The following is a 288,358-nucleotide window of genomic DNA, read 5'->3' as shown; positions in this document are numbered from 1 at the left end:
CTGGTAGACATGTGTGTTTAACACACCTACTACAGAGCAGGCAAGTTGTTGTTTTTTTGTTTTGTTTTGTTTGTTTTTTGTTTTTTTAAGAATAGCACAACTGTAAGGCAAGTAGAAAATCTCAAACATTCCTTGGTCAGTTTATAAAACTAACAAGCAAACTGGAAAATAACTTACCAGATGGCAAAGATGATCTACCAGCCTGAGCAACTCAGTCTATGTTTTGACAGCTGATCAGACAGGTACATTAGCAGGCTAATATAAATTAGGCCACAAATTGTTCACTGAAATGTGTGAAATGTAGATGGCACTAATAACAGATAGAGGGATGTTATTTATGACCAAATCCTATATCAACCTGGCCTCACACTCATCACAAAGCATTTCCATGGAAAATGTTCCACTATAAACTTTCTATTCTCGTAGCTATGTAGGTAATTAAACATGATAATCATGAAAAACAATAAATGTGTGTGGTGTGACACAGACCAAGATTGACTGTTATTGTTAACACCCTGAAATGGATTATTTTCCTATAGCAGCACATCCTGAAGTGTTTTATTCCTTTTAGACCACAGCAATTTGCTAACAATGACACCTAATCTTTATTTATCCCACAGTGCTGTGCTGTGAATTCTCAGTTCTGATTGGTCAGATAGTGTTCATTGAATTTCTAGGGTCATTTACAAGGATTTTTCTTTGTTAATTTTGTAAAGAGGCATTTATTTTTGCATTTAATGGACGATTCTCCAGTGTCAGTGCTTTGTAACAGTACGTTTTCAGCCACAGGACGGTTTACAGAACAGCAGACTTTGTGGTTTATGGTTTTACAGTAACATAAAAGATACAAAGACATACAAAGAGAGGCTCGTGAGGGAACAACTGTTTATAACTGCTATAACATAGATTATAACAGGAATTGACTCGTCTCATGGATTTTCCGCAACAATAAATGTACCTTATAAACAGTTCAAATGCACTGCATGGTGTTCTTGGTTCTTGCATTTTTTTTTTTACTTCATGAGAATGAAACTGAACAATTACCCTGCTGAAAAAAGACAACAAAAACCCTCATAGAATTTGTAATGGTTTCAATGGTTATAATGGGAATTGTATTGGTTTTAATGGAAACTGTAATGGTCCCTGTGGGTTTCTACTGGTAATTTGTTGCCTTCTATTGGTGGCATGTTATGTCTAGGAAATACCATTAAGGACCAGTAATGGTAATGATAATGGTTTAAATGGTTAGCTGATGGTTTGTAATTGTATTTGTAATGGAAACCATTAACATTTTTTGATGGTGTCTGGTTTTTTTCACAGGGTGTTTATAGTTGCTAAGACGTAACTGATAGTAGGAGCTCGTTTTGTGGTGGATTCTCTAGAACATTAACTATAAATGAATAAAAATGTTAGGTGTGTCTTTTTTTAATACAAAAACTTTAATTGCTGACAAATTTCTGTAGTATAAGAGGAATAAAACACTTAGCGGTGTGCTTTTACTGTGCGTTTTATTCCTCATTTATCGCACTATATCTATAGTTACAATCAAAATGATTCAACCCCCATTGCAAATCAGGTTTATTGTCAAAATTTACAGACGTTCAGCTGTTTGCAATGAACAAATCAAACAAAAGCAATTCAAATAGTTCAACACAATGAATGCTTCAATTGGTTTCCCCAAATTCAATTGTGAATGCAACTTATAATGACTTCTCCAGTTTCAAAATTATTCAACCCCCTGAAGAGAGTCCCTCACAACAGCACAAATATGCAAAACAGGTGTTGTCTCAAGCACACCTGATGCTACTAATCAAGGGCTTCATTAGTTGCACCAGGTGTGCTTGAGCTGGAACACATGAAATAACCTGAACTGGCTAGGGGTAGAAAATGTATGAAATACCTGGACGGGGCAGAAAAAGGAAGCTATCAATGGCTGCAAGCAGATTTCTGAGAAGGCAGGTTGTGAAAAACCCTCGAGTGACTGCAAATGACCTGCAGCAAGACTTGGTGGCAACAGGCACTGAGGTTTCAGTGAGCACAGTAAGGCGCGTACTAAACGCAGAAGGTTTCCATGCAAGAACTCCAAAACGTACACCACTACTGCCCCAAAAGCACAAGAAAAGTCCCTCAAAATCATATAAATAATCCACAGAAGTTTTGGGATTCTGTTCTGTGGAGCGATTAAACAAAACTGGAACATTTCGGCATTATGTCTGGAGGAAGAAGAATGAAAAAAGAACACTCTGTCCACAGTCAAGCATGGTGGTGGCTCAGTGATGCTCTGGGGCTGCTTTGCATCCTCTGGCACTGGAAACCTTCAACGTGTGGAAGGCAAGATGGATTCATTGAAGTATCAGGAAATCCTAGGAAAAAACATCATGCCATCTGTGAGGAAGCTGAAGCTTGGGTGTCATTGGACCTTCCAACAGGACAATGATCCCAAGCATACCTCAAATTCCACCAAGGCTTGGATTCAGAAGAAGTGCTGGAAGATTCTACAGGGTCATCACAGTCACCTGAATTAAACCCCATAGAAAATCTCTGGTGGGAGTTGAAGAAGGCGGTTGCAGCACTCATTGTTCATGAGGAATGGGCTAAGATTCCTCAGGAACACTGCCAGAAGCTGGTGTCTTTCTATGAATCTTGTTTGCAGCAGGTCATAAGAGCAAAAGAGTGCTCTACTAACTACTAAAGATGATTGCCATGAAGGGGTTGAATAATTTTGAAACTGGAGAAATCATTATAAGTTGCATTTTCAGTTGAATTTGGGGAAACCACTTGAAGCATTCATTGTGTTGAACTATTTCAATTGCTTTTGTTTGATTTGTTCATTGCAAACAGCTGAAAGTCTGTAATTTTTTACAATAAACCTGAATTGCAATGGGGGTTGAAGAATTTTGATTGTAACTGTAAAGATATAAGACCATTTTAGGATGTTTGTGAAAAAACTATTTATGGAAACCGTTGTTGTTGTTGTTGATGATGATGATGATGATGATGATGATAAAATGTGCTGTACGCTGATATTTGATACATTTTGTTATCATAGTCATGATGTTGGACTTTGTCACTTATCCTGGCAACCAGCTTCCACCGGAAGTGGCCGCGCAACTCCATGGTGACGGCGCACGCCTTTCTCAAATATTTAGCTACCTAGCCATTTAGCTAATGCTAGCTGCCTCGAAAACACTAACTGTATCTGCGCCAAATAGAAAGGCAGTAGAAACAAAGTATTTTAATTTAACCGATTAGCGAGTCGTTGGTTTTGCATGATCATGAATCGTACGCCGGATGCAAGATCAAGGTAAACACTGTTTTGCTAGGTGGCTAATGACTGTTAGCGAGTTAGCCAGGTAAACTAAGTCTACAGTTGTGAATACGAGAAATATAAGCTTTAGGGTTGGTTTTAAACGGCAGAATTTAGAGACATTACTTAAAGTTGGCAGCATGTCGTTTTGTATGATATAATATGTATGAAATTGTATGAAATAATGGCATGTTTTGTGTATGGGCCCATTCTGTAGTGAAATACATGGCAATATTTATATATTTATGATTTAATAGCTTATTTTGATAAATATCAAAAATCTAAGAGGTGTGCATTATACCTGACACCTAGATGAACACTTTACAGTTGGTTATATGACTGTAAGTCATTCCCTTCAAATGCTATTGAAGTTAGAAACGTGATTAACAATGTCGTATGTAACTTTAGAGACGGCCCCTTAATTTCCGCATATCTGCGAATATCGAACGTCCAACGTCAAACCAACTTTACTCCAGTTTGTATAGAGCGTATACAATAAGGATTTGCATTAGCGCTTCAGCTAGCTAGCTTTCCAGATAATAAGACAAGAAAGCAGAAATGTTTCTTTAATTAGTTTTACACCAGCTGCTTTCGTAATGTTTATGCTTTTTACGCTTTGAAATATTATTGCAGTCCGTTTAGTTGATAACTAATTAACAAGCAACTATCAAACTGAGAATTATTTATTTATTTCAGTCCTATTAGATGTCAAAGTTACTGCAAAATGGCATCATCTAACTGTGCATCCATGTTAGTGGTATTCACAGTGAATCATAATAGCTTAAGATTTATAATGCATGACTTAAAGCTTTGTGCAACAATTGATACAGTGCTGCCTTTCTTCCTCATGTTGTTTATTAAAGAGACACCCAGACCAAGCAGATCCAGGAGAGCATCACCCATGTGGAGAAACATTTTGGGGAGCTGTGCCAGATTTTTGCGGCATACGTGCGTAAAACAGCACGGCTGAGGGACAAGGCTGACCTGCTGGTCCGAGAGATTGGCCACTACGCAGACATGGAGACACCCAACCTGAAAAATGGACTGAAGCATTTTGCGGATCAGCTTGCCACACTTCAGGACTACAGACATGCCCAAGTGTGTTCATAACAATTATATTACATTAAATATCTTATCTTGTATCTAATAGTCAAGTCCAGAATTGTTGCCATCCTTCAAGAGCATGGACAAAAAAAACATTCACATGATGATTGGCGAAATTGCTTACACAACCAAACCTCAGCAGTATTAGACAAACGTGGTCACACATAACGAAACGCAAACAAATTATCGTTAAAAAAAAAAAAAGTATTGATGCAAAACAGCCAGTTGACCTGCACAAGTCAAGTAATGAATTAAATAAATAAATAAAAGTACAGTGAGGGAGGCAAAAACAAGACCTCAAAGATGACAGTTTCAGAGGCCCATGCCTTTAGAAAGCGTTACATAAAATACTGTAAATCCTTCCTGAGAATTTAACAGGACCAGGCAGATGATCTAAACTAAGAATATTAACTAAGCATCTTGAAATGTGTTGTGTTGGAGTTTCCAAGATACCTCTACAAGTACGTTCAACTATGTAGGAGGTTCAGTGTTGTTATTTCTTACTAAATGCTAGTTGCGGTGGTGTAGACCTTTTGTTCGTTTGTTTATAAAGGTTCACATTAAAGAATTGCAGTACTTAAGGGGAATAAATGCATTAAATAAATGGACTTGTTTGATCCTAAATTATCACTCATTGCATGTTACTCATTATATAATGAAATATTTGGTCATTTTTATGAAGGGTGCCAATAATTATGTATTTAGTTGTATTGTGCCAAAGCTCCTTAGAAAATATGTCTTCCATTTCCACTGTAGAATTATTATTTTTATGTATAATCATTGCTCACAGGTGGAAAGACTTGATGCCAAAGTGGTTGAGCCTCTGAAAGCTTATGGTACTATTGTGAAACTGAAAAGGGTAAGTTTGGATCCATCTAAACATCTGTAAGTGTAAATCATAAACACATTAGACACCTCACCTCTTACTCAAAATGATCACATGAGGGCAGTATTACATTATTTTGATAATGATGAAACACATGGGACAGGACTATTCAATCGGCTGAGGTAACCCTAGAACACTTCATCAAAGAAAGTCTGCTTTAGAATATTTCTAATAGATAATCACATTATCGATCTATTATTATGCAATGTATGTTTAAAAACCTTTTTTTTTATTACGTTTTTGTCTTGAAAAACATATTGACAGAGTATGTGTCAAGCCATGCTTTTATTACACAGTAAAAACACTTAGTAAACACAGGTTTCAAGCTAGCAGGAGCAAAATCAACGGTCACGAAAAGATACACACAATAAAGTTGATGGTTATGATTGAATTATTAACAACCAAATATATTATTTCTACTTGTTTCTCCACCTTGGAGTGAAAAGTACTAGATGATTAAATAGAAAGTAATTACTCACATATGATCTGTATTTTATGGCTATGATATTAGTAATTAGCTTTTACATTCAGTATGCTTAAAATTTGCCCAGAGGCAAGCTTAAGTATTAGCTGTATGTATGATATATGGGCTATATAATATTGTCTTGTATCAGCTGACTAATTATACATAAGGGACTGGACTTGATAGTCTTGCAGATTTCTAATACATAAGATTATACATACTGTACATACATACATGCATGCATACATATATGTAAAGCATAAAAGTCACTTACAACTTCAAGACATTTTTATCCTGGATAACTAAAACCTTCACAACTATAGATGATTGTTCTTCATTCCTCAGGGGCCCACAGCCATGCTCTGGATATCTTCTCAAATGAGGGTTTTGATCCTCATATAGAGATAGCATAGGTGTGAATTTAGAAATTTTACTTCAGAAAAGTCTTCAGATTTTAAACTTGTAGTTTTCCCTCTCCACTCTGTATGTGGCATTTACCTCTCTTTTTCCTCACTGGTCAGCTTCTCCCTCAGTCTTGCATCTCCAAGTATTCCACGTCTCCCATCTAGCAGACTACTGGGCTTCTATCGCTAACATGATTGAGTGGTTGTTCCTCACCATGCCACGCACTGTTCACTGCTGAGAACAGTAGCACAATAACTAGTCATCCTTCTCTACATACTTCTCCTAGTCGTACTTCTCCTAGTCTCCTAGTCCTACTGCTATGTCCAGGAGATTCTTTCAGGCTGACAATGACCTAGCAGTCAAACTATAGAACTCTGACCTCAGCAATGTCTGAAAAAGGGTCTGGGTCTGTCTCTGCTAGCTCAATGATGCTGAGGCAGGCTTTAAATTAGCCATGGCAGCTACTAAGAATGGTGGCAGCCTGAGTTGGATTGAGTAGTCCTAGACATAGCATAGTACCCATAGTTCTCTTTCATAGAACTTTATGGTACCAGTACCATACAGTGCATCCGGAAAGTATTCACAGCGCTTCACTTTTTCCACATTTTGTTATGTTACAGCCTTATTCCAAAATGGATTAAATTCATTATTTTCCTTAAAATTCTACAATCAATACCCCATAATGACAACGTGATATAAGTTTTTTTGAAATCTTTGCAAATTTATTAAAAATAAAAAACAAAAAAAGCGCATGTACATAAGTATTCACAGCCTTTGCCATGACACTCAAAATTGAGCTCAGGTGCATCCTGTTTCCACTGATCATCCTTGAGATGTTTCTACAACTTGATTGGAGTCCACCTGTGGTAAATTCAGTTGATTGGACATGATTTGGAAAGGCACACACCTGTCTATATAAGGTCCCACAGTTAACAATGCATGTCAGAGCACAAACCAAGCCATGAAGCCCAAGGAACTGTCTGTAGACCTCTGAAACAGGATTGTATTGAGGCACAGATCTGGGGAAGGGTACAGAAACATTTCTGCAGCATTGAAGGTCCCAGTGAGCACAGTGGCCTCCATCGTCCGTAAATGGAAGAAGTTTGGAACCACCAGGACTCTTCCTAGAGCTGGCCGCCCGGCCAAACTGAGCGATCGGGAGAGAAGGGCCTTAGTCAGGGAGGTGACCAAAAACCCGATGGTCACTCTGACAGAGCTCCAGCGTGTCTCTGTGGAGAGAGGAGAACCTTCCAGAAGAACAACCATCTCTGCAGCACTCCACCAATCAGGCCTGTATGGTAGAGTGGCCAGACGGAAGCCACTCCTCAGTAAAAGGCACATGACAGCCCGCCTGTAGTTTGCCAAAAGGCACCTGAAGGACTCTCAGACCAAAGATTGTACAAAGATTGAACTCTTTGGCCTGAATGGCAAGCGTCATGTCTGGAGGAAACCAGGCACCAGTCATCACCTGGCCAATACCATCCCTACAGTGAAGCATGGTGGTGGCAGCATCATGCTGTGGGGATGTTTTTCAGCAGCAGGAACTGGGAGACTAGTCAGGATTGAGGGAAAGATGAATGCAACAATGTACAGAGACATCCTTGATGAAAACCTGCTCCAGAGCGCTCTGGACCTCAGACTGGGGCGAAGGTTCATCTTCCAACAGGACAACGACCCTGAGCACACAGCCAAGATAACAAAAAAGTGGCTACAGGACAACTCTGTGAATGTCTTTGAGTGGCCCAGCCATAGCCCAGACTTGAAACCGATTGAACATCTCTGGAGAGATCTGAAAATGGCTGTGCACCGATGCTCCCCATCCAACCTGATGGAGCTTGAGCGGTCCTGCGAAGAAGAATGGGAGAAACTGCCCAAAAATAGGTGTGCCAAGCTTGTAGCATCATTCTCAAAAAGACTTGAGGCTGTAATTGGTGCCAAAGGTGCTTCAACAAAGTTTGGAACAAAGGCTGTGAATACTTATGTACAAGTGCTTTTTTTGTTTTTTATTTTTAATAAATTTGCAAAGATTTCAAACAAACTTCCTTCACGTTGTCATTATGGGGTATTGTTTGTAGAATTTTGAGGAAAATAATGAATTTAATCCATTTTGGAATAAGGCTGTAACATAACAAAATGTGGGAAAAGTGAAGCGCTGTGAATACTTTCCGGATGCACTGTAGTACCCAGTGTGCTGCTTGTTCTAAGTAATCACATTTGCAGGTGGTCTCAGTGGAGAACTTAATGCACTGTTGCACCATGTATCTTACTGTTCGCTTTGGAGCAGTGACTCCAATTTACAGAATCGGATCCCTCTGAGAGGGGGTTGATCAACACCTCACTCCTCACAGTGGGCCAGGACCTAGGCCAGGATATGTGTCAACTCTCCACCAGCCTGGTTTATGCATAGCACCAGGTGCCGTTAACACAGTCTTCTATGCTGTACATGTGAACGCTGTGTATTCTCTTTAGGCCAGCAGCCAAACATTTCCTAAATTAAAGCGTTCAGGTTTCAGTATCATGACAACCAGCATGTCTGTCATTGCATAACTTTTAGGCCACAGCAACTCCGTTCCATGTTCCAAGGGTCCCGCCGCCTCGCAGATGTGTGAGTCTCCCCAGTATTTCATGGGGCAAGCCATAAACCTTTTACTAAAGAGCTACATGGAACACGTTCCCCCGAGAGCAGGACGGCTTATGGCCAAAAACGTCGCCCATCTGGCGTTGGCTATATCAGATCAGGGGGCCCTGATATTGCATGGAAGCCAACTTCAGTTCTCTTGGTGACTCCCAACCTTTTGAGATTCAGCTTGTAGATATCAGACCCCAACAAAGCAATTGCTCTACAAAAGGGAAATAGGTGACTCCCTTCTGCTAGTATCACTTTGGCAACAAGTGATTGTGCTGGTGATAAGCTTGCATTGCATGCGTTGTTGGCCATATAACTCTGGGGTGACCTTGTGGTTGAATCTTGAATTCCTAACCCAAGGTCATATCATTAAATTTTGTGAATCAATTGATTGACCTTCCATTCCAATGCAAATCTGTAGAGTGTTTCTTGCAGTGCCTGGTAAGTAAGTAAGTAAATTTTATTTATAAAGTACATTTAACACAGCAAAGCTGACCAAAGTGCTGAACAGTGTAAAGAAAAGTAAACTAGAAAACAGAATAAAACCAAATAAAGACAGACAATAGTAAAAATTTGATTAAAACTCCTGGGAGAAGAGATATGTTTTAAGCCTCTTTTTAAAAGTGGTAATTGAAGGTGCAAGGCGGATATCCAGTGCCAATTGATTCCATAAACGAGGGGTGGCAACTGAAAAAACTGTGTCCCCCTTTGTTTTTAACCGGGATCGAGGGACATGCTGGTACCCAGCAATCTAAACCTCAGACCTCATATCTGTTGCCATATGTTATTTATGTTCTTATCTTCCATTGTACACAACTGGGTTATGAATCCTGAATAACTACCAGGGTTCCTTGTCATTTGTTTGTGATGTCAAACCTGCAAGAATTTGGTGAGAAATTTCCTGGGAAAGGAATTTGACTATACAATATCAGTATTTATTGCAAATGCTGCATCGCCCAGGTGGTTCTCACTACTGACCACAGTTACATACATAACTCGTGGTTTGTTTCTCATTTCTGCAGTTCTACGTTAACTGTATCTTTATAGCATTGTAACACTGCACTGCCTGGAATAACTAACATTTCTGAGTGACCATACGTATTTAGACAATTAATGCTAAAGTAGAAAAAATTTACTGACAGTGTCTTTGCTGCACCATTTTTGGTTTCATTTGAAAGGGTGTCTGCACTCTTCAAGTGTCATGAATGCCTAAAAGTGAACATTCCTTTGGATACTGACAAATATGCGGACAGATTTTAGCCTTTTAAAATCCTACCCTATCTTAATAGTGTGTTTTGTGTGTTTACCCTGTAGATCGACAAGCAATCTAGATGCTTTTCTACACATATCACATTTAAGGCAGTTAGCCTATATCATCTTAAGTGTCATCCAGAGTGTGCATTAGCTTTTCTTTCCTTTCTTCACACTTTAAGCTTTCCTGTCATTTTTTTTGTCCTGTCATTTATCTGAAATGGAATTTTTTTTTGTGGTATTGGTGTCTGCACTCTAGTGGATATTCTTGTTTCCTCATTTCTAGTCATTTTCTGCTATTATTTGCTAGTAAATAGCCTCATCTAAGTGCACCAGTAGTGTCTCTCTCTTTACTGTGTCTGTGATGGAGTTCACCCTGCTGTAAATATCTATATGGTTTAGTGTGCTTTCACAGATTGCTTCAGACACCAAGTATGAGTGAAAATGCAAAAACGAGAACCACCTTCACAACTCTTTTATAGAATACTTGGAGTGCTTTCTATAGCATAGGATACTTTCCGTAAAAATAATACGGTTTCTTAAGAGGTTTATTGCTCATATCTACTGATACCTTGTAGATTGCTTACTGTTCTTGATTGCCTTTGCATAGTGTTCGTGTTAGCTTTTTGTGACCATGCCATTGTTCACTTGTAAAAGTATTGTGACTTATTTTAATTAGTTAAATAGCTACTTAAGTGTAAGGTGGGTAAATAGTTCAACCTGATTTAGCTAAATTATTTATAGATTTTTTTTTGGGGGGGGCAGAATGTAAAGCAACACCATCTTTCTTCACAGTTTGTTCCTCACATTTTCCTTGAACCCACAGGAGGACCTGAAACTTACCCAGAGTGCCAGGAACCGAGAAGCAAAGCAGATACAGCAGCTGGAGAGAACGAGACAGAGGAACCCCTCTGACAGACAGATCATTGTATCCTTCCTTCCTGCTCCTTTTTTCTTTAATCTGGCCTACTACACATGAACAAATGCTGCAGGTTCAGGCTTGAATTGCACCAGGCCATGAATCTAATAAGCCATAAAAAAAAACCCCTCAAAGGTGGATGGGTTTATTAGAAGAAAACAGGCAGTCTGAGTCTACAGTTGAGAACATTCATCTCATGAAACCCATTAGATCCTACATTGCATAAATAACAAATAAGGAATTAGACAAATTTACATAATGATACAGCAAATTTGAAGATTCAAATGAATCTCTTCTCTAGACTAAATCATGCACATAGGAATTGCATTACCATTCATCTGAACAAGCCAACAGTCAACAGGTTATACTGTTTTGACTTTACGCACACTTCCATAAAACAATTTGTAATACGAGACTAAAGTCAACTTGTTAAGATAATTTCACTTTTCATGCAGGAGCTGAAGACACGGTGTAGCCTGAATGCTTTCATTTATAAATGTTCATGCATATCATCGATCGAAACTCCCAGTTTCAACATTTTACTTCTCTCTTGTTGCTGCCGTTATTGAAACTCTTAGCCTGTGTAGGACCGAGACCAGTGCGAAGGGAAAAAAAGCGCATATTCAGTGTGACTGCTATGTAGTAATTGCATTCGGTCATTTTATATAAGTATTCCACATAGAAGAGAGCAAGGCTGCTTTTCCACACTTTCTCTCCTGACCTGGTTAAAAGTGTTTAATGACATAATGAGGGTTTAAATTTTTTATTTGTTAATGTTTGTGATATGCATGGTGCAAACAAACAACCAAAGCAGGGCTGCCGCTGCCTAGAGGGACTTCTTTGGTTCTTTAGTAGCCAATTTTGTCTAATAATTATTGCAAAAGCATTGGCTTTTTAGGCATGTTAGGTCAGAGTAGCATTGTAACATAATGTTAGGTTTTACTAACATATTGGAGGAAAAAAGGCTTATTATGTTTATTTCTATGAATAATAACAGTAGCCTGTTTATAACTTTATTCCTGTAAAGAGATTTCCTTAACAGCTTTTCACAGTCACAGGTGGGCCTTCACATTTGAAATGAATATATGCCGGTTGTGCAGAATTACGGCAAATTACAGAGCACTTGGTAGTGAGCTCAGAACTGGTCTAATTTCCTGACATGAACTCCACAGTACATGAACAGACTGCATGTGTGAACAGTTAGTTCTGCATCGTGACTGTCAGTTGTGTCGTGACAGGCTGAGAGCGAGCTGCAGCGAGCCACGATGGACGCCACACGCACGACTCGCCAGCTCGAGGAGACAATAGACCTGTTTGAAAGGCAGAAGATCCGAGATATCAAGGTTACTGAGATTGCACAATTTTCTGTCTGTCGGGTAAAAGCGTTGCGTCATTGAGTTGTCAGCGGGATCCAGAAGTCTGGGTCTGCCAGCAAGAACTGGGTTTATTTTATCTTTGATCAATAACTAATATAAAACTGAGACATACTATGCAGAAATACATTGTTTAAGACTGAGACAAAAAAAATATTTTAGCTGTTGGCGAAATCCACAGGTGAATTAGGGATTTATCTGAATAAGTGACACCATGCTCCATCAGTGAAAAATTTTGGCACACTAGATACTAAATATATATTTTTCAACATAGTTAAAATTAGTTTCTAAGACAAAGTAGTAGCCAGAGGGAAGGTACTTAAAGTAACTAGTTACTTAAATATAGTTACTTGTAGTCACAAGAACAAGTGTTTGTTACTCTTTTTTTAGTTCAGTTCACTAAATTGAGTTTCCTGAACAAGTATTTTACCTTTAGTTCTTCGGAGCAGAAGACAAGTCCTCAACAAGTACAAGAAGCTGATTGGTTAGGAATAGTGATAACAATTTAATATATAAAATAGTTGTAATATAAAAAATATAAAATGGCAGAAATGAACGCAAAATCAAGCAAACTCCGCAATATTCGAAGGAGCTTGCAATTTTTCAAAACTCCCTCTGATTTTATGCAGATTTGGGCCAAGACACGTCATGTGATGTCATGACAACGTGCATTCAGCCAAAGCCCTCTTCGATTCACGTGCATCGAACATGAGTACAGCTAAAAGGTCTTATTTACCAACAAAAATCATTGCAAAACAATTTTGTACAATTGCAATTTCACCAGTTTTAAAAAGCCGCAGCAAAATCACAAAAAAAAACTCGTACTGTATGGATTGATTATTCTAAAAGTAGAGAAAAAACATTATAAAATGAAGAAACCCTTTCCTTGAGCTGGTAGTGTAGTATACTATATCTAATTCTAATTATAATGCATGGATGCTTATAATATATGCATTATCATTGCTGTACCTTTATTGGATATTGTTATTTTTATTGGATATATATTTATTGAAGATTGATACAGTGTTGTTAGAGGTATACTGTTGTGATCAAACAGTTGTGCATCTCTGGCCAAATCACATATTTTGTTGATTTTTGAAGTGAAAATTTTTTATTAATTAATTAAGAATTATAATAATTAATAATAATTATAGCATAATTGGGTCAAGAATTGTCATTAGGAATTGTCTGCTGAAGACAATTCCAGAGTATAATAAACTCTCTGACTTTTCGAACTTTGTGATAACACCCAGCAACTATCGGCTTTTCTTAGCAGCTGCTGAGTCTCTGCAAATGAATGTAATTGATGTCTACAAAGCAAGGCAAGCCTATAAAAAGATATCAAGGAAATTTTTGCTTGCAATTTCCACTGTCCAAAATGTCAATTAGAAATGGCAGATAAGGGGAATTGTGGAAGTCAAAGCAAGACCTGAGGCCGGGAAAGCTCTCAGATAGAACTGCCCATGTGCTAAACCTGCAGAAATGTTTAGCTGACATAGGAGTGGTGGAGCACTGTTCTGCAGCATCGCTAGCACAAACATGATCTGCATGGAAGAGTCATCAAAAGGAAGCCTTACCTGCAACCTCATCACAAAAGTCAACGTCTAAAGTATACAAAAAATAGTCTTTGTAACCCAGAGGCATTTTGGAAGCAAGTACTATGTACTGATGAAGTAAAAATCAACAATCATCAACGGTATGTTTAGGGGGGAGTACCATGTGATGAAAAGAAAATTTGGCAACTGTTAAGAATGAGGGTGGATCTGTTATGCTTTTGGTTTGTTTGTCAGCCAATTGCACAGGAAACACTGCACAGATAGATGGTAGAATGGATTCCAATTAATATCAGCAAATGTGACTCAGTCAATCAAGAAACTGAAGGTGTAAATTAATTAGCTTTTACACCAGGACTATGATCTAAAATGTACCTCAAAATCCACCATGAGCTACTTCAAGAAACGCAAGCTGAATCTGAAAAGGGGGTGTTACTGACTTAGTAGAGACTGCAAACTTTTGCAAATGTCACAATCATTTTTTCTATTATTTTTAAGTTCATCAAATATAAAGTAACTGCGTTAACATTTGCATATTTTTTAAAAATAGATTTGCTGCAAAGGTTGTGTTTACTTCTTTTCACTTCAGAAATCAACAAAATATGCCATTTGGTGAGGAATGCCAAAGTGTTGCATAGTACTGTAGCTATCATGTGATAGCATTAAATATCAAATTATATATATATATATATATATATATATATATATATATATATATATATTATATATATTAGTTCATAAAACAGTTCTGGACATTGAGCTCAGACCTTTTGAATACTGTACTGTGTAATACTGTACATTATTGTAGCCTTGCAGTGCAACTGAATCCCATACACTTTTCCTCAGGTGTGCTGCATTGTTGTTTCTGCTATGTTTCTGAATAGAATTGTTTTGCCAATATAAAGACAACAAAACTGCCTTTTTCTGTTTTGCAGAAAATCTTCGGGGAGTTTGTGACTGTGGAGATGGTGTTTCATGCCAAAGCGTTGGAGGTCTACACTACTGCCTATCAGCACATCCAGAATGTGGATGAAGAAGCAGATTTAGAGGTATTACTCTTAATTCAGTGATTGTATTTTGTTTTGTAGGATTATTTTGAAAGTCTTAAGATAAAGCTTTGATTTGATAACGATTAGTAGAAATGCACACGCTGCACACCTTTCTAAGAACAAGAGACAAAATGAATTGACTTTAATTTTTGACTTGACTTTAATTAACTTAAAATTTCCTTAATATTGTATTTGATAAAAGGTATACCAACAAAGCCTGTCTATGTTAATTGGATAATAGAGAATGCTGTTCTCGTCCACCACGTACACACTGCTGCCAGTTACAAAGCTTTTTCAAAACCAAGAGAAAAGATTAAGATCGTAAATAGAATAGAACAGGTTTCAGCACTGATATACAGGGTCTCCGCATTGTGTCAGCACGCCTGACTACCTAAGGTCACCTCCAAATGTCCTCTACTGTTGTACAGTTGCAATCAAAGTTATTCAACCCCCATTGCAAATCAGGTTTATTGTCAGAATTTACAGACTTTCAGCTGTTTGCAATGAACAAATCAAACAAAAGCAATTGAAATAGTTCAACACAACGAATGCTTCAAGTGGTTTCCCCAAATTCATCTGAAAATGCAACTTATAATGACTTCTCCAGTTTCAAAAATATTTAACCCCTTCATGGCAATCATCTTTAGTATTTAGTAGAGCACCCTTTTGCTCTTATGACCTGCGGCAAACAAGATGCATAGCCAGACACCAGCTTCTGGCAGCGTTCCTGAGGAATCTTAGCCCATTCCTCATGAGCAATGGCCTCCAGTTCAGTAATATTCTTGGGTTTGTGTTCTGCAACCGCCTTCTTCAACTCCCACCAGAGATTGTCTATGGGGTTCAAGTCAGGTGACTGATGACCCTGTAAAATCTCCCAGGATGACTTCTGCAACCATGCCTTGATGGAATTTGAGGTATGCTTGGGATCATTGTCCTGTTGGAAGGTCCAGTGATGCCCAAGCTTCAGTTTCCTCACAGACACCACGACGTTTTCTCCAAGGATTTCCTGATACTTCAATGAATCCATCTTGCCTTCCACACGCTGAAGGTTTCCAGTGCTAGAGGATGCAAAGCAGCCCCAGAGCATCACTGAGCCACTACCATGCTTGACTGTGGACAGAGTGATCTTTCTTCATTCTTCTTTCTCCAGACATAACGCCATCGTGCCGAAATGTTCCAGTTTTATTTCATCGCTCCACAGAACAGAATCCCAAAACTTCTGTGGTTTATTTATATGATTTTGAGCTGACTTTTCCTCTGCTTTGAGTCAGTAGCGGTGTACGTCTTGGAGTTCTGGCATGGAAACCTTCTGCGTTTTGTATGCACCCGACTGTGCTTACTGTAACATCAGTGCCTGTTGCCACCAAGTCTTGCTGCAGGGCTTTTGCAGTCACTCGAGGGTTTTTCACAACCTGCCTTCTCAGAAATCTGCTTGCAGCCATTGATAGCTTCCTTTTTCTGCCCCATCCAGGTATTTAATATATTTTATGCCCCTAGCCAGTTCAGGTATTTCAGGCGTGCTTGAGACAACACCTGTTTTTTTGCATAATTGTGCTGTTGTGAGGGATTGTATTCAGGGTGTTGAATAATTTTGGTGATTGGAGAAGTCATTATAAGTTGCATTTTCAGTTGAATGTGGAAAACCACTTGAAGCATTCGTTGTGTTGAACTATTTCAATTGCTTTTGTTTGATTTGTTCACTGCAAACAGCTGAAAGTCTGTAAATTTTTACAATAAACCTGATTTGCAATGGGGGTTGAATAATTTTGATTGGAACTGTATATCTCTATAAATGACAGCTTTCTGGATTGCAGGACATTTTATAAAGTCTCTGCTATATAACAGTTTGACAGACATCTTGATAAACGTACTTGGCTTGGCTGTTTTGAGAGGATTTATTCCATTGGTAAATGGTTGTGTTTATGTATTCTTGATCTGGGCTGTCAAATGTTACAGTTCTCAAGATGCTGTGTTTGTTAGACTGAAAAAGAAACTGGCAGCTTAACTACACTGAATTGAATTTGGAAGTGAACCGAGTTGAATAGAACATAATCAAGGCTGTCTACATGGTGGCCATTTTGGCAACATCCCCAGGCAGTACTTTCCAGGCTCTTATAAGCTGATTTAATTTTTTTTTTTTTTTCAAACACTTGTTTAAAATCAATAGTGAAATAAATAATTTGTGTTTAAATGTCCTTGGTTCAAATAACAAAACAAATCAGTGAGTCCAACGGCTTAAAGACACCAAACTTCCTTATGGCTGTTTCTATAGTTGCAGTGTTTGTCAGACCAGAGGGCAAAATCCCAAATAACTTCTTAATCTCAACATACATGCATGTGCAGGGTGTACAATAATTACCTCTAACCCTCTACACCCAATGTATGCTTAATAGGATGCCATTTATGATCTGCTCTGCAGCTCACTTCTTCTGACCTTCCAGCTTTTACTCTCTACTTCTGTATTGTTCTATGTACGTTTCTAAACTGGAGCTAAGCCATATCGGCCAAGAAGCTTCCCTTTAAATTGACTATGAGTCAGAAGATTGTGTAACCTGCTCTGTTTTCACAAATACTTACATGTAACCTCTGTATTATATTCATCATATCTGATTGGTAGGCATCTAGTTTGTCTGGTTGTTTTTAGCACTGAAACTAAACTAAAGAATAATGGCTCTGGTATGAGGATTTTTGTAACATGAGTCAAAACCAGTCAGCACTGTTGCAATGCCAGTAGAAAGCAAAGTCAGTGCTTCAGTGAAAGAATAGGATAGACCTGTATTGCTAAGGGTTATCTTTACCAAACGTATCTTACAGTTGCAGTTATCTTTTTACTGAAAAGTAGGGCTTACCAAGATACAATCAGCATGTTTAAGGTTACAAGCTATCCAATTCATATTTCAGACAGTGAACTGTCTGCTCAGTATTTATGCACAAGAGGACTACTGGTTGTTTAGCATGTCTGCAGCAACAGTAATGTTAATAAAACCCTGAACGTGGTTTAAGAGAAAAGCAGAACATCCCTGAGTAAATGAATAATAATGTAATCACCAGGTTCTTAACGGTAATCCAGCTGTTACTTATCTTTCATTTACACATAATAACCTTAGTATTATAAGGTTCTGTCTGGGTGAAGAATGATACGAATGATAAGCAGAAACTTATAATACTAAGGTCACAATGAGTTAAGTAGGCAAGTTTTAAGTACGACAAGGTGTTATGAAGTATGTGAAAGGTGGCAAGGTTGTTACATGTACACTACATATCATTATCTGACTCTCTGAGTAATATTTAACAGAGGTTAATAAAGAGTCAAGATGTTTTATGAAGCGATGAGTAGCAGATTCGTATATACATTCACCATCCACTTTGGGAATTAGGAATGTACACCTGCACATTCATGCAGTTATCCAATCGGTGGAATCCAGTGTGGCAGCAGCGCAATGAATCTCACCGTAAGCTCTTGTAGCCTGCTGTTATAGCATATCTGCCTTAAGGTTTGACATGGTGTGCATTCTGGGATGCTTTTATGCTCACCATGCTTGTAAAGAGTGGTTATTTGAGTTACCATAGCCTTCCTGTCAGCTTGAAGCAGTCTGGCCCCTCTCCTCTGACCTGTCTCATCAACAAGGCATTCCTGCCTCTACTACTGCTCACTGGATGTTTGTTTTGTTTTGTTTTTTTCCCTGAAATACCCAAACCACCCCATCTGGCACCAGCAACCATGCCACAGACAAACTAAATGAGTTCCCTTAAACACTTTAAATTCTCCCCATAAAGTGTTTAAGGCCCATGATTACTGATCCTTACTGCAAAATAGATTAATTTACCTGCTGCTAATACTAACATTTTGGAAAGTTATATTTATTATATTTATATTTATAGTTGCTGTCTCTCTTCCATAATATTCTATTAGTTGTATGAATGCATGGTAAGTAATAACTAAGAGAAAATATCAAACACAGTACTGTAACCACTTGTGTTCACAGGATTTGTAGATATAATAACTTTTCAAATTATAATAAAAGTTTTTTTCTGACACAACTATATGAGTATGAGATGAGTTTCATAATGTTTCACCTTTAATTATACAACCCCCATTTGGCTTTTGGCAGGTTTTCAGGAGCACCCTGCATCCCTCTGACTATCAGTCACGCATCGAGATCGTCTGTTCTAATTCCAAAACGTCCTTAAATCACACCAGCACGTCTGTGAGTAAATCAGGGTCCTTGCAGGTGAGTGTTATACAAATAAATATCGCCATCATCAAATGTTTTCCACGTTTTAAAAGCAGTTTCTATTGCTTTATTGTTGATTACACCTACTTAATTACTGGATTGCTTCTCATAAACCACTCATATTTTTTTTGCTATGAAGCTTCCTGCTTCTCCATTCAGCAATTACAGCACTGTTAGAGCTGCTAGCATTTTTGTTTCTGTAAATGCACATAAATAACTTTACACAGTATTTAATGGAATTTGAGTTAGTGATCTGACTATCATATCATTACTTATTACCTGATGTAAAACAAGTGAAGTATTTATGCTCTCCAATTGTTCTGATAGTTGTCGATCAGACACATTGATTAAATAAGATGATAGCTGCATAGAACCAAATTACCAAACTAATATGCTAATTACAAATATAGCTAGGGTTTTCTGAACCCTAGATTACCACTGAGGGTGGTGTGAAACATGTTATGTTCTTGTGCATGTGGTCACATATGTCTAGACCTCCAACCAAGTCATGCACTCATGTGGGATGCAGTATTTTCAACAAATATTGGCATTATGCAACCATCTTTCTGTAGAAACTTCTCAGAATGAAAAAGAAAGCTGAAGGGCTTGTAGAACCACAGTTACATGTGTTCTATTTCACCCTTACTTACACCAAGGGGTGGTAATGCCAATGATGTCTCGAGGAGCATGACTACCCTGGAAGGTCCTCAGAGATAACCATTACACTCACACCTCTCAGAGGGCGGTGTTAAGCTTGAAGAACCCTCATAAGGTGGATGATGATGCTCAGCTAGAAGGATCACAGACTTCCAGGAATGGCAATCCTCTAAATAAGGCACATGAGGAGGAGATGTTCCTTGTAGAATGGCATGTCACTGTAGGGGTTAAACGCCCAGCCTGTCTGTGTAGGCCAAGGTGATGTCCACCACCCAGCGGATCAGCTTCTGCTTAGAAAAGGAAGCCCTTGTGTCTTAGCTCCTTAGCAATTAAACAATTGGTCTGAGGATTGGGTGGCTGCCACCTGGTCCATATAATACCATAGGGAGTGTACAGGTCACAGCAAGGCTGCAAGGTCAGTAGACTGATTTACAAGGTCACCCCAGAGTCAATTGGCCTGAGCTTATTGCTACAGCAAAGAATTGCAGCATACAGCATTAACCTGTGAAACGTTTAGCTTCAGAGTAATGGGGCCTAATCAAAGTATATGGGACTTGTAGCTTTTAAATGGGGACCTGCCACTGTTTAGCAGTCCCTAAATAAAGTATCTAACAGAACTATATAATGCAAGAATTGTAAGAATGTTTGTAGTAAACAAGAAAGTGTACTCAATGAGTTAGAGAGAAATGACAGGAGGCTATCCCTGCTACTGATCTTAATGTCGGGAGTTTAAATCCCAGTAACATCAAGCTGTCACGGACTAGGCCCTTAGGCTGCAACTGCTCAGTTGTTTCCTGTCCCGATGTAAGTCACTTTGGATGAAAAGCCAAAATGAGATCAACGTAAACTGTAAAAAGGATACCTGTAATTTCGAATGTGGTCAAGTGGATATTGTGTTCATGTGTGACTTTGTTTGAAAGTGAACTCACACAATGTGCAGGTGTTTCACACCTCCCCTGTGGGTTAGGAGGGACATAAAACTAAAGCTCAGTTATTACATTTTGTTTGAGGGCAGTCAAGGTAGTTAAGATGTTTGTTTTTTATTTCTGTAGTTGTCATTGTAAAAGTATGAACATAGTTAGAAAAAGAAAGATGATAATCCATGCTTGACAGCTCGTTTTAAATCTGCTGTAGTAGCGTGAGTTCTGAAATTATAAAAGTAGTATGAAACTGCTTATATAATCACAACAAAAGCAACAACAAAAAAAAAGAAAATGAGGCTTGAACACAGTCCAAATTAAACAGGGAGCTAATGGAATGATGTGCAGTATGAGTAAAATATGAGCTCAGTATTTTGTAGTAGAACCTGGAGTTCCTTGAAACTTGGGAGTTTCCTTAAAGGGGAATTCAATGCATGTCTTGAGTGCCACGTTTCTTCTACATGATATCATAGTAAGAATGTGAAAAACACCTTACAAATTTTTGCTTGATGATTCAGTGTCAGGCTCATTACACTAAAACAACAAAGCTAAATAGTTCGTTTCTGAAACAGTCAAGTACTACAAAAGGACAGAAGAAAGGGGTTGAAGACGAAGAAGAGGAGGAGGAAGGTGATGACGATGATGATGATGATGATGATTTGGAGGACGTTACAGATGATGAGAAATAACTAAACTGCTTAACGGCTTCTTGTGCCATAGTATTTTTTTAAACAGTGTTGTAACTAATATTTCTCTATTGCACAGCCATCTAATGTGTTTTTAATCAACCAGCAGTAATTATTAGCTCGATTATTAGTGCCTGTAAAGATTCATTTTTTTTGTGCGTTTTATATAAAGCATGTACTGTAAAATTCGACTTTTTTTTTTTTTTTTTACTTTAGATCATTTGAAATGAAATGTTTTTGACTCGACTTTTTTTTTTGTTTTGTTTTTTTTGTGCCAACAGTGTTTATTTCTGAGTGCATTGTTAAAGTTTAAAATTGGTATGGTGAATTAATATGTGACCAAATAAACCACAATTGTGTTATTTCTAAACACTTGGTTAATGGTGTAAAATCAATTCTTGCACAATACAGTAAGCTTGCAGAGCGGAAATGAATAGCAGTGACGCCTCAAAGTACCTAAGAGTCCTATAATATACACTCATTGGCCACTTTATTAGGGACACCCATTAATATATTTATCCATGCATTGAAGAATTCATGATGAAAAGGAATTATTTTCACACTCTGCATTCTCTAGAGTTTACACAGAATGGTGTACAGAACAAAAAACATCCAGTTAGTGGCAGATGTGCAGGTGGTTGGAAACCAGACTGGTTCAAGCTGACAGGAAGGCCTCAGTAATTCAGTGAAGCACTCTTTACAGCCGTGATGAGCAGAAAAGCATCTCAGAATGCACAACACTTCGAGCCTTGAGTCGGATGGGTTACAACAGCAGAAGACTACACCAGGTTCCACTCCTGTCAGCTAAGAACAGGAATCTGAGGTTACAGTGGGCACAGGATCAGCGAAAATTGGACAACTGTAAAATACTCAAACGAGCCCAGTAAGGATTTTATATGTTGTGCTACTGCAACATGATTGGCTGGTTTGATAATTGCATGAATATGCAGGTCTATAGGTGCAGGTGTATATATATAGTATCATAACAGTGGAGCCTGACCCACCCAGAGCTCTGCGTCACCGTTCTTTATGGGTTTTGTGTCAGTCACGCATGAGTCAGGCAGAGTGAAATGAGGATCAGCTCTCTCCCTTCTGCCGTTCCCTCTTCCCTCACACACAACTGCAGGCTGCATGTGCGATTAATATGCAATGTTTCGACATTCAGCATACAGAGATGTAGCATGCTTCTGCAAGCTCTTTTCAAGTCAGGAGCTTGAATAAAATATGTATGTCCAAAGCCTCATTTGAGAGAAGGAAATGGAGACAAAGAGTGGCCAGGCTTTGATGATGAGTCATTGACGCTGTGTGTGTGAGAGAGAGAGAGAGAGAGAGATGGAAATCGACTGAATGACTCACTGTAACTCGCCCAGCCAATCCGGCTTTACCGGATGCATTATATATGTCAGAGACAGGTGGTCAGTGGACACACTGGTAGAGACAGGCATAGATGCATATTACAATAAATATTGTTAGAGCAAAATTATCAACTCTTGCTCATTAATACTGAGTCTCATAGGATGATCGTTTCAAAAGCATACACGTATGAGACTGGATACTCCCTGTATTTGGAGTGCAAACTATAGTGCCTCATTTGCCTAAACAGAAGCCATTATTTGATATAAAATGCGCAGTAGTGAACATGAATAACAGTGTATACAATGGTGGCTACTGTGTGAAAGGACAACTTGGAGAAATGGTGTTATGGGAAAATAATCAAAGACATGGTGGTGTGATGCAGGCTGATGTGAAGCAGAGTTACCGTTCCTACCCCAAACTTGATTCATTTCCAATAAAGCAAGCATGTCCTGAAGTGTTTTATTCCTCTTATTCCACAGCAATGTCAACAATTCTTTTTAAAATGAATGAATATCTCATACTTTAATCTGTATAATCCGATTCAATTCAGTTTTATTTGCATAGCACTTTTAACAACGAACATTGTCCCAAAGCAGCTTTACAGAAATATATATAAATTCAGGATATAAATTTTATTGTATGAATTTCTCTCTCATGGACAAGTCAGAGTGGTAAGGAAAAACTCCATGAGATGATATGAGGAAGAAACCTTGAGAGGAACCAGACTCAAAAGGGAACTCGTCCTCATCTGAGTGACACTGTATAGTACCATTATAAATATTTACGATTATATTTAAATCCCTTCTACAAATGTGCTAACACTCTATGGTAAATAGTGCAATTGTGTAACCAGGAAAAGTCTGTTTTGTAGAACTTCTCCAATGTTCACTGATGGAGACTTGAGTACAAAACTGTTTGTGGCAGTTGCAGTCCTAAAGCTATCATAGCAATTGTTGTCCTGGCCATCATAGCATAACTGTTCATATGAATTGAGGTCCAAAGCCATCTTTATGGTTTTTAAGTGGTACCATCCACAGTAATCTCAATGATCTTTAGTGCATAAGACAAGTTCCTTCCTGTTATCTTTTGTCATACAGTGAGGGGAAAAAAGTATTTGATCCCCTGCTGATTTTGTACGTTTGCCCACTGACAAAGAAATGATCAGTCTATAATTTTAATGGTAGATTTATTTGAACAGTGAGAGACAGAATAACAACAACAAAATCCAGAAAAACTTTGATTTGCATTTTAATGAGGGAAATAAGTATTTGATCCCTCTGTAAAACATGACTTAGTACTTGGTGGCAAAATCCTTGTTGGCAATCACAGAGGTCAGACGTTTCTTGTAGTTGGCCACCAGGTTTGCACACATCTCAGGAGGGATTTTGTCCCACTCCTCTTTGCAGATCTTCTCCAAGTCATTAAGGTTTCGAGGCTGACGTTTGGCAACTCGAACCTTCAGCTCCCTCCACAGATTTTCTATGGGATTAAGGTCTGGAGACTGGCTAGGCCACTCCAGGACCTTAATGTGCGTCTTCTTGAGCCACTCCTTTGTTGCCTTGGCCGTGTGTTTTGGGTCATTGTCATGCTGGAATACCCATCCACGACCCATATTCAATGCCCTGGCTGAGGGAAGGAGGTTCTCACCCAAGATTTGACGGTACATGGCCCCGTCCATCGTCCCTTTGATGCGGTGAAGTTGTCCTGTCCCCTTAGCAGAAAAACACCCCCAAAGCATAATGTTTCCACCTCCACGTTTGACGGTGGGGATGGTGTTCTTGGGGTCATAGGCAGCATTCCTCCTCCTCCAAACACGGCGAGTTGAGTTGATGCCAAAGAGCTCCATTTTGGTCTCATCTGACCACATTTTCACCCAGTTGTCCTCTGAATCATTCAGATGTTCATTGACAAACTTCAGACGGGCATGTATATGTGCTTTCTTGAGCAGGGGGACCTTGTGGGTGCTGCAGGATTTCAGTCCTTCATGGCGTAGTGTGTTACCAATTGTTTTCTTGGTGACTATGGTCCCAGCTGCCTTGAGATCATTGACAAGATCCTCCCGTGTTGTTCTGGGCTGATTCCTCACTGTTCTCATGATCATTGCAACTCCACGAGGTGAGATCTTGCATGGAGCCCCAGGCCGAGGGAGATTGACAGTTCTTTTGTGTTTCTTCCATTTGCGAATAATCGCACCAACTGTTGTCACCTTCTCACCAAGCTGCTTGGCAATGGTCTTGTAGTCCATTCCAGACTTGTGTAGGTCTACAATCTTGTCCCTGACATCCTTGGAGAGCTCTTTGGTCTTGGCCATGGTGGAGAGTTTGGAATCTGATTGATTGATTGCTTCTGTGGACAGGTGTCTTTTATACAGGTAACAAGCTGAGATTAGGAGCACTCCCTTTAAGAGTGTGCTCCTAATCTCAGCTCATTACCTGTATAAAAGACACCTGGGAGCCAGAAATCTTTCTGATTGAGAGGGGGTCAAATACTTATTTCCCTCATTAAAATGCAAATCAATTTATAACATTTTTGACATGCTTTTTTCTGGATTTTCTTGTTGTTATTCTGTCTCTCACTGTTCAAATAAACCTACCATTAAAATTATAGACTGATCATTTCTTTGTCAGTGGGCAAACGTACAAAATCAGCTGGGGATCAAATACTTCTTTCCCTCACTGTACCAGCTATAAACAGTAATTCCGTCACTAGCCTCTCCTTTTTCTCACTCTCTTGAAAATAATAAGGCAAAAATCTCAGCTTGTCCTCTTACAGAGAAACCCAAAAAAGACATCCCTGTGGCAGAAAACTCACTGCTACACTGGAGACTCCTTCCATAAATGATAAATAAATGTCTCCTGACAGAAAATTTCATCATATCAATGTTTGTACATTTTCCTTTGTTACATAACACACACACATAAGTCCCTTTGTAATTAGCCTGTGATTATGCGCAGAGTCCACCATATAAGTCCCTGTAAATGAGCTGTTACTATAGAAACAAGAACGTACAAAAACTACTAGCATTACTGTCACAGCTGAAGTTAGACTATAAAATGACTCAACAACTTTGACCAATCAGACCAATCAGATTTGAGAAAGAATCATTGCTAGTGTTGTTAGTTTTACTAGCTAAAACTGAGCACGTTTCATTGCACCTCAGCTCTGTGCGCTGGATTTAGTCCTGGAGACATAATCAATCCATTTATTGTTATAATTACCATAAGTTTAATATTTGCCTACACTGAAGCATTTGTGTACCCATGATTACCATTAGGAGGCATTAGGGGGTAAACATCAGCCTCTTTTTGGGTTCACGTTTGAATTACCAATCATCATTGGAATATGATTCTAAAAATGCATGACAAATGTCAATATTTCAACCAATATTGAGTCATACACAAGAAGAAGACCTTCTTATGAAGACCAAACCTTATTATGTTTGATCAACCAGGGACCACTTTAATTATAAAATAAATTCCACAGACACCCTCCTCATTACAAATCCAACTATTTAAATATTAGGCTTATTTTCAAATGTGTACAGTAATATTCAGGATATTTATTGGAGCCATGGAGCATGTAATTCCTGACCTTTTCACTGACAGAACACATTAGAGTCAAACTGACATTATTTATAGGCTGCTTGTTTTTGAGTTGGATTAAACCTCACTCAAAGTGTCAAACAGACGAACCCAATAATAAATATAATGACTGTTAACATTGGGTTATGATTGCCACCACTGTAACTACATTTTAAAAAATCAGGGCTACGTTTCTTTCTTGCTTTTAAGAACCACTGCTGTAAAGAGACCAATGCAATTTCATGGCCATCATACTATTAGCTTCTAGGTGGGTTAAGAACGAAAGTCTTATACTCTTGAAAACGATTCCTAATCATCGGCTTCTTTATCACTCAATAGATTGTAGTTATCAAAGCACTGAATGTATGGCATGTTTTATTTTGGGTTTTTTTTTCAACTGTCTAGTAGAAATAAGCCAACTGAACTTGTTATACTAGACATTCAAAGTAACAGGAATGACTGAATGTCTATATAGATACATACAGGTTCCATGTTTTTCTTTAAAAGGACTTTCAAGGTCTTATTTAAGGCTTTTGTGACAGATGCACCTGCGTGAATGACTCCCATCCATTCAATGGCTTTCAGTTAGGTCAATAAAGTCCAAGGCTGGGATTCCTTCCTCACCCTCTGACTCATCTTTACAGCCTTAATGGGAAACAGTTTTGTGGTTTCAAAGAACACTGGAGGCATCAGTAGGGTGTGTCCTTATGAGTCACTAACAGTGCTAATGGTGGAGACAGATATAGAGAGAAGGGGAGAGAGAGGTTGTTTTTTATCATCATAGTTATTATTATTCAATCATAATGACCACAAATTGTATTGTATTTCTGAATGGAGTTATTGTCACAAAAAGCTTGGTTTTGAGCGCAAGGTTTACTTCTTCCTTCTTGGTTTGCCAGTGTTTGGTGCTTTATGACATTTACGATTTAAATGTAGTTGCGATCAAAATTATTCCACCCCCACTGCAAATCAGGTTTATTGTCAAAATTTACAGACTTTCAGCTGTTTGCAATGAACAAATCAAACAAAAGCAACTGCAATAGTTCAACACAACGAATGCTTCAAGTGGTTTCCACAAATTCAACTGAAAATGCAACTTATAATGATTTCTACAGTTTCAAAATTATTTAACCCCTTCATGGCAAGCGTCTATAGTACTTAGTAGAGCACCCTTTTGCCGTTATGGCCTGCTGCAAACAAGACGCCAGCTTCTGGCAGCATTCCTGAGGAATCTTAGCACATTCCTCATGAGCAGTGTGTGCTGCAACCGCCTTCTTCAAATCCCACCAGAGATTTTCTATGGGGTTCTATGGGGTTCAAGTCAGGTGACTGTGATGGCCCTGTAGAATCTTCCAGGACTTCTTCTGCAACCAAGTGGGCATTTCATCTATTTTCTACCTTTAGCCAGTACAGGTATTTCATGTGTTCCAGCTCAAGCACACCTGGTGCAACTAATGAAGCCCTTGATTAGTAGCATCAGGTGTGCTTGAGACAACATCTGTTTTGCATATTTGTGCTGTTGTGAAGGACTCTCTTCAGGGGGTTGAATAATTTTGAAACTTGATAAGTCATAAGTTGCATTTTCAGTTGAAGTTGGGGAAACCACTTAAAGCATTCGTTATGTTGAACTATTTAAATTGCTTTTGTTTGATTTGTTCATTGCAGACAGCTGAAAGTCTGTACATTTTGACAATAAACCTGATTTGCAATGGGGGTTGAATAGTTTGATTACAAAACTTCATTTTGAGTTTTATTTTTGGTCATTTGTTAACGACTGTATAGACGCTCGACATGTAACCCAGGGTTGTTCTCATGTTTCTGTTGTCACGCGAAGGCTGTTTTCGCTAATGATTTCGACATCGACCTCTAAAAGGCATCGTGGCTACAGCAAAGAGTGTTGCGTAAGGGCTTATCTAATATGATCTGTCAGAGAGGCTTCGAGGTCATAAGCTCACCGGCAGTGTAAAAGACAAACTATTGTAGACACCTGCCTGTGTTGGTTGTGACCTCATATGCTCCACACCAGGAGCTTAGGTGTGTGTGTGTGTGAGAGAGAGAGAGAGAAAAACTGTGAGTAGATTTCTTTAACATAGGTGTCAATGTTTGATTAACCCACAGATTCCTCATGTTTGTCTTAATCTCACTGAGTCTCTGGACAAATTATGACACGCATGACATTCAGCATGTCTCAGAAATTCCCTACCAAGGAAGCAAAAGACTGTTTTACAAGGAAGAAATCTGATGTGACATTTGAGAACGAAGATGAAATCAGAAAGGAAAGAAAAAAAAAATCTGGATATTTAGGTTAAAGCGTAAACAACGTTCTAAAAATTGCGAGAGGACGAAAAGGTGACAACGACCTGTGAAAAGACTACCTCAGCTCAAGAGAATCTAAACTGACCGACTGCTCGTCTCAAAGGCTCCGAACTCACAGAAGATTGTTGTTTTTCAGCATGTGTTATGAGTTATGGAGAAACTATTTAACTTTCATTTACTTAGACTTAAAAGATCGGTGTGCATGTTTATTTTATCAGTATTGTGCTCATGCACAGATTTCACTGATAATGAACCAGAGTCTTCATCTCACTAAAGTCCTTTTACACAAGTACAGTAGTTTCTCTTCTCCTTGGTTTTTTTTCTGCTCTGCTCCTGCTTTAATATCGCTGTAAAAACAAGGTGACCCATGTATGCGTAGCCATAAAAAGGCTGTAGCTGTAATTCCTGCTTTCCAAGTGTTTTACAGCTTCTTACAGTCCACACACACCACACTGCAGCCTGGAGAAACCTGGCCATTCTGCAAGCACAAGGATTTTCTTGAACGTTGAAGGTTACTAAAGATTGATTTCGCACAATGTTCACGGTTATGATCGAACTCCCTCATTCAGAGCAATCATATAGATGACCACGGTGTGTTATAGCATGAAGTCAGCAGGTTTGTAGCTGAGATTAGATATAATTGAAGTGAATTAGTCATGCTGAGCTACACTTGGCTTGTGTAGACCTGCAGTGTTCATTTATGCATACCTGTGTTGCTAAAACATCTGTATAGCAAACGGGCAATTATAGGGCACCATTCAATATGGAAAAGTGAAAGGGAGAAAATATTAGTTTTGTTATATTAATATTTAAAAGATGCATAATACTTTATTATAATATTGGGTGCATTGTAGTACTAACCCCATTCAAGAGTGCATAAAACAAAAACTGATATTTTTCATATCAGTTTTGAGAGTATAAATTTTGGCCAAATAAAATAATGTTGCATTTTCAGAAATTTCTTTAATTCTAATCAAATGTAGCTGATTTTCCTGGCCATTAGCTTAATTTTCCTGCCCATACACCATTAGCTTAATTCTTTGCCAACATTAATACACATATGTTCTTAGCAGAGTGTTATGATTAAGTACAGAATAAAATATAAAGCATGCTGTTATATAGGAAAATAATCCACCATGGGGTGGTGTGATACGGCCCAACATGACGCAGAGTTGTTGTTACCACCCCAAAGAATTATTTTCAAATAACAGTACATCTGAAGTGCTTTATTCCTCTTAAACCACTGCAGTTTTCCAATAACTACAATTATTCTTTATTAAAGAATGACTTACCATGCTTTTTAACAGTTTATAGTTACATTTAATATTGTGTAACGTCCAGAAAACAAAAAGCACAGAGTGCTCTATCCTGAGGACTTTCCCAATGGTGGAAAACGTCCTCAATGGTACAAAGCACTGACACTGGAGACTCCTTTCAAAAATCATTACATAAACATCTCCTTACAGAAAATTTCACTGTATCAACGTTTTTCTTTGTTCAATAACGACAGCTTTTGTTTTTTATAAGTTTATTATTAGGTTTAGATTATGTAGATCATCTGCCATGCAAGTAACTATGAATGAGTTGTTCCTATAGGAACAATAATGCATTAGATAGAACAAGTGCTTTAATATGAAACTATGATTTGAATTACAGCCAGCACTACGGCCATAGAAAATTAATACTGACCAATCGGTTTTAACAGTGCTTGTGGTATAATATCTAATAATCAGTCACTTTGACTTACTACTAGACATTTCAATGATCTAGAGTTTTCATAAACGTTTTTTAAGTTTTTAAGATGCTAAAGAGTTTTCATTCAAATGTGTGCGAGTATGCGTTTACATCTAGAGGTTCTCACGGATCTGTCCTCAGGGACCCGCACCTGAATAGATACAACAACAGAGTTAAATCTGACTACAAACATAAAGTCTGTGCCTTGCAATGAGAAATGGATCCATGAATCTACTGGCTTTATGGTGACAGCCCTATGGTTTCACTCCTAGCTAAGAACAGGGCACTAATTGGGAAAATCCCACAGGATTTGCCCAACATTGTGAAACACGTTCCAACTTCGTACGACCACACATGCAGCCAAGCTCGCTTTCTGTGGTTCCCTTCAAACACCAAGGAAACATTTCCACTCCGTTAGTCCTTGATGGACAGACACTCAAGAAAGTTGTCCAGTGCATTCAGTACATGCCTGCATTTAGTAGTGTCAAGAGGTTTGCTTCTACTGGGACGTCTTGGAGCGTGCAAAGCAACATTCAGGCTTGCTAGCTCCAAACATGGGCCGTCAGGAATAAATAGAACGGCCTAATCACGTTGGTAGCGGAGTTGAAGTGGCCGTGTCACAGCGACGGATGGAGGGAAGGGAGTCTTGTTTTGGAAAATGTAGAGTGGTTGCCATGGAGCCTTTATTTAATCCCATGGTAATTAGCCAAGCCCATTGATTGCACAACATTGTTTCCCCCGCCACAGGCTATGTGGTGGCCTCGTCAGCCAGAACACGACACTATTTATGTTTATGCACTCTGTGATTCCCGTCTATAGACGGTTCGCTCGGTCAACACAGGATGAGTGATAAAAGAGCCTTTTGTGGTCTAATATCATTCAAGATTTTCACATGGATGAGGCCAAAGACGGCGATCCCACAACCCACCCGTGCTGCAAGAGTAATAATAACTCTCTGCTTGGGAAACATTTAGACCGAGATCCTCATTTGAAATGCACAGGCCACCTATTTATACTTTCAGGAATTTCGCAAGCGGCCATGCAGAGGACACGGGGATTTAGTGGGTGTTCTACACAACCCTCTCTCATGTACAGAGACAGATAGAGAGAGAGAAAGAAAGAGAAAGAGAGGACTGCTGCTTTTACAGCATACCAATCAGAAAAAAAAACAAGTTAAGTATTTGTGTGATGCAATACAACCATTTACACAGAAACGCTGCACCGAACATAAAATTTCTTAATCAAACTCCTCATATATGTGACATTTTGATGGACTTTGCTCTTTGCAGTACAGATAGAGTTAAACACTTGGTGCCATAGTGAAAAAAAAAACAGCATAGTTAAAAGGATTTGTTTTAAGGAAGTGATGTGTAAATCAGTACTGCTTTCATTCGTGCCTTTGTTTACCACAGGTTGTTGTGAGAAGCCGTTTGAACAGTTGTGCAATTGGCCCATTTGCCCAGAGCAAATAGCAGCCTTCTGAGAAGGGGGTGAGGGAGCATGTAGACGCATAGAACCACCGCTTTTTTCCACTGATGTCACAGGATTTAATCTCCTTCACTTGCACAATTTACTTTCATTTGAAAGCCTGGTTGTGCAACGTAAAGGTTACTAAAGACCAATATTTAGCTCCGTTTATGGTCCGGCCCCTTCCTTCAGAGTGATTCTATACCGTAAAGTCACAGATTAAATGTCCCTACATTTGTAGCCGAGTTTGCATATAATATGAGCTGACTGGTCGTGCCGAGCAGCTAGCTTTTTGGCTTGTGTAGACCTGCAATATTTATTTACACATACCTGTGTTGTTAGAACACAGCCAAAGTACAATTGTAGGGCAGCATACAATAGAAATAAATCGAAGGAGACAAAAGAATAGTTTTGTTATAAGTCACTAATAAAAGGAAGCATCTCTGATTTGTGTCATATTTGGTGTATTACGGTACATGGCAGCTTGATGGAAGTTCAAAGAGTCCATTCCCAGGAACTGTATTTATTCCATCAGTGTTGAGAAATTAATGCAAAATTTGACACAACTCAGAATCAACAGAGCTTTTTGAGAAATTTCTTATATAACATTCAAATGTAGTTGATTGTCCTGTTCATGCAGTAGTTTCTTAATTTTTTAACATTGTTGCGATGCTGTGGAATTCGTTCCAATATTTATAGATGCATGTTCTTAACATAGTGTAAACTGTTGCTGTCTTTTAATGATTATAACATTCTAACGGATTCTATGTTACCATTCCTACAGTAATAGCCTATTATAACAGGGACTTTTATAACTTTTCTGTAAGAAGACATTTATTTAACATTTATGTGAGGAGTCTCCAGTGATTTCCAAAATGGTACAGTAAAGTCTCTCGGGACGGAGGACTTTGTGCTTTCTGTTTTCTCAGTAACACGTCAATTTGCATTTCTAGTCTTATTAACTTAAAGAGGAAGAAAAGAGAGGCTGGTGAGTGGAGTACTGTTTATACTGTACTGTAGCTGCTATAATTACGAACTAAATTACTAATACTAACTTGTTGCATGGACATTCCTCAACATTAAATGTAACTAAATGGATAAAAAAGTATAATGCATCATTTTTCATTGTTTCTGTTTCCTCTTATATGTGGTATACTGTAAGAGGAATATAACACTACGATATCAGCTGTTAAAGGAAAATAATCAATGATGGAGTGGAAACACTGACTCATTTCATGTCGGGCCATGCCATCGTTGATTATTTTCCTATAACAGGGCACTCCAACATGTTTTATTTTGTACATATCTCAGTCTGTACAGTTCTCCATTCATTATCTGATATCATGATTATTGTTTCAGTAAATAACAGCATTTCTTTCCACTTATTAAGTGAAGAATGGTGTCGCCTGGCTTCATTTCTTTAATGTTTTATAAATCATGCAATAAATCAGTTCATGGCGGTACACTCTTCAGACCCTGTGTGTGTATAAACTCTACCTGTCTATATAGGTAGAGTATAATTGCAAGGCATGATCACCTGTGCTGGCACAAAGACAGGAGGATAGTCTGGAGACCAGAAGGACAAAGAAAACAGCTGTCAAAGGAAGCAAATGCAAACGCAACCCTTTCCACACGACAGTCATTACTGAGAACAAACATTAGGCTTTAGTGCTAAAGCGACCGACACTGCATCCTTGTCAATATGTCTGAGGGCAAGCACATTCACATATAGGTGTGTGCCACACACTGATATCAGAGGCCTGGGGGATGTGACTTGCTTGCTCATGATAAGGAAGAGCATCCGATTGTGAAAGTACTGGGAATCCCGTGTTTACTGACTATCCAGCAGTTCCACTGAGCAGTGGTCACCTGATTCGTTAACCAGTAAATAGACTTCAAATGGGGGCATTGATAACTTATCTGGCACATGCTGAAAGTTTCCTGAAATAAAGGAAGGTGGAAATATATCGATTTACTGTACATTATAGAGTGCTTAACATATCATCATGACATATAATCCATTTTAAGTCCTTTTCAGTTCCAGGTTGTAATACTACAGAATTTGGACCAGTTCAAGGGGGGGTGGACCAATAATCATGCCACAAAGACATTGAGATCACATTTTTCCCCATTCTGAATTTTGCTGTGAGGATTAGAGTAATGGAGTTCTTGACGTGCATCTGCATTGTTTTATGCATTGTGATTTTGTTAGTGGATTGGCTGATTGGATAATTGCATGAATGTGCCGGTTGCTAATAAAGCAGATGATGAGTGTATGGCACTTTGTATAGCACTTGTGCTTTATAAATAAAATGTACTTACTTACTATTTAACTTCAGATTGTTCATTTGTTGACATATTAAGCTGAAAACACTAAGTATTATTACTTATTACAAGCTGCACTGTAAATTTACCAATAAGCTACCATGTATTTGTATTTAATGACATCTACCTTTTGGTATTTGTTTGAATTCTTGTCATTTTTCAGGCCTTTTACTTGTCTTTTATTTTACCTTTTAAAATGGGTCTAAAAAGTCTACACACCCCTGATAAATGGCAGGTTTTTATGATGTTAAAAAAAAAATAAACAAAGATAAATCACGTTAGACCTTTTTCCATCCTCAATTTGAAATTACAACATCTACAAATTAAAAGAAAAACAATCAGAAACATTTCAGGGAAAAATATAAAAAGTTACAATAACCTGCTTGCAAATGTGTGCACACCTTTTTATAATTGGGGGTGTGGCTGTGTTCAGAATGAACCAATCACATTCAATCTCATGTTTAAATGTAATTATCATGCAGCTGTCATCAACAAAATTGTTCTGATTAACCCCAAATAAAGACCAGCTGTTTCTTTAGGATTTTGCTTAACAGCTTGGTTTCACTGCTGAAGCCATGCTCTGCAAAAAGCTTACAAAGCATGTATGGTATCTCACTTGTCGAAAGATATCAATCAGTAGAAGGGTGTAAAAGAATTTCCAAGACATTAGATGTACCATGGAACACAATGAAGCCCATCGTCAACAAATGGAAAAAACGGGGCACCACAGTGACATCACCAAGGACAGAATGTTCTTCCAAAAGGACAAGACAAATACATACCAGGGAGGCTGCCAAGATACCTACAGCAACAATAAAGGAGCCACAGGAATATCTGATAATAGTAATTGCTTTCTGCATGTGACAACAATTTATCATATGGGGTAGAGTGGCTAGACAGAAGCCCTTTTGCACAAAAAATATCCAAAACCCACTAAATCGCCCCAAACCATGTGGCAAAATGTGCTATGGTCTGATGAGACCAATTCCAAAAGGTACAAGAATTCCATGATTCCAGAAGGTATGTTTAGTGCAAAAACAAGCATATCACCAAAGGAACATTATACCTAAGGTGAAACATGGTAGTGGCAGGATTATGGTTCAGAGCTGCTTTTCTTCAGCTAGAACTGGGGATTTTATCAAGGTGGAGAGAATTATGAATAGCTACAAATTCTAGTCGATTTTAGTACAAAACTTTCAGGTGTCTGCTAGTAAGCAGTGAGCATGACAATGACCCACAGCATACATCCAAATTAAAAAGGTCTGGTTTAACCAAAAGAAGACCAATATTTTTGAGTGGTCTAGCCAGAGCCCAGACCTCTATCCAACTAAAAATCTGTCGGGTGACCTGAAGTGGGCTGTGCACAGGAGATACCCTTACAATTTGACGGATCTAGAATGTTTTTTGCAAGAAAGTGTGAGGAAATATTGGCAAGACAAGATGTGCCATGCTGATTGACTGTTATTCCAAAAGATTGCAAGCTGTGATAGAATTTAAAGGTCTTCAGCTAAGTATTAGTTTAGGGGTGTGCACATGCGATTTTTAAAGATAGAAAGGGTTCTGACATGATTTATCTTGGTTTAATTTTTTTTTTTTAACATCACAAAAACCTGCCATTAACAGGGTTGTGTAGGCTTTTTATATCCATTGTATAATCGTTATCACTGTCATTTTATGTCATTATTATATAATAATAATTTTTTTAAAAAAAAAACATCAAAAATAAAGAATCAACAGAGCCATGCAATGATTGTCGAACTCCTGAAGTCCCCATTAAAATTTCTATGCCTGAAACAGCAGTGACACCTACATGTATTACCCAATGTGGACATTTCAAATTTAATCTGACATTCTACCCTTTAAGCTCTTAGCAATGTTGGATTATGTTTATGCTTTAAGATCTTTTACTCATACACCAACCGCAAGCTTATTAATGTCTTGTCTGTAATAAAATGAAATAATGCTCTGGCTTATTGTTGAGGCAAAATGAAGAGAGCTATTCATTTAGGAAGGAAATTCCAGTAAACAGATTTTCTTTCTGAGTCACGCCACCATTATGCCTTTGTCTTGTAACCAACACATAGCTAAAAGTTCCCATCAAACAGAGCAGCCTTTCAACTGCTGCAAATTTAAAATGTAAAAATGTTCTGTGCCTGTAGTCTGTGGGTGAACAAGAATGTTTTCTTTTAATGAGTGTGTAAGTCTGAAAGAAAATGTATATCATTCACGTTTATGTTTGATGGCATCACAAGCACATCTTCAATGGAAATAAAGCTGTGAGCAGGTAGTAAAGCTTTCAGGTTTAATGACTTAAGACAAAAGGTGTTTCCTCTTGTGCCTAATTATCTTTTCATTTTCACGGCAGTGAGTAATTGTTTGGGATTTTTTTTTTATGTGTGTGAGAGTTGCGTGTGGGTGAATAACAGTGATTAGAGAGCACTGGTGTTCCCACTGAAATTACATAGCAACCAACCAAGTGTTGCATCCAAAGATGAGGCCAGTACATTATGAACTTTTATTAACTTTTCTTGAATTACAGTACTGTGATCTGCTAATTTTTTTGTGCTTGTTATTGTTTCTATGGAGTAATGCAATAGCTGAATTTTGAAGAAAGCCCACACCTCCACCGTCTTCCTAATTAACTTCCTAGTTTTACTGAAATGTCCATTTTGCTACTAAGGCTTATGAAGCGTGCATGCTTATGAAGCTCATTAAAACTAAAATGTTTTGTTCTTTTTCCCCCGGTATTTCAATTTATAACACAATTTATGCTAAACTGTAATATATGCAAGCATGTGCTTTATGCTACTTAATTGACATTTTATGTATTTATACTTGTGCTCATCCATTGTTATAGGATAGACTGTGATATTTAAAATGCAAAAAGTTATTGCAGTATAAATACCTATATGTTCCATTTTGGTGGACTGAGTAATATCTTCACTAACTACTTATATTTATGTTAATTTGTTTACCATGGTTAAATATAGCCAGGTTATGTAAAACAACTAAGATGGTGTATGGTAACTACATGGAAAACACTGCAAAATCATTAAGCTAATATTACATTATGAGAAAGAGGAAATCAGGAATCATCCAGAATTTCCTGAAGTTTAATTTAAGTGTATTTTTTTAAGAAAAGCAATTTCATAGTAGACCTTCATAAAGGTTAGGTAATTATCAGGCTATCCAAATTTGATATACGTATGCACATGCAGGAAAACCCATAAACCAGATATTCCCCCTGAGAAATGTACTCATTGCTATGGTTTATGGAATATGAAGAACTTCACATCATGGACACAATATAGTAAAAGCCATGATTATGATGTTTCAATGCTGTCGCTGTTGTTGTTGTTTTCAGCATTCTATCATGCTTTGCTGGCTGCATGATAAAATGCTAAAAAAAAATAAATAATAATAAAATTAAAAAAAAAAAAAACTAATTAGTGTTTGGAGAAGGCTTGGTCATATCCCTAATAATATAAAATCCCTCCATTCAACCATCTGTAATAGACAATCAACAGTGTAGCTTATTAATTAGACTTTCAGCACTTCCTTGATTGAGGTCTACATGTGGCAGGGGCATAACGCAATGCTATTTTCTAGGGCTCCAGATGTCCATGTTTTTATCTGTAATCGGTTTTAAATCCAAAGTGGGCATGGCCATTTTTTATTTTATTTTTTTATTTTTTTTTTTTAATAAATATTAACCCTACACCCCCAGAAACTCTGGGGGGAAACCCCAGATGTAGAAATGTCAGCACTGTTAGCATGGGGTGTGAATTCTGTCTCTGACAGTTCCTCAACCTAAGCTTCATCATTCAAGTTCATAACCAGTCTTAACTAGAGATTTTTTTTTTTAATCGCATTCATGCAGTTATTATTTTTGCGCATACCCACTTGCGATATTTTCTACTGAATTTAGTTGGTTCTCTTTCCCAAAATAAAATATAAATAAACTAGTAGCCTAATTTTAATTGCCACAAGCCTGGGCCAGGAAGTTACTAAGGAAATTAGGCTGTTACTAGCATTGTTCATGTTAACGAATGTGGTGTGTGTTTGTCCTGCAAGCTTTATATCTGATCACTCACTCACTTCCCACCCTCTTGCACGACTTTTTATGTTGTATCTTGTAGTCTCAACCAGATGCCATGTTGAACTTTACTGCAAGCTTCATAAAAACATAAAAGTCCAACTGTTATTTGTATCTGTTTACAACACACTATCTGATATCTGAATACTGTATTTGTATTTGGTTACATCACTACCATGTGGATACAATTCTGTCATTCGACTTCAGCCAAACCTCTGGAGGCTTCTCAAGTAATAGCCACCAATTGTTGGAAACAGTGATGTAGATAAGCAACAGGTAGTACACTTCAAGACTTACGGAAGGAAGGAATTGCTTCTAAGTGCATGTTTGGCCAAGAGAGGATGTAAAGGGACATCTGGTGGCACCAGCGCTAAAGGAGATGAGAGGAGTGTTGAGGAGTCTGATGAAGAACATGCAGCTTTGCTCCAGTGTTCTCCTGTCCATAATCTGAGTGTTTGTTTGGGTGAATCAGGATGTAAAGGAACATCTGGAGGGAATCAGTCTGGTTTGCTGCAGACCTCCTCAATCTCTTAAGACCCTTTGTGTGAGCATGAGTTGAAACAGGAAACTGATTTATTTTATTTTTTTTAAAGGCAGGGATAGACTATGAGCCATCACACTGATAATAATGTACAATAGAGACAGCCTGCTCTTTTTTGCCCCAACTTCAGTACTGCACTGTGAAATCTCAAGAACACAGCTCTCAATGCAACAAGCTAACACTAAATCCTATAAACCTTCTCTTTATACCACCTAGCTATGATCCAAAGGTGCGTTCTTATTGAGGAAGACAAGCATGGTGGTCCTTTATTCTTCCTTCATTCTTTTATCATGAGTATTGCAGAAGCTGGTTTTGTATCTTACTTCTCTCTCACCAAGAATGTGTGAGAAAAAAAGCAGGAGATTTTCTCTTCTCCTCATCCAGCTCCGGCTGTTTCCAGTTACCTTCCAACCGGAGAAAATATTTACTCCTGAAAACCGAGAGGATAATTTTCCTTCCTTGACTTTATTCCAGTGGAGTCATCTGGCTTGTGTTAAGAGCTCTTGTGTGAGGTGGGAATAGTATGAGTGAGAAGAGAAGGCTGGAGGAATGTCTCCTAAATCAGCTCTGAAATCCAGAGCGACCCATCAAACAGCACACAAGCTGCTTGTCTGTTTTAGTTACAGTCCTGCTGTGTGCAAGGAAACTGAACATGTGTATAATAATAGTGAGTCTTTTGAGTTCATGCAAGGTGTTAAAGTGCTTGCCTAGCACTGCTGTCCTGAGGCTGACAAGAGACCTGCGAAAGCTGCCAGCTGGATTGTACGTCAGTAGACATTAGCTCTGTTCTGCTTTTCCACTCTTGAGACATCTATAGAACTTCAGTGTCCATTAGAGGTGTAATATAATGCTTCTATCTGAATCTGTTTAGTGCTCCAAATATCCGGACATGTTTCTGTATTTGGATTTAAACCCAAAGTGCTTGTGGTCTAAACTGGAAGTTTTTTTTAGTAGTAGTTGTGTTGTTAAATATGAACCTTACTACTATGTCCATGGAAATAATGAAAAACACTGGGGGGAAAAAACCTAGCACTGTCAGCATTGTGTGGGAATTCTTGCTCTGACAGTTCCTCAACCTCAGTTACATCACTCCAGTTCATAACTGGCCTCATCTAGATATATGTTAGGGACTCTTTGACTTTTTTTGTTTGTACATGCCCATCATGTTTTCTAACAAATTGAGTTTATTCTGTTTCCCAAAATATAAAAAGTCATTTAAGTCACCTCATCCTTGACCAGGCAGTTAAAAAGGAAGAATGAATGAACACGGTTAAGGCATGTAAGTGAATTTATTCTTTGCTTGTTCCGTGAGTTTCATATCTGACCACTGACCAGCGTGCATGATACCGTCACAGAAAGTCTGATAACTAGTTCACATTCTCAGTTTCACATTTTCTCCCCGCTGTGGGAAAAATGGCTGGCTATTCAAGCATGTTGCAATCACAAAGGGTATTTACATAATAGGTTTGTTTTGGGTGTCAGCAAAACCAGCCTAAATGCTATCTCAGTGCTTTTGTGTTTATGGTCAACATGAACTGTAAGGTATAAGAAAACACAAGGTCAGTGTAAGCCTGTGTTCTTTAAGTACAACCTGGAGTTTTGTTTGACAGCATCACGACTTAGTTGAGCAGAGCTCAGCAGTGTGCTCTCGACTGCTCAACAGTGGGTACATCAACATGCCAAGGGCTTTGGGTGGTGGGAATGACAGATCACGCAGCGACCCATTATTATAATCCATTACTATTAATAATGTATGTTTCCTCCTCTGTTAATTACTACCGCCTACACACAAGCACAACAGCTTCCATTCAGAGCTCACCTCGGCCATTGTGCCTTAAATGCAAACCAGCATGTCTATGTGCAACAAATAACACTGAGTGATCGTCACATGGTTCAGTTCCAGCTGAGTATTTGAAGCTCAGCAATGTGAGAAGCTCTAATTTAGTTTCATTTTAGAAAGAAAAAAATGTTTTGTTATTTGCAAATTCCCACTAACTTGCCAGCTCTCTCTGATCACATGACATCTGTGACATCAGTGATTTTCTGCATCATAACCATAGATTGCACTTACATTCCAGCAACTGTTAATAATACACTCAGGAAAAACTGTGATGTGTGTGGCTCCCCAGACTCTGTTAACTAGAGACAAAAAATAATGTTGTCGGCCACAAACATCCAGAGGTGTCTCTGACTGCCTGTCAATCATGCTCCTTGTCATCTGTCTATCTATCATCTGGTCCAATGTCTATTCATTCATGCATCCATCCATCTATCCATCAATTCATCCATTCATCCATTGATCTATCTGTATGGCCAAACATATATCAATCCATCCATCCATCTGTATGGCAAAATGTCTATCAATCCACCCGTCCATCATGCATGCAGCCATGCAGCCATGCATGCATACATACATACATAGATGGTTGGATGCACATACATACATATCTATCTATCTATCTTAATCTTTCTGTCTATCTATCCATTGTTTAGACCTGTGCAAAGGAGGTGCTTATCTAAGCCACTTACTAGAAGGACTCTGCAAGGAATTTGCTTACTCTTTGACCTGACAAAAGCAAAAGTTGACACTTTGAGAGTGGCTCCACATTCCACGCTCCTCTAGTGGTGTCACCTGGTGAAGTTGGTGAGTAACAGAGGCCAAGCTTGCTGAATAACTGGAGGTTGATTGACTCACTAAAACTGCCACATCTGCCACCATTACCTTTGCCGACATAACAAGCTCTCAGTCGTGGCTCAATGCCTGAAGATGGTATTGGCATCTCTCAGGAAAATAAACTGTTCGGTCTGGTCCAAGTTAACTGAGCTCACAGAAACTAGAGGTAAAGGAAAAGAGTGATGGTCTGGTCGCTATAGAAAAGCAGTCCATAGTCTTAATCATTGCTTGAAATTCAGCAAGACTAGTTATTCAGCTTTGACATTACAGCGTGACAGACTGTATATCCTATAAGCCATGGAGATAGAATGCCTGGTATAGAAAATTCTTTGTGAGCAAAAGATTAATACTGAACACAACTCTACCTGAATATGTCTGCTGTAGTCTGTAAGAGGGGGGCGATGGGATGGGGCGCTACTAGCTTACCTTCAAAATCAACTTCCAATATGTGTCTAATTATTACACCACAGAACTGTTTAATTATCAAATCTGCTTGGGTAGAAAGTGTTTATTAATTTTCTATAACTGTAGCTTGGACAATAGAGCTGGTATTTCAAATCACAGGTTTATATCAATACACTCATTCTAATGCGTTATTGTGTCTGTAGTAACAACTCATTCACAGGGATTTGTATGCTGGATGCTTCACATAAACTAAGTAACTGATCAATTTTATTGGAATTATTTTATTTAACAAAGATGTAATCATTGATCCAGTGATGCTTTCTGTAAAGAGATGTTTATTTCACATTTATGGAAGGAGTCTCCAGTGTCAGTTCTTTGTAATGGCCAATCTTCATGACTAAGGTAGTCAAAACTGCTATTGTCAAGTCCAAGATTATGACTGGCATCATGTAAAGACAAAGTCTTCTTTCTTATAAGACCAAGTTTTATTGGGGTTGAGGCCAAGTCAAGATCACGACCAAATGAAAGCTAGGCCTAGTCAAGATTGAGACCACAAACCATCTAATCTTTTTCAAGGCCAAGCCTTTACTTCAGCTAGTTGACTTCATTTGTGCATTGTGCCAATGATTCGGCTATGTTTTCTAGAAGAAAGAATAAATTCTTGTCAAACTTTGAGCATGCAGAATGAAAAGCTAGCACAAATATTATTTTTACAGAGAGAGACCAAGACCATATATAGCAAGACTAATGCCCAAGGCTGAGAAAAGTCCAAGTACAAATTCCCCAAGTACAAGTTCAAATACAAACTCAAGTGTTTTATTTTATACTTATACTACTAGGGCAGTTCTGGCAAAAAAAAAAAAAAAAAAAATTAAAATATTATGGTCATCAAAACACTTCTGCATGACAGTTTTAGGGCAAGCACATAACATTCCCACAGAAATCAAGCCATGTTTATCATTAAACATGATGCATTGAAGAATGTTCAACATTTCAATTACTTCCCCATTTCTTCATTGTCTCTGAATGCAATGCCCATGATAAAATGCACCACTATCATTATGATGCATCATCCTCATCAAGGCCGGCTCTGCTAGTGTGCTTCTTACAGCATTAGTCATAGCTGGCATTCAGCATGCAATTGCCTGCAGAGAATAACTTACACCTGCTCCAATGGCCAAGGCCTTGGCTGTTCAGTGGAAAGCATGGTCAGTGTGCCCTCATTACTGGAGGCACTGAGTGAGTCAACTAATTACAGTGGGAATAGAGCCTTGAACAAATGGAAATGATCTCAAATAGCCAGGTTTACTGAAACACACATGCACACAAACTACAATAACTAGTCGACAAAACAGTTTTGTTTTGTTTTTTTTCATAAAACTTCTTTATGTCACAACAATGAGGAAGTTATCACTGCCCATGTAATTTACACAGAAGGAGGAAGGGAGAAAAGGAAAACCTGTGGCTGCATTACGGCATGACTAAAGCGTGTATATCAAATTCTGAGTCATCTATAAGAAAAGAAAAACATACTTGCTAAAAATATACTAGTCTTCCACGCCAATATTCCCACCATGCCTGAACTTGTCGCCTCATTTCCATACCAGCTGTTTCAGATTGCAGTTAAGTGTTCTTGGAAGCCTGGCGGTGTCAGTTGTATGCTCCAATTTTAGAACCTTCCTCCCTTTCATTTCTTAGTGTATAACCGAAATCAGAAAAGGTCAGTGTTCCTGATGAATTTTATGGAGAAATAGCTTGCAGCTGTTGTTAATGCATTCTTCACACTCAAGCTGCTATCGGTTCCACCTGTGAGAACTGCAGATTTGCTGTGGAATCAGGTGGAGTGATTTCAGGCAATAAAGCAAACCTACATCACCTCAAATAAATTAGGTTCTGATGGATTTTATGCTATAATGAGCCTGCACAGCATTCCCCAGAGGCCGGGCCTGAAAACAAGCATCTTTTCTGTTTAGCCAAACAGGTGCTTGTTCAGTTAATCATTTCTATATTAGTAACAAAACAGAGATGCTGGTTTCTGCAAGACTTCTAACATTATTTCCTAATCCTGCTCATGCACTTCATCATGTATACTGCAGTTTTATTGTTTGTATCGCTTTAACATACCCATTTGTTAATAACTGGAGTCAGGTATGTTGCAGAGAAATATGACAATATGTACTGATGAGTAGGAAAAACACAAAGTGTGCTCAGGTCAGGAAGACTCCAGGACCAAGATTGGGAAAGACTGTACTGACAAGTGTATTAATTCATTATAAACGATATAGACACTCGGAAATAACAGTACCACTCACTACAGTTTTCTTTAGTGCATGTAGTTCTGTACTTGTATGACCATTAAAGCTATATCTAAAAACTAATTAAAAGGTACACCACGTGCACCTTCACAGGTACAAAAACACTCACATAATGTAGGCTACTAAAAGGTAGCATCCCAGCAGGAATGAAAAGTATCTACATTTCTAAGAGTGTTTGATGTGTGCTTCCTGTAATTCAGGCAAGAATATACTGTAGCCTATATTCGGTCAGCTCAACTGCAGAAAATATTCATATGGACATTATCTGCTGTTGTGCACAAAGCATCCTCAGCAGCTCCTCTCTTATTTAATCCATTGGATCTTCTAAGGTAAACCATTTCATCCATTTTCTTCACTACATCCCAGACTTTCCCTTTTATGGAGATTAGTCCAACATCCTTCTGAATACTTCTGCAGCATTTCATCGTTAAATCAGTACAACATGCATGTCGGATGTAGTTTGAAAAGACTTGGGGCACGCCTCACAAACGTGAGTACAATGTTATGTCTCCGATCAGACTGGTGAATGAGTGAGCTCTTGCGCCGGTGCTGATGAATAAAGGGAAAACAGATATTTCGAAATAAAGTGAGTTAATCATTGCCTGGTGACGACACGTGCTTCCACGAAGAGGAATATAAAACATGCACGAATGCGTTTTTTTTTTTTTTTTTTTTTTTTTTTGAAGTTCCCCCGGTTGCACAATTTGAGCGGTTTTGGAGGATAAACCGTGCACATGTGCAGTAGGGCTGATTTTCACATTAAAATAAATAAATAAATAAATTTCCCATGGTGTATATTAGCTACAGATCTATATTCTGGGGTCGATGCTGTGAAGTTGTCAAAGTGAATGTGCGCTTTTGACGCCCTGGAGAAAAGCGGAGTTTACGTGTGGCGCGCGCTGATTGCTCGGTAGGAGGCGGGCACGCGCTCTGTCACCGGGCGGGCGGAGTTCCCGGCGCGTCGCGCGCTTCAAAGCGCAAGCTCGGAGAAACAGCCGCGGGACTTTTCCGCCAGGCAGCCTTTCCAGTGCCAGTGCGCTGATCCGGGCAGTGCGTACGGGACTCCCACAGATCATCAAGACACGACTATTTACAACCGGCCTGACAACATATGGATGCGTTAAACGGCGGATACTGAATTTCCAAAAATAAATAAAAATAAATAAATAAAAATCATTTTCTGTGAAGTGCAGGAAAACGACCTGGGAAGAGGATGAGCTTAGGAATACACATGCCATAGACTCGTTCAACACGGAGTGCTGGTGTAAAAACCCTCGTGCGCTTTTTTGCTTGTTTGTTTTTGTTTATTTTTGTGTGTCGTCCTCGCAATGCTTGTGCGCCGTAGCGGTCCGGTGGCGTGCGCTCGCGCTCCAAGGCGCGGACACAAGCGCGTGGACAGTGAGGAGATCGCGGCCAAAAAACCGAGACTGAGCGAGTCTGTTGGGGGAGACACGGCTCTTTTCCTGGCCGCCTCACCGGTGTCTCCGCACAGCGGGAGCGCAGTGTCGGTGTGCGCGGCTGCGGGGCCGTCCCGCATCGGCCAGTACCTGCTCCTGCCCTCGGTGGACCCGGCTGCCGCACACAGCGCGTGGGACATGGACACCGGCGAGGAGCTCGTGTGCAAGGTATGCGACCTCAACGCCGGTCCGGTTTTACCCACGGGTCAGCTGTTGCTGCAAAAAAAAAAATAAATAAATAAATAAATAAATAACAGCAGGATAACACAAAGTAGCTTACACTAAAATATAAATAATTAAATAATTAATTAATTTCATATAGCTTAGAATATTAATCATTACCATCATTAGTACAATAGGCATGTTCATATGCAAATGATGTAGAGGATTCAATTCAAACCAGTTTTAATTTGACAAAATTTTGCATATGTATCATCCCAAAGAAGCTGCACCAAGGAAAAACAATATTTAACCTCGGCATTATGAACGCTATTTAAATATACAAAGAAATTGCTGTATTTCCGTTTGTCATGTCATGTGAATATTGTGAGTCATCATGGCAACCACAGAAACATTCATCTGGAGCGTCTGATATTGAGCAAGACGGTCACCGGACAATATCTCGGCGTTTATTCATGCTCATCTGCATACAGGAGCCTTGTAGAGTATCAGCAGAATCAATACAGGATAATAGCACTATAATGGCTGCAGCACTCCAAGTGGATGAATGAGTATTGTATTAAGCTGAATAAGAGCGTATAGGCTCTTCAGGGCATTGAGTCAGTGAGTCAGATGGTCAGACTGAATGAAAGTGTGATCTGTAGGCTATTCAATGGCAGCATTTCTTTTCCAGATTCCGAGCCTATACGATCTAGCCAATATTCCTAGAGGCATGAGTTGTCCTAGATTTTGTGAAATGAACCGTGGTGTGATGATCAGAATTCATTGTAACATCATTCTTCTTATTATTTCTGAATTCTCCCACCATAATTCACGACATTGCATTGTCAGTAGTGTAGTAGTTTCCTGTCTTATTACTACTGAATTGGGTTATACAGCAGCCTTCTATGATATCAGTAGTATCAATACCGGATAATACCACAACGATGATGCATACATGCATTTATTTCGCATTAGTTAATTATGCGAAACAAACTTTATTAACATACCATGTGTGTTCTTTTGCCAAACTGTCCTTTAATCAGCCTTTCACAAATTCGAAATGTATTGCTTGTTATTGTGACGTACAGCAGAACAGCAGCACATTTAGAAACGACTCTGTATCCTGCAGGTGTTTGACATGGGCCAGTACCAAGAGAAGATCAGAGCTTACAGCGTGCTGCCAAGACACCGGAATATCGGCCAGATCAAAGACATTATCCTCGGGGAACGCAAGGCCTATGTGTTCCAAGAGAAGGACTACGGCGACATGCACACTTTCGTGAAGAGCTGCAAGCGTCTGCCTGAAGAGCAAGCCTCGAAGCTTTTTTATCAGATAGCCTCCGCAGTGGCTCATTGCCACCAGAATGGCATAGTGCTGGGAGACTTAAAGCTCCGCAAGTTCGTGTTTGCAGATGAGAAGAGGTGAGCAGTCTTAGAGTTCTGTGTTTGTGTGCATGTGTGTGTGTTGAGGAGACATGCAAGGACAGGTGGGATCTGTTATTCAGAGAGGTGTCAGTTCTGTTTTCACTCAGCTCTCACTTCCTTTTGCCTCTGTCACACGCCACAGGTGCTTCTGCAGAGTCTCTCAGCAGATGTAGCCCATATCACTCCACTTGCTTAGTCATATTTCTACAGAAGAGGAAGTACATAACAAATCGGAACTGTAAATCAGTCCGGGAATGTGATTACTCCGAATAGCAAGTCGGCATGCAAAACACCCGACAAGGCCTCGTATTTCACCTGTAAATTCATCCAAATTCTGCTGAAAAATAGTTGAGATTAATTGCAAACACATTGCTCTGCTTTGAATTTTGTCTGGGGAGCAAGGAATAATGCTCAAATGCTATTCGAACAATTCCAAAAAGACTAACGGGAATTCAAAAACCGCAACCACAAAAGGTCAAATGGAATGCACAACACGCACAATACATAAAAGGGGAAAAACACAACAGCTGATATTATAATAACACACATTTAAGAGAAAAAAGAACCCCTTAACAAAACAGACCAATAACTGGAACGTGCTGTTCAGAGCATTCTGGGAATTCCATCTCAATGATGATTTGTTATTTCCAGTAGCCTAATCATTAATAGTAATGTACTCTAATGTTCAATCACGTATAAATAGAACGTCTATCTTTTACACCAGTGGGCGCTTCACGAAGCCTGCAGCCACAACTAATTTAGCTTTCCTTTGTAAGGTACATTTGTCATTTCTGTGACGCAACATTTTCGAGTATGACCTTTTAGTCAAAAATCAGAAATGGGCATGTATGCCATAGTCAGTCAGTTTGGATAGATGATTCATAGGTCATAGCATTGTTCCGAGAGGGAGGGTGAGAACCTGCTACTCAAGAACCTGGTCATTCATCATGGTTCTTTTGCTGAAGGTGCATATAGCAGCTAGATTAGAAATAACACTGCAACACTTTGCTTCCAGCTTTTGAGCATTCACCCAGACAGGGCACACTGACATTTGGCTGTCGTTTGTTCCTGTTGGCAGCATTTTATTTCGATAAGAAAAAAAAAAACAGCATGCAACAATGATTATTCTGCTGATAATGGATTCCTGGGGGCTTGGTCACATGGAGGTGTATTGTGTGCAGTCTGCATGTACCTGATGCACATGCCTCAAATAGCTCAGCAAATAGACATGATAAGAAACAGGCAAGAAAGGTTGAAATGTGTGATGATAGAAATGACCCATCACACACACACACACATACACCATCTTGGAATGTGTTTTAGCAAGACACCAGCTGTTCCTGCGTCACTGATCTGGCAGCAGATATTTTCAGGTAATTAAACACGGGCAGACGTATGCTGAGAGCACAGCCCCAGCTGCATCAAGCACCAAGGACACAGCAGTGTTAGTTCTGTACAGTGAGTTCTCTCCCTTAGTGTTAGTTCTGTACAGTGAGTTCTCTCCACACACACACACACACACACACACACACAGAGAGAGAGAGAGCTATGAGTCACTCTCTCCACCTCTCTGGCGCTATGCTGTTGTGTCATCTGCAAACCCCTCAGACTGCACGTCTGACAGTCGGTGATGAAACATAATTCATTGAGCAGTGGCTCGGCTTTCACCAAGGGGGAGACCAAACACACACATTTACACACAGACACAAATCATCAAACCCAGCCGCTGCTTCTGGAAATAGGTCTGAGCATAGTTAAGCACTGATGAGAGTGCGACAGAGAGAGAGAGAGAGAGAGAGAGGACTGTTTACTCTGCATGCGTAAATGAGTGTTTTGGAAACTGTTGTGCATGTCTTTGTTTAAAACAAGGCCATTCTTACACAATGATTTGCTTTGCACTTGCTCTGCTTCTCTGGCTGCTGGAAGAACTGTGTCTCCCAGGCTGCCAGGATTTAAACACTCCAGTATTTGAAATGTGGTGCATGAATTTAGTTCAAAACACCAATCTGAACATGAAACACTAAATACTAATACTAAAAATGAAGACGACAAAATCTTTAACATACCTAGAGTATGTTCATGTGATGTGATCTGTGAGCAGTAAGATAAGAAATGCCAAATGAAAAGAGTTTAGTCCTGTCACATCCCACCATGTCATATTTAGACACATGTGCACATAACTATTATTAAGTATTAAACAAGCGTAAGAAGGGTAGACTTTAACATTGCAGCAGTCACTTTCATGCAGTGTTCTAAAATCATCTGCTGTAGTAATGGTTTGCGTCACAATTATGAGTTACTAGAGTGCGCTCACACACAGAAAAAAAAAACTTTATGGAAATGTTAATGTTAATGTTTAGAAATGTCATACAAAATCATTCTTTGAAGAACCCAGAAAACTTGACAAGCTGCAGTTACATTACATTTGTCTGATGCTTTTATTCAAAGGGACTTACATTTGAGACAGGATACACCTGGGCCGTTGAGAATCAATAGTCTTGATCATGGACCCAACCATGGTTGTTTCATGGTGCTGGGATTTGAACTCACAACCTTCTGAACAGTAGATTAAAGCCTTAGCTACTGGGACACCATTTGTCCCAATGCATGACTAATGAATATCCACTGTCCCATACAAAGTAGTGAAAAATATACCATACTGTATTTGGAGCATTGGAGCAAACTGATACAGACAGTAGCATTGTATTGCACCAATGGTATGTTTGTAGTATGTTAAAATGTGGCATTTAATTGTGCTTCAAAGTTTACTATGCAGTACTACATTCATAGTAACCTTTATTGGTTTGTTTTAGGACCCATTTAAAGCTAGGAGGCCTGGAGGACTGCCGGATCCTGTCCAGTGAGGACGATTCCATTTCGGACACACACGGCTGCCCAGCTTATGTCAGTCCAGAAATCCTGAGCGGTGGAGGAAGCTACTCAGGGAAGCGAGCCGATGCTTGGAGCCTGGGCGTAATGCTCTACACAATGCTGGCAGGCCGCTACCCATTCCATGACTCAGACCCAGCCACGCTGTTCTCCAAGATACGCCACGGTGCCTACGGCCTACCCGAGGGCCTCTCAGCGCGGGCGCGCTGCCTTGTGCGAAGCCTCCTGCGCAGGGAGCCCAGTGAGAGGCTGAGTGCCACCGACGTGCTCCTCCACCCATGGTTCCGCTGTGGCACTGAACACGACATCGACGAACAAGATGTCACCTTGGCTGAGCAGAGAGTACCTCAGGTGCACATAGAGTTGAATGAGCATCTCTTCTGCTGACAAAAACTTCTCAAACGCTCTGATTTGGACCAAAACCAGCTCCTTTCCTGATGAAACTACACCATGGTTCAAATTCAAAACTGAATGGTTCTTTAATTTAGAGCGGGACAAGCAGCTATTCCATGGATGGGATCTCCCCAGTGGTTTGGATTTGAGACAAAAACTCAGATGTGCTCTTACGGGTTCTTAAATTTTAGACTTGGGCACAGCCGTAATTTACGGGCTCTAAAATGTTAGTCCTCAATGCTTTGGATTTGGACCAAAAACTGTTTGACACACCCTTATGGATCCTTAAATTTTAGACTTGGGAACACTTGTTAATGTTAATTTATGTGTTCTTTAAAGTGTATGCACTTGTGTATGTGCTCAAAGTGCCATATTGTCTGTGTTAGGTTAAGAGGCTTGACGCCCATTGGTTGGTGTACAATGAAGTGATTTTGGTGCTAATGACCTCATTTATCCTGCTGTATGAAGTGAGCATTGAGGCATGGAAACTACAAGGCTGTCATAAAGATGACAAACCCCAGCTGAGTCCTGAGGACTCTAAATGTATTAACTAAAGAGGGGGAAGGGAACATGAGCCTGAACTGTAGATCTGCTCACGCTGTCCAATACCAAGGAATTCACTAACTCACATGCTGACTACAACAGCACCAAAATGAGCATGGACTCAAATATATATCTACATTGAGGTGAATACGTGACATCATAACTCTCCAAAAGGTGCGAAAGGAGTGAAATAAAGGCCAGTCTCTGACCTCTGGGTCTGGCAATGCTTTTGTGGGCAATAGTTGACCATTGCAACTACTAGTATTGGATTAACCCTTGTCTAAAGCATATTGCATCCACTTTTCAGAAGTCTCTCATTTGTAAGTCATTTCCTGTATGATGTTTGACCCACGTACTACAAAGTATATGTGTTAAGATGTTATATAATGTTAAACTCTAGCCAGTAAGCAAATTTATTCTTCAAAGTGTAAGACTATTTAACTAGATATTGAAGGACACTGAAGGACATAAGTACCATATCCATATTAATAGCAAATGCAACATTTCTTTACTTGAATTAGTAAAAGATGGTGCTTTTAGCACAGCTGGCAAGGTCATCTGTAGTCTGGACAGAGAAGTGAATTAAGCTGAGATTATTCTGATTAACGTGGGGGGGGTTTTTTTGCTTTTTTTTTTTTACTTTTGATCTACTGTAATCTAAGGTGACTAATAAAGCCACAATAGCTCCGCTGAAAGGGTAGCACCTATTTTTGGAGGCTCTAATGTTTCCTCCCCCTCTGTTTCAGGAAGTTGTACTGTACGTTACCTCTGAGGCAAAGTGCTGGGCTCAAAACAATGTCCATGCATTGAGAGTGATGACACGGGTGCGCAAAGTTCATATTGCACTGTGAATTCTGTATTTTATGACACAGCCTCAAGGTTAAACAATGAGGCCCTAACGGAAAATATTAATTGTAAAAGGAAAATGTGTAAATATGTACATATTATAAGTGTGTGAACAGATTGAATAAAGATGACCTTTTTTTCCATATTTGACATTGAGTTTTCTGTCAACAAGCCTTACAGAGCCTTGCAAAAGTATTCACCCCCATCCCTCCCGAGCTTTCCCCACATTTTATAGTTCGAATTTGTACATAAATGAATTAATTAATGTATTATGTATTATGAATCCACACAAAATAACCCATAATATTGACGTGGAGGGTAAAATTCAATATGCCTTGCAAAATTGTTTACAAATAAAAACAAATAAATGTTGTGATTGCATAAGTATTCACCCCATCACTCAAAATTACTTCTGGTGCAGTCATTTACTATCAGAAGTCACTTGTAAATATACCTGTTCCTGGAAAACCTCAGAGTTTCTTAGAGAACAGCAGCATGAAGACCAATAAGTTTGTAATTTTGCAAACTATGGACACCACCTCCCCCCATCCACCCCCTTCCTTTTTCATTATTACGGGGAAGTGGTGGCTCAGTGGTTAAGTCATTGGTCTACTGATTAGAAAGTTGTTATTTCAAATCCCGGCACTGCCAATCTGCCACCATCAAGACCTTTACCCCACACCTGCTTAACTGTATCCTGTCTCATTTGTACGTCACTTTGGATAAAAGTGTCACCCAAATGAACAAATGTAACTGTATTATCGAGTGAGTTATTCTAAAAACATATGTTGACTTTCTGAGAAGCAAAATGTTAAAATTTTGTATTATGTTTGTATATTCTATTTGGAAATTCTGACTGACTTTTTTAATGAATAACCAATATTACACAACAGTAAGTTCCGGTCCACTGATATGATTGGTCAAGCGTACCCATGAGTGCTGATATTTAGTATAAGAGCACTGGTACATTTCACTATTTGTATCATCATAGTTTGTTACATTGAAACCTTTACTACAACGGGCTGTAATTCAGTCTGGGCGTTGGCATGGCAACACACAACAGCTTTAAAGTTATACAGTGATGTCTATTATGTGGGAATTCTTGAAAATAAATTGTCACGACCAATAAGTTAAGGGACAGGTTTATCATCATATTCTGGAAATGATTTTGAATATTTTTGTATAGCTTTATGAGTGTAATATTGTAAAAGTACAAAATGTGGAAAGGATCAAGAGGAGTGAAAAATTATGCAATCTTGTACTTATACAGTACTTATGTGATCATAAAAATGCCAGCAATCATGTGGCATCTTGTAACTGAAATATTTAATAATTTTGCTCTCTTGCCTGCAGGCTTCACCTGGATCAAGTGTCAATTCTGTATTTTAATGAAAGGCAGGTGAAAATCGGTTCCTGTGCTAAGTGCTGGGGGACTGAAAGAGAACGCTTGGCTTGGTTTATGATATAGGGAGTCAGGTATCTGCAGAAATCTGTTGTGGCTTCAGAGCACCTTGCGTAAGCTGCTGATTAGGTCTGGATTAGCTATCAAGATTGTAGCGTTGCGTCATAGTTTCTGGGAGGCTGCCAGGCAGCGTCTCACGCCACAGATGCGTCTCTCTAACATGTCACGACCAGCTTACATGACGCTTTGACTCTACGTGTGTGTCTTATGTTTTTATATCTTGCTGAGGACTTACTGTCCCCACAAGTATATGACATTTTTTATCTTGTGGGAACATTTGCCTAGAAATGAAAAGTTTTGTTTTTTGTTTGTTTGTGTTTGTTTGTTTAAAAACTGTAGCTTTTGTTACAAAAAAAAAAACTAAAAAAAGAGTCAAAATGTTTCCATTTGGTTACTAAGGTTATGGTCAGGGTTAAATTGAGGTGAGAGTAATGCAGTAATTATGGAAAGTCCTCACAAGGATAGTAAGACAAACGTGTGTGTGTGTGTGTGTGTGTGTGTAGTCTTCAGGCAATAAATTATGGGCAATATATCAGGAGTTGTTGGCATGTGTTGTTGTTGGACGCTAACACATTGACACTGTCACTACGTGTGATATTAATTTCATATAAATGTTATAATAACTCTCAGGGATAAAATTATTTCTTGAAGCTACAATATTTTGGGATTTTTGAGAATGTAATATTTCACAGTGCTCTCATCTGTTTCTTTTCAGCTAAACCATCTTTACATAAATCACCAAAACTAATATTCGGGGGGGTGGGGGGGGGGTGTCTCTTTAAAGGTCAGGCTCTGAAACAAAAACAATGACAAAACAATCCAAGTGTCAGGAAACTTCTCAGCACTGAGGTAGTCTTTTCTTCCTATTATTACTTTCCCCTATATAATTGTAGCTTGGGGCTGGGATCGTGGTGCAGTGGTTAAGTAACCACATCACAGCTTCATGATCCTGAGCTGGGGTTGCTGCTTGTGAAACTTCACACGTGTTCTCCCTGTGTCTTTGCGGGTTTCCTCTGGGTTCTTGTGGTTTCATACCACCTTCCAAAGCATGCTATAGGAGCAGATGGTGAATTAGCTACCCTATATTTCCCCAGGGTGTGCATGGTGAGCTTTGTCCTAGAGTTTCTAGAGTGTATTCCAACATCACGCCCAGATTCACCAAGTGCTCTGGATTCACCACAACCCTAAGAAGTATAAAGCAGTTACTGAAGATGAATAAATGAATTGTAGCCTATAAATAAATAGAATGCTATGCTAGTTTAATAGAATAGGAAGCTTGCATGATTAAGCTATAAGTTCAAACTTAATATAGCAATAGCAGAGAAGTTCAACCAAAAGTTAAACCAACAATGGCTTACAATACAAAAGAGAATTAAAAAAAAAAAAAAAAAAAAAGAGTCCAGAAAAGAAAACTGAGATGGAGGAAAGTCAAGAGTGAACAACAGTGTGTCTTTTCAAGGCTGGAGAGATTTGAAGGGAAAACCTGAAAAGCTGAGCTTGCCAGGTAGTTATTTCTATGGTATCATCTGTTATACTCAAAAAAAAAAAAAAAAAACTCTCATCCTCCCAAATAGTTATTTTTCTAGCATACAAAGGAAAGGGCTGTTTGCTTGGATGTAGCTTACAAAAGCTCTTTTTTGAGACAGACTTTGTTCCATCATGCATTTTCTATGAATTCAATCAGTGCAGACATTCAAAGGAATCACTTCAGGGAGAATAATAGATTGAAAGAAGGCCACAAAGACTATATAACAAGGCCCAGAACTTCCTGCACAAATTCCTGGTAAAATCAGGTGTTGGAACAAAACACAACTGGTTCTTTCTGGATCACAATGGACAACATCAGCATAATCGATTCATCAAGTCAAGAGTAATGTGTGATTTATACATAGCATACATAATGTGAAAGCCATTGTTTCTTGTGTAGAGCTGGCTAAAGAAACAAAATATAAATTATTGATGTCAGATCTAACTGTGTCACTGCTATAGGACAAAATAAAAGCTTATTTGGCATATATTTTTTGTGAAACTATGGCTTTCACAACAACAAAAAAAACAACTGAAAGCCATAGTTTTCATTTCATATTTCAGATGAATATGAGATGATAGAGCAGAACTTCAGCTTTCATTTCCTGATACTTACATCTCCATATGTTAAGCAACTTAGAACATGGCACCTTTTATTTGAACCACTCACTTTTTCATGTGAAAAATATTGGAACACGTGACTGATGTGTGTGTTTCTTGCTGCCCTGGTGTGCCCTGTTAAATTTATTGTTTAAAAAAAAAAAAAGTCTTCTCTTGGTTTCACCTGTGAAGACTGCATTTGTAGAAGTAGGTTGAATATTTGCTATGATTAAAAGTTAATATGTGATTTGGAGGGTTGTGTCACAGCCATGTGGACGTTCCAGGAACTGCAATCACTGTCTATTTTTTTTCTATTATTATTTATTCGCTCGTTTTTAGTAACTGCTTTATCCTCATGAAGGTTGTGCTGGATCTGGAGCCTATACTGGGAACACTGGCCATGAGGCAGGAATCCACTGTAGCCCATCACAAGGCTTACCAAGATTAACTTTACACAATTAATGACAAAACAGTCCCTTAATTAATTAAAAACAGTGCCTGCTTAAGTTGAAAGCTTACGTTTACTACTAGGAAGTAACAAATTCCTGTTTAAAGTGCACCTATTATGGTTTTGAAACGTGCCTAATTTAGTTTTAAAGCTCTCATACAATAGATTTACATGCATCCAAGGTCAAAAAACACTTTAATGTGCTCATTATTTAAATTGCAGCATTATCTTTTTTCCCCCAGGGTCTCAAACGACTCGTTCAATGATCCGTTCTAAAGGATTCATTCTAAACTCCTCCTTTCAGAGAGCATACTATGTTCTGATTAGTCAGATGTCCCAGTCTGTTGTGATTGGTCTACCGCTGTCAGCGTGTTCAAAAAGGAAACGCCCACTACCATAATGAGTTTCAGCTCTGTCTGTTCGTGAGCAGCTGATGAAATCCAGAGGCGGGGGTTTTTTGTTACAAACCTACGTAGGTTAGTACAGGAAGCAAGTCTGGAATCACTAACGACTCGTTTCAGCTGTTCAGAATTGCTTCCTTCTTTTGGGAGTCAATAACCCTGTTTGTCATGCGTTTTGATTTTTGAAACTTTGCAGACTTTTTACATTCACAAACAGCTCTATAACACACTACATGAAAGGTAATATTTGAAAAACCATAATAGGTGCACTTTAAAGTAATACATCACCTTTAAGTCAGTTAGAAATGTAATATCCTAAGGAAACAAATATAACCAAGTATTCGGATTTAAAAAGGTGTTTGCAAAGCTTATTTGTGGTAAAAGTTAAAATAGTTTCACAATATTTGTGTGTGTGTGTGTGTGTGTGTGTGTGTGTGTGTGTGTGTGTTTTCTCTACAGTCAGCTTCAGAAATATTGGCACCCTATATTTAAAAAGCAGTGATCCTCTCTTGATTTACTTTTCATCCTGCTCATATTTCCTATAGAGCTAGAAACACCTTTTGGATGTGGCTGTTATATTAAATTATATCTGGGTCAGAACAGTTAGAATGATGAAAAATATTGCTACACATTGGACAGCTGGTGTCCTCAACCAACATCCTATTACTAGGACTCCGTATTTATTGGTACTTATGATGGTTTCTTAGCAAGGCATTAAAAGAAATACTTCAAGGCTGATCCACAACAGCTTATGAAAAATTGAGTCTGATGCACTACAGCATTAACCCTCTCTGTACCAGGGGCACTGTATCATGGCTGACCCCGCGCTCTGACCCCAACTTCCTGACATGAATTTCACTCTGCTGTAATGTATATGTGACCAATAAAGACTCATTATCATTATTAGCCATCTACAGCTACAGAAAGGTTTCCAAGTACATCCCAAAATAGCAGCTCTCTGTGGTGTGGGTTATTTGAAAGGATTTTCTATTGAGTTTAAACACAATAAACTGACCTACATTTTACCCTTTTTTTTTTTTTTTTTTTTTTTTTTTTTTTTGCTAGTTTCTAACTCCCTGGAGATTAAGAGATTATGCTTTACAAAAACAAACTGTTTTCTCACATCCTAATATTATTGTGCTAATCACTATTATAACTCATTCGTCTTCAGTAATTACTTTAAGCCTGGTCAGGTGGTGGATCAGAGACTATTCCAGCAACACTGGGCATGTGGAAGTGACAACCTCAATGCGACACTAGTCCATCACAGAGCACCAAGCACACACACATTCACACCTAGGGGTCCTAGAGAAGCCAATCTACCTACTGCCATGTTTTGGGGAGGTGGATAGGAAAACAAAGAAGCAAGTGGAATCCTGTAGAGTAACTATATACAGAAATTGAAGTTAAATAAATTATTTAGATGTGCTCAGAATTATTTTATAAAAAAAATATCTTAGAAAATTATTTTAAAAACTGCCCAAACACCCAGGTAACACCATTCGTTTGATGAAGCATGGTGGTGGTAGCATCATGCTCTGGAGTTTTCAGTAGGAGGACCTGGAAAGGGCAACATGGATAGAGGGAAACCAAAGAAGCAGGAGGAAACCCACAGAAACATGAGGAGATCCAACATGGACATGAGGAGATGTGAAACTTCACAAAGGTCAGGGTCAAACTGAAGTAGCTTACTCAGAACTACAAGTCTGATTGAGATTGAGCAGGAAAGATGAGCAGGACAGGAAATTAAGTTTGAGCCTGTCTTTCCACTCTGTCTGACAAACATGTGTGTGTGTGTGTGTGTGTGTGTGTGTGTGTGTGTGTGTGTGTGTGTGTGTGTGTGTGTGTGTGTGCGTGCGTGCGTATGTGTGCTGGTGGGTTAATTGACCATATCAAGGAACCATCAAGAAACAGTACAATTGTTTGTTTATAGCAAAGAGTCTTTTGTCATACTTTATCAGTCTGTCATGGTATCTTGCTCATTCATCCATCTTGCTCACTGAAATTGACATGTTCTCATCACTGCTCCTGCACAGTCTTTCTGATTTTCTGATTCTACCTTCAAATGTGGGCTGTAGTTGTAGCTGCTGAACCACAAATATAACAAAAGCCCCTTTGTGGCTGGATAGTGAACAACAATAATGTGAATGCGACAGTAAATCTTAGGAAAGCTAATCTTTTAATATGATTGTGAAATTGACCAAACTCAAATAAATGTTAATACTTCAGGACGTGCTAGGTACGTCTTGTAACCTGAACAACACTGTCAGCTCAAAGGTACAGTATATCCATATAAATTCATCAACCACTTTAACTGGAACAGCTGTAGAATCACATGGCAACAGAACAATGCAAAAAAAAATCATGCAGATACAAATGCAGGTCAAGAGCTTCAGTTAGTGTTCACATCAAACATAAGAATGGAGAAAAATGTGATCTTAGTGACTTTGACCATGGCATGGTTTGTTTCAGAAACTGCTGATCTCCCGGGATTTTCACACACACACACACACACACACACACACACACACACACACACACACACACACAACAATCTCTAGAGTTTATACAGAATGATGTGAAAAACATCCAGTGAGAGGAAGGAAATGCTTTGTTAATTTGAGATGTCAGAGGGGAATGGCCGGACTGTTTCGAGCTGACAGGAAGCTCTAGAATTGTATCTGTATGATTTTATGCACTGTGCTGCTGCCACATGATTGGCTGATTGGATGAATAAGTAGATGTACAGGTGTTCCTAATAAAGTGGATGGTGAGTATACTGTGTATATTCACTCATATAATTCACTGTCCTAAATGGACCAGGAAAACATCCTAGAGCTCAAGTAAGTAGGCTGGGAAAAGCTGTTAAATGTCACTGGGGCTGAATTCTGGCAAACAGCCAAAAACAATGGGGTTTGGACCAAAATTGGGTCTTTCTGCATATAATATACTCTGACATCTAAACTTTAAGAAAACATAAGTATAGTTACCCAACGGAATGTAAAAATGTTTTATTAACTTTCTAACCTTGCCTTGGCTTTCTGCAAATGTCATGTTAGACAAATAAGGAGTCAGTTAAAAAAAAAAAAAAAAAAAAAAAATTCTGTAGGCTATGAAAAAACGCTGGTATAGAAATAGACATACTGCTCATATATATTGTTTTTATATACGAGTGCACGGCATAATTCACTCAAATTCACACCTATGGGCAATTTAGCACAGCCAATCCACCTACATGTTTTTGGACAGTGGGAGGAAACCAGAGAACCCAGAGGAAGCTCATATGAACACGGGGAAACATTCCACACAGACATTAACCCAAGGTCAGGATTGAACCAGGGACCCTGGAGCTGCGAGGCGACAACACAACCTGCTGCCACACTCTGCCACACAGTTACCTGTTAAATTCAATGTGAATTAAAGAAATAACAGTTATTTTTAGACAACTGGTGTGTTGGTGTCTCAGTGGAGTTGGAATGAAATCATTCAAATGTAATTTTCTCTTATTTCACTTTTGCGGCTGTCGTCTTACTTGTAATAAAACTTTCAAGGGTTTTCCACACAAACAATGAATCCAGAAAGTATTCACATCCCCCCGCCAAGTGATTTATTTCACTCTTTGCTGTGTTGCAATATCAAATTTTGTATAAATTACATATTAGATTGGGATATTTTGTCACCAACAGTGAGCCACTGAGTCAAAGCACGGGGCAAAAACTACAAAGGAATGGCTTGAAGAAAAGGAGGTTTGTGTTCTCGGATGGCTGAGTCAAAGCCCAGACGTAAAACCAATTGAAAATCTGTGGCATGATGTGAAAAATGCTGTCCACCAACATTCTCTAATTTGGCAGAGTTGGAGAAAATTAGCATTGAACAATGGAAGAAAATGCCAAAATCAAAATGTGCAAAGCTCTCAAATATGTAAAAGCTGCAAAAGCACAATGCACAAAGTGTTGACTCTAGGTCTGAACACATCAATTAAGTAGTATTTAGATTTTATTTTTTAAAAGAGTATTTTTTTTTAATAGGTGAGTTTTCTTCTTCATATCAAGTTTAAGAAAGAAAAAAATGTGCTGGTGATGGAACGAGTGTTTATAGCTTCTAAAACATAAGTGATGATAGCATTTAATGGTTTTGTGTATGTTTAACCACATTAAACTAATACATTTAAAACATATTAAAACATATGACAGACCAAAATTGTTGGCATGTTGCTGGGATAAGAGGAATAAAACAGGAATAAAAGACATCTGTGGGCTGGTACCAATCTGAGAACATCTAAATAACTTGTTTAATTTTATTTCTGTACAGAGACACTTCAAAAAAAAAAAATCCCATTCTAATTTGACATAGTAAAAAAGAGAAATATGCACCAGGGGGGTGAATATTTTCTTTGCTTAAAACGTACCTGTTAAAAACGTAGCATGAGGCCACTAGGCGCGTGGCGATATTACATTTTCATATGACGACAACTGCCCAGACTTATCACCATTTTCTATACCGCGTTTGGTTTTTCATTTACTGCACTATTAACATTCAGCCACATACCCTCAAGGACCTGTCAAAAAATTTCAAACCTGATTTCTGATTACGACTCATGCAATGCTAAAATGAAAAAACAGCTGTGTTCATGCTGTTTTGACTGGAATACACTTTATCTTACACCTTTATCACAAACGATGCCCAAAAATTGTCTAGCCACCAAGGGTAGAAGTTTGAACTTCTAACATTAACATCTAACAAGTGCTTCTAACATTTATTACAGAGCATTATGTATTCAAAGAAATATGAAGATTAATGATCAACACAAAAGAAGCTCACACAAGGGAAGAGAAGATATTTAACAGAGTAATAATGTAACAAGGCTGGTGCTGAAGTGCAGGCCTGAACTACCAGGTTTGATTCTTTATAAATAAGTATCTTTTGAGCTTACAGTATGTGTTTTTTTTTATCTGTTGTCTCAGTAACAATAGCTGTTGTAATCACCAAGATTTCTGAAAAATGTGAGCAGAAAAATAACCAGTCTGGAATCTGGTGTCTCGATCCATGACCTAAACATGGATGACATGAACGGTCACAAGAGCTCTAGTGTAAACAAGATAGGGTCAAGTGGACCTGTTTTAATAAACCCAAATGCAACAGAAAGACCAATCCTTCGAACTACAAGCTTGTAGGTAATATGTAATATACTCATTAACATATGCTTCTAAATCTTTGTTAATATTCTGAGCTACCAGCGCCAGCTAATTACATATTATTCCCTTAAGCATCTGTGTTGTTTCTCCACCTGTCTGACTTCCCCTGTGTGCGTGCATCTGTCGATAGTGTTGTTGAGACCACTTACCTTGGTCTCTAATAGGCTGTAAGAGCAAGTTGCCTAAATAAATAAATAGATAAATAAATAAATAAAATAAACAGGTGATCATTTTTTTCTGTCTCAGAGCATGAATCATCACTGACTCAAGTCCACAATATATTAATAACTATATTAATTAAGCAATTTGCAAAGATTCAGGTTTTCCCTGTACATTAACAAACCTGATCCAGATCATGATGTTATTGTAGAAAAGATTATAAGGAGTGTAAAATCTGTAAATGTAAATCAAACTGTCATTAAATAAGAAATTTTATTAATTTCATTAAACTTTATAATAAAAAATGTTTAACTTGATTTTATTATATAAAATGAGTTCAATTTAATACTGTAATTATTCATTAACTGATGTTGAATTCTCGAATCTGATTGGTCAAAAGCAAGTCACAGGTTTCTATTAATGCTGTAATATCGTTTCTATAGTAATAGCTACAGGGACTTGTATGGTGGATGCTCGACATCAACAGATTAAACTGTGTGTGTAATTGTTGATTCAATACTGAGAATTAAAACTACTGTCTGGTAAAGCTGTAACTTTAAGTTTTCCAACACAAGTCATCCGGACACAGGGCTTTTGTGGTTTCTGAGTTGCATGACAAGGTGGTTTTTTTGTTTTTATATGTAAAGTTTAAGACAGAAAAACTGTGCTGGTGATGGAACAACTGCTTATAGCTTCTATAACGCAAGTAATAACAGCATCTTAATGGTTTTGTGTATGTTCAAACGCATTAAACGATAAATGATTAAGACATATGACATCGCTCTTTAAGGAATTAAACTTTGTAATTAAAAAATGCTGGGATATAAGAGGAATAAAACAGGAATAGAAAACTTTGCAGGCTGGTACGAATCCAAGATTCTGCTCGAGGATAAAGAACATTACAAAAATGGGAAAATGCAATTGGGAAAATTGGCAGTGAGAAAGCCTACACAGTAATCCCACAAATTATTTAGCCAGTTTGCTAGTCATGTTTCTTTAGATTCACCAGAAAGTGTTGCAAACCTCGAATACCAATGAGTTCTTGTTTTAAAAGGAAATCTGTCAACATACAAAACTAACCACAGCTCTCAAGTGAATTCACGGGCACTTTAGTATTAGCAGGCTTGCTATTAAGTCATGGGCCATTGCTGGATTGTAATTATAGTCACTGTTGAATTGTAATTATAATCAAGGGGCAAAGAGTTTTCACCTGTACCTTCTACTGTGTCTAGACTGTTTAATTTTTTATGCTGTAAATCACCCATTTTTAGACATGAATGAGACAAATGTTATGAATCAATAGTGTCCATGTCTAAGCAAGAACAGGTCAACGTGCAACCACAATGACAAGGCACTGAAAGACCATCTGAGAGGTTTTGTTTGTTTGTTTGTTTGTTTGTACAGATATACAGTATAACTTAACCACTTTCAGTTGGCTCCAAATTTATTTTCAACAAGAGCGAGTTTTTCAGACCATTTCACTTTATGAGCACCTGAACCATGGATAAGTGCTGCCCCGCATGCATAATATATAGATGTGACTATACTCCTACATAATGTGATGCCTTGCAGTCTCTTAAAACAAACTAATTAAACCATGATGGGACATGTTCAAGGCTGATGAGTGCCATTTTCGATTAAAATTATTTCCATTTCTCGGTTCTTGTAAATAACTGGTACATCTGAGAATAGGCAGGATGATCACAGAACATACCCAATCACTTAGTGTTTTTGTTAAATCACTAAATATAGCACCCATCAAAATCATTCAAACTAGTGTACAGTAGATAGAGTCATTACTCATGGAGAACACCAATAACACCTGCAAGTCATCAGTTCAAACACACATTTCTAGTGCTATTCCAAATATGATAGATACATTCCGAGCAGATGGCCAAGAGTAATTTAAAGCTGAATTTAAAGAGGGTATAATGGAATATTAAAGTCACTGCACATATTTCTCACTCAGTCTCACATTTTGAGCTGTGCATGTCTCAATCACACACAATTCTGACCTTAGACTTAAGCTCATTTTTCTTTTACAATATCAACCTGAGTGAGGAGCAGTATTAAGTCCAGTAGCACTGTCCGTTTGTTTGTAACAACAACATGCATTGCTGAAATTTATATTTGGGGTTGTAAATACACTCTAAAAACTATGGAATGCCATTTGAGACCAATGTTAAATGCACAGATACACACTGGGAATTAATTAAAAGTTATGATCCCCTTAAAGTGCATGAAAAGTATATAGATATATATATTTTATACAGAGCACATCTTAATCAAAGACACTATCTTGAGGATCATTTAATGATAAATTTATGACCAACAGTGAGCTGTAAGTGTAACAGATTGTCACTTGGTCAGCTTATAGTTCAAACCATGGCCACGTTTTCCTTACAAGAGAGCGCTATGAATTAACCAAAACAATGGCATCGTTTTGTTAATTTGACAACTCCAAAAATTAGACTTAGAAGTGTGCTCAAATGGCCTGCATCCTGTGCACATTTTATAATTTCATGACCTCGATTAAGCACAAATAACTCCCTGTGCACAGTAAAAATAACAAACAAACAAAAAAAAAACATTTTAAAAAGTACTAAAATAAAATGCAGTATAATAGAATGTGCTGGATCAAGTGCTATTCTATAAGCTGCTGAATAATGAGAGTGGATGTCATTGTTAAATTAAACTAGATTTGCAATGTTTAACGTTTTTACAACTAATCACTAATTACAACTAAGACTATTCATGCATCAATATTACAACAAATCAGAGGGTGGATGCAAATGCAGAAAACAAACACACTGACAAAATAAACAAAAGCAGGTAACACCTCATAAGCCTTACACACAAGAAAGCCTCAACAGACTACACACAGTAATATGCTAAGCAGCTAAGGGAGTGGAACACAGAACTTATAAAGGGTAACTAATCAGGGGGAACACAGGACAGGTGTGTGGCAACACAGGAAACCAGTGGAACAACAGAGCAAAAAAATTTTAAATAAATGTGAGGGTGCCCTCTGGTGGTCTGGCAGGGAATTGGAAATGACAAATGTACTCCAGTATTAAGACTTCTATTAATTTCAATGTTTGCCATCTTCTCCTTTATATATTATTGCAGTAGTCTTTCTTTTTATTTATTTATGTTCTTAATTGTCTTTTTTGCTTTATGTTACATTGTATTTCATTTGACAGCGTGTGTTGTGGTCTATTTCTTTAGTCCGTACTTTCTATTCACCAATTTTGCGGGCTTAAAGTCAAGTGCTTTTGTTTCTAAAGATATTGCTAAAAACTCTGTCTGTGATGCTGTTACTGAAGAAGATTCTGACAGCCTGAGTCATGAACTACACGCAGAACTGATTTGCATAACCTGAATGGGGCATGACTTAAACAGTCTTAAGCAGTTATATAATAGGAGTAACTTTTCCCGTGTAAATATTGGCGTAATTCTGGACTTAAGTCGCCAATTCTGAATATGTGCTTTTTGGTTCATAGAGTTGTTTGCCTGTAAAGCTCCATTTGCTGTTTTTGTTTAGGAAACCTGTATAATTTCCCTGTCTCATGCAAAATTCCTAGGAAAGTGATGCTATGTGATTTCAAAGAAATTAACTTATAAGAAAAACCTTGAAAGTTAACCACTCTAAATGTAACTACTCGCAACTTTTTGCAAGAATTGTCTCATTGATCACACTGAACATCTAAAACCCTCAGGCCATGTTAGTTCAGCCTACACCACTACTCAGTTGCAAAGCCTTACTACTTTGTAGATAACTGCATAGAACTGCTGATTGCCTCATGCCTCATGGGTTTTAACAAGTAAAAGCTAGCTGCATGGTGCTTTGCTCATTCTGTACTTAGCTCAGTCCTCCATCAGCCCATTATTAGAAGTCACTTCATTAAAATGGTGTTAATGTATAAAACATTAAATGGTGTTTGAAATGTGAAAGATTGGCAGAAATGAACGAGGGGAGAGAAGCGTACGTATGAGGATGTTTGGTAAAAGTGGGACAGATTTAATTGCATTTCATCACTGCTCTTTTTGAGATGCCCAACCTGTGGTTCTGGTCATCACCAGCTGATTATTAGACCTTTGCTTTTGGATTGTAATTATTAATAATTATTTTAGAGCATTTTAACTTTTAGTGGCTTTGGACTGAGAATGTCTCTAAAACTTTCCACACAAGTTGTTAAAAACTATGTCACAACTGAAATTTAAAGACATCTTTATAAAACATTGTGTGCTCTTTGACAACATACATGTTCCTGCATTCCTTTGAAGATTTCTCCACCTCCAAACAAAGAAAAAAGCCACATCCAATACCTTTATTAGGGCTGGTATCATTGAAGTGGTTTGATGTCGTTGCGAGACAGAAAAGCTGTGATGTGTTGCGTTTGTTCTTTTATATGTAAGCTTTCCATGGAGAGAGTAATAGCACAGGACCTCTTCCTGTTACATCTAACATGGTTGTAGGATTCTTGGACTCTCCTTCATGCAGGACATTTCAAGTCTCTTCGTATTCATAAGTTTGTTCATATGGACAGCTCCCTTCAATTCAGACTGCAGGATCAAATCCTGAGACATCATTGGAACATGTGTTCCTACAGGAATTTCTACATCACTTGGGTGTATCTTGGGAGGACAAGGCTTAACCTCCTGGCAGAGGCAATCAGGTATTGGGCAAAAATGCCATGTTTGTAAGACCCCTGGACAACTTGCCATAAAATAGTGCATAATTCTATGAGCCATAACTATGCACATGATATTTGTTTACTCGCAGTCATTCCTTAGCTCCTGAGCTTAGATTAAAAACAAAATCCCAGTACCACATGCGTCATTTGAATTGAAATCCACACAACTGGCACAAATGATTCCTCAGGTCAATCTTATGGCATGTGTAGTCCAATGTTTCTTAATTCCCCACTCACAACTTTATTTTCTACCTGCAATTAGTTCCCATTTATTGTGTGATACACAAAAGTGGAAGAAAAACATATAAATATAACATCATGTGGGAGACCCGTGGAGTCCGGGGAGTGAATTTCAAGGAAGGACGGCGTTCCAGTTCAAACTGGCTGCATTTTTTTTTCTGTGAAATGAAGAAGGTTTCTATCTTTTATCCACTCAAAAGCCTACGAAAGTGAGTTCCACACATAAATGCAAGTTCTGCACATAAGCGTAGCAGGGATATTATGCGTGTTGTTGCGCAATGTTAACTTTTGCACCTAATGGGAATGCTTCTCTCTCAGCGCACATCCTCACAGGACTGATCAGACCACCTCAGGTGAATTAACAGAGTATTAACAGAGCTGAACACCTTAATAGAAACAGTTACTTTAACAGATGCGATAGAAACTTCGATATGGATAAGGCTGCGTGCTTTATTTTGAACGCCCTTATTCACCTTAATTAATTTTCACTATCATAGCTTGCTGAGTATTATATCCACAGTTATGTTAGCCTACATGTTTATTATAAATACTGGTCAATAGTTACATAGAGATATATGTAATGTTTGTAAAGCTATCACTCTTATTCTTGTTGGTATTCCAAAAAAAGGCAAGAAAGAGACAGAACAGTTTAAAGGGGAGAGAGACAGTTGGTTGGGCAGGATGTAAAAAAAACTATTAAATTACATTGGACCACCTGGTAAAAACGCTACAAGTGAGAGGGCAAAGGGCCGTGATATGGAAGATAAGGACGAACGAACTACCTTTGTTTTGTGCCACAAATAATTCATGAATGTTCCTGTCTTGACACTCAAGAAAATATATTGTTTTACATAATCTGCCCCACTACAGTCCCCCCAGTGTATCTCGGCCATTTTCACCATTGCATATAGCTACTATCATTTTTCATCAGATATAAAAAATAAAAATAAAAAACACAATGGACATGCAACAGTAGCAGCAGTCAATACATGCCCACAAGTGACAAACTACAATGTTAATGAAATTTCATTAAAAATCAAAATATGAATAAAAAAAAAGTTTGTCTGCCAAAACATGGGTCAACAGTGGCATTATTTTTTGGTATTCGCAATAGCATCATGCCTAGTAAACATCATATATTATTTCAAAAGTTAATACGTGCATTGTAAATAAAAATATTCTTCCTTACTGCTGAGCAAAAAATCTAAGCATTTGTTTTAGTTTTTGCAAAGAACACATGCTGGCTTTCAGCTGAAGCAAACAGCAGGTGCTCATTTATGTCTGACCAACACCAGCCTCCCACAGTGCCCTTCACCTGTGCTGGATGAAGGTCATTTCCCCCCTGGCTGACCGCAGGATTTCAAACAACTATACAGCTTTGAGTAGATCCACCTCATCTTTCTGGCTTTTAGAAGCCATAAATATAAAAGGCCCTATGATGCACAAAAACAAGAGGATTTTTTTTCTTTCATCTAGGTCATATGACATTCTGCAGAATAATGTATGGAATGCTGCAAAATTCTAGCACAGACCACAGCATGCATATCAAGCTAAAATACCTTTTACGACTCAGAAATAGAGATCAAACATACAGAGGATTTGGGTTTCCAAACTAGCGACAAAGACTGAAATGACAACTTAATCTCATGTGGAATTTATATGAATTCTAACAATCTGGAGTGAGATTTTTTTATTTATTTATTTATTACTTCTTAGAAGCTTTAACACCACTTCACACTCTGGGCTGTAGTTGGAGTTGAGTAAAGCACAGAGTGAGAATTTAATACAGAAATTGTGCACATCTGTATTCAGTCATCAAACGTAACCACAGACTGAAGACGGTCTCATTTCCCTCCATCACAGACATTTACACCACCCACTGCATTCGCAAAGCCATCAGCATTGTCGATGACCCCACACACCCCTATCACACAATCGTCACCCTCCTGCCATCTGGCAAAAGGTACCAAAGCATTCGGGCCCTCACAGCCAGAATGTGTAACAGTTTCTTCCCCCAAGCCATCAGACTCAACAATACAAAGAGACTGGACTGGCACTAACCCAGACACACACACACACATTCATACTCGACTTAGCACCATTCCACTACCTCTGCCATTTTTGCACATTTCTCTCTTAAATTGCTGCTAAAACACTGTAAACAAAATACTGTATTGATCCCCTGCATTTGTGCTGCTAATTAGTATCTTATGTTTACATTTACAACATGTATTATCATATTGTAATATCTCTTTGCACCTTATTTCACACAAGAACTGTGTACTGGTCTGCACTGCACTGTCCTTTACTGTGTCTATTGTACTGTTTATTAATTATTGTACTGTCTTGTGCTGTTGCACACATTTGCACACATGCACTTTATGTACAGTCCCCTTCAAAACTATAGGAACAGCAAAGCCAATTATTACTTTTTTATATTGTTTTGCTCTAAACTGAAAGCATTTGGGTTTGAGATCAAAGATGAGTGAGATAAGATAGTTTAGAATTTCAGCTTTTATTTCCTGGTGTTTATATGTAGATGTGTTAAATGACATACGACGTAGCACATTTTGTGTCAATCCACCTAATTTTTAGGCAAGCAAAAATACTAGAACATGACTGAAAGGTGTTTCTTGTTACCCAGGTGTGTCCTGTTAGACTGATTGTTTAAACAACAAATAGCTCTGAACATCTACTCTTGGTTTTAGCCTTCAGTTTCACCTGTGAAGACTGAATTTGGTATTAAAAAGGATAAGCCAACATAAAGATCAGAGAGCTGTCTATAGGAGAAAAGCAAGCCACTTTGAAGCTGAGAAAAAAGGGAAAATCAATAACAGGCATTGCACCAACAATACAACAATTTGGAATGTCCTAAAAAAAAAAATGAAATCACTGATGTACTGAGCAACAGACATCAAGTGGGTCAGCCAAGGAAAATAGCAATAGCTTATCTCAGAAACACTGCGAGAGCTGTGAAGAAAACCCCAAAAACAACAGTCAGTGACATCAACAACAACCTTCACAGGGCAGGGGTGAAGGTATCACAATCCACCATTTGAATAAGACTTTGAGAGCATAAATATAGAGGCCATACCACAACATGCAAACCACTCATCAGCAGTAAGAATCAGAAAGCCAGACTGGATTTCAGAAAGAAACACAGAGAGCCAAAAAAGTTATGGAACCAAGATTAACTTCTACAAAAGTGATGGAAAGGCCAAAGGGTGGAAAAATAATAGTTCTGCTCATGATCCAAAACATACAGTAGAAACTCATCAGTCAAACATGATGGACATAGTGTCATGGCTTGGGCTTGATGGCTGCTTCTGGAACAGTCTCACTAATCTTTATTGATGATGTAACTCATGATGGTAGAAGCAGAACGAATTCAGAAGTTTACAGGAACATTTTGTCTGCCATTTTACAGAGAAATACATCCAAATTAATTGGGAGAAACTTTATCCTGCAGCAAGACAATGATCCACGAAAAAAAAAAACCTGCCAACTCAACAAAGGACTTTTTCAGAGGGAAAACGTGGAAGGGTTTAGAGTGACTGAGTCAGTCACAAGTCCTGAATCCAATTGAGCAACATTTCACCTCCTGAAGAGGAGACTGAAGGGAGAAACCCCCCAAAACAAACAAACTGAAAGAGGCTGTGGTAAAAACCTGGAAAAGCAACACAAAAGACGAAACCAACAATGTAGTGATGTCAGTAAGTCACAGGCTTCATGCAGTTATTGTAAGCAAGGGATATGCAACCAAATATTAAGTGTTATTTTTTACTTCAAGAAGAACATTGTTTCATTCCACTGTGTACTGTAACACTGTGTACTGTACTGTATATGGATGAAATGAAAATAAAGGAACTTGAACTTGAACTATTCAGATGTTACATAAGTAGTTAGACTCGCAGGCTGGAGTTTGCCGAAAGCAGTGGTGTGTCTCAGTTACACATGATGTTCTTTAATTTAAACTGATTGTTTTGTGAGATATAATTCTAGCTTGTGCTAGAAACAATATTAAATCCAGCGCTGCTGTTTGACAGTTTGATGTGACTACTATGTGTCATGCTGAAATTTATGACATTGGCTGTCAATTTTAAATGCATAAACATAACACTATTAATTCATTATTAGTTTCGTCCCCTACAAAATTTTACTTGTGTATTTTTTTGCACAGAGTACATTGGAGGAGACACCATCTAAACCTGAGACTCTGATTATGTCATGGACCGATTTTTATATTTTATTTTTTTAAACACTTACGAGCACCACATAAAGTAAGCTATAAGTACAGTTGTGCTTTCCCCTTAAGGAATCTGCGAAATGTTAATAATTTAGAAAATAATAATAAGAGGGATTAAAATTGCATTTAGTTTTTTATTTAGTTCTGATCTGAATAAGCTATTTCACATAACAGATGTTTACATATAGTCCACAAGACTCAATAATAAATGAATTTACACAAATGAACCAGTTCAAAAGTTTACATACCCTTGATTATTTACTGTGTGTTGTTACCTGGATGATCCATGACTGTGTTTATGTTTTGTGATAGTTGTTCATGACTCATTTGTTTGTCCTGAGCAGTTAAACTGCTCACTGTTCTTCAGAAAAATCCTCCAGGTCCTGCAAATTCTTTACTTTTCCAGCATCTTCTGCATATTTGACCCCTTTCCAACAGTGAGTATATGATGTTGAGATCCATCTTTTCACACTGCGGACAACTGAAGGACTCGTACACAACTATTACAAAAGGTCCAAACATTCACTGATGCTCAAGAAGGCAAAACGTTACATTAAGGGCCAGGGGGATGTAAACTTTTGAACAGGATGATCGGTGTGAATTGTTATTATTTTGTCTTCTGGGAAACTTGTAGCTTCGGATGGGCAGTACTAAACGAAGAAAAAAAAAGATATTTAAACAAAATAATAACAATTTACAGCTAAGACAATTTATGCAAGATATTAGTAATATATAAGACTCCTATTAGATGTTTATTTCAATTCTTGCCATCTTCTCATTCGTATATTTAGTCTTTTTTTATGTTTAATTTTTTTAATTGCCTCTTTTTGGACTTAGGACTACAGCCCTGTAACCATAATTATTCTAAATTTGCAATCATGTGGACTGTTATGAACATGTCTACTAGTCAAGTACCATAATGCAGTTGACTGTTATTAGCCCTTGAGGTACATAGAATTTCCACCATGAACAGCCACTGAGCACAACTAGGAATATTCTGACCTTGGGATTGAAGCTTCAAGTACTCATGACTCAAAATTCAGCTGAGGCAATCACTGCTTGGCAGCGTCAAAACTTCGCAAATGAATCATTCATCTCATCCAGGGCTGGAGTGACGTGCAAAGTCTTCCTTGTGGTGCCTGTAGTGAGCACAATGGGCCAGGTTTCTGCAGGGAGGCAGTGGTTTTTGTTTGGTATAATTGGAACCAATATGATTCAGTGCTTGGTATTCGACAGCGCTGCTCTTGCGTTTGAGACGAGCTCCCGTTCTCTGGGGGAAACTGGACTGCAGGAGGTCCAAAATACTTCACACTGAATTCTAACATGACTGCCTGCATAATATGAAGATGGAATGGAAAAACTAGGAAAGATCTGTCTGTTCCAGTGCCGGGGTAATATGCAGGGGTAGCAGGAATTACTGATTTAATTACGTTAAATCCATGTCATTTAAATCTAAAACTAATGTGCAAATTTAACTTAAAGGAACAAAACACAATGCTGTCATAGGAAAATAATCAATGCCCATCAATCAATGTTGTGATTATTTTCCCGGATTGTTTTATTCCTCTCCTACTACAGCAATATGCCAGTGTACACTTGCTCACTTTGTACTTAGATTTAATGTTAGAACATGACAACAAGATAAGTTGTCACTTATAAACCTTTATAACAGCTATAAACCTTCGTTCCATAATGACCCAGATTCCAATAACAAATTAGAACAAGTGCATTAATATAAACCTCGCATTTGGAACTGCTGTCAGAGCTGTGCAGTGATAGAAAACACATTCTGTGGTGTAAACAGTTTGATTTTTCCTCATTCATTCCCCTTCAGTAAGTACTTCATTCTGGTCAGGTCTGTGGCTGATATCTGGAGCCTATACTAGGAACACTGCATGTAAAGCAGTAAAGCAGCCCATCACAAAGCATCCATCTCTCTCTCTCTCTCTCTCTCTCTCTCTCTCTCTCTCTCTCTCTCTATCTATCTCTCTCTCTCATACACACACACACACACACACACACACACACACACACACACACACACACACATACCTAGGGGCAATTTAGAGTTGCCAATCCACCTACTGGTGTGCTTTTGAGAGGTGAGACTAAAGTAAAAGAAAATCCATGCTGACATGGTGATAATGTTAAACTCCACACAAACCGTAAACAAGGCTCAGGATCATGTATAAGTGAGCAGATGTACACACCCAAAAGCAATGTTTCACACAATATTATCTTGTTTGCTCACTATCACTGCCATATATATATATATATATATGTGTGTGTGTGTGTGTGTGTGTGTGTGTGTGTGTGTGTGTGTGTTGACATCCCCCCCCCCCCTTACAAATTTGTTTGCAACACGATGCCTCTATGAATATGATATCTCACAGTATTGTCATGCAGAGTGCATACTTCTCTTCTCGCATGATTATCGTTGTGCTCAAGCCCTCCTCTGCTCTTTCATGTGTCTACACTCTCCATGACTGCGCTTGCTGTGCTGCTTGGCCACACTAGCACACACTAGCACACAGATACAAAACCACTTAACCAGTTAAAACTGTGATCCCTTCCACTCTTTGATTGCTTGTAGCTCAAACTATCTATCAGGTGCATTTTAAAGTATGACAGTAATCCTATAGGTATTATAGATGATGGCTTTTTTTCATTTATGAAGGTTATTTCATGATGTTTGATGTTGACAAAATAGTACTTAAATAGCACTTTAGTGCCATCTTAATCTATAGCATTTGCTCTCCAAAAGAGAGTGTTGGATACTGTATGGCTTCTATGGCTTGGATACTATACCAAACTATTATAACTGATAAAAAATAGGTTTTATTAGGCTAACAATGATGCTCATATTAACACACATATTCAGGTTAGCATAAATTAAGAATGATAAAATTAGAGACGATGTTAAATAAATGAATAGTGCAAGTATTAGATAGTATGCTAGTCTGCTACAGTTATATATAAATTTACATTCATTTATTTATTCATTCATTCATTCATTTCTGTGAGCAATTTGCCCTGGTAAGGTTTGCTTAGCTTTTCCTTGTTAGGTCAGCTTCCACCCACAAGGTTAGTGGGTTAGCCTTCACTTTCTAGGTTAGTTTTCTCTTGCTAGATTAGCGTTCTCTCATTAGATTAGTTTCTCTTGCTAGATTAACTTTTTCTCATTAGGTTAGGTTCTCTTGCTAGATTAGCTTTCTCTCATTAGGTTAGGTTCTCTTGCTAGGTTAGCTTTCTCTATTTAGGTTAGTTTTCTCTAGCTAGGTTAGTTTTCTCTTGCTAGGTTAGCTTTCTCTCATTAGATTAGTTTTCTCTTGCTAGGTTAGCGTTCTCTCATTAGGTTAGTTTTCTCTTTCTAGGTTAGATTTCGCTTGCTATCAGTTTCCACTTGCTAGATTAGCTTTCAAATGCTAGGACAGACCTTCACTTACTAGGCTAGTTTTCTTGTGCTAGGTAAGCTTTCACTCACTAGGTCAGCTTTCATTTGCTAGGTCAGTTTTAATCACTAGGTTATTTTTCTTCTATTATGTCAGCTCTCACCCGCTAGGTCGGTTTTCTATCACTAAGTTACATTTCTCTCACTACGTTAGCTTTCTCTCGCTAGATCCATTTTCACTCGCTAGTTTAGCTTTCACTCACTAGGTTAGCTTGCACGCACTAAGTCAGCTTTTGCTCGCAGGGTTACTGGGTTAGCCTGTACGTGCTACCGGCGTGTTTTTGAGAGCTGGAAGGAAGAATCCCTGGAAGCGGAGAATCCCACAGAAGAAAACCGACATATACTGGGAGAAGATGCGAAACGCCACAGATAGTAACCTGAGCTCAGGAACCCTGAGGCTGTGAGCCAGCAACACGGCCTGTTACACCACCATACCGCCCTTACAAATATATTACACAGTAAAAATAAATAAATAAATAAATAAATAAATAAATAAATAAATGACATAACTGATATTACTTTCAGGGGTGCATAATATCTGTAGGGAGACATGGGAAAATTATTTTATCTCAAATTCACTCAGTGTGTGGTAATTGCATCACTAGCCAACACTGTTGTTTAGATAACTGATAGTAGGCAACTGATTGTTTGGTACTCAACCTCCCCAAACTTGACTTCCATCGTCACCCCGGCATATTCCAGTGCTTGTATTCCCCTGCATATCTCAGATGGTTTACAATTCGTCCCCCTGAGTTAATCAAGTTAGAATAAGGCTTTCAGCCTGCTGGCACCCCACGCAGTGCCTTTCCATTGTGTTTATTATTGCTGCTGCCCAGCATTGTAATCAGTCCTCTCAAAGCTGGAATTTTCATCACTGTGACTGACCTGGCAGCCACTAAAGCTAAGAGTGATCAAAATATGCGGGTACAAGTGCATTGCTGCAACAAATGTGAAGAATGCAAATGAAGCAGGAGGTGAGGAAATGTGTTACCAAAGGTACATTTACATTTCACCCAATTATGTGGTAGGCGCTATTATCTAAAACTACTTACAAGTAAGGCAAACAAGTATAAAGCTACATTAAAGGATAAGGGACTTGATTTGAACTCATCTTCCAGTCACTAACACAGAACTTTACTCGGGACTTCTGTTTTGTTTTGTTTTTATCACTATCAGCGTTTCATGTTCTACACAGTTTAAATGTCAACGCTTATCTCAATTAATGGCTTATCTACACGCTCTTTTGTGTTCTTTAACGGCGCAGACAGGGTTCAGGGATATTCAATCATCCTCTATAAATATACGCCTTTTAGGAAAAATATCTGCAACATTTTGTGCTCAGCAGTGATGCTGTGCTTCTCAACGATAGCTTTCATGCTGCTGATTAAGAATGCTTTCCATATTACCAAGACGATAAAGCAGGGAGTCATCATTTGAATGCAGTTTAGGATGTTCAAAGGAAAACTGGTTCCGTTTTTGTGAGCCCCAATGGATTCGTTTTTAACGTTGTAGGTCGACAGATTATAAAATAAAAGACAACGGCTTCGTCCTGTCTTCTTCCAGGTTAACTGAAAAGTTTCATATCCAGTCATGATTGTGAGCTTGTTCAGGGAAAATAGGGATAAAGATTATGCAGGATTTATTCACATGACAACAACGCAGGCAGAGCAGGACTAGAGGTCTGGAACCTGTAGGAACCTGCAGCCACTGAGGCAAGACACCAGCCAGATGACGGAAAGGAACGTGTAATGATCTGTTTATGCAAATGAAAACCAATTAACCACCCAAAATAATCACTCGCTCTCATACTCTCTGATGACAGTAAGAGAGGTTAAGAGTTTTAATGAGTGTTTATTTCTTTCCTCTTAAAAGTGAAAAACACATCCTTAAGTGCTAGTACAGTCCAAAATATTTTGATGACTCTGCGATTTCAAAGCTTTACTCTGTATCATTTTATAACATTGAATCTAGAAAAGTTGCATTTATCCATTAAAAATGTGTTACCTCATTTCATGGTTTCCTATAACCGTGGCATTTTGCTCTTAAATGAGTAACAGGTGTGAGTTTCCTAGCACAGGGTCGTACATTTAAAGTGAATTCTTCAGTCAATATCACAATATCAATGAGAAAAGAAAAAAGAATGAAAGAACTTACTTCTCTTCAGGTAATTCAGATGATGTAACTTCCTGTTGAACATGTGACTTGAACATATGAATATTCCAAATAATTCATTCAGGTGTCAGGGTTCGCCTCACACCACCAGGGTTGGGGGTTTGATTCCCGCCCCGGCCCTCTCTGTGTGTGAGGATTTTGCATGTTCTCCCCGTGCTGCGGGGGTTTCCTCCAGGTACTCCGGTTTCCTCTCCCAGTCCAAAGACATGCATGGTAGGCTGATTGGCATGTCCAATGTGTCCGTAGTGTATGAATGGGTGTGTGAATGTGTATGTGATTGTGCCCTGTGATGGATTGGCACCCTGTCCAGGGTGTACCCCGCCTGGGACAGGCTCCAGGTTCCCCGCAACCCTGAAGGATAAGCGGTATAGGTATGGCTGGATGGATGGACAACCTATAATGGATGATTCATGGGAATTCATGGGCATGAGTGACACATAATAAGGTTTTTAAAGTATGCTAATGATTATGCTTCAAGGTAAAATGTTACTTTATCAAAAGGTAAAGCATTAGTTATAAGGGACGGAGAAAATGCTGTAAATAGGTTTTATTAATGTTTTAACTTTTACAAAGTACTCTGACACTGTTTAACATCAGCTGATTTTGGTAAATTAATGTCTAACCTCCAACACTAAAACATATTTTTTTTACATGGTTTAGCAGAATTAAAAAGAAAATCTGCTAGATAAAGTTAAGATAGATTATATAAAGTCATAATAATGCTTGGGGCATTATTAAACACAGATTATCACACTCAGATGAAGTATAATATTTTTTTCTATCACAGTCCCCAGTGATCACATTTTTACACTATATTAAGTCTCGACACACCTGAGCAGTGTTCTTGTTTGTGTGCTTCAACTGTGTTGGGAGCTGCAGTAGAGACAGTCTTAAGGTCCCTGAGGTCTGGATCAGGGAACACTGGTATAAAATAATGAGATGAGTGGGACAAAATTTCCATCATACACTGGCAACAGTTGGCAAACCGGGTTATTTCTGAAAAATCATTACTCAAAGATTCTACAGACATGTGCTGATTATATATATATATATATATATATATATATATATATATATATATATATATATATATATATATATATATATATATATGTATACACTAATATATATATATACTAACATTGGCACCCTTGGTAAATATGAGCAAAGAAGGCTGTGGGAAAATTGTCTTTATTGTTTTACCTTTTGTTCAAAAAAATAACAAAAATACTGTGCGGGTTTGTCCAAAAATATATATATTTGTTAAATATAGGTGTGCAACAATTATTGGCACCACTATGAATTCCAATGAGAAAAATATATTTGAAGTATATTCCCATTGGTATTTTACTTTTTTATTTAGTACACCTGGGTGACTAGGAACAGGAAATTGTACAAAATCAAGGTCCTGCCGTGGCCATCCCAGTCCCCTGACTTGAAACCCATAGAAAACCTGTGGGGTGAACTGAAGAGGAGAGTCCACCAGTGTGGACCTTGAAATGTGAAGGATCTGGAGAGATTCTGTATGGAGGAATGGTCTCAGATCCCTTGCCATGTATTCTCCAACCTCATCAGGCATTATAGGAGAAGACGCAGAGCTGTTATCTTGGCCAAGGGAAGTAGCACAAAGTATTGACTAAAAGGGTGCCAATAATTGTTGCACACCCATATTTAACAAATATATATTTTTGGATACACCTGTGATTTGTTTGCAATTGTTTTATATCCATGAAAGCAGAGTATTTATGTGATTTTTTTTAAACAAACGCTCAAAAGATTTAACAATAAAGACAATTTTTAACAGCCTTCTTTGCTCATATTTACCAAAGGTGCCAATATTATTGGAGAGCACTGTACACTATATGGCCAAAGGTTTGTGAACACCTGACCATCACCGCCAGTATGTGCTTGTTGAACATTTCATTTCAGAGATAGTCTCCCTTTGCTGTTACAATAACCTCCACTCTTCTGTGGGAATTTGAGTTCATTCGGTCACAAGATCATTAGTGAAGATGGGCACTGATGTCGGCTGAGGAGATCTGGGGTGCAGTTGGTGTTTCAGTTCATCCCAAAGGTGTTCAGTGGAGTTGAGGTCAGCGTTATGTGATGACACTCAAGTTCTTCCACTTCAACCTTGGCAAACCATGTCTTCATGGAGCCTTGCTTTGTGCATAGGGGCATGGTCATGCTGGAACAAGTTTGGGCCTCTTAGTTGAAGGGAAACTGTAATGCGAAAGCATACAAAGACATTCAATACAATTGTGTACTTCCAACTTTGTGGCAACAGTTTTGGGAAGAACTACATATGTATGTGATGGTCAGATGTCCACATACTTTTGACCATGTAACGTACAATATATCAGATATCTAACTCACATGATATTGTTATCTTGAACACTACCCTTATATTCCATTCACAAGTCAGCTTGTGGGCCAGTTCTGAGGCATGAGATTTGTGTGTAATAAAAAGGAAGTGTAAAGTCTTCTAAGGCTGTAGTTGTCAAAGTGGGATCTGTGAAGCATAGCCAGAGGGTGCATGCCTTTTTAATTTAGTTACTGCGGTGGAAATTACAACCCACCATCCAAGTTCTTATATTTATTATTGAGTTATTATAACCTATTTACTTGGTCCCTTGATTTGAATGTAATTACTCCAAACCTCAGTAACTCAAAAATAAGTAGGCTCTAATTAATGTCAGTCTAGACATAATGTGTCGTCAGTGGAAAGTTCAGGAAGAAAAATTTCCCTGGCTCTAATAAAAAGCTAAAATTTTATTGTACACATTTGAATCATGTTCATTAAATAGATGTGTACTGAGGGAGTCTGTGGGATCTATCTTCCAGTTAAAAGAGGTCCCTGGCTACAAAACAGTATTTGATAAACAATGTTCTAACATACTGTACCTTATTTTGGTCGATCAGACATATAGTACTATACAGCTAAAGTTCCATTTAAGTACAACCAGTGCCTGAAGTTACTACATCTAACCTGTGGACCAAGTTGTATTAGCAGAGTAATGAGGTTTCTGCCGCAGACACACAGTATACTTACTATAGGCCAATTCTTTACTGTTGGTTCTCTCCAGGGGAAATTTAACCCGCTTCTTCTTAACAAAAGTCATCCCATGATTCTTTGATGTCTCATAACTCTCATTTTCATTAACTGTTTTATCAGACGAACTGAAATCATTCTCATGGATCAATTGTATGGCAGGTATTGTATGTAACTTGCTAGCTAGCGTTAGTTATCTAGCTAATTTAGCTACCCTTTCAACACGTGTCCTAACTCTATTTTAAAAGTCCAGTTGTGAACCTAGCTGAAAACAGGAGCATGGATCACAATTTTATTGAGGGTATTTTAGATAATCATTAGTGTCATTCTATTCTACTAATGCTAAGCTAAAACGCTAGTGAACGGTTATCAGTAAATAAATGAGTTAGACCAGACAAGAAGTCCAGAATGTGATGCCTGCTAAGGTTCATTTTTCACACAAAAGTAATCCATGATAATATTGTAAAAGGATAAGCCGTTATCGTGACCCCTTACAGAACTTTACATGTCAATAATCATGATTCATACGCATGTCAAATTTACACATTGAGTTTAAGACATTATGTTTCACACATTTTCATAGTTTTTTTTTATGATTTTTTAAAAATCATAATTGATTTATTTTCATCTCATTTTCCCCCATTGATTTATTTATTTTCATAATTTGTTTATTTTTACTTTTTACAAAATTTTTTTTTTTGCATGTGATTTTTTTCCCAGCATAATTCATTTATTTTCATGCAGTTTATTTTAATGTGGTTTCTTTCAACCAAGTTAATTTATTTTTACACGATTCGTTTATTTTTATATGTGATTCTTCTGTTCACAAAATTCTTTTTTTTCCACGTGATTTTTAACACAGGTCATTTATTTTTGCATGTGATCCCCCCCACGTTATTTATTTATTTATTTTTACGTGATTTTTCACATGATTTGTTTAATTCCACATGCTTCTCTTCCACGTAATACATTTATTTTCTCTTTTTTTTCCCCTCCACACAATTCATTCATTTGCACATGATCACACGTTGTTCATGTGCGTGTATGTGCACCTCAGGGCATAACTTGTGAGTTATGAAACTCACTTCTACATATTTTTCCCCATATGATCACATATAGTCATTATGTGAAAAACATGATTACATCTTAAATGTATTTCAGAGACAAAAAAAAAAAAAAAGGTCCTAGTGGTGGATTGAGCCTTGGGTTTGGTTGAGTTCTATAGAGCTAAGCTGACGTGGTGTGACAGAAAACGTGCAGCTGTGCTAATAGGTTAGTGACAAGCAGTGTTTCTTTGAGACGCACCTCCACTGACTCACTGCTCTAGAAGCACACAGGGATTACAGACTGCAATGGTGTAACCACAAAGCTCATTTTGCAACACAGGACTGAGAAAGAGACAGTGCAAATACACACAGACCAAACAGGACGAAACGCTTAACAATTCAATACATCAAGCTGTATGCTAGCTGATTTTATTAGACGATGAAAGCGCTTTTTCCACACTGAGGCTCTGTCATAACAGGGCCGAATAGAGTAATAACAGAGTGCAATTGTGAGAGGAAACAAAGAGCCACCTGCACCGTCCCTCAGGCTGAGCGCAATATCACCATCGTCTTCTGATAACCTACACACAGTGCACAGCCACAAATCTGCCACCAATCACCAATCACGCTCACCGCTTGGCTAAGGAAGCGCTCATTAGGGGGCAATTGTTTTGCGGCAGCATTAGAGCCAGGGCTAAAGTGACGCACAAAGAGAGCCTTGTTGCCTTTACGCACGGCCATTACTCACTGGTGGTGGCAGCTGTAATTACGTCGCTCTGCCCCAGCATCCCCATGTTTACCCACAACGGCTCTGAGACATAGAGACATCGCACTCAGATAATAAAATACCCTACTTCCGAAGGTCATAAAGAGCCTCGTCTCAGCCATATCTCACAAGCATACTAACTGTGTTGTGGGATTATTTGCTGTACTCGTGATTTTCTCTGGTCATTGACTCAAGATTCTGCAAATATGCTGACATATTTCACGGGCGATCACCATCAACTTAGAGACCACGCATTTATTCAGTCACAAAACTCGTAGCCAAGATATCAGCCCCGAGTCACCACTTTAGAAGTTTGAATTTAAATGCAAAAATCTGAATTTGAATGTTATTCATTTGAATTTGCATCACACCATCTGGAATTTAATTTCGCTATAGAGCAATCCTCAGTCTGAATCTGAATTTTCATGCTGAAAGGACGTCTGAAGTTCAAAATGATATACACACAGAAAATCCATTCATTCTCTATTAACCACGAAATTCGATTTCAGTTCAAGATCCAATTTCAGATGGTAGGGTAAGAAATCATCTTAGAGCGATGCTTCAAGAGCGAGTGGTTGAAAGTTTGTAGGATTTATATGGAATTATTACTGTGACAAGCAGATGAACTGATTAAGATTTGGGAATTGAGCCAAACAGGGCCAAGGTCACAGCAAGGTCAAATAAATTGGTCTTCAATAGCTTCCTTCCTATTTAAAGTAGTATATACTGTATATATATTTTAAGCCTATTTTGAGGCATACAAGTAGGATAAGATTTGTTGTAAGTGTTGCATTTAAATTCAAACGTCTAACGCAACGATTGTAACTCCATAGCCGAGTCCTGGGTATAGAATTTTATTTTGCCGATTAACACCATTTTTTACCCTTTGCTTTCTTAAAGGCAACTGTGCTGCATAATATAGCAATACACTGTATGACTACTTTTGGAAACTCATCCTGAGAGTCAAAGCAACGGAATATGAAATGTGAAATGGCTGGTTTGAAAGAAACGCAGACTTAAACCCACTCCCATCAATCATTGTGTGTAAATGTACACAGCAGTGTTCTTTTTAACATTTACAGTGTTATATTCCTCCTTCTAATAACTACATACCCTTCCTGTTTATCCTCACTGAATCTCATTACCGAATCATTAATACGATTTAGTGAATCACATGCCTTAAGATGACAAAAATAAGCTGAGACTTTAAGTTGTTAATACTTACACTATTGAAATAAGACTATGGTATCAACTGAAATCAAAATTGTAATTCATTTTGTAATTAGTTTTAAAATTGACTGTGTTTGAATCAATTATTTGTGTCCATTTCTAGCGTTTGGGAATTTTGTGTGTGTGTGTGTGTGTGTGTATGCAAAATATGATCAATTTTTATAAAGAATAATGAATATGATTTAAGGATTTGCAGCATTTGTGAGCTGGCCTTGAACATTAGGTGTTCATTTAATACTGTAAAAGAGCTGTAACCCTAGTCAGTTGTAACACCCTTGGTTTCTCTGACTTGTTCTGTACATGCTCATTGTAGAATTCAAACTTCACCTGAAAAGGTCTACAAGCCAGTTAAACAGGCTGAGTTTAACACGAGTTGTTTTTGTGGTTGACATTCCTGTGATACACTAACAAATGTTAAACTTTTTATTTTTATTTGTTTTGGTTTCTGTCCTGTCTCCGCCCCTGTAATGTAATTGGTTGTTTCCTAATGTGTCTCAGCTGTCCTGTGTCATTCCCTTAATTACTTTGTATATTTAAACCCTTCGTGTGTGTTTGTTCAGGGTGAAGTATTATAGGCTTCAGTGTTTGCCGCCTTGAGCCGTACTGAGACTTTGTTCACTGTCCTCTTTCCCGGTTTTTGATCCTGCCCTCGTTTCTCATCTATGCCCTGTTTATGCCCGTTTGTAGATCGCCTGATCTGATCCACGCCTGTTTCTGGATATTGATATTGCCTCACGATTTGGATTCGTCTACCTGCCTTTCATTAAAGCTTTTAACTGCACTTGCATCCATCTCCACTTTGTTTACACGACTCTATTACTATATAATATTATATAATATTACCTGGCAAATAACCATTTTTGCATGGTCAGCCATGTGCGTTATATTCTGTATATGCCAGTCTACTTTTTTCCCCCTTTACCACTATATTCATCAATATATTGTTATTTCACAACAGAGCACATTACAGGTCAATCGTAACAGTTCTCTCGTAGTGTTTAACACATGCTTAAAGCAAGACATGTATAGCCAGCCAACTGCATCTTTTCGAACTGCTGCTCATACTGCATCCCAGGTCAGTGTAACACACACTGAGGAAAGTGCTGTCTGCCTTCTTCCGCATACATGAGCGTACGGATGTCTCTCAGTGACTAGTCTTGTTGTGATGGCCAGCGGAGAAAGTGTATGCCATCCCTCGCACCCAGAAAACCAGTTTTGCTCCTTCTGCTCCTGGCCATTGGGGTCTGTGTCTAAGATTTCTGCATGAAATTTTGGTTAGTTAGGGCTCATCAACTGGAAGACCCAGCAAAGTATCACAGCAGACCAAACCAAGAGACAATAAACACAAAAAATAGCTGCAACTCTAGTAGTTTTCTAAACATGCACCATGCTTCTGTAGTAGATCCTCTGATCAGGCATCCAATCACATGCATGCATGTAAATATTTAGTTCAAGGAAGGACATCAGACCGAGGCTTGCTAGAGACAAGGCTATTAAGCTCAGAAAGTGTAGTTTTCACAGACTTTCATAGATGATGTACCTTGTTTAAAAAAAAAATAATAATATATATTTTTTTTTTTTAAAAGACAACGAAAAACAACGTTTAACCATGAATGGACAGGGAGGTATGCATTTATTCTCTCCACATCATATTCAAAACAGGTGTGGCTCATCTGTTCAGAGTCGGTGGTATTAATCAAAAGTGGTAACATTAAGTGCCACTAGGAAAACAAACAAACAAATAAACAAACAGAAAACAGCCATTTCGAACTGTATCCGTAAATGTTAATTATGTATTAAGCGGTAAGTGTTTTCACCATTTAGTCATCATAATCAGACTTTTGTAAGCAAAGAAGTTTTACATAAATGGTCTGAAAGTAAACAAAAAGTGTTACCATCATCTACATAAAATAAGATCAGAGAGTGTGTCAGAGAGTGTGAGCAGCATTACAGATGATCTGTGCTGCTGAATAAACCGCTGGTTTATGATATTTACTTAACTGTTCATTTACCTCTATCAGGACTCAGAACTTGTGGAAACACTTTAGGTGTCAATTCAACGAAAACAATGTGGGACATAGAGATGATGCAGTTTTTTTAAAGCGTTGAACATACAGTACAAGGTGCATATCTGTGTCAGTTCACCTCTGTCCCTCCAGCTCATGCAGCACGACCGGTTTGCCCAGCCTGTCCCTGCGTCTCCTCTCCATGATCGCGTCCTCCAGACTCTGAAACTCGAGCTCGTGCGCCTGTTTGCCGTTCAGCAGCAGCTTCAGCTTGTACGGCTGCTTTCCGATGCGCAGCTCTCCGCCCATTTTGAACTCCCGCCTGCCAAACTTGCACCAGGCGGCGAAGCACTCCGAGTTCCTCCAGCTCAGCTCGCGCTCCTTCATGCCCACGTGCTCGGTGGCGTTTCGCACCACGGTGGCGGCGCTCAGCGGCTCGTACTTGTAGAGCTGGTTCACGATCCGGCAGCGTCTGCCGCGGCCCGCGTCCATCACGAAGCCGCACTTCACCTCCGCCCTGTGCAGATGCACTACCTGAAAGTCGCCGATGTACACAGCCCAGTGGGGACTTTGGCCGGCGGCGACGAACTCCAGGACGTCCCCGGGCACGCACTTGCTCATCAGGGTTTCTGCGGACTGCGCGCGCATGTCGCGCGCGCGCCTCTCGTACACGCACGCGGCCGTGTGGTAGACGGCGCACTCGAGCTCGTGCGGCGGAGGCGGCGTCCTCTCGTCCGTCCTGTCGTCCGTCAACGCGTCGTCGTTGTCCGTGGAGAAGATGTAGGACACGCCGATGCGCGCGCCGTCGTCCTCCGCGTCCGTGCCGCTTGGCTCCGCGGTCGGCACTTCGGCGTAACTCAGGTGCGCGAGTTTATCGACGTGGTTGCCCATCAGCACTAAAGCCGACGTCCGGTAATACCGGGGAAAGCGAGCACTAGGAACGCGCGCTGCACCTGTTAACCGCGCGCCCAAATACCGACATGCGCGAGCCACATTTCATTCGAAACACGCGCGCGCAACCGCCCCATAAATAACTTTTTCGGTTAAATGTACAAATGAACCCGTGTTCTTTTACATATCCGGTCATCCTCACTTAAAGATATATTTTTTTGCTTTTATACCAAAAATCTGCATTTAATCCTCCAAAAAAGTTACACAAATAAAGACAACTCCTATAAGGTCAGCTCTGTAGACTATATTTTAAATAAGCGCGTGAAATGTAACAGAAACATTACTTTCCAGTAGCTCAAGGATGATAAACACAGCAGCAATCCTAGTTTGTGGGTTGTATCCGCCTGGTGTGTGTGTGTGCGCGCGCGCAAAATAACTGGATGTTGCAATCACTCACACACACACACACACACACACACACACACGGCGTTTCGCTTAAAGAGACAGTGCACTATTTGTGTAACACGAAAATTCAAAAACCTGTTGCCCATATACAACATAGATGAGACACAATGCCACATGTCCAGAAAATATTGAAACAATGGTTGTTTTTTTTTTGTATTAATATGTTAGTCTATTTTCACTTTGGCTAACAGTTTCATACATTAAGCATACTTCAATATGGCTACCCATTGATACTGGTTCCAGTAAGAGCCTAAACAGTGCAATGGAGCAGGGCTTTCGTCCTTTAGTCTCTACACTCTGCTCAAACAAATCAGCTTCCAATCAGTCCCTCCAGGATTTGATGATTTTGCGACCACAGAAATTAACACAAAAGCAAGCAAACTCCACAATATTCGGAGAACGTTGCAATTTTTCAAAATTACCGTAGATTTTCCGCAGACTTGCGCCAAGACATGTCATGTGACATCACAACGCGCATTCAATCGAAGCTCTCTTAAGCCCTTTTAAGATGGTCTCCCATGTTGATCAGAAGACAATTTTCCCCCCTGCAAGTTATAAGGAAGTAGAACAAAGTGCATTGGATGCTGGAAAAGTAACTAGCAAGACAGCAATAATGGCAAGGTTTTAAAACTACTCTCACCAATCTCAGCATAATAAATTAGAACACAAATGCTTCTCAGAGGAATAACGAAAATACAGCACCACCATCACTGAACAAATAAATACTTCAATAGAAACATATTTAATGTGTTTCAGCGTGGAGTTTTGTTTGCTTTTAACGTTCAAACGCGTTCACTGTTTTATCTAATAGAATTGCTTCTGGCAAGCTGGGCCACTTAATTAAAATTGTGTCCCTGTCCTGTAAGTCCCACCAGCGAGGGCATAGTGGGGAGGTTTAGCCAACGGTTTTATGCTCCACTAACTTTTGATTCTAAATAGGCCACTGTGATTTCTCTCTGTTCCCTGTATTATAAAGAGCTGAGCTCACTTACGCACAGACTAAGCTCAGAAGTCTGACACTTGTATGAGAACCTTTTCATTATGCACTGGTTAAATGTTTCAGTATTTAACACCATGTTTAAGCCTACTCTGTCTTAATAAAAGAAGGAAAAATATATCGACAAACATTTTAGAATAGAGTCCGCGGCTTTTCCATATAAAAACGTTAGATGTTTTAGATTTGTTTAATAGCTGTCAGTTGAAGTATGGTCACACACCCTTCACTTAGTATAATGAAAGGGGAAACTGCTCATGGAAGCTCAGGTTTAATGATACAGCAGTTGACTATAATTTGTGCCTATAGTGAATCTCAGAGCACAAGCAAGTCTCAGTTGTAAATAAGTATAATTAAGTTTTCTTATACCACAGCATTCTTGATTCTGATTGGTCAGAAGCTGTCGATTAATGTGCTCATTATGGTATTGTTTATATTCTAACGTCTAACACAGTCTAATAATAGACACATTTTTTTCAAAATGTATACACTTGCTATTGGGAATGTTTTCCGTACGGAGACATTTCTGGAATATTTACAGCATGGAAGGAGTCTCCAATGTCAAAGCTTTGTAACAAAGTTTTCCGCCACAGGAAAAGCTTCAGGACATGTTTTTTTTCGATAACATAACATGCCTATTTTTGTCAATTTCAAGTAAGAGACTACTGATTGGAAGGATGCGAGTTCAAATCCCACCACTGCCAAGCTGCTACTGCTGGGGCCCTTGAGCACGGCCCTTAACTGCTCTGGTGTATAAAATTCTATATAAATGCAAGTTGCTCTGGAGGATAAGGGCGTCTGCCCTATGCCGTAAAAACAAAAGCGAGACTGTTGCGGGAATGACAACGTTTATAACAAAAGTGATGAAAGGAACTAGCTTGTATTGTGGACATTTCATGATATTAAATGCAACTCTAAACAGTTTAAACTGTAATTCAGTAGTAAAAATAAAATATAAATCATTGTATAAAAGCAATAAAACATTTCAGGGATGTGCTATTATTGGAAATGAATCAACGCCGGAGTGGTGATAGTAACTGGGCCACATCATGCCACTCTGTTGTTGATTATTGTCCTGTTAAAAAACAAACAAACCAAAAAAAAAAAAACAATAACATATGTAGTAGTTTTTATTCCTTACATAAAATAATCCAGAATTGTTTCTCAAAGCTAATGGAAAGCTAACTACTTACATAGACAGTAATAATTAGGTATAATGAAAAGGATTGAAGGTTACTCTTCCTGTGACCATGTACACAGACATTACTGAAACAGCCTGGCTATACTGACTGTATGCAGAGAGCCAGACATGGACTTGAACAAAGCCATGTGCTCATATACAGTAGTTGGTGAGTCTGCAAAATGACGGACACACAACTGCACAATTGCAGGTCTAAAGTTTTTCCACAGAGCTCTTGTGGCGTGTTTAACATGACTCACAGAACGACTGACAGAATGTGAATGACCTAACTCGTCTGCTCAGACATTGCTGGAAATACTCATAGTGACCGAGAAAAAGATGTCGGAAGTCTGAAAAACAGCCAAAGAAAAACTTGGCCAAAATCAGGTTTTTCTAAATATAACATACTTTGATGTCTAAAATCTGAGAAACCATAAATGTTCATTCTTTGGTCACTGCTTTATCCTGGTCAGGGACACTGTGGATAAAGAGCTCATCCTGGGAACACTGGGCATGAGGCGGGAATATACCCTGGATGGGCACTATTGAAGGGCTCCATACACACACTTTCACTCTCATTCACACCTAGGGTCAATGTAAAGTCACCAATCCACCTACTGGCATGTTTATGAACAGGTGGAGGGAAACAGAGAACCAGAAGGAAACCCACACAGACCAGGGGAGAACATGTGAAGCTCCACAGAGACAGTAACCCAAGCTTGGGATCAAGCCGGGGGCTGTGGAGCTGTGAGGTGGCAATGCTGCCTGCTGTGCCACCGTGCTGTCAGCCATAAACACTGAGTAAATGTTTTTATTTACGTTTTAATCCTGCGTAGGCTCTCTTTAAATGTAAAAATAATCACTCTGCCTAAAGATGTCTAAACCCTGGATGTGTGATTTCCTCACACAGTCAATATCACAATTTGAGAACGTTAATTTCTTAGATAGTTATGTGACCGTGAAACGAGCCTATGATCTCGCTTCAGTTTGTAATCAGATACCAGTTAAGGCTGTGGGTTACTGATCAGAACGTTGGGGGTTCAAGCCCCAGCACCTCAAAGTTGCCACTGTTGCGCCCTTGAGAAATGCACGTAACCCTGTCTGCTCCAGGGGTACTATATCATTGCTGACCGTGTACTCTAACCAATTTCCTAACAAGCTGGGATATACAAAGGAAAGAATTTCACTGTGCTGTAATGTATATGTGACGAATAAAGGCTTTTTCATTGGAATGCAATCCATGAAAGAGATTTTCTTCCTTTTTACTTTTGGAAGTAAACAGATTTTTTTTTTTTAAATGCTATGACTTACATCCCAAAGAAAAAACATATTTCAAGAAAGTCTGTCGTTTTCAGGCTTGTATATTACAGAAAATGTCACTATTTCACCACATGTATAAACATTACATTTGAATGCAATGAAGGAAAATATTCAGGCACAAGATGATGAGACAGAGAGAAAAACATTCAGTCCCGTTCTCATTTCACATTCTCACCTTTGCTCAGACTGTTGCATTTTTATGCGTTATCATCTGCTGACCCGTTGCCGACACCCTGCATTTGTGTTTCAGTAGCAATTACAGCACCAGGCAAGCACTGTGCGTCTAAATGGGTTTTGAGGGGAACATCGTTGCACCATTTTTATTTATTTAGATTTATCATATACTTTGTACATACTGGTATGCCATATATTTTTGGGGGGTGGGGTGGCGTCAAAGGGAATGTTACTTTTAGACCCATTTAATTACAAGAGAATTATTCACAGTCCCATCAAACACCCTACAACAAAGAGTTCCTAAAATGCAGCTCGACGTTATAAAACTAACATGTTCTTCTCTAACACTGAGATGGATTAGTTACAGAGAAATGGACAGGGTTCGTGTTTTCCAGAGGAGAATGTCCCGTGGGGTGCAAATAGGAGGTCAGCGGAAGGGAATGTGGGAAAGAAGGGAGGTGGGGAAAGGAGGTGCAAGAACGATGCACAATACACACAATTGGTTTCTAAACACTCATCATGCTGCACCAAGATCTCATGGCAATCATTAATAACCATGACTATAGAGCCGGAAAAGGGAAATGGAGCCTGACTGGCTACATGATTTAACACAGTAGCAGCGCTACATTATTATAACCAAAGAGACTGGTAGGAATATAAAAAAGAATGATCTTCCAGGTTTGTGTGAGAGCCAGGCATTGGATGACACCCTCTGGACTCCAAAAGAGCTGTAAACTCAATCCAAATGAGTAACTCCTTAAACAGGCCGCTGATTATTGAGTACACAAGCAGAGAGTTGATTTCAGTCACCTGGGAACCAGGCAATTCCTGTATAATATTGCAAAATAACAGTAAAATCGTTATGCAAATAATATTTAAAAAAAAAAAAAAAAAAAAGGTTCATCTTTGGTGATACAACAGCAAAGAATGAAGTTGAAAGCATATTTTGCTCCTATGCTCTGGCTAACCCCAAAAAATAAAAATAAAAGTTATGATGAAATCAAAATCTCGCTCAAATAACGAGCATGAATTAGAAAAAAATAGAATAAAAAAATAAAAAATAAACACTTAAAGGAAAATCAGCATGTGCAAAAGTAAAAACCCCATTTCCATGGCTCTTCTGAGATTTTGTGCAATGACATCATGCATCAGATCACACGACATGACAGTACAAATAGGCATAATTACAAGATACCTGGGTGACTTCATCCAACCACAGGACTTGTCCTATTCTTTTCCAAGCAAAGTCACACTTATGTGAGTTTACAGGTGCAACTAAAAAAAAAAAAAAAATGTATATCGTGGAAAAGTACATCTTTCCCCGTAATTTAATGCAAAAAGTGGAACATTTCTGTATTATAAATTCTTTATTCTAATATTTTGAGATAATGGATTTTTGATTTCCATGAGCTGTAAGCCGTAATCATCAAGATTAAAACAAAACAAGGCTTGAAAATATTCTACTTTATGTGTAACGAATCTAGAATATATGAAAGTTCCACTTTTTTGATTAAATTACGGACAGAAATGAACTTTTCTGCGATATTCAAATTTTTTGAGATGCACCTGTATTTTGTATCTCAATATGGAATAAACTCAAGATAGAGTGATAGCTGATGAGGGGTGCGATCATGTCCAGATCACTGACTTAGCGTCGAGTGTTACGCTCGGCTGTAACAAAACAGAGCTAAGACAGTAACACCGCTAGCTCGAGAATCGATCGGGATGAGCGGGACTGGGTGTGAAGGTGAAAGGTGTGTAGAGGTTTTTTGAGATGTGGAGGGTGTGGTTTTATGTGGGCTGGTCTCTTTGTGTGGTGGAGAGGTGGAGAGAAGGTGGGGCTCGCCCGCTCCACTCCTTCAGCTGCTCGTCCTTAAAGAGGAGGTTTATGCCAGGGAGGGGGACGCCAGACTCAGCCGGCGGCTGGCAAAGAGGCGCTGATATCCCACTGTCCGGGTCACCGGAATGGCTACAATCCTATAAGATAAAAAATATACAGTTAGGGTTACAAGTTGTTAGAGAACTAAAAATCATTCTGTAATAGAACATTACATAGCTTCAAATGTTATTTATCTGGAATGACCAGAACTTCAAGACTATGTGACTTGTCCTACAGTTAGGGAACACTGACAGGGTGCCAAAATATTATCCAATGAATAATTACAAATGTGCAGTTAATTGAGGCTTACTTGGAATGATTGGACAAAACTCAGAACTTTCAAGGAAAGCTTTCGACTGGAATGTAGTAGTTCTTGAAGACTGGAGGGAGAAGCAGATAATTTTAATATACTTTATATTCATTCCATTTGTTTAATACTTACTACTGTTTGTATATTGCTTATTACTATAGTGTGGCAGTCTGGGAAAACCTGTATGTCACTGTGGCTGAATTCTGAAAAAAAATACTTTTGGTTTTGACATAATGTGACATTAATGTGACATTAATGTGACATTAATCTCATAAAATGACATTAATAACCAGAAATGCATCAAACCGAAACGACGGAATTAAATCAGTGATTATTTTCCTACCAATGTTCGCATGAACAGAGGTCATTTGAGTGAAGAGATGACGACGAGGCTTGTGTTTAAATGCCGTGAGTGAATTTTAGCTCGGGTGATGAGGCAGAGTGCGATGTGGATGATGCTGATAATGAGTGAGAACTCATTTCCCACTGTACACGTACAGTATACAGGGTTCCCACTCTAAGTCAAAATGTGAAATTCCATTACTTTTCCCTGACCAAAATCTTGAATTTCCATGAGCTACTGTACAAAGAATGGTACAATGTATTGCCTGGGTACTGAGCAGAAAAAAAACGAACTATTTTAACCCATTAAATCTGTAAGCTCGATTTCCTGGTTAACAGACATTTTCAGTGCAAAACTTAGCTTTCATTGCTTAAAAAGAACATATACGTATCTCATGACTAGTCTTTACACCTCATAAAACAAAATATATTTCTTTAATGGAAATAAAATCAATTAATTTACAAGGTACCATAAGCCATTTTAAGTACATTTCTAACCCATAACACCGTGTCACATTCAGCAAATGAGCACACTAAAAAAAAAAAAGAAAGACTGATAGATAATATATTTTATCACATTTTAGCTAATACATTTGAAAAATTTACAAACAAAATTCCCTGATATTCCCTGACTTCAACCCCAAAATGATAAAATTCCCTGACTTTCCATGGCTGGAATAGCCTTTATTAAAATTCCATGTCATTCCAGAAATTCCATGACCCGTGGGAACCCTGAGTATAATTCTCTATAATCTGGCAGTATCGTTATGTTATGCTGCATGTAGTTCAGGTTATAAATGTAGAGGTAGGCAGGGCATCTTTCATTGGAACTGGACTGAAATCTTGAAATGCAATTTTATGATATTAAAAGCTGCAGTTTTCATTTCAGAACTACATTTATTCAAAAATGTCCAAATCTGGTCATGTGATGGGTTGCTCCGGGCTGCCACACATACAGTACACGCCAATACAATATTTGGATTGCAGGTTTTAGTTACCTGTCTTTGCTGCAGAGTTTGTGTGAGACAATCCTCTGACACACTTTACGGTTTAGCTCCGAGCTGAAGAGCGGCATTCCAAAGCACAGCTCCAGAGGTACCCACTCGTCCTCACTGGAAGACCCTACATAAAAAGAAATATGACTTTCAACGGTCACTTGTTTATAATTTATGTCTTTCGCGAGCTGGTCTCTTTATGCCAGGTGTACCTTCTGTCCCCTGCTTCTTACTGCCGTCCCCATTGTTCTCGTCGGTAACCAGCTCAAAAGACTCGCTGCTTCCATTGGCATCAAACCCTGTACCAAATTCGCCGTCTCCTAACACAGAGAACACACGATGCCCTCAGCAAGTTGCATCGTATGCATATGGACGCAAGATTCACTCAAGCATAAAGAGCAATTAAAAGGCCAACCGAGTTAGAGATAAAAAGCTGTCCTATTAAAATGTTTTTCCTTATTCTAATGTAATTGGTTCTCTTGCTGATAGTGCGGGCTAATGATTGTCTTAAAGGTCTTTTCCTAATCAGCCGATCCAAATATGGACAAAACAAACGGTTTAATGATCAGCGCTGGCTCTCACCAGCTGCGTCTGCGTCACTAGGCCTGAGGCGGTTCCTGTTGTTACTGTTTAACATTGTGATGTAGCCACACTGGTGCTCCAGATCCACTTTGTCACGCAGGACCTTCAGGGCCTTGTGTGCACACATGTTGGAATAAGAGAATTCTAGGACAGGGGAAAGAGGAACTCTTTAGAACACAAGTCGGACAAACAGGCACATGCGGATGCTTTCATGGAAGTGGTATACCTCCTTTGAGGTCCTCTTCGTCAAACGGGAAGGGGATATGAACCGTTTCCCCATGTCCATGCATGCCATGACCCTGTACATACAAAAAATAAAGATGGAGCATCAAAGGAGCTCACTCTGTCGCACTAAAGTGTCTTTGGGTCATCATTTGGTTTCCTTACCTGTATGAGCACCGCAGAGTGAGTCAAGGCATCGTTCAGCATGGTCAGGACATTTGACGTGGGCACCACACCAGGGTCATGACCCCAGGACGTGATGAGGAGCCTGTCATAGGCCTAACAAAAATACACGGGTTATAATATTAATATCAACAGTAATAACTAATTCTGATTTATGCAGAACTTTCTATAAATGCAATTCAGCCTAAAAGTTCTTTAGACAATATTAAAACTAGGTAGAATTGCTAAATAGAATAATTGTGTACATAAAATATATAACGGGCTACACCAAAGCACTGTCGAATTCTCAAATCTCGACTGGTCAGAAGGTGCTGATCAATTTTTTTTTTTTGCAACAGCAGCTCTGACAGTAGTTCCGGCTGCAAGGTTCATATTAGCTCACTCGCTTTAATACATTGACGTTCCTATAGTAACGGATCGTTCACTGTACTTGTACGGCAGACATGTCACGTAATCGAAGAAACGTAATAAACGAATTTATACAAAACGTGTTGTTATTTAAGAAAGAAAAATAGAGTATAATCGAGGATATGGTGAAGCGTTCCGTAGGGAGAACCATTTGTTTACCATTTGTGGAAGGAGTCTCTAGTGTCAGTGCTGAGGTAAAGCGGTTTTTTAAGTTTTCAAACATGGGAAAGTCGTCAGGACAAAGGACATGCATTTTGCAGTTTACTGGTAACATGACGAGCTGCATTTTTTGTTTTGTTCTAATATCTTCAAGAGAGAAAACACAGGCCGGTGCGAGAACGATGCATATAACTGTTATAATGTAAGTGATAACAGGAAGTATCCTTCTGTGTGGACACTCCACAATATTTAACGGAACTCTAAATGGATGATATTTCTAAATAAAACTTGTAAATGCTGACAAATTGTTTTAGTGCTTGAAAATAAGTATAGTACCTACCTGGAAGAATTCTGGTAGTTTCCGTAGTCTAGAGCCCTTGGACAGCAGCAGAGAAGGAGGGCCCTGCCCAGTCACATGGTACAAATACAGCTTAAACCAAATGGAGCTAACCTCAGGGATTGCTGGCCCAATGTGCTGCAAGACAAAACAGCAACCGTGCCATATCATAAACATTAATCACACCAGCAGCCTTCACATACAAGAGATGCATCAGTGCTGTACGGTTTAGGAAATAATACATGCTTTAAAAAGGAGAATAATGTAATAGAAGTGCAACAGAGGAACAATAGCCCGAAGGAAGTGATGGAAATCAATATATTACACAAAAGAATAATACAATTGCACTTGTATGTCAAACACGCCATATTATTTTCCATGCTCATAATATTGTACATTTACAATAACCCAGACAACTATCCAGTACAATTCTACCCCGTTTCTAGGAAATGTGTCATCAACACACACTTGATCAAGTGGTGTGGGAGTAGAAAAAGCTGTGCACTGCAGGATTGCCGTCTTAGACGTTATGTAAGACAGAAAAAACTCTTCAGTCTGCACCAGTTTTTCAATTAAACTTCATCTTCTGTTCAGTTCTGTTCAGATTCCCTACTATCTCCATCTCAGTTACTGGCAATAAACAGCGTTAATAGAAATAGGCATAATTAACCCGTTCTGAACCCTACTGATGATAGGTGGAGGTCTAAATAATAGACGGAGGTCATGTGACAGGGGCTAAAATGAACTTTTTGTTTCATATTAACAAATAGCAGTCATACCACGTAACTCTTAGATTAATTGACCACAATTATTAATCATGGAATTCATTTTTGTAGGTTTGTTTAACAAAAATGAGGCAAGCGCATGAGCCACGTGCTGGACATATTGCCTGTCAATATTGTTTCACTTTTAATTAACATATAAATTTGATATAATTAAATTAAAGATATGATATACCTTATCACTGAACTAAGCAAACAGTAGTGTGAATCCGAGCTGTCTATCTACAAGTGACTCTCTACTGTGTCCAGAGAAGGTGGGGCTACCTGAGGTGTGCAGCTGCTGATTGGTCGGATCTCGTTGCTTAGCGGTGCCATGGAAACCAGCAGCTTGTAGTTCTTGTTGAGCACCCGGCTGCAGGTGGCAGGATCCAATCCCAGCAGACTCTCACATCGGAGGAGGTCCAGAGGCAGGCCTGAGGGGAAACGCGCACACACACACACACACACACACACACACACACACAAAAAAAAAATCAAATGCACCGTTATGTCTAGTACATTGTGTAAACACAGCTGTATTTGTATTAGCAATTGAATCATTATTCTTCCTTCAAATTAATAATACATTTCATTTGGAAGTAATGTGAGTATAAACATAAATAAATATAAATAAAACACAGATGGATCACCTATATTTGGTATGTCGGGGCCCTGATCAGGAGTGAGCTCTTTGTTGTAGCGCAGAAAGAGTATTGTGTTCCTGAGGGTAAGTGCATGATCAAAATACCTCTGAGCTTCTCCTTCAGCAGTGCTCTCCACCTTTATACACACACATACGTACACAAATGCATTATTATTATCAGCCTTAACATATACATAGTGTGCGTGTTTGGGTGTGTTTGTGCATATACTGTACAACTGAAGCAGAAACAGGGTTTAGGCTTAAATAAATGACAAGAAGAAGCCAAAGAGAAATAGGTGTGGGTACTTTGTATAATAAGTCATCAGGCTTTCCTGCCTTTGGCCCCGCTTCACAACTGACTCACAGGATGAGACTGTTTGCCTCCCGTTAAGAGGCTCAGTTCCCATGGTGCTTGGTAATGAGATCTTTACCTTCTCCAGTTCCATCAAAAAACTGTCCAGGGTCTCATCTGACAGCTTTCCCACCTCAAACATGGTCACTGCATGGCTCTTTAAATTCTGAAACGCAAAACGAAAAAAGAAAAGGAAAAATCTGAAATACATGAAACTAAATGCAGCTTTGATGTATGATAATCACTCACCGACCACTTTATAGGGAACATCTGGACACGTGTCCATTCATGCAATTATCCACATTGGCTAATTTTTTGACAAAAATCATGTAGGTACAGGGTCAGTTCAACATCAATTAAAGTTCACATCAAATATAATAAAAAGGAATATAAAAAGGAATAAAGAAATGTCAGTGACTTTGACCCTGTGGTAGGGTTGTTGATGCCAGACGAGCTGGTTTAAGTATTTTAGAAAACATCCCGTGATCGGCAACACTGCAGGCAGAAATGCCTTGTTGTTGAGAGGAGAATGGCCAGACTGGTTCGAGCTGACAAGAAATCTACTGTAACTCATATAGTCACTCTTTACAACAGTGGTGAGCAGAAAAGCATCTCAGAACACACAACACATTGAACCTTGAGGTGGATGGCTTACAACAGCAGAAGACCACATCAGGATCCACTCCTGTCAGCCAAGAACAAGAATCTGACGCCATCATGGGCACAGACTCACCCAAACTAGACAGTTGAAGACCGGAAAAAGGCTTTCAAAGACTTCAGAGAACCAGAAATTCTGATTCTGTGCCTTTTTACATATTTAATTACAAACCACCAACCCTTCTCCTGTGTTGTTAATGGTCTCTAAAGCTTCTTTACCTCAAATGCGTGCACATGCTATTATTAAACCATGTACAATTAAATGAACAGGACCAAATATATAAAAATTTAGCAGCATTATGAAAACCATGAGGCCACGCTTAGTATACTGTTTTTTGAATTAGTTAGAATTTAGTCTTTAGAAGGGCTATTGATACAATTCTTCTGACAACGTTCATGTCAGTTTAAAACAGTTGCATGGTCATTAGAGCTGAATGCGCATTAATGAAATGTTTCACCTTCTGCGTTTCCTTTTTTATTCACTATTGAACTTTTCTTGACTGGACATTCAAATGTGCCAAATGCAAAACATTCAAACAGCAAAACTGATTCAAAAGAATTTGCTCGCAACATGTTTCTGACATAAAAATTAATAAAGTGAATTTTTATTTTTTTTTAAAGGTGAAAATGCAGAGTGACTCAAGATTCAGGTGCGCCATAATACATAACAGTAAATCTAATTCGGGTAAATTGATAACTGTGCAGTACAACGGTTAAGGTAAACTCACGGGGGAAAGGTTGCCCATCATGAGGAAGGCTGTGAGGGTGGAATCAAACAGGAAGGCGATTCTCTTTGTAGGGGCCACAGGAATACTTAAACTACTCACACTCGCTGCATCTGAAAGAGCAAAAAAAAGACAGATGTTGTCAGAATAAACAATTTAATATTTAAACCTGACATGTCAGTCAGTAGATGCAAAATTTCTGTTCATTATTTGCCATTATATCCCAGCACTGTTGAATGCTCAGTTCTGATTGGTCAGACGGTGTTGATTAATTTTCTATAACAGTGGCTCTGATGGCCGTTTTGGTGGGAAGCAAATCATAGGTGCGTGTTAATTCACTCGTTCTAATGAGTTATTGTTTCTATAGTAACAACGTACACAGGGACTTCAGTTACGGTACGATTGGTTAAAAAATACACAGTTGCAACCAAAATTATTCAACCCCCATTGAAAATCAGGTTTATTGTCAAAATTTACAGACTTTCAGCGGTTTGTAATGAACAAATCAAACAAAAGCAACTGAAATAGTTTAACACAATAAATGCTTCAAGTGGTTTCCCTAAATTCAACTGAAAATGCAATTTATAATGATTTTTCCAGTTTCAAAATTATTCAACCCCTTCATGGCAAGCCTCTTTAGTACTTAGTAGAGCACCCTTTTGCTAGTGCTAACAAATTGCTGTGGTATAAGAAGAATAAAACACTTCGGTATTGGAAAGAATAATCAACTTCGAGGCGTTAACTGTAGTGTACTAAATACGCTTTGAGTCGGCCTGCATCACACCACCCCGTCATTGATTATTTTTCTGTAACAGCATGTCCTGTCATGTTTTATTCGTGTACAATTCACTCCCAAAATACTCTACCAGTTTGCTTGTGGATTTGCCTCATGGCAGGTGTGTGGGCTAATGACCTTGTTTCATGTTTTCAAGTCACGTTTAACAATTTTTGAACTTATTACACTCAGGTCAGGTCTCAGGTCACTACAAAATTAAACCGAGATGAGATGTTTTTATCTGAATAGGATACAAGGTGAAACGAATGAATGTTTCTCCTTTTGTAATTGGGCGCTTGCTGTAGATATATAATGTTTTCCCACAGAGGTGTAGTCCAGGAGTAGCACCCGCTCACCTTGGTCCTCCAAACTGGTGGTGTCTGTGTCAGTAGCAGAGGAACCAGCCTCCATTACTGGACTGCCCCCCTCCCAGGACAGCAGCATCTTCTGAGGGTCCATAGTGCCCCTGTCACACACACACACACACACACACACACACAAAAAGCCGAACTTCAAAATGTGCTCGGCTCTAGCTCTAAAAGTAACCGAAAGTCGTGCAGAAACACAATCAGTTGCCATACTTTAGTCTGTTGACAGAGGGAGCGCTTTTCCATGACAGGTGCAGCTGGTCGGGGCTGATCACCTGACCTTTCTTGATGGCAAAACCAAGTCGGCAGTACATGGACACAGCATTCTGCATTCAAAGCACACAGCTAAGAGTGTGGTTTTTTGTTTTGTGGAAACAGCAATAATTGTCAGTTCCAAAATATATCACCAAGACTTTATAATATTTCCAGAGAAAATCTTTTAATAACACAGAAAACTAATGTGATAACATCAATGCCTTTATATCGTCTAATTGTAAGCAAGATACATTACTGCTAAGCACATCCTGGCATAAAGTGACCGCAAGTCATCAAACTTTTTGGTTTGTACATCATAGCAATTAGAAAACCACCTGCCTGAAATGATGCGAGGAAAAGAGAAAAGAAAATGAAAAGTCAAGAACATTCACACAGAGATAAAATTGCACTGCCTCCTCAAAAATGTTAAATGCTGCAGACGAAAGTAGGTCAGGCACCAGTTCGGCTGAAGACTGTTTTCTCTGTTTGTGGTCGCGCGACGAGAAAGCCTGTGGTTTCATTTCCATATGGTTTACATGTGTAGGCTGCATCTAGTGTGTCCATACTGTCGGTTTTAAAGCAGGTTCTATACTCAAAAAAGATGTGGGTTTTTCCTGGAACTAATTTGCACTCTGACATTTGTTCATATCCAGAGTTGTCAACTGAATTTATAAATGGATTCAGACTAATTGGATTAGAGGGAACGAATGCTTTACAGTCCGCACATCTTAAGAAAATATCAAAATTATCAAAGTAAATGCACTAGTAAAGGTCAGGTCTGAATGAGCTCTTTAATTACAAATAAAATAATTAGGCTATTATCATGACGTACTAAAAACAAGCTTGTTTTCCACTGTGTCTGATGAGGAAATGGGCTCTAATGTCTAAAAAGAAAATTTCATTGAATTTCTTTCCCTATTCAGAGTGAGTAGAGTGAAGCTGCACATCAGCAAGTGAGATGGCTTTCTTCTGCATCCATTAAAAGTGCACCATGTTTGAAAACAATAATGGTGTAGTGATGATGCATGTACGATTTGTCTTTTCTCAGTCACTAAGAATGGCTTGACTGCATGTCCAACATAGTATGAAAAGTTGGGATTGAAATACATACCTTCACCAGGCCCAAGTCAATCTCCAGTACATTCGCCAGCTTATGGAACAAATAAGAAAAATTGAGTCAAAAAAAGCTGTGATGGATGTAAAAGTGAAAAAGTATTTGTCCCCAATCCTGATTTCCTCCATTTTTGTATATCTCTCATACTAAATTGTTTCAGAAATTAAAACAAAATCTAAGATAAAAGAAAGGCAACCGGAGTAAACACAAAATACAGTTTTTAAATGATAATGTGATTTATTGAAGCAAAAATGTTATCAAATATCAACTGAGCTTGTGTGAAAACGTATGAAATGTGTCTATGAAACTGCATTCATAATGGGGTTCAGCTGGACTAGATGCAACCAGGCCTGATTACTGCAAACCCTGTTCAATCAAATCAACACTTAGATAGAACTTTTTCAACAGCATGAAGTTGGTTAAAAGGTCTTACGCAGTAACACACTATGCCAAAGTTGAAAGAAATTCCAGAAATGATGAGGAAGAAGGTGATTGAAATACATCAGTCTGGGAAGGGTTACAAAGCAATTTCAAAGGCTCCGGGACTCTAAAGGACCACAGTGAGAGCCATTATCTCTAAATGGAAAAACTCGGCACAGTAGTGAACCTTCCCAGAAGTGGATGACCTTCCAAAATTCCTCTGAGAGCATAGCAACGACTCATCCAGGAAGTCACAAAAAAGCCAAGGACAAAATCAAAGGAACTACAGGCCTCTCTTACATCAATAAAGGTCACCGTTCATGACAAAACTATCAAAGACACTGGGCAAAAATGCCATTCATGGAAGAGTGGCACGGTGAAAACCACTGCTAACCCAGAACAACATTAAGGCTCGTCTGAATTTTGCCAAAACACACCTTGATGATCCTCAAACCTTTTTGGAGAACGTTCTGTGAATTGATGAGTCGAAAGTGGTACTGTTGGAAAGACAGGTGTCCCATTACATACATTCCACAAAAAGATAATCATACCTATGGTCAAGAATGGTGGTGGAAGTGTGATGGTGTGAACATGAATTCTGCTCTCTACCAGAAAATCCTAAAGGACCAGTCTTCAGTCCATAAGTTGAAACTTAAGTGCAAGTGGATTATGCAGCAAGACAACGATCCAAAACTGATCTCCAGTTCTTGGAAGCGTTTGGTTGCAGTTATTGCTGCTGAAGTTGGCACAACCAGATTTTAGGTTTAAGGAGGCAATTTGTTTTTCACATTGGAGATAGGTGTTGGATAACTTTTTTTCTTCAATAAATTAAATAAATAAATAAAAACTGTATTGTGTGTTTACTCAGGTTGCCTTTGTTTTATGTTGTATTTCATTTGAAGATCTAAAACTATTTAGTATGAGATGTACACAAAAACAGAAGATAATCAGCAAATACTATTTCACAGCACTGCATATTTAAAAATATACACACACACACACACACACACACACACACACATACATTCATATATATATATATATATATATATATATATATATATATATATTATAAACACACACACATTTCCCTCCACTAATACTGGCAACCTTGGTAAATATGAGCAAAGAATGCTGTGAAAAATTGTCTTTATTGTTTTACCTTTTGATATTTTGTTAAAAAAAAATAAATAAAATCACAAAAATACTTTGCTCTCAAGGATATCAAACAATTGCAAACAAAACACAGGTTTATCAAATAAATATCAAAAGTAATAATGGGAAGTGGCTATAAGAAAATAGCACACGCATTGGAAATGCCCATTTCCACCATAGGGGCAATAATTAAGAAGTTCCAGTCAACTGAAGATGTTATAAATGAACCTGGAATTGGACGCGTGTCTATATTGTCTCAACGCACTGTGAAACTATAATCCGAAGTCACCTACAGTGGTGCCTGAAAATTTTCTATATATCTGAATAAATATGAACCAAAACATTTAAAAGTAGACCAAGAGATCCTAATTAAACAAATGAGACAAAAATATTATACTTGGTCACTTATTTATTGAGGGAAATGATCCAATATTACATATCGGGTCATCATAAGGCAAAAGTATGTGAACCTCTAAGATTAGCAGTTAATTTGAAGGTGAAATTAGAGTCAAGTGTTCCCAATCAGTGGGATGACAATCAGGTGTGAATGAGCACCTTGTTTTATTTAAACAACAGGGATCTATCAAAGTCTGATCTCACAACACATGTTTGTGGGAGTGTATCATGGCATGAACAAATGAGATTTCTGAGGACCTCAGGAAAAAAGCTGCTGTTGCTCATAATGCTGGAAAAGATTACAAAACCATCTGTAAAGAGTTTGGACTCCACCAATCCACAGTCAGACAGATTGTGTTTAAATGGAGGAAATTCAAGACCATTATTACCCTCCCCAGGAGTGGTCGACCAACAAAGATCACTCCAAGAGCAAGACGTGTAATAGTCTGCAAGGTCAAAAAGGAACCCAGGGTAACTTCAAAGCAACTAAAGGCCTATCTCACATTGGCTAATGTTAATGAGTCTACCATCAGGAGAACACTGAACAACAATGGTGTGCATGGCAGGGTTTGGGGGTGTTTTGCTGCATCTGGCCCAGGATGACTTGTGATCTTTGATGGAACATTGAATTCTGAATTATACCCACTAATTCTCAAGAAAAATGTCAGGACATATATCCATAAACTGAATCTCAAGAGAAAGTGGGTCATGCAGCAAGACAATGACCCTAAGCACACAAGTCGTTCTATCAAAGAATGGATAAAGAAGAATAAAGTTAATGCTTTGGAATGGCCAAGTCAAAGTCCTGACCTTAATTCAATAGAAATGTTGTGGAAGGACCTGAAGCAAGCAGTTCATGTGAGGAAACCCACCAACATCCCAGAGCTGAAGCTGTTCTGTACTGAGGAATGGGATAAAATTCCTCCAAGCCGATGTGCAGGACTGATCAACAGTTACCGGAAATATTTATTTGCAGTTAATACTGCACAAGGGGGTCACGCCAGATACTGAAAGCAAAGATTCACATACTTTTGCCACTCACAGAAATGTAGTATTGGATCATTTTCTGCAATAAATAAATGACCAAGTATAATACTTTTGTTTCATTTGTTTAATTGGTTTATCTTTATCTACTTTTACAACTTGTGTAAAATTCTTATGATGTTTTAAGTCATATTTATGCAGGGAAACAGAAAATTCTAAAATGTTCACAAACTTTCAAGCACAACAAGTTGTTTGGAAGGGTTTCAAGAAAAAAGCCTCTACTCTCATCCAAAAACAAACTCAAGTGTCTTCTGTTTGCCAGACACTACTGGAACTTCAAATGGGATCGGGTTCTATGGTCAGATGAAACCAAAATAGAGCTTTTTGGTAATAAACACCAGAGGTGGTTTTGGCACACACAGAGAGGTAGCCATATGGAAAAGTACCTCATGCCCACGGTTAAATATGGTGGTGGCCCTTTAATGTTTTGGGGCTGTTTTTCTGCCAGAGGACCTGGACATTTTGTTAGGATACATGGCATCATGGACTCTATCAAATATCAACAGATATTAAATGAAAACCTGACTGCATCTGTCAGAAAGCTTAAAATGGGCCGTGGTTGGATCTTCCAGCAGGACAGTGATCCAAAACATACATCAAAATCAACACAAAAATGGTTTACTGACCACAAAATCAAGGTCCTGCCATGACCATCCCAGTCCCCCGACTTGAAACCCATAGAAAACCTGTGGGGTGAATTGAAGAGTAGAGTCCACCAGCGTGGACCTCGAAATTTGAAGGATCTGGAGAGATTCTGTATGGAGGAATGGTCTCAGATCCCTTGCCATGTTTTCTCCAACCTCATCAGGCATTATAGGAGAAGACTCAGAGCTGTTATTTTGGCAAAGGGAGCTAGCACAATGTGTTGACTAAAAGGGTGCCAATAATTGTTGCACACCTATATTTAACAAAGATTTTTTTTTTTTATAAACCTGTGCTGTGTTTGCAATTGTTTGATATCCACGACAGCAGAGTATTTTTGTGAATTTTTTAACAAAAGATCAAAAGGTTAAACAATAAAGGCAATTTTTCACAGCCTTCGTTGCTCATATACATGTATACACACACACACACACACACACAAATATATACCTCTGACACGTTGGTCTGTTCATCAATGGACACAAAGATTTTGTACAACAGTGTCTCGAAGTAATCGCCCTGGACCCTGTTCATGACGAAACCCTCTAGAGGTGGCACTGCAAATGGACCAGAACCAAAAGCATCAGCACAAATGTTTTCTCTGGAATTGTTCCAAATGGAAGTGAGATTACTCATTTTCCACTATGGATTAATGGTCCTCTCAGTTGCTATTACACATAAAAGTTGCTAAGAAAAATATTACAAGGCAAGGATGAGCTAAAACCTTTTAAACCTACACATGGATATGCCTATGACATACATACAGTCCAGGTGTCTAAAAAAAACACACACATTAGTGATGTAAAAATAAAACCACACTCTTTTTGGTCATTGCCAATTCCTTCCAACTAGTTAGTTCTCTCCTAGCTACAATCTGGGGAGGATGAGGGCTAACAGGTTTCTGCTGAGTCACTGCCGCTGCATCTTTTTAAACCTGCTGCGTGGGCTACAACACAGGGCAAAACACACTCAGAGGGAAACACTATCTACCCTCTTCCACATACAAGAGCTCAGAGGTGCTTTCATGGACTCCCAATTTGATCTCCCTTCCTGTTTAGCTACTCAGGAACAAGCTACTCATTTAACCGATAACTACATACCTGATATACAGCTGTCATCAGATATGGGAACATCAAGGTATATAAAGCCCCTGTTATACAGACCTTTAAAAGGGAATAAACAAAAAAACAAGCATGAGATTTGATGTCACAGTATACCGTCATTTGAAGCACAAATCAACTGAATAGCTAAATTGTCATTCAACAGCTTCCCCAGTACTTTTCCAGAGTACAGACTGCACTTAAAAAAAAAAAAAAAAACTTCATACATACTCTCAACACTTCTCTTCGCTTCTTCTATTAGCCTTTATTCAGCCTACATGATGAACAGCTCTAACTACTGCACTCCATCATAAGCCATCTCATTATTTTTAACTGTTTTTCATTTAGCTGAATTCCTGTCGCATGAGCCTCTCGGATACGACACTCACTGAGAACCACATTGTACTCCATTGATCCAGCCAGCTGGGGTCCGGAATCAATCATCTTATCAATGGCTCTCTTCTCCGCTGAAGAACAGATCTGTAATCATCCAACAAAGTGGCACTCAGAATAATACCACCACTGATGAGCAACTATAGAAGGACTGTTTTGAGAGGTTTGGGACAGGATTTGTTTACATAAAGACAAAGTTTTTAAAGTGTAAATACCACCCTGAACGGCTAAGTTCAAGGTGAAAAAGAAAATTATTTCCATTAACTATAAGTGGGATACTAAAAAAAAAAAAAAAAAAAAAAAAGAAAAAAAAAAAAAAAAAAAAAAAAAAAAAAGAGATAAGCTTAATATAATTTGTTTTATAAACAAAAATGGTTGGTGACTTTCTATATACAATATTATTATACACCTATTTTATCAGTTAAACCTTCATACTGGTATGTTTTTATAGGTATACACAATCCATATCAGCCACTAGACACCACAGTCGGTTCATTTTCAGCACAGCAGTGACACGGACACGGTAGTATGTGGTGCTGTTAGAAGTCTAACCGGCATCACAGAATTTCTCGGATTATTAAACACCTCAGTGTCAATGCTGAGTTGAAAATAGTCACACACAAAAATAATAATCATCTCCAGCTGACAGCAGTCCTGTGGTCAGTAGCGGATGGTGATAATGGATGAACGGATGATTAATAAGAAGTTAGCAAAAATATCCCAAACTTTGAACAACCTGCAGAGCGCCATTAAATCCATTATTAATGGAAATGGAAGAATAATGGAAAGAATAAGCACGACTCAGCTAAAATCAGTGACCAGGTAAGACATCAGTCAGAGATGCAACCAATAGGCCAAGGGTAATTCTGAAGAAGTGAGGAGGACAGATAAAAAATTCAGATGAAAGAAACAACCATAGCCTAGACACTCCTTAAAACTGGGCATTATCAAAAAAAATAAATTGGCAAGAAGAAGATTTTTTTGGAGGATTCAATTAATTTAAAAATCCATATGAAATCCCACATTCGCAACTAAGCAAACATGCAAAAAGTTCTCTGGTATGATGCATGTACAAATCTCTACATTTGGCAGAAACCCAACACTGCACATGACAGTGAGAACACTGTCCATGCAGTGAAACATAATGGTGGTAGCACTATGTTGTGGGGATGTGTTTCATCAGCAGGTAATGGGAAAATGGCAAGATGGATTGAGCCAAATACACGGCAAACCTAGAAAAGCTGTTCTAGACTGCAAGAGACTTAACGGAGGTTTATCTTTCTTAAGGAAAACGACCCTGGGCACACTGCTAAAGCTATACCCGGAGTGGTTTAAAATCAAAAACCTGAAAGTCAAAAGGCCTAGTCAAAAGCTCAGACCTCAATCTGATTGAGAATCTGTTGCAAGACTAGTGCTTACCAACAGACTCCATCCAATCTGACAAAGCTTGAGCAATTCTGCCCAGAAGAATGAGCAAAAATATAGAGCCCAGATGTGCAAACCTGATAGAGACATATACCAGAAGACTTGCAGCTACTGTATAAGTGCAAAAAAAAAAGGTGGTTCTTGACCCAGGGGGTGAATACTTTCATTAAATTCACCATTATTATTATTCTACATCAGGTATTAAGTACCAGATCCTTTTCAGTAGCCTGACTTTTTTTTAATATGCATCATTTAATCCAGCACTCAAAAGATTGCTGTCTGATTATTTACCCTTATGTCGTCCTCGGTGATGAAGCCGGTTTGCGCTACCCACCACGGCTCCACTGAGATCTCCACTGGTTTGGCTGGCAGAAGATCCCTTGCTGATTTTCTACGGAAGAATTTCTGGTTGGGGACAGATGCTTGGTTAGGCAAGAGCATGTGAATTTCATTACAGCTACAAGGCATGACTCTCTGAGGAGTGCTACACAGCTCTCCTCTGGGCTCTTCCAACACAGCCAGACTTAAAGAACATCTGACGATTTTCATGCTGAAAATCCTAAGAGAGCTTCCACACACTTCATTAACATAGCTGCGAAAACATGAAAGGACATTGACAGATTGAGGTACATAAAAAATTCTTTTTTTCTCTCTCTCTTACTTTGGATGACCTGCACTGGTTCATCAGATCGATGTATTGGTTCCGCCCAATGCCGAGAAGCCTCAGACCTGAAAGGCAGAGAGGCGCATCAATAACCAGAGCCGTTTATAACACTCTGTATAGATTCCACGCTAAGACTATTCAGATTTATTAAACACAGTGAATACACACACCTCTCTACACTACTTAACTCTCATAATTATTCGTTATCATACCCCTTCACCTTAGGGGTAGTTGTTTCTTCTTTCCGCCCCTCAACCTCTATGCATGTGCATAGGTGCAAGTTTCGCAAATAATAGTGTAAAAACCATAAAAGGCCCCTTTTGTGAATATGTTTTTCATAAATGAGGCTCCTGGACAGCGAGGTTATGCACAAGGTTTAAAACCAACAAAGGCCACTTGAATGGCTAAATTAGTAGCACTCATGCTAAAAATGTCATTCAACAGATTCTCTACTGTTAGTCTACTGAGCGAGACAAAACATCTCATATATCTCAGGGCTTTTAATTGTATATAAATAACTAATATGGATGAATATTTTATAGCATTGTCCCCGGGGACTTGACTCTCAAGTGCTACTAAATGTCAGTGAGTGTGTGCATGAGTGTGTGAATGGGAGTGTGTATGTCCTATCCAGTGGTTCCAGGATGCGCTCTGGATCCACCATGAGCCTGACCAGGACGAAGCAGTTACTGCAGACAAAATGCTGAACGGATTAAATAAATGGCATGACAGATTTCTTAGATTTCCACTGTCCCATAATGGTGTTTAGAGGAAAAGTACAAAACTTTCATTCACAAAAAAATTTAAACAAAGATATTACAAACATTTTTTTAAATGCTGTTTTGCAAACCGTTTGTCTCATATTTACAACTTTAAAAAATGAAAAAGAAAAAAAAACTTAAGCACCCTTGCATGACTCACTTGTATGACTCACGACTTGATTAACTTGCACTACCATTGCTCCCGGAGGTGCAACACAAAAGCGTTGGCATTATCATTGGGAGATTGCGAGCTCGAATCACAATGATGCCGCAGCCATCTGTGGCTGGGAGCCAAGGGAGCAAAATTAGCTGTGCTCTCTGGGTGGGAGGGATGGCACACTGTCTCTCTTTCACCTGTCAATCACTAACCAATCGTAGGCGTCTGTGAGATCATGTATGTAGAAGAGGGCAGATTGGTAGAAGCCCTTATCCAGAGCGAATTACATTTCTCTCTTTTTTATACAACTTGTTCAAAACCGCAGCTTGGTGGTACTGGGATTTGAACTCACGACCTTCTGTGCAGAATGTATTATCCACTGACCTACCACTGCCTAAGGAGGTAATACTCCTATCTACTGTGTCTACAGATGCAGAGCTATGCTCTATATTTCTCTTACAGCTGACCTTTGAGCCATCCTAGTGGCGTTATGATGTGAGCAACCTAAAAAAGCTCAGAAACACAATGACTCATCCTGACTCCTCCTTACTCAAGTCCCTGAAGCCAGCCTGTTTCTAGACAAACAGACAGACATATACACACAAACACATCTTTGGCCACAAAAGACAGACCTTTCTTTCTTTTTTTTCTCCCGTAAAATGTTTGTTTGTTTTACACTTGGATTTTGCTACAGTATGTCACAAAGGTGGACAACGATCTAAAATTATTTATCTTGGTTTTATTTTTGAACAGGGGTGTGTAGACTTTTTTCTTTTTTTATATCCACTATATGTGCATTCAATTTTGAACTTCGGGGCGTTGTTGATTTCAGGGCCCCATGCTACATGTAGGGCTGGTCAATATGATAATATAATGGTGACATCATGATGAGTTATGTCACAATACACTTTTCTGAGATATTGCTGATACTGTGATGTGTTTTTTCGTCAAAACATCTTTGAAAACCAACCATGATATGCTATTACTGTGACCCCACGGAAAAAAATTATACTGTATGAAACCTTCAGCTATTAAAAAAACTTAGTCGCTGCTAAGATATATTACAAGGCATGGCTTTTCAGTCACTGCTACAGCTAACTGTGTGCACACTGGCAAGCTCTTTTGGCTTCTGGCCATGTTAGTGAGCATGAGAAGGTCACTGATAATAGTTAATCACCTTCAGAGGCTCACAGGGAATTGGCAAAGGCAAAACGGGGAGAGAACTTACAGTCAGCAGCAGTGAAGTTTGGCAAAGAGTCGTAGCTCTTCTCACTGTTCATAATGTCCTGAAAATAGGAGGTAAAGAGTATGTGTTAAATCTTCCACAGAGAACACTGTCAAAAACGTTAGCTATTAAGATCACAACCATATATCAGGTGAACATAGTGATTCTCGAGTGTCAAGTCTCGACTGTCGGTGACGGGCAACATTTCTCTTAAGGCCCGCAGGACAAATATGGCCTTCTCCTTCAATTCATTTAGCACACAAGAACCTGAAAAAGAAATATGCTGGGTAAAATGAATGTGTAGCTGCTGCATGTTAAGTGCAGATTAGCCTTTGATACAATGATTTACCCAAATGTCACAATCCATCGCCCAGTGTAGCGGCCTACAAAATGGTAAAAGTCACGGGAGGATAGTTCTGTTATGTGACGATAAGCCTGTATGATTTCACTTACAGCGCTACAATTAAAGAAGCTGTGGTATAAATGAAGATTATTTTTGTCGTTATTAAGCAAAAGTAACTACAATAAACCGAGTAATTATTACATAAGGGAACAGATGCACTTATAATGTTTTTTTTTTAAAAACACACACACAATAACTCAAAACTTCAAAGGCTCAAAAAATTAAGAAAAGAATGTTAAAAAAAAAAAAGAAAGAAAAGAAAAATCTTAATTGCTAGAATAATATATTATATAAAAATTACTACAAAGATAACCGGAATAAATACAGCTAGAACAAAGGTAAGTCCCATTTACAAAATAAAATTCAGACTGAAAACATTAATACAAGGTGCTTTTTTTTTTTTTTTTTTTTTTAAATATGCCCAGTGATTTCACAACCAAAATGAAGGCTGGGACAGACATACAGTGGATATAAGAAGTATTACACACCCCTGTCAAAATGGCAGGTTTTTGTGATGTAAAAAAAAATTATCAGAACCTTTTCCACCTTTATTGTGAAATTTTAACCTATTCATTAAACTGAGAAACAATAAGAATCATTTTAGGGGGGAAATGAAAAATAAAAAATGTAAATTAATACTTAATTACTTTTACTTTACTCTCTTACTTTTGAGTAAGAGTTAATCAGTTTGGCACCTCTTGTCTTGACTTAGCAATATTTTGCCATTCTTCCTTGCAAAAGCCTTCTAACTCTGTCAGATTGGCTGGGTATCTCCTGCGCACAGCCCTCTTCAGGTCACCATACAGATTTTTTATTGGATTTAGGTCTGACTTGTTTTGGTGAAGCCATTCCTTTGTTGATCTGGAGGTTTGCTTCAGGTCGTTGTCATGCTGAAAGGTGAAATTCCTCTGAATCTTAAGTATTTTACAGAAGCCTTAAGGGTTTGTGCTAAAATTGACAGGTATTTGGAATTATTCATTATTCCCTAGACCCTGATTAAAGCCCCAGTTCCAGCTGAAGAAAAACAGCCCCAAAGTATGATGCTTCCACCATCATGCTTCACAGTGGGGATGGTGTGCTTTCAGTGATGTGCTGTGTTTTTTGTGCCAAACATATCTTTTGGTATTATGGCAAAAAGTTCAACTTTGGACTCATCAAATGTTTTTGTAACCCTCTCCTGATTGATATTTTTCAAGAAAGAGATCCCGTACCTGCTTTGTACACTCTTTACCTGTTGGACTTTTTCCAGTTGGATGCTACCAAGAAGATCCTATAGAAACAGCTGTACTTTATTTGGGGATAATCAGTCAATTTAATTGATGGCAGATGTATACTAATTAGTATTTAACATGAGTTTGAATGTGATTGGTTGATTCTGAATACTAACACATTTCCAAATATAAAAGGGTGCACACACTAATGCAAGCTGGGTATTGTTTTTGTTTGTTTTTTTGATTCTTGTTGTTTTTCAGTTTAACACTCCTATTATGTTATTTCCACATTTGAGATATCTGAAATACTAGTAAATCTCTCTTTTTCTTTTTGAATTTTTTTTTCTTTCTTCATTTAGGGTTATGAACTTATATGCAAATATTTCTTTTTATGGCTTTTCTCGGGCAAGCCATGATAAAGGTTTACTGTTTTAAGCTGGGGTTTTTTTGTTGGTTTTTTTTTTTTTTTTTGGCTGTTTTTGGAAAAGGTTCTGAAATGATATAGCTTCAATTTTTCATCTTTTCTTTTTTTTTTTTACATCACAAAAACCTGCCATGTTAACAGGCATGTGTAGACTTTTTAGATCCACTGTATACCCTTCAGCCATCATCTCTAATGCCCAGTGCCTTGCTCAAAAGACTCCTCATTCAACCCAGGAGTTAATGAAGAGAGTTATTAGATGTGTTAGATCTGAGAAACACTAAATTCCACCCCTCTGAGATACAAATTTGACCCCGTCATAGACTATAGCCTTTATAGTCAAATGTAATGATGAGGAGGCACTCTAACAGCGCAGTTATATACTGAATTATATAAGAATGATCCAAATTAACCACCAGAAACTGTTTTATATGAAGTTCTGCATGTATTTATGTCAGAAAGTGCAGCTTCCGGTTTCCCAGAGCTGTTTAAAATGTATGTGAAGACGCCACATGCTTCATAGATTTTATAGAACTATCGACCTTCAAAATTTAGCCTATTTCTTCATATTTATATAATTATATTCATTTTTACTGAGTCATGCACTTTAAATATGATAGAGTTGTGGAGGTGTGCACAGTTTGAACATTCTGCAGAGCTCCAGTTGTGGAGGACAACAGACATTTTATGTTCATGACATGAACTCTTTGTCAGCTCGGTCATTTTGAATGTCTAGTCAAGGTAACTGGAATTGAGGTATAACATAAAAAATAAGACCTGAACATCACGACCTGAAGTGTTTTATTGCTCTAATTCCACTGCAGTTTGCCAAGGTTAGCAATGTTTTATTTATTAAATAGTGATACGTTCATGTTAACACTTACATGATAACAGCTATAAACAGTCGTTTCCTTACCAGCCTCTCTTTTTTTTTTAAATCTAGATTTAAATAAGACAAACATAGAAAGCGTAACATACTCCATCCTGAAAACTTGTTGGAAAATGATACGTTAATTTAGCTTGCTGATAAGAGAGGTCAGACGGAAATGGCTAGATTGGTTGGTTTTCGTGTCTTGAATTCACAGATTGGCTGCCAAGAAGGATATAGTAACTCATATAATCACTCTTTACAGCTGTGGTGAGCAAAAAAGCATCTCAGCATGCACAAAACATCGAACCTTGAGGTGGATGAGCTACAACAGCAGAAGGCCACCTCAGGTTCCACTCCTGTCAGCCAAGAACAAGAATCTGAGGCAGTCATTGGTTAACTCAACTGTCAACTCTTGTCTTGTATCGGCATGATTTTACACACTGTGCTCCTGCCACATGATTGGCTGAGTGGATAACTGCATAAATGAGCAAGTGTACATGTGTTCCTATTAAAGTGTACAATGAGTGTAGTTACCATGTCTTGAGTCCAAAGTGTTAAATCTATACACTAGCTTAGAGGTGTCCAGTAGTATTCGGAAAGGGACGGTGTGGGTGCAGGTTTTCATTCCAACCAAGCAGAAGCCACACCTGAGTCTACTGAAAGCCAAGATCAACTGATTAAACAGGTGGAATCAGGTGTGCCTCCTGCTTGGTTGAAATGAAAACTTGCACCCACACCAGCCCTTTGCAGATAAGATTGGACACCCCTGCACTAGCTAGTCTAATGACACACTGCACAGTGTTCAGTCACTGATCTGTACTGGAAGTGCACTGGAATTGTATTAGGTGTGGAATGGCATGAAAAATTCATACCTATGAGAACTGTACAGGCTAATATCATAGTACACACTTACAACGTTTCACTGCAGCAGAAGTTCAGATATTAAAATATAACACTCTCCTGGAAGTCAGTCAGCTGCAATAAGGAACACTAATTGTCTTGTAGTTCATCAAAACAATGTATAAATGCTGTTTTCTCATATATATATATATATATATATATATATATATATATATATATATATATATATATATATATATATTTATTATTATTATTTATTTTATTTTTTTTAACTATCTTGCTAAGTAACGTTTTTGTGACATGAAAACAATATGATCATGTGACATTTCCATACCATGATCACAGCATGAGGACCTTTTTCAATCCTAGCAGGGTTAGAGAGCACTCACTGAGAACCTGATGGCCAGCCCAAGGCAACCATCTGCAGAGACAGATTGTCAGCTCGCACTGTTGTACGATTGTAGACGGTGATGTGTGGGAGAAGTAGTTCTGTTTGTGGTGCAGCGTGGGAATTCAATGACAACTTTAATAAACACTATCCCTCCACTTCAAACACATGATCTCAGCCTAGAGGTATTACTTAATCTTAGGACAGGCTGCTACACTGTTTACTGTGTTGATATGCGTTGCTTTTCGACTTGGCTGGACTTCTGAAGTACACTTCTTTCATCTTTCTATCAGAAAACGATCAGCTCTCATCATTAAATTGTAGCATGTTCCACAGACCATTTGTCTGGTGCGTTAACTAAAAACACTGAATACACTCTGTGAGGATACTACCACAAAATAAGATATACTAATGCTCTATGAATTTACATCAGTCAGTGATGGACAATTTGTAGCCCGGGTGCCTGATCCAAGAAGACATCTCCAGACTAGAGCAGTATTTTCGGTAGGCTAGTGCTCAGCAATGTTGGAAAAAAAATCCTTCCTGCTATTGACTTTCGCAAAACAAAACCTTTTATTTGCTATTTATATTTACACAAAATGCACTTTACTGCTATGACGCACCTCAACGCTGTAACTATAGTGCACGCTACTTGCTACAAATCCTACCACCTATAGCGCTACACACATCGGTAGTTACTAGTAATTAGCTTGCACAGATGACATACAGCTCGAATAAGATTTTATGTCAAAGGTGAGGAGAAAACACAACAGCTCATAGCCAAAAGTTGCTGAATTTTTGTCAAGAGTGAAAATATTCTGTGCTACATTGGACACATTCTAATCGTCCCTTACAGAGGAATCTATATAATCATTTGTGACTGCATTAATTCAGTGAACTAGCTAACCGCCATAGTTTATTACATAAGCCATCATGTTTTAGTCAAACTTAAGGGACTGGACAGCACATTAAGGGAGTCCTCCAGGATTTAGCGATTTCGCGATCACGGAAATGAACGCAAAATCAAGCAAACTCCGCAACATTCGTCGGAGCTTCCAATTGTTTTTTTAATTACTCCAGAATTTCCACAGATTTGGGCCAAGGCGCGTCATGTGACGTCATCGCAACGCGCATTCAGCCAAAGCCCTCTTCGATTCACGTGCATCGAACATGAGTACGGCTAAAAGTACTTATTTACCAACAAACACCACTACGAAAGACCGCGCAAAACAATTTCGCCAATTCAAGTAGTTTTCTGCAAAAAAAGCACAAAAAACTCCACAAGTTGTCTTGCAAATTTTGAAAAAAAAGGCACAGCAAAATCAAGTATTTTTGGCCTCAACAATCACTAAAAAAATTTTAAAACCCAGCGGAATCATGTACGGGTTCATTAGGGCTTTTCATTGCCCTGTTGGATGACTAATGAATGTATGACTTGTCCGCTCTTCCCAATAACGTTACACAATACTAGTATGAGTGATGCAGATGAGACACAGATTTATAAAATGGCACTGTTATTTACACTATATATGGCCAAAATTTTGCAGACACCTGACCATCATGCCCCTATGTGCTTGTTGAACATTACATTCCAGATTTAATCTCCCCTGGCACAGACTTTTCATTCCAACCCATCCCAAACGTGATTAATGGACTTTTATGCAGACCACGCCACTTCTTCCACACCAATCTTGACAAACCGTGTCTTGTCATGGAGCTCAATTTGTGCACACAAGCATTGTCATGCTGGAACAGGTTTTGGGCCTCTTAGTTCCAGTGAAGAAAAATTGCAATGCTACACCAAACCAAGACATTCTATACAATTGTGTGCTGACACCGGACACTGATCTAGCCTGCCAGTGCAATTCAAGAGCAAGTAGAAGAAACAAAGAAATTCAACACTGTAGATTTGTGCCTTCAAATAAACTACTGCTGTAATCATAAATACAGTCCCGCATTCATCCCAGGAGCCATACTGAAAATCTTTTCAACACACTTAACCTGTATACAGCATTTCATCATTCTGCTATCGGGTGTCACCCAGAAGGGTTGGGTTTCTGATTTCTTCTTCATGTCATCTCAGGGAGTTTTTCCTTACTGCTCTTGCTCCTGGTTTGCTCTTTAGGGCTCTAAACCTACATCCATGTTAGGAGAATCTTGCTTCTCTGTGCTATTTCTTTCACCACTGTTTTTATGTGAGGTTTTTATTCCATCAGTGAGTGTTCATGTGCAGATTACTTGCTTAAGGTTATAGAGAACCACCTTCTGAAGAAGATGTAGAAACGTATATACGCCCTTTCTATACAATTATGAATATACAACCTATGAGAAATGGTCTGATGGTTTAGTAGTTGAATAGGGAAAATTCTCCAAAATTCTCGACTTCTGCCAAAGCTTCTCTGCGACAACATGTATTGTTTAAAGTGTTATACTATTTTTTTTTATGTATTTAACAGAAATGAGTCACATCTACCATACATCACAGCCAACAATAAAAAATAATGATGTCACTGTGATTGACGGTTATTCAGATGAATACACAACCAAAAGCCTGTCTATATAAACTGACAGAAATTTAGGCTGAACTACGCTAATCATCACCTGACTACACAGGAATTAGTGGGTGCAGTATCACTTTCTTCAGAAGGATTTAGCTTAATAGCAGCCATGTAAATTATATCAATCATAATGTGAATAGACAGCAATCAGATGATGAATACGGCTGGCATGAGCTACCTGCGGTTTCTCCGAATGCCAATGTGACAACCCAGTCCATGAAAATCAAAGTTGTTCCCTTGCTGAACAAAATGGAAGAATGAAAAAAAACTGGGATAAAATCATCCTGGTTTAGCAGCAAATAGAGAAAGGAATCATAATCAATCGCAGTCACCGCAACAGTGGGAAAACGGTTCGGAGCAATCAGATCATCTCTTCATAAAAAGAAACATTTATGCATATAAGTAAGAAATAAAACATGACAAGGTGTGCTGTTAGAGGAAACAAAACAAATCGGAGTTACTGTTACCACCTTGAAGTTCGTTATTTTCTAATACCAGTACGTATTAAACGTATTAAATGATCGGTTTTCGTGTCCTTTACCTTTAAGCCTTCAATCTAACCATGCACTGCTATGATTGATTAGCATCTTTGCCTATGAATTAATTACCAACGCCCCCCTGCCATAACACTGTATTCCGTGACTGAGCGCTGGTGGGCGTGGCCAACGGTTCGATGATGTAAAAGGAGGTGTGGATGTCTTGTTGTAGGGGCAGTCACATGCAAATGTCTTTACCCGTGCGACGTCACAAATCCCTCCACATCCAAACGAGCTGTTTTTGGAGCTCGGTTAAATAAATGCTCTTTTTGTACCGAGGAGGACGTATTAAGCTAGAACACTTGCAGGACGTTTGAATGGTACAATGACCTCTTATATGTCAAAAGATCAAGGAAATATTGATTTCTCATGTCATTTAATGTATTAATGAACAATGTTGTGCTTTCTAACTGCTTAAATGTTGTGGAACGTTCAAGAAACACGATAGTTCATTTATGCTATAGCAGCTATAAACAATTCCCACATCAGTCTCTCTTCCCCACTCTCTCTCTCTCTCTCGCTCTCTCTCGCTCACTTCTCTCGAAGTTAAAAGAACCTGAAGACTCTCCTGTTGGCCAAAACCTTACTGACTGTTACAAAGAGCTGACACTGGAGACTCATTCCATAATTGTTACATCATAAGCACGTCCTTATGGAAACCGTTTACCACATCAACGACGTATAAGTTTTTCTCTGTTAAATAACAAATACGTTTTTTTATTAGGTTTTGGATTATGTGTAGCATTTGCCATACAAATCCCTGTGAATGAGCTGTTACTATAGAAACAATAACGTGGTCAGAAGATGGCATAAATATAAAACTGTGATATGAATTACAGTTGAAGGAATGAAAGCACACTGCACCTCCATGATGCTGATGTAGTACGAGAAGGGGGTGACCCGCAACCCTTTGACCGTGATGTCGGACAGATGGTACGGGTACAGCATCAGGTGCTCGCGGCTGTACTTCAGCAGCTCCTCATAATAGTTCCGCTCGTCCTTCTTCACGTGTCTGACTGTCATGGGAAACATGCTGCGTTTTAAACATGAAGTCCACCTCGCAATCTACAGTTAGCTTTCGTGTAAATTAACAACAATCATGATCATACTGCACTTAATCTGTATATCACACAGTGATATCTACATAATACACTACAGTGTTGAGCTCTTACCCAGATTATTGCGAAACCGCAGCTGGTTTCGTATGCTGTACAGCAAGACCTGCTTTTCATACTCCCTCTGTGAGTTTCCAAGACTCTGCAAATCAGGGAAAATGGATGACAAGACAAAAAAAATAAAAAATCAGTTTAAGCATCTCAATGATGATCAATCAACATGATGGAGCGGTGCAGTACTGCTCCTGGTTTCGAGCCTAAGCTCGAGTAGAGTTGTGTATGTTCTCCCTGTTCCTGCACGAGTTTCCTCCAGGTTCTCTGGTTTCCTCCCAACAACCAAAAACACAGTGGACTGGTGGCTATAAGGTGGTTTTCACACTGGGCGTGTTTGCTGTGATCCGAATCCAAGCACGCCTGTTCCCAGCGTTGGTCTGGTTTTAAATTCACTTGATTCATTCGAATCCCAGTACATTTACTGGAGTTCAATAGAAATTGAACCAGACCAACAACCGATTCATCTTACGTCATCACAAACGCGCATAGAGAACACAACGTGATGTAGGTCGACCGATGGATCGGTTCTGCCAATCAATCGGGACCAATAACAGTTTGCTGGAACTATCGGTTATCGGAAAAAATCTACACTGATAGTTTTTCCCAGTTGCGGGAGCGGCTGAGAAGGGTCCGCTGTCATTATACGGTACGTGAGCGACCTCTAGAGGCGAAATAAAAACAATCACTGACCAATTTTGTTGTGTTCTTTAGTGTTTTTTGATTCATTTTCAACTTCTCTATTTTTATTTGTTATTTGGAGTGTTGCTTTTTGGTTCAGTTTGGATGTACAGTATATATTTTATTTATTTTACTATGTCTTAATAGTTAATATATTAATATTTATTTCATTTAAATACATACAGTACATTCTCATGTTACAGTCAGAACGGTTTATTTTTGTAATAAAGTTCAGCAATATTTTACTTTGAGTGTTATGTTTTCATTCAGTATCGGTTTAATGAGTTATCGGCAGGTACTGCACAACTTAGTTATCGGTAAAATCAGTCGACCTCTACAAATCGAGTCACCATATTTTTGTTTTGTTTATTATTATTACTATTATTATTATTATGATGTTGCTATTATGCACAGCAGTGGACCTCTTCTGTGTCCCACAACGTTCCCCTGCTACTGAAACTAATGATGTCGTCATCAGCTACAACACACGTGCAGGTTACTTCCTGAACAAGTGAGGACCCGAGTACAAGCTGTGTTCACATTTGGGGGAATCGCAGCACAGTTCCAGTGAAACTGAACTCAGACCACCTCCTACAGGTAGTCTCGGGTTCGGTACCGCGGTGCGCTTCCCGGTCTGCACAACAGCTTTCACATTACCAATTTTTCATGCAAATTGTGATCTGTTTTGGACTAAACTGCCAGTCTGAATTGCCCCTAGGTGTGACTATGTATTCGCACACATAGTGCCCTGGGTTTCACTAGCATCCTATCCAGGGTGTATTCCCACCTTACTGTACACCCAGTGTTCACAGGATAGGATTCTTATCCATCACAACCCTACTGAAAATGAACGAATGAATGAAAGAATGAGGAAAGAGTGAAGACATTGCTTAATTTTTGGATATTAAAGGATACAGTATATACTGCAAAAACTATATAACTCTATGCACATAATCCAGCTCAGCTTGATTTCACGTCTGTAACCTGCCAAACTGGGTTGAGTTACTGATCCGGAGCAGGGGCCCGGTGTGTGGTTTCATGTTGCATGTTCTCCCCATGTCCATGTGGGCTTCCTCAGGGTTTCCTCCGACTTCACAGAAACATGCATGTAGGTGAACTGGCTTCATTAGGTGTGAACAGATGGTGTGTTCCCGAGATCGGCTCAGCATGAATGAATGAATGAAAGTTTTCAGGCAAAAGTGACACATGAATGAGCGTATCTCTAACCTAGGTTGTTGGAAGTTCTGACTCAGATCGCTTTGATGATAAGGAACCAGACTGTCCTGGACTCTCAGCACACTCGGATTAATCAGATCCAGGATCATGTTTACACTAAAGCCTGACTCTGATCTTTTCAGACACTTATTGGACATGTTTGAGGTCTTGGATGTGGGGATCCGCAATGCGATGCGATGCTCCAGGTGAATGAGAAGAGAAGGAGAGAAGAGAAGGAGAGAAGGAAGGAATCACACTGATGATGATGATGATGATGATGATGAGAGTCGTTAAGTCTCAGTACACAGCTGTCATAATGAATAACCTGCCAGATAACAGATTAAAGCAGATTTATTCAGTCATATCGTTTTATTTCGAGGTGTTTACCTGCTTGACATTAGCTGGCAGCTTGTTCCACGGATAATTTTGCCTGATGTGAAATTCCACGTCCGTGTTCATCGCTGTATCCGCTGTTATGCAGCTAAAATGGCTAGCAGCGGGTTTCCGGGTAAGTCCGAGCCCGACTTTACCCTCCCGACACTTACTACAACCTTCCAAATATAACTACCAATATATAAATATGTAAATATTTATTTTACTCCTTTCAATATGATTTAACCGACGTTACTAAAGCTCCACTTCCTTGTCGTATTTTTAAGCAACCCCTTTCGTCACGCGTCCACCTACTTTCGTCACTTCCGCCCAGTGCGTTACGTTACGAGTCGGTTAGAACAACAGTCCGGATTGCAAAAGACTTTCTGTTAGACACGTAGTGGACTATCTAGGGCGTTGAAGCTATTATCTGAAACCCTAGGAAGGGCGCGTCTACAGGAAGAGTAAGGCGTTATTTGGGATACACCCGATGTAAAGAATGAATGAGCGCCTGGTTTCTGCTGACAGAAAGAGAGAGCAGAAGAAGATTGATGTACATTTATGTCAGTCTTATCATTTAATTGGACCCCACTTAGAGGTTAAACTAGACTGTCTTGTTTGTTTGTTTGTTTTCTCTTTCTTATACAATAGATTTATTTATCCATTCACTCGTGCTGTAATTTTATTTTAGTCTCTTATTGTTTGTGACCTGTATGCTTGTATTTATGATTTGAACTTTTTTTTTTTTTTTTGGAAGTTGCCATGTTGGTTGGATTTGTAATTTTGAAAATTTAGAACAATAATAATAATAATAATAATAATAATAATAATAATAATAATACAAAAAACATTCAAATCATATAGCAAATCACATCTTTAACTCTTGTGCGTCAATTAAAAAAAGTTACACATAGGTCCATAAAGGACAAAAATGTCCATGTCCAGACACTGTCATAAAAATATTGTATATTAATATTCAGTGACGTCATTTTTTTTTTTTTTTACCAGCATCAGTTCTAATCATAACTACCAAACATTCATTCATTTTCAGAATTTTAAATGCCGGTTTCTTAACATAGTGCAAAAATCTTCAAAGCTCAGTAACCTACTTTAACTCGTATACATGGGGTGGGATTTGTGATTTCCAGTACAATATCATTTCTTTCTTTCAAACTGTTCACACATAATATTTTCAGTGCACACATACAAACCACAACTCTGATATCCACACACACACACACACACACACACACACACACCCATATACTGCAGTTCTCATAATAATATAATACAGCATGAGAAGAAAAAGGAAAAGCATGTATTTTCCTCAGAGGCTAAACCCGAGAAAATACTACACATTTCAGAAAAAAAAAATAAATAATTCAATGTTTTGAAACCTTGTCAACAAAATAAAAGCCTATTAACACAGAATGCATGATTTTATGCTTAAATGTCACTGGGATTAAATATTACAGTTTGAATGGGTTTCAGTGGGGACATTTTTGTCTTTAAGGTCCTGAGTGTAACTATTTTGTGTACCTAGTTCAAAATAGATTCATGAAAGCAAATGAGATGCTTTCATTTTCATTAAATTTTCACAAATTTATGATGTTTGCATTAACACAGACAAAATGATTTTTTTTTTAAATTAAAAAGACAAAAATGTCCATAAGCATGCACAAGGGTTAAAAAAAAAAACATTTTAAAAAACATACACACTATCTTATATAGGCTTTCTTATGTATGCCCTCAGATACGGTTGACTTAGGATATATTCATTATGGTGGAATTCTTCATTTCTGAAGACATAAACCATTAAAGGAAATCTCCACTATGAAAAACATGAACTGTTTTTATACTGAAATATTTGTGACCTAACTTGTGACTGGTGTGAATTTGTTAGTTGGTTCCGTATTTTTATTATTCCCATGAGAATTAGCAGTTGTGTACCAGGGAGGATGTCACAGGGAGGATGTTGCCAGTGTATAATAGGAGAAAAAAAAATCAAACATAAGGAATAATGGTTTTGCTGTTTAAGGAAAAGAAAAAAAATTACTTTTTTTCTCACTCACTCGCCATTTTACAGCAATGTCATATTTAATGAGAAATCCAACGTAGAAACAGGACACGTTGGACTCCAAAATACAAGGCAGCTGTACGGCACAGTAGCGCTGAGTTATGGCGGACACTCGGCAGACACTCAGCTTGGCTGAGGACTAAAGTGGTGCCGATCACTCTCTTTAGGTGGAAATGAAATGAGGACTAGGGGGCACTCTGGTTTAGTGGTTAGCACTCCAGGGTTGGAGGTTCAAATCCTGCCTCTGCCCTGTGCGTGGAGATTGCATGCTCTGTCGCATGCTTGGGGGCTTTCCTCAGGGTACTCCGGTTCCCTAACTCAGCCCAAAGACATGTGCTGTAGGCTGTTGTTAGCAACACACTAGCCATCTAACTGTGATGAATGCTGTATATTTTCCTTGTTAAAAGAACAAACTGTAGAGAGAAAGTTATAGATCTATGGTTCGGTATGTTTGGTATGATTTAAAACAAATACTTGCATATACTTTTGCTTGTATTTCCTCATTTGTAAGTCGCTTTGGATAAAAGCGTCTGCTAAATGAATAAATGTAAATGTAAATGTAAATATACAGTATAGTATAACTCATTTAAAGGTAAGACATGCTACTTTGTTTACTGATGCTGTGTGCAGCCATGTTGATTTGACATCGCTTGCTGAATTTCGGGGAACTCAAGGTTGAGGAGACAATCCCAAGTTCCAGAGAAGGAATTCCAAGTTGAAGAGGGTCAGGAATTAAGCTCCAGCCTCTAGTCGAATGCAGCATAATTCCCACAGGCACCACTATCAGACCACTATGGTGAAAGATGAAAGAAGTTTAAACCAAAACAGACAACTCAGGAAATTAAGACCCCATTTTAGACCCCATGTTAATTATAAAGATTAACACGTAAAACATTCATGGTGAATTGCTCCTTTAAGTAAGCCTAGCCAGTGCATTCTGTGTGGGTGTAAAGTGGAAGTGCATTCCTGCAGATGATTATCTTACACACACTTCTAGCCTAATGATATTCAATCTTTCTACATGTTTGGCTTTCCCTGTGCAGCAAAATCAACATGGCACTAACTTATCATGTCCCTCAGTACAACTGATGATAGGAGTATTCAAGCCAAAGCCCCATCTGCCGCTCATAATCAGATAACACTCAGTTAACTCACATCACAGTATTAGAGCGTGAGTCGATAATACATACACACCCTAGGGGATAATACATACACACCCTAACCCTAACCCTATGGTAGAGTGTCATATGTTGTCTCACTGGTATTGCATTTATAAATATGTGGGTAAAGGTAAAAGGAACTTTAAACATACGTAAAGTGTCCTTCACAACAAAATATCTGCATTTTTCAGATAAATGACTTAAGATCTTTCTACAGCAACACTCTTTTCCTGTCCCAGCCCACTATAACTACAATTTACTTTGAAATATAATGATTCAAATGATCCAATATCTTAATATTTAACACCCTTTTCCATGAGTCATCTATTATAGCTTAGGAAAATTGTACATTTTAGTGTCCCACAACACTCTTACCTTACTCCCTGTTACCTGAACATATTCAGCCCTATGAAATATTTGGAATATTCCACAGGAAGTTGCATCACCCAGATTTCCTAAAGATCATGGGGAGAAGAAAAGTAAGTTCTGTCATTCTTTTTTTCCTTTGTTTTCAGTGATATGCTGCCATTAACTAATGAGGTCACTTTGACAATACGATCCTAGGGCCCAATTTATAGATTGAAAGTAAATTAAGTAAATCATTAGAATCTGCTTAATGTCTTCATTCATCCATTAGCATGGATGTTAGTTAATCACATTTTGTGTATTTGCTAATTCTGTACAAATAAAATCTTTACTTTCAACATTATTACTCATTTAAGAGCAAACTGTAGTCCTTAACAGTAAAGAAACATTATTAAATGAAATATTGGTGCCTGCTTTGGGTTAACACATTTTTTTAATCATCAGACAAATGCTTGCTTAAATTCAATGTTGAAAAATGATTTTTTTTTTTTCTGTACTTTTATTTAATTTTTCATTTACAATGTCACATAAATTTCATCACCTTTAGCATCTGCCTAAAGCCTGTTTTCTTTCAAAGGTCTTGCCTCTGCAACCTCAGCAAGTCAAATAGTCAGTTAGTTTTCTTTCTGCTCTGAAACCTTTTCATCCTTTAGTAGATTGTTGGACCCTGGGGCTGGGAAGGAGCTTCAGAGAGAGCAGGTGCACGAGAGATAACTTTGAATGCCATTTATTCTCTTGGTCTATACAAGCATTCCTCCACATCAAAGTTCTACATTAAGGTAACGACAATCTTTGGCATTAATGCAAACCTCTCATTAGAGTCCAACATGATTTTTTATTCCTGTCCCTAGAGTGATGAGTAGCAGGTGAATGGCAACCCGTTGTGGTCCTCCTCACCTCCCCACTCTGAGGCAAACCGAGGTAACCAGGCCTATATGCTCAGCTGTTCCCCCAACTCAGCCCAGCCATCAGCACATCTCTATATTTACCAGCTTCCTGAGTTACACAAGATCATCGAGGGGCGTTAACAAACCCCTGAACCTTGTTGATGGTCCCCGGTCTAAGCTAAACCCTCGGTCCCCGTAATAGTAAACATACAAAGCACATGGTGTATGGCTAACCAGTGTGGGAACAAACAAGGAGAGGGTCAAAGGCACGGACGAATCTAGTCTCCAAAACTATTCTGGGAACCTGGACTGTATGCAGCAACCTCGTGGCAAGCTCTTAACATGACCACTCACTGAAGCTTTCTCTATGTCTATGTCTGTCTGCCATTATCTTTATTTGCTAAGAGTTACAGGGAGAGCTGTTTTAGCCCATGAATGAGGCTGAACCGTAACCGATTTTGACCAGATCCTTTAGAACAGACAAGGTAAGCGTACATCGCACATGGGTTTATTAGGCTGATGCTGAAGACAGTTTTAATCTGGCCAATTTAATCATTGCCTTCAATTTAGCTCTTAAATCCTATTTTACTGTAAATTATTTGCAAGAAGCGTTATTTAAGTAATCTGAATTGATTTATAATAATATTAATTTTAGTCCTTTGTATTAATTCATGTAGGTCCATTTATAATAGGGTCCTAATTATACTACTTTTACTAGGGAAACTCAATGTGACTTCAATTTATTTTAACTAAAGTTTTTTTTTTTTTTTTTAGTAAAAAATCTTAATTTGTTGTTTAGAAAGGGATTTGCTCCATTAATGAACCTCTCTGTTGTTTGCTTTATTGTTTTATCTATCTGTCAGAGACAATACTTTAATTTCTTGCATTATATTATATTACACAAAATATTTGTACCCCACCACAATTCACTGATGGGATCTGATGGCTTTGCTCATGAAGTGCAAATTCCCCAGCGTTAATTTAATTCTCACAGTGTTCATTTGTGGACTTATTTGAGCACTGTAGGTGTTAAGTAAACACTACATGTGTTAATTAGGTTTTTGCTTTCTACAATGTTATATTCAAGCCATTTAAAAGTGGATTGCTACATTATGATTCCTACCTTTTACACCAGAAAACACTACTTTACTACTTTAAGAATGCATTTGAAAACGTTGTTTAAATAGTAATTGTCATTTGATTTTTTTTTTCTTTCTATGACAAGGCTGGGGAATGCCATTGGTCATTCTCTGTCGTCACACTCTTAGTAATGGTAGTTAATAATACCCAATAATGATTAACCTCTTAAAATAACAGCCAGCATGGCTTGTGTGATATGGGGGGAATTAAAGTTGGTAGCTGTCTCTGGGGCAAATGGACAACTCAATGCCAATAATAGCTTCACTAAATGCCCTCGTTCAAACAGTGGGACTGTCAAGGTCAAACCCAGTGAGGGTTTGGACACAGCTGGAATGTGACATATCCGCCTTGTTAAAATCGTTTTTTTTAAGAAACAGTGGCCTACAAGCATTACATGAATGTTGATGATTTAGAGGAGAAAATAATACCTTACATGCAGGACCAGGCAAGGAAAATACTATATCTGGTTCATTGGCTGCACAAGTACTTAGCTAAACTTCTAAGTGCCATATCAGGATGTCATAGGCTAATGAACATAAGGTTGTGAGGTTAGAACCCAACACCAACAAAGTGCCACTTTTGGGTCCTTTCACAAGACCTGATTGTAAGTCACTTTAGATAAAAGTATCTGCCAAATGAGTAAATGTAAATGTAATTTATCTTACTCTGTCTCTCATTCAGAATGGCCTATTCATCCCTTGAGCACCTTCCATTCAAAGACCAAGAACTCCCAGCCCAAATGTTGTGCCAGCTGAACTGCCTAAGGCATGAGCAGATCTTCACCGACATGCTCCTCTGCACTGAAGATTTGGAGATCCCATGCCACAGGAACGTTCTGGTCTCTAGCAGTCCTTACTTCCATGCCATGTTCTGCAGCAATTTCCGTGAGAGCAGCCAGACTAGAGTGGATCTGAAAGGCATCAGCTCTGAGATCTTGAGTGGTATTGTAGACTACATCTATACTGGAACCATTACAATAAGCATGGAAATAGTGCTGCCTCTGATGCAAGCTGCATCCATGCTGCAGTACACAAGGCTTTTTGAGGCCTGCTCAGCCTTCTTGCAGAAGCAGCTGAACCCAGACAATTGCTTGAGCATGATCCGCCTCTCAGAGATCCTGCACTGTGAGAGCTTGAGAGAGCGGGCAAAGGAGATGGCTGTGCGCTGTTTCTCAGACGTGGCTGCCTCAGAGGACTTTTGTGAACTCACGCTGCCTGAGCTAATGTGTTACCTGGAGGATGACAGGCTTTGTGCTGAGGAAGAACAGGTGTTCGAAACACTCTTGGCCTGGATCCACCATGATCCTTTTTCTCGGCGTGGTGCCATCCATGATCTCTTCAAGAAGGTACGCTTGCGGTATATCCATCCTACATACCTCTTCCAGTTCATAGCCAATGATCCACTTGTCCAGTCCTCCACCCTTTGCACAGAGATCATTGAGTCAGTGCGGCGGCTGATGTTTTCTGTTAGCACCAAATGCACACGTGAGCTAAAGCCTCTCTGGACCACACCTCGTCGTTACACCTGCCGGGAGACTTTAGTTGTTGTAGGGGGTCGCAAGAACAATGAGCAGACATCTCGAGAGGCACTGCTCTATGATGAACGTACGCAGCGCTGGCAGTGGCTGGCCAAGTTGCCCTTGCGCTTGTACAAGGCCGCTTATGTCTGCATACATAGTATTCTGTATGTTGTTGGAGGTCTCAGCCTCAGCTTGGCATCGGGAGACAGCACAGTTAGTGCCACAGTCTATACCCTCTCACTTAAGACCAACCAGTGGAGGACGGCCGAACCCATGCTTGAACCGCGTTATGCCCATCAGAGTGTGTCTTACCTGCACTTCATCTTCGTTCTTGGAGGCATAGGGGCCGATAAACAGATCTCTAACACCGTGGAGCGCTACAACAGCATGTTCAACCAGTGGGAACCTATGTCCCCAATGCCAATAGCAGTGCTCCATCCTGCAGTGGCTGCCAATGACCAGAGAATCTATGTGTTCGGAGGGGAGGACTCCATGCAGAATCCAGTGAGATTGATACAGGTAATTAACTTTTAAGGTAGAATTTACTTATATGCTCTAAATCATGGTCTGATTTCATTTCTTTTATAAAGTCAAATATCATTTACCATTACAAGGTTTATCACATTTCACGCAACCAGTGGTTAAGAATGGAAACCAGGACAGTAAAGAATGTCTGTGCACCTGCCGCTGTCATAGAAGACAAGATTTACATCATTGGAGGTGAGCTTGGTACAAATTGTATTGCACAATTATAAACAAGGGTAGCTTTTACTGAATTGATTTTTTGTCCAATAAAGGGTACACAAGAAGGATGATTGCTTATGACACCAAAGCCAACAAGTTTGTTAAATGTGAGAACATGAGGGAAAGGAGGATGCATCACTCAGCGACTGTGATCAACAACAAGCTCTACGTGACAGGAGGGCGCTTCCTCAACAGCCATGATATCATTGAGGACTCTGATTGCTTTGAGTGCTATGACCCTAAAACCGATGTCTGGACGTCTAAAGGGTCTTTACCATACAAGCTATTTGACCATGGGTCTCTGGCCCTGGTCTGCGTCTCCAATCGACCCAATCCACCGTGACTGACGAAATTGGATCAATCCAATACTTGGGCATCTGGTTGGCTTCATGTACAGGACCACAAGTGAGACTCTTGTCCATCTGAGAAAGCTTATGTTGCTTTGCAGAATGTCTCATTTGTGGCTTGGATGGTATGCAGTGTATTCCGTCAAAGAATATTTAACCGGATTTGTGGAGGTTTTTGCAGTGGAGCCCTGGGAGCGTGCTCAGGAGCCCAGATCACAACAGCAGTTGTCTGTGCAACATATGTGACCCAACATCACTCATTCAAGAGCTTTCTATCACCATCTTACCATCACATATTGGCCAGAATCACTACTATTATTGTCAGTATACTCAAGATAAATATTTAGAATCCACAAACACAGGACATATCCCTGTGGAAAACACAATTATCTTCGCACTTTGTAGTATACTGTAATGCCTAACAGTAGCCCATTTAAAGTCACTTTATGAAGACACATTCCTTCAGATCTAAAGGGGAAACCGTGAGCAGCTCAATTACTAACACTTTGCTAAGTCCGAAAAAGAGAAACTGAGAAAAAGAAAAACCGCTGAAGTGCTGCACTTGCGTGTACTTTCATGCCTTCAGTTCACTGCAAAACGTTTTGTTTACTTAAGAAGAAGGCCTTATCTTCTGAGTTCAAAGTTGCTGCAAAAAAAATTCATAAAAAGCACTAGACCATAGTTCTGTGAAGATATTTATCAATATGACTTGAATTAATTTTTTTTTTTTTAGTGCTGCTTTTGATGAGAAATGTTTACTGCATGTCCAGAAACCTGTGAGTGCAAATATCTGTAGAGTAGCAATGAAGTAAGAAATAGGTTTTTGATTAACAAAAAGGTGATTTATTATATTACATATATAGTGACTTATACAAGTTCAACTTAACTCTGTTCTCTGTCTGTGTGGGGATTTTAGACAATACAATAATATTCTAATTGTAAATTAGAATATTACAGACTAAACAAGACAAAATCCAAAATCTACACAGTTGGTGTCAAGCTGAACCTCAGTGCTGACCTTAGCTCCAAGCATTATGATATTTTTCTCATATACACTTCAAGCTCAGATAGTGCTTGTATGCTTGTTGTAGTCATGCAAACTCCTATGCAAATGTTTTGTATTGCAAATTTTCTATCCGCTACTCTTTCAGATGCATGAAACCAAACTACTGTTGTGCCTGCTTACACTGCCACGAATGTCATTCCTGATTTAAATAATCATATTAATGGACTTGCTTTAAGAAAAGCAATCTGAATAAGTGCAGACAGTTTAGTATTTACAGTTATGCAATTTTAACACATCAGAGTGTTACTGTTCATAACATATGCTGTATTACATTTCTCTTCAACACTTAATGTGCTGGCTGACTCATGTTTCCAGGCACTGAAATGGAATTAGACATGACTATGGAGGAAACTCAAGACATGGAACACTTAATGACATGCCGCTGTGAATACACGCCAGCTGTCAGTAAAAAGGGTACTAAACTGTACATTGTCTTTTCACTGGGTTATGTTTGGGGTTTTTTTTTTCTTATGTATCTTTCACTTGGAAATGTGGATATAGTGTATCTTTAAAAAGATTCCATACCGTAAAGCTTAACTATATACCTTTCTAATAAATATATATATATATATATATGTATATATATATATATATATATATATATATATATATATATATATATATATATATATATACACTAAACGTATATTGAGGATAATTCCCCAGCAGAACAGTTTAGTACCCATTTTTCAGATCTCAAACCAAAAATCAGATTTAAGGAGCTCTAGCGTTAGCGTTATGTTATTAGCTCTACTCTGCTAGATGCTCCCCTCTTTGCAGATACATTCACTTTTCTTCATTGGCCTCATTCAGTTTTTCTGAAATAAATTGCATAACTCATTTGTATACATGTACTTATTTCATTTGAGAGCAGATAACAATTTCCAGAGGCTTGTTAAGCATGTGAAGAACCAGCAGGAGTCACCTAATGGACAAATGGTTATTCTTAGCACTGCACTCTCCTCACATGAAATGACATGGTGCATGTTGCATCAAATTACTCCTCGAATTACATTCAAACCTTTGGCCTGCTTTACAGCCCACAAGACAGTTAAAGTACTCGCTGAAATGTTTTCTGAAGGTGGAAACACCTCACTGAATGTTTTCATAAGCTAAGTTTTGTGTGTTAGAAGAGACAAAACACAATTCTTTGTATGGCTCTGGTCCTCCTAAACCTGTTTATAAACTATTGCTTTATAGTCTATATGGCTGATTGTTTGTCATTTATGTTAGGACTAATCTACTCTTGTTGTGTCTAGTCGTAGCTTCAAAAGATCCAGTGCATTGAAATGTACTGCACTGTGATGTAATTCATTTAGATCGGGGGCTACAGTCCTGGGGGGCCACGACTCTGAACGATTTCCCTGCTTTAGCATTCCTGATCCAGCTCAAGGAAGGCTTAATAATTACCTTCTGAGTTGTGCTAGATCAGGTAAACCCTAAAACTGTGCTGGATGATGGAGATATAGGACTGGATTTAGGTAATAAGACAAAGCAAGATGAGGCCATTGAATTAGAATTTTAACATATATTGATTTGATGCTATTGTATTTTGTATTAAATAGTATTCTAGTATTCCATTACAATTACAAATCTTATTTCTGACCATTTTAGGCCTCTCATCTCACCTTGTTCTTGGTCTTGGGAACTTCCCAAATGGTATAAATACCAAAGATTTGTAAAAGCAATGTTGATTTTTAAAAAAAAAAAATTAAACATTTAGATGTCAGACATTACCCTATTTAACCCTAATTTATCTACTGTACCAGGATGTGAGACTCAAACGCAAGTTACAGTACATATAGTTATTTTTGAATCCCCTGAATAACTCACTGTTATAAATCCCCTGAATAACTCACATGCACATGCATGCTTAAACCTTCCAGGCAAGTCACACGGTGATGTATGACAGTATTTGTAATTACCACAACTGTAATACAGTCATCTTTCCCTGGAACCTTCTTGTTAAGTCTGCGCCAGATCTGAATGACACACCTGGTGGTTATCCAGGGTTCATAAAACCTATAGTTACATATGAAAATAGTGGACTATTTCACCCCTCCTAACTGCCACTCGACCTTGTTCCACACTGATGGTCAATATAATTGACCGTCACAACGATGTCTGAGCAGTGCAACACGTGGCTATGTCGAAAACCTGGTCAGAAGAACTTGATGGACCACCATGAATTCCAGCTAGTTGATGTGCTCTAAACTTGCACCAGGGGGGAGAGGATTTGAGGGGAATAGTCCACATGCCTCCTGTGCCCTTGTGTCATCATGCTGCTCCCCTGCCTGTAAGGGAAGCCTCCTTGGTAATTATCTGCTTTGAATGAGACATCACTCCCAAGTGGTCTCCTTTTGTTAGGAATCTTCTCTAGAAATGTGTCTCCAGAAAGGTAACGTTTGGGCTCCTCTCCCTCCGACACCTTTCCATTTGGCATCCAGCCATAAGCTGATAATCCACTTCTGAATACCCCATAGCTCCAGCAAGCCTAGTACATTGACCACTGCAGCTACATTGTCAGTCCTAGCATCCTCAGCAGAAGTCATCACCACATGTGGTTACTTGGCTCAGTCTGATTGACAAGCATATTATCTACCTCATACTGAGATGGAGTGGCTAGCATTCTCAGTGTATCTAGACTTATATTAATTGTGTGGTCTACTTTGTGTTTTGTGTGTTAGGGTGTTTGTTTCTCAGTTCACTATAAGAGTGCCATAGTGTATGCAAGTAGGCCTGCTCCTTGTTGAGGGTACATAGCAGAGAGTTGTCCAAATACAGTAGTACCTTGATTCCTCTGGTGCTCAGGGGAGATGAGGCATACATCTCAAAAACAGGGAGAGTGTGAAAGATAGGACTCCTGTACTTTGAAGGCAGACATTATTATCCTTGTTGTGGGCTGATGGGGAGATGGAAATAAATGTTGTGCAGATCCACTGACTTGAACCAGTCCTGTGGTTGTATGACAAGAACTACAACTGACTCCCTTAGCATACGAAAAGGAAGGGTTTAGGAACCTTAGGAACTTAAAATTGGATGAAAACCACTGCCCTTTCTCTGAACAAACAAGTACAGTACATCTAGTGGATTCTCTTGTTTTAAAATGTGGGGTCTATATTTTCTATCACACCTTTATCTTAGAAAGAACAAAGTGATGGAGTCACTGCCAGTGAGTGAGGTCTTTGGCTGTAAAGCTTTCCTGTCACCATCATATGCCCCATGGGTCTCTTTGGTTGTAGAAGAGCCATCTGTCTAAGATGCAAAAAAAAAAAAAAAAAAAAATGCTCAAAACATGAAAATATGGAGGATTAGATGAGGGGAAGCTATCCTCAGCTTTGGAGGACAGGATACCTGTGGCTCTAACCATAATCACTATATGCTATGTACATAGTTCCATATTGCTCTATGATGGCGCTATGACAGTGGTATTCATTCATTCAACTACTGGATCATATTTCACTTCAAGATTTTGTTCTGGCACTCAATAATCAATGCTGACTCAAGTTGCTTTTCATTACCCTTACCATTGTTTATTAGTTCATTATCACACTGAGATGTACTGTAATCAACAAGAAAGCCAGGGTGGTCATCTTAAAAAAAAACCTAATTACTTGTACAGAAAATACCTGCCCAAAGAAACAGTGAATTGGCTTTAAAGTACAGCGTGCACAGTCCGAGCTGTCCAATGCTACAGAAAGAAAGCAGACATGCAGTAACAATAACAATGTTTAATTTGAACAAATCATAGGTCCTTGTCATTTTTTGTTTGCTTTGGTTGGTGGGTCTTAGATTTTATTTATACATGCAGACTAATGAAAAAGCATATAATCGTGTGCTAAATTAACTGCCACACAGAGTAAGCAGGAACAAATAATAGTTAGAACACATGATAATAGTTCCAAAAGCAACAAATCAACTCACTTAGTATTAACCCATAAATACTAGGTGACTGGTGTTCTGCACCACTGATGGTTAAAATGCTGAAGCATGGTTTGCCTTTAATATGTTAAGAAATTAGGTTGGAGGAATAATCACAATCCAACTCTAGATGGCGCTTCATCACTGCAAAAATACACAACACAACTGGAGAATCCGCTATAAGAAAGGAATGTGTGATGTCCCACTGGTGGCCCACACAATGTTGTGTAATGATGCTAAGAAACTCATCCAAATCTGTCTGCCAGAAAATCTTAACTGTCAGACTGTAAACCCCAACCCCAGAACACCTCCACCAAAAAAGTTTTTCCTAAGTGACACTATAACTATATTCCACTGCTCCGCCACCAGGACAAGTTCCGGGTATAAAGGAGCAAAACACTGTTGAGCGGTGGTACCCAGCTGACGACCCTACAGCCGAGCATGCATTAACAGTGCCACTGGGGCTGGTCACAGCCTTGGTCAATGGGAAGGTCTGTATGGCTCTGGTTGTGTTAGGCAAACATACCTGAGTGGTATTAGGTGTAACAGGAGGAAACCATATAGAACCAGTGGCACTAAGCATGCATTAAAGGTGCCAGTGGGGCTCGCTACAGCCTTAGTAACTGGAGAGGCTGTATGGTTTTGGTTGCGTTAGGCTTGTTGGCAAGACTGAAGGAAGAGCGGGGAAATCCTATGGGCACTAGAGGAGATGTGACAGGCAGTAGTGCCATAGCAGTTCAACATCTACCTGTGTATTTAATAACTTTTGCATGGCAAACAGATCAATTAAATTGTAATTCATAATTATATTCCAATAAGATAATATATCAGTGGGTAGTGACCTCCAAATGCAAAAGCAGTTGCACACCACTCACTGAAGGACTTCCAAAAAACATGATCTATTCAGTGATGTAACATCTTTCCTGAGTTGGAGCTCGTTGGCTTTTGTAAATATTAGAAAAAAACCTTACATTGGAATTAAATGCAAAGCTCTCTGAGATAAAGAGGCAACAGTGGGTCACCATTAAAAGGTACGAACAAAGATAAAAGAACAATTAAATGCAAATGCAAAACATGGAAATGCTGATGTGAAATCACCTTTTGTATAGTAAAAGTAAATCAAGGTGGCTACCAAACCATGTGAAACTCCCTGACATTTAAAATCCCAGTTACAACATTCACAGACCATCATGACTAGCATTATAGTTGTTTATAAATATTTATGGCGAGTCTTTACTACTTCGACTTTTAAACATCGTTAAAAGAAGTTTGTAGCACAAAACACGTCAGTTATTAAGGATCAAATGTTTATACTAAAAACAACCCTCACATTTGAAATATTACAACCCTATAAATAGAAAATAATTTTTTTTTAGGATATGAATGACTATAAACTGCATCATTTTAATTACTATTATTTAATTACTTTTACTAGACAGGTCCATCCAGCTACAGTCCACAGTCCAGACCAGATATCAAAAAGTTACACAATGAGTGGTTACAGAACCAGCAAACTTTGACGTTGGGGTGGCTTTTTGTTGTTTAAGCGCTTCTTACTATATACTGGGCGATAAGACTTTGTTGCGGGTTAAAAGCATGGATATTGCTGCACCTGGAACTGCAATACAAAGAACAAAGCAAGCAAAGAATCCCCTTCACTGCGAGGTGACTGTCCAGTTTCGGTGATTCTATACCCGCTGTAGCCTCAGATTCCCGTTCCTGGCTGATAGGAATGGAAGCTATAGCCCATCCACCTCAAGGTTCAGCATGTTGTGTTTCGAGATGTTTTTCAGCTCAGCACGGTTGTAAAGAGTGGTTATTTGAGTTACTGTAGCTTTCCTGTCAGCTTGAACCAATCTGGCTGTGTTCAGATGAAACTTGACATAGGTGTGATCTAACTTGAAGGTTAATTATGAAGGTTAAATTAAATATGAACCCTACCACTAAGCCCCTGAAAGTAAAAACCTTGCACGACTCAACCAGCTGCCCAGTGAACATTTCTGGCAAGCTTTAAACAACAACAACAAAAAAAGCAGAACAAAGTATGCCTCATATTCATATCTGTATTTGTATCTGTTCATTCAGAATAATGTATTTGCATTCGGTCACATCCATAATGCACAAGGATTTATTACACATTGTAGAGCACTCGTGTATTTTTAACTGATGCTGCTCACTGACTTCATTTTTGTGCTTTTAATTTCTGGCAGTAACATAACTACATACACAAGATGAAGTCCATCCCCCGCTAAAAAAAAAAAAAAAAATTCCCAAGCCACTACATGAAATATGTTTATTACGGTATCATCATCCGAGTCACTTTTTTTTCAGTTGAGGACCATAGTTTTTACATGCACGTTGTTCATCTTTTACAGAGAGGCAATACAGTGAATGAACCGACAGTCTGGAACGTCCGTACACCGTTCAGCCAACAGAACATGTGACTGGTGCAGTTTTTGTTCTGCATGCATGTTTAAGGGATGAAAGGGAAAGGAAAATACCTAAAGGCTAACTTTTTAAGCTGCTCACGCCTGACCGAACAGCTTCACACCAAGCTGAGTGACTGAACGAGTTTGGAAAAGTAACATGGTAAGGTTTATTTATTTAAAAAAAAAAAAAAAAAAAAAGAAAAAAAAAAAAAAAGGAATACAACAAACAGCATTTGCTGTGATGTGAAAGTGCATTCTGTGAACACATGGCACAATTATTTGACCATGAAAATAATTACAACAATTATATTAATTAAATTAATATTATTTTAAAACTATATTAACAAAGGTATGAGAGATTACAAGATAATATATTCGATAGATCAGATTGCTAAATGTATCTCCTATTGCATGATCACAGCTTCAGCATATGATATTTACTCTGTACAGCAGGTCCAAAACACAAAGTTCAGATTGTAGAGAGTTATTTTGGCACAAGCAAGCTCTTCCTTAAGAAGCTTCATCCAAATCCCTAGAAAATGTTAAGAAGCTGAGGATGGGAAATGAATTTGCTCACTTTTTTGTTTTTACTAAAGTCTTTAACACCATAATTAAACCAAAGTAAAAAATAGATATCCTGAAAGATTTTTTTTTTTTTTGCAGTTATCAAACTGTTTGACTAACAAAGCAGCAGTTTAAACAAACACCAAATGAGGAGAAAAGCATTTGGTCAGTAAATGGGCAAAGGAGGGCAGACTACTGAGACCCAGGTCTGTCTGCCTGTCTGTCTGTCTATCTACTTCATTTATTCCTGAGTCAGGGAAATAAACATTATTTACATGTCTGGACTGAACCTTAAGCATACTATTTACATACCACTGTATGGTTCTCTCTCTAATAAAAATATACATTCAGGTCTCATTCTGTACCTTTTTCTCCCACACATGCACAACTGGAATATGAATATGAAAAAAAGCTGGTAAAAAGGGGCTATGAAGCCTTTGGTAAGCTACACTGCCATAATTTAACTTCACATTTTCCTTTTCCTGAGACAGGGGGGGGGCAGGGCTGGTGCAGTTAAGGAAGGACAGAAATCATTCTTTCAGCCACCTTTGGAAAAGGAAACTAAGAAACGATCAATCTTTTGATTATATTCCTTTTGATTTGGTAATACAGTAGCCATCACACCATCTAGTCTTCATCCTAGACGTGGAAGACATTCTCCATGATGAAATCAGACTAAATAGACAGGATGAACTGGATAGCTGGGCCAAACCATTAGAAATGCCAACACTTTGTTTAGACATTCATTAACAGGGACAGAAAAATGATCCCCAGAGCCACAGGATGACATATAGGACAGCAGGAAAGCACTGGAGCTCATTCTTCCTGCTACGTTTTGCACTGAAGATAAACTACAGATATTACTTAAGATACTGTTTTGACCGCCGTCATACACAAGTCCCATCTTAACACCTGATCAGCATCTTAGACTGTCCCAAGTAACACAGTCAGTCATTCTCCAAGACTAAACAGCATGAATAAATGGCTGCACCAGTCCACAGAGTCTCCACCATCTTGTTAAGTGAAAAGTATTGGCTAACATGGCCGCCACAAAGTCAGAGCTTCCTCCTACACTTCGTTGATGGTCCGTTCTGAGGGACGAAAATCGCGGGATCTGGAGGGAGACCTGTAGAAGGACTGGGTTTTGCGCTTCAGACGGGATCGTGTGCTAGCCACGGATAAGCTGCGTTTGCTGGAGCAGATGATGTCGTGGATGAACTTCTTGCAGTCCACGCATACCTCCATGGTGCTCCAGTCCTCGGTCATCTCCTTTGGCAACTCCACTTCATCTTTAGAGGTGGTGTACTCCCCGTACTTAGACAGTCTGCAAAGATTGAGGCAAGTTATAACCAAATCCGCTACCTTCACACCGTCAACCCACATATTCTCTTCACTCAACAGATGGCCCATTGTTACGTGACAATTTGTAGCAATATAGCTAACATTTCTTCTCATGATTAACCCTTTGTTGCATGGTGTTGCCATATGGCAACAATTAATTTATCTCCAATATTTTTGATACAAAACTACTATTTTCCTATGTAAAACTTTGACATGACATAAAAAAAAATGCTATGTCACATGACCAGAAAGTGCTGTTTGCACTTCCTTTTCTGCAATCACATGGCATGCTAATGGTCATCTTCAGAGGGCTCTCAACATTTGATTAATTTTTCAATATTTAGGCAAAACTACTTAAAGGAAAAACTTGTCATTTGAACAAGTTTATATATTTTGAGTAGTCTGTTAAATGGTAAAATGTAATTGTTGCCATATGGCAACAACATGCGATAACAAAACTGTGGTATGTGCATTCATGAATTGAATTGAAACAGGCCTACATAGCCAAAAAGAAAAACCACCAGGCTTCTCTAGTAGTATATTTACATTTTTTCCGCATTCAAAGTTAGAAAAATTGTTCTATTTTCAGACACTTTGCAATTGCACCTTATTTTCTAAACTTTATGCTACAAAAGAAAGATAAAAAATTCAAGAGAAAGAATTAAAAAGATACTTCACCCAAAACATGTTTGGAACTATTTTTTGTATGTATTATGAGTGAGTAAATCCATCCACATTACTTTTTACAACTGTAATTCCTTTCCATAAGCTATATCTTTTACATGCTTACTAGGTGGCAAACGAAAACTCTGGAACTTATAGTCTAGAAAATGTGGTAATTAGAATTGTAATCTCATACATTGTGTTATTTCTGACTATATCATGCTTTCCACCACTGCACATTGTTATTACTTCTTCAAGTAATAAAAATCCATCAAAACATTTTTTGATATAAATGTAATTCATGGAGTAGAGGGTTTGGGAGCTCCTCATCGTGAAACAAGTGAGTGCACCATTGGGAGCGTAAATATAACGTCTAAAAATCATAGTTTTATATTTATAAAGACCCTTTTTAGAACTTTATAATTCATTTTTACTGTCAGGCTGAAATGACGAGCATAATCCAGTATAAACTGTGACGGCTGGTAGTGATATTGAATGGGAAAGGTAAAATAAATTTTACTACCAATCGGTAACTCACGGTTAATAATATGAAACCATTAGCATGGAGTCTCATCACTGGCATAAAACTATTACACAGCACCATTTGTGTTTCCTAAACTTTTTTAAGCCAGGTCTTTGAAGTCTGCAATCATGCACATTAAACAGAAAAGCTGTGATTTCTGTTAACCAGCTTTTATTCAAACCATACAGAACATACTATTCTGTACTTTGTGCTTTGACTGCACAATATATGCTTAGTTCACTTAGCTCACTTCTATTTTCTCCTCCAAGGGAATTTTTTTTGGGGGGGGGCCCATTTGAAAAAATGAATTATCGATAAAATGTTACTTTGTACATGTTAGGAATGTGACAACAAAGTGGGCTCAAGTGAATAAGCCCTAAATACATGCTAAATATAGGGGTCACAACAGTCAATAAATCTACAGTCTGGGATAGAATTAAATATGTATTTCATATGTGCTTTCTTTTATTTATGACTGCTAGTGGTGGTGCTGTTTATGGTTCCATCAAACTAAAAATTAATCCACTTCAAGCAATTTGTTCAAAGCAAATAAGACAAACAATGTGGATGGCAAAAACTGAACCTGTTTCTTTCTTTTTTTTTTTTTTTTCTTAGAACAGAGGAAGATCTTAACCCCTCTAGCCCATTTATACCAGATGGGCCTGAATCTAAACATCATAAATACATGAAAATATCACATTATCATGTTTAATAGAATTTTAAAAATTGTGAATTTCAATTGTTTCCCTGGAAGTTCTGATGAAGCTTATTATAAAACGATTACAAAGCTCTGAGTTTTGGTGAAGAGAAAATTCTGTGAAAGTAACCTGGATGTGGAGGGTTTTTGGCTGTTGTGCTGGTTGGATGAGGGCTTCTCCACTTGGGCTGTGACTCCAGCTTCCTTCTTGGGCAGGGTGGTGGGTCCGAGAGAGTAAATGGGCAGGTTGGCATAAGGTTTGGAGGGCAGCCTCATCTTATAGAAGGATATGCAGTAATGAATTAGCAGATATTCACACTGCAGTATCATAATGACAGCTGAACTAAGATTGCATACATGAAGAGCCAGGAGTCATACATACCTTCTTACAACACTGTGAACACACAGGTCTGTAAAATAAAGCAGAGGTCAGTAAAGCCTATAGAACACCAAGGTAAGGTTGATTATTTTCCAATAACAGCATGCCCTGAAGTGCTATATTTCTCTTATACCACAGTAATTTGCCAACACTAATACATTTTATTTATTAAAGAATGGCACATTGTACTTCTGATCTTTCATCCAAAATTACCCTTGATTAAAAAAACGTTCAATGAGACAGGTACAGATAAACATGTCGTTTCTAATATATAATTATAGCAATTAGTGCAATATGAAAATATTTTATGCCTAATGTTTATTCAGAGCCTTAGTATAAGTATGAGCATAAGTATACACCCCCTTGAACTTTTCCATACTCTGTAGTGTTACAATCTGGAATTGAAATGAACTTAATTGGGATTATATGTCAAGAATCTTTACACGATAGCCCACAATATTGAAGTGGGGGCAAACTTCTATATATTTTCCAATATTATTTGACAGTTGAAAAAAAGTATCCCCCCCCCAACCCCAACCCATCTTCTGCATCAGAAGTCAGGGGGTCAATATTTATGCAACCAACAAATTTTATTTTTTGATTGTGTAGAATTGTGTAAATGGTAAAAAGAAAATAAATAACTACCAATTTAGTCCATTTCAGTTCCAGGTTGTAGCACTACGAAATGTGGTGAATAAGTATGCAAGGCACTGCTCAAGGAGGGACTATTTGACATTTTTATTTTTTTCCCCCAAGTGAAAGAAGAAATAAATTCCTAGAAAAGGAGCATGAGCTTGGTTCACCTCTTGCAGAACTGACAGGTGTACGACCAGGAGAATATGGAGAACTTCTTTGTCCGACAAGAAAAGCAAAGCTGAGAACAGACAGGGGAACAAAAATAAAGGGTTTGTTCATTCACATTCCTAAAAGATTATGAACATTCGAAAGGCATCAACAGCATTCTCTCAAGTCAAGAATAATTATGTAGTGCCAGAGACCTGGCTTTAAATAAGTCTCAGTGTATTCGCAGCAATTCACCTTTCCTTTCTTCAGGGCATTGTAGACCTCTTTGTACTGTTGAAACTTCTCAAGCTCAGCTTTGACCAGAACCTGTCTGATATGCATCACTTCCTCTACAGTCAGACTCAGACACTCCACCGGGTAGCAAAATTCCTCCTAAACGCACAGACACACACACGTCATTACAAGCATCTTGGCATGTAGAACAGAATGTGAACATGTGAAGACCCCGGCCCAAACCAGATTACCAAATCACAGGACATGCTTCGTAAACAAAACACAAAATGGATGCGATGCAAAGACATAACAGCATAAACCCCAGTCAGGATGTGACCTCCTTCTGAGTTATGTTATTATGTGTTGCAACGTCATTAATACATAAACAAACTGGATTGTTTTGAGTGGAAATGTATGGCGAGTTCCAATTTCTAAGCTCCCACAATCCTTTATTTACCCCGTCACCACATGTTTAACGTCAAACATGTGTTTACACTCTGAACATTTCTTTACAGCATTGTAATGCTATATTTGCCCCATATCCTTGTGTAAATTCAATAAATATATATTTTTATATAATAAAAATAGCGTTATATGGTGTATCTAGTGATTGCAATGTTTTTCTGTTGTGCAGATCTGTGGTACATAAATGTGAAACACGAACACATGTAGCAGGTGCTAAACCAAATGGTGGTCTAAAATGATCAAATGCAACCATTTTGCATTGTAAAATAATTTACACAAGAAAGAAAAATATAATGAGGCAATTATACCAAGGTATGAAGGTTAGTAATGGGGAAAAGAGGCTGGAAGTGCGATTTACCTTCTTCTCCGGTGGTGGCTACAACACAGTGCAAGTGAGGAAAATTCTTAATTAAACCTCATGTACTGGGCATGGCTATAAAATCAGCACTATTACATAAGGAGTCACTATAAATGGCATCTGTTTGAGATTGGCAATGTTATAAGACCAAAATCTATCCATATATACACCTTACCTTTATTAATCACCACTTCGACCATTGGTGTGTGTAGTGCAAAAATACCACGTACGATGTAATATACAGAGAAAATACTGCACTACCTCTTACAGTACTTTCATAGGTAAGCATTGTGCTATCAACTACATCAGCATGTGCTAAAGTCTGCTTTCCAAGACATGGAATCCAAATTCATCAAGCCTCCACTAATTGTGCTAAAAGTGCATTTTTTTAATGCGTAAAATTACTCACGGCTTTACATAAAAGGGATGTAAAGCACCGTCACTGTCTGTATCTCTCTAGTGCTGCAAATATCCGTACCTATATTCCGATTTAAACCCATTGTGAAGGTTTTGTTTTTATTAAACATGAACGTTCTGAGAGGCTTTCTGCTCACTACAGTTGGAAAGATTATATGAGTATATTATATTATACGAGTTACTGTAAACTTCCAGGTCATTCCCCTCCTGAACTCTCTCATCAACAAGGCATTTGCATTTGCAGAACTGCCACTTACTGGCTGTCGCATGTTTTATCGCACCATTCTGTGTTAATATCAGATCAGCAGTATGTAAATTACTCAAACCAGCCTGTCTGATAAAAACACTGATGCCGCAGTCAAAGTGACTGAGGTCACGTTTTATTTCCCCATTATGATTTTTGACGTGACGTTAACAGAAGCTCATTAAAGCTTAATTAAAGTGAATATACTGGAAATGAAAACCCAGACTCTTGCACTCAACTCATAACCTTCTCTGAAATAACATAAATAACGTAATCTGTATGAACGTGACGACTCCGTGTAGAGCAACGTACCAGAGATCTGGAGCTCTGGCGAGAAGGAGGTATGAATGGACGAACGCTGGTCGGGGTCTCCTTCTCAATGGAGTGCCTCCGGTGAGGAGCCATGTGGCGGTCAGGCTGAGGCGTGGACGATATGGGGAGGAACCGGGGAGGGGCTGAGGAGAGACAGAAGGAAATGAACACGGAGAGGAGGAGTAGTAGATAGATTGAAGAGTAGAGAGTGAATATAGAAATCGTACTCTTTTTGCCCTTGACAGAATCTGGAGACGTGCCGTCCACCACGGAAGTGGTTATGCTGGAGCTGCTGATTGATCTGTGTGTGCTAGACTCCTCCTTAAAGGCAAGAACATAGTCCATTACACCACTACCCTTACTAACTGCAAAGAAGACCATGCTACACACAAGATTACACTACTGTCATTATAATTACACTACTGTCATTATTTTGCCTTCTTTTTAGCTTGGTGTTTCCATCGGTCATGGCTCACAATCAGAGCTGTCTAGTTGGGCCAGACGGCACAAATACAGACTCACACACTCACTTCAGAGTCGGAGCTTTCTAGCTCAGCCAGTGTTGGTGCCTTGAGCAATTTCTTCCTTTGTGAGAGTGGCTGTGCTCCATTAGCAGGGTTCGGAGAAGGCGGCGTGTCATCGGCCAATGCCAGTGTGCTGACCGCAATCTTCTTCCTGGGTGTACCCGGGGTGTCTGTACAAGATATGACGGGACCAAATCAAACACAGGAAAAGGACGCAGTTGTAGCAAATTACTTCTGATTACTCTTTACTATGCTACAAATCTGACATTATAATATAAACTTTTTTTTTTTGACAATAGACATACATTTCACACCACCACTGTAATACAACCACAACCAATAAAGACGCAAGGCTTCACATCAACATTCACTCAAATGAATGAATCCATTATTATTTTCCATTTTGTGGAAAGTTATATTTTCTTTAATATATTTCCTTCACAGCACAGAAGTAGGAACAATTCATTCAAACCCATGCCTGAATATTGACTTATGACTTAAGAACTCACACTGAACTCATCTCAGCCTTGACAGCTTTAGATTACAGCTCACAAACATATCCATACTAAAGCGACATTCGCATCACTCCATCCGGTACGTGTGCAGAAGCGGTTCGAATTTCATGCATGTGTTCGTGATCTTTTACCTGAGCATCGGAACAAGTCCTGGGGAGTGCTGATGCTTTTGCCTGCGCCTAGAAAGGAACATATTCTTCAATATGATCTCACAAACACCAACATGCATGCTTTCCCCGTCTGCGCTTTCGGACCTGTCCAGTCTCGCTTTGTGAGCATTCACACAGGGGGCTCAAGCAAATAAGCACTGCACACACAAGGATTTAAGCCATTCCGCCATGGAGTGGGCAGCGTGACGCACTGGGCGAGCACATGAAAGCGCAAACGCAGTCCAGCGAGGGACAGCAAAGAAACAGCAATTCATCAAAAAAATAAATAAAAATGATGGTGCGAAGTGGGGCGTGAGAGCCAAATATTACATTAACTCAGAGAAGAGGAGATGGAGGAAAGGAGTCACAGTAAGCAGCCACACTTTCCCACATGTGTACGTTTCGTTGTATATGAGGTCATATTGTTGCTAAAGTAACTGTGTGATGTTATTTTAATGCATCTTATGCAGGGTGCTATGACGGAACTAAGCCCTTCCTCTCTTTAACTTAAAAAAAAAACAAAAAAAAAAAAACAACAATAATAATTTTTACTATCCATATCTTCTTACATGGCTCCAAGTGGATTTTTATTTATTTTTTTACTTTTACAGAACCGAAAACAACCACCAGCAGCCGTAAGAAAAAAAATACACATATGAAGTAAAGGCTAGGGCTGATTTCTTTCTAGCCCAGGCTGTAGATTAACATTGAGTTAATCTAAGTCCAGTCGCCTTGAGTCACTACCTGAATGCGTTGAGTGTGTTAGAGTAATCCTGATAATGTAATATAGGTGTGCTGCATTGACCTCTTCCTCATTATTACTCCTGTTCTCTTCAGGAGCAAAGCGTGGGACACAGTAAAACTAGCAAATCAGGAGGTCTAAGACAACAGTGCCAATTAAAGGATCAGGGGGTAAAACTGGGGTAAAGAAGCCACACTACGTCTTTACCTGAGAAGTCAAAACTCACAGACATGCTAAGTGGTCGCATTGCTGAGCGTTCAGGCCAGCGTTACAGGACAAGGAGAAGAAAAGCAATACTGAGGCTGGAAATCATTTACAAAACTGTAACAGCTTTAAGGAACTAATGAAGACAATTTATGCAGCAATTTGAGATTCAAAAGAAAAATACTACGTAGCATTTTTTTTAACAGTATATACACCTTCAACGGAGCATATTTTAAAATCATTGCGACACCAGACTGCTACAACTGTATCAACCGTATAGTTTATAAATGTGATAGCAGTAAATCAGACAGACTTAATCTTTTTACTGATATTACACGCGAAACACCTAAAAACATGACACGACTCTACTAAAAAGATATTCATTTTAGAGTAAGGGTTATGACTTGATATAAAACTATACCGTTGGAGAGCAAAACCATAGAAACGTGTGTCTTTATCTTTCTTTTTAATTAAAATAAAAATTGCATACTAATTCTATGTTCATATTAGCAATCGCAAATTTCACTTGTGTGTCTTTGTAGTCTATCCCGTGAGCACTCACTGTTCATCACATTCGCAGATTAGCAAAGTACTAGCTATGATCGCCAACAATCTCTGCTACTTCCTTCCAAGTTGTATTTCTCTTTGGAATGCCTCTATTTAATTATTTAATCTAAAAAATTTTAATAAGAGCTTGTATAGGAAATGATCAAATAAAATCATGGTTATAAGCTTCCAATCTTGTGCATCAAACAGTAAAATGCAACAACTTGCAGGAAGGATGTAATATTTTGAGAGGGGAACTGAAGAAACATTGGACCACACGTGTCACAGGATTGGTCTGAGCAATTGTTCCAGCCAATCGCTTGGATTTGTTGCTGTATTGCTTCATACCTAATTTGTATAATTTGTCGCATGCTGGAGTGAACGTAGAGTAACAACTCTACGGTCATGAAAGAAGTGAACAAAAATTCTATTGATGACATGATCAATGTAATCACAACGGGAGCCAAGGGAGCAGAACTGCTCATGCTGTCTTATGGCGTCGTCTTTCTCTCCTGTCAATCACAGCGACACTAGCCAATCACAGCTGTCTGCGAGTTCACGTATGCGGCAGTTCGGAAAAGAAAAAGGTGAGGTTGGCTGGCGTCACGTGTCTTGGAGGAAGCACATGTTTGCCTTCAGCCTCCACGGTTGGTAGCTGTTGCATGATGGGGGTGAGCTGGATGGTGGGTGGGAATTGGCTGGTGACCAAATTGGGGAGGAAAAACACAACTGCTGATGAAATGAAATTTTTTGAAACAGTTCAGCTGTAACATTTATTTAGTTTTCTAATTAAGGTGCGAATGCAAATTTAATGCCAGTACAGTTTTTATTTTTAGTTTAGGGCTTAATGATATTCCGTTGGCTTTGAGAATGTTTAAATCCATATTATACAGTATGTGTGTGTATGAGTTTTGTGTCTATGTACGTTTTCAGGGGGGCACGGTGGCTTAGTGGTTAACACGCTTGCCTCGCACCTCCGGGGGTAGGGTTTGGAGCCCCGCCTCCTTCCTGTGTGTGCAAAGATTGCATGTTCTCTCCATGCTTTTAGGGTTTCCTCCAGGTACTCCGCTTTCCTCCCCCAGTCCAAAGACATGCGCTGTAGGCTGATTGGCTTTTCTGAATTGTCTGTAGTGTGTGAATGGGTGTGAATAGATTGTGCCCTGGAATGGGTAGGTACCAATGGGTGTACCACAGGCTCCAATCTCCCCGTGACTCTGTGTAGGATAAGTGGTACAGAAAATGGATGGATGGCTGTTTGCAAATCTGCTTGTTTAAAGCAGTCGAGAGCAGTAACAGGTGGAAAATACACCATGCACCATGTGTTGTTTATAACGACAAAAATAAAAAGCCTGAAGAGAATGCTCCAACTAAAGCATGCTCTCAGGAAATGAATGAAAATGACTGCCATCAACAATAATTGGGATTTACCAACTGAGAAAGCAAACAGAATGAAAATCAGATGCTTCTTGTGAGAAGTAATAAGCAGCAACGGAAGGATGGCGCATTTGCGTAGAGGAAAGAAGCCATGCCTAAATAACAGACATCCAAATCTGAGTGGATTGTGAGGCTGCAGCAGAGCCATGAGCAATAGCACACGGTCACACGTACTGTCCAAATTCTCCTTATACACCCACGTCTTAATAAGCATCATGACATTTCCATGGCTACTAATAGAAATTTGCGTGACATTGATACGGGACGCAAGCATTACAGCAGAAAAACAGGAAATGCAATGTACACCTTACTTTTTAAAGAACATGTAAAACACAAATCAAGTGTTCTAATGAATTTAGGTTGCGTTTGAGAAACTAATCGGAGGCAATTGCTCGGGTTGTGAGAGATCAAGTTTTATCCCTCCACATTTAAAGCTCTGCTAATCCACCCATATTGTTTTGCAGTAGATCAAAGTAAAAACAATTTAATAAGGCTTTACTTTACAATCTGGCACATTTGATACTACTGAAAAGGAATGTCACGTGGTCATTGTGTCGCATAACTCCCACTGTAACGCTCGCGTTTCACGCAATTCGCATGAATTCTTCTCTATACTTTACGTCTTAGCCAAGTTTTGATTATGAAACACAAGAACAAGTATGTCGCAAACATCTGTGCTTTTATGCATGTACTGTTCATTCATTAAAGAATCAGCACATAAACTTGACTGTATTACATTTCATCTAAGGTAAAATACGTGGGGTTTTTTTTAGTTTCGTGGGAGAACACTAACCGAGCCGGTTCCTGCGGATCATGTCAGGAGAAACAGGCCTCAGCTTCCTCTCGGCTTTGATCTCCTCTAGGATTCGCTCATGGAGGCTCGGGGGTCTTTGAGGATGAGGCTTCAGCTTACGTGCTGCGACCTTAATACACATTAGCACAGAAATCGCAGGTCAGATAGGGGGAAAAAAACAAAACATGAAAAAGACATTTTAAAAGCTGTGTTTTGGCTGACAGAAACTCATCTGTACAAATATACTCTTGAGTAACTGGTAGACAAGCCAGAGAAGTGGTTTGTAATTTTTAGAGCCTTCTGCTTCCTGAGAGATGAATTGCGATTGTGAAGAAATAGTGACATAGTCCTTCCATTTCCTTAATTTATTATATGGTGATACAGACTTTTATGGAAAATGAGCAGAGCTGAGGTGCTCTGGGCCAAAAAAATAAATCAGATCAGAGCAGAGCATGAAATGAAGATACAAGCCAGATCTATTCCATGGCAATATTGCCAATCACAGTGTAAAGGCTGATGTATACTTCTGTATTAAAGCATGATTTCCTGTCTGAGTCATTACACAGAGAGGTGGTTTATGGGTAAGCGTGACAATCAGAGATACACTGACACGCTCGCATGCTGTCCTTCAAGAAGTACATAACTACATGTACATAACTACGATGCTTTGCGTCGACCAGCTTTCAGCCAAACGCTGAGTGGTCGTGTAGTACATTAAAAATCTCACACATAATAGTTCGCAACAGACACTGATGCAAAATGCTTTCTAACGTATCAGTTTAGACCCACGAGTGAATGTCTCCTTTATAATAAAAATCTCACCTCGGACAGCTATTCGAAATTCGAAAGCACTTAACTTCAGAAACGCTTTTGGTAAGAACTGACTTACTCTCCTTTTGTTTTTGGCTCAGAGTCTGCTCTTTTTCCCCCACTTTGTGTCTGTGCACAATGCCTTGACATGCTCAGTCGTGCAATTATCCAAATCAACCAACCATGTAGCAGCAGCGCAATGCATAAAATCATGCAGATACAGGTCAAGAGCTTCAGTTAACGTTCACATCAAATGCCAGAATGGGGGAAAAGGTGTGATCTCCGTGACTGAACTCAGTGGCATGGTTGTTGCTGGTGCCAGATGGGCTGGTTTGAGTATTTCAGAAACTCCTGGGATTTTCTCGCACACAACAGTCTCTAAAGTTTACACAGAATGGTGTGAAGAAAAGGAAACATCTAGTAAGCAGCAGTTCTATGGGCAAAAACACCTTGGTGATGAGAGAGTTCAGAGTCGAACAGCCAGACTGCTTCGAGTTGATACCAAGGCTAGAATAGCTCAAATAATCACTCTTTACAACCGTGATTTGCAGAAAAGCATCTCAGAACGCACTGTCTCATGTGACCATAGACTGAAGCTCTTGTCCTGTATCTGCATGATTTTAGCTGAATGGATAATTTCATGAATGAGCAGTTGCACAGATGTTCCTAGTAAAGTGACTGGCAAGTGTATATTAATAACTTCTTATAGATATTAGCCTGTTTTGACTGATCGCTTTTGATGGGATTAATCCAAACCTCAAAATAACTCAAAAACTTAAAAACAAGTAGCCTGTGAAAAGTTCAGGGATAAAACATGAACAGCTCCAGTGAATGAGCAGAAATGTTATTCTACACATTTTGAAGAGTTGGATTATATTAATAAAATAACAGTTAAATGGGTCACTTATTGTACAAAGTTTCAGAACCCCAGTTATATGGTAGCATTAAAATGAGAAGATTATTACAGGTCCAAAAACATGTTAAACATTTCACATTTTTAATACCGTGTTTGGGTGTATGTGTGTTTGTGTACTAACTGGATTCAGAGGAGGTCTGGAACGTATAAACTCCAGTATGACCTCATGTGCACTCTTCTTTAACCTTGGAGGAATGTCGCCATTCACCTGAAACACAGAGAGAGGCAGGGAAATAAGTCACAGGTCAGATCTCTCTCTCTCTCTATCTCTCTCTCTCATATATATATATATATCATATTAACACACTGCACAGATGGACAGGGTCGTCATAAAGAGATTTTGCTCAATAGGAAAAGAAAGTACATGTCATTTAGACCTTTGACCTAACAGGTTTGTCTGCTATGCATTCTTATGGTTCAGAGGATTGCATTGTTCGTTTACGGAATGAAACAAAAGTATTTCATCCAGACAAACAGCATGACATGACATGACAGATCTCTGCAGGCTTTTACTATTTCCACTTAATTCATTTCATATTCATTACAGAGCCTCAAACTTTCCTGTGGCAGATGCTGTTAAAATGTCCAGCCATCATCTTCTGATAAGCCGAGTAAACACTACTCTGGATATAAACACACAGCAATAAAAGTGAACCGTATCGTATAAAGGACTCCGCCTCAGCCAGTCATGCAGAGAAAAAACAAAAAAGGAAAAGTGGCCTTCCCGGTTTGACCTGAAAAACTGAAAGGTCGGAGAGTCTGTGCTTACATTCCGAGAACACGAACAGGACAAATTACAATTACATTTGCAAGACCAATATTAAATGTATCGGTAAAATAAACATTTAAATTTGCTTCTATGTGTCGTGGACATGAGGACACATCCAAATACACGAATGTAGGAATATCTTTGGGCAAAGTGGAATAAACTTAGAAGGGTGTCCTGATTAATTCATCTTCTCAGCCCATAAGAGCAGAAATTTCTCGAAACAGGTGCATAACAAGCATGATGCTCATAGAGCAGCGGCACCGATGGCGCGCCAGATGAGAGGATACGTACGTGCATTCAATACAGAATGGATCTCGTTCAAGAGCTCCTTATAGAATCGACTGTGTTTTCTACAACAGCATGGCTCGGATAGTAGTTATAAGCCACGGCAGGTTTATATTAACGCGCTTGTTCTGATGCGTTATCATTCGTACAGACGTGTGTATTAGTCGATACGCACAAGTTTTCTTCAAGGACAGGTTTATTTCGCCGTTTCGGCCGTTTGTAACGAAGTTTTCAGACGTGAAAAAGCCTTTAAGACAGAGGAAAATGTTGTTTTTGCGGTTTCTAGGTAACATGACAAGGCATTTTTGGTCTTTAATTAAGAAAGAGAAAAGAACAGAGCACGAGAACAGGAACTTGTTTCAGGGATGTACGTTAAACACATCTATAAAAGGATCAAAAGTATGACGTGCCATTCTTTAATATATTGTTTAAAATGGAATTGTTGGTATTTTTACTGAGGTCTAAGAGGAATAAAACACTATTAGATGAATAATCATCTAATAATAATCCACTTCAGGGTGGTAACACACACGGTCGGGTATCATCACGCCACCCTGTCGCTGATGACCATTTACGCATAGGTAATTTATACATAGTTGCCTCAGATGGAATGTGAGGTGTGTACGGAACGAAATGACCAAAATGCACATTCAAAGGTCAGGAAATAACAGCGTGCTCATCGCTTTGCATACAGATGAAAATAAGACCTGCCCGTCTGAATGAATGAATGAACCACGGAATCATCATTAAATTTATTATTGTCGATTCTTTTGTCTCACAGAACAAGTTTCTAGCATGACATCAACCTTTGTGTCATTTTTTTTTTTTTACGTCCGTACTCTGTATATTAGCAACACAACATAACTTTGCTTTCATGAAGTATCAAGCTAAAGCCTGGAAGCACCACCCACATACGACGTACGCACCATGACTTTGCGGAGCTTGTAGCGCTTTGAGCGAATGTCATCCATGAGCATTTCGTAGGGAGTGAGTTGGTACTCGATGGGCAGTGGGTTGTATTGGCGCTCTTGCACCTTCTTCAGCTTCACACCGTTTCTCAGGTCCCTCATCACTTGCACCCAGAAACAAGCCTGCATGGCACAGGAATGCAAACATCACCCAAAAAAGATAAAAAAGGCACATTTGTTGCCTAGTTTTATGTAGAAAAGTGTCTATAAACAACTCAGCCAACACCTGACACCTACACACACATGATACAGAGCTATGACTCACTCTAAACCTCTACACCAATACACAACACACTCACATACTGTAGGTAGCACTGAACCCTAGTCTAGTTTCTATATTTAAGCTCATTGTGGAAAGCACGGTTTTACCCAGTCGTCATTCTGCAGCTCGTTCAGGTCTTCGACAGGTTCCTCGGGAGTTTTTCCCTCCATGCGCCGCAAATTCTAAAGGGGGGAGAAAAAGGAAAAGGTGATCTGTGTGACAGGATTTAGGGATACAGCTTGCCAAAATGCATTTGTCAAATTAAGCATCCTGAGTTTTTGGAACGTGGGAGTAGGACTGATTGAGGGCTTGCTCACCATTCAACAGTCTGAACTTTTGCGACATAATCGATACGATGTTAATGTACTGTAGCATTTTAACTGCCTGAACTTCTGCCTTGGCAAATAAACCACAGTAAGTCAATTAAGAGGGCAACATTAACTGTTGTGGATGATCAACTCCAAAGATTCACCACAGCAATGTATGTGATGATGATTATGAGTGATAAAATATATGAATGTTCTACTGTATCATGATCTCCTAAAGCAGTGATCCAGCAAAGTATTACAGCAGATCGAACCGAGCACTCAACCTGATCAACGTTAAAAAAAAAAAAAACTGGCTGCAGTTCAGCGAGTCCATTTTCCTAAAGCCTCCATAGATCATCTGCTGCATTTATGCAGTTTATTTAACTGAAGGCAGCTCATTGAAAAAGGGGAAGCATTTTCACAAACTTTCACAGATTTCATTTTTCTTGTCTCAGTAGTGATGTGACAACGTGGCGAAAACAGAACATTTAAAGATGACTGGACATTACGGCAACACATCGATTAATGCTACACGTTTCAAGGCAGTTCATTTCAAGAGCACTCGAAACACATGCAGCAGTTCACTTCAGTACAGGATATAGTTTTCCTACCACAGACTCATGTTTCATCAGAAACACTGCAGAATGGTGAGCATTCGTCACTTCACATCACTCCCACTAAGGGGATTCACAGTGAAACCCTGAGAGACAGAGACTGCCAATTCACTGGCTTCACAGCTCCTCCATCAATATTTAGCATCTCTGCTGTGTCTTTTCTTCTTTCTCTAAAGCCATGGCAGTAGATTCCATCTCGCCCACATGTGCCTCTGGGCTGCGATCCGCATTCGTGATGCAACCCGAGATCGGTTTGCTAGTTTATCTAACGTAGTCATAATATTTGGTTTGAATCACATGGTGGGTCATACATTAGTGATTGCTAGTCATACACTAATCTCCTTCCACACTGGCTATAAAACCCCTTATGGTTTACTTTATGGCTGATGTTACGTGAAGGAATTCAATGCGGTCTGATTTTGTAAATAAATAAATAAATAAGACTTTTTGATCAAGTTATTACAATCTACTACATCCTTCACTACAACTTGCATGCAGGTTTCAGACAACTTAAAAACAGCATTTAAATGTCCCAGATCACCATAACTACAATTTATGTTATAATATCATTAAAATACTTCAGAAACCTTATTATCTTTGTATTAATGTGTAAATTAGAGCTGGGAGTTATAACAATATTATTACTATTCAGTTATAAATATTTATTTAATTCTTATAAATAAAAATTTTAAATAAAATGTACTTATGTATTTTTGACACACTTCATCTGAATGAATAAATTGTTAGTAACGGTAATGTTTTTTTTCTTAGATTCAATGTTTCAAAAATGATTTCAAAAAATGAAGTCGCCCTAATATACTCAGACATTTTTAAGATTTAAGTGCTTACAGACATGCCAACTTGGTATCGTTTGGTTCTGTGCAATACTGAGTCATTTCAAGGCTACTCAGTGAAGTACTGTAAGCAGAACTCTGTTAGGCAAGAGACAGAGTTGATAGATAGTTTTAAAATAGGCCGAGGCGACACACCCAGCACACACAAACCCATGACGTGAGCGTGGATGAGAGACTCCTTGGTGTCTGTGTTGGGAGTAGTCATGAGGGCACATAATGGGCCAAGCCCTTGGCAAACAACTGTTGGAGTGGTGGAGGGAAAACCTCACACTAATCCAGGCTGAAGAATTTTAACCCCAGGTGGGATAGAGAGGCGAGCTTTACACTAGTCTGACTCACACGCTAAGCATGCTGCTTCCCTTCTTACCTAGAGATGCAAAGAATTCCACAGGAAGTACTAATGATGGTCTTGAAAGACAAAATGCTGTGAAATTATTTCGATTTCATATTTGTTGAATTCTCAAATAGGACATGGTGGGTTCATTATCTGTAACAGCACCTCTGACAGCAGTTCCAGCTGTGATTCAAATTTATATTAATGCGCACATTTTCACACGTTATCTTTTCTATCGTAACAACTCATACACAGAGACTTTTATGGTGGACATTCCACATAATCTAAACCTAATAATAAACGGAATATTAAAAGTTGTTACTCAACAAAGAAAAATGCACAAACGTTGAGATGGCGAAGCTTTCTGCAAGTAGATGTTTATGTAACATGTATGGAAGGAGTCTCCAGTGTCAGTGCTTTATAACGTTCAGTATTTTTTCCACCATGGGAAAGTTTTCAGGACTTTCCAAATTCTCTGTAACGTAGCAAGTAACGTTGTTGGGTTTGTTTGGTTTTTTCCTATCACTCTCAGGAAAGAGAAAAAGAAGCTGGTGAGGAAACGACTGTTTATAGTGAGTGATAACAGGAACGAACTTGTCTCGTGGACGTTCCACAGCGTTAAATGTTTAAAAACAGATTTAAAAAAATAATAACTCGCTAACAAATTGCTGTGCTCTAAGAGGAATATAATGCTTCAGGAGATGCTGCAACTATCGATTAGTTGGCCGATTATTTTTTCCCCGATTAATCGATTAATTGGATGGGGGAGCAAACTTTCAGTACCATTTTTATTTATTTAAAATAAAATCCACAAACTGAGTGTTACAAATATAAACTTCAGACTAAAACGTTACTCAACTGTTTGTCCAATTATATAAGACTGAAAAGAACCCAATATACACACACGCACACCAGAATATTCATTTATTCATATATATTATTCATTTAGGACTGTAGATTAATTATCAGTGCTTTTTGTGTATCCATAAAAATAATGCATAAATACTTATATAATATTAACTAATTATATAACTAAGTATATAAACAGTAAACTGAAGAAAGTCATTGTCAGTGACTCTGGGTATTAGGCTAAAGCTAGCGGCGTAACATTACACGCGTATGACGTCATGCGCCGTCGACTAGGAAGCGGCTCATACTTCCGGTTAGTAAAATAAATGCTAGTGTTCTATTTGAGATGATATTACCTTTCTAAAATTCATACACTAGATGGTGGAGTACATAGTGTAAGTGTATAGTACGTCATTTGGGACACGACTTTAGTATTTAATCTCCCAAGTGTGTTTTCGGAACAGAAGTAACGTAATGAGCAAACGCACCCCGTGCCGCGCCAGACCAACTAATCCATAATGAGATTCGTTGACAACGATTATTATCGATTAGTTGTTGCAGCGCTAATGCTATGTTAAGAAAATAATCCAAATCAGGGTGGCAGCAGTAACACATTTTCCTTGATTACTTTCCTATTTCCAGGACGCCTTGTCGTGTTTTAATCCTTATGAAAAAAATGTATGTTCTCTTACCTTAATTTAATTTTGAAGGAATAATCTCAATGTCTGTCATCACCCCTTTATGTAACATCCAGACACATTAAACAACTTTTTGGGCTAAATAAAGATTTCAAAATAATGTAGAATCTCTTATATAATTTGGATTTTTCAAACATACCACAGTTCCTATCGAGAGTATAGTTTGGAAACAGTTGTCCTGACATGCATTTTTTTCTCAACTGATGCAATGCTGAGTAACTGGAGGTTGTCATAAAAATCAGTTATAAAGAATAACCTTTTAAATCTCTTACCGACCCTCACTACAGGAAGCACAGCTCTGTGCTTTAAAGTTCTTTTTCTAACTTCACTTTTTACCTCTCTAGCCGCCTACAAATGAGTGTTGAGCGAAGTCCGAACGTAGGACGGGAATGATTTTAGAAGGTATACATGGGGAAATGTTGCAGTGTGCAGACAGAAATATAACAAGGTCTAGAGAATCACCTCTCTGGCATTCTTGATCTTTTCCAGGAAGGTCCGGAGTTCCTTGGTCTCGGCGTACAGCGCTCGGCACACAGCCTGGTAGTGGTTGGGAGCGTCTGATGGACTCGGGAGGTGGGATGTGCACAGCTGAAGAAAGAAAATGATTGACACACTCAAATCTATGATGAGATCCATCGTTTTGATGTAATGAGGAACAGATGAGAACGACTCTAATCAAACCCTTACACTTGACACATATTGAGTTTTTCCTCTACAAGTTCAGTGTTAAATATATATTACTGTAGTTTTTGATAACTGAAAGCGCACAGCTCATATGTGGGTTCAATATGGGGGGTGGGAGGGGGGAGAAGAAGAAGATCTGTTCAGGACAACGTGAAATAAAAGTAAGAATTGTCTTGCTAGGAAAAATCATTTGATGGTGAATGCTAACAATTAATTAATCTTCTAACTATGTACACTAGCTCAATCACAATTTGTTCAGATAGACAAGCTGTAACTAAACTATTCTCATGAAAACCCAACCCAAAGCCAAGGACTGGCAAGTCTAAACATAGACTGCACATGAAACATTAAAACAACAAAAAAAAAATCATAAACACCTCCAACTGGCCAAATGACATTTTTGCGCACACCTAACCCTGTGCTCCGCCTTGTCCAGGAATGTCTGAAATCTTTTTCCCCAAGAGCTCAAGTATCAGGGAATGTCACTGCTCACAAACAGCAGCGTTATTGACAATGGAAATGATCTTTACACCCTTTTCTGCTGTCTGTTTTGTTCCAGGAAGAGCTGCTCACTTTAAAATACGTTCACAACCATGTGTCTGTATGCATGAAAAACACAAACCAAGATGAGGAAATTAAGATCCTCAATCAATTGTCTTGAGTTCTTGCTTCCTTGTTCAGCGTACACGATCCCACTGATCTTCATAGTGCAACAGTGACTCGGTAATTCCAGCCACATCACCCACGTCTGTCATTCTGTTTTAAATGCGTGTAACGTAGCACTATAGGCCTCGCTACCTCGTTTCATCATTATTGTAATTAAAATAAAGCCGGCTTTGACTTTAAGATTATCGCTGTCTTGTGTCACTCGATTGGAGAACTAAATGCCGATATACAGTTAATTCAATTCAACTCGGATCACTTGTATACAGCCTTAAAAACCCAGTATACACAACCTTGTGTACATAACACACTTTTCCCACCACGCTGCACGGTTTATTGAGCAAACAGGTTCAGCCACAGTTGAGGCTTCTTATTACTTTACAGAAAAAAACAAAACCGACTCGATTAGAGCATGAGTGAATAACGAATAGCTGAGGAGGATCTGAGAATGCAACATTTGCGTTAAACTGGAGAAGAAGCACACCCCCACCATATGCCATGAATGTTGTGAATAGGTCTGGCATACAAAATCAATGCAGCACAGCATGACCCATTTTCATTGCTTTATGAAAGACAGCACCCAACATACAAGATCAAAATAAACACCTAGAACTGTAGTCCTTTAAAAATAGTATGTGGCAATTCAAATGAAAGATGACATTGTGAAAACCCAGAAAGAAAAACCTCAAATTTACCACGAGCATATATCAGTGGACGAGATGGCTCCATGTTAATCATTACTGCTTGAGCTGATATTTAACGGCAGAATTATTGGAATTTATAAACAACCAGATTATAAGTTTATATCCAAACTTATACCACACTTAGTTCTGGTCCACTCATTTGATTGGTCGAGCAGTGGTCCAAGAGTGCCTACATTTCCTACAACCGCCACGTAAAATTCCACTTCCTAGTTCAAAACCGTTACTACAGTAGAGCTAGCGACATCAGAACACATAGCTCAAAATACTTTTCAGGAATATAACTTTTTGACTTGAAATATTAAAGCTCGACAGACGAAGATGAAAAGGAAGAAGGGACGCCGATTTCACCAAGAGCACCTTGAACGGTAAATCAACACGAGATAGCTAGCCAGCTAGCCGATGTGCTATAAAGTGAGTGTGGCTTCGCTGGGATCTATTTCCACTAGTGGAGCAAAAATAAACAAACATTTGTGCCCTATTGTGTCTGAAATGTCAGTAACTTGATATTAATTCCTTGATTATACAGTCTGTACAGGATTTCACACAGGAGGTTTTATTTTGTGATTGCTGCAGCCAAATATGCATGCTGCAGCCAAATATGCATGCCAGACATGCACCCCCCCCCCCCCCCCAAAATAGTTTTGTACGCTGTTTCGCGGTGATGTTTGTTGGTAAATGAGACCTTTTAGCTGTACTCATGTTCGACGCACGAAAATCAAAGAGCGTTTTGGCTGAACGTGCGTTGTGATGACGTCACATGACACATCTTGCCCCAAATCTGCAAAATTTGAGAAGTTGCAAGTTCCTCAGAATATTGCGGAGTTTGCTTGAGTGTGTGTTAATTTCTGTAATCGCAAAATCGTGAAATCCTGGAAGGACTGATTATAGGTCATGCGGGTTTATTGAATATCGGCATAACTGTGATTACCGAGAGCGCTCAGCCTGCCGCTTTGTACCTACACCGAATCACAGCCGTGGCGATATTCAGTAGAACCTCATGATTGCGAGTGCGATATTACTTAAATACAAAATAGTAAATGTGTACACTTCACCCCAAATAAAAAATATATTTAAAAAAAAAACAACAAAAAAGGAGATAATCAAATCAATATACTTGTCTGCCTGAAGAGGAACACAAAATAGCTCAATATATAAAAAACAGAAAATGATGGACTAGTCTCTATATGATAAACACTGAAAAATAATACTAAATGGTGACACACAACCCATTTCACTTTTATTACTGAACGACCTGCTTATTATTAATCCAAATCCTTTTCTACTGGCTCACGAGACTAAAGTTTGTGGATTGACAGCTCACCTAGATGAAGTCTAGGTCTAACATACTGAAAGTAACCACAAATGCGTCTTTCGCATCATTTCACTGTCAGTGAATTGGCTTTTCCACAAGGAGAATTTTACTCACGTTAGGTCTGACCGCTGTTGGTCAAAACTGTACATGCTACAGCTGAACCATAGATGTTGGCACCTCTGCATTTGAATATTAATGAGCCTATAATAATGTGTCCAGTTGTCCACTATAGCCTCAGATTCCTGTTCTTGGCTTGACATGAGTGGAACCTGATGCGGTCTTCTGCTGTTGTGGCTAATCTGACACAACAGTGGACATGTTCTGCATTCCGAGATGCTTTTCTGCTCACCACGTTAGTAAAGGGTGAAGCCTGTCAGCTCTGACAAGGCGGGTCTATAACTTCGGACCTGTCTAATCAACAAGGTGTTTCTGAAGGAAGTGTATAAAAAACAATAAAAACAAAACAACATAAAATTTTATACATATATCATCAGATTTTAAATTTTGTGCAATTATTATGAACAGTTGGTGTTTGGTTTGGAACTGGGCTATTGAAATAAAACACCATCACATCCTGAATCAAAATGAAACTCGTCAGGTGCCTAGAGATTCCCAGCTCTACTCGGCACAGTTGCACACACTGGGCCTTAAATCGTAAAGGGCTTCTCTCAAACACGATCTTTTCATTTTTCACCTAGCTCTGTTGAATGAAATATCCATTACCGTAATGATGTCTCGGTAACCTCGTATGCTCGAGACATCCGTCTGCTCTTCCTCTCCCTCGTCCTCCTCCTCGGTGGCTTCGTAGCCCTCATCGGGGCAGGTGTCTACCTCTGTGTCGCCCATGTTGGTCATGAGGTCGATGAGCTGCTCGAGGGGAGGACTGAGCTCCCGCTCTTCGTTCTCCTTCAGCCCATAGTCCAAAGCTTTGTAAATCATAATGGCCAGAGACTCGATCACCTACAACACACAAACACACATGGGCAAATCAACAGAATGGACAAGAAGGTGATACAAATCTGTGACAGAACTTAAACAACAGAGTGGATACAGATAAAAGAACCAGATAGAGGGTTAAATAATCCACTCATATAACGAGACTGAAACTTTATGGGCGTTGCACCCATATGCCCACTTCACTGCCCATCAGTGTGTGTTTATCTAGACACAAAGATGTCCTCTGTTACCATCATGTGCCATCAAGCAGTCAAACCAGCACGCACGTTGTACTAACACAATCAATTATCTCAGCGAGGGTGAGGCTATTTTTGGTGTGGAAGTGGTTAAACTGCACATTTGATAAAACCCAAGCACACACAAACACACACACACACACAGACATGGAGCAGAAAACCGGTGTGACATTCCCTACCAAAGAGCAATCAGTTCCAGTTAATGAAATTGTGCTTTGAGAACAGGGCATGTAAGGTGAAGCGAGGGATCTTGTCCAACCTGCATGGGGAAAATAGCCAAGTCCCAAACACTGGCCTGCTTAAAGTAGGGCGCTTTTCTCAAAACGTCCTCTATAAGAGCCACAACTGCTGCACTTCATTACAGAACGAATCCAATGTTGCGAGACAGTTTTCAAAAGTTAAAACTGGTCTAAATATTTGTGGAGAGTTTGTCCCCCACATAAAAAAATAAAATAAAAATAATCGTAGCACTAAGGTGTGTACAACAAACTACTACCACGTTTCACGTTTCCACAGCCGAAACATTGGCCAATGACGTGCTGATGTTTTTTCGACTCTGCAAACGAAATACCAACAAGCAATCGTGCTGAAATACTAAATCGCATTTAGATCAGCGGTCCAGCCCAAGCATGTTATCACTGCTCACAAACAAAAGCCTGTGCAACTTTTTTGTTTTTAAAGGGAGTAGCCGAAAAGGAAGGGCAAGCAGGGTGTATGCCTACTGTGAGAAACATGCTTCTGACAAAAACACATGTGACACACACAGTGCAATTTCCTAGGACTCGTTTGAAGCAATGCTTCGTACACAGTGCTGAAGTTAATCCCCCAAAGAACAAAAATAAATACCACTGGTGATTTAGCATTGCATAATCTAATCCGTCTAATCTACCGTGATGTCCGTCTATGTGCATGTTCTCGGCTTTCGAATTGATTTCTCATCACTGGATGCTGTCCAGGGAATCGCAGAGCTGATGAAGACAAGCACAGGTCTCTTTACATCACTGGTTAGAGTAGCAGGAATGCTAGTGTGGTGACTGTAGAATTATTCAGTGAGGTTCACAGCTGACAGCTCTTATGCACTTACTATACTACACTAGCTGTTAAAGGAAACATATACATATGTTGTATTGTATGGAAGGATTCTGGAGCTAATTTGTTAACGGTTAAACTGTCATTTCACTATTCCTGTGAGAAGTTAGAGGTTGGCAGGTTTCCAGTCAAGTTTTGTTGCTACCTCCTAAAATCTACATCTCTTCTCACTCACCATTTTAAAGCGTATGTTAATAAGAAATCCAACATAGAAGGTGTGGAGAGAGCAAATGTTTGACTCAAAGGTCCAGGATGCAACGCACCAGAGCAGAGACTTACGGCTTGACTAGTTAGTGATCCACGAGATGGCGAGCGCAATAGGACTGACAGCAGTAATACCATGAAAATAGCTTTGAGAGTTGAATTGTTTGAGAATTTCAATGTGTATGGATGAGACAGCTGGACAAGTTAAAGGACTAAAACACTGCTGCACTGGTCTCTTTGGATAGAGATGAAGCAAGGGCTAAATCCAATTGGCGCCAATATCTTTGGGTAAATCAAACGGCATTGTGGGTTATGTAAGAAACTTTTAACCAACAATCACCAACATGTCAGTTCACTCCGAAGGTCATTACAAAATAAATCATGGACTCCAAAGGGAACCACATTGTAAAAAGAATTTTCCTTGAACTAATCAGCAACAAGGATTCATATAAGGAATCAAATTATGCTGGGCGTCAATGAATTAGAGACCAAAATCCACAGATACTCTGAAAGAGGCTCGATTTCCATCATGAAGGAATGCACCTGAAAGCACCTGAACCATTCTGTCTCCATTATTTCCATTATTTCCAGCCATTACATTAGTGATGATGAAGTTGCTGTATCACCTTTATTACAGAACTGGAGCAATGATTAACTTGAATCAATTTCCCTACAAATGTGACTGAGCAAATGATAAACTTCTTTATTCAACCTTGAAGTCATTTGCAATTCACTAACTCCAGATCTAATCAGCTCCACATAGCTGCATTAAAACCAACTGCGCAGATTCTACTTTAGGAGCTTGATGTTTGATAAGAAGTTGGACGCGGTTGGGGCTCAGGTGGTAGAGCGGGTTGTCCACTAATCGTAGGGTTGGCGGTTCGATCCCTGGCCCACATGACTGCACATGCCGAAGTGTCCTTGGGTAAGACACTGAACCCCAAGTTGCTCCCGATGGCAAGCTAGTGCCTTGCATGGCAGCTCTGCTACCATTGGTGTGTGAGTGTGTGTTTATTTGAATGGGTGAATGAGAAACAGTGTAAAGCACTTTGTAGAACCGCCAAGGTTAAAAGCGCTATATAAATGCAAACCATTTACCATTTGGACGCAGGGATAAGTCAAGGATGGACGAATTTATTACCTAAGCCACTAGGCAAGTAAAAGCTCCAACGTGCTGCTAAGATCGATGTTTGGTTGCCTAACAGACTAAGCTAAAAAAGTGCTAGCAAATGTAACGCAATAGCATAAGGCCACCTAGTTAGCTAGCTAAGTACATTAATACAGATTTAGGAAATTAAATATGATCATTATCCTTTTGTAACAAGGTTTCTAACGTGTTATGGTGTTTGTGCCATCGACCTGAACATTTCAGCTATGAGATATAGTGTTCTGTACTAACATTGTAAGTAACCTGTATTGTTCAAGTCTAGCTAGTGTCTTTATTTCAATTTGAATGTGTGTTGAGCTAGCAGGAGCATTGTACGACAGCTTTACACAAGTGTTTCCACATACCCACATGTTCCTGATTCTGAAAAGATTATCTGTACATCCATCCATACATACATTTTTCTGTACCACTTATCCTACGCAGGGTCGCAGGGAGCCTGAAGCCTATCCCAGAGAACTCTGGGATCAAGGCGGGGAACACCCTGGACTGGGTCCCAAAACATCTCAGGGCACAATCACACACATACACACACTCACACACAAGGGACAATTTGGAAATGCCAATCAGTCTACAGCGCATGTGATTGGACTGGGGGAGGAATCCGGAGTACCCGGAGGAGACCCCGCGGGGAGAACATGCAAACTCCACGCACACAGGAGGCAGGACTTGAACCCCCAACCCAAGAGGAGTGAAGAAAACATGAAAGTCAATAAAGAGTAGGATTTGTTTTATTTTTTTCTGGTTGAATCGAATTGTCTGCTGGGCAACTAGGAATAATAATGATTTTTTTGAAAAACTAATAGCCCGGACATGAAATCTTACTTGTGACTCCATATTTTCAAATCTGAGGTGTTGTGTCACCCTCAGGTTTTTTTTTTGTTTTTTAATAAAAATATCCCAATTCTCAAGACAAAAAGGCACAGGAACACCCTCGCCAGCTGTGCAGTATTTTTAGCCCAGTGTCATGGTCAGTGGGTAAATGATTCAGTGCTATGAAATGGAGAGAAATTTTCCAGCACGCCTGCACAAACTCTAAAGCAGTACTGCTTTCTCTACATAGGAAAATCATAGCTCGGTGGGGGGGGGGGGGGAGCACTTAGTCCCTCATGAACTGTATGCAGCAAACCATCCACTGAGTGGAGGAAAGATCTGGTTCATTCCCAGACACCGCTTAATGCTTTGTGTCATGTCGTTTTTCCAGGCATACTGTAGTGTGAATTATGAATTATAAAATTCAAAGTCATATCGTGTGAAATGCCCAGCCCGAGTGTGCGTGCTGTACAGTCGAGAGAGAAACCAACTGCATCACAGACCATTAACTAAGAAAGAACACTCTGTCTCAGAGAACACATAAAACAAGCTGAGGGAAACTTCCTTCTTCAATCATACAATTTTACTTCAGGGCCTTGTGACTCAGACGTAATGAGTACAGAACAGAAAAACAGAGAAAGAAAGAAAGATAGGAACATAAGAGGCAATGACTGAGGGAGGATCATGATGAGATGGGATAAAAACTGTCTGACACTTATATATATATATATATATATATATATATATATATATATATATATATATATATATATTTATTTATTTATTTATTTTAGCGGATAAGTACAGCAAGGTCATTTAAGTCCTCAGAGTCAAGACAAATTTCAAAAATACCAAAAATAAAAAAGTGTTATCTGTAGGAGGAATGCTATCTAGCATTATGTAATCTCTTTGCTAGTCAGTTTCAGTCATGTGAGCATTCGGGACTGAATTTCTGGTTTTGATGCACTATGTGAACGTACCAAGAGGTGAAAGATGGCTAAAATTACTCACCATACTTCAGAGGAGAATAAACGGTATTAATTATATACTGATTAAAATAAAGATAAAAAGATCCTTATGTACCTTGTCCTGCACTGTTGGTCCCAATTAAACTTCAACAGAAAACTTCCCAAATTTGGGTTTTATCTCATACTCGTCCCCTCTCCATATTCAGGAGAGCCTCAAAGCATTTAACAGCACAGAAACCAATCACTCTTCACATCCAAGTGGCTAATTGATGCTGGGTTGTTTCATCATGAGGAGAAGAAACTCAATCATCTAACTACTGCTAATGTTACCAGGACTTGCTCCCAAGACAAACTTCCTTGTTGAAGATGCACTGTATGTAGTAGAGTAAGTGTATTAGAGCAATCGATTATTAGTGTAAATCAACGTGAATCTTTTTAATGAAGCACAGACAAAATCAGTCATACTAAAGTGTAGTTTTGATTTATACAACAGTTAGTTCCGCTTCACTAATTTGATTGGTCGAGCGGTGTTCCAAGAAAGCTTATGTTTAGTATAAAGGCCCGTTCACACCAAGAACGATAACTATAAAGATGACTATTACGATAACTGCATTAGTGTCCACACCAGCACACGATATCTTTCTGTTTATTCCAAGTTATGTCGTCTGCTGCTTTAAATGCTCGAGCTCTTTAAAGCAGGATGGATTCTAATTGGCTGGCGATGTGTTTATCGTTCATCAGCTGGGAAAAAAAATCGTTCTGAAAGTGATTCTCTGTGCCGTTATCGTTAGAGTTGTGAGCTAGCTAGTGATCAGTGTGAGCTAGCTAGCCGACGTACTATAAAGCTTCTTCGGGATCTGTTTCACTCGACTCAATTCAATTCAGTTTTATTTGTGTAGCACGTTTAACAATGGACATTGTCTCAAAGCAGCTTTACAGAAACATATAAACATGGGATACAGATTTTAAGTGTGTGAATTTATCCCTATTGAGCGAGCCGGTGGTGACAGTGGCAAGGAAAAACTCCCAAAGATGATATGAGGAAGAAACCTTGAGAGGAACCAGACTCAGAAGGGACCTCATCCTCATCTGGATAACAACAGATAGTGTAAAGGTAAAGGAAAGTTCATTATGGTTTTTATATGAAGTCTTTGTTGAACTAGTCCACTGTTCACCAAAGGAGACTTGAGTGCAAAACTGCATGTGGGAATTGCATGGCATGTGGGAACCGTAGTCCCAGCAACCACAGTGAGAATGCCCACTCGATATTAATTTCTTGTTTACAGAACTGTAGTATAAAATCAATATCACACTCGCAATTATGCGGTTATACTGAATATCGGCACGGCTGTGATAACCTATTGCTTAACGTTCTAAGCTAAGAAGGTTCCAGTGAAGAGAAACATGTTAAATATTATAGGAAATTTTCATATCAACATATTACAGCCATTAAATCCTAGAAATAATCATGAGGCTACCGTTTTCCCCTCTATTCAGAGACACCTAGCACAATGCAGACACACAGAAGGCCTGAGTTATGTTCACATGACATCACTGCTCAGAGTCAAAACTCGGGTTCATCCAGCGCCTCGCCGCATCATACGGCCACTCAGACAGAACAATGTGCTTTTTTTTTTTACATAATCACCTGACATCATTTCCAGTTAATCGTTCGCATTTTCCCCGGTCATGGGAATGAATGACCACTTCAGTTCATAGCACTAATATTTCACTAAAGAGTATACTGCTTCAAAACTGTAACAGAGTAGATATTTAGTCCAGTCTTTGTCTGGGCAGGAAAAAAAATGGATTTGAAATTTTCAGCTGTAATCTCCATTTTAAACCATTCATTCTCTACCAAACCCACACTCTGAGAAGTTCCAAGGTTCAAATTATATACACACACACACGCACACACCAGCATACTGCTCTACTTTGACTATTAAGTTAGCATGGCTGTGCCTTTATACTGAGTCAGCTGAGAAATATACACAACAGTATGAGCATATAGGATCTTCACAGAGTTTAGCCCATTTGGACAGAAACTAAACTGAACAGCGGGGTGCAAATCGAGCCACAAGACTGCTGTGTTCTGGATATTTGAACCTATATATTTGAATCTATATATTTGAATCTATATATTTGCATTAGGCGAGATTTGTTGAAATTTGTCAAGAATAGGTTGGTTATGGATGTAGAGCCGAACAGGATTTGAATGGGGTTTTTTTTTTTAACTCCTTGAACCCACCCCCATTTCCACGGATGTACACAAAGCTCCGCCCCCAGAACCTCTGGCTCAAGTATAGTTACGCTGCACTCGAGGCATATATTTGTAAGTTGCAAATTTCTACAAGTTATGTAATTGTAAGTTATAACCGATAAAAACCACTGAAAATGCCCCCTCAATTCAAATTTAAATCTTCTCAGCTACCAATTCCTTCTTTGTTTAAGGAGTGACGTCAAATCAGTATGGCCGCTCACAAAGCAGTATTGGCTTTAGATCAGTTAATACAGACACGATACTAATCACGGTCTTGAGAAAGTAAATCATCAACGTTAGAGCTGTCACTAACTTTACCCAGCTAGCTTGTTGCTAAGCTATTTGCTGTTGTCCGCTGGCTAGCTTGTTGCTAAGCTACACGCGACTGTACTGCATTTCGAATCCAAAGTGTTGCATAAATGTTTGAAGTTCACTATGGTAGGCCAGTACAAATAGCTGCTCAGGCCTGTAACTGTATATATGCAGTTAAGGAAGCTTTTTATGAGCTTTACATGCTCTGACAGAGCAAACAGAAGCTTTAAGCGCCAGTATTAGCCTTAGCATTGCTAATGTTACACACTAGGACATTCAACTGCTTGAAAGAAAAAGAGAAAGAAAAAAAAACAGTGGACCTATTAGAAAATGCTAGAATACACATAGTGCACAGGAAAGAAGTGTTGCCTTGGCTGACATCTCAAAGTTCAGAAAGGGGGGCATTGCTAGTGCACTTATGGGGGGGGGGGTGTTAAAAAAATCAACGAGCCCAAGAGGAGAGATTTTGACAGCGTGGCACAAATCCACACTCGGCTGAGCTCCTTGAACGGTTTTATGTAAGAGTGGAGTGGATGTTTGATCCCCTCAAGGATGCCTCACTGTCCCGCATACAACTGAAATGGTACGGACAAATTCTCAGCCAAGCTTTTTTATTCAAGGACCTTTCAGTTCGTACACAACCCCAATGATACAGATCTGCTCTCTGTTGTAACGAATATCTCTTTCCGCCTCACCTTGAGGTGACCAAACCGGAGTCAAAATCTGTTCATCTCTTGCTTTTCTGCAAACCCCAGTTTCAATTTTATAACAACACAAGTTAAAATATGGATCTGCAAATTAAAAAAATGACAATTTTAAGTAATTCCTAAAACTTGGGGATTGATGGGGAGAAGAGCCAGAGATTAAACACTCAATCAAACTCTCTACATCCTGTCAGAGGGGGAGGTGATGGTGGGCTTCCGAAACCTAAACCTATTCGTCTCACTCCACTGACGCTGGCCCTGGAGGTCCTCTGGGAAAGAATGTGATGGCTTTATGAGACTGACTGCTGGCCAAACCTCCACAATCCACTCAATATAAACGCACCTTAGTTCCGTAATGAGGCTTGAGTAGTCCGTGTAACCAAAGGTGCATTCCTACTAGACTCAACAATGAATTAATACCCTGCTGAAAAACCCAGCTTGGTCTGCCCAGCTACCAGGGCAAAAAAACAGGTCAAGCCGGTGGACCATCTCTACCAGCTGAGAAGTTTTTAGGTATTTTCCAGCTTCCTTATGACTGAGAAATTGTCTAACGGCCTTAATGTTACTGTCTGTAGAACAACCTGTCTACAATGTTGCATTGGTAAGAGTAATTCAGAAACTGTTTCCATCGATCAGCACTTACCAGCTGGGATAGAGGGTCTACCAGCTTGAGCAGCATAGCCTGTATTTTGGCAGATGGTACTCTGGTCAATCCAAGCTGGATTTTTCAGCATGGTACGAGATGAGAGATGTGAGACGAATTACACCAGGAAACAATCACTACCTTCAGACCACACAATACAACTTTATGTTCATAACAAATTTTGTTATCAGGCTTATTAAGATTTACCATTTTACTAAAAATTGCAATTATCACCCAGAAACAACAGTCTCAAAAAGACAGGAAATACACCAGAATTTCCACCATTTCAGGTTTAAGGAGCTTACGGGAAGGTATCATAACAACATTACAAGTGGTGCAGGCAGGAACTGCTTGCTGGCAGTGGCAAACGTGAAAAGTCTGTTTGGTGGTGGATTTTTAGGGGATTTTACAGTAATGTGCAGCAAACAGTAAAAAAAAATTCCCACAACAGTACATTTTCACTATATTCCTTTTACAAATCAGTGGTTTAATGTCCACATAGAAAACATTTTCACTGTTGATCTGCTGCTTCTGAAATAGTTTGAACATGTCTGAATACCGAATGATGCAAGAGAGAAAAAAACAGCACATTTAAATCAGTTTCTAATTATCACCACCATTAATATTACTCATAAAGGGATCGATTTGTCACTTTGTTGCTGTAGACCTTTTTTTTTTTTTTTTTTTTAAATCTTATAGTTCCAAATTTTTGTCCATTTTTTCTCTCTTATTGTTTATGACCAATATTTTTAATTTGTTTGTTTTTTGGGGGGGGGGGGGGGTGAATTCTTTTCAGGTAGGGCATTCATAATAAATATAGTCAACTGATGTTAAATATATGCTTGTCTAATGTTAGCTGAGGCGAAATTTATATTGACAGACCTTATTTCATATTGATGAACTCAAAAACTCGTGACGGACAGCGAGGGCACCCCATAAGTCCAGTAGAGGGTATGCGAGATTGGGGAAGGGGGCAGGGCTTCTAGGTGGTCAGTTAATATGAGAGAGTTCAAAACACCTACGCAAAATGTTTCCACATTCGTATGTCGATCGGCTCATTTTCCATTTTACTGGCGAGGAAAAGACTGCTCTTTTGGTATATTTTAGTAATCCAATCCAATCCAGTAATCCAATCCAATAATCCAATGTTAAATTGCAGAGCTCCTGCAAAACAAAAAAAACTGACATAGCCGTCTCTCACCTTAAACTTCAGAGTTATGCGATCACACACCCAAACCTCAAAGCTGTCCCCAAACAGACCAACACAAACTCAGAATTAAAGATCATGTTTGCTTCCAAGTCAGCATCCTTCCTCAGAACTCCCAATGTTGAATGAATGGCCATATTATTTTAGGACATTTTCTTGTGGATATAAACACACAATGGTTAAATCTGTACTAAGACAACACTGTGTGTACTTTTAATTCACACCATGTGCATCACACAAGCGTATGTGACCCAGTATAATCGACGTCATCCTTACTCACAAAGCATACGCGCAGTCAGCTGAGAAGGCATGAAGATCTGAGGTGAAAGAACTAGGCTTTGTGCAGTATTAGAGCAAGCGTCTGAGGATGAAATGACAACGGACCATGCCAACCTCCTAGCAAGCAAGCCGATCATTTTAACATTAGTCTCTCAAGCCAGACTTCTTGCTATTACTAGAGAGTGTGGTAATGATGGGCGTACACGACCGCATTCTATCCTGTCTATCTAGAAATCGCGTGGAAATCTCGTGTGGTCGCGGCTCACATCATGCGAGAGGTCTCACAAGCGGAGCCGAGCTGTTCACGTGTAGTTTACACCCTTCCGATATGTCAAAATTATTTGAGCACTGTCGGCTTGAATTCGTATGGTACGTGCGGTTGAACGAGCCGATTTCGGCAGTCTATCTGAAGTTGACCAATCAGGAGGCGAGGAAATCCACCAAAGAAGAAAGACGAAGACGGGACATGTAACGTCATCACGTCGAACAGGAAAACTCATCTATTACAGCCTCGTTGTGTTTATACTTCCGTTTTTTCAAACTATTCCAACTCAAACTATCCAACTTGTAAATTTCCTACAATTTATAGTATTTTCCAATGGTAGTGTTTGTGTTTTTAAATAAAAGTTTGAAAGTGGAAGCTTAGCAGTGGTGACAGTGAAGTCACGCGACCGTGGTGTAGTTCGTTTTTACTTCTGGCAATTGTATTTAGGCTTCAGAATTCAAGTTTGTGTTCATTTGAGAAGATTATCTTGATGTCTAAGAATCATAAACTTTTGTTGGTCACAGAGCTTATTTTCTGCAATAATCCAAAATCCTATTGGCTTTTTGTCGAGGGAACCAGGGTGATGCTAATTTCCGGGTTGGCCTACAAAAATACGTCATCCCTGCAGCGCTTTTTTTTTTAAAAAATAAAGGCCTCGAAAAATGAAACGATTTTCAAATAAACTGAATTTTAAATTTGAATTTGGCTCATGACCTCAAGACTGTCAGAACTCGCACTGTGTACGGCCGCCCTAACTCATCGTAGTCAAGAACAGTGCATTTTTACAGGGTGATGGTAAATTCAGATTCAAATGCAAACAACCAAGAAACAGTGTGGTGTACTATGTTTATATAACATCTTCTGTAGCAAGATTCAGATAGTCGTATAGCTCCGTATACAATATACGTTAGATGCTCTACCCAAAGACCACTGCATACTGCACTTCATTTACGCATCTTTAATAGCCGCTTTATCATGGTCAGGGTGGAGCAGGATCTGGAGTCTATCCCAGGAACACTGGGTGGGAATACAATGTGATGGGAAGCCAGTCCATATCTGGCACGATGCAAACACACATTCACACATAGGGGCAATTTAACATAGACAGTCCATCTACCAGCATGTTTCTGGGAGGTGGGAGGAAACCAGAAAACTCACACAGACATGTAAGAACATGCACAACTCTGCACATTAACCTGAACTCAGGAAAGAACCAGGAATCAATCAACAACCATTGTGAGTCCTGACCTCAACCCCACTGAACTCCTTTGGGATGAACTGGAACACCAACTGCACTGCAGACCTCCTCATCCGACATCAGTGCCCGACCTCAACAATGCTCTTGTAGCTAAAGATCATTCAAATCCCCACGGCCATGCTCCAAAATCTAGTGGGAAGCCTTCCCAGAAGAGTGGAGGTTATTATAACAGTAAAGGGGGACTAAATCTGAATAGCTGTTCAATTAAGCACATATGGGTGTGATGGTCAGGTGTCCACAAACTTTTGGTCATATATTGTATCAGCATTGCTTTGAGTTCTGGTGCTTTATGGCATTTTAAATGATTTTGGGGGGCGATCCAAGAACCTGAAACTCCTGAAAACTGGAAACCTGATTCTCTTTGTCTGAGCACCATAGCAATGGACTCTTGGTGCTTTATCCATTTGTTGCTGCCAGATGGACACTGATCTCAGATCAGTTGCGTCTTTTCTCTCCAGAGAGTAATGGCTGGCATTATCGTGGGAGAGCAGAGTCTCAGATCAGCAGGAGGCTGCCTATTGCATAAGCGCTGTCTAACAGAACAAAAAGTCCAGAGCATTCACACATTTTAGCTTTTGAGTTTGTTCAGAGAGAAAGCTATTGAGGTGAGGCCAACAATCCAGCGTGGCTGGCCATTCATCTGTTTGTAAGACGCTCGGGTTCCAGCTAAGTTCATGGGGAAAGTGGGTCAGCTCTTTACATGGTGAACACGGTCTTACCGAAAGACAAGATGGTACCAGGGAAGGATGAATCACACCAATCCTGCATTCCAATGCGATTTTCAACACTCTGTCTCATAACTCGTAATTCAGAACAATAAGAAGTGAGAATCTACATCGCAGGTGGCTACTTGCAGCACAAGAGGAGGAGGGTATTTCAGGAGCGCACATGCCCTTGGCAGGAAGTGATTTCCTTGGTGATTTACACAGTACATTTCCTTTGATCTACAGTATGTACAGGTCCAGATCAGCTTCCTAACTAACTATCTTGCCACTTTTTGGCTTAGTAAAGTAACAAAGGTATGCTGAAAAGCATGGGGTAGCTGAAGATATACTACTAAATGTTAATGTAGTCCAAGTTTGGATGGGGTTAAATTTACATGGGTTGTTGGGTTGTTTTCCTATTTCACAGGTTCACCTCTGTGATTTTATTTCTGATATCTGGGTCGGCCATAACGGTGTTTTTCTTTGTCCTCCTCTGAGGAAAAGACGAGCTGAATTCCCAACTGTTTTCACCAAACTCAGCAGTCGATTGATCATTTCATGTCCATGAACTGAAGAGGGCTTTGACTGAATACGCGTTGTGATGATGTCCCATGATGCATCTTCTTCACAGACGTCACCTTGGATTGGAAAATACAACCCGCTCATCCTGTGGTCATTTTATTGCTGACAATTTTATTGGGAGAGTTTTATCACTAAGGAAACGTGTAAAGATGTATTACAGTCGTCCCACTTCTAAACGAATCCAATCCGAACAGGTTTTAAAAGTTTGAGAAACTTGAGAACACTATGGAGAAAATCCTGTTAGGAGAGATGGCTTGCTTAAAGCGTGATGCAACTCTGTGCCATCACATGAGCCGAGACAGCGAAAGGAGACAGAGTGTCCGAGAGAGTTAGCAAAGAAGGAAGAGACGAGAGCATTACTGTACATACACAGGCCTGGGTGAGAAGAAGGATGTCTTGGCGTAAAGCTGTAATCATACAGGGTTTTCACAGACATCAGTCAGAGCAAACATTTTAGCTGCCACTTATTCTTATGCGTGACTGTTTTTGGCAAACATTTACTAACTCTCATGTCCATGCACGCTGATATATGGCAGAATGCTCGCTTGAGCACTGCGTGAATGCAGCAAAGAGATGAATGATGATCCAGTGTTTGTTTACCGTCGCAGCAGATCGCAAACAGGTCCAGGTGATGAAACACTTTATCTACCTATATGCCAAGTCAGTGACTGATAACACAGTAAAGATATTCATACTTATCACTGTTACTTTTCGCTCTGCTGTTGTTGTTTTTCCGAAAGAGACCACATACGCTTGTGTGCGAGATTGTGTACGAGAGTTGCTTTGTCCCATCTGTTCTTTCTGGATGCTTCCCAAATCTCACATTCGAGTTAGCCAACATTTTGCAGTCAAATATCAGATCACATAATCATAAATTCATTAGCGAGCACACCAGGCAAGTCAAAGCTCCAATGTGCTTGATCCAGAGTCCAACTGACCAAGCTAAAACGCAGCAACTAACATAATTGACTGCAAAAGTATGATGAGATAATTATGTACAGTAATAAAGACTTGGATATCTTGAAGGGGCAATTTTATGAAACCAAAGTTTTTATCCTCTGCTGATGAAACATCATCAAAAAGACATTGTAAAAGTCAAATAATTTGTGTGAATTAATCGAGAAATAAATCAATTCATCGTCTTAAGTGTGGTTTATAAATTAGAGCAAATATAATTTGTCAATGCCGAGATCTCACAAACTCAGCGAGAAATGACAAACCTTTTTCCACGACTCGGTTCTGCTTCTTGTTATCTAAGTGAGAAGCCTATATGTTGAAAGCGAAATCGTTCAACCTGGCTTTTTGCTGTTGTTGTTGTTGTTTTTTATCTTAACAGTGTTGCATGGAATTAAATTTGCGCCAAAAGCATTGAACGGAACTTTTCAAGAAACGGACAAAAATTTACGATGAGAAAGAAGAAAAACACTCCGACTCTGAAAGCTTAGCGAACTAAGCGTCTTTTCCGCTAATCATGGTTTATGAATGCGCTGCCAGAGTTTTCATTTACGCTTTCAAAGTTTTCATTTACGTGTGGGCGGGGCTTAACAGCGATTTACCTTCATTGGCTACTGAGATTTGGATCGACAGCTCAAGTGTCCAGCTGAGGAGGAGGAGGAGGATGACAACGATGCTCTGTGCCGCTCCCGAGAGCTCGTCTCGAAAAAAAAAAATAGGCGTATGAGACTGCCCAAACCTCAAATATTAATTACGAGCTAATATACAAAGTAAGTAAGTAAGTAAGTAATCTCCACTACAAAGAATAAACACTATAACTATTACAGAGACCCGCATGCAGAACGCTCTCGAAAACTCGCAACACTGAGATCCAAATCGCTGTTAAGCCCCGCCCACACGTAAACGAAAACTCTGGCAGCGCATTCACAAACCATGATTAGCAAAAAGGAAGCTTGGAAATCTGTTAACAAAGAACGCTGTTTGCTTGATTTTTGCCACCAAGCTCACTGTTTTCAGTTTCAGAGTGTTTTTCTTCTCTCTCACTGTATATTTTTGTTCATTTCTTGAAAAGTTACGTTCAATACTTCTGGCACAAATTTTATTCCATAGTGGTGGGCCTGAAAACAGCTTTACGCACGGCACAGTGTGGTGCAATACTACGTGCCAGTGACAATTTCACTATTGTATTACATTCTACCCAGAAATACCCAGAGACCTATGCACTCTCACATTATAACATGTTTCAGTTGTTGGTTAAATAAACGACACAAGATACAAAAATCCATGTTTTTAGGTTTAGGTTTGTAACAATATTTTTGTGTTGCACTGCAGTCACTGTTTCCACATCCCTTCATATTCCTAGTTCTGAAAAGATTGTCTAACATCCGTTCAAGCCAAACAGCAAACGGTGGCATTTGGAAAACCAGCGCCACATTGCCGAGATACTCTATTTGTTGAAATCTTTATTAAAATAAATAAATAACCTAGTGACTGTTATATCAAAACTAAACTTAATGAAGCTGATTTTTACTTCACTGTTCTAACAAAGAGAGATAGAAAAACTTGTGAAAGTGTCCTGGATCATACCGTCGTTTCAAAGTTCAACACTTTTCTTACTAAACTGAACTGTTTACAATGAAGCTCAGAACACGGCTCCGAAAGCACAGCAGCAACGAACGAACCCAGAAATCCAACACACGCTCTGGCGAAGCTGTCAGTCTGCATTGCATTCAAACCGTCACGCCAACCTGGAACAACTGGTTGCTCATGGCTAGCAAAGAAAGGTGAAGTAACGTAATCAGGGCGCCATAGTCACCGTACGAACGCACACAACATAGCATATTAATTGCCTCTGACTAACTTTACACCCTCGACATCCTCCCTGTAAAAGGCGGCTGAAAACATTCAGGAGGAGTATTTCAAGGCAAAGACTTTTAGTATGACTCAACGGTTTCACTTAAAAAAAAAAAAAAAATGTTTAGGGAAACGGATGACTCACCTCTGTGGAGGAATTATGCGATGTGTATTTATCTGCAAAAGAAAAAAAAACAAGAGGTGTTTAATGAAATATTTAGGAACAGAGTGCTGATCTGTTATCTATCACAGAGCTAAATAAAGGCGTCTACATGATGGAGGTTCCTACAGAAGAGATTCCCTTTTACATAATGGGAAAGTGAGTGGGGGAAAAATAGCGAAGTGGTGTAATTGTGTAAATCCTACACATTACTAAGTACAGTCTGGTCTAACAAGTACACACACACACACACATCCTCATGTTTCAGCCCTCTTTTTAATGGCACTTGTGACAAAATGTTTGGGTAAGGGCTGGATGACTGCCCAAGTTTCTTTCAGCCTCCAATGAATAAACCCAGTGTCACTCCAACGGTCACTTTCACCCTCTGAGACTCCAACAAGAAAAGGGTACAACAACAAAATTCCAAGTGCTTAGCGTAAATCCGGTATCCAGTTATCAGTCCGAAAACCGGTAATGTTACTTTCCAGACAGCGGTCTCGTAGGGGAGACTTAACAAGCTGCTCCAATTCCCTTTCGCTCAAAACATCAAAAACGATCGCTTAATTAAACCCTGAACACTCTTCAAGAGGCTCAGCTGACATCTTATAGAGAACAATCTGAGATGTGCATAATGGGATAGCTTAATTATTTATGGTGCAGACGATTCCAGTCACACTGCCGCAGCGAGGAAAATACAGCTAGTGTGTTTGGGTAGGGGAGATACACAACGCATTACGATTTACTGAATTAAAAGAAAAATGAGTTTCATTGCAAACAGGACTAACTGAAACAGAAAAAAAAAACAAGCTCTGCTTCCTAGGCACCAATGCTTAACTGAGTGAATACTAAACACAAAGTTCAAAAAATATAGCCTGGAGACATGCTAATGCAGCAAGAGACTCATTTTACTCCACTCTCAATCAAGAGATTTTACACTCTTTTAATGGTTGGATCACTTCCAACTTGAGTAAATCATCATGGAAACTGTTCACCATCAGCCATTTCATTCTGAAAGTTGCGGTGTGCTGCCAACGTGCAGAGATCTGTACAATCAACGGAGGTAAAAGCGGCTTGAGCTAGCTAAACATATACAATCTGTAATTATACTAGATGGAAAGCTAGTAATCTACAGCGCATTTTTGGAAGGAGTCTCCAGTGTCAGTCCAAGGTAAAGCTGGAACTTTGCTTTTTTTTTTTGCAGTTTCTCAGTGAGCTGCAGAAGAGACTGCTGGGAAAATGATTGTTTATAGATGTTCTAACGCAAGTAATAAGAGGAACTTGTTTTGCGGACGATCAACAATGTTAAACGTATCGGAGAAAACTGACAACATGACGGTCTTTACCAGTCCGTACAAGATTTTAGTGGCGCTTTTTTGTGATTGTTGAAGCCAAAAATTATCGATTTTTCCTACGTTTTTTTTTTTCAAAGCTTGCGATGCAAATTGCGGAGTTTTTTTGCGGAAAACGATTTGAATTAGCAAATTCGCGATTGCACGAAATTGTTTTGCACACTCTTTTGCAGTGCTGTTTGTTGGTAAGTGAGACCTTTTTAGCTATTCTCATGTTCGACGCACGTGAATCGAAGAGGGCTTTGGTTGAACACGCGTTGTGATGACGTCACATGATGCGTCTCGGCCCGAATCTGCGGAAAATCTGCGGTAAATTTGAAAATTTGCAAGCTCCTCCGAATGTTGCGGAGTTTGTTGATTTTGCATTTATTTCTTAGATCGCAAAATTCTGGAGGGACTGCTTTATTTTTACAAATAAAACTCTTGGCGCTGACAAATTTCTGTGGTATAAGAGGAAATAAAACACTTCAGGATGTGCTGCTACTGGAAAATAATCGAGGGCGGCAACAGTAACTCGGCTTCTCATCAAGCCATCATCACCACCACCACGCCATGGACGACAACGTACGTTTACATGCACATATTACGATATTAATCTGAAATTTGACAATATTCTGATTAGTACTGAGTCATGTAAACGCCTCAATCCGATTGCCCGATTCAGATTAAGACAATATTCTGATTCCCCAAATTCCGATTTGGAATAGGTCTGTTCTGAAATCTATTGCATGTAAACACCTTATTCAGAAAATCCACTGAACAGAGATATATACGCATGCTCAGTCCGCAAGGAATTATGGGTGCTAACAGACGCTTAGCTCTCGGGTAGGTATTAAGGAACGGCAACTCAGGCATACTTACAACATACAGGAATATTATGATGCCTGTATGCATATAAACATCGTATTCGGAATACAGCTTCAACCCGAATATAGACCGTAAACGGAATTCAGTGTGCACGTAAACGTAGTTATTGATTATTGTTCTATAACAGCACTCACCAGCTTGTTTTATTCCTTACACAAATGAATAAATGCAATTCGTTGCAGTACAATAAGTTGCTGGAAGTTGCAGTCTTCCATTTCGTAGTGAAGAAATCACTAGCATAACTCTAATGTTCCAAGTGATAGGCAAATCATTTGTTTAGAAGCTACAGACAGAACGGTGTGGAGCAAATGATTCGATTTTGCTCTTAACGGTTTTTTTCTTTCTTTGCAATTTAATCAGAAAATGTGAAATGCCTGTATTTTCAGAGGAGATCACTACCAGAGGGTTTCTAAAGCAAAAAACGAGATCGGGTTCACCCATGCTTATAGATTTGGGGGAAGGGGGTGAAATGGTCGAATCAGCAGAAAGACACAATTACAAACACTACTTTGAAACCAGAACCCTGGGGCGACGTTGGGAAACATGAGACGGCATACATTTCAAAATATGTGGGGTTGGGGGGTTGGCTTTCTATACAATACACACTGTATAGATTAATAAAATGAGCAGTGCTACCAACAAAAAAAAAAGGTTTATACTGTCTTTGATTATATAAGTAACGAAGCTAAAGCGTACTATTATTATTACTATCACTATTTCACTAGAATGGGAAGCATTCAGCCTTTTCAGCATCTCTGTATCCATTCATTGTCAGGGTCAGGTCTGAAGTGCATGTCCAATTTCCTGAGATTGTGAGATTGTCGGACGTGCAAAGAGATATATGCGTCGTGGAAGATTTCAGCATTTCTTTTGCAACAATAAAAGCTTGTCGTGTTGCTTGTTTACCTGCGTTATTTTGTTAGTAAGTGTAAACAAGAGTGATATTTTGCTACCATTGTGGATTTGCCACACAGAATGGACTGCATGCTCCTATTGTTTACAGTGAGAAGGAAAACAGAGAGCAACATTATTTTTTTATTTATAATTATTTTCACATTTCCGCTTATTCCTTAAATGGAAAATATACAACTTCTTATTCTTTAAAACCAGGAATAAAAACAAACAACACACAAACATACAAAAGCCTGTAATATAGAGTACACTGCAGTGCTGTATCCTATACTGTATACTGCTATGCAGCCGACACCTTGGCTGAATCCCAATCCCCTTCTTCATCCCTATACAAGTGCACTACAACGCTTATGGGACAATATGTTCAACCCCTATGCTAATTTGAGGTTCAGCCCGTACATCTTCCTAACGTGGCAGTATTTGTTGAGAAATGATGGAGCGTCTGGTAAACAAACAACAACAGAACAAGCTACACTACTGCGCATGCGTAATCGTTCGTTTTAATTCCGATAACGCATTGAACTCATTGTAATTACACTGATATATAGTATGGTGTACTGTATACTGATTTACCTGAGCTGCCTCTGTGGTGTACTTTAACCGTCCCGTCTTTACAGATCCATACATCGCCTGGTCCTTCAATCCTCTTGGCTACATCCAGACCCTGAGATTGGGATTGGGAATTCCGTCTCCTGCGTTTAATCTGGCTCAGAAACTGGCAACACTGATAACAAACTGCCCACGCTTGTTCTTCATTTATCGGCTGACCGTAGAGGGTTAAAATTTCTTCCAGACAGAGGACATCTCCTTCCCCAGAGTCCACCTCGGTGTCTCCATCTCTGAGAGCCGCGGAGGAGATTAACGTTACCGCTCCATCTTCATTCTCAGGCGGTCTGGCCATTATTTTTATTTATTTATTTATTTATTTATTTATTATATCACACTTCCAGAGTCTTCTGTTGTTTATGACAAAAAAGTAAGCATTACATAAATAAAATATAACGTCCTTTAGAGAGCTGGAGCATCTTTCTTCCGCGCCATCCACTAAATCCACACTGCTCACACACACTTCCCATTCAGCTCCAGCGCTCTGTGTGTGTGTGTGTGTGTGTGTATGTTTTGCTTTCGTGTTCCTCTTCAGCAGAGCCCGGGTCATATGACGGATGTAAGTCCGCAGGGTCCTAAAAGGAGAGTACTTCCGACACATCAGCACAAGCCAAGGCGTGGCAGCGTGACGTCACGACTACTTATTTATTTGTTTGCGTACACGTTTCTTTCTTTCTTTATTTATTTATTGACACGTACTGCTGCGGTCAGGGCCAAGTGAGGACTGGGAAGGTTTTTATCAACCAGTATTTAGCGATTTGAAATCTAACCAGTAAGGCAAAAGAAAGCTTTAGAAACCTCAAATCACGCTGTTATTTTCTTGCTTTACTTTTCACTATGAGCGCCGCCGCCATGTTGAAGTGACGTCACGGAATCGCAACCGGGAGAAGTCGGACATGCGCATTTCGTTCTTTTGCACTACTTAGTTGTTTCACAAGGTGGTAACAGTGACCCAGGGCTGTTGATTCTCAAGGTAGTTGAAGAATAAACAGAAGAGACGAGTGCAGGCCAGAAAGTACCGGCATTTGTATAATTCTACCCTCAAAGAGTATAAGGATTTGCCCAAGCATTGTTCTTCGTTTTGTTGTTATTGTTCTTCGTTGTCGTCCTTCACACCAGAAGACCTGCTTTACTGCTCTCTACTGACTGTTGTAGACCAGGAGGGGTAGTGCAAGTTGTCGTAATGCGTATGCGTACGCGTACATGTCAAATGGAGTATACTTTGAAAGGCTATGCGTATGACTGTGCACATACGCTAGCGGACGCGTAAAAAACGAAGTATACCAGAGGCTTTAAGCTCAAGAGATAAATAACAGCGTGTGGGTTTTTTTTTTTTTTAACCAGCGTAAAGTTTTTAAGGGAGGTGGACTTCTGAGTCTCTGTTTATGTTTGAAATATGAGTGGGTGATACTTTGAAATTTTAAATGTCCCCTGCTGAAAAAAAAAAACTGTAGAAACCCTCATAGAATTTGTAATGGTTTTAATGGAAACTGTAATGGTCCCTGTGGGTGTCTATTGGTAATTTGTTGCGTTCTATTGGTGGCATGTTATGTCTAGTGGATACCATTAAGGACCAATAATGTTCATGGTTTTAATGGTTGGCTGATGGTTTGTAATGGTATTTGTAAAATGTCTGTGATGGATTCTATTGTTTTTTCATTTTCTTTCTGCAGGATTTTTTATCAGACCGCACTTTCATCTAATTTTCGTCACTATTAACAGTGAATTATCACATATCTACTTTAACAGTAAATTAAGTGATAACCAAACAACACTTTAATTCCAGTTTATGTAGACATCTTATAGTGAGTATTTATTTTATTTCCAAAATCGGATGGCTGAGTTTGTGTAAATGCTCTAATCTGGGAATTAGGAGGTTCCCAGTTATCATGAATCTGATATACTGCAATCCACTGTACATGGAACTTGTGGTGGCTTTAGCAGTTAAGGCTCTGGGTTACTGAACGGAAGGTCGGGGGTTCAAGCCCCAGTACTGCCAAGCTGCCACTGTTGGGCCCTTGAGCAAGGCCCTTAACCCTCTCTGCACTGTATCATGCACTCTAACCCCAGCTTCCTGACATGCTGGGGTATGTGAAGAAAAGAATTTCACTATGCTGTAATGTATATGTGACCAATAAAGACTCCTTATCGTTAAAAACCCAACCTCCTACATGTGAAAAAAAAATCCAAGTCAGGAAATTATGTCGCAAGCGAATCTTTTACTGGAATTCGTATAAGATTTCTGACGCAAATAAATTCTGTGAGCAAAACTAGCACAACAGTGTCCAATAACACAAGACTTTTGACCTCTGTAAAGTCCGTCCTTTGTACTGCATTACAGAATATCCTACATGGAAAAAAGTGCTAAATTGATGAGTGTGCAGGCATAAAAGTTTATTTACTATTTAATATCTTCAGATGCGGGTATAAATTATCCCATAAACACACGGCTACGTGATAAGCAAACTAATGAGCGACTGTAATACAGTCAGGTACATAAGTATTTGCATTTTTTGTACAGCACCACGATGGATTTAAAATGAAGCAATCAAGATGTGATTGAAGTGTAGACTTTCAGCATTAATTCAATTGAGCAGGCTTTTCACTTGGCAAAGTAACTCAAGGGAGGAAATTCAGCATTTGATGATGTCCATGGGTTCCAGATTTCATGCGGTTATTGACTGCAAAGGATTTGCATCCAAGAATTAAAAATAATCCTAATATTTATAATAAAGTTAGTTTGTCCAATTACTTTTGAGCTTGGAAAATGGCTGTAATTCCTAAACGGTTAACACAATCTTTTTGTTAAACCCCTTGAATTAAAGGTGAAAGTCTACAGGTCAATCACATCTTAATTGCTTCGTTTCAAATCCATTGTGGAGGTGTACAGAGGCGAAATTTCAAACATTGAGTCACTGTCCAAATACCTATGGACCACCAGATCATACACTGATTTTACTTTTGTGCAGAATCACAGTGAAATTCCAAACTGCACCAAAATGGAGGACTTTTTGGGGCGGGGGGGATTGGGTCTAAAATTCTTCTGTGCCATCTGGCTCACACAAACTGCCAATTTCTAAATTGACAGCAGCAGCAACAGAAGCCGATTTCTTTTTAAGTAATATATTAGTATTAGAAGTAGGTATCGTATGGTTGTATTAGTATTCTCTTCATTAAACATGTAAGCTTATCATTTTAAGAAAATTCTAGATTCAGCACGATTTGAAATGAATATCATTCTGTCAGCACCACCTAGTGGACATGATAATACGAGTCATGCAATCACACCATACATCACAATCTCACTCTTTATTTTTAAAGTAAACAGTATAATTCACACATCACACAAAGGCGCAAAGCATACTGTAATCTGAAGTCGTTTGAATAGACGAATTACAGGCAAGCCTGTGCATGTAGCCTGGTCACTGGATAGCTTTTACCAATCAAGCAATTTTATATTGAATTATTTTCAAACCAAGAAAAAACACTTATGGTATGGTAAATTATGAATGTCAAGGATTTATGATGCAATAATATAGAGGTCTGTAAATTTAAGAGACACAAGGCCTATAATTAAGGAAATAAACATATCAAATAAAAATACACGGGCAGTACACAGTAATTTGTAAATATTCAGAATACTTAATAAAAAGCAGTTCATTTCATTTACAATTATAGTGGGGGGTGTGATGGTATACTGGTATACTGAAATGCTTATACTGTTAATTTTGCACTATATCGGTGTAGCTATTTTGTTAATTCACACACACACACACACACAGACAGAAAAACATTATTTCCATTTGTTGCTGTTTTCTAAGTCATTAAATGTTGTCTCCTGTTACCAGATACCACAATATGCTGAAAATTGTAACATTATCATACCATGAATGTTCCATACCATTCCAGCTGTAGTCATTATATAAAGAAATATTACAATAATTACCTTATTGACTTGTTCAATAATGTGATTGTGATTTAGTCTGTTAGAACATAATTCCCATTAAATAACTGCCTCATATCTTTCACACAAGGAAAAACACACACACACACACACACACACACACACACACACACACACACACACACAAACTGCAAAAGCCCTTCAACTGGGAAACTCACAGTGCGTTCAGTCCTTATACAGTAAGTGCAAAGTGGCCCAAAATGCGAATAAATTCATTAACCAACCACGCTTTTTGCTAAATGTTATAAGACATGTTGGAATCAGCTGTTTACGGGCCATACTATTGTTTCTTTCCTTGCAGCTTAACTTTATAATGGTGTAAAAGCCACTCTAGTTAGAGTGTATGCTGGGGGAAGTTAATCAGTGTCCTGATTTCTCTCGACTGCTGAAAGTCCCTAATTACAGTCATATCACCAAACCAAAAGCTCTTGTTTCTCTCCTTTTCATGCATAAATAACCCCCCCCCCCCCATTTTGGTTTTGCTGGGTTTGAGGCTGCGTCACTACTTCACGATACATCATTTGAGGGAACAGTCACCTTCTTGGAGGCTCTCCAGTTTCGTTTGCTGGCTGTAAAAGAACAAAGATGCCATCAGGGAAAGTGAACAGAAAGCTCTGCACACATCTGCTTCTGCGAATCTGTCTTCTGCTATGTGCTTCTGTGTTTGTTCCAAGAAAACATTCATGGCATGTTGCATATGTTATGTATTTAGGCTACACAGTAGAAGACCATTGTGAAAGCTTGTACGTAATTGTAAAACCTTTCACATAATGAAAGTGACATTTTCTGCTCTGTATAGTTTTGAAAACTGCAGACTAAAAGATGTCTGCCTAGGCAAAAACTCAAATTAATTAACATTAAATTTAAATATTTCCACATACTTTTGGTGAAATATACTGTATTTGTGGTCTCTTAAAATTGAAGGAGTATGCTATACATGTAGGTAGAAAAACCAAACCAAAACACAATTTTTTATAACACCCAATAATTTTCCGAGACTGCCACGCATATACTTTGTACATCTACAGAATCATTCTGCTGAAAATATAAAGGCTAAAGAGAGAAACAATAACTTCATAAGAGTAAACACACCTTCTCTGTTGATTTGTACATGTGCTAGATGTTAAGGGTGGTTTTCCACACTGTATGCCTGTGTTAACCATTCTTTTGTCTTTAGAAGACAGAGATGACCGTGCTTCCACACCTTTACCTATGCGCAAGGAAAGCAAGAAAACACAAGAGAATTTATTATTGTGAAGCATTATGATACATGTTAACCTATAAGTAAAGTTGTATCAATATAGCCCCATTCTTGTTCAACATTCAGCGTCATCCAATAAATAAATAAAAACAAAGCTTAACAAAGCAGAGCAGGGGATCAAAATCAATCATAATAATAAAAGATAATGAGAAATCAGTAGTAATATATTACATATTGCATATAAACTGATCAGCCATAACCTTAAAACCACTGAAGTGAATAACATTGATTATCTCGTTACAGTGGCATCTGTTAAGGGGTGGGATATATTAGACAGGAAGTGAACAGTCAGTTCGCGAAGTTGATGTTTTGGAAGCAGGAAAAATGGGCAAGTGTAAGGATCTGAGCGACTTTGACAAGGGCCAAATTGTGACGGTTAGACTACTGGGTCAGAACACCTCCAAAACGGAAGGTCTTGTGGGGTGTTCCCGGTATGCAGTGGTTAGTACCTTCCAAAAAATGCCATAAATGTAAAAGTGGTCCAAGGAAGGACAACCGGTGAACCGAAGACAGGGTCATGAGAGCCCATGGCTCATTGATGTGTGTGGAGAGTGAAGGCTAGTCCATCTGGTCCGATCCCACAGAAGAGCTAGTATAGCACAAATTGCTGGAAAAGGTTTAATGCTGGCTATGACAGAAAGGTATCAGAACACAGTGCAATGCAGCTTGCTGCGTATGGGGCTGTCCACTGATGAAAGTGCCTACAATGGGCATATGAGCATCACAACTGGACCAGGGAGCAATGGAACAAGGTGGTCTGGTCTGATGAATCATGTTTTCCTTTACATCACGTGGACGGCCGGGTGCGCGTGAGTCACTTACCTAGGGAAGAGATGGTACCAGGATGCACTATGAGAAGAAGACAAGCCGGTGGAGGCAGTATGATGCTCTGGGCAATGTTCTTCTGGAAAACCTTGTGTCCTGGCATTCATGTGGATGTTACTTTGACACGTACCACCTACCTAAACATTGTTGCAGACCAAGTACACACCTTCATGGCAACGGTATTCTCTGGCTATTTTGGTGGCAGAAGGGGGACCTAGATAGATAGATAGATCTATAGTTAGATGGATAGATAGATAGATAGATAGATAGATAGATATAGATAGTTTCATTTGTCCTCAAAGAGGAAATTTGTTTCCACCATGGGTGCGTAGCAAAAACATAAACACAACACCATCATACATATTAACCATCAAAAACAATCCCAGGCAGAGAGGGAAGAAGGGGACAAAAAGAAAACATCAGGATCATACAACAAATGCCAGAGCATAAGATATGTGTGAGGAAAATAAAGCTTACACATGAGGTACATTCAACAATTTTGCCTCATGTGAAAATCAAGTCAAGCCCCTTAACATCCTTGTCCAATTTCCTGTTTCAAAATGGAAATCCTGATGTTAAAGTGATGTTAAAGTGATTAAGGCTCTGCAGGGGACTTTACAATGAGTGTTCCCATTTCAGTCATTTGTTGGGCCATTCCAACCTGAAATGGCTCCATGCAATTACTTCAAATGGAGACTCCTAAATGGTTATTTCTGAAACAAACCACTGATGGATTCTTTGTCCTAGACAAAGTGTCAGTGTTCATAGTGTTCGAACTCTAAATGGAAACACAGTGCCAGTAAATTGGAGGTGAAGGTAGGTTAAGTTTCAACACAAAATCACTTTTAATGTGTCATTACAGCATTCAAGATAACGTTGCTAATGTTTTACTTCAGTAAATACACATCCTCATAAGAGTCATTGTTTGTTTAGCCAAATGTTTACAATTATACATAATTATAGTATACACCTTCTTCATCAAATTGGAAAAAATATAAACAGAGCATAGTAGAACACGTCACCGATTCTAGGCCATCTGTTCAGCAGTCATTTGTGACGTTTGTGCCTTTTTATAGACGAGTGATTGCTCAACACTAGAACATTCACTTTAAAATGGCGGTGAAGTGCATCTCGAATAAACATGCACAATTATATCCTGACCCGCAAGCTTTTTCATGGGCAGTTTACAAGAGTGGTATACAATTTTTCAAAACAACTGCTGCCTGTGTGCATGGAGATGATCCTACGCCAGAGCGAAGTGGAATCACAATGGTAAACAACAACAACAACAACAGCAGCATGAAATACAATATACAAACTGTATTGCTTGTCATTAGTGACATACAGAAAACGTACCACACGCTTAGGCAAAACCTGTTTTGTACGTAACTATTGAAAAACAATGAGCAGGGTATTGCTTTTTTTTTTAAAAGACTTAAATGCTGAAATTGTGTCAAAAGCTCACAGCAGGACCTACGAGTCATGTTATCAAATTTGTTAGATTTCCTTTTACTGCTGAGCAGTAGCATCAGCATTCATCAGTGTATTCCCTGCTGAGTTTCAGTATGTACTATTCAGGATCGATGCACATGGCAAGAATCTATCAATTTTGATCCTACTCCTGGCTTGTAACATCTTGAATATGAATAACACATTAAGTGGAAATATCCAGCAGGTGGTAAATATTCCTCAGTACATGGGGGAGAGCTTTCATTTCATTTTCTATTAAAGCATACACATTAATAACATAAACAAATGCCTCTTGTTTTGGTGCCTGAATATACAGCATCGCAGAAAGTAAGACATTTGATAACATAACTATTACTTCCTGCTGCGAGTTGTGTAAGTGTAAGTGTTTTTAGTTTTAGTATTAAGTTGTTATATTTTAGTAGTCATTCTGAAAAGCCTGAGCATTAAGGGTTCAACGATCAGTGCAGTAGGAATGAGGGAACAATAAGTCTATAGAGAGTTCCTTTAGAAGGATGGAAACATCTCCTAGGAAATGACACTTTCAAGCCACTGTTCTCTTCTCCGGTTACAACCACGACCTTGGGTATGGCTTAGGGCTGTGATTGGGTGGTGATTGCATTTATGTGTGGTACAACTGCAGCGCAGTGATGAGAGTGAAAAGCAATGCGATGCAGACAGTGTTTTGTCCGCAACACTTTCAATTTTTTTAAATTTGTTAATAAGTTTGCCAACAGTGTCGTGTGTGGCATGTTTTCTGTTCAAGTTCATCGCAACCTTGCGCCAGCTTCCTGATCCAGGCATGAGAATGATTTCAATACGTTAAATGTGTGTGCACATAAATTTATTATATATGTATGGTTGGGGGTTCGATTCCCGCCGCAGCCCTCTGTGTGTGCGTGGAGTTTGCATGTTCTCCTCGTGCTGCAGGGGTTTCCTCTGGGTACTCCGGTTTCCTCCCCCGGTCCAATGACATGCATGGTAGGCTGATTGGCATCTCCAAAGTGTCTGTAGTGTATGAAAGGGCATGTGAATGTGTATGTGAGTGTGCCCTGTGATGGATTGGCACCCCGTTGAGGGTGTCCCCTGCCTTGTGCCCAATGCTCCCTGGGATAGGCTCCAGGTTCCCTGCGACCCTGTAGGATAAGCGGTATAGAAAATGGATGGATGGATGGATATATAGCACCACGTCGGTTGTGCCTTCATCAGAGGACATCCACTTCTTGGTTCTCACTTTCAGTTTTTTATTTGTTAATAAGTCTGCCAACAGTGTCGTGTGTGCTATGTTTCCTGTTCAAGTTCATCGCAACCTTGCAACAGCTTCCCAATCCAGGCATGAGAATGATTTCAATATGTTAAAGGCTGTATGTGTGTGTATATATATATGCGTGGATTGTTTTCATAAAAACGTCAGCAATTTTTTTCCTAGTTTGTATGATGGCATTTTACTCTGCCACAGAATTGTCTCCGTACCTGTAAAGTGACTTGCAACTGCAATGTAACCGTAAGCTTATGTTGTCTCTCTGAACGTCAGTAAAACCAAGGAGCTGGTTGTGGACTTCAGGAAGAGGCAGCAGCGGAACTACACTCCACTCGAGCTCGACGGGACCCTCGTGGAAAGAATGAGCAGCTTCAGGTACTTTTGAGTACAGTACACATCTCTGAGGACCTGACCTGGACTCATCACATTCAAGCTCAGGTGAACAAAGCCAGACAATGGTTGTTGGGCTGAGGGGCCATACAAAAATATACTAACTCAGTGCATCTCAGCGTGGTATGGAAATTTCTCAGACCAGGACCACAAAACTCTGCAGAGAGTGGTGTGCTTACTGTAGTGCCTGCACCTCCGGGTCTGCTCTCCCCTCTCTACACGACATCTACACTGGGCGATGCAGTACAAGAGCTGCTAAAATCATCAGGGAATCAACCTACCCTGGTAACTGTCTGTTCAACCTGCGGCAATCAGGCAAGCGCTTCCTTTGTCTGTCCTCTAAAACTGAGAGGCTCAGGAGCTTCTTCCCTCAGGCCATCAGAGTCCTCAACACGGACATGTCCTCCATACAGATCCCTTAGGACTCCATAAGGACTCTACAGTCACTCTGCGCTCCACACACTGCACTGTGCACTTTGTATTATTACTATTAGTACATGTATCATACCATGTATTTTGTACACCCATTCTTGCACATATAGTTCATATTTCTTACATTATTTCTTATTATTATCATCTTATTCATTTAAGGGTTTTTTATTATTATTTGAATTCAGTATTTAATGCACAGACTAAAGAGAACTAGGCCAGGTTTTCATTTCACTGCAAGTTATATGCTGTGTATATATATATAAATTGTGTGTGACAAATAAAAATCTTGAATCTTGTTGTCCACACCATTCTGAAATGTTGTGTGTGAAAATCCAAGGAGATCAGCAGTTTCTGACTGCCATGCCATGCTCAAAGTCACTAAGATCCCTTCAACAGAAGCTCTTGACCTGTATCTGTATGATTTAATTAATGCACTGCGTTCCTGCCACATGATTGGCTGATTGCATGATTGCATGTATGAGCAGGTGTACAGGTGTGTCTATTATGCACGCGGTCTGTGAGTGTGATGTAAATATAAACATATGCTGTATTCCTCAGAAGATGGCAACGAAAGTTGTTCTGACGTCATCACGTCGCCTATGGATCGAGGTGTATGTGTTTTATAGCCGGTACAAACCGCAGCGTCAGGTAACGCGTTTGGGTGAAATAGCGCCCCCTGTGTGTAACACGTCGCAGTGATGGCAGATTTGTGTGTGTGTGAATCAGATTCTTACTGATGCTGTTGTTAGGACACTCGGCGTCTGTGCTGGTGAGCCACGTCGACTCGGTCTCTCTGGTCCAGCTCTCATGGCGTCTGGGCTCGATGGCATCGCTCCGGCTTCCACCGCAACCCATGGAGGAAACGGAAACACACACAAAAACAACTAGATAAATAAACCCAAGTCAGCAGGTCCGGTGGTGTGATGGAGCTGCTGCAGCTGCTGCACCGTATCTGTGCTGTATCCCTGCACAGCGGCCACAGGGAGAGCGCATTAGCGCCGCTGCTCGCAGTTTTCAGCCTTGTCACGCTGTCAGAGCCGTTTTAGAAAGATAAATACAGGAAGGCTAAGCATAAAGCGAAGCACACTTAATCCGTTTCAGAAAGGAAACCTGCTGAACACCGGCACTTGTAGTGAGCAGAGCTTTGTCAAACTTGAGTTTATGTACCTTGGCTTACGTCATGGAGGGCGGGCTGCGTAAAAGATGCGCATCAGCACCAGCATGAAGATGAACCAAGCCTGCTGATGGGTTTCCCTCAAATCCGACCAGTTTACTAGTTTCCTACATGCAGTTTTCAGATCTGACCAGACATAGAGTATGAAAAATACAGATCTCTCTCTCTCTCTCTCTCTGTCTGTATCTTTCTCTGTCTCCTCCTCCTCTCTCTCTCTCTGTATCTGTATCTGTCTCCTCCTCTCTCTCTCTCTCTCAGTTCAGCAGTGTTTTATTGGCATGAATGTTATAGATCACAGTGTAGCCAAAGCAAAAATTGCAGGTAGATTCAACTAAATTGTACACATATATCTACATCCCAAATATAATAAACAAAACAAAAAAAAACTTAAGCAGACAACAACAAAAAACAGACAAGTAAGTATCTGAACATGTTGTTTATAGTGTATATTCAGGGCAGGGTGCTGGTGTCTCTCACACACGCATGAACACACTTGGTACAAATAGGACTGACTACGTTTGGAAATTAAAATGGTTGATTTTTTTTTATGAGTTAATTTATAGAAGCTTCTAATATAACACACGGTCAGGAAATGTAAATAACAAAAGGTCAAGATGTATTGACAAAGATACAGAAGAACCGCAAAGCAGAAAATAATAGAGAATACACCATAAAAACAACAAAAAATAAGTAAGTGAAGAGGGCACAAAAAGGGTCACAATCTTGGTCAAATAAATGAGACAAGGAAATTTCACATATTACACTGCTGCAAATAGAGTAGGTTTATTTATTTATTTTTTATCTGTAGCCATGTTCATTTTGCCTAACAATGTTGAACTACATCAGTGCAACTTCACAAGTAAAGTTTTGTTTATATCATTGCTGTTTTTCATTTTGCCTTTTAACCTGATTACATTTGTGATGGATGTGTATTTGGGATCAGCTTGCGACAAACCTTTATTGTTCCATCAAATCACTTGCGTTTGCTTCAAATTTATGTGTATAATTATGAGCCTGGCCGCATGATAAGGATGGTGAGTACTGCAAGGCCTTCATAACACATGGCTCCTTTTTCAATAACATCTGTCTCAGTAAACCCAAACACATAGGCACCATTGGTTCTACTCTTCGTCAACCTGGTCATCCTCTTGCTCTTGTGTAATGGGGACAGGTGACACTTTGAAGAATATTCATAATAATGTTGTTATAGTCTGTACAAATCATTTAAATGATGAATAATATCATAATGCCAATGATTTCGCTCTGTTCAGTTCTATATACAACCCCAATTCCAAAAAATGTGAGACACTGTGTAAAATGTAAATAAAAACAGAATGCAATGATTTGCACATCTCATAAACCCATGTGTTATTCACAATAGAACATAGAAAACATATCAAAAATTTAAATGGAGGAAATGTACCATTTGAAGAAAAAAACAAGGTCATTTTTAATTTGATGGCCGCAACACGTCTCAAAATAAGTTGGGATGGAGGCAACAAAAGGCTGGAAAAGTAAGTGTTACTAAAACGAAACAGCTGGAGGAAAAGAAACTCCTCTCTATTGCTTCTCTCCACTGTAACTCCTTCTCTAGATCTTGTTTGCAGAACAAATACTCTGTCTAATGTTGCTGTGAGCTTCTCATCTGTCTTGGAATAAACTCTGACTTGTGATTAGATTTGAAGACCCTAGACTCCATGTGCCTAATTTTTTGACACCAAATTGTAATTAAAAAGCAAGTATCTTGGGTATATTTTGACATAGCAGTCTAGGTTAGAGGTTCAAGCTTTTTGTAGCCAGGAACCCCTTTAACTGTAACGTAAAATGCATTCCACAGGCCCCCTCAGCATGGATTTATTTAATGAACAGTATTGAAATTTGCCAAATAATATTTTATGGTGCCCTAGAGCTTTCTTTTCCTGATTTTTTCCACCGATAGAACATATTCAGTCAGAGTTGACTTTGGTGCTTGGACCCCTATATGTAATAACATTGATAATGTAGGTTGTGATTTTCACCATTGTAATAAAATTATATTCTTATGCAAATGCTCATCGAATAGTATCGTTATCACTGAAACTCACAATGACAAGTAGCTGAATTGTTTTTGTACCAAATGTTTCTTTATCCCTGCAGTTTAAAAAAAAATTATTCATTTCTTAATTGTAGGTCTTGTGATGACAAAATCATTCTTAACTGTTAGTTTGTAATAGTTATATGTTGTTTAATGTAAAAAAAAAAAAAAATGTCATGAAGTACAATGATGTGATATTTCTATCATATCAGCCACCCCTGCTGTGGAAACAACAACAAAAACAAACTAAAAATAGGTTTATACACATTTATTGGTTTTTCACTAAAGAATATTATCATGAACAATCACATTTTCATTCAGTGGCAAATCTCAAAAATGACAAATACAGTAAATCTCCCAACAATAAAATGAAACACAACCACAATGACTAACTCTATAAACATACTTTTCAGTGTGTGGATCAAGCAGAAATCGCAAATAGCCATAAAAATGACTTAAAGCCGGACCAAAACAGCACCTTTTGCATAGAATTGTGGAATTCTGTGTAGACAAAAGATATGGCATTACTGGTAAAGCTGAGATCGTAAAAAAAAAAATAATAATCAGTGTAAAAATGTGTACCATACAAGCACACAAGCAAGAACACGGTTAAAACACTGTACTCAATAATTATCATTTGATTACGTGATGCGTGGTAGGAAAGGTACAGTGCAGTGAACAAAGAGAAAATACTGTATGATTAATAAATTAAAGGATTATGGTTTAGTACTTTTAAGTCAAAGGATTTTTTTTGTCCACAGTATTTAGTTATTTCCTAAACCATAAAGGACTTTCAAAAACAAGTTTTCAAAAATGATCGACATTGTTAAAGCTGAGTTGGCAATGTGGCATTTAAAGAGAAAGGCATCACTTACATAGACACCGTATTAAGACTTTAATATTGATAGCACCAACCTCTGCTATAAACCTCGCACTGTTGTATAAAATTATTAAATTAAACCTCTATTTAAACCTCAGTCAAACTTCACTCAAAACTTCTGAATCATTCCCTTGAACATGAATTTCCCAGTGTTGTGAATTCAAACATGATAGAGGTTTTTGTTTTTTTTAATTATTTAAAATCAATAAGACTACAGTCAATCTTGTAATAAACATACGGGTAATATTCCTGCTGGCTCAGGTTCAGACCAGGTATATCCATGGAGGCCTAAGGGAAAGAAGGGAGCTGTTAGTAAATATGTCTCCATTTCAACAATGGAGTACAAAGTTAAACTAGTGCCGACTCACGTCAATAATCGCACCACTGCTGTCCAGATACTTGTAAAGCTCATGAAGGACCTCCCGCAGCTTTTTCATGTTTTTCTTATTGGGCTGCAAAAGCATAGCCTGGAAGTTGACTGGCAATCCATACCTATAAGGAAAGAGCAACTGCTATTGAATTTTATATTCACCAAAAACGATGCATTATTAAGCAAACTAACAAAAAAGACATCATTAAACCTCAAAACTGATTCGGTAAAAACCCGGAGAGCCTTGATGTGGATCCACGCGATGAATGTTTCACTAAAATTCACCTTCAGCCATCGTACCAGTGGGCCCTGTAGAAATACAAAGGCAGGTTTATTCCCTTACCACAACACACTCAAAAACTATTACATTAGATACTAATGCTCCTTTATGGTCATATGATTGTAGCTGGTTCACACAATGCATGGAAATATTAGGCTTCTAGGAAACCAGGGCTCTGTATTAAGGTAAATACAGTTCCAAGAGTATTGCACAAAGCTAGTTTCAGTAGAATAAGGACATAGAACAACAGGAGCTAAGGAGATTAAATGAGTCCCATATACAAAGAAGTAACATGGATATATTAAATATATTATCAAATCTATTCAAGTTTTGCAATATATTCCAGTTTTATATACACAAATAGATGACAAATTAAAGGAAAAACCAAGTCTCTGTTACACCGTTGTTGGAAATTTCTTCTCGTATGGTTTGGATCCGCTTATAGGGAAGCGTCACTGCTAATCAATACAAAGTTCCTCTGACTGGTCAGCTTTATTCTGTGAGGAAATATTTTTGTATCCTGATGGGAGTATTCTCTAACAGGATGACTCCGCCCCCATCCACAGGGTACGAGGGTTCACTAAGTGGATCGGTGAAGATGAACATGATGTCATATGCTATGGCTTTCAGAGTCACCAGATCTCAACCCACCTGAACACCTATGTGATTTAGATTTAGATCTAGACAGCGCTTTGAGGGAATACTTTTTGGAAGAACGGTGTCCAGTACAGATCCAGAAACTTGCAGTATCTACATTAACGTGAACGGAAGCTGTTCTTGTGGCTTACTAACACACTAAAAAAAACCCCACCACCACACACTTTGTTTTTTTTCTTTAATTTGTCACCCATTTACAGACACGATTAAGTAACGAGTAGTACAGCATGGTATCATACAAACTGCTTCTTCTTGTCTGAAGAAAGCCGAGTCATCTCCTCTTTGTCGGCCTTCAGCTCATCTTCGTTGTACTGGAAGTCACGCACAATGAACCTGGCGTAAAGAACGGCAAATGTACTCTTTATCATACTTACTTTTTAATCGCCTCAACCTTGTGTAAATGCTTTGCGATGTTTCGAAATTACTTTCAGGTTTTATGCATGAATGTTTGTGGACCTGAAGCAAGTAGTTCATGTGAGGAAACCCACCAACATCGCAGAGCTCAAGCTGTTCTGTACTGATGTATGGGCTAAAATTCCTCTAAGCCGATGTGCAGGACTGATCAACACTTACCGGAAACCTTTAGTTGGAGTTATTACTGTACAAGGGGATCACACCAGATACTGAAAGCAACGGTTCACTTACTTTTGCCACTCACACATCCGTAATACTGGATCATTTTCCTCAATAAATAAATAACCAAGTATAATATTTTTGTCTCATTTGTTTAATTGGGTTCTCTTTACATTTTTAGGACTTAGTGTGAAAATCAGATGTTTTAGGTCAAATATAGAAAATTCTAAAGTGTTCACAAACTTTCATGCACCACTGCATGAAGTCATGGAATTCAGTATTGGCTTTGAATCACTGAATCAACAAATCAGTTGGATCGTTAAACGATTAATCATCTTTGCAAATGTTATATTATAACTTCTAGCCAAATGCAAGATAGCACTCGAGATTACTCACTTATTTTCCCTGGCCTTGAGTCTGAAGTCATCGATCGCCTTTTGAAAGAGCGTGACACTGAAGAGCCCGCTGTCCTGGTCTTCAAAAAGCAGACTATGAGAGAAGGAAGGAGTTCAAAATTTTGAGGTTGTATGCCCAGCATATCAAGATGTGAAAGGATGACATCAGGTTTATAACTCAAGATTACACAAATGGCGGCAAAAACTTGAATGAATATGATAAATTGTACATAACGTCAATAAATTCTAATTAAGACAACAGTGATGAGTCATGAGGTCAAAACATAGCATCTGTGATCAATACATTACAAAAACAGAGCAAAAGACAACAAGTCAAAATATGGATAAAGGGTTAAATATATAAAAATGTGACATGTTAAACTGGACACATTCTAAACTGTTTCTAAAGACGGCAATTTCTTTTCAGGTTTTCCCCTGGGTAAACGACTGGGTAGATAACACGTCTGTGTGCGTGAGCATAGGGCTAAGGTCCTTGTTCCTGTGTTTGTCACCATGCCCACACAGAGGGAGGAGTTTAATTGGTTTCCATAGACACTGGGTCTATAAATCACCCAGGTCAACCTATCTGTTTCTAAGTGACGAATGTAGAAAGTACACACGAGGTTGGAAGATAGCTTGTTTCATTTCGAGTACAGTTTTCCAAGCCACTGGAAGAGCACAACAGTTCCAAGAGTGCACAATTAGATTTCTCAAACAACATTATATCATTCTTTACTAATATACGTCAAAAAGGTTGTGATATTAACTACTGGAAGAAGTAGGGATGACGGCACGATGCGTCAGCGACCGTGGCTCCATTTACTTTACATGAAATCAATTTGTATTTTTAGAAACTTGGTTTCAGTAGCACAATCAAGAGTTCAGTTACTGACTGAGAAGCATGGCAGAACCATTGCAGATCTTTGCTGAGTCTTTTGGGGCGAGTTGTAACTCGAATTGTGCTAATAACCCTAGTGAACAGGATGAAACTGGCTTTATAGTAAGAAACTAAACTAGAAAATGAAATAAACTGTCCATTTAACCGGAAGTCAACCTTAACATCAGAAAATGTTCTTTTTCAGAGGGGACAGTAATATCAGGCAAATGATATCGAACCTTATTAAACCAGATTTCCCCTTCCTTTTCTTTTCCTGCATTTCATTGGCTGTCAGCTCAATATCCCTACACTGTGATTACCTGCCACATGATCTCAAATGGTTAATCCTGTTTGTGATTGTGATCAAACAAACTAAGGATTGTGCTTGTTAGACGTCTGGGTGATTAACTATAACGGAAATGTAAGGAATTAGCTGACATATTGTGAAAATTGTAGACTGATGAACTAAAGCGCCGCTGCATGAGACGTGGTATAGATTAAGCAAGTTTTGAAGATTCAGTAATATCAGCAGGTAGACAAAGGGATTGTGGGTAATGTAGGATCATCAACCAAAGTGAAAGTAGCCCAACATGTCGTGTCATCCAAACAAGTCCACTCAGAATTTTATTATATAGTTTCACCTTAATAATAAAATGTCTTTCAGGCTGGAGTTTTTTTCCCTTTAAATGCATGTAATATCAAAGGCTTCACATTACATTTATCTCATTTTTATACAACTGAGCAGTTGAGGGTTAAGGGCCTTGCTCAAGGACCCAGCCGTGGCAGCTTGGTAGGATTTGACCTTCCGATCAGTTGTCCAATGTCTTAACCGCTGAGCTACCACTGCCCAGAAATACAGAAATCTCAGCAAACTCTTGTGCAGGTTCCACTGAGATTTGAATTTCTACTTTTGTATTTTTTTCATAGGTTCTTGAGATATTATCCATGTTTTAATCCATAAAAGAAATGTTTAAATGGATCCATTTTGAACAGTCATCCCTGGACATTACTTACGTTGAAGATCGTGGAACCACCATTTCAGAGAGGGTTTCATACGACTTCTCCCAGTCAGCATAACCTGTTCTATGTGAGTGAATATTTACAATTTTAGAACATATAAGTGGCATCACCACTGTATAGAACATTTAAAATCCCAGTATGTTAACAATATCAAGACTGTCTCCATCTAGAATGACAAAATGCTAAGAAAGATTTATTTTTTACTGAAAAGTGATATGGATAAAAACATTAATTATACTTCTCTCCATCAACACCCGAGAAGCCATGTCTAGTTTGTGTTCTTACTTGACGTGTGCATTGGGTCACTCTATCATTTCAGAAATGGAAAAAAAAAAAAAAAAAATGTACCTGCAAACCACCATATTCATTCAAAATGTTTTTTGGCTTTAAAATAATATTTATAATATTTACCAGTCTGTACAGAATTTCACAGCGTTTTTGTGTGTGTGTGTGTGTGTGTGTGTGTGTGTGTCATTGTTGTGACCAAAAATACTTGGCTTTGCTGCGACTTTTTTAAAATTTGCGATGCAATTTCCGGAGTATTTTACGCTTTTTTTTTTTTTTTTTGCAGAAAACTACACAAATTGGCGAAATCACAACTGTGTGAAATTGTTTTGCGTGGTTTTTCACAGTGAGGTTTATTGGTAAATGAGACCTTTTAGATGTACTCGTGCTCAATGAACATGAATCGAAGAGGGCTTTGGCTGAATGCGCGTTGTGATGATGTCACATGACATGGACTTCTTGGCCTTGCAAAAAATCACGAAATCCTGGAGGGACCGCTTTACAAGAACAGCTCAAATTTCTCGTCTGACTTTTATTTCACCATTTCAGATTCATTAAAAAATTAATTCACTCATAAAATTAATGAATGATCTTGAATATCCTGAATGTCTAACAACAATTACTGGGTAGCTAGTAGCAAGAAGGATAGATTAAAGATTGGCGTCACTCGCTAAGATATACAACGTGCTTTTTAAAAGTAGCAAAGTGTGTCAACATTCAGGCTGAAAAAAATTGGCAGGATTTTTCCAGGGGCTGAAATTTAAGAATATTTTAACAAACCAAAATTTATTTTTGCATACGTTGATCCCATTTTCATATCTTTTGTGAAAAGTTAGAGTATACAGCCCATAGAATAGCCTGTAGGATGGCCAAGTAGTACTTCCAGGTGAAGTGTTTGAGCCAATATGAATTCCAGTGGATGCTTTTTAAAAAATAATACTCAAGAATACATTTGATAGATTTTGTGTGGTGAAACAACTACAAACAATTCAAAAGGAGTTTAAATATTTTCTTGCAAATGCAATGAATTTAGTGAGTACCAAAAAAAAATAAACTAAACTAAAATAAAAAAGGTGATTCCAAATTTAAATATTTGAATTTTTAAATGAAAAACAAAAGAACGCAACTGACACAGATCTGGGAGTCAGTATTTGGTTTGTTTTTTTAAACTAGAATTGTTCAACTAGAATCATAGAATTATATGTTTGTGAAAAACATATAATTTAGTGGTTAAGAGACGGTGTATAATTCCCATAATGCACTTCGAACATAACAAATGTAACACTGAGAAACGGCTACAAGCCACTAAGGTCAACTAAACGCGTAACATTAGCTGTGAGTGTTATCTTTTACAGAACACTGATCAGTAACATTGCTAAAAGCTTATTGAATCTACCTGCACCATCTGTCAGGTTCAGCTCAGCGTGTTGATTTAGGCAGCTCTATTATTGCTCGCTATGTATAATGTTTGCTTCCAGTATCTCCTGTATGTACATCGTTCCAAATGAAATCGATATCTTCTTCTCGATATCTGCTACGTGTCCTTTACACAATAGCATTTGGGATACAATACTGCTTAGTGAAGATGTTAACCACTGATCTACAAAAATCAGAATAAACAAATTCAAGCCATGAAACTTACTTTGGAACGACTACAAGCAGAGTAGTAAGATATTCAGAGTCCAGCACGAAATCCTCTTTCTTCACAAGGTCAGCCAAACTCCTTGTCAGAAGACTCCCCCTAGTGAATACAACACGGTAATCATATCAGTTTTAGGAACACACACACACACACACACACACACACACACACACACACACACACACACACACACACACGATCCAGAATTAATACTGGGAAATAAAAGCATTATGATAGTGAGATTCCAGGATGTGTTAATATCCTACACACTTTGTGTTATTACTATTTCAACATGTGGTGTTAAATTTACCCAATAAATGTGTTTTAAAAAAATTAACACGAGTGACCAACACAACATGTGTTAAATTATTGTCTAATCACATTGCGGACTGCGCTGCCGACGTCATCATTCAAATCTAAACTCGCCTCCAAGTGAATATTCACTGCTTTGACCTTTTTACTGTGACAGCGGAGTCGGAGTCCTGAGGCGAGGAAACCTAACCAAGCGCTCATCACTATTTAGAGTTAATGCTGCTGAAAATGCCTGTCCGAGTTTTTGATATTTAGACAGCGAGCTCTCGAAAATATATTCATTAGAAAACTGTAACTCAGTGAGTGATAATTAATCGTGACAGCTTCAAAAGTGAATATCATGTACTGCTTCATAAACTGCTTGTTTATGTTGGCTGTGAAATATGGACTGAGGTTATTCTATAACTCTCTGGGTCTGCATCATATCTGAGGCTCTGAGTTAGGGTTAGCTAGCTGGATGCTGTCACCAATCACAGTAGGGATGAGTGATGCTAACCTACATGCTCACCTGAGTTACTTTACATACATTACTTTAGCATACAGCTCGTGGTAATGTTTGACATTCCCATTCCCTTTTTGAGAGTTAACGATAACTTAGCATTACAGCTGTTCATCATGATGTAATACGGAGAGTGGGTTAACGTTAGCTACATTTAGCAAGTGTTTTGAACAAGGCAAGCTGTAGTCATTAGCTTTAGGAGGATGGGTTAGAGCCGTGTTTCTTCGTGTATTTGGTGAATGTTAATGCCGGTTAATAAGTGCAGCCAGTCAGTGGCTAACGGAACTTAGCTAGCTCAGTGATGTCAAGGCCAAAAGTTCTTCACAAGGTAAACGTGACAAAAAGAGAGGATGGGGTTACAGTAGGTTATAATGTTTTCCATTATCTCTATAATGTTGGTTGACTTAATCAGTTGAAGCCCAAAGGCATTTGTCCATATTTTGTAGCTAACATCTAACCAACTTTTTTTTTTTTTGCTCTTTTAGAGCTTTTTAAGTGGAAGGGAGTGGGAGACTTGTCTTCCCAGATGGCAGGGAGATTTGTAAGACGATGCATCAACTCCAATTCTTACATCTGTCAAATGTTTTAATGATTTTAATAAAAATGTCACCTGAATTTCATGCAATTGTTTGTTTATTTTGGGAGCATTTTGGTAGAATTTTAGCATACAAACTGCATTTTAGGATAATTGTAGGGGGAAAAGTATAAACACCCCCATCTCCGTGGTATTTTTAACATATCTGTTTTAAGAGTGTAGCATCCGTGCAAAAAACGGATTTTTTTGGAAATTTTATTTACCATCTTTAATTTGGGTAACAAGATGAGGTAACAAGATTGACCTCATCAGTCAAGATCATTGAGAATAAAGAAAATACAATGAGAATGTACTTTTCTTCTTCTCATGATCTTTCAGAAATTTGACTGGAATTTTCCAAATATTTCATAATGGTGAATGCGTTGAAAGGGTTGAGGGAAGGCTGTGGGACTAAAATAGATTCACATATCAATGCTGAATATGTAACATAGATAGGTTTTTATTAAGGTTTTAAGTCTATCTGAAATATGCAAATATGCTGTTTACCTACAGTGGATATAAAAATCTACACAACCCTGTTAAAATGGCAGGTTTTTGTGATGTAAAAAATGAAACCAAAATAAATCATGTCGGAACCTTTTTCGCCTTTAATCTGTGATTGTAACATATAAATATCAAGTGACAAACACCTAGAAATGTTTTGGGGGTTTTTTTTTGGGGGGGGGGGGGGGCCTCCAATACTCAGCTTGCATAAGTGTGCACATCCTTTTATATTTGGGAATGTGACAGTGTTCAGAATAAACCAATTTCATGTTAAATACTAAGTAGTATACACCTGCCATCAATTAAAGTGACTGATTATCCCCAAATAAAGTACAGCTGTTCATATAGGATTTTCCTGACATCATCTCTGTAACATCCCACTGGAAAAAGTCCAACAGGCAAAGAGCGTACAAAGCAGGTAAGGGGTCTCTTTGTTGAAAAATATCAATCAGGAGAGGGTTACAAAAAATTTCCAAGACATTGGATATACCATGGAACACTGCAGAGACAATAATCAACAAGTGGAGAAAATATGGCACGACAGAGACACTACTAAGAACAGGACGTCCCTCTAAAATTGTTGAAAAGATGAGGAGAAAACTGTTCAGGGAGGCTGCAAAGAGGCCTATAGCAACAATAAAAGAATTGTAGCAATTTCTGCCAAGTACTGCTTGCTCCATTCATGTGACAACAATCTCCCAAATTCTTCATATCTCTGGGCTATGGGGTATGGTGGCAAGACGGAAGCTTTCTCTAAGCAAAATATACATATATACATAAATAGAGACCAAAGTTGAACTTTTTGGCCATAATACCAAAAGACATGTTTGGCAAAAAAACAAACAACAAAACACCACATCACCAAAGGAAAATCATCCCCACGGTGACGCATGGTGGTGGCAGCATCATACTTTGGGTCTGTTTTTCTTCAGAACTGGGGCTTTAATCAGGGTGGAGGGAATAATGAACAGCTCCAAATACCAGTCGATTTTACCGCAAAACCTTAAGTCTTCTGCTGAAACACTTAAGATGAAGAGGAATTTCACCTTTCAGCATGACAACGACCCGAAGCAAACCAACAGATCAACAAAGGAATGGCTTCACCAAAACTAGTTCAAGGATTTGGAATGACCCAGCCAGAATCAGACCTAAATCCAATCAAAAATCTGTGTGGAGACCTGAAGAGGGCTGTGCACAGGAGATACCCAGCCAATCTGACAGAGTTAGAAGGCTTTTGCAAGGAAGTCAAGACGTGCCAAACTTATTAACTCTCCTCCGAATCAATTGAATGCTGTGATAAAATCTTTCACTTTTTTCCCCCTAAAATGATTATTATTGTTTTTCACTTTAATGAATAAGTTTACAAGGGTAGAAAAGGTTCTGACATAATTTATCTTGGTTTAACTTTTTTGTACATCACACAACCTGCTATTTTAATAGTAGTGTGTAGACTTTTTTTTTTTATATCTACAGAATGTTTAAATGCCTTTTACCTTTACCGCTTTATCAGTGGGACACAAATGGCACCCAATCACAGCATCACACAAAAGATTTATATTGTATAGTTGATTTATAAAGATTTATGTCGTATAGTTGATTTATAAAGATCTATGTTGTATAGTTGAATCCCACCTATAAACAATTGTGATATTACAATAGAGGGTTAAACCGTTAAACTTTCACTTACGCATTCTTTCTCTCCAGGTTCTGCAGGTTGCCTTTTATATTGTTGTAAGCTGAAGCTCTGGCTTTCAGATCGTTATCTATCTGGGTCACTTGCTGCGAAAGAGAAAGTTAGTCTAAAGGAATATGTCAAAAGTGCCATCTTGTGATTAAAAACATACCAAACCACAGCAGGATTGAACCTATAAGAAATGTCTACAAGTTCAGTTTCTGCTTCCTTCTAGATCTAACACACACTGGGCCTGATTTATCAATCTTTTAGTAAAGTTGCGTGTAAATGTTTGTGTACGACAAACCGACCTAAAAATATCCTCTGGATTTACAATAGTTTCAGAAAGCTGATTTTCTTTGTACTTGCATGTGTATGTCGATGAAAGACAATCACCAGTAAATTACCAGCAGCACAGCTGATTTACATCTGGCTGCTGTTCCAGACAAGGTCTTGTACATGAGCATCAAGCCCTTGAATTTGATGCAGGCGGCTACAGGAAGCCAGTAGATGGAGACGACGAGAGGTTTGATGTGGGTCCTTTTGGGTTGGTGCTACATTCTGAATCATTCTAGCTTGAATGACTGGTATTATTCCTCTTAAGTTATGGATTTATGTTTGCTTACAATCTTTTATTTCTTTTATCATATTTAATATTACTTTAGGTAATTCCTTCAACGGGAAAAGATTAGGTGTGACAAAATATTCATTAAATTTGTGTGTGTAATTGAACTAATACGCTATTTAAATACGTGACCTTATATAAAAGTATATAAAAGTGCAAGAACTCACCGCAATTTATATGATTTGAAGCCAATCAATTGAGGTTTACATTAGTTAGTCTTCTAATGCGTACATTTACACACACTCAGGAGCACCAGTAGGATATGAACATTTTTTCCCCCGAATTATGGGATTTTCATGAATACCAAAATTCTTGTGTAGCAAACAATTTATGAATAAATTCCGTTCATATCCAGTTTGATAAATGAGACCCAGAGTCATTGTGCTTACTTGTATATTTAAGCCATGACACGCATACATTCAGTTTTAAGACAAAATGCTGTTTGGAAAAAAAAAAAAGGAGGATTATCCGGTAGTAAAAAGTTGGCCTATGACCTCACCTTCGAGATGATTTCTGAGATATTCTTCAGGGACTGTTTGATCGGATACTTGGCCATATCCCACTGGAACCTTGTGACGTAGGTCACCAAATCAACTGCATAAAAACAGAATCACTTCGTTCTGACACACTGTCAGTGTGTAGATGCCTTATTTAAAGGGGTTGTCTGACTACTCCTTTTTATTAAATCTACCACTAAGCCTAAAATAAAAACAACTTCAGGTCAAGAGTTTCAGTTAATGTTCACATCAAACATCAGAATGGGGGAAAAGTGTGATCCCTGTGACTTTGACCATGGCATGGGCTGGTTTGAGTATTTAGAAACTGCTGATCAACAGTCTCTAGAGTTTACACAGTGTGGTGTGAAAAACAACAAAAACATCCAGTGTGCGGAGGGTCTGCAGGCTGAAACACCTTATTCATGAGAGAGATCAGAGGAGAATAACCAGACTGGTCTGAGCTGACAGGAAGTCCATAGTAAATCGAATAAGCACCCTTTACAACCGTGATGAGCAGAAAAGTATCATTTTATGATACGCTCATGATGGCATCAGATTCCTGTTCACAAGAGTGGAACACGATGTGTTGTTCTGCTGTTGTAGCCCATTCACCTCAAGGTTCGATGTGTCGTGCATTCTGAGATGCTTTTCTGCTCACCACGGTTGTAAAGAGTGATTATATGAGTTACTATAGACCTCCTGGCAGCTGGAACCAATCTGGTCATTTTCCTCTGACACACCTGATCAACAAGGCATTTCCACCCACAGAACTCAGTGTTTTTTGTTTTTCACACCATTCTGTGTAAACTCTGTTGACTGTTGTGTATGAGAATCCCAGGAGATCAGCAGTTTCTCAAATACTTAAACCAGCCTGTTTGGTGTGGTCACCAACCATGCCATGGTTAAAGTAACTGAGATAACACTTCCCCCCCCATTCTGATGATTGATGTGGATATTTTCTGAAGCTTGTACCTGTATCTGCATGATTTTATACACTGTGCTGCTGCCACATGATTGAATGATTGGAGAATGATTGGAGAATAATTGGGGGGCAATGGTGGCTTGGCGGTTACGGCTCTGGGTTACTGATCGGAAGATTGGGGGTTCAATCCCCAGCACTGCCAAGCTGCCACTCTTGGGCCCTTGAGCAAGACCCTTAACCCTCTCTGCTCCAGGGGCACTGTATCATGGCTGACCCAGCACTCTGACCCCAACCTCCTAACATGTTGGGGTAAGCAAAGAAAAGAATTTCACTGTGCTGTAATGTATATGTGATCAATAAACTGTATAAATAAGCAGGTATACAGGTGTTCCTATTAAACTGGAAGGTGAGTGTATATTTCAAAGTAATTTAATCAGTATAACAAATTTTATCACCTAATAGTTTCTGTTTGGCATTCTATTTCCTAAAATTATCCAATTCTACTAGAGCCAAAGTTATTGGTGTTAAATGAGTGAAGAGATCTTTTTTTTTTTTTTTTTTTTTTTTTTTTAAAGTTAGTGAGTTTATGGCCCTTCAAAGGTTCACAAAAATACAGATGTTTCCCAGAAAGAATTTGAGTGCGACACACATGTCGTTATAGTACATGCACTTACTTCCGTTGGCTAAAAGATTTTCCAGGACTTTATCTCTGCTATCCTCTAAAACGTCAGCCATGTAGTGGGCTACTTTCTTCACCACACTATGAGAATAAAAATAACAACCCTGTTTGTCTTAAAATGATATTGTGTGTATGCTCTTTGTCTGTAGCTGTAAATAAAAGTCAAACCTTTCCACGAATGAGTCCAGTTTGCCGAGCTCATCTGACAGACCTACAAGCACATCCAGGGTTCCTACCTGTTCAGAAACACACAAGTTTAGCCCGACAAATCACTACGTGCAAGCGCCAGCCCTCAACATATTTCGAACACAACAAGACATAAAACAGAGATCGCTTCACCTTGAGGTCTGGAATGGTGAACTTGTTGTTGGTGGACAGATTGTTGGCGTGAGTGGTGGCTGCATTCATCCTGTCCCATGTCTGCTGACACGTCTTCTCACCGGGAGCGGATATCAACCAGAACTCTGCCATGACTCCTCTTCAGACACTACACCAAACCACGGTACGTTCAAATGCACATCTAAAGAAGATATTTTGTAGAAGCAAAGCAGAACTTCATGAAATCTGGCTTATAGCTTCCATGCAAGTTACCCCACCACATCGAAACGTTTAGATCACAGCACTGTTGAATTGTCAAATTTGATTGGCCAGAAAGTGTTGATTAATTTTCTATAACAGCAGCTGCCACAGGAGTAACATTTACTTCACAGGGACTCACAGAATCTAAACCAAATATTAAACAGATTTCAAACTTTCTTTTGCTATATTTTCTGAAGTAGAAACACATCATCAGTTATACTGTGAAGTTTGGATATGTCTGTTTAACATTTACGGAAGTAGTCTCCAGTGTTAACACAGTACGGAGACCTTCTTTTTTGCGTTTTGGGGTTTCTCCATCTCGGTCACATGACAAACTGTCTTTTTATTATTCATTCAAAGCGACGGAGTGGGGAAAAAGCGAGGATGGTGAGGCAACAGCTGTTTGTAACACATGTGAGAACGGGAACTAACTTTTTTTTTTACAGACATTAACATTAAGCGTGACTAGAAATGGAAAAGAAAACTATAATGTGTTGTTCATGAATAAATCAGAAACTGGAATTGTTGCCATATCGAGGTGGTTTAGGAGGAATTAAACACTTTGTTTACTTAAACAATTTGGGTTTAAAATTAAACAATTTGTTATTGGAAAACAAACAACGTCGAGGTGGAAACAGATCACACAGCAGTTGTTCAGTGATTATTGTTCCTGTGACAACACATCCAGATGTGTTTTATTTCCATTACATTGGAGAGAAATTTTTAGTCCAACCCTTAAGACGGTGGGGGAGAGTAAATCAATGAAGTAACAAAAAAAAAAAAAAACATACACACAACAACAACAGAAACCTTCATAGAATTTGTAATGGGAATTGTATTGGTTTTAATGGAAACTCTAATGGTCCCTGTGGGTCTCTACTGGTAATCTGTTGCCTTCTATCGGTGGCATGTTATGTCCAGTGGGTACCATTAGAGACCAGTAATGGTAATGTTTTTAATGGTTAGCTGATGGTCTGTAATGGTATTTGTAGTGGAAACCATTCATTCTTTTTGTTATAATTTCTAGTGTTTTGAGGGGTTTTCAACAGGGAATACACAGAATCTAGAACAGTCATTAAATAGTTTAAATATCACTGGAAGTTGCAATGGATGGATGATTGATGCTTTAACTTGTACTTGTACTTTAACTTTATCTTTAACTTATCCCTGATGCTGTTTAACTTGTTAGAAGACTTCAGGAAACTCTATCCGAGTACATGTATTTCCCATTTCCCCATTTAACTCCTCAACTAGCAGTCACGAGTTTCCTGCTCACCAGCACTGCATGTGTGCTCATTTACATTTACTTTTACAATTCTATTCAACTCAATTTCCAAACAAGTGTTAAATTACACCCAATACACATTCAGGTGGAGGTCAAATAAATAGAAATATTAAACCAAACCTAATTCGACATTCCTTTACCTGCATGGGTCTGAGTTGATAATTCTTCAGATGTACATACCGTCATTTAGATTAGAGCCACACTTTAATAAACCATACTGCGTTATGTTAATAATAATAATTTCTGATCTTTAAAAGAAAGAGCTCGTGCTATTCATAAGGTTGCTGTTACAGAGTGGCTTCTTTACCTTCAGCCGCACTCTTCTCCAGTCAGCTGATCTCTGGAGGTGTGTTCACTAATGTAACCTGCTGCGCAGAAATCCTTCCATTAATTATTGACCCGTTTCAGTTTTTAAATAAGACTTTACTAGATACATTCAGCACTCATTACAAATACTCGTACTTATTTACGTAATAGGAATACACATATGAGAGACAAAACAGAAAGTATATGTATATTCCAGACATATTCATATGCATACACATATTGACACAATGTTTACATGGTAATACTTTCGCAATGTTTATACATTATATAAAACTTTCCATATTTATTATCCATATATAATTATTATCCATGCATCCCATCCATTTTCCACACAGGGTCCTGTGGGAACCTGGAGCCTATTCTAGGGAACTTGGGGCAAGAGGTGTGGGACACCCCTATTCCTGGATGCGGTGCCAACCCATCACAGGGCCTGAACGCACACACATTCACACACCCATTCACACTACTATGGACAATTTAAAGATGCCAATCAGCCTACAACGCATGTCTTTGGACTGGGGAGGAAACCGAAGTACCTGGAGGAAACCCCAGAAGCATGGGGAGATTCAAACCCCCAACCCTGGTGGCAAACGTGGTGCCCCCACCCACCTTATTATTATTATTATTATTATTATTATTATTAACAACAACAACAACAACAACAACAACAACAATAATAATAATAATAATAATAATAATAATAACAATAATAATAAGCATCCTCATAACAAAAAGCATAAAGTCCAGGCACCATATTACACAAACCAGGCACGTTATACATTATTATTATTATTATTATTATTATTATTATTATTATTAAACAGTAAAATAATAATTTTAAAAAAGTCTTTCTAGGGGCCTTAAAAACATTAAATTCACAAAATAAAGATAGCGGATTTTTTCCTTTTCATTATTTTAAGTTCTTATAGAGAAGAATATTATGTGTATTTGAAAAAAAAAATATATTGAAACAATAAATTGTTAAAGAGACATTCTCGTGAAAACCATTTTGATGAATAGCTGTTAAGTGGAAAGAAATAAAAAAAAAAAAGAAAGAAAACAACAAACAAATATGCACCAACTATATATCAAAGTGAACACACCTATTCTCTACATGGCTGAACCCTTAAGCGTTTACTGCCAATTAAAACGCACTACATTTAGTATGAAGTAATATGCTATACACACTACCTAATACACTATATACACAATAATAAACCAGTTGTAATTCAGCTTGTGAAATGATTTTCTTTTCGGATTTAAGCGGTAAGTCGGGCTGTACAATCCCGCCACCTATCGGTCTGGAGGTTAACTACCTACAGCTATAGAAGATTATATTATAGGACTACAGCTGTTAAAATTGAATCTATGTTTAAATTCTGTTTAAATTTAACATTATACAGAATGGATTTAAAAAGTTTAACCATTCATTCCAAGCTCAACAGCGAACAGGTTTATAAATATTTTTGGTTAGCAGAGTATTATCAACACAACACTGTATACCTGATAGACTCGTATTGTATCAGCACCACACACACTACCATGACAATTTCAATGGGCCACTGTTCAAATAATAACCGGTCAGTGGTGGTCCCTTTTCAACGATAGACGGGGTAGAATGTAATTGACAAACTATGAATACACTTAGTACACTCATATATACAACAAAGTGACCTATTACTGTACACAGCAGATTTACCTGATAAAATCACCAGTAGTGATTTAGCTGTAAGGTACATGTACCTAATGAAGTGGCCACTGCCTTATGGATGTGTCTGACTGAGTCCTTCATTGATAATAGAAATCGCATAATTCCGAAAAAAAAAAAGCAAACTAAAAAAAGCAACTAAATACATAGCATTACATAAAATGTTAAAACGTACTGCCAACATATATCTTTATTTCTGTGATCACCCCAAAGTTAAATATTTTTTAGTAACAATTCACATCTCAATGTGTTTTATTCCTCTTATACCACAGCAGTTTGTATACGGTTACAATTTTGTATTTATTAAAGAATGAGAAGGGTTTTTAAAGCATTTTACCTAATTAATATAGCTTTTGCTCCCATACCAGTCAAATTAAAATGACCAAAAAACAAACAAACAAAAAAAACCCTTTGCATGAAGATTTTCCTGACTTTTTTAGGCTCTAACTGGAGATTCGTTCCAAAAATGACAAATAAACATCTCCTTACAGAAAACTCATCAAGAACACCACATTTCTTAAATCAGTTGGTGGGACATACAAGTCCCTGTATAAGTTTCTCCATTTATTTTCCCAATAGTAAGGTTTACACACACATAATCAGGAACAACCAAGTCAATAAATGAAGTGAGGAAAGGCAAAAGTGCTGTTGAAAACCTTACAGAACTGTAATGAATCATAATCTGTAGATCCTTACTTGTATTTACACATTATTGAATTCTTTTTACTCGTGATTACTGTAGTGCCAAGCAAGAGTCAGTGATATTCGACTGCATTTATTCATTTCAGTATAAAACTCAACTCCCCTTATATTTACTCAAAGTGACAGCCAGGGCAGCTGTCTGATTTAACTAAGATATAATTGACTCAAATGTAACATTTCATAAAATATTTTTATGAAAGCATGCTGTGTAAATATAAGGGGCTTGACTCAGTCGTGTTTCTTTTTCTTACCCACAATGCATACAGAGCATCAGTTGAAAATGACCTCAAGCAGTTTCTCTTAAAACATTTATTCACAACATTGAAAAAAAATAATACCACAACAATAAATTGACATGGGTCACAAATTTTCCTGATCATAGATGCAATAAAGAAAAACTTCCTTAAACAGAAAAAATTTAACACAAGGGCAGGTCACAGTTGTGTCCATATGAATATACAAACTGTCCCAGCGAGGTGTATATCCAGAGAAATGTCACTGAATAAACTACATAATATGTTCAAAGTAAGAATAACACATATATATAAGTTAGTATCTGTATTTGGTTGAGTAGTCTTTGGGGGACACCACAAGACCTCTTCCTTTCCGTGCTCCCCTGTAGACGGTCTCAATAATGTCTATCATCTCCTGTTTGTCCTCCATTGTCCAGTTGATTTTGTTGTTGTTACCCGTGCCCAAGTCGATCATGATGTGCTTGTTCCTGTAGAGCAGCACAACACAAACAGTTCATTATATCAGAAGTGAATATATATCAAAACACTCTTAAGACAGCACTCTCATAGGTGACCATCCGGTCATACAGACTGGTCATGAAGCTCAGAGCACACGAGAATTAGAGAGACCTATTACCTAGGCAAATGCCAATACTGTAGTAATAGTTGAACAACATACTGTCAGGCTCACAGGGAAACGCTACAAGAGTTCCACTCCTGAGGGAATATAGCCATGGAGACTTATCAATACTAAAACTTTAAGCATGAACAGTTTTCCCTCACTGCTGTTCATATATGACTAAACGTTTGTGGACACCTGATCATCACACACATTTCTGCTTCCAGATTTAGTCCCCATTTGCTCTTATAATAACCTCCACTCTTCTGGGAAGGCTTTCCACTAGATTTTGGAGCATGGCTGTGGGGATTTGTGATCGTTCAGCTACAAGAGCATTATTGAGGTCAGGTACTGATGTTAGATGAGGAGGTTTAGGGTGCAGTCAGTGTTTCATCCTAAAGGTGTTCAGTGGGGTTGAGGTCAGGGTTCTGTGCAGGACACTCCAGTTCTTCCAATCCAACCTTCCCTAAGCATATCTTCATGGAGCTCCCTTTGTCGTGCTGGAACAAGTTAGGTCCTCTTAGTTCTAGTGAAGGGAAATTGTAATCCTACAGCATAAAGTTTATACAATTGTGTGCTTCTAACTTTGTGGGAATAGTTCAGGGGAGAAGCACATGGGTGTCCACAAACTTTTGGCCAGATAGTGTAGCTTATTATATGGTAGCATACAGATTGTACAGCCTAAAACAGCATTAGAGACAATAACAATGGGGACGTTCATAGTTACATTTAATGTATGTACGACAGGTCAGTTCCTGTAACAGTTGCTTGCTCATAAAACAGTGAATAAGGTTAATAAAAACAAAAAAGGCAGCTTGTCATGTTACTGGAAAACACAAAGTATTTTGTTCGGAAGATTTCCCTGTAGCAGAACACTTCAAGTTACAGTTTTACCTCTGACAGTGCAATCTCAGAGGCTGGTGGTTTTTAAAATAAAGGAAGCATAGAAGTCTGTTTTTCACGTACATATATCTGCGTGCGCTCTGTTGGATATTATTGTAACAGAAAACCCAATCCTAACATTATACGGTTTAGGGAATTTGTATGCAGCTGCAGCCTTTTCTCGAGAAATTAATTTTGCACGTTGAGGAAGATAATCCATGTTTTTTTTGTTTAAATAAGCCATTACAGGTGCATCAAAAAAAAATTATAATATCGTGGAAAAGTTCATGTTTTCTCCGTAACTTAATTAAGAAAGCGAAACTTTCAAAGATTCGTTACACAAAGTGAAATATTTCAAGCCTTCTTTTGTTTTAATCTTGATGCTTACGGCTTACAGCTCATGGAAATCAAAAATTCAGTATCTCAAATTATTAGAATAAAGAATTTATAATACGGAAATGTCGACCATTTGAAAAGTATGTTAATTTATGTACTCAGTACTCGGTCGGGGCTTTAATCCTTTTGCATGAATTTCTGCATCAGTGCGGCGTGGCATGGAGGCAATCAGCCTGTGGAACTGCTGAGGTGTTTGTTATGGAAGCCCAGGTTACTTTGATAGTGGCCTTCAGGTCGTCTGTATTGTTGGGTCTGGTGTCTCTCATGGATTCTCTATGGGGTTCAGGTCAGGTGAGTCGGCTGGCCAATCAAGCACAGTAATACCATGCTCAGCAAACCAGTTACTAGTAGCTTTGGCACTGTGGGCAGGTACCAAGTCCTGCTGGAAAAGAAAATCAGCATCTCCATAAAGCTTGTCAACAGATGGAAGCATGAAGTTCTCTAAAATCTCTTGGTAGACGCTGCATTAACTCTCGACTTGAGAAAACACAGTGGACCAACACCAGCAGATGATATGGCACCTCAAATCATCACTGACTGTGGAAACTTCACACTGGACTTCAAGCAACTTGGATTCTGTGCCTCTCCTCTCTTCCTCCAGACTCTGGGACCTTGATTTCCAAATGAAATGCTAAAATTTACTTTCATCTTCCCCATGAGTGTGGTTGTGTACTGAACCAGACTGAGAGATTAAAGCCTCAGGAAACCTTTGCAGGTGTTTTGAGTTAATTAGCTGATTAGAGCTCTTCTCAGGTCGACATTTCTGTATTATAAATTCTTTATTCTAATATTTTGAGATACTGGATTTTTGATTTCCATGAGCTGTAAGCCGTAATCATCAAAGATTAAAACAAAAAAGGCTTGGAATATTTCACCTTATGTGTAACGAATCTAGAATATATGAGTTTCACTTTCTTAATTAAGTTACGGGGAAAACAGGAACTTCACGATATTCGAATTTTCTGAGATGCACCGGTGTATTAAATTGCAGCAGACTGTGATTTCAGATGGAGTCTATTTCTTAAGCATACCTGAAGAAGAACATGACTGTGCAGGGGTCGTACAACTCGTACATCTTGTTGAAATCTGGCACTTCGGTGATATCCACCAGGTAAATCACTGCAAAATTCTTGACCTGTGTGTTAACAGAAAAACAGAGAAGCTTCAAATGAAAGAGCCTGTAGCAAAAATATTTTTTTCCACAGATATATTGCATCCACATTGCAGTGTGTTGCATAACTGGAAATAAAATTATATAAATATTTATGTACATGAATTGGAAAAAAAAAAAAAGAAGAAAAACCCTCCCACTCACTTGACTACTGCAGATTATACAGATATCTTGATCTGTTTGTGAGAATCTCACTGAATGAAGATTTCTTAAGCCTTGCCGCATATGTGGTCCTACTAAGGCAAAACAGCAGTATCCACCAAATTTCCAAAAATTTGTATGTACTGTTTTGTTTTGTTTTTGCTCAAATTGGTTAAGAACAACCTTACTATTGCTCCTGAAGCATTGATATCTGATTATATAGCAATTACCTGCTGATTATATAACAATTAAAAATCCACTCTGAACGCCATTCATACAAGAATTTACTAGTGCTGCAACTAATGATTATTTTCATAATCGATTAGTTGGCTGATAATTTTTTCGATTAATCAGATTGGGGGAAAACCTCCGGTACCATTTTTTCATTTATTTAAAATAACATCCAGTGTTACAAATATAAACTTCAGACTAAAACTTTACACAACTGTTTGTCTAATTATATAAGACTGAAAAGAACCCAATACACACACACACACACACACACACCAGAATATATATTATTAATTTAAGACTGCAGTTTAATTCCGTGCTTTTTATGCAGCCATAAAAATAATGCATAAATATATATCATATATAAACTAATATTTTATATTATTATTAATAGTTTATATTATATAATAGTATTTATGCATTACTTTTGATAAAAGGTAACGCTGACAAACAATAAACTGAAGAAAGTCATTGTCTGTGACTCTGGATATCTGCTAAAGCAAGCAGCATCACATTACGTGTGTATGGCGTCATGTGCCATCAACTACGGAGCAGCTTATACTTCCGGTTAATAAAAAACCCGCCAGTGTTCTATTTGAGATGATATTACCTTTCTAAAATTCATACACTAGACGGTAGAGTACACAGTGCATAGTGTAAGTGTATAGTACGCCATTTGGGACACGTGTTTTCAGAACAGAAGTAACGTAGTGAGTAAATGTACCCCGTGCAGACAAACTAATCGATAATGAGATTCATTGACAATGATTTTCATAACTAATTATCGATTAGTTGTTGCAGCTCTAGAATTTATTATTAAATAACGAAGCAGTGAAAGTTTATAACCGTTTCCTAGATTATCCACATTGCAGGTCGACTACCTGCTGACAGCAGTGCAGTGGAATTTATTGCTTCATCTCTACCTAAAGAGGGCAATGCAGCAGCGCTTTAGCAATTTAGTCTGTCCAGCTGTTATAACTGCATTGCATTCTGGTATATCGAGTTATAAAAGAGGTTTCTCAAAAATATATTGTATTTCAGAGTGGACTTTCCCTTTAAATGCACCAGAGTTCCTCGGGTCTGAGTGTAAAGTGAACCTCAAAACATTAAGCTGAAAAATCAGACCAGTCACAGTGTACAAAGTGCATCTGAAGTGTACCTTTTCAGCAATGCTGTACAAAACTTCATCCATTTTCATGCATGTAGGGTCCCAGTCATGGCCAAATCGGATAACAAGCACACGGTCCTCTTCAGATAAAATGGCCTGATCTACCTGCCAGCCGTTATGGAGGTGAGGAAGCATGTACGACATCTCGGCTCAAGAGGATAGTTTACCTAAAGAAACAAACAAACAAAAAAAGAGGTATTGTTCAAGGTAACACAGTTGCTGATTAGTGTTGTTGTATGGCCAGAAATCTGAGTACTGTCAAAATATGAAAAACAAATGAGCTAGATTTATGTAACTGCAGGTTGAAACTGGAGTACGTGTATATACAGGGTTTCACGGTAACCACCGCAGTAACTGTTGTTCTGTTTTTGCCATATATATATATATGGACTTTAGAAATGTTAAAAATGTCTAGTTATTGAAACTAACTTTTTTTAAACAAACTTAAAATTCAAGAGATGTCACATGTTAGCATTTTATTTACGCATTTTCCAGAGTAAACTCATTTCAGTTCGTCAAATTACTATAAATAACTGAATTGTACTGGCATAAACTTGGTTGGACGTTCGATATTTGTAGATATGTGGAAATTAAGGGACCGTCTCTAAAGTTACATACGACATTGTTAAACATGATTCTAACTTCAACAGCATTTGAAGGGAATGACTTACAGTCATATAACTAACTGTAAACTGTTCATGTAGGTGTCCGCTATAATGCACACCTCTTATAATTTTGGATATTTAACAAAATAAGCTATTAAATCATATGTAAATTAGATATGAATTTCACTACAGAATGGGCCCATACACAAAATATGCCATTATTTAAAGCTCAATAGCATTTGAAGGGAATGACTTAGTCACACAGTTACATATGATTTTATAGCTTATTTTGTTAAATATCAAAAAATCTAAAAAGGTGTGCATCATACCTGAAACCTAGATGAACACTTTACAGTTGTTTATATGACTGCAAGTCATTCCCTTCAAATGCTATTGAAGTTAGAAACGTGTCGATATATCGTTTACATCGATACAATATCGTATGTAACTTTATGTGACGGTCCCTTAATTTCCGCATTTCTGCGAATATCGAACGTCCAACCAACTTTATTCCAGTCCGATTTGTTCACTGTTCTGCATATTATATTTAAATAAACATAGTTTTTTGTTCTGATTTGTTTTTTATTTATTTGTTTGTTAGATGTTTTTAACAAACTAACGCAATATGAACATTTTATTCTATAAGGTACATATATAATAGTCTATAAGGTACAGTGCATGTAAACAAAGTTATGATGGATACCGTAAAACCCGGTATATACGCGCACACACAGGGGTTACCATTGAGGCTAGTACTGCAGCCTCCATGAAATTTCTAGAAGATCTACCACAAAACAATTACACGTCGTTTCACAGTAAATAAATCCTACAGTTCTTGTCAGTAAATATAAGGGAATCTTACCGTTAATCAAATGAAAGCAAGCAAACGTTGTTTGCGATTATTTCTTGTGTAAAACCGCGCACAACCGTACTTAGCCGTTTCAGCCTCCAGACGCGCTTCCAGGAAGTGACGTCACCTCAAACAAAATATAGCGTTTCGTGCGCACGACGCCGCCTTTCTGTATGGGGTGAGATGGCAGGAGAGAGAGAACAGTTGGACGTTGTAGAGCCAGCTATACTATATGGCTAAAAGTATGTGGACACCTGACGATCACTCCCATAGCCTATGTGGTTCTTCAACCAAACTGTTCAAGCAAAGCTAGAAGTACACAATAGTAGGCTATAGAAAGCCTTTGTTTGCTGTAGAATTAAAATTTCCATTCATTGGAACTAAGAAGCGCAACCGTGTTCCAGTTTGACAATGCCCCTGTGCACAAAGCATGCTATATGAAGATATGCTTAGTGAAGTTTGGAGTAGAAGAACTTGAGTGTCCTGGACAGATCCCTGACCTCAACCCCACCGAACACCTTTAGGATGAACTGAAACATCGACTGCATCCTAAACCTCCTCATCTAACATCAATGTCTTGCTTATTTATTTATTTATTTATTTACCCGGGGAGAGAGAGAGAGAGAGAGAGGGAATCGAACCCGGCCCACAACCCGCTCTACCACCTGAGCCACAGCCGCCCTTATGTCTAACGGATACCATTAAGGACCAATTATTGTAAATGGTAATAGTTTTAATGGTTAACTAATGGTTTGTAATGGTATTTGTAGTGGGAACCATTAAAATTTATGTGATGGTTTCTATTCTTTTTTTTTTAGCAGGGCTGGAACACCGACTTCACGCCCGTCCTTCTCACTTGACGTTGTATCTAACTTCACTAATACTCTCGTGTATGAACGATCACAAATCCCCACAGCCACGCTCCAAAATCTAGTGGAAAGCCTTCCCAGAAGAGTGGAGCTTATTATAACAGGAAAAGGGGGATGAATCTAGAATGGGATTTTGAACAAGCACATATGGGTGTAATGGTCAGGTGTCCACATACTTTTGGTCATATAGTGTACTTCTTTAACGAACAAACTCACCTTGAAACACATTAAATATGTTTACTGGAATATTTGTGATGTACTTAGTCTATTTTTGTTATTCCTTTGAGAATATGCGGTCATCTGTGCACTGACATTCATCAAACATAAAAGACAAGTCAGGTTTCACTGTTAGCTCTGAAAAACGAAAGAGCAAGAGCTTCTTTTCTGACTCACTATTTTCCAGTGACAATGTCATATTAATCTGAAATCCAACGTAGAAAGTATTGAAGACAGAAAAGCTTGTACTCAACCTTTCAGGACATAATGGAGCTAGAAGATATGGTTACAGCAGAAACTTGCTTCAGATAGTTAGCGAGCTACGACATGACATGACAAGCTCGGTGGTGTTAATCAGTATTAGTATGAAATTTGAATCTTTGCAAGTTGATCTGTTTGAGAAGAGCATATAGTTGAGGAAGTGAGAGAGCTGGACAGAATAAAGCCCTAAGAGCTGCCGCATCATTCTCTTTAAGTAGAGATGAATCAAAGGCTCAGTTAAACTGGACCACTATTTACATTTACGGCATTTGGCAGACGCTCTTATCCAGATCGACTTACGTTTATCTCATTTATACAACCAAGCTATTGAGAGTTAAGCGCCTTGCCCAAGGGCCCAACAGTGGTAGCTTAGCAGTGCTGGGACTCCTGACCTGTAACCCAGAGCTTTTAACCACTGAGCCAACACTGCCCAGACTATCAACAGGTAGCTGTTAGGAAAAGCATTGTGGGTAACGTAGGAAACTTAACTAAAATGAAAAGAGACTTACTTGTCAATGAAAGCTGTTTTCCTGTAACACACAGTACACAAACTGTGTGGCATTAATAAATCTATTGTCTCATCTACTGTCTAATACTGTCAAGCCAAGTCCAGGCCTGCAGTTCAGTTTCTGGGCTCCCTTGATTTAACACAGCACACTAATGACTTACTTCATATTATTTCTCCAGTGTTTTACTTACAATCAAAAAATATATACATTTGTTTAAATGTACCTATTGTCATACCAGTCCAGTAAACAAAAATCATCCATCAATCGAACAGAAACTCCACATACTTTGTACACATGTAACTACACAGTATATCCAGTAGTTCATCACTGACAAAGAAATAAACACACTTTTTTAAAATGATAAGATTTTTTTTTCTCTCCTGTGACTGTTTATTTTGCATTGTTTCTCAAACTGTAACCTTGGGAATGTTGAAATTTGCTCGAACCATCAAGACGAGTCTGAAAACATAGTGTGCGGACATATTAACCTTTCATACAACCTTACATTTTACCTTTATAAAAAACACATTAATAAACTATGCTTATATCTGGCAATGTTAAACACAGAATGTTGTATCTCAGACCCAGTAGGCCAGAGCATTAGCCAGTCCACAGATGCAACACAGAATTTGACTACTTAACTTGATGAATACTATCCCAAATCCCAGATTTCAATAAAGAGATAACTATAAATGTCTAAAGGAAAACATGAATAGTCCTCTTGGAAGGAAAAAAATATATATACTAACAATCCTGTGCTGTAGGTACAGGATCAATGAACAAGCACTTAAGATGAAATACTGAAAGTGTATCGGGTTGTGGGGGGGGTGCACATAATTCGATAAATACATTACATTTCAGAAAACACACTATAGGAGTATGCATTTTAACTTAAAGAGCTCTAAATAAAATACATAATAGGGAAATGATACAAAACGGACAATTAAGGCCAAATAAACCACACAATACATCTGTGGCATAACAGGGGTGCCATTCTCAAAAGTAGGTAATAAACAGTAATACAGTACGTTCTGTGAAGGATGACGATTCAAACTCATTACCGAACAGCATACGAACTCATAAAGAAGTTCTACTTTACTAATAATTCAATTTAATTCTAAGAAAAACGGGGCTAGAAAAGATTTCATTAACATGACTGGTTCTTTCAAAACTGATCTACATTAACACCATACACACTTTTTGCATTGTTTTGAGGAGTATATTTATTTAATCCATATGTTTAGTCCAGTTTAGAGCCATTTATTCCGCCTCGTACAGTGCTCAACTTTCAGGAAGCTTTTCCCCTTCGGTCACGTCGCTTATTTCTTCACGTTCCCGTGTTTCTGTTTCCGTGGACGGCTTCTCTGGCACTATTTCAGGAACGAGCAGGTTGTGTTTCACCTTCATCAGCTCGGTCATGTTGAAACCTAACAACACCACCGCCTTGTTTCGCTGCAGTTGCTTCATACACCTGGTACGTTTGGAGCCAAACTGGCAGGCAACGTCGGTTTTGTTCAGCAGCAATCGACTGCTCAGGGCAATGATCTCCTTCTTGACTGGGTACGGCTGTACGTTGAAGTACTTGTTCACGAATTCCCGGCGAGTCTCAAAGGAGCGTAACTCCATTCCGGTAGGATCCAGAGCAAACTGCACAGAAGGATCATCCACCACTTCAGCTGGAGGAGTAGGCAAACCAGCACACCTCTCTTTATCTAACCTCTTTTTTCTTGCTATTCTGGCCTCTCTCTCTCTCTTATTAGCTTCTATGGCCTCCTTCACAGCCAGCTCCAACCTCAACTTGCTCTGCACTTCGGCATCTGTCTCTTGAGGTTGAGGTGCTGGAACCGATGCTTGGACTTGTCCTGGGACTGGAGCTGTAGTCTGTTTTCGGGGTGCTGGGAACGAAATTAAACCTTGGCTTACTCTGGGGCCAATCGTTAGTCCAGAATTGACCCTTTCAGCATCTTTGAGCGTTTTGGGCGCAGCACGACATCTGGATACGTGGACACTGATCGCTTTGACCGTTGTTTTGCCCGTGTATACCCCACCACAGTAGATGCACTTGTATGCTGGCATTTTAAGTATGGCATGGACAGTAGGCACGATGAAGTGCTTTTCTCTGAGGTGCATTTGATAGCACTCCATGTTCAGCAGCTTCTCAGAACAGAAGACGCAGTCTAAGCTGTCCGGCTTAGGCACGGGCATCTTGCATACAGCTTGCGGATTCATAGGCGACATCCTCAAAAAGATCAGATCGAGTGAATTAGTAACTAGGGCCAAGTTAAGCTCTTTTTCTCCCATCATCTCTTTCGGGGCCGTGGTGTTGATATCAAAATAGGGAAACAGGAGGTAGCCAGACTCGTCGGTATAAAGACGATACTCTCGCCTCATGAAGTCACAGTTGGACTTTTGGGTTGGATTGTGCTCAACCTGAATATGCGCAACCAGCTGTTTGATGGAGTAGAACATCCCAGGACAAAACAAGCAGTTCAAACCATGAATCAGATGTTCAAAAATACCCTTTTCGGACAGCAAGATTTTACACATCAGGCATTTCACGGTCTTGTCAGGCATTTTCTTCAAAAAGGGTGCTCGGGCAGCCAGGCCTAGCTTGGACTTCTTGGATGAGTCTTTATGGACCTCCACATGGGAGTCATATATATTGGATGGAAAAAGCTCATTACAAATGGGACAGGTGACCCATTTCTTGGTCTGCTTGGAATCTTGGGGGTTTTGCTGATGCATGCCATTGTTCTGGGACACCGGCAACGGTGCTTTGCTGACTACTTGGACATTGTTTGCCTGGACTGACAAAACTTGTAATGGTGCAAGAGTGTAGGTAGGCAGCCCATCGACTTTGTTGCCTGTGGGGATCAGATGACTCAGAAGGGACTGGGATGTAAGCATGGTACCTCTAGGGGTAGGCTGATTCAAGGGGAACCTTGGCGTGACAATCACTGGCTGTGGTGGTGGCCCCCTTACAGTTGGGACATTAAACTGTAACCCAGGTGGAAGCAAAACCTGACGTGGTGGAGGATGAAGAGGACCTGGGATTCCAACCCTGACTGGCTGCTGGCGAGGGATAACCGGCTGAAGCGTTGGGGCAGGAGTTGTTCCTCCAACATTAGGCAGCGTTGCAGAGACAGTTCTTGGAACTTGAACATTCTGGATAGTCAGTGGCTGACCAGGCTGCAGCAAACCTTTTGCCTCAGCGCTAGCAAGCTGAAGCAGGGTTGAGGCTTGAACAGGAAGAACTGCTGTGTTAGGGGGAGGGAGTAATCTAGGTCCACCATTAGCCAATGGCAAGACTGTGCCTGGAGTTGGTACAGGAGTCATTAAGGGTTGGCTAGGTGGTCCTGCTATAACAGGACTACCTTGGATCTTTGGTGCTAGAGTGGGAGGCGGCTTCTTAACGTCTGTTTCAAAAATGAGAGAGTTTATGTGCAAATCCAATTCCCTGTGCTTGTCAGAGGTCAGTATGTGATAGAGCAGGTGCTCGGAGGTGTCTGCATTCGCACCACAGACCTTACAATAAAATTTCCTGTACATCTGACCAAGGGCCTTCAACTCAGTGTCTGCTCTTTGTCCAGCAAAGCGATTCAACAGTGCGGTGTAATGATTAATGAGAACATGTTTTCTCATGCTGTACAAGAGATCATCACGAACGGGGCATTTTCGGCACTGAAACGTATGACCACTTAATGCTTTAGCAGACAGGGGTGTCACCGTGTCAGATTCTGGCTTTTGATTTTCAAAATGGAACAGTTTATAGTGCTTGGAGATGACTTTAGGGTGGCCGATAAATGGGCAGGAGGAGCAGGCAGAGAGACTGCAGGCTGACTGCTCATCATCATGGTAGCGATGAATATGAGCCCTGAAGGAATACCAGGACCGTGTCGAAAATTTACACAATGGACAGCACAGGCCTCGGGTGCGGTAGATCCACTGGAGGGAAAAGAGGGAGAAAAAACACAAATGTTAGAATTGTGGCTATATAAACATGTGGTCATAACATACTCCGTATTCTAAACCGAACAGGTTACAAATGCCTCCAAATATCCATCCATCCATCCATCTTCCATGCTGTTTATCCTACAGGGGGAGCCCTGGAGCCGATCCCAGGGAACTCGGGGCACAAGGCAGGGGACACCCTGGACAGGGTAACCCAACCCATCACAGGGCACAACCACACACATGTTCACACACTACAGACAATTTGGAATTTGGGAGTATAAATACACACAATATTATTATAACAGCAAAGGGGGAATAAATCTGGAATGGGATGTTCAACAAGCACATATGGCTCTCATGGTCAGGTGTCCACAAACTTTTGACCATATAGTGTATGATAAATTAACAGTTCTTTTAAGGCTGCATAAAGACGAAGCAGCACGCTGCAAGGCCAGCCACTACACTCCATCAAGGTCACTATTTTGTGACCTTGGAATTCCAGTGAAAGATGACACTCTATAATAATACTATAACATTTCTTTTATAATAATAAGATCAATAATACGTTCTCATGAAAGACACAGAGTTGGCATAGGATGAAGGTCATCGGGGTCTCACGTAAAAAGGATAAAAACAATTACCACTCATCTAATTGTTCGAAATTCACATATGAAACCCATGGCCTTCATCAATGCTTAGGATACTAAAGGAAAAAAACTTCAGAGTAGCGCTGGGTGACAAAACGACTAATTTGTATTCAAATTTGATATACTTTCATTCCCCCCCCCCCCATCTAATTAATACAGAAATAGCCAACAGACATGACCTGATCACGCAACATGTAGGGTTAGCATTAAAGCCGTGTTGTTGAAACCCTTCAGAGAAGTGTGCGCATAACAAAATACACAAAGTACACTTCTTATGCACAGGCTTAATGCTTGCCAACTGAGAAAATAAATAAATAAATAAAATTAACATACATCTGCTTAAATGTTTAGCAAATTTAGGTAAACAAATCATGGAGAAATTAGTATGCAATTTATAAACTACTGAACATTTGCATATTCACCTTTTTCTTCCACTTGCCATTAAAGCCATCTGATAAATCGGTCCATTCAGTGGCATCAAAAACGCTGTCTCCTGGATCAAACTCCTGAAGACTCTGAGGTAGAGAAAAAAGGAAAGCGCTTCACTCGATCAGATATAAAAAGCCAGAAATGCACATGGATTCTGAAACGTAGAAAAGAACCACCAGAGCCTAGTGGTGGGGAACAGTCTCATTAAGGGAACAGTCCCATTAAGGGAACAGTCCTCTCCTGGCTCAGGTCTTATTTGACCAATCGTTATCGGTTTGTAGATGTAAATGGAGACTTCTCCACGCATACCAAGGTTAATTTTGGTGTTCCACAAGGTTCTGTTTTAGGCCCACTGCTTTTTACTTTGTATATGCTACCTCTAGGTCAAATTATTCGTAAACATGGAATTAGCTTCCACTGTTATACTGATGACACACAGCTGTATGTTTCAGTGAAGCCAGACGACAGACAGCAGCTTAATAAAGTTGAGGAATGTTTAAAGGACATTAGACGTTGGATGCTAATTAACTTCCTTTTACTTAATTCTGACAAGACAGAAGTACTTGCATCAGGACCACGTGTAGATAGAAGTAAGCTTTCTGATCACATAGTAACTCTGGATGGTCTTTCTGTTTCATCATGTGCAGCAGTAAAAGACCTTGGTGTGATTATTGACTCCAGTCTTCCATTTGATGCTCATGTAGATAATATTACTAGGATAGCCTTCTTTCATCTCAGAAATATTTCTAAGATAAGAAATATAATGTCACTACATGATGCAGAAATATTAGTTCATGGTTTCGTCACCTCTAGACTAGATTACTGTAATGCCATACTGTCTGGATGTTCCAGTAGGAGCATAAACAAACTCCAGTTAGTCCAGAATGCAGCTACTAGAGTCCTAACTAGAACCAGAAGATACGACCATATCACCCCAATCTTATCAACACTGCATTGGCTCCCAGTGAAATCTCGCATTGATTATAAAATACTATTATTAACCTATAAAGCACTAAATGGTCTCGCGCCACAGTATCTAAGCGATCTTTTGGTTTTCTATGATCCGCCACGCCTACTTAGATCAAAAGATGCAGGCTATTTGACGGTACCTCAAATAGCGAAGGCTACAGCAGGGGGAAGAGCTTTCTCTTATAGAGCCCCACAGTTATGGAATAATCTTCCAATTAGTGTTTGGGATTCAGACACAGTCTCAGTGTTTAAGTCCAGGCTTAAAACATATTTGTTTACTCAAGCTTACCATGACTAGACTTTCTGTTAGGCTAAGCACAGTCCCAATAATCTTTTCTCTACCTCTCTCCTTCTGTCGAGCCACACACGATTTTATGGAGATACTAGCGATCCTGATCCTTTCTGCTCTCCGGACCTGCCTGATCCGTTTCGGATGTCCTACCTCTGGATGGAGCTCTCATCTACTCCAATTCCAGATTGCTGGGACTACGGCTGCTTCTAAGGCCAAACAGACTTCATATAAAATCATAATGAACTTTTTCACACTATCTGTTGTTACCCGGATGAGGATGGGTTCCTTCTGAATCTGGTTCCTCTCAAGGTTTCTTCCTCTTAACATCTTAGGGAGTTTTTCCTTGCCACCGTCGCCACCGGCTCGCTCAGTTGGGATAAATCCACACTTTTAATATCTGTTTATATATTTCTGTAAAGCTTCTTTGAGACAATGTCTATTGGAAAAAGTGCTATAAAATAAAATTTAACTAAATTGAATTGAATTGAATAGTGTTAGTAGTGGAGGGCGTTTCCTTGCTGGATACAAATTAAAATGAAAATCTTGTGACCGTGTCTTCATATAGGTTGCCTATAAAACCTGTCACGTTCAATCTCTGACCATTCACATACCATTTGTAAAATCTGACAAAAGGTCAACTAGATTGCCCCTAGATGTGAATGAGTGTGTGCATTGCGCCCTGAAATGGACTAGCGTCCCATTCAGAGTGTACTCCACCTCAAGCCCGTTGTTCCCAGAACAGGTTTTGGATTCACCAACTAGGATAAAGTGGTTAACTGAAAGCTGATGGTGGGCTCCATGTTGCCACTTCTGAAATGCCCCTTTTGTAGTGTGACCCATTAAGTTCATTGTGTCCAATGACTTTTGAACTGAAGAAGGCACCGATTGACCTGCATTCGGATAAGCCTTTGCAATCTCGTCTCTAATCTGCCTTTACACAGTGGAGCCCCTTTACGGTGCTTCCTAAAGCACACAAACAGCTGGTCTGTGACTTGCCAGCTGGCGGGCGCTTCCACATGTACACAGGGTGATACCACTGCTGTTGTGCCAATACCTCTGGCAAGAAATGCTGAGTTGTGCTATAATGTGACAGTTGAACTGCAGTCCCAATGGAAACATTGCGTGCAGACCAATAACTCTTGCAACTCATCGACTCATCTGGCCATTGTAATGGCTAGCAAAAAAACCCCCAAAAAACGGTCAAGTGAAAAGTCCCATTGCAATTTCATCATTCTTCACGGAGAAAAGAGACATCCCATATGCAAAACCTTTGTGGGGAAGATCCCTGTGCTTAGTGATAGCCAACATTGGAAGTCTGTTCGACTTCGAAGTCTGTACACTTCTGTTCAAAAGGTCGTGAGTTCAAATCCCAGCAGTGGCAGCTTGGCGGCCCTTGAGCAAGGCCCTTAATCCTCAATTGCTCTGATGTAAAAATAAATAAATAATTTTTTAAAAATTAGATAACTGTAAGTCGCTCTGGATAAGGGCGTCTGCCAAAATGCCGTAAGTGTAAATATAAACAATACCCAGGGTGCCCAGCAGCAGTTCAGAGGTGAAAACCAGCCCACTGTTGACCACATATTTTCACATACTCTGCCGAGATGTCTCGATGATCACACCCTGCTCGTACATCGCTTGAGTACTCTGGACAGGCGTGACTGTATGTTGTGTAACTCCATCCTGTTACTATTGTAGTCTCTGAAACAGTGCGATTACAAACAAACATGCCTAAGTGGTAACAGGCAAAGATCTAGTGCCTCCCAGCCTGTGCACCAACGTGGCATCAACTTGGATTCTCTTGTGCGTTAACAAACCCTGTGATCGAATACACTCCACTGCTAAGGCTTCCATTGCTTGCAGGGTTGTGTTCACTTACTGCACCTTCGGATATCGGTATTATCTCATTAAAGTCCAGAAGCAACTATACCAAAGTGTAAGATACAACCCAAAGTATTGGCGTTCTATAAAGTTGTCTTGGGTGGTATACCAAGCTTTGGTCCGCTGCACTCCAGATCATCAGAATGTTCAATGGTGGGTTATTAATCATTACTCAAGCTCAGAGAGTCAGAAATAGTCATTATATCAGTTACTTATCGGAAGGTCGGGGGTTCAAGCCCCAGCACTGCCAGGCTCTGGGTTACTGATTGGAAGGTCGGGGGTTCAAGCCCCAGCACTGCCAGGCTTTGGGTTACTGATCGGTAGGTTGAGGGTTCAAGCCCCAGCACTGCCAGGCTTTGGGTTACTGATCGGAAGGTCAGGGGTTCAAGCCCCAGCACTGCCAGGCTTTGGGTTACTGATCGGAAGGTCAGGGGTTCAAGCCCCAGCACTGCCAGGCTTTGGGTTACTGATCGGTAGGTCGGGGGTTCAAGCCCCAGCACTGCCAGGCTCTGGGTTACTGATCAGAAAGTCGGGGGTTCAAGCCCCAGCACGGCCAAACTGTCACTGTTGGGCCCTTGAGCTGCTCCAGGGGTGCCGTATCATGGCTGACCATGCACTCTGACCCCTCCAAACATGCTGAGATATGCAAAGAAAAAAAATAATTTCACTGTGCTGTGATCTATGTGAGACCAATAAAGACACAAAAATTCAAGACCTCTGGAATAGAAGTGTGCCCAATGGGGAATGCTCATATCGGGGCCTGAAACCAGAAAATTCAAGAGGCTGAAAAAGTTATGAAATTAGTTAAGCTTGTCGCTCTGTGTCCACAGCACTGATGTTGCTACACACAGACACAAGCAAAAGGCCACATAATTGAGCTGGAATAATAATAAACACTAGAATTACCACCACCAAGGTGTACGCAGTCATATACTCATTTGTTGGTGATGATTTAACAGTAACATAAATAATATTATTAGAAAGAAATAAGGTTAGCTTGCTATATTTTAACATGCATTTTGTTTTCCACGCAACACAAGTATGGGAAAGAGGTCAGGCTCCTACTGTATGTAGAGACGGTCACAAGGTGATGACTGTTATTTGTACTCAACAAGGAAACAAGAACATGGAAATATGGCACTAGTTCAGAAGGAAACTGCACTGGCAGTCCGGAGTGTAATGATGTAGCACTCACCTCACACAAGCTTAAGCACTCTTCAAGGCCAAATTCACCCAAAATGTTTTTCACCTTCTTTCTTGTTCTTCGGATTTTCTCTAGTCCTCGAACTGGAAACTGATACATGGCTCCTCCCCTGAGGTAGAACACAGATGTTAAAAAAGGACCTGACTGTAATAATTGTTTTACAATAACAAGAACTTACAACAACAACGTGCCATAGAGTTCACTAAGAATGATTCAACCTACTTGACCTACGTGTCAACGAACCATGACTACGTTTACATGGACAGCAGTAATTTAATTATTGAGCTTATTCTGAATAAGACAATATTGTGATTAAGGTGTTTACATGAATTTCTTTTAGAATATTTCTTTCATATTCTTCTTTTAAATGTTATAGAACATAGATCGATTAACAGCACACGTCATTACGTCCCCGCGCCACGCCGTCTGACGTCCCTCCAGAATTTCACGCATCAACATACAGTTCATCTTCGTTATGGTCCCGTATACAGCTTTGGGTGTTTTTATTTTAAATTTTCACGAACGCTTCAAGCGAAGTTAATTATTTGTCATACTGTATGTGCAAATAGTCGACTGCGTCCGAATCCACATATTTACATGTATTTCGCCTACTATACAGTAGGTAAGTACGCGGTTTCGGACGCAGCCGTGCTCTCTTGTTTGCCGTCAAACGGTTGAGCACTGCCGTGTGTGTACATGTCCTGACACAAAATGCGGTGAAAACTCCCACACGACGTTAATAATGTGATTAAGGTGTGTACATGCCTGTAATGTAACTAAAACAGGAATACTCCACACACCTTAATTTGCTTTGTGTTTACTTCGAGTATGACTTTAGCCGGATTAAGGTCATCGATAATTGCTGTTTACATGCTAGTTTCTTAATCAGAGTATCGTCTCAATCAGGTTAATATCGGATTATCGTTGTCCATGTAAACAATCCGCGTGACCTGTTGTGGTAGAGCAAAAACTTCTCTTCCCAAAATAAATCTCCATGCACTCTGCAAAACTTAAAAACGGCAATCCATGAATATAAATAAAGACGGAAAGATAACCGTACTAAAGGGAAATGAAAAAAGTGAAATGGAAAAAAAGCTCATTCTAAATAGAAAGAACTCTTCAGAAAGATGAAACAGGACTGGTCCAAATGCAAGTGTGCATTTTACATTACATTACATTATTTATATATATATGTATGTATGTGTGTGTGTTTTACTAGTGCACGCACATTTATGATATTGTGCATTTAGTCAGTGTTTGGAAGACTGCTTGTCCTGCGCACGTGAGAGATAACCTCCTTGTGTTTAAAGTAAGCAAGTCACCTTTCAGTGCACGCGCTGGAAAAGCAAAACTGTTCATCTTGCACCGGTTTTAATTGATGCAAACAACATGATGCTTGAGTGAGAGATGGATTTCAGGATAACCAGTAAAATAACTGTGTACAAAGATGACAACATGAAAGAGGGGATACAATTATGCTAATCATCATCATCATCATCATCATCATCATCACAGATTACTGCGCTACATTATTACCACCAGGATGCAGCTCGGGTAGGACATGAAAATAAAATACTATATATGCATTTGAGATATTCATGCAACTTGGCTTGCTAGAGATGAAAACACGAATGCATGATGTCATTAAGGAGTAAAAAAAAAAAGAAAAAAAAAAGTAAATAGTAGCTTAATCGTGAGTTTAGCGTCATTTGCTTTTTAATTTCAGAAGATAAAACTTGTCATGTGATTATATATCTCATGCAACTAAACTAGAGCAAGGGTGAGACAGAAGCTCGCGAGCAAACGCATTTGATGATTAAAATGTGCACATGCAAGATCATTCGCTGCATCTAATAAAAACATGTGCCGTTTGTGTGCATTGGAGATACACAATATAGTTTCAGTTTAGCGCGAGGACATGCACGCGGCGTGCTGGAACTTCTCCTCATTACCCGGCTGCCACATTCTGCTCGCTGGTGTTCTCTGATTGTATATCTTACCTTCTGTAGCACCACTGATTTTTTTTTTTTTTTTTTTTCCGGAGGGAGTTTACCGCTTTTTTCCTAAAAGGGCGACAAAGCAGATTTCCCACCAATCCGCGAGCCAACGGCGATTACAGGCAGTGTGGATGCACAGCGCCACAGTCACAAAAAAATCTAGTTTTAATTATTTTTTTTTTAGCAGCAGCGACAAAAAAAAATGCGCTCTGACGAATTAATCCTTAATGTAGCTTCGTTGTTCGAGCACATAAAAAGAGAAAATGGCGCATTGAATGACAGGGAAGTGACGTACGGTCCTAATTAGCATATTTCATTCCTGACCAATGAAATGTCAGTGCATTAAAAGTCGAGAAACGCTTAATAAACAGCCTGTACAGTCCCTCAGATGTATTCGCCCCATACTACACTTCAAACCTTCATTGCTCGTGTGAAAATTAAGTTGGTGACATAATTAAGTCAATTCAAGATTCACTGTTTGGATTGCTGGAACTCATAAGTGGGCGGGACTACTGGGGCTATACACAACACAGCCACTAGAGGGCGTCTGTGGGTTGCTGGTCTGAGCAACTGCAAAAATTGGGAGGGACTTCTCATGGCTGAAGTCATATCACCCCATAAGTCATTGGCCAATAGGAGGCGAGCGATCATTACTATTCTGATCTCTGTCTGAAGTAGAAAAAAATAAAATCTCCACTAGCTATTTAGAAGGTAGCAAATTGTAAAAGTCTATCAGTTATTGATTTGAAGTTCTCCATCATGCACCACACATGTCAGGCTACATTATGGTCTAAAATTTTCCGTCACCTTTTTTTTCCCAGCATCGTATGTGCGAATTTATCCGTCGTACATACAAAAATGTATTTTAACATATTGTAGCTACAACAGGGCTAAAGGTTACAGTCTGTACTTCTCGAAACCTGAATGTTTGCAAATGTTAACTAGGTTATGGGATTAAAATTGGTTCAAATCAAACAAACTAGATTAGCTCAAAAACTTAAGCTAAGCGTGAATCCTGAAGTACGTAATATCTACGATAGAAGTTCACGGAAGGTAAAAACCTACGTGAACATATATATGTATATATATTTTAGAGGACAAAAAAAATTATTTTACGATATCGTAGGCGCTGGTGTAAGATACTGTAAGATATCACTGTGAATTATTACGAAACCAATATTTGCAGTTTAGCTATAGCGTAGCTATGTCTACAGAATTGGTTCAGTAAATCATAAGGAACTGTTGAAAGGGTGCAAGTAGAGTGAAAGTTGTGAAAACCTAAAACAACGTGACCACATTAGGGGCAATGCAGATAGGTATTGCGTCATAAAGAAGAGTTGCTTCTCTTTAAAAAACAAAAAAGAAATGTTGTAATGTTGTGCTGTTGTTGTAACTGCGAAGTAGTTGAAGGAATGATGTAGCCTGCTAACAAATGATCTAATTAGCGCTTTTGCCTGAGGTAGCACTTGAAAAATATCAAACTCTTTCAGGTAAAACCTGTCAGAACAGACACGCACATTAAACAAATACAACATTCTAGCTACATGATGTTGCAAATAATGTAGCTAACCTACCACATGTTTCATTACGTATGAAAGTTACATTCGAAAGTACATCAGTCGAAAGTTACTTTTATAAAACGTCTTGCAGAGCGTTTTGGCAACTTGGGCTACACTGTGTAAACAATGAAAAGTAACAACAATTTAAAAAAATATAGCGTGGAAACAGGTTGTTCTAGCATTTTTTATATTTCAGAATTAACACTTGATATTTACTAGACTTTAAGATAAAGCTTGCAACTCCAGGATTAACCCTGAGGTAACAAATCAAGAGTGTTAATATTACACATAGGCTATTATAAGTTTATTATATGCTTGTCTGAATAATTAACGTCCTAAATTCAACAGATGCTTTTGAAACTTTATAATGTTCCAATATAGTAATTGACATGAGCAGCAGCAGCAAGATAGTAATCTACTTACAAGTAGAATACATTTGTATTCTATATACACAATAAAGAGACCGTTTTCTAGAAAGTCTGTTGCTGTTATGTGTATATTTATAGAATTTTTAACAGCCTGCTATGCCACAGCAATTCAATTGTACTGAATTCATGATTATAAAATACACTCTGTGTTTGCTTTATGAGCCACCGTGTTGTTACTGTTAGGTTTTTGGATCAGTCACGTTGCATGACCCAAGCTTTTTGAATTTGAGGATTTCCTGATACTTCTAAGTAGCACTGAAATGACTGAAAACCTTTAGGTCCTGTGACAATTATATTCCCTCCAAGAGACTGGTATTCATGTCTGTATCAGCCACAATGATTATCTTTTGTCCTATCTGTCAACATTTTCCCAGTGCTAATGTGAAATCTGGCCACTGATAAAATATATCGGGAACTAAACTATTCTCTGTGTTTTTTTCTCTCTCTCATAATAAAATAACACAGTACATTTCACAGTAAAGACAACCTTTTACGTATTTGTTAAAAACATCAGTAGAACAAATTTTAGGTCAGAGACATGACCTGATGTTTGTCTGATTGATCTGAAAATGTATTAGAACAAACTGGGTTATAACTGTAGAAAGAGCTCGCCGGGTTAGTAATATTGTCCTCACTTAATTGCAGATTTAATTGATTTAATCAAACCACTTGGAAACGTGGTGTGGAAATGGAATTGATTTGTTGCTTGACAGATTGTCTGTGCTTCATGTGCACTTCAAAACACTCAGTCCTTTTTATGTTTTATGTACAGCAGTAATAAGAAAAGATACTGTATGTGTTCAAAGTGTAAATACAAACTACCTGATAATTCAAACAAACAGAGCCCTCCCAGTGGCTGATGTGTGGTACTCAATGCACAGATAAAGTATGGAGTTTATTCTATGCCAGAACTTGTTTACAAGATCCATCCATCGGTACCGCTTATCCTACACAGGGACACAGGGACTTGGGGCACAAGGTGGGGGACACCCTGGGATTTTGGAAATCCCAATCAGCCTACAATGCATGTCTTTGGACTGGGGGAGGAAACCAGAGTACCCGGAGGAAACCCCTGAAGCACGGGGAGAACATGCAAACTACACGCACACAGGGCAGAGATGGGAATCGAACCCCCAGTCGAACCCTGGGAGGTGAGAGGTAAATGTGCTAACCGCTAGGTCCTAAATATTTACAAGATCTACAAGCAAAATATGAAATTTACGAGCTGCTGTTATAGAATATTAACGAACCCCTCATGACCACTCAGATTTGAGAATTCAACAATGCCATGGTCATAATTCAGATGAATTTCTTGCTGAAGGTTAATGCACTGATCACACTCTCAGAAATGTGAATGCATGCTAACAGCATCCACTGACCGGGTTAGATGGCTATACAAAGCGAGGCCATAAGACTAGCTCAGTGAATAGCCTACATACACGATATTTTCAAAAGTATGTTGACACGGGACCATCACACCAATATGTGGTTCTTCCCCAAACTGTTGCCACAAAGTTGGAAGCACACCACTGTATAGAATGTCTTTGTATGCTCTAGCATTACAATTTCCCTTGACTGGAACTAGTTCTCAGGTCAACACTGATCACTTTTGTTTTTAGACCTCAGATATGGTTATACCCTGTGCAGAAAGTGAGATGTGGGTGTAGATAAAGTTGACATTGGCCAGGAAAGAAGGAACAGATGTGGGTTTTGGGGTTAACAGGAGAGGAAATGAGAGTAAAAATGACAAGTGCCTCTGGATATGCCACCAGATCCTCTGCTAGCTGGATGGCGTCATCCATTTGGTGACACTGGACCCACTCTGCCATTCTTCCTGGAGCTGAATGATGAACTGCGTCATTACCACTATGTAGATGAATTTTGATGATTCTTGAATTCTTGCTGTATGTACTGTAGGCCAATGGGGCTTCAACTGCACTGAACAGAACTGAACTGTTTTCGCTGTTGCTCTCATTGTCCAGTTGTGTCTGTCTTGCCAGCTGCTGAGTTGTGATTTGGGTGAGAGCATAGCCAACCAGCAGGCAGACCAACCACCCCCTCTCAAGTCACCCTTGTGCAGTGACTGCATGGTCAAAGACTTTGGTTGTCTTCTGGAGTTATCCTTATGATGGTATAGAGTGGGGCATAACGTGAATGTTAGAGGGTTGCAGCACGCTCCAGACCACCTTCTTGCTCCTTCATCAGTGTCTCAAAGCATTGATGATGGTATGGTGTTGTATCTGGTGAGATACTTGGTCACCTTGCAAAGACGGCATACTGGTATCATCAGTCCCGGGTTTCAGCACCAATATGACACCCTAAGTTGGCTTAGTAGCGGATGAGTACGCTGGAGGTAGGCATTTGAACGGCAACACTGAACTTTTTCCTTTATTTGGCTACAACCAAAAGTATAAGTTTTAACCAGGCACTTTTCAAACAAACATAGACTAGATAGAAAGATAGACAGTGAAGTGTATTTTGTAGATTTATAATTCATTATTAATTGATAATTTGCTATATACACCATATGGCCAGAATTATGTGGATACCTGGCCATCACACCCATATGTGCTCATCCCAACACCATGGCCATTAACATGGAGTTGGTCGCCCTTTGCTCTTATAATAAGCTCCACTCTTCTGGGAACGCTTTCCACTAGATTTTGGAGCATGGCTGTGGGGATTTGTGATCACTCAGCCACAAGAGCATTAGTGAAGTTGGCTGCAGTGTCAGGCGAGGAGGTCTGGGGTGCAGTCGGTGTTCCAGTTCATCCTAAAGGTGTTCAGTGGGGTTGAGATCAGAGCTCTGTGCAGGACACTTGAGTTCATCCACTCCAACCTTCACTAACCATATCTTCATGGAGCTCGCTTTGTGTACAGGTGCATTGTCATGCTGGAACAGTTTTGGGCATCTTATTTCCAGTGAAGGGAAATTGTAATTCTACAGCATACAAAGACGTTATAGACAATTGTGTACTTCCAGATTTGTGGCAACAGTTTGGCTGAAGAACCACTTATGGGTGGGATGGTCAGGTGTCCACATACTTTTGACCATATAGTGTATGTTTAGTAAATTAGGAATTCTAAGCCTCCACCTCTCTCTGGGAAAGTAAACAAAAACAAATAAATGCAAATCTATAAAATACACATGGGGACTTTTATTTTTTAAGTGAGGACTTTAATTTTTTTAGACTTCCGTGTAAATCGCCTGAATATAATCAACGGTCGAAATATAACAGCACTGAAAAATGAAAACATTTACATTTCCAGTCTTAAAAAAAGCACTTTCAATTAGTTATTGATTTACTTAAAGTTAGTTATTTGAAGCAAATTTCGTATCGGTTTTATTTTTGCGTGGTGATTTATCTGGCATTATTGAGACAGCTATATTACAAGAGGCCCGATCCTGAATCTGAAAACGCGGAATCCCTAGTCACTACGTAGTGCACAAAATACAGTATGAAAGGACTTTTTACACCCTACAAAGGGCACTTCATGTCAGTTAGGACGCTGTTGGTGAGGTTCGGTTACTTCATCGTTCCAGTAGCAGCATTTTATTTCGGTTTAGAATAAAAATGGCCGGATTTCCAGGAGTGTCTGCGTTATTTGAGAACCCAAACGAGGTGTTTCTGGATGTGTCAAAACTGCTGCTGACTTACGCGGACAATATTCTCAGGTAAAAGTCCCTGCAGGTTTAATTATAAACAGATCTACCTGCTTTAGAGATGTGTTAAATTAGCGTGATCAAGCTGGACAGCTGTGTAATAACTGCTCCGTCATGTTCCTGAATGTAAATAATGGCCGAGTCCCAAACTGCTCTGATTTGGACAGTGCACTGTATAGGGTGTATAGAGTGTATTGGGTGTATAGGGTCTATATACCCTGTGCAGGGTGTATATAGAGTGTATGGAGTGTGCAGGGTGTATAGAGTATAAAGGGTGTATGGGGTGTGCAGGGTGTATAGAGTATATAGGTGTATGGGGGTGTATAGTGTATATAGAGTAAATGGTCTACGCTTTTATCCAAAGCGCTTTACACTGTGTCTCATTCACCCATTCACACACACACACACACACACTCACACAACAAGGGTAGCAGTGCTGCCATGCAAGGCGCGAACTTGCCATCGGGAGCAACTTGGGGTTCAGTGTCTTGCCCAAGAACACTTCGGTGTGTGGAGTCATGTGGGCCGACAACCCGCTCTACCACCTGAGCCAGTCGCCCTAGCCACTCTATATATCCTATACATTTAGAGTGTATGGGGTGTATAGGGTGTGCAGAGTGTATGGGGTGCATAGGTGTATAGAGGATATGGGTTTATAGGGTATATAGAGTGTATGTGGTGTATAGGGTGTATGGAGTATATAGAATATATGGGTGTGTAGGGTATATAGAGGGTGTATAGAGTGTGTATGGGTGTATGAGTGTATAGGGTGTACAGGGTGTACAGGGTGTATGGAGTATATAGAGTATATGGGTGTCTAGAGTGTATGTGGTGTATAGGGTGTATGGAGTATATAGAATATATGGGTGTGTAGGGTATATAGAGGGTGTATAGAGTGTGTATGGGTGTATGAGTGTATAGGGTGTACAGGGTGTATGGAGTATATAGAGTATATGGGTGTCTAGGGTGTATAGAGTGTGTATGAGTGTATAGGGTATATTGAGTGTGTATGGGTGTATGAGTATAGAGTGTGTATGAGTGTATAGGGTGTATAGGGTATATTGAGGGTGTATGAGTATAGAGTGTGTATGGGTGTATAGGGTATATTGAGTGCGTATGGGTGTATGAGTATAGAGGGTGTATGAGTGTATAGGGTATATTGAGTGTGTATGGGTGTATGAGTATATAGGGTGTATGGAGTATGAGTATATAGGGTGTATGGAGTATATAGAGTATATAGGGGTGTATGGAGTATATGGGTGTGTAGGGTATATAGAGTGTGTATGAGTGCATAGAGAGTATATAGGGTATATGGAGTGTATAGGGTGTATGGAGTATATAGAATATATGGGTGTGTAGGGTATATAGAGGGTGTATAGAGTGTGTATGGGTGTATGAGTGTATAGGGTGTATAGGGTGTACAGGGTGTATGGAGTATATAGAGTATATGGGTGTCTAGAGTGTATGTGGTGTATAGGGTGTATGGAGTATATAGAATATATGGGTGTGTAGGGTATATAGAGGGTGTATAGAGTGTGTATGGGTGTATGAGTGTATAGGGTGTACAGGGTGTATGGAGTATATAGAGTATATGGGTGTCTAGGGTGTATAGAGTGTGTATGAGTGTATAGGGTATATTGAGTGTGTATGGGTGTATGAGTATAGAGTGTGTATGAGTGTATAGGGTGTATAGGGTATATTGAGGGTGTATGAGTATAGAGTGTGTATGGGTGTATAGGGTATATTGAGTGCGTATGGGTGTATGAGTATAGAGGGTGTATGAGTGTATAGGGTATATTGAGTGTGTATGGGTGTATGAGTATATAGGGTGTATGGAGTATGAGTATATAGGGTGTATGGAGTATATAGAGTATATAGGGGTGTATGGAGTATATGGGTGTGTAGGGTATATAGAGTGTGTATGAGTGCATAGAGAGTATATAGGGTATATGGAGTGTATCGGGTATATTGAGTGTGTATGGGTGTATGAGTGTATAGGGTGTATGAAGTATATAGAGTATATGGGTGTGTAGGGTATATAGTGTGTATGGGTGTATAGTGTATATACAGTGTATATGCTATATGGAGTATATGGGTGTGTAGGGTATATAGAGTGTGTATGGGTGTATAGGGTATATACAGTGTATAGGTGTATGGGGTGTGTAGGGTATATATAGTGTATAGGGTATATGGAGTATATAGGGTGTATGTGTGTATAGAGTATATTGGGGTATGGGTACATGGAGTGCATAGGGTATATGGGGTGTGTAGGGTATATGGGGGCATATGGGGTGTATAGGGTATATAGAGTGTGTATAGGGTGTATGGAGTATATAGAGTATATGGGGGTGTATGGAGTATATGGGTGTGTAGAGTATATAGAGTGTGTATGGGGTGTGTAGGGTATATATAGTGTATAGGGTGTATGAGTGTATAGAGTATATTGGGGTATGGGTACATGGAGTGCATAGGGTATATGGGGTGTATAGGGTGTAAAGAGTGTGTATGGGTGTATAGGGTATATGGAGTATATAGGGTGTATGTGTGTATAGAGTATATTGGGGTATGGGTATATGGGGTGTGTAGGGTATATGGGGGCATATGGGGTGTATAGGGTATATAGAGTGTGTATGGGTGTATAGGGTGTATGGAGTATATGGGGGTGTATGGGGTATATGGGTGTGTAGGGTATATAGTGTGTATGGGGTGTGTAGGGTATATAGAGTGTATAGGGTATATGGAGTATATAGGGTGTATGTGTGTAAAGAGTATATTGGGGTATGGGTATATGGGGTGTGTAGGGTATATGGGGGCATATGGGGTGTATAGGGTATATAGAGTGTGTATGGGTGTATAGGGTATATACAGTGTATAGGTGTATGAGGTGTGTAGGGTATATAGAGTGTATAGGGTGTATGAGTGTATAGAGTATATTGGGGTATGGGTACATGGGGTGTATAGGGTGTATAGAGTGTGTATACAGTGTATAGGGTGTATGGAGTATATAGAGTGTACGGCGTATATGGGTGTGTAGGGTATATAGAGTGTGTATGGGTGTATAGGGTATGTACAGTGTATAGGTGTGTAGGGTATATAGAGTGTATAGGGTGTATGAGTGTATAGAGTATATTGGGGTATGGGTATATGGGGTGCATAGAGTATATGGGGGTATATGGGGTATATAGAGTGTGTATGAGTGTATAGGGTGTATAGAGAGTATGTAGAGTATATGGGGGTGTATGGGTGTGTAGGGTGTATGGAGTATATGGGGGTGTATGGGTATATAGAGTGTGTAATGGTTGTTTGGGTGTATAGAGTATATGGGGGTGTATGGGTGTATAGGGTATATGCGGTATATAGAGTGTGTTTGGGTATATAGAGTATGGATGTTTGGGGGTATAGGGTATATAGAGGGTGTATGGGTGTACAGGGTGTATGGAGTATTTAGAGTATGGATGTTGGGATGTATAGGGTATATGGGGTGTATTGGGTGTATAAGTGTGTGTATAGGGCCTACAGAGTGTGTAGTGTATATAGAGTGTGTAGAGTATATAGGGGGCACATTTACATTACATCTGCCCTATAAATAATATAGTGCCTTTATACAGGAAACAGGAAGTCATTTGGAATGCAGCTGATTTCATCACTGTTTTAATCCATGGTACACTATTTAACCAACCTTAATGCATCTAAAAGATGATTCCTTACATTCTTATAATCACTATCTGCTCTCACTGTCTGTCTGTCTGTCTGTCTGTCTCCCTTTGTCTATCTCTCTTTCTCTCTGTCTCTGTATGTCTGTCTCTCTCTCTGCGTGTGTCTGCGTGTGTCTGCGTGTGTCTGCGTGTGTCTGCGTGTGTCTGCGTATCATTTTCAGGAACCCAAATGAAGAGAAGTACAGGTCCATTCGTATAGGAAACCCAACCTTCTCCACTAAACTTCTTCCTGTGAAAGGAGCAGTGGAGTGCCTGTTTGAAATGGGCTTTGAGGAGGTACCTGATTCTCTTGGCCGTGTTTCATTTCTACACTGTACACTGCACCTGCCCCTTTCCTACTCTACATCCTCTTCCTTGTAGTGGTTTGCGGTGTAGTGCGCAGTGGAATGGAAGCATAATCATTTGTTATCGTACCACAGTCGATTTGCCAGCGTTTACCATTTTTAATAATGAAAGAACAATAAGTCACTTTTTATTATTTATAGTGACGTTTAATGTTGTTCAATATCCAGGAACTAATTTAGTTTTTTTATCACTTACATTATTTAAACAATATGGCTGGTGTGAGAGTGCTGTTGTGCTGAAGATCGGCACGGCTGTGATTCGAAAGTTCTATCAAGAAGAAATTAATAGGGACTAACTGACATTTCAGACATGATAGGGCCAAATAGTTTGTATATTTTCGCTCTGTCAGTGAAAATAATTCCTAAAGAAGCCGTAGCTGGGTAGAAGCTTGCCTGTTGCTAGGCAACGCACAGACTGCCTGACAGCCTGTAGTAAATGTAGTAAATGGTTTCAATGTAATGAACTGTTCGACACTGAAATTTTCCAGTGCTGTTATACTAAATATCACCACTCTTAGATTTGCATTTTCAAACGACTCGGGATTAGTGTATACGTAACATTAATCCCGATTCGTTTGAAAACGCAATTAATTTTCTCTACGTTTTGGCCTTCAAAACACTGACACGCCATTTTTGTCCAGCGAAAAGGAGCTTTTCGAAAACGAGTGGATATGTTTGAAAACCGCGTTTTCACGTTGTGGTGTGAACCGAGAAAACTGAGATATTCAAAAACATTGACGTGTTTTTAGTCACTTGACGCATTGAACTCAAATCAAACGAGATTGAGGACGATGTTGTCCTGCAGTTGTTGTGCCTGCTGTTCAGTTTGATAGCTTTGTTAAAGATTAATGTCGTACAACATTCAGATTGCGTTTTTAAATAAACGGCTGATGGAAAGCTTATTACATTTTTACTAGAGATGCACCGATTTGAAAAAAAATCCAGTTTTTCACGCCATCGGCAGATAGTTTAGAAACGTTCGATGATCAGGGCTGATTATATCCTGTCAATAAAAAGAGGGTGGGAAAACACATGGATTTCGTGCTGTGTGTAAAGATGATGTCTCTTGTGTGGAATGACGACAAAACTGCAGTTTGTAAGCGCTGTAATCTCTGCACTGCTAAAATTTTAAACTTGGAGTGAGCAGCAGTGAAGCGAGAGTTTCGGCTTCTAGGCAAATTTTTTTTTTGGCCGCGGTGCTCGAGCTGAATTAAAACGCCAGTACACTGTTGAACGATTTACTGACATCTTGAGCATCAGCTGATCTCGGTAACTGATATTTTTATTTATTTAAAAAAAACAACAACTACGTTTTAAAATGACTTTAGCTGAAAATAAAAAGAATAGCTAAAACATGACTTTTACAAGACTACAGCTTCCACACACAAATCTAGATGCAAATGTAATAAAACTACAAATAAAATAAAAATACCGGGTATCGACCCAATACTGATGCTGTGTATCGAATCAGTTGCTGTCTCTGATTACAAGCAAAAACGTCAGTCACACGCGACATAAATTTGTCGCTTTATCGTTACTTACTCATTTTACCAGAAAGTCTGAATATACTGTATATCCGGGCTTTATACCATAGTCTGTCGGAATACTCGATTCTGATTGGCTGGAAGGTGTGCGTTCGAACTGTATAATGCACAGGTAGTTCCTGTCAGTTTAATCACCGTTCGAAGTGAATGTGCTGCCTATAAACAGCTGTTACCATAGTAACATGCAGTTACAGTAGATTACAGTAGTTAAACTCACAGCTGCATTATTAGTAGCGCACTCTATCTCGCTCTAGTCTTTTTAGTCTCGTTCTCTCTCTCTCTCTAGAGTCTTTTTAGTCTCTCTCTCTAGTCTTTTTAGTTTCTCTCTCTCTCTCTCTCTCACTAGTCTTTTTAGTCTCTATCTCCAACCCCTCTCTCTCACTTGCTCTCTCTCTAATAATTATTTATTATAATTAATTGAAATAAATAGAATCTTATTGCACTACTTTATCTCTGTCTATGATTATAGAATGAACAGAATTGTAGATCTAACGATTCGGATATAAAATAACCAACAAACATTAACCGTTATTTTTATCCTTTCAGTCACATTTTGCACACATCAGTGACCGCTTTAACTTGTCAATACAGGCAAGTGACCACAGTTTAAGCGGGATAATCCACGACTAGGTGTGCTTTACGCTATTTTAATGCACCCCGGTTCTTTGCCTCCACGTTTAACGGCCACCCTACCGTGGATTATCCCTTACTTACAGTACATTATGAATTAAAAGCACTATTGGGATCTGTATTTGACTTGTCTGTTTCTGCCCTTTCAGGCTGAGACCCACTTGGTGTTCCCGAGGTCAGCGTCTGTAGATCAGCTGAGACGAGTGCGAGAGACGATAGCTGCTGAGAGAGACCAGAGACTAGGAGCAGACCAACACGCGTCATGCTCAAGCACTTCTACCTCCGTTTCCTCTCCTGCTCCGAGTCCTACAGTGGCATCGGAGCCTCAGCGCCCTATAGACCCGCCCCCATCTGTGGTAAGAGTCCAGTCGTTCGTTTGTGTGTACAAGCATCTAGTTGACTTTTTCCTCCATGCTCATGCACACCTTTTTCCCCTTAGTCAACAATAACAGTGAAAATATCTCAGCCGACCTATCTACCTTTCTCTATGTTTTCTGTTTTAAGCTTGATCTATTTAACTAAGGCAAATAGCTAGAGCTAGATCTAGCACACACACACACACATATATCAGATTATCCTTTATTTATTTCTTCTTTTGTGTTGCAGTTAGGTAGCAAGTCCTTCCTTGGGACTCTGCAATCAAATTTTCAGCACTTGATTGTGTACGAGAATCCTGAACTTCAGCGGAAAGCGTTGAGCTGTTTACCACATGAGCAGCTCTGCTCCAGAGCTAAAGATCGACTGTGCAAGGCCAGAGAAGCAGACCCGGGTAAGAGTTTTGTACTGCACTCTATACTGTACTTACGGGATCAATACTGTTAGTCTACTGCGCTCATGGAGTACGGATATTAAAGTAGTAATCAAATACAAACAAATAAATATGTAATAAAAAAAAAAGTAGTACATGCAAGACTTGTGTTCAGAATATAATAGCTTATATTTAGCTCATGCTAAAATGAGCAACGACGCTCAATGCCCAAAGCTGATTATTTTCCAATGAGAGCACACCAGAAGTTTTTTTTTTTTTCTTTCCCCACCCCCCCCTTCTTATTTTTTTCCCTTCTTATACCACAGCATGTTGCCAAGATTAATAATGTTTAATTTATTAATGAACAACTGGTGCAGACATTCACTGATGCTCAAGAGGGCAACACGATACATTAAGAGCCATGGGGGTGTAAACTTTTGAACAGGACGATCGGTGTAAATTATTTTTTTTATTTGTTTAAAGATCTTGTTTGTTTTTCTTTTAGTACTTTTAGTAGTCTTTCTTGAGCATCAGTTAATTGTTTGAACATTATGTTATAGTTGTGTATGAGTCCCTCAGCTGTACTCAGTGTGAAAAGATGGATCTCAACATCATATAGACACTGCTGGAAAGGGGTCAAATATGCAGAAGATGCTGGAAAAGTAAAGAATGTGCAGGACCTGGAGGATTTTTCTGAAGAACAGTGGGCAGTTTAACTGCTCAGGACAAACAAATGAGTCATGAACAACTATCACAAAACATAAACACAGTCGTTGATCATCCAGGTAACGACACACAGGATTAATAATCAAGCGTATGTAATCTTTGGAACTGGTTCATTTGTGTGAATTCAGTTATTACTGTGTCTTGTGGACTAGATGTAAACACCTGTTATGTGAAATAGTTTATTCAGGGCAGAACTAAATAAAAAACTAAATGCAAAGTTTATGATACCTCTTTATTTTAAAAAAAAATTATTAACATTTTGCAGATTCTGCAAGGGGTATGTAAATTTATGAGCACAACTGTAGATGAGATCAAACACTTTTATTCATCCCAGAGGGAAATTCACATATTACAGCAGCACAGAGAGTTAGAAAGTATACTAAAAGTAATTTTAACACTAGAAATTAAATAAAATAAAAATAAATATATAAAAATAGAATGGAGTGCCAGAGTGTGATGTGGTAGAGCACTGGAGTGTAAACGTTGTAACGGGAGTCTTGAGTGGAATTAAAATGGACAGCCATCATAAGCTGTCTGAGCTTGAGAAAAGCTTATCCAGCGATGAGTAATGCATGACACATATTCTGCATTTCACAACTCCTTTATTTTTGTCCTGACACAGATATTTGGTTCCTCTGCTCTATTGCCTATATAGTGTCTGTATAGTCTGAATTGTGCCTGTTCTGCTGAAACGTCTGTTTTGTGTATATTCCTAATGTGCTATGTGTAGTCCTTTTCAGTATGAACTCCACTGAACGCAGAAGTTTCTGATTTCTAATGCCTGATTTTGTAAATCATAAAAATCTCTAGCAGTGAATCATCTTGTTCCTACGTTTAGAGTGTAGTCTTGCTGAGGAGGATATGCTGGTGCTGGAGCTGTTACAGTGGTTTAAGCAGGATTTCTTCACCTGGGTGGACAGCCTACCGTGCAGCCGGTGCGGGGGTTGCACGCACTCCTCCGGTTCCCTCCCACCCTCTACAGATGACCTACGCTGGGATGCTGGTCGTGTAGAGAACCACTACTGCGACGCCTGCAACCTCACCACCAGATTCCCAAGGTACTGAAGCTTGTTTATCAGAAATACACTCTGCATCTTTTTAATTTATGATAAGGTATATTCCTATCCAGATGTTCTGCAGATTTAAGTGGAAAGTCAGCAAGCAATGGTCTCCATTACCTTTTGTTGTTCTGTAGAGGGTGTCAAAATGTTTAGAATTGCACAGTGTTATTAAGCGTCACAGTATTGGGGGTTTTCTTCCAATAATGCACTTTGGCGGTTTATATTTGAACAAAACATCATAATATTTTGAGAAATGTTTTGCTATTTATTTAGGCTAATTTCTAACCTGCCTGCAAAGATCACGTTGGGTAAGGAGCCGGTTTAACAAAAACAGAAGTAAAAGCAGTCCGTGTGTGTAAAGATGTCTAAAACCTTGTTAACTAAGTGTGATTTCCTGACCTAAAGCCTAATGAGATCAGTTTGTGACCAGATACTCGCTCTCAAAAATGTCCGCAGTGCTCTTGTTCGGTCACGTCGTCAAAACCGATAAGATCGCTCACACAGTCTATAGAGACGACAGCGAAAATGTTTAAATGATTTAATAAAAAGACATTCAAAAAAGTTAAGCGAAAAAAACTTGGGCTGTAGAGGCCGAGCTGGATTTTACCGATAACGAAGTTGGGCAGTACCTGACGATGAGCGATAGATCAACTGATAGTTTTTAAAACTGATACTGAATGAAAATTCAAACACTGAAAGTAAAATATTGCTTTATCACAGAAGTAAACAGTACTGATTGTACCATGAAAATGTACTGTACTTTAAAATAAATAAATAAATATTAGAGATGCACCGATGCAAAAGGCTATTATATGCTGTCAATCAAAAGAGGGCGGGAAAACACAAAACTGCAGTTTGTAAGCTCTGTAATCTCTGCACTGCTAAAATTTTACACTGGATGCTGCAGCAGTGAAGTGCGAGTTTCGGCGGCGAGTCTAATTATTTTATTTTATTTATTTATTTATTGCCGAGCTGCTTGCGCTGAATTAAAGCGCCAGTACACCAATGAACGATTTAAATGAAGATGAGTTGACAAGTATATATTGCACGGAAATGTATATTTGTAGAGTAGTATATTTCATATAAGGTTAATGTTAATATATAAAAAAGTTGATATTATATATTACCAGTTTGATGTCAGTGATGAAGTAGAAATACTTTTGTTTGTGGTGAGTGAATGTGAAGCCTAACAGGAGGTTTTTTAGAATTCAGTCAATGTTAATATGAATTAATGACATTCAATAAGTTAATAATCTTACTTTAATCTTCAGAATTTAGTTCATGTGTTAATGTTAATTAGAGTAATGTGTTTTCTGTTTATGAGACCAGTTATTGTGAAACAACTTGTTGAAATGGAGAGAATAAAGTTTTTATTTGCATTTCCTTCAGAATTGTGGAATTAATTATTATTCATTTAAAAGAAGGTATAAAAGGCAGAACTATCGGTATCGGCCGATATCACTGAATAATCGGTTATCGGTATCGGCTCAGAAATGTAGTATCTGTAAAAAAGCTTTATGAGAGATGCATATGAGACGCTGCAGCAGTGTGAACGGAAAGAAAAGAAAGCCTGTAGTTTTCCAGGCCAGCACACACCACTTTTTGACATACTATGTGATATGGGACATAGCACTAGGATCTGGTTCCCTTTACTATATATAGAATGAAAAGTCTAGGGGGTGGAGTCAGACCTGATCCTCGGCGGTGCCTAGGTCTAGTCGTACTCGGTGCGTTTCCGGCTGAATTAGCGTGCATTTTCTGTTCCATGTGGTACCACGTCTCATGGGTTACGCTTAGGTTTATAGGAGTAGTTGGATCAGGTCCAGTTCTAGCCCTTGGACTTTTGGTTCTGCAGCAAGCGCTATCTCAGTTTTGCCGTTTCTGTTTAGATACAATAACCCGGAGAAACTGCTGGAGACCAGGAGGGGGCGCTGTGGAGAATGGGCCAACTGCTTCACTCTGTGCTGCAGAGCGTTGGGGCTGGAGGCCAGGTACATCTGGGACTCGACAGGTATGCTGAACACCTTTCTCGTCTCTCTCAGCCATTAGCACACAAACATGTTGCTTTCATTCAACTTCTTTCCAGACTGATTGACGTCGTGCTCGTGTATGTATCGTGTATAATTTATTGCTGTGTTTTTTAGATCACGTGTGGACGGAGGTGTACTCTCAGTCTCAGCGGCGCTGGCTGCACTGTGATCCCTGCGAAAACGCATGCGACACACCTCTGCTCTACGAGATGGGCTGGGGCAAGAAGCTTTCCTACATCTTCGCTTTCTCAAAAGATCAGGTACAAACATCTTGTCGGTCCTCCAAATCTTACTGCAATATGATAAAACGCTAGGAACGATCATGTAACCCAGGAAGTGCAACTTACGACACAATCCCCTTATGGTTTTCATTTCCGGGATCCGTATTAGGAACGGGCAATGTGACACAATCATCATGCGACCAACATAAACACGGATGTATCTCTAAAGCGTAATCCATATACAGTCGGGTTCATAAGTATTTGGACGACGACAGTTTTTGTGGTTTTGCCATTAAGATGTGATTGAAATGTAGACTTTCAGCTTTAATTCAAAGGGGTTTAACAAAACTATCGCGTTAACCGTTAAGGAATTACAGCCGTGTTTTTATTTTTTAATTTTTTTATACAGACTCTCTCCATTTTCACAGGCTCAAAAGTAATTGGATAATTGACTAATAAGCAGTTTGATGGCCAGGTGTGGCTTGTTTCCTCATTATGACAGATTAAGGAGACAAAAGGTTTGGAGTTGATTCCAAGTGTTGAAATTTGCATTTAGTAGCTGTTCATGCGAACTCTCAATATATGGTCCAAAAAGGTGTCGATGGAAGTGAAGGAGGGCATCATTAGGCTGCAAAAACAAAACAGACCTAAGTTAGAGAGGAGTGGAAAAATCATCAATTTGTTATGTTCTTAAATATAAAGGAATGCACTAGCGAGCTCCGCAAACAACAAAAGGCCTGGAAGACAATAAAGTGGAAAAACCCCTTCACAACATCTAGCCAAGTCAAGAACACTCTGGTGGAGGAAGGCGTATATCATCATCACAGTCTACAATTAAGAGTGTTTGGTGATGTCCATGGGTTCCAGACTGCAGGCAGTCATTGACTACAAAGGATTTGCATCCAAGTATTAAAAATAATCCTAATATTTATGATTGTCGATTAGGCTGTAATAAGCTGTCCGAAATGGTTAATGCAATATGCTGAAAGTCTTGATTTGCTTCATTTCAAATCTACTACAACGTTCGAGGCAAAATTATGAAAATTGTCACTTTCACGTATGGATCTGACTTTGATTCTAAACTTTGGAAATAGAAAAAAAAAACCCCACCCCTGTGGTCAGTTATGAAAAACCGTTAGAATAGTGAATAATTATATTGTATCGTTATTTGTGTATAATTGAAATCTCCGTGTGGTGTACGATTGCAGGTGGTTGATGTAACATGGCGCTACTCCTGTAAGCATCAGGAAGTTCTTTCCAGACGTACACAGGTGCAGGAAACATGGCTGCTACACACTATCAATGGACTTAATGCTGTGGTAAGTAACGCCCGGCCAGATTCAAGTAAGCAGTGTTCACTAAATGTTTAACAATGTATTTGCATTAGGTGAGATTAGTCTTTTCTTCCCTCCCCAAGATTATGTTTTTAACATTTTATGTAAGTTCAACATTCAAATGATTCCCGCCCATGTTCACGAAGCTCCGCCCCCAGGTGGCCCATAGTGTAATGTGTGTATAAAATGACCGACAGGAGGCGCATCCAAATACCAACAAGCTTTCGGACCGGAAGTCAGTTTTCCAATCAGGTTTTCTGAACAAATTAATATACCTTTGCCAACACCATGGCTTAATGCCATGCGCAGGGGTTAAAAAAATATAAAAAAAAATTTAATCATGTTATACATATCTTCCAGGTTATTTGTACAACAACTACTGCACCTTCTTTAAAAATAAATGTAATATACAGCTGAGTGTAATTATTTGTGGTGTTGCTTTAAAAGATGGCAAATATTTTTAAATAATGACGCACTCATATAATAATAATAATAATAATAATAATGTGATCTGTTTTGTTATCTTTGTTGTAGAATTATACACACAGTGTATAATTAGTGTATGAGTTACTATTTTTAAGAGGTTTATAGCAGCAGCAACAAACTGATGTTTTTAGCAATTTATTAATGCCGTCTTATACCGCTGTCGAATGCTCGATTCTGATTGGTCAGACGGTGTTGGTTCATTTTCTATAACAGCAGCCGTACGGTATAGCCGTAATTCGCATCGCAGGTGCACTCGTTCGAGTACGTTTCTGTAGTGACAGTTTAAGCCTAGTTCACACTGCACCGACAACTGCCGAGCAACGGCGGCAGACAGGTTTGTCGGGTTTTGTCAGCTCAGCGTGTTAACCCTGTCTGCATCTGTTAACGTTGGACGCCGTTTGTTTTCACCGACCGAACATGTTTGATCGGCATTTGTCGGCTGTGGAATGTCCAAGCAGTGTGGAATGACTGACTGATTGATTTATTTATTTTTCTTTTCCAACAAACTCTGACGTAATCTGACCTGGGCGCGATCCGTTGCCATGACAATGAGGCAAGCATCCCTGAAAACTTCATAGAAACGAAAACCCATGCACAAGGTGTTAAGCGTGTTAAATCATTGTTGTGGGTAAAATGCTAGATTTCTGGATGAATCTGAAAGAAGAGGATAAATTACGTATCGATGTGTTTTATTTAAATAACATTTTTTATTTTGACCCCCAGTAAGGAGTATCTACTCTCTTTTTTTTGTTTGTTTGTTTGTTTGTTTGTTTTGGTTTTAATCGGGATCATCCGCTAACCATGTGCCGTTTTTTCTGTATTCTTTTTCACAATGTAAAAAGTGAAACAGAAATCGCAACAAATGTTTGTTGCTTACGTTTTGTGTAAAAATATCGTTCATAGCGTAAGATCTAATAGTGTAAGGTCTTAGCTTACCACATAGCCTAGCGTGAGAAGTTTTTCTTGGAGTTGCAAGGTTTCTCAGCATAAACGTAAGTGAGTGCCCTGTCTTTCACGTTGCAGCAACCGAGGCTTCACCCACAACCTCTTTCCTCTCTCTCTTCGTCTTTTCAGGCTAAGAATGACACGTGAAGACTTTAGTAGTAGTAAAATTTGGATTGTGGTCAAAGGATCGTCCGTTTTTAAAGCAGTCTGACTGTCTGTTTTTTAAAAAAAAAAAAAAAAAAAAAAAAAAAGGTTCTTAGTGTCTGTTGGGGCAGTGTGAACTAGGCTTTATACACACACACACACACTTGTATGGTGGACGCTCGACATAAACACGTATGTAATTTTCAAATCGCTGTTATTGAGAGAATGTTTTTTAAAAAAAAAACACCACCACCAGCAGTAACTCTGCTTTGCATTGAGCCACATCACAGCACCCTGTTGTCGATTATTTTCCTGTATCAGCACACCCCATTGTTTTATTCCTTAAACAACAAATATGAATGCGGTATGGACCGTGTGTGCACAGAGGCAGCAGTCACTGAGTGCCGAGAGGAAGCAGGAATTGCTGGAGAGGTTGTTAGTCGAGCTGGTGGAGTTCATTTCTCCAAAGAGCCCAAAGCCAGGAGAGACAGGAGGCCGGATTTCAGGTTCTCTCGCTTGGAGGGCTGCTCGTGGAGAGACCGGTGGTGCTGCTGCTTCCAAAGAGGTGAGAGATTCATTTCTATTATTCATTTATGCTAGTCCATCACATTCCTAACTGTCCTGCAAGTCGATGCACTTCCTATTGTGATGACAATTTGTGGTCTTTTTATTATTATTATTATTATTATTATTATTTATTTTATTTTATTTTCATTTCCAGAAAGCCACAGAGTTTGTGTTTATCCCCACTGAGTCAGAGAAGGATGCAAAGACATTCCACCTACAATATAATGTGGCCAAAGACTGTTACTGTAGAGTGCACAACAACCAAGAGAAGATCCTGGGCTGGGAAAAGGGAGTTTGGAAGAATGAGTCTGTGTTCAGGAAAGAAGAACAAGACTGGCAGATGGTTAGCGTGAATCTGCAGCGATTTAATGTTTTTTAAAAAAAATAATCTGCATGGTTTTTCTTTATTGCTCACTCATTAGTCATAAGGTTTGCCTGTATGTGAATTATTGTCCCTTATATTCCAGTCCCTCCAGGATTTCGTGATTGTAGAAATGAACGCAAAATCAATCAAACTTCGCAATATACAGTACTGTGCAAAGTTTTAGGCATGTGCAGAGAAATGCTGTAGAGCAGGGGTGTCCAATCTTCATTCCAACCAAGCAGAAGCCACACCCGAGTCTACTGAAAGCCAGGATCATCTGATTAAACAGGTGGAATCAGGTGTGGCTCCTGCTTGATTGGAATGAAAACCTGCACCCACACCGGCCCTTTGCGGATAAGATTGGACACCCTGGTGTAGAGTAAAGATGGCTTCAAAATAATGTAATGAAATTAAATGTTTCTAAATAGTAATAAATGAAAGTCAATATTTGGTGTGACAAAAAAAAATAAAAAGAGTAGTCTCTGGTATAATTAGTGCAGTTTTATAAGGAAATGAGCTGTACGTTTTATTGAGCATCTCGCAGAAACCGACACGGTTCTTCTGGAGACTGACTGTCGCACTCGCTTCTTATCTTTTAGCAAACCCAGTAGCCTTCATTGTGGTTTTTTTTTTTTTTTTGGTCTGAAAAGTATCTCTTACCACATAATATACTGCTTTCTTTACTGCCATACAAACATTTTTTTTATTTTTATTTTGTGCTAGAAAACTAATGTTTGGGAATCGAAAATGTTTTTGTACTGACTCGATAATGTAGAAGTCATCAAATAAAAATCTATAACAAAGTTTGTACTAAAAAAAAAAAAAAATAGGCTGCCTAAAACTTTTGCACAGTAGTGTATACATTTTTCAAAATGAATGCAATGTGACATCATCACAATGTGCATTCAGCCAAAGCCCTCTTCGATTCATGCACACTGATCATGAGTACAGCTCAAATTGACCAACAGTTGTGACTGTAAATGATCAATTCAAGTAGTTTTCTGACAAAAAAAAAGCAGAAAATAATTCCGGAAATTGCATCACAACTCTCCCTATTCATTTGTGTGTGTGTGTGTGTGTGTGTGTGTGTGTGTGTGGTTGGTTGGTTGGTTGGTTTCTAGGTGTACCTCACTCGAACAGAGGGCTCTTCCTCAGGCAGGCTGTGTTGGAGGATTGTGTGTGCGCCTGTGGGGATGACGATTAAATCTGTCTCAGTCAGGGCTGTCAGTCAAACCTTCCACTCTGGTGCCGTCTACTGGAGATTACGCTCTTCGCAATCCACCGTCGAGTTTCCCGGAGGTATAAAAAATCCTGCTGGATAGATCATTCAATACTCAAGTTGGAGTCGAGATCAGACACCCAGGTTTTTGAGTCATTGCAATAGATATGCAACTATTGTTATTACAGGTAATAATGCGGATATGCTTTATGCACGTGTAAGGAATATATAATAAGGAAAATAATCAACAACAGGGTGGTGTGATGCATGTTACCGCGTGACCTTGATTTGTTTGTCTAGAGCAGTGCATCTCGAAGTCTTTTATTCATCTTGTGCTATATACTGTTGGCAATTCGTCAATGATGCAATATTTCTGAATTAAAGAACACGTTGTACTTTTTAGCAGTTTTTAGTTACATTTAGTGTTGTGGAACATCCATAAAACGAAGTTAGTTCCTGTTATAACATCTATAAATTGTTGCTCCATCATCTGTTTTTTTTTTTTTTTTTTTTTTTTTCCCCCCTTCTCCCCTCCTTCTAGAAGTTAACTCCCATTGAGACTCTTCCATGGTGGAAAAATGGCCGACTGTGACAAAACACTGACACTGGAGACTCCTTCCATAATTATATAATATGTTAATAATAAGGAATTTGTGATCTGCCAAACAGGAAGTCAGCCATGTTGGGAAATTTAAAAAAAAAAAAAAAAAATTTTTTTTTTTTTTTAAATTTATTAATTTTTTTGCTTCTCTTACACGAAATTTGGATCATAACATTGTGAGATCGGTCCAACAAATAATTTCGCAGCAAACAAATTCGCAAGCGTATTTGACTGCTAAATCGCCAAACAGAATGTGAGGGCATATCTTAGCAACGCTTTTATATATTGATGGTGATGTATAATTAGCAGGATGAGCTGGAGTTAAGAAACAAGATATAACATCGCTTACAACTTGGGAGGGCTACCAAAAACAGGAAGTGAGGTGATATCTTGGCAACGACCTGATGTTTTATCTTCAAATTTGGTTTATCTCCTATGGTCCCAGTGGCTTCTGGTCTTTCTCAGTCACTAAGGTACAGGCACAGGCACAAGCACAGGCAAAGAAAGTGCTTGGCCCCCTTAATTACTGCTTGCAGCTACAGTTTTAAGTTCTTTCAAGCTGTGCTTGCCCATTCATGGCTTATTAATGTTTTTATACAGTTAAATGAATGATATTAGACCTCATAATTAGTGTCATGCATGTAGTAGGACTGTAAGCCGATGTACAGCCAAGCGTACAGAGCCATATCGTCTGAGACAAACACGCACCATACTCTTAGTAATGAAACCTAAACCACGGTAAAGTTTCTGTGGTCACAGAAACTCTCTGTTCAAAAGAACGCAACGTGTTGATATCATACTGTTGTCACTGAGCTGATCTGTGTGTTTATATCTTCAAAATATGAGAAGATGGTAGTATTTACATCTGGAACTGCATCCAGATCACTGAGTCTGAAGTTAAAAAATGTTTATAAGGTAACCCAAACTCGTTAAATGTCACTTGAAGGCGCTTCTGCTCTGTGCGATATAATTTAACAGTATCACTGCTTGGTTTCGCAGATGGTAAAATGCACTCACCGACAGGCCTCACAGGGTCTGAAGAAGTGGTGGTAGAAGCGGAGCTGAGTGGAGGGGATGGAGAGGTGGCGTGGCAACATGCCCAGCTGTTCAGACAGAGTTTGAAGGACACTGAGACATCTTCGTTTGAGATTCTTGTGGAAATGGAGGATGCTTGATAAGAGTGTAGTGGCCTTGTGGCCTTGTTCTGTGGTTTGACAAGCAAACTAAAAATGTTCTGGGAAGTCAAAGTTAATGTGAGTAAATGAGTGACTTGATGTGAAAAGCACAGTCTCACTTTTCAAATGATGTTCTTTTCATGAGAAATGTCTCAATTGAATACAATGTCTATAAGGGATAGAACAGTGAATCTCGTATGATTCTACTCTTATTTTTTTTATCGTTTCTCCAAATTTGTGTTTTAATAAGGAATGCATCCATACAACTTTTTCTATTATTGATACAAATAGCTCAGCTACTTGGTAAATTGATACAAACGGAGAGCTCCTGATCGCAGTACTCTGTTTCGGATCAGTACATGCCTAATGTTAATCTTTAGACCAATTGTATTTGTAATTATAGCAACTGAGACACTGTTTAAAACTTGTGCTCGTGTGTATTGTAAGGAATGATGTGGAAGGTTTTATAATGATCATTTGGCAGCAGGGTGTATGATGATGTATACCTCCAGTGTGTCAAACTTTATCGATTATTTTCTCTCTGTTTTTATTTGAGGCCAGTTAAAAAAAAAAAATCAGACCTCAACATTTTTGTCTTTATTTTTTTTATGGAATAATGTTTTTCAGTTACTTTATTATCCAGTTGTTTTCAATTACCTTATTAAATGAATTGTTTGCAGAGTCAGAAATATTCTTTACCGTTTAACTCTATGCAATATCATTGTGTCTCTTAATGTGTCTCTATATCAGTCTGTCTGTGTCTCTATGTCTCTCTGTGTCTGTGGATCTGTCTGTCTCTATCTGTCTGTGCCTCTATCTCTGTCTGTCTCAATAACTGCCTCTGTCTGTTTCTCAATATCTGTCTGTCTATGTCTGTCTGTTTCTCTCTGTCTGTCTCTGAGTATGTCTGCATGTACGAGTTGTTGGTTTACCGCTCGCCGGCGCCTCGGATTTCCTTCCTATTGGTCGTTTCGTGAGCGCCTCGCTTTCTCATCATCCTATTGGTCGGCTGGGATGTGTTCTTTCTCCTATTGGTCGGCTGGGATGTGTTCTTTCTCCTATTGGTCGGCTGGGATGTGTTCTTTCTCCTATTGGTCGGCTGGGATGTGTTCTTTCTCCTATTGGTCGGGTGAGACTCCGGGGCTCGTCTCAGCACCGCCGCTGGAGCCGGACGGAGGGACGCAACGCCAGTGTTATTGTTTCTGAATGAAGATCCAGGAAATGTGGCACTAATCCAGACAATGAGGACAAACACTCAGTGCTCTTATTTAACCTTTATTATAATGTAATGTAAAGTGTTAGGCGCGCGCGCGTGAGTGTGTGTGTTTTGTATAGAGCGGGTGGTTGTTCGCCGGCATCAGGAAGGAAAGTGTGTGTGTGTGTGTGTGTGAGTGAGAGAGAGAGGGAGAGTTGGTGGTGTGTGTAGTGAGAGGCGCTCAGGCCTGGTGCTGTACCGCGGGTCGAGTTTAACAATAGCCGAAGTGCTCTCACTTCTCCGGGCTAAAAACCTCTCAGCTTCCATGTAATTCATCACAGCACACACACTCACACACCTCTCAGTTTGCTCCACGGCTCACATGGAAGGCAATTTAACGCCATAACTGCATTTTAAGGACATTTTTTAAAAAATAAACACTGCTCGTTTTTAACACCGTGGAAAGACACAATAGGAGAAAATGTCTAACAGTGCTGCAGGAAGCGGAGGGCTGAACTGGGTGGTGAGTAAAATGTTAAAACATATCGTTTATACGGTGTAATACATATGTTATAAACATAATATTCTGTGTCTATTATCAAGCACTGCTGTACCTTTACTACATGCAGAAACGCGCGAGCTCACTGAGGGTAACTTTAGCTTAGCATCTGAGCTATGTCGCTAGTACAATTCTAAACGTCGAGTGGCTGAGAACTAATTTATAAACCGGACGGCATTATATTAGTGTTTAATTAAAATAATCATACAATAATATTTCCCTGGACATTTTAGACCCCGTTTGTTAGTTATGTTTTAATTTTAATGTATTTGTTTACTCAGATGCTAACAAAGCTAGCAGCGCTCGAGACCCCTTTTGTTTCGCCATAGCGTCCGATTCACTGTGATGGGCTTTCCTTCACACTTCTTCACTATTCCGTCTACATGTATTCAGTTTCATTCATTTGTAAGAGCATAAATTCTGTAAAGATGCTGGGATGACTGTAGAAAGGGTCAGTGAGTGGCTGAGAGATAAAATAATGACTGAAAAAAATGAAAATGAGCACTAAATAGGGTTTTTATTTATTTATGGAAAACTCTTACGGAAACTTGGGGGTCATAACATGAATAAAGTGAGCTCTAACAGACTTACAACACACTTGTTTGTTTAGTTTTGGTTCATTATTTAATCAAACGACCACCACAGATGAACACTATACAGAAATCCATACTTAAACTCCTCCAACTTCTGCTGGTGATTGATGGATGAGGTCAGTAAACTAAACCCAAGGTGTAAATATGACCTTTGACCCACGTGAGCACAGCAATTGTGTTAAACAAGTTTATTCATAAGTTATTACATTGTGTTTCCACACATTTCAGCAATCATACAATCTATGAATCTCGTTCAGCAAAACGAGCGAATCTTTATTCACGTCATTTCGTTCAGTTGAGCAGAATTTAATTTTAAAAATGTCAGATTTTCAATAGCTAAATTTTCCCTAAACACGTCTGCTTACTTTACAGACTATGATCATATTGCGAATAGTGAAAAAAATGATAATGCAGCTAGGGTGCACTGTGGCTTGGTTGGGGGTTGGGGTTCGATTCTCGCCTCCGCCTTGCGTGCAAGGACTTTGCATGATGTCCCGGTGCTTCAGGGGCTTCCTCCAGGCACTCCAGTTTCCTCCACCAGTCCAAAGACATGTGTTGTAGGCTGCTTGGCCTCTTAGTGTGTGTGTGTGTGATTGTGCCCCGTCCTGGGTGTCCCCCGTCTTGTTCCCTGAGTTCCCTGGGATTGGCTCCAGGTTCCCCACGACCCTGTGTAGGATAAGCGGTATGGAAAATGGATGGATGGATGATAATGCAGCCACGGACAAATTACCAGAAACAGAAATGAATCATTCACCACTCAAGTGGGTCTTCTGGTCCGAGTCGTTTGTTCTTTTGACTCTGTACAGAAACAGAAACGATTAGACGGATTAAACGAGACGTTTCTATTTCCTGTACAGAGCCCATACAGTTTACACCATAGACTGTAAAAAAAAAAAAAAAAGATGGACGACGCACCTTCACTCTCCTCCATTGAAGAAAAGTGAAGCCGCCCAATATGTCCTAATATGGCATTGACATCTCGGAGCCCGGGTCTGCGCTGTAGAGAACCCGGAGCCCAGGTTTGCGCTGTAGAGAACCTGGAGCCCGGGTCTGCGCTGTAGAGAACCTGGAGCCCGGGTCTGCGCTGTAGAGAACCCGGAGCCCGGGTTTGCGCTGTAGAGAACCTGGAGCCCGGGTCTGCGCTGTAGAGAACCCGGAGCCCAGGTCTGTGCTGTAGAGAACCCGGAGCCCGGGTCTGCGCTGTAGAGAACCCGGAGCCCAGGTTTGCGCTGTAGAGAACCTGGAGCCCGGGTCTGCGCTGTAGAGAACCCGGAGCCCGGGTCTGCGCTGTAGTGAACCCGGAGCCCGTGTCTGCGCTGTAGAGAACTCGGAGCCCGGGTCTGACACTGATCAGAGTCTATACTTTCCTAAAACGCTGGATTGGTTTTCTGATCTATCCAGATTTATTTTACGTCGGTAAAGCTGTGATGTCGACTTGCCCACTAACCCAGATCATGGATTTGAAGGACATCTGCAATAAAAACTTGCAGAAAACAGGGTTGGTTATTGAAAGGATGTTGAGTATCATGCGAATCAGTATTGGATTTCAGATGATACTCATTAAGATGCTATATCTTAATTACTTAATTTTTTGTGAGAGTGCATATAATTGAGGTTGCAATTCAGGAATATCTGTACTTGCTGTAATTGCTGGAATTAGAGATACATTATATGGCCAAAAGTTTGTAGACAGCTTACCATCACACCTCATTCCAGGTTTAGTCCCCCTTTGCTGTTACAATGACTTCTACTCTTCTGGGAATGCTTTTCATGTGGCTGTGAGGATTTGTGATCATTCAGCTACAAGAGCATTAGTGAGGTCAGGTACTGAGGCAGTTGTGGCTCAGGTGGTAGAGCGGGTTGTCCACTAATCGTAGGGTTGGCGGTTCGATTCCCGGCCCGCGTGACTCCACATGCCGAAGTGTCCTTGTGCAAGACACTGAACCCCAAGTTGCTCCTTGCGCCTTGTATAGCAGCTCTGCTACCGAGTGTGAGAAACAGTGTAAAGCTTTTTTAGAAAAAAGCGCTATATAAGTGCAGATTTACCATTTACCATTTACTGATGTTAGATGAGGTGGTTTAGGGTGCAGTCGGTGTTTCAGTTCATCCTAAAGGTGTTCAGTGGGGTTGAGGTCAGGGATCTGTCCAGGACACTTGAGTTCTTCTACTCCAAACTTCACTAAGCATATCTTCATGGAGCTCGCTTTGTGCACAGGGACATCGTCATGCTGGAACAAGTTTGCGCTTCTTAGTTCCAGTGAAGGGAAATTCTAATTCTACAGCAAATAAATCTTATAAAATGATGTGCTTCCAACTATGTGGCAACCACATATGGCTGTGATGGTCAGGTGTCCACCTACGTTTGCGCATACAGTATATAATAACCAAGATATGCCTGTATGCCTGTGAACATTTTCCATAGAGTTAAACATTTTTTTTGTCAAGAACCGTTCTACATATTGGATACATATTAGAAATCTAGACACAAGCAGGACACCAGTTCCAGGGCTCCTGGTTCGACCCTGAGGTTCTTGTGCCTGTTCTTCCTGTGTCTGCATGGGTTTCCTCCAGGTTCTCTGGTTTCCTCCCAAAAACATGCCGGTAGGTGTGAATGAGGGTAAATGTGATGGACTGGCATCCTATTTAAGGGTGCATTCCCGCCTCATTCCCAGTGTTGCTCCGGATTCACTGGGACCCTGACCAGGATAAAGCAGTTACTGAAGAATGAAATAAATAAATAAACAAACAAACAAACAAATAAATAAATGCACATCTGGATATGATCCCACTGTAAGAGCAACTCCTACAGGTTCAACATACAACATGATTTCTAAACGACAACAGAATAAATTGCGATCAAAAAAAAAAAAAAAGCTTTTAGGGGAAAAAGTTGAAGATATGTTCAAGCAGCTCTTTTGTGTTACACATGTAGCAGGATACACCGGTGATGTTTTTGGAATTTGGTGGAGGGGTTGGGGGTGGCTGGTTGGCATGTCGTTTCCTCTAATCGACCACAGAAATCTCTGATGTTCTCGCAAAGTCTGTCGTCCGATTTCATCAGTTAGTCGTGGAAGCATGTCTAATACTGTGCTAATCTTAACAACAGACCCTCTTTGATAAGAACAATGGCACCAAGAGAGAGGAGGCGAACGGCGAAGGCGGGAAGAGCGAGCTGCCCAGGAAAGAGAGCTCCAAGAAGATGTCTGTGGAGCGTGTGTACCAGAAGAAAACGCAGCTGGAGCACATCCTTCTCCGCCCAGACACGTACATCGGCTCAGTGGAGCCTGTCACTCAGGTGAGGCCCAGCTCTACAGCGACTGTGACGGATGACCGGAGACGTTGTCTGATCCTAAAACAGTTAAAGTCTGAACACACTGTACTGATTGTAACATGGTGCAAACTAAGTGAGATCAGTGTGCACTCATTTCAATCTGTACTTCTTATTTCCAGCAAATGTGGGTTTTCGACGATGAGATCGGAATGAACTTGCGAGAGATCACTTACGTGCCTGGACTGTATAAAATCTTTGATGAAATTCTTGGTAAGTTGATGCTCCGGTACACTTTTCAATTACACACATGTCAGGGCTGTGCCTCTGGAGTGGAACTGATTGCATCGATACCATACCATTATTTATTTTAATTGTCTATGAGTTCATATTATTTAGATACTGATATATAACTAAGTAACCTGCTTAGTAGGACTCAATCAGAGACGTCACGGAGCGTGTTATTTAGCTCCGTTTATGTTTCCGTAGTTTATATAGAGTGACTACGAAAACGCGCACACGTTCTTTATAACGTTAGCTAGATTTGAAATGAAGTGCATTAGCAAGCTATGTTAGTCACCATGGAGGACCTCGAGTAAGGTTGCTGTATGGGAGAGCTGTAAATAAAATGCTTTCGTTTTGTTTTGTTTTTTACTTCGGTCCCTGCAGGATTTTGCAAAATTGAACGCAAAATCAAGCAAACACCATAATATTCGCAGGAGCTTGCAGGTTTTTCAGAATCAGTGCAGATTTTCCACAGATTTGGGCCGTGTCACGTGATGTCATCACAACGCTCGTTCATTCGAAGCCACACAATTGCAATTTCACGAATTCAAGTAGTTTTCTGAGAAAAAAAAAGCACACAAAACAAAAATGCCGCAAGTTGTATCGCAAATTTTGAAAAAAAAAAAGCATTTTGGGGGAAAATACCCCTCCCTGAAATCCTGTACAGACTGATTGTTTTCACTGCGTCGTAATCCCTCGTTGTAAACGACCGATAGTGTCTGATCATCAAGAACAACATCCTGGATAAGAGCTGTTTGCTCCTAACAGTGAACTCTTCACTCTGAGTTTGTTTTGTGCTTTTTTTTGTGGAAAACTACTTGCGGAAACGGTCTTTCACAGTGATGTTTGTTGGTACACGAGACCTTTTAGCTGTACTCACGTTCGATGCACGTGAATCGAAGAGGCTGAACACGTGTTTCGATGACGTCACACGACTCGTCACGGCCCGAATCTGCAGACATTCTGCTGTAATTTGTAGAAATCGCAAGCTCCTCCCAATATTATGGCGTCTGCTTGATTTTGCCTTCATTTCTGCCATGGCAAAAATCCTGGAGGGAGCGATTATAGGAAGACACTGTAGTTCCTTACTGCTTAATGTTTTCACAGAGCACAGTGTGCTTTGCTTTGCTTCTCCTCGTTAATCATGGAATAAGTTCAGATCGCTGTTATTTGTAGTGCCACAGCGCACACTAGCTAGGCTAAGGTCACGCAGCATCACGTGGTTTCAGATGTTGCTATCGAAGCATTTTTACAAGTATGAGTACGGTATTGGACTGATATCAGTATCAGTATGGATGCATCCCTGTATATAAGTATAAAATGTAATTATGGTATAGTAAAAGCCGTTTTATATCATCCTCATCAGTTTAATCAGAAAGTCATGAAACCTGCAGAGATGATTATGATGAGTGTCATATCCGCTTTTAGCCACATCACTGCGGTGATCAGCACTGTGTTTAATGAACTGGTCTATTCATAGTTCCAGATTTAGCCTAATTTTCCTTTCTCCTCACAGTTAACGCAGCTGACAACAAGCAGCGAGACAAGAACATGAACAGCATCAAAATCACCATTGATCCGTGAGTGCCTTTTCTCCACAAGCTGAAGAATTTCAGAATGTTTACACTTAAAGCGAACATTCTGCCACTTAACGAATCACCTCACAGGGCTGCTCTCTCATTCCCTACGCACTCGGCGCTAAATATATAAAGACGGCAGCTCGCTGTGCTGTAGTGCTTCATTAAGGCACATAGTCTGTTCCTTTCAGCAGCTTGTTCATAAGTGTTCAGCAGCAGGGAGCTATTAAAACGCCCGGCGATCCCGCGCTTATTATTATTATTATTATTTGTTTTTCCCGTAACGGAGCATATCGTCGTGCCGGCTCGTTACACTCAGAACGGAGTGAATCTCCTTTGCCATGGAGAGACTTCGCTATTGCGTCTTCCTCCGTGCGGTGCCACTTTAACAAATCGCATTAAAACTATTTTTTTTTTAAATGGTGGTTCTGTAAGTTACTGTCGTGTGAGGTGTAATGTGAGAGATTACATAAAGGGCGAACGTTTGTTGCTGGTTTATTACATTGCGCAGCAGAGTGGAAGACATATTGTTGCAGCACTGTAATATTAGTAACATGTAATCCGTCGTAAATTACATTTCAACTTCTTTCGTGGAGGTTTTAGAAGAATACATAGTCAGTATGTTTACATGGACAGCAATATTCCGATATTAACCCGATTAAGACAATACTCTGATTAAGAAACTACCATGTAAACAGCAATTTTTAATTACCTTAATCCGATTAAGGTCATACTCGAAGTAAACACAAATCGAATTAAGACATGTGGAGTATTCCTGTTTTAGTCGCATTATTGATGTGTATTACAGACATCACACTATGTCTGTAATACATATTACATAATCACACTATTAACGTCGTGTGGGAGTTTTCACCGCATTTTGCAACAGGATATGATCACACACGGCAGTGCTCAACCGTTTTACGGCAATCAAGAGAGCACGGCTGCATCCCAAACCGCGTACTTACCTGCTATAGGCCTGTAGTAGGTGAAATACATGTATCTCGGCTACTATATAGACGGTAAGTACGCGGTTTGGGACGCAGCCCACGGCTTCAAGCAGTTGTCTGTTAGCACGTACATTATGACAAATAATTAACCGCACTCGAAGCGTTCCTAAAAATTTTAAATAAAAACACCCAAAACTGTATACGGGACCATAACGAAGACAAACTGTATGTGGATATGTTAAAGACGGCGTGGTGCGGTGACGTAATGACATGTGCTGTTAATCGCTCTATGTTCTATAACATGTAAAACAGGAACATGAAAGGAATATTCTAAATCAACTCATGTAAACACCTTAATCACAATATTGTCTTATTCAGAATAAGCTCAATAATTAGATTACTGCTGTCCATGTAAACGTAGTTATTGACAGGGCTGCAGCTCACGATTATTCCGATAACCGATTCATCTACAATTTTTCTAGTGATCGGTTGATTAGTCGGATTCTAGAAAATATAATACATACCAAACATATTTATTTAAAATTTACATATACATCTATGAAAAAAAAAAAATATATATATATATATTCCGTCAAATACAGAACGTTTTTAGTCTACATGGAGCAGGAAGTAAAAGGAGGCCGTGGAAGAGCAGGGAAGAAAGACGGCGCAAAATAACTAACATCCGAAAAGTGCGTTATTGAACACGTTAGGTATTAGAGACGTTTAACGGAGCAGTTTGTTATGTGAGATGTATGACAGAGGGTGAGTCGAAGGAGGAATGTACGCACACAGACTATTTCTTTCACGTTCACTTCACCTTCAACACGCGTCAACCGACCGTGTCCTTCTCACTCACACACACACGCACACACACACGCACATACAGCTGAGCGTATTATCCTCACACACACACCACCTCATTTACCCTCATTTACGATCCTTCTCTGTGTTTCTAATCCGTTGTTTAAATAGACAGCGCTGCCAAAAGACGGACTCTGTTCTTATCTATTGCGTGTGACTTTGGTCTGTTAGGGAGTCTAACACCATCTCCATATGGAACAACGGGAAAGGAATCCCCGTAGTGGAGCACAAAGATGAAAAGATGTACGTCCCTGCTCTGATCTTCGGACACCTGCTGACCTCCAGCAATTACGACGACGAGGAGAAAAAAGTCACAGGTAACCATAGCGGCTAAAGAGAAAGCGCTGCGAAAGGCAAAGTGCGCTACTGTGTTAGCATTGCACCCTGGGGCGAGTCTCTGTTTATCTGTACAGAGAGAGTACGGATAAAATAATTATCCAGGTTATTTTGCTAAATATTGATTTCAGGGTTTTGATTAGTTAATGAAATTTAACATTATTGTAAATATTCCTAAATCGCCTTTTTATATTGTACAGTATAAACCTACGTATATTCTTCTTTCGATCAAAGTTAGAGTGGTCTAAAGTGCCTTTGAAATGGTGTATACTGTATAAGCACAGTAAATCATTTAATCATAGCAAGCGAAAATAAAAGCAGCAAGTTCAGCAGTGTTAACACCCCGTTTCTTTTTAAATAACAGCACGCCCCAGAGTGTTTCATTCCTCTTATATCATGGCAATTTGCCAGCTATTACAATTTTATTATTGATTAAAGAATGATGTCATACTTTTTATTTTTTTTTATCCATTTATAGTTACATGTAATGTTGTGGAACATCATTTCCTTACTTTCTCTTGGAATGAATAAGGCAAACGAATCGATCTTGTTACAGAGAAACTGCAAAACGCTTCGTCCTCTGCCTATTTAACACCGATTATACATTTATCTTGGTTAAGTAACACTCGGTTTAATATTTGAAACAGATTGCATGACGCATCCACCATGCAAGTCCCTTTCATGGACGAATATCGTTATATTATACGTTAATATCATTCATATAAACCTGTTATTTGCTTTGCAGCAACAACTACTGTCACCGCTGCCGTTATAGAAAATGAATCGGCACCTCATGACCAATCAGATTGGAGAATTCCGTGCCGCTCTGTTATAAAATACGAGTTTGCGATTCAACGTGTGCTAAACAGTACCAGACGTTACCTAATCTAATCGAACAGTATCTAATTAGCAATAACGTGTTGATTATTGTGCAGTAAATAAAAAAAGTGATCACAGTAGGACGAATTGCGCAGCAGTAAAGCCTGTTTGTGCCGAGTAATCAGTATTCAGTAGCGTTTGTAGCCGTTTGTCTTGCCTTAAACTCAGATGTCTTGTCTGTGTTGCGCAGGTGGAAGGAATGGATACGGTGCTAAGCTCTGTAACATATTCAGTACCAAGTTCACCGTGGAAACTGCCTGCAGAGAGTACAAACACAGCTTCAAACAGGTACCAACAACCGCTCTTCTACAGAAATAAACGTTGTTTAAATGTCAGGAGAATGGCAGTCCAGATTGTGTGACGGAACGTGGTTTATATGAATTTTGTAGGGGTTTGTGACTTGCTGAGGTAAGTACTTGTTTAAAGGAGCACGGGTGTGTGTGTGTGTGTGTGTGTGTGTGTGTGTGTGAGAGAGAGTTTTCTGCGGGTTTGAACTTTTAAAGCGCGAATATTAAAGCAGTCTATGCAAGGTGGTGGAACGACGTTCAGCTTTTCACCCACAGGTTCATGGTGGTCTTGATTTCGATTTTTATACCAGATCTGACACCTTATGGAATTGACTTTGGGGACGCGATGTTAAATTCACAATGTGTAAAACTGTGTGTGTGTGTGTGTGTGTGTGTGTATGTGTGTGTGTACAGTTGAGGTCATAGGTTTATATACGCCTTGCAGAATCTGAAAAATGTTAATAATTTAAAGAAATAATAAGAGGTATCATAAACATTGCATGTAGTTTTTTTATTTAGTTCTGCCCTGAATAAACTATTTCACATAACAGATATAAACAGACTTTTTAGATAAAGTCCACAAGACTCAATAATAATTTACAGAAATGAACCAGTTCAAAAGTTTACATACGCTTGATTATTAATACTGTGTGTCGTTACCTGGATGATCCACGACTGTGTTTATGTTTTGTGATAGTTGTTCATGACTCATTTGTTTGTCCTGAGCAGTTAAACTGCCCACTGTTCTTCAGAAAAATCCTCCAGGTCCTGCACATTCTTTACTTTTCCAGCGTCTTCTGCATATTTGACCCCTTTCCAACAGTGTCTATATGATGTTGAGATCCATCTTTTCACACTGAGTACAGCTGAGGGACTCGTACACGACTATTACAAAAGGTCCAAACGTTCACTGACGCTCAAGAAGGCAACACGATACATTAAGAGCCAGGGGGGTGTAAACTTTTGAACAGGATGATCGGTGTAAATTATTATTTTTTTGTTTAAAATGCTTTTTTTTTTCATTTAGTACTGCCCTTCAGACGCTACTTAAGATATTTAGATGTTTCCCAGAAGACAAATTAATAACAATTTACACTGATCATCCTGTTCAAAAGTTTACACCCCCCGGCTCTTAATGTATCGTGTTGCCTTCTTGAGCATCAGTGAATGTCTGCACCTTTTGTAATAGTTGTGTACGAGTCCCTCAGTTATCCTCAGTGTGAAAAGATGGATCTCAACATCATATAGTCACTGTTGGAAAGGTGGGCAGTTTAACTGCTCAGGACAAACAATAGACATTAGAGTCCGACTCTCTGTAGTAGAAACAAGCGTTTCACGTAACTTCATGTGACCGTATTGATTTTCTCCTGGTTATATTTCTTTAGATATTATGTATCTTTTGTGAGAAATTTTCTTAGGAATCAAAGTCGTCTATTAAAACGTGACGAAAACGTGACTGTTTTGCTGTCTGTGCCTCGAAGACGTGGCAGAACAACATGACAAAAACCAGCGACGCGAAAATCAAGCACTTCGACGGGGACGACTTCACCTGTGTCACGTTCCAGCCCGACCTCGCCAAATTCAAGATGGACAAACTGGACAAGGATATCGTGGCACTGCTGACGCGCAGGGCCTACGACGTAGCCGGCTCATGCAAGGGCGTTAAAGTCATTCTCAACGGCAAGAAGCTGCCTGTAAGTCACAGTATACTGCATGAAAGACGAATCAGACCAGGCAAATTGTATTGTATTATATTATATTATACGTCTCCGTGACCTTGTATGCAAGATCAGACATCAGCGCAGCAGTACCTCATGTTCAAGGAATACATAATCATAATGTTCCTTAAACACCCGTCGACTCTGTCCGAGATTGTACCCAGTTATCTTTTTCTGACTGGTACTAGTTCATTCGTGTAGCCTGTAATCTTGGCAGTCTGAATCCTGAATGCCGCTAAGAGTTATCAGCACATTATCAGAGCGCACGATTTATCATAGCTGTCCAGAGGCTCAGCTTGACATGAGGACATGAACACGTAGTCTGCTTCAGCTATAGCACTAAGCTGTCTTAACCTCTTGGTACATCTGATCCGAATGCAGTCAGTCCAAATGATTTCAGCTTATTGGACTAAATGTTACAACTTTAAAGAAGAAGAGCCCGTAATTATAGAATTGCATGTTTGGATAAGGGACACAACTGAAACAACTGCAGCTGGAGGCTGTGGTTTTAACTTTTTTTTTTCTTCTTTTAAGCAGCTGGTGGCTGAAAACAGCCTGGCTCGCCTTTTAAACGTTTACAGTTAAACACACTGTTTTTTTCCCTCTCAAACAAACATCACAAGGCAGCAGAGCACAAAATTCTAACAGTTAAGAAAATAAAAACACAGTACATCCAGATGTGTTGAAATTGTTTTAAGTTCAAGTTTTAAATAACAGAGCTGGATGCGATTTAAATAAAGTGTTCATTGAATAAATAGCATTTCTACAACGGCACTGTCGAGACCGATAGTAAACAGATTTTTAAAAAAGCTGGGGAAAATAAATAGAAACCATCACAGAAATTCTAATGGTTTCCATGACAAATACCATCACAAACCATCAACCAACCATTAAAACCACTAACATTATTGGTCCTTAACGGTATCCACTAGACATAACGTTCCACCAATAGAACGCAACAAATTACCAGTAGAGTTCCACAGGGACCATTACAGTTTCCATTAAAACCAATACAATTCCCATTATAACCATTAAAACCATTAACATTATTGGATTATTGATTCTTAATGGTATCCAATAGAATGCAACAAATTACCAGTAGAGACCCACAGGGACCATTGCAGTTTCCATTAAAACCAATACAATTCCCATTTTAACCATTAAAACCATTACAGATTCTATGAGGGTTTGTATTGTTGGTTGTTTTTTTTCAGCAGGGTGGTGAAGCATTCTTTAATCTATATAAATGTTTATTTAACATTTAAGGAAGGAGTCTTCAGTGTTAGCAGTAAGTTTTACACCACCGGAGAGTCTTCAGTCTCTTTGTAGCAGTTGTAACCTAAGTGATATCAGAATCTATAACAATATAAAAAATTATTTAAAAAGTACTACGTGTCATTCCCTAATTAACAAAAACATTATAATCGTTGACTAAGTGTTGTATAAGCACAATAAAGCACTTTGGGGATGTACGAGTATTGAAAAATAATACGCTTCTGGGTGGTAAGTGTAACTCCGCTTTCCGTCATTTCTCCATCACCTCCACCTTGGCGTTGATTATTTTCACAACACAGCGTATTTATTCCTTACTTTTGGAATGATTTATTCCTGAACACGGATTTATCTTTGCTGTACATATCCAGAACAGATTTGCACCAGTTAGCCGATGAGTTAACTGACAGCGGATTGCAGTCGTGTGTCACAGTAAATGATTGACTAACTGGATTTCACACATTTCACGTGTTCTCCACTGTGTGTGTGTGTGTGTGTGTGTGTGTGTGTGTGTGCGTGCTGCAGGTGAATGGCTTCCGCAGTTATGTGGATCTATATGTGAAGGATAAACTGGACGAGACCGGTGTGGCACTGAAGGTAGTAAACGAGGCGGTGAACGAGCGCTGGGAGGTGTGTCTCACCATGAGTGAGAAGGGGTTCCAGCAGATCAGCTTTGTCAACAGCATCGCCACTACAAAGGTAGCTGGAGCACTAGGGCTCGGCAATGTGACCATATAATACCGATACTGTGATGTTTCACAATACACTTAGATTTTCTGCGATATCATGGATATTGTGATATCTTGTTCAGAGAAAAATATTATTAAAGTTTAATAAATTCATATTTTTTATAATTTCAGTCATTACAAACTGAAGGGAAGAAGCCGATTTTATGTTTTTACTTTTTTTTCAGTGTTCCTTTTCAATTTTTGAACAAATTAAAGTATCATCAAACCTTTTTTTTATAAAGTATCCTCAAACCTGTTTTTTGTAAAGTATCATCAAACCTTTTTTTTTTTAATAAAGTATCATCAAACCTTTTTTTTGTAAAGTATCCTCAAACCTGTTTTTGTAAAGTATCATCAAACCTGTTTTTGTAAAGTATCCTCAAACCTGTTTTTGTAAAGTATCCTCAAACCTGTTTTTGTAAAGTATCCTCAAACCTGTTTTTGTAAAGTATCATCAAACCTTTTTTTTTTTAATAAAGTATCATCAAACCTTTTTTTTGTAAAGTATCCTCAAACCTGTTTTTGTAAAGTATCATCAAACCTGTTTTTGTAAAGTATCATCAAACCTGTTTTTGTAAAGTATCATCAAACCTGTTTTTGTAAAGTTGCTGGCACTTTGTTAGTTAACCGAGATATTGTGATACATATCACGATCAAGTATTGCGATATGATTTTGTTTTGTTGTATCGCACATCCATATGGCTCTCTCTTCCTTCACCTTAGGCCTGTGGGCCAGGATTTCATTTCTGCTGATTCTTCTCACAGGGTGGAAGACACATTGATTATGTCGTGGACCAAATTGTGTCGAAACTCATCGAGGTGGTGAAGAAGAAGAATAAAGCAGGAGTCTCAGTGAAACCATTCCAGGTTTGGACATTAAATTCTAGCATGATTATTGAGATATTTCACAATATCAGCTATATTTTGGATTATTCTTTAAATGCACATATACCACATGATGAGATGATGATGATGATGATGAAGTGAGTTGATTTATTTCAGGTCAAGAACCACATCTGGGTGTTTGTGAACGCTCTGATCGAGAACCCGACCTTCGACTCTCAGACTAAAGAGAACATGACTCTTCAGACCAAAAGCTTTGGCTCGAAATGTGCTCTCTCTGAGAAGTTCATACGAGCGGTAAGGCACATTTTCGATAATAAGGTTGTTTGATGGCATCAAAGCGTGAATTTGGGCTTTTTCGGTACAGTTCAGCCCAGTGGTTCTCAAATCTCATCTGCTCTTAGACACCTGACCTAGCTTGCAAGGAACTTGATAATTAGCTGGTGTGTTATGTTTGTGCGTCTAGTTTGTGAAGAACATGTTGCTTCTCATAGCTGGGATAGAGAGCTACCTTTATTTCATAAACATGTTTTATGTTTTATTCTTTAGGTATTATTATTGTTCTTAAATGCTTGATACTGAGTGTGGTATCTGTCAGTAACTGGTCTCTTATCCGTGTTCAGGCGAGTAACTGTGGCATCGTGGAGAGCATCCTGAACTGGGTGAAGTTCAAGGCTCAGACACAGCTGAATAAAAAGTGCTCTTCAGTCAAGCACAGCAAGATCAAAGGCATCCCTAAACTGGATGATGCTAACGATGCCGGTGAGTTCGGACCGCACGAATGTTTCGGAGATGACTCCTGGCACATACGTCATTGTTTTTCTAAGCGCTCAGACTGTCTGTAGAGGATTTAACTAAGAGCAGATAGACGTACAGCAGTCATATGTTCATACTCTTTTCGAAAGTGCTCTGAATTCTCTTAAACATGCATTTACATCTTCCGAATACTTCCAGAATACTATACATTTCCATAATGTCAAATATGTTAACATGAACCAAATGATTTGTTTGTCCTTTGACTCTTTTAACACTTAAGAGGTTTAGCATTTACTTCATCCTCTTCTATAATCCTAACTAAAGCAGTGCAAATCTGGTTTGTCCTACGATTCCTATCCTACCGGTGAATTTCTTTTTGATGTGTGCATGATGGTTGACTCTTTCTTATGCTAAGGCGGGAAGCACTCATCTGAGTGCACTCTGATTCTTACTGAGGGAGACTCAGCCAAATCGTTGGCCGTCTCCGGGCTGGGCGTAATCGGACGAGACCGCTACGGAGTTTTTCCTCTAAGAGGCAAGATCCTGAATGTGCGGGAGGCCACGCACAAACAGGTGAGCACAGATGCCGCGGTCGTTAAGTAAAGACACATGCAGAGAGCGGAGCTCGGTTTTAGATGCCAAGACAAAACAGCGTTACGGAAATAAGGAAGTAGATTCGGATCGGTAATGAGCAAGCAGAGAAAAACTCCCTGAAGAAAACTGGGTCTCAAAAAGGAATCTCGAGACTGGTCTGTACAGGTGTAGAAGAGTGAAAACAAACAGGATTAAGTGTGTAAAATGAGTACAGGACAGTCTTTATGATCACAGCAGCAGTTCTTAGGTACAAGTCTACAGTATCTAGGTGACAGGATCCACTGAAACAAGAGCGAGAGTGTTTTTTTTTTGGGAAGTACAAAACTTTACGGTATCCATGTGGGAACAGCAGCAGAATGTGAGAATGAAGGTTTACAGTAGTAGTATACGAATGCATGCTCAGTTTAATTGTATTGTATTGTTTCTTCTGGTTGAAGATCATGGAGAATGCAGAAATCAACAACATCATTAAGATCGTCGGCTTGCAGTACAAGAAGAGCTACGACGACGCGGAGTCGCTGAAATCTCTACGCTATGGCAAAATCATGATAATGACCGATCAGGTATGTTACGTCTTAAACGGACCCTCCAGAAACGAACACGAAATCGAGCAAACTCTGCAACATCTGGAGGAGCTCGCGTTTTTTTTTCAAAATTAGCGCAGATTCGGGCCGAGACGTCACGTGACGTCATTTCAACCAAAGCCCTCTTCGATTCACGTGCGTCGAACATGAGTACAGCGAAAAGATTTCATTTACCAAACAAACATCACTGCGAAAGAGCGTGGGAATCAATTTCATGCGATTGCGATTTCGCCAATTTGAGTAGTTTTCCACAAAAAAAAACCCACACACACAAAAAACTCCGCAAGTCGCATCGCAGACTTGCAAAATTTTTGTATGGACTGCTGAAACACGTGTTACAATCTGTTGTACCTCTGCACTACTGCTAAAAGACAAAATGTTTGTGAGCATAGAATTCATTACGAAGGTTACATTAATTTTGCTGTTTAAAAATGCATTTATTTCTTTTAATTAGGATCAAGACGGCTCGCACATTAAGGGCCTGCTCATCAACTTCTTCCACCATAACTGGCCGTCCCTTCTGAAGCACACGTTCCTGGAGGAGTTCATCACCCCGATCGTCAAAGTACGAACCGCCCGTATCCCACGCCGCTATAGAAAGTGTTGCAGGTTCGATCCGGATTCCGCTTTAACGTCGATCTCTTTGTGCGCAGGCCACTAAGAACAAACAGGAACTTTCCTTCTACAGCATTCCAGAGTTCGAAGAGTGGAAGAAGCAAACGGAAAATTACAAAACATGGCACATAAAGTACTACAAAGGTTTGTTTTCATTTCACCGAATGTCTTTTTTATTTAAAAAAAAGAAAAGAAATGTGCATGTGGATTTAATCTCGTGATTAATTAACGTTATTTAATAATGTGATGCGATAGGTTTGGGTACCAGCACGAGCAAAGAGGCAAAGGAATACTTTTCCGATATGGATAGACATCGGATTATGTTCAAGTACGGAGGCACGGAGGACGATGCTGCCATTACTTTGGTAGGTTTCAGAGGTGGTACACGACAAAGTACAATGTCTTTGTTCCGTCCACCTGCGAGTTCGAATCCCGTCGACGACGCAGCCATCCGCGAGACAGCCAAATCCAAGAGAGCAAAATTGGCTGTGTTCTCGGGAAAGGAGGGGGGTGGCATGCGCTTTCTGTCTCTCTCTCTCTCTCTCTCTCTCCTCTCCATCAATCACAGCAACACTAACCAATCACGGGCGTCCGTGAGCTTGTGCATGTGGAAGTGAGCAGATAGCGCTGTCCTCTTGTGTTACGTTGCACAACGTTGGAAAAGATACTCTCGGCTGGCTTCGAGCGCCTCGGAGGAAGCACTTTCGCCTAACAGTTCTGACCTTTACTTAGTTTCAAACACTACATCACGACATTTCTCTATAATCTCAAACCCTCACTGTAAACTATCTGACAGGTTTTACCGTAGCGGCTAGCTACACCTATAAACATTTAGTATTTTATGTAAGAGAGTAGTCGGACTTTTATTTGAGAATTTGGAAACTTTTAGCACCTCTGCTAGTTTTCGAATGCTTTGGTCGTTTATTTCCAGGTTACGGCTAATATTTCACATATCTAAGTCTAAGCATCAAACTCACCTAATAGTGCTTGTATCAGAAATGTCTACATCATGTCGCAATGAGAGGACAGTATAGTAACCGCACTCCACTTCGTTTGTCCCGTCTGTAAAGGCTTTCAGCAAGAAGAAGACAGATGACAGAAAAGAGTGGCTCACTAATTTCATGGAGGACAGGCGGCAGAGGAGGATGCACGGTCTGCCTGAGGTGAGACCTACCTTTACACCTCCACCTGTCCATCACACACACACACACACACTTCAGAGAGCGATCCAGGCAAATAAATAAATACCCTGAGTGAAAATCATGAAGACACAACTTTGAGAAGATGGAGCTGTTGATACGCAGTGTTTATACGTTGCTTGTTTATGAATTTCTGAACTTGTTGAAGATAGCATGTGGTTTTCTCCAGGCAGCGAGTCTTAGCTCTTGTCGTAGTTTATGGTGGTACTGACTGAAGTACTCTTTTTTTCCCCCTCGTGTTGCAGCAATTCCTGTACGGCACCGCAACTCGACACTTGTCCTACAACGACTTCATCAACAAAGAGCTGATTCTCTTCTCCAACTCCGACAACGAGAGATCGATTCCGTCCCTCGTCGATGGTGCGTCTCCAGTATAATGTTATCGGTGTCATTTACTCAGATTGAGCATGTGTGTGTGTGTGTGTGTGTGTGTGTGGCAGAAAAGCACTTGTAAGTCTTTTGTGGCATCTAAAATTCATTTCTTTCAGATGTTTTTTCCCCAAGTGGCATGTGTTATTTCTATTTCTCGAGCATGGACATGAGTATAAACAGTGCTAGCTAACCACTTGTCTAAAGGCTTAAAGTGTTTGTGTGTGTGTGTGTGTTTGCAGGTCTGAAGCCGGGCCAGAGGAAGGTCCTGTTTACTTGTGTGAAGAGGAACGATAAGAGGGAGGTTAAAGTGGCTCAGCTGGCTGGCTCAGTAGCAGAGATGTCTGCTTACCATCACGGCGAGGTGTGTGTGTGTGTGTGTGTGTTGTGAAGCTTTTTTTCCCTTCTTTTTCCACTGACCCCCAATCCAACACTAAAAGATTTAGCTGTTTGGTTTTTGGTTCCTGCTCACTTCGTGTGTTCGTTACAATTACCAGGTCACATGACACTCAACACGTTTGTGCTGTCAAAGGGAAATTATTATTATTATTATTATTATTATTATTATTATTATTATAGAAATGATTTCTGTGGTGTAACTCCAGCTTGAACTATGCGTTCACATTAAAATCTTGTCATGCTGTACATTTGTTCATCACCACTCTGAATGTTCCTGCCCTCTCGAAAGTGAACTAGCACCCCAAGTACTATTGGCTCCTGTTTGGGCCACTTCTTGTGTTTGACTGCGCACTGAACAAAGGCCATAGATGATCTCAACATCGTTAACGTATCCGCAAACCTAACGAGTTCTAAACAGTAATACACGCACCCTGTGTTGCATTAAAGTGTGCACATGTTTCATAAGCATCAGCACAGAGTAACTTTAAAAGCATTAAATGAGCCATGTTTTTTCCTCATCAACAGCAAGCTCTAATGATGACCATCGTGAACTTGGCTCAGAACTTTGTCGGCAGCAACAACATCAACATCCTGCAGCCCCTGGGCCAGTTCGGCACCCGTATCAACGGAGGCAAAGACGCAGCTAGTCCTCGTTACATTTTCACCATGCTCAGGTTTGTCGGTCTGTGGAGAGGTTCTTTACTGTGTAAAGGGGTTTGGACTAGAGATCATACGTTCTCCTGGGATATCAACCACATGTGCAGTCATATGAGTTAAAAGCATTTTTTTACTAACCTTTATATAAGGAAACTCTAAACCAGGGGTGTCCAGTCTTATCCGCAAAGGGCCAGTGTGGGTGCAGGTTTTCATTTCAACCAAGCAGGAGGCACCAATTGCTCTAAACCAATAATTCTGACTATGGAATAATTTAATAATAATTAAAACCTCTTTTAAGCCACACCAGTTTTAGGCTACGTCTTGATTAATCCGGATAGATCTAAACGTTTTTTTTTAAACCCTCTCCGACTACACTGGCGCTTTCAAACGTTCGCCAAACTTCGCTCGTCCGCACTGAAACGTCCGAAAACTCTTAAAAACCATTTCTGTCAGGTGTTTATTTAAAAACGCAATCTGAACATTGTACGAAGTGACATTAGTCTTTAACAAAAGCTATCAAACTGGACAGCAGGCACAACAACTGCAGGACAACATTGTCCTCCATCTTGTTTGATTTGAGTTGAATGGGTCACGTGACTAAAATGTCATCGTTTTTGAATATCTCAGTTTTCTTGGTTCACACCACAACGCTAAAACGGCGTTTTCAAACGTATCCACTCGTTTTCGGAAAAAAGCTGGTCAAAAAAATGCAGTCTCAGTGTTCGGAACGCCAAAACGTAGAGAAAACAATTTGCGTTTTCAAACGAAATCCTGATTAGCGTAGACGTAGCCTCAGCCTAGCCCGTTTATACAACTATGCCTCCTGACTCAAATAGAAATAAGCACACTCTGTGGACTGTACACATACTTACAGTACTGCAGCGTAAGCTTTCAAAGTAGTATGCCTATAACTGCACGCCTGTTGAGAAAAGTAAATTAAGGGAATGTGAGAAATTGGACCTCTTAAAATGGAGTCACTGTTTTTTTTTTTTAAAAAAGAAAAAGGTTGAGAACCAACCCTGCTTTAGATATTTTCTTACACTCTCTGTGTCCTCATGTTTCTCTCTCACTGTCTCATTAAACAGTCCACTGGCCAAGCTGCTGTTCCCACCCGTAGACTCCAACCTGCTGAAGTTTCTTTACGATGACAACCAGAAGGTGGAGCCAGAGTGGTACATTCCCATAATCCCCATGGTGCTGGTGAACGGAGCAGAGGGTATCGGGACCGGCTGGGCCTGCAAGATCCCCAACTACGACCCGCGAGAGATCGTCAACAACATCAACCGCATGCTTGACCACCAAGATCCTTTGCCTATGGTAAACGTTTCATGCCACAGACAGAAAATATGCACTCTTCTAGCGTAACATCAGAACCTGCAGTTAGCGTCAGCTTGTTGCATCGGTCTGTAACGATGATTCAGATCTTTACGCACCGTTTGTAGTGTTCTGTCGTCTCGCGTTACGTGAGTTCTCTTTCTGTGCAGCTTCCCAGCTATAAGAACTTCAAGGGAGTGATCCATGAGCTGGGCCAGAACCAGTATGTGGTCAGCGGCGAGGTCTCCGTCCTCGACAAGAACACCATCGAGATCACAGAGCTCCCGATTCGCACCTGGACTCAGGTATGCTCAACCATTTGAGCAAAGTCAGACACCATGCATTTAGAAATCTTAAATGGAATAAAGTCAAAGCTTGTTTATGATCTAATCAGTGTTTGTTTGTCTATAAAAACAAATTTTACAGAGAAAAAAAAATCATAATCTTAAAATATAGCAAATTCTATATATGTCATAGATAGACACTTTTTTTTTTATAGCACAGCTGTATTGAAATCTCCAATCTGATTGGTCTGAAGATGTTGATTAATTCTCTTTAATAGCAGCTCTGGCAGTAGTGTCAGCTGTAATTCACACAAATCACAGGTGTGTAATGGAAGGAGTCTCCATTGTCAACACTTTGTAAGTTTTCCAGCATGGTAGAGTCTTCAGGACAGAATGGATTTTTTTGTAAAATGACCAGCTGCAATTTGTTTGTTTGTTTGTTTGTTTGAAATAAAAATGAGAGCCTGGGTAACAGGAACTAACTTGCCTCTCAGACATTATAGTTACATTCACTGTAACCCTAAACACATGTAAGATGTACAACGAGTCATTCGTAATACGTTTTTATTCGTTGGCAATTCGCTGTGGTGTAAGAGGAATAAAACACGTTGGCATTTTGGGGTGTGCTGTTATAGGAAAATAATCAGCTTAGGGGTGTGGTGCGATGCATTGGTCCACATCACACCAAGCCAAATTGGATTCTTTTTCTACAACAGCACATGGTTTATTTCTTACGTTTAGCCTGTACGTTATTATAAATAAAGGATGAAGAAAAAATGAAGACGACCACACAAATACACGCTACCCGTCAGAAGTTTAGAAACACTCATTCTTTTATTTTATTATTTTTATCCACATTTTAGAATAATAATAATAATAATAAAGTCAAAACTCTGGAGTAACACAAATGGAACTATGGGAATTATGTTGTGATATAAATAAGAAGCTTAATATTTTAGCATCTTCAAAGTAGACACCCTTTTTGACTAGAATTTCCAGAAATTTATTCTTGGCATTTTCTCGATTTTGCTTTTTAAACAGTATTAAAGGAGTTCCCACCTACGCTGGACTCTTATTGGCTGCTTTTCGGAATATTTCGCTCCGAAAAAAGTTTTCTAACGAAAGAAATGAATATGTTGGCGCAATTATATTTTTGTCTACAACATCGATGTCACACATTTAATCACCTTCAGATCAAAAGGCTTTTAAGATCATGAGAAACATTTTAGTCGAGTGTCCACAAACTTTTGACCGGTAGTGTGTGTTATCAATAAAGGCTAATTTTGTCACGGCCCACCTTGTACCCATGGTCCGATTTTGAGGAACGATTTGTCCGACTGTCCTTCTTTATCTTTCATGCAGGCCTACAAGGAGTCTGTGTTGGAGCCCATGCTACAGGGCACAGAGAAGACCCCTGTGCTCATCTCCGACTATAAGGAGTACCACACAGACACCACAGTGAAGTTTGTGGTGCGCATGACGGAGGAAAAGCTGGCCCAGGCTGAGGCAGCAGGCCTCCACAAAGTCTTCAAGCTGCAGTCTCCTCTCACCTGCAACTCAATGGTGAGACCGTGTTATTCTGCACTCGTTACTCGTGAGCTTATGTCTTTTTATGAATTTGTCATACCGCAACCAGACAAGGATCTGGTGTTATTTTTTTTATAGGATCTGCAGAATCACGCGTTTTTCTGTCTCTCTTTCTGCGGGTTCGATGTATATGTAGGTGCTGTTTGATCACATGGGTTGTCTGAAGCGGTACGAATCTGTGAACGATATACTGAAGGAGTTCTTCGAACTGCGCTTGCACTATTACAAACTGAGGAAGGACTGGCTGGTGGGCAGTCTGGGTGCCGAGTCAGCGAAACTCTCCAATCAGGCCCGGTTTGTGCTGGAGAAGATCGAAGGGAAGATTTCAATCGGTGAGATTCCTTTATTCAGTATTCATAAAGTGTGTGTGTGTTTTTATTTATATATTTATTTATTTTTACAGATTTTTTTTTTCCGGCCACTATGATGTATTGCGATTGATTTTGACAGCACGGGATAGCTTTGACTTGTTTTCATTTGAACTCGCTGACTAAAATACAAACAAAATGAAAAAACTTTGTACTCTACCATCATGCAGCATCTTATATTCTGCTTCCACTGATAATGAGTGATCACAGCAATTCCATGTGGATAGGGATCGGGGGATGACCGGATCTCTCATTGTGGACATCTGTGTTTGGGCTGAAGAAAAGCGCAGCTTCTGAAATGTTTGGGGGTTGAGAACGGAAGGGGAAAAAACAGGAAACTGGCGTACCCAGCGATATACACACGGAGGCTTGTTGTGTTTGTGTAAGGACACGTGTACACGTCCTGTTTGAGTAACGGCCTCCTGTAAAAAAAACAAAAAAAACACGGATCTAATTTAAAAAGTTGGCTCAGCGTTTGTGGTGGGGTTTTTTTTTTATATCAGTAATAGGCTTATTGTTGTGTGTAAATTGGTCATAACAGTTTAACCTGCAGCCATAAATCTCTTTAGTTTTACTACTGCTGCTAATGGAGAAGGAGATCGCTAGACCCATATCTGATTTGTTGACGCTTTGATTTTCCACTGTCTGTCATGCAATATCAGTGTTTCCTCTCTGTCAATCAGTATAAAGCATTATAATTTGCTCACAGCAAGTGTGAACTGTTTAACCGTATTCCAGAGAACAAGACGAAGAGGGATCTGATCCGGATGCTGGTGCAGAGGGGGTACGAGTCTGACCCAGTGGCAGCTTGGACCAAAGCTCAAGAGAAGGTACAGGACACACACACACACACACACACACATTAGAGAGATACACCTTACATCAGAATGATGGTATTTAGGTTCGCCTGAAGAGAAGACAGGTTGGCATAGCTATCACGTTTTGCACTGAATTCAAATATTCGCTGCTTAGCAACCACCTCATGTTCTGAGCAACATTCTCTTCATTTAGCTACCAACTCAATTTTTGGGAGAAGATGACCAGTTTATCATGAACTGAATTTGTCATTCAGGTTAGCAGGCTAGCTTAGAGGTGTTTTTTAGGCCCTAGTCAGACTGTAGGTGGGATAAATGCCACGAGCAATAGCTTTTTTGAAATAAACCACTATATATCCAGACAAAAACATTGACAGCGCTTATTTAAAAGTGGAATAATTATAAAATAAGTGCCACTTGTTCCAGCTGATTGGTGAGGCTGTCATTGCTGTTGAAGTAAAACTATTTGGGCCGGATTAGTTTTACTTCAGGAGGTGTGGGAGTCTATTTATTACCGGAGTATCTCTGGGATTTTAGTCACATGTCAGTATTTTTTTTTTTGGAAAATTTACCCTACATTAAATGACCTGTAGAGATAACCTCATATAATATATACCCTGTCCAGATTGATACGTTGGTAAAAAAAATAATTATTATTTGATGATGACCACCTGCTCATTCACTGTATGGTTCTGTAATCCCATCTGCTGCTTCCAGGCTCTGGAGGACGAGAATCACGACGGCAACACGAGCGACAGCTCGGTGGACTCCGGCTCCTCGTCCGGTCCTAACTTTAACTACATCCTCAACATGCCTCTGTGGTGCCTGACCAAGGAGAAGGTGGACGAGCTTCTCAAACAGAGAGACGTGAAGGTACACCGCGACAGAAAATACGACATCTCAGACAAACAGATCGGTTTAAATTCGTTTGAAATGAAACGGCGCCTGGTTTGAACATCTTTTAGGCAACGTGTGCGACCGTTATGCATTTTGCTTAGGATTAGGAGCTACGTGTTTTTAACATCTAGAGTACGCTGTTTTCACCAATAAAACTACAGATAAGCCAATCAACTTTTGAATGTGGAAGGAAGGACAGTTGTGTAGGTGTTTGACCTCTCCAATGTTTAGACACCCCCTGGAAGGCCCACCGCCTGCCCCCATCTCACATTAGTATTCTTTTAGTCGATGTTCTTGTCTTTACTCGATTTTTCCACTCGATGCCCTTTCGTTCTGTTCAAGTGGACGGGTTTGAATTCATTCATGTGAAATAAAATCTATCAATATATTACAAAACATTAACTAACAAATAACTATTTATGTAACTATGACCTCTGAAGAAACAGCCCTTTTGCTTTTCGTTCGAAAGAAAATTTTCAACATAAAACAATAGTCCTACCATGAAATATCTGTTATTAGTTGTTTCTAGTTCGTTATCATTTCACAGTGTATTCAGGCTCCCAGTATTTTACATATGCTCAGTGTTTTAAAGGTCCTGACGATACTTTCGGATATGCTCCGAAAAGCTTATTGCCTTATCCCAGTAAACACAATAAACTCATCTTTTTTTTCCCCCTGAGGAAATTCATTTTCTCTATCCACATCTAATGGTCTGATTCTGTGTTTTTTTTTGTTGTTGTTTTTGTTCATGTTTGTGTAATTTCAGAAAGCAGAACTGAATGAACTGCAGAGAAAATCTCCAGATGATCTATGGAGAGGAGACCTGGCTGTGTTTATTGAGGAGCTGGACGTGAGTGTTACACAACACAGCTACAGTATTTCAGGCTCTGAGAGTTCAGTCATAAAACACTGAACTCCAGTCAACTATTCCGGTGCTCATGATACCGTATCACAAAATACTAGCTGTAATACGCTTGATTTTGTGTCACCGCTTCTATGAATCATGAGATCATTAATATTCAGAATGGTTTTTGGATTATTAAGTGTACTTTTTGTCAGTGTTGTTAAGCAAACCAAAAATAATTTCATGTATGCGTCATAACTGTTTATTTAAATACCGCATCACCGATCGATTCTCTGGTGTACAAAAGTTGAATGAATTGGACAAGCTACTTATAAGTGTATGTGTGTGTCTCTGTGGTTACTGAGACGAATCCCTGAGACTTTAAAAAAATCTCTAATGTATTTTTCTGCATGTCAGAGGGTGGAGGAACAAGAGCGAGAGAACAACAGCATGGGAAAAGCAGTGAAGCTGGTCAAAGGCAAGGTGGGCAAGCCCAAAGTGAAGAAGATCCAGCTGGAGGAGACACTGCCATCGCCTTTCGGTCGGCGAGTAGAGCCCCAGATCACACTCGCCATGAAAGCCGACGCCTCCAAGAAGATGACCAAGAGGAAGAAGGTGAGAGAGACACACTTTAGATTAGCATTTTTATTTTGTTCTTTAAATGATATGCGTGTAGTGCACTGTGTAATTGTATGTAACATCTTAAATCTAAACAACTTAAACTAAACCACATGTAAATCTTTATATAATGAATTTTGTTCTGAGTGAACATAAAGATACAGATTTTTACAATAAAGATAAATGTAAGTGACGAGAAAATAATTTTGTGGGTAAATGAACAAAAAATAGAAAACTTAAAAAAGTGGGGTATCGCATACTTTTATTTGATTATGAAAGTGGCGCAATTGTCATACTGTGATTTATGGGATTTAAGTTATTCTTTGTTTTTTTTCTTTTAAATAAAAAGTAAAGTTCGTAAAGTAAAATGAATACTTTAAAGGAGCTTGACAGCCCTCATATATTTTTTAGGTGAAATGTTTGATATAAATACATTATATATATATATATATATATATATATATATAAATTAGTGCAGAATATTTTATTGAAGAATTGCGATGTGTTTGAGAAATGAGTTTCTGGGGGTGTTGTAGATGTGCTGCTGGGTGTTAAAGTGGTTGACACACACACTCTGTGTGGGTGCAGGTGGCTGTTTTGAGTGGTAACTGTGTGTTGCTTTGCATTCAGAGTTTGTTGTTTATCTAAGAGCGTGATGTTCATCCAGCTGCTGTAGATGCATATTTAGTTCTTTCCTAGGATTTAGTGTCCAAGCGGAAGTGCGTGTATTTTCCAGGGCGATGCAGAAATGTCAGTGAAGCTTGAATTCGATGACGACGGCATGATGGACACGAACGGTGCGGCAGGAGACAATTCGATGATCTCGCCATCCGGCCAGCCGAACCCCGGAGCCAAGCCCAAAGCCCCGCGTGTTAAGAAGGAGAAGAAGGAACCTGGTAAAGAATGAAACAAGACTTTTTTTTTTTTACACACCTTTCTCTGAATTTTTACACCATACCCCACAGTTTAGAAGACATCATTTAGAGACGACTGTCCTTCTACGACATGCTTTCCAATCAGGCACTCCTAGACAGAGGAAGACTCCAGGTGCAGCGAAGAGCACACCCAAGAAGGCGAAGAAGAGGAACCCCTGGTCAGATGACGATGATAAGTCTGACAGTGACCTGGACGAGAGCGAGCAGCCTGTTATTCCACGAGACACCACGTCCAGGAGAGCTTCAGGTGCGTGTTCGTCTTTTTTCCCCCTGTTCGCTCTTCTGTGCAGCTCTTTTTCCCCCTTTTTTAAACTGAAGGCTGTACCGTATGTCTGATGCAAGCGAAGTGCAAGTCTAGTGCTGTGTCCGCGTATCTCCTTCCCACACAACTCTCCACCGGCTATACCAATTTCATTTAGGATTCAAAAACGGCTGCTAAAAGTGAGAAAAGTGATCAATTGTCCTGGAAAGAAATCTATCCCTCTGGTCTGGATTGAAAGTCTGGAATAGTCCACACACCCACAAACATAACTTAAAAATATTCCGCACGGAAGAGTGGGCCAGAACCCTTCGACATACACCACCGGTCAAAAGTTTGTGGACACGCGACTGAAATGTTTCTCATGAACTTAAAAGCCTTTCTGAAGGTGTATGATTAAATGTTTGAAATCGGTGTTGTATATGAAAAAAATATAATCGTGCCGATGTATTCATTTCTTTCATTAGAAAAGTAACATTTTATTTACAAAAATATTTATTTAAAACGGAAGACTCGAGTGAAATATTCAGAAAAGCGGTCAATAAGAGTCCAGCGTAGGTGTGAAGCCCTTTAATACTGTTTAAAAAGCATCTCAGGGAGATTCCTCAAGAATCGGGTGAGAAAACGCCAAGAATACGTTTCTGGAAATTCTAGTAAAAAAGGATTTTTTTTTATCACAACATAATTCCCATAGTTCCATTTGTGTTACTCCAGAGTTGTGATGACTTTATCATTATTATAAAATGTGGATTAAAATAATGAAAATAAAGAATGAGTGTTTCTAAACTTTTGACCGCTAGTGTGTGTGTGTGTGTGTGTGTGTGTGTGTGTATATATATATATATATATATATATATATATATATATATATATATATATATATATAAGTCATTTTTGATCATTTTCATGATGGGTGCCGATAATTCTGGAGGACATCATATCTATATTTTTATCGAACTTTTACTACATTTTTGTTATTTATAATTTATTAACTACAGCGCATTTTAAAAAGCTCAGTCGATTAAGCGAAATTTTTAGTCAAATCCCGCATTATTTATATTCCGAGACGCGTTTATAAATAAAACGTATTGTTATTATTTCATCATCATCACCATCATCATCATCATCAAAGCGTGTCTGCGTGTAGATTTGTTAAGTTACTCTCTTTTGTCTCACAGCCGCCAAAGCTAAGTACACCTTTGACTTCTCTGAGGAGGAAGAGGATGCTGACGAAGACCAAGATAACGAGCCGGCGGCGTCACCGGTCCACTCCTACAAGGAGAACTTCAGCACCGCACAGAATAACAACAACAACAACAACGACGAGGACGACGACGAAGACGAGGACGACGACGACGACGATATATTCCCTCCTAAACCAGCGATCACTTCGTATGTGCATTTTTCACGCTCATTCGTTTTTCACAACTGCATTCTATCATGAAGCCTGGTTTCCGATCAGGAAAGTTCAAGAAAACATTTTTTTACTTCTTCATTTCACCCTGAGTGTGTAGACACATATTTATTTTTTGCAAATGATTGTATTTGTAGGTCTGCCTCAGAAGCCATGAAGAAGAAGGAGAGCGTTTTCTCTTCGTCCAAACATCCCTACTTGGAGAAGAGCAGCGACAGTGGTGTGTGTGTGTGTGTGTGTGTGTTTGTGTGTGTGTGTGTGTGTGTTTCACCTGTTCTTTTAAACAAGACCAGATTCACATCAGCATAAAAACGCCATGCGTCTGTATTTACTTCCTTGCGTGCGTTACAGAAGTGAAGTCTGACAGCGAGGACGACAGGGACGCGGCGTTCTCGTCCTACTCCAGCAGCTCAGCGTTCGAAAAACTCTCTCCTGCTAAGAAAGGTAAACGCGCACCTGCTGCACTTCCCTGTTCAGACAAAAACAATTGTATGTAACGGAAACGTATTTACTACAAGCTTAGCGTTTATTAGGAACACCAGTGCGCCTGTTGTTGGTGCCAGATGGGCTTGTTCAAGTATTTCAGAAATCTCTTGGGATTTTCACACACACACACACACACACACACACACACACACACACACACACACACACACACACGACAGAACGGTGCAACAGAAAAAAAAAAAAACAACAAAATCATCCAGCAAGCGTAGTTGCGCGGGCGGGAATGCCGAGAGGTCCGAGGAGAACAGACAGACTGTTTTGAGTTGACAGGAAGGCTACGGAAACTAAAATAAAATAATTTTCACAGCTGTGGTGAGCTGAAAAGCATCTCAGAACACAAGCATATGGGCTACAACAGCAGAAGAGCACTCCAGTCAGTTAAGAACAGGAATCTGAGACTATAGTGGGTCCTAGTAAACCTTCCTTGTTTTGCCTTAGCTTTAACTGTGAACATTTACCGAAGCTCTTGACCTGTATGAGTTTATGATAGCATTACGCTGCTGCCACACGATTGGCCGGTCAGATAGCAGTGCGAATGAGCGGGCGTGTTAGCGTTCGGTGAGAGTATACGAGAACGTTATAGGTTTCTGATTGTTCATTTAAAACGACGTTTGAATTTCGATTCAGCCGTATCGCTTCGTTACAGCTAAGAAGCCTTCAGAAGCGGCGCCTAAGCCACGCAAACCTCCAGCCAAACCCAAGAAACCCGACACATCCGTGTGGGACTCGGACTCGGACACGGCAGCTAAGAAGCCCCCATCTGCTCCGTCGCTCAAAGGCCCAGGTAAAGGCAGGGGGAGGAAGAGGAAGCAGTCTGACTCGGAGGAAGATTACAACCCTGTGAAGAAGACTGGAAAAGCTCCGACAAGCAGAGTGAGTGACTCGTTAGAAAGAATTCTGTAGCTGTGGATTTTTTTCTTTCCATAAGTAAATGAATTCAGTTATTGTTGTTTTATTCAGTCATATATTATTAACGTTCCCCTGACTTTGAACCAGAAAGATCTACGCACTGTAGCGTTCTATCACTTAGTGATGATTTTGCAGGGACGGCCTCCCTGCAGTAACACCTCCACCCAGCAGGGGTCACAGTAATTTAGTCTCTTCACTCAGTCGTAACATTGTAACGAGTCTGGATTTGATCTGAAGTCAGAGCTTTCTGTTCTCCTGGTCATTAGTAAGCGACAGCGCGAGCTTTAACGAAAGACGTCTGTGTGTTCGAGTACAGAAGCCGAAGAAGGCGGCGTCAGACGAGGACGAGGATGAAGTGAACAGTAAGAGTTTCAGTCGCTTGGACACAGCCCGTGACCGATCAGGCCGAGCCAAGAAGGAGGTCAAGTACTTCGCAGAGTCTGACGATGACGTAGACGATATGTTCGATTAGGCAGCTTACCAGTACTCTCTCTCTATATCTCTCTCTCTATCTCTCTCTCACACACACACACACACACACACACAATCGCTTGTTAAATCTTCTGTCCTTTGTCCTGCAGACTTTTGTACATTTCTTCACTTGCCAGTTTGTTTTTTTCTTTATTTGTGATGTTAAATGCTTTTTACTGTGTAGCTGTTTTACAATTTTTTATTATTGTTGTTATTAATAATATTATTATTATTATTGTTGTTATACAGGTTGTTTTTTTTTTTTTTCATCAAACTGTATTTGTCCTAAGCAGCTTTTAGAAATTTAGACTGCGGTGCTCCAGCACATTTTAAATGTTGAAAGTAAGAGACAGTGTACCTTTTGAGATGAACTTGGAAATAAACATGAAATGTAAAGGTGTCGGTGGGTTTCTTTTGTTTTTTTAACGTTGGCTTCAGCTCTTATGGAGACCTATGATCATTTGTGAAAATCTACTTAACTCTTGACTGCGTGGTGTTGCCTTATGGCAACAAATCATTTATCTCCAATTTTTTGATAGGCAATAATACATAACTAGTATTTTCCTATCTAACTGGAAAAAGGAGGCTTTATCTTTGATATAATAAAAAAAAAAGCCATGTCACATGACCAGGAAGTGCTGTTTTGCACGTCCTATTCTGCAATCACATGGCATGAGGGCTCTCAAAATGTGACTAATGCAGCACTATCGAGAGGGGTTAACATTTATTTTTTTGTCGTTTAGAAAAGTCGATATATTTTGAGTTTTCTGTAAAATATAATTGTTGCCATATGGCAAGAACAAGCGATACTGGAACTGTGGTGTGTGCATTCATGAACTGAACTGAAACAGGCCTACAGAGCAAAAAAGACACCAGGCTTCTCTAGTAGTCTATTTACATTGTTTTCACATTCAAAGTAAGAAAAACTGTTGTAATGTCAGACATTTTGAACTTATTCAAGTAATAAAAATCCATGAAAGTTTTTTTTTTTTTACGTAATAATTTATGCAGTAAAGGGTTAATATATCTATCATTAGGTGTTGATGAATTTCCTCTAACAGCAGCTCTGACAGAAGCTAAGTCACAGGTTTTTATTAATGCGCTCTTTCTGATACGTTATCGTTTCTATAGCAACAGGATATTCACAGGGACTTGTATGGACTTGTATGCTCCAATAACCGTACTGTTATTTAATTAAGAACAATATCTGATCATTGATATAATGGAGCATTTATGGAAGGAGCCTCCCGTAACAGTCAGAGGTAGAGCTGTAGCTTTATGTAAAGACATCCGGATGGAAGGTTTTGCGGCTTTCGCTCTTTTTGTGTGTGTGTGTGTGTGTGTGTGTTATTAACTTAACGAGTGAGGGGATAAAAGTTGTCACGTCAATTATTAAACGTAACTATAAAGAGATCAGAATTATGACATGCGGTTCATTAATTAATAAATAACATAACCGTTGGCAAATTGCTGTGGTAGCGGAATAAACATGTGAGGAAGTGCTGTTATTAGAAAATCGGCTTCGGAGTGATAACGGTCCCGAGCTGATTTTCACGTCAGGCCTCACACCGCCCTGGTGTTTATTATTTCCCTATAACAGCACACCACATCATGTTTTATTCCTTACAAACAAAAACCCCCACCAACACCCACGTTGTCCAAATATCTCCGCACATCTTTATTTTAAAATAAATATATTTTCATTATTTCACCACGAGAGTTCATGGTAAACAGCATATCAACATACAAAGCGTTGTTAATGTACAAACAGGGCATGGACCAGCAAAAAAAAAAGAGAAAGAAAATGAACAAAAACCAGTAAAGGTTCTGGTAAAGGTGCTGCTTCTGTGGAGGCCTGACCGAGTCAGAAGCTGAACAGGTTTATCGTTCAAGTCTTCCAGTCGTGCTGCTCCGATCCACAAGTCCTGCAGGGTTCATTTAGTCAAGCAAAACATTCCTAGAACATGACCGTGGGGAATGGGGGGTCAGGCGTACGTGACATGTACACGTGATATTTCTTTGACCCCGAAATGATGCGCTGCGCAATAGGACGGTGTGAAATTCAGCAGAACTTCACTTCACATTTCTTTTTAGGGTAGGGTTTGTATGTTTTTTTCTTCCTTAAACTTTTCCTCAACTGTAACAGGATCAGTCCATTGAAGACTCTGTTCAGTCCAGCTGCTCGAGCTTAGAGAAAAACGTGAGCGTGCCTCGACACTTTACTTGAAAACTGTACGTGTTGAAGATAAATTTGTTCTGAAGAGAGAGAGAGAGAGAGACAGAAAGAGAGAGATACAGAGAAAGAAAGAGACGGAGAAGGAGAGAGACAAGAGAGAGAGAGACAAAAAGAGAGAGACAGAAAGAGAGAGATACAGAGAAAGAAAGAGACGGAGAAGGAGAGAGAGATGAGAGAGAGAGACAAAAAGAGAGAGACATAGACAGAAAGAGAGAGACAGAAAGAGAGAGAGACAGTGACAGAAAGAGAGAGACAGAAAGAGAGAGAGACAGAGACAGAAAGAGAGAGACAGAAAGAGAGAGAGACAGAGACAGAAAGAGAGAGAGAGACAGAGACAGAGAGAGAAAGACAGAGAGAGACAGAAAGAGAGAGACAGAGACAGAAAGAGAGAGAGAGACAGAAAGAGAGACAGAGACAGAGAGAGAAAGACAGAGAGAGACAGAAAGAGAGAGACAGAGACAGAAAGAGAGAGAGACAGAAAGAGAGACAGAGACAGAAAGAGAGAGAGAGAGAGAGACAGAGACAGAAAGAGAGAGAGACAGAAAGAGAGACAGAAAGAGAAAGACAGAGAGAGACAGAAAGAGAGAGAGACAGAGACAGAAAGAGAAAGAGAGAGACAGAAAGAGAGAGACAGAGACAGAAAGAGAGAGACAGAAAGAGAGAGAGAGAGACAGAGACAGAAAGAGAGAGAGAGAGAGAGAAACAGAGACAGAAAGAGAGAGACAGAAAGAGAGAGAGAGAGAGAGAAACAGAGACAGAAAGAGAGGGACAGAAAAAGAGAGTGACAGAGAGAGAGAGAGAGAGAGAGAGAGAGAAAAGAGCAGTGCAAGTGAACTGTGAGCATTGACTGGAGTTTTTGGAGGTTTTGTTTCTGAATGTAGTTCCATGTAGTTGAGTCGC

At 39.2% G+C, this 288,358-nt stretch overlaps 13 protein-coding genes and 1 long non-coding RNA gene across 22 annotated transcripts in view; 6 read left to right on the top strand and 8 right to left on the bottom strand.

Moving 5' to 3' along the window:
- Positions 1–3,044: 3,044 nt before the first annotated feature.
- On the top strand, positions 3,045–21,810 carry cibar1 (CBY1 interacting BAR domain containing 1). The gene is made up of 9 exons (XM_053637886.1): positions 3,045–3,304; positions 4,171–4,405; positions 5,202–5,270; positions 10,869–10,970; positions 12,014–12,019; positions 12,200–12,304; positions 14,823–14,936; positions 19,049–19,168; positions 21,321–21,810. Exons 1-9 carry the CDS (start codon positions 3,270–3,272, stop codon positions 21,435–21,437), a joined length of 903 nt encoding a protein of 300 aa, XP_053493861.1. The 5' UTR covers positions 3,045–3,269; the 3' UTR covers positions 21,438–21,810.
- Positions 21,811–44,924: 23,114 nt separating this feature from the next.
- Positions 44,925–52,102, top strand: trib1 (tribbles pseudokinase 1). The gene is made up of 3 exons (XM_053638417.1): positions 44,925–45,869; positions 46,993–47,285; positions 50,102–52,102. Exons 1-3 carry the CDS (start codon positions 45,573–45,575, stop codon positions 50,562–50,564), a joined length of 1,053 nt encoding a protein of 350 aa, XP_053494392.1. The 5' UTR covers positions 44,925–45,572; the 3' UTR covers positions 50,565–52,102.
- A 32,165-nt stretch (positions 52,103–84,267) lies between these two features.
- On the bottom strand, positions 84,268–86,109 carry lratd2a (LRAT domain containing 2a). The gene has a single exon (XM_053638419.1). It carries the CDS (start codon positions 85,546–85,548, stop codon positions 84,793–84,795), a length of 756 nt encoding a protein of 251 aa, XP_053494394.1. The 5' UTR covers positions 85,549–86,109; the 3' UTR covers positions 84,268–84,792.
- A 1,532-nt stretch (positions 86,110–87,641) lies between these two features.
- fam91a1 (family with sequence similarity 91 member A1) lies at positions 87,642–121,224 on the bottom strand. Of its 2 annotated transcripts, XM_053637878.1 has the most exons (24): positions 120,829–121,224; positions 118,552–118,636; positions 118,244–118,395; positions 110,134–110,191; positions 107,985–108,052; positions 107,615–107,728; positions 105,895–105,985; positions 105,506–105,568; positions 104,856–104,962; positions 100,746–100,784; positions 99,593–99,705; positions 99,368–99,477; positions 98,240–98,349; positions 96,934–97,020; positions 96,510–96,639; positions 96,145–96,293; positions 95,102–95,236; positions 94,177–94,290; positions 94,016–94,088; positions 93,790–93,933; positions 93,420–93,527; positions 93,211–93,334; positions 91,871–91,940; positions 87,642–91,658 (listed from the first exon to the last, which is right to left on the bottom strand). In XM_053637878.1, exons 1-24 carry the CDS (start codon positions 120,898–120,900, stop codon positions 91,473–91,475), a joined length of 2,502 nt encoding a protein of 833 aa, XP_053493853.1. In that variant the 5' UTR covers positions 120,901–121,224; the 3' UTR covers positions 87,642–91,472. The 2 variants fall into 2 exon arrangements, with proteins under 2 accessions (XP_053493853.1, XP_053493854.1); XM_053637879.1 differs by lacking the exons at positions 110,134–110,191; positions 118,552–118,636; positions 120,829–121,224 and having other exon boundaries at positions 118,244–118,303.
- Positions 121,225–123,544: 2,320 nt separating this feature from the next.
- klhl38a (kelch-like family member 38a) lies at positions 123,545–130,627 on the top strand. Of its 2 annotated transcripts, none has more exons than XM_053638843.1 (4): positions 123,545–125,788; positions 127,125–128,481; positions 128,601–128,682; positions 128,760–130,627. In XM_053638843.1, exons 2-4 carry the CDS (start codon positions 127,126–127,128, stop codon positions 129,047–129,049), a joined length of 1,728 nt encoding a protein of 575 aa, XP_053494818.1. In that variant the 5' UTR covers positions 123,545–125,788; position 127,125; the 3' UTR covers positions 129,050–130,627. The 2 variants fall into 2 exon arrangements, with proteins under 2 accessions (XP_053494818.1, XP_053494817.1); XM_053638842.1 differs by having other exon boundaries at positions 128,577–128,682.
- Positions 130,628–136,319: 5,692 nt separating this feature from the next.
- spire1a (spire-type actin nucleation factor 1a) lies at positions 136,320–180,029 on the bottom strand. Of its 4 annotated transcripts, XM_053637643.1 has the most exons (18): positions 179,702–180,029; positions 175,986–176,017; positions 160,110–160,346; positions 156,486–156,611; positions 152,474–152,548; positions 152,063–152,227; positions 150,204–150,290; positions 148,357–148,486; positions 144,620–144,667; positions 143,980–144,143; positions 143,677–143,770; positions 143,450–143,592; positions 142,477–142,494; positions 141,675–141,812; positions 141,440–141,510; positions 140,640–140,667; positions 140,388–140,533; positions 136,320–138,357 (listed from the first exon to the last, which is right to left on the bottom strand). In XM_053637643.1, the coding sequence occupies exons 1-18, from the start codon at positions 180,027–180,029 to the stop codon at positions 138,102–138,104; spliced, it is 2,286 nt and encodes a 761-aa protein (XP_053493618.1). In that variant the 3' UTR covers positions 136,320–138,101. The 4 variants fall into 4 exon arrangements, with proteins under 4 accessions (XP_053493618.1, XP_053493619.1, XP_053493620.1 ...); XM_053637644.1 differs by lacking the exon at positions 142,477–142,494; XM_053637645.1 differs by lacking the exon at positions 144,620–144,667.
- On the top strand, positions 177,760–181,838 carry LOC128615494 (uncharacterized). Its single transcript, XR_008387212.1, has 2 exons — positions 177,760–178,174; positions 179,746–181,838. It is a non-coding gene; the product is annotated as an uncharacterized LOC128615494 (long non-coding RNA).
- A 2,338-nt stretch (positions 181,839–184,176) lies between these two features.
- Positions 184,177–190,939, bottom strand: si:ch211-215i13.3 (brain and acute leukemia cytoplasmic protein). Of its 2 annotated transcripts, none has more exons than XM_053638199.1 (3): positions 190,069–190,939; positions 184,791–184,908; positions 184,177–184,263 (listed from the first exon to the last, which is right to left on the bottom strand). In XM_053638199.1, the coding sequence occupies exons 1-3, from the start codon at positions 190,187–190,189 to the stop codon at positions 184,206–184,208; spliced, it is 297 nt and encodes a 98-aa protein (XP_053494174.1). In that variant the 5' UTR covers positions 190,190–190,939; the 3' UTR covers positions 184,177–184,205. The 2 variants fall into 2 exon arrangements, with proteins under 2 accessions (XP_053494174.1, XP_053494175.1); XM_053638200.1 differs by having other exon boundaries at positions 184,181–184,267.
- A 1,285-nt stretch (positions 190,940–192,224) lies between these two features.
- atp6v1c1b (ATPase H+ transporting V1 subunit C1b) lies at positions 192,225–208,052 on the bottom strand. Of its 3 annotated transcripts, XM_053637678.1 has the most exons (14): positions 207,850–208,002; positions 206,185–206,365; positions 206,014–206,081; positions 205,841–205,926; positions 204,247–204,341; positions 203,138–203,229; positions 199,562–199,660; positions 197,629–197,697; positions 195,739–195,831; positions 195,009–195,102; positions 194,044–194,141; positions 193,831–193,954; positions 193,701–193,750; positions 192,225–193,083 (listed from the first exon to the last, which is right to left on the bottom strand). In XM_053637678.1, exons 2-14 carry the CDS (start codon positions 206,314–206,316, stop codon positions 193,038–193,040), a joined length of 1,146 nt encoding a protein of 381 aa, XP_053493653.1. In that variant the 5' UTR covers positions 206,317–206,365; positions 207,850–208,002; the 3' UTR covers positions 192,225–193,037. The 3 variants fall into 3 exon arrangements, with proteins under 3 accessions (XP_053493653.1, XP_053493652.1, XP_053493651.1); XM_053637677.1 differs by lacking the exon at positions 207,850–208,002 and adding an exon at positions 208,017–208,052 and having other exon boundaries at positions 192,227–193,750; XM_053637676.1 differs by having other exon boundaries at positions 192,228–193,750; positions 207,850–208,040.
- A 2,688-nt stretch (positions 208,053–210,740) lies between these two features.
- On the bottom strand, positions 210,741–216,883 carry txnl4a (thioredoxin-like 4A). Its single transcript, XM_053637679.1, has 4 exons — positions 216,755–216,883; positions 215,279–215,454; positions 213,608–213,711; positions 210,741–211,167 (listed from the first exon to the last, which is right to left on the bottom strand). Exons 2-4 carry the CDS (start codon positions 215,429–215,431, stop codon positions 210,996–210,998), a joined length of 429 nt encoding a protein of 142 aa, XP_053493654.1. The 5' UTR covers positions 215,432–215,454; positions 216,755–216,883; the 3' UTR covers positions 210,741–210,995.
- Positions 216,884–218,773: 1,890 nt separating this feature from the next.
- On the bottom strand, positions 218,774–230,201 carry adnp2b (ADNP homeobox 2b). Its single transcript, XM_053637675.1, has 4 exons — positions 229,971–230,201; positions 227,962–228,079; positions 223,621–223,713; positions 218,774–222,542 (listed from the first exon to the last, which is right to left on the bottom strand). The coding sequence occupies exons 2-4, from the start codon at positions 228,067–228,069 to the stop codon at positions 219,879–219,881; spliced, it is 2,865 nt and encodes a 954-aa protein (XP_053493650.1). The 5' UTR covers positions 228,070–228,079; positions 229,971–230,201; the 3' UTR covers positions 218,774–219,878.
- A 4,904-nt stretch (positions 230,202–235,105) lies between these two features.
- Positions 235,106–254,154, top strand: ngly1 (N-glycanase 1). Its single transcript, XM_053638180.1, has 12 exons — positions 235,106–235,630; positions 239,496–239,610; positions 242,002–242,208; positions 242,459–242,621; positions 244,165–244,384; positions 246,277–246,398; positions 246,532–246,677; positions 247,847–247,957; positions 249,933–250,112; positions 250,269–250,457; positions 251,600–251,777; positions 253,298–254,154. Exons 1-12 carry the CDS (start codon positions 235,530–235,532, stop codon positions 253,471–253,473), a joined length of 1,908 nt encoding a protein of 635 aa, XP_053494155.1. The 5' UTR covers positions 235,106–235,529; the 3' UTR covers positions 253,474–254,154.
- An 81-nt stretch (positions 254,155–254,235) lies between these two features.
- On the top strand, positions 254,236–285,622 carry top2b (DNA topoisomerase II beta). Its single transcript, XM_053638179.1, has 35 exons — positions 254,236–255,191; positions 258,927–259,115; positions 259,271–259,361; positions 260,890–260,953; positions 262,936–263,081; positions 264,170–264,267; positions 265,748–265,960; positions 267,782–267,955; positions 268,750–268,851; positions 268,987–269,124; positions 269,451–269,589; positions 269,999–270,156; positions 270,615–270,740; positions 271,216–271,326; positions 271,415–271,520; positions 271,632–271,741; positions 272,447–272,539; positions 272,821–272,935; positions 273,187–273,308; positions 273,869–274,017; positions 275,086–275,317; positions 275,485–275,619; positions 276,961–277,161; positions 277,322–277,517; positions 278,292–278,383; positions 279,086–279,241; positions 280,032–280,115; positions 280,527–280,724; positions 281,464–281,623; positions 281,748–281,909; positions 283,100–283,313; positions 283,473–283,555; positions 283,687–283,779; positions 284,489–284,715; positions 285,068–285,622. Exons 1-35 carry the CDS (start codon positions 255,150–255,152, stop codon positions 285,221–285,223), a joined length of 4,875 nt encoding a protein of 1,624 aa, XP_053494154.1. The 5' UTR covers positions 254,236–255,149; the 3' UTR covers positions 285,224–285,622.
- A 2,437-nt stretch (positions 285,623–288,059) lies between these two features.
- Positions 288,060–288,358, bottom strand: part of LOC128615839 (retinoic acid receptor beta) — a 68,681-nt gene continuing 68,382 nt past the window's right edge. The window contains exon 8 of the mRNA XM_053638181.1: positions 288,060–288,358. This exon is cut by the window's right edge and continues 2,424 nt beyond it. The gene's annotated coding sequence lies outside the window, so the exon portion shown is untranslated.

This window comes from Ictalurus furcatus, chromosome 12, assembly GCF_023375685.1.
Source record: "Ictalurus furcatus strain D&B chromosome 12, Billie_1.0, whole genome shotgun sequence".
Taxonomy (NCBI): domain Eukaryota; kingdom Metazoa; phylum Chordata; class Actinopteri; order Siluriformes; family Ictaluridae; genus Ictalurus; species Ictalurus furcatus.
The sequence above is the reverse complement of the archived record's forward strand: the minus strand, read 5'-3'. Positions and strand labels throughout refer to the sequence as shown.

Coding starts and splice junctions, on each gene's coding strand:
- cibar1 (XM_053637886.1), top strand. CDS start 3,270: ATGATCATGAATCGTACGCCGGATGCAAGATCAAG. Junction 12,305..14,822: donor AGAAGATCCGAGATATCAAG/GTTACTGAGATT, acceptor TCTGTTTTGCAG/AAAATCTTCGGGGAGTTTGT. Junction 19,169..21,320: donor GTAAATCAGGGTCCTTGCAG/GTGAGTGTTATA, acceptor TTTCTGAAACAG/TCAAGTACTACAAAAGGACA.
- trib1 (XM_053638417.1), top strand. CDS start 45,573: ATGCTTGTGCGCCGTAGCGGTCCGGTGGCGTGCGCTCGCGCTCCAAGG. Junction 45,870..46,992: donor GCGAGGAGCTCGTGTGCAAG/GTATGCGACCTC, acceptor TGTATCCTGCAG/GTGTTTGACATGGGCCAGTA. Junction 47,286..50,101: donor GTGTTTGCAGATGAGAAGAG/GTGAGCAGTCTT, acceptor GGTTTGTTTTAG/GACCCATTTAAAGCTAGGAG.
- lratd2a (XM_053638419.1), bottom strand. CDS start 85,548: ATGGGCAACCACGTCGATAAACTCGCGCACCTGAGTTACGCCGAAGTG.
- fam91a1 (XM_053637878.1), bottom strand. CDS start 120,900: ATGAACACGGACGTGGAATTTCACATCAGGCAAAATTATCCGTGGAAC. Junction 96,294..96,509: donor CCCCGACATACCAAATATAG/GTGATCCATCTG, acceptor GTTTCCCCTCAG/GCCTGCCTCTGGACCTCCTC. Junction 94,291..95,101: donor AACTACCAGAATTCTTCCAG/GTAGGTACTATA, acceptor TATTTTTGTTAG/GCCTATGACAGGCTCCTCAT.
- klhl38a (XM_053638842.1), top strand. CDS start 127,126: ATGGCCTATTCATCCCTTGAGCACCTTCCATTCAAAGACCAAGAACTC. Junction 128,482..128,576: donor ATCCAGTGAGATTGATACAG/GTAATTAACTTT, acceptor TACCATTACAAG/GTTTATCACATTTCACGCAA. Junction 128,683..128,759: donor CAAGATTTACATCATTGGAG/GTGAGCTTGGTA, acceptor TGTCCAATAAAG/GGTACACAAGAAGGATGATT.
- spire1a (XM_053637643.1), bottom strand. CDS start 180,029: ATGGCCAGACCGCCTGAGAATGAAGATGGAGCGGTAACGTTAATCTCC. Junction 152,549..156,485: donor AGATCAAGAATGCCAGAGAG/GTGATTCTCTAG, acceptor TCCCCCCTTTAG/AATTTGCGGCGCATGGAGGG. Junction 152,228..152,473: donor AGCTGCAGAATGACGACTGG/GTAAAACCGTGC, acceptor TGTGCCATGCAG/GCTTGTTTCTGGGTGCAAGT.
- si:ch211-215i13.3 (XM_053638199.1), bottom strand. CDS start 190,189: ATGGGTTGCGGTGGAAGCCGGAGCGATGCCATCGAGCCCAGACGCCAT. Junction 184,909..190,068: donor GTGTCCTAACAACAGCATCA/GTAAGAATCTGA, acceptor CCTTGCGCATAG/GTAAAGGTGTGGAAGCACGG. Junction 184,264..184,790: donor TGTACAAATCAACAGAGAAG/GTGTGTTTACTC, acceptor TTTTACAGCCAG/CAAACGAAACTGGAGAGCCT.
- atp6v1c1b (XM_053637677.1), bottom strand. CDS start 206,316: ATGGCAGAGTTCTGGTTGATATCCGCTCCCGGTGAGAAGACGTGTCAG. Junction 199,661..203,137: donor AACCTGGAGAGAAAGAATGC/GTAAGTGAAAGT, acceptor TGTATTCACTAG/GGGGAGTCTTCTGACAAGGA. Junction 193,751..193,830: donor GCAGTGGTGCGATTATTGAC/GTGAGTCGGCAC, acceptor TCTTTCCCTTAG/GCCTCCATGGATATACCTGG.
- txnl4a (XM_053637679.1), bottom strand. CDS start 215,431: ATGTCGTACATGCTTCCTCACCTCCATAACGGCTGGCAGGTAGATCAG. Junction 213,712..215,278: donor TGTACAGCATTGCTGAAAAG/GTACACTTCAGA, acceptor GTTAACACACAG/GTCAAGAATTTTGCAGTGAT. Junction 211,168..213,607: donor ACAGTCATGTTCTTCTTCAG/GTATGCTTAAGA, acceptor GCTGCTCTACAG/GAACAAGCACATCATGATCG.
- adnp2b (XM_053637675.1), bottom strand. CDS start 228,069: ATGTATCAGTTTCCAGTTCGAGGACTAGAGAAAATCCGAAGAACAAGA. Junction 223,714..227,961: donor AGTGCTTAAGCTTGTGTGAG/GTGAGTGCTACA, acceptor TCTCTACCTCAG/AGTCTTCAGGAGTTTGATCC. Junction 222,543..223,620: donor ATGGCAAGTGGAAGAAAAAG/GTGAATATGCAA, acceptor TTTTCCCTCCAG/TGGATCTACCGCACCCGAGG.
- ngly1 (XM_053638180.1), top strand. CDS start 235,530: ATGGCCGGATTTCCAGGAGTGTCTGCGTTATTTGAGAACCCAAACGAG. Junction 239,611..242,001: donor TTGAAATGGGCTTTGAGGAG/GTACCTGATTCT, acceptor CTGCCCTTTCAG/GCTGAGACCCACTTGGTGTT. Junction 251,778..253,297: donor CACCGTCGAGTTTCCCGGAG/GTATAAAAAATC, acceptor TTGGTTTCGCAG/ATGGTAAAATGCACTCACCG.
- top2b (XM_053638179.1), top strand. CDS start 255,150: ATGTCTAACAGTGCTGCAGGAAGCGGAGGGCTGAACTGGGTG. Junction 265,961..267,781: donor TCAACGGCAAGAAGCTGCCT/GTAAGTCACAGT, acceptor TGCGTGCTGCAG/GTGAATGGCTTCCGCAGTTA. Junction 283,556..283,686: donor GGAGAAGAGCAGCGACAGTG/GTGTGTGTGTGT, acceptor CGTGCGTTACAG/AAGTGAAGTCTGACAGCGAG.